The following is a 221,809-nucleotide window of genomic DNA, read 5'->3' as shown; positions in this document are numbered from 1 at the left end:
GTGCCTCCACTCTCACCCTAGGACGCAGAGCAGGGAGCGCAAGCAGAGACAGCATGCGCCCCTTACCACATCAATCCTCCGGATGAGCATGGGTCTGACCTCCAGCTCCAGCAGCCAGTCGGCCTCCAGGATGCTGTGGTGGTATTCCTCCAGCTCCAGGTTCTTCTGCAGCTCTTCAGCCAGGACAGCCTGGTGCCAACAACTCCCTGTCCCCATCCCTGGCCTCTGCCGAGGCTGGGACAGCTCTGTCCCCTTGCCCCGCTGCTGCAGGCGCAGGGTGCAGATGCGCTGGGCAACATGATGGACCTGGGCATGCAGGGCGGCTGCCCGCTGCCCACGGTGCAGCAGGGCCAGCAGCTCCTCCCGGCTTTCCTGCAGCTGAGCTTGGAGCAGCCTGGTGCTGCCTGTGCCTGAGGGCCGTGGTGGGACCAAGAGGCTGGGAAAACCCAGGGGAGAGCTGGGCTGCTGGGGGGCCCTGCCACACAGTGGGGGCTGCACAGTGCTGGGAGCCAGCCCTGCTCTGCCCTGTGCTGAAGGCTGCTGTGGCAGTGAGGGTGGTGATAGCAATGGCAATGGTGATGGCGATAGTGATGGGGATGGTGATGGCGGCAGGGAGAGGCTGTATCTGCTGCGGTGGAGATGCACCCACTGCTGGGCAAGGTCCGCCATGGCCAGGCTCTGGTGAAAGACATCAGGGACCAGCCGTAAGACCTTCTCAAAGGGCTCCACGCCAGCAAAGCCACACAAGTCAAGCAGGCTCTGGGGGCTGAAGACCCGCTCACTGAGGGCTCCCCCCTGCAGCAGCAGCCCCCAGTTACGCCGGCAGGTGAAGAGCTGTGTGGCCAGGTGTGGAATGGACAGCGGAGGAGACTGCTGGGTGGTGTGGTTGGCTGGCTTCTCATGCACATACAGGTTCTCGCAGAGTGGGACCACCACCCTGGTGTCAAACCTCTCCTTTAGAGTACTCAGGTGCTGCAGGTAAGAGGCCAGCCAGCTCACATAGCTGGCCACATCAGGGCTGGCCGAGCTGGGTTGGTGCTGGACGAGCCTCTGCAGGTGCTGCCAGCTCTCCACCTGCCCCGAGCGGCTCCACGGCAGCACCAGCAGCAGCACGTGGTACAGGTGGCGCAGGTCAAAACCCTGCTGGCACCGCTTCACGTGCCCCACAAAGGCACCGATCTCCCCTTCGAGGGCAGAGTAGAGGACTTCCATGGGCAGCCACGGGGATGAAGAGGAGGTAGCCGGGATCGCAGCTCATTCACACAATCCTGGGCCCCAGATCCGCTGGAAAACACAGCACACCAGGATGCAGTGCATGGGCTGGTGCAGGCAGGATTACTGCAGGGGCTCTAGTTTGGGTCACATGTGTGGGCTGAGCCTGCAGACCGTGCTACCACAGGCTGGATTGCCACTTTGAAGGATGGGACATCTGGCCAGCTCAGATGAATCAGTTCCAGCTGCTCTGCTGGAGAGGAGACAGCAAGTGGGTGGGGAGGAGGGCAACAGGTTTGGGCTGGAGCAGGAGGAGTGAAGGAGCTTCAAGGAGTGAGCTCAGATGGGTACCCACACTTCTGCAAAACCAGAGAAGGGAGAGGTTGCTGGGTGCTGCCACACCAGGGAGCATATTGGACCATAAAAGCTGCAGTGCAGGGAGAGGAGCCAAGAGGCTGCCTGCAGCCCTAGAGGATGCTGCTGTTGCGGAGGGAGAATACCCTGGGTGCCCACCATGCTGCAGCTGCCCGGGGGATGCTCTGGGATAGGCCAAATGTCCTGCTTCTCCAGAAGGAGACTTGGTCATGCTAGACCAGGACTGTGCTCTGAAGAGCAGCTTCTCCCACCTCTTTGCTGTTTGAGAAGAGGTTTATCTTTTACAAAAGTAAGCAGCCACTCTTGCCTGTCTGGTGAACTAAAAATAGGAGATATGTCCCCAAAACTATCAACCCTATTATTTTAAATCATCATATGTTTAGGCAAACTATTTGGATTTCTGTTTCTGCCACACGGGTTCAAGTACACTCAAGACACCTTCTCCAGCTATTTTTATTCTCTGCAGCCAAGAAGGGCTGGCACATCTCTGTTGGGAGATACCACTGGCATCCGCTCACATGGCTGGGCTGCTGGGAAGTTAAGGAAATTGCTGGCTAAGACCATCCCCACGACAAAACTGGGAACCTGTGTATCTGGAAATCCTTGCCTGGACTTTGCTCTCTGCTATCCAGAACTCAAACTTCATAAAACTAAATTAAAAAATCATTTTTCCTCTTTCCAGAGAGGAGGAGGTTGTGAGCCCGGCACCTGAGAGGGCACGTAAAAGTGGCAGGAGGAGACAGCACAGTGTGTTCCTTGCACTGCAGGCTGGAGGAGGGAGAGCAGCTTCAGTTGCACTTGTGTTCTGCAACCAGCATCTGCAGGCGGGTTTGTTTAAATGTGAGTTACAGAAGTCTGGGAAGAGCAGAGCTGATGCTGAGGGGAAAGATTCCTTTGTATGAAGCCCCAAATATCAGCTAAATAACAGCTCCATCTCATGGGTGCCAGGGTTCAGCTTGCTGTTGCTTATGCTCAGGACCACAAGCAAGTACTGCTGAGCACCAGTAACCCTGCACATCCCTGCCATGGCTCCAGCCCCACACTCTCTGCCCCATTCTGCCCTCTATCCACCTCCCCTCTGCATTGAAATGGACTCACCAGCCTTAGGAGAGGAGAAGGGGCTGAGCTGGCCCCTGCTGCCAGCCAGAAGAGGAACCTGCCCTACTCAGGCTTGGACACAAACTTTCCTCTCCATGGGAACAGCAGGTTCAGACGTGTCCCTCACACCGGAGCCAGCCTTTCCTGGGGCCAGCCTTTCCCAGAGCCAGCCCCACAGGCATTGCCATGGAGCTGCGAGGCAGAGATGCAGGTCCTCCCAGCCCCTTTCCCTCGCACAGGTCTTTGCAAAGGACACTTCTCTCGTGGGGACACCTGAATCCTGGGCACAGGCTTGGGTAGCACGTTTCCTCGATACAAGTGAGTATTTTTGTGCCATTCCTGAATCTGTCCCAAAGTCTTGCCTGGCCTTGGCTAGAGGGAGGCTCCTTAGCCTTGGACGGTTTGCTGCCTGCCTGCTGCCTTGTGTCCCTGTCCTGTCCCTCCCAGTGTGTCGTCCTTGCAAGGCTCTTGCAAGGCTCCCACTCTCTGAGGTGCCTGTGCTGGGACTACTCCCCAAAGGGGCTCTTAGGAGAAGCAAATGTTCTCTTGAGGGAGTGGGAAGGGGAAATGGGAGCAAATTCACTGTTAGAAACCTCTGACAGGGACAGCATCCCTGGAACAGGGGTCTGGCCTCAGCAGTTCTCCTTCCACTTTCACCTGGCTGCCCATGGGAGTGGGAGCCTTGACCACCATGTTTCAGCCTGCTCAGCAAGCAAGTCCTGCCTGCTCAGAGAGCTGGCCAGGCTGTGCCCAGCCCTCCTGCCTGGCACCAGGACCCCACGGGGAGGGAGCCAGGGGGCCCTAGTTGGGAGCTATGCAATGAGAACAGCGCTGGGACACTGTGTCTGTGCAAGGTTCCACTCTCCAGGTGCACGCTTTTGGCTGCGGTACACCTACCCACAAGCCACCAGGACTTGCCGTGCAGAGATGACTCACCTGCGTATCCCTGCAGAGATGGACAAAGCTTCTGTAAGGCTGGGACACGGAAGTCTCACCCTGAACTTTGAAATGTGGCTGCCAAAGCTTCTTCCCTGCAGGGAGCAGCAGGAAGGTGGGCTGGTACCCATGGATGTCCTGCCTCGCTCAGAGGGGACCACGCAGGAGCCAGAGCAAGGAGAAGTGCTGAGCACCAGCACCGCACTATATCCCCTCTTGCATCCCATATTGCTCCTGCCACATCACTCTGCAACCTCCTGAGCCACAGGCTGCCAGATGCAACCTTGTCACCAAGCAGGACAGAAGGATAATCCTCCTCTTGTGACTTCTGCAGAGAGGGGAGACCTTGTGGTCTCTGCTGCAGGACCCCAGGTGGATGATTGCCTTCATCTATCAGCCCAGTGTCCCTGCAGGATACTCCCGCTCCGGCAAGCAGGGTACAGCAACATCACGATGGGTGGGAGAGGCTGGGGAGCAGCCAGCTCCTGCTGTGACAGGCTCTTTTCCTCAGCAAGGACAGACAGCCAGATGCTGGGGCTAGTTCCCGGGGCTCGGAACTGGGGCTGCACTTGCTTTTCAGCCCTGAAATGGGCCTCAAAACCAGGTTCTCTGGTACACAGAAGGTGCTAGCACAGCCTCACCTGCTCCCTGGGTTTACTAACTGAGTAGCCCAGCATTGCAGATCACCTCCTGGGGACTTACAAGGGGCATGTACACCAAAATAGGGCAGAGATTGGCATCAGTTTGGCTGCAGGTGCATAGTAAGGAGAAGAGCTCTCTCCTTTAGCATAGAAATAGTTTTGCAGACTGAAGCTGCACAGACGAGATCAGGAAGAGGAAATGTACTGAGCTCTGGCTACCAGCACCCATCAGCAGACCTTGGCCACAGCCACGGCCAGTGATATGACACCATTTAACCTCCTCACTTGCTTGCCTGGGCTTATCATACAGCCATAGACAGAGAGCTACTTGTGTCTGGTAAAACAGCTCAGACTGGGAAATGCCTGCACCACAGCTGGCTGACACACTTTCTACAGCATGAATCCCACAGTGATGGTATCTGTGAGCAAAGCCCTGCTTATACACTCAGCTAAGCAGAATCCGCAAGGCTGTTTGTAACAGAGCCATCTGTGACCTCCACAGCATCACACCATTAATAGCGAGGCTTGGTCTGGGTCAAACAAAAGCAGGGCAGGCTTAATAGGAGAGGAAATTAGGTGGATGTGTTTGGCTGGCCTCATCCCTGCATGTTCCGACTGTAATTATAGCCTTGTGCAGCTCAGCTCTCTTATTCAGCGATCTTGCCACCAGGACTGCATTTCTCATGACCGAGGTGTAAAAGCCACACGGTGATATGTTTTGGCCTCAAGCAAATCTGCGGCAGCACAAAGGGAGCAGTGGCAGGGAACCTTGGTTTGTTGCTTGACATGTGGTCTGGGATGTGGCAGAGAAGGAAGGGAAAGGTTGGGCAGGCGAAACAAGATCAGGACCCCTATCTGCAGAGAAAGCTGGAGGTACCTGATTAGAGGTTTGGTCCATCCAGCGTGGCCAACAGCAGATGGGGCTGGCAGAAAGTCACAGCTAGTGCTCACCCCAGTGAGGCAGCTTGGGAGGATGCTTCAGAGGCCAAGGGGTGGCACAGGGTGACAGCGGGGTGGATATCTGCACATCCACCCTCTGGGCTCTTCTGCTCCAGCTCTTGTGGTCAGGCTGAAAATTAAGAAGACATCCTGTTTTCCTGACCCACGGAGAAAGGGCAGCCCTGGAGGGCATTCCTGTGCCTGGGCAGGATAAAAAGCTTTTTCTGCTGTGGTCAGACTAAGCAGGGATGGAGGCACCCTTGGCCCAGGCTCAGTAGTGCGCAAAGGCAGCACTCTGCGCTGACGGTGGCTGAAATGAGACAGGAACCAGGGTGTTGCTCGGGACACCGAGCACATTGTCCCCCCTTGCAAGGAGGACTCCCCCTCACACTCCTGCTCTCCAGGGGAGCAGGTGCTACAGTGCTTTTTGTGACCCTGTGGAAGCCTCTCTAGGCGACTTTAATCACATTCCTCTGGAGCAGGGACACATCTGGTACAAACATGATACTGTCCCCAAGGAGCCTGGGCTAATTCCTGCTGCAGAGCCCCAGAGCAGCCCTAGGCAGGGAGAGATTCAGCATGTCTTCACTCACTGCCATCTTCATCTTGCAGGGGCAGGGCTGGCTTGTGAGCAGCAGGGCAGGGGGGGAGGTCCACAGGTTTGTGCTGAGCTGAGGCCATCTGAGCGTGAGCTGGTCTGGCCACACCTTACCCTGGTCTGAGCTGTGGTTGGGCTCCTCTCGGGCTGGGAATGGGAGAAGGGAGAACCTGTCCTTTTTTTTAAAGCTGATTTCAAGCAGTTGTGAAATTGGAGTGGGGAGGGGGACGGGGCTATCAGGACAGCATGTGTCCCCTTCCCCTCACACATGTGAGATCTGTGGCAGGGGAGCACCTCAGTGTGTGGTGCTCTACCAGGGTCAGGCCACTCCTGCAAATGGACATGCTTGAATTTTGGCCACTGCTTCTCAGTAGTTCTCCTCCTTTTTGCGAACCCTCTCCTGGCTGCTCTGTGCTTTGGACCAGGGGGATTTAGTGGTACTGCCAAAGCAGCAGGGCCTGCCAGCAGGGACTGCAATGGTGGCAGCACATGGCAGAGCCCAGGCACCTTCCTACTGCATCTGTGCCTCTCTGTGCCCCTGGCTGGGTCCGAGGTATCCTGCTTCTGCTGCCGGCTCTCCGGAGTGAGATCATCCCAGGGATGACGGTGGAGGAGATCAGTTCCCCACCCTACGAGTACGGCTCTGACAAGCCGTTGGGGAGGCGGCACCCACAGCTGAGGTGTCACAGCTCGTTTCCTCGCAGGTGATGGGAGAGCAAGCCTGGCAGATGCTCACTGCCCGCAGCAGGGGCACGCTGGCCTGCCTGCCTCTCAGTTGTGTGCCAGACCTGTGGCAGAGGAGGAAATTAGGATATTGTCTGGTGTCCAGGAGGAATTCCTGCCTCGGCTTGTTCCTGCCAGTCCTCCATCGACCTTCCTTCGGTGTGGAAAGCCCAGCAGGAAGCTGACTCACTGTCTGCTGCCGCCAGGGCTGGGTGCGGGGCTCTGCTGCCTGCAGCACCAGAGGGCTGCTCCTTTCATGGATGAAGGAATAGCTCATCACCCAGAACCCCCAGCACCCACCTGCCCTGGCTTGGCTCTGCCGCAGCCCAGCTCTCTGCCGACAAGCAGAAAACAGTCATGTCACCCTGGTTTCTGTGCCATTTGCCTCTGGGCTGGCGGGAAGGCTGGGAGCTGACTGCATTGCCGCTGTCACTGCCAAACATGCAGGCAGCACTGCTGCTCCAGGGTTGGGGCAGGAGGCAGCCTTGAGGCAGGGAGGGGTCCTGGGTTTGTCCTGTGTGATGGGACCCATGCCAATCTTCATTGACTGTTTCAGGTTCAAAACGTCACTGATGTGGCAGCCAGCCCCAGAGCTGCTGCAGTGGCAGAAGTGAGGTGCCAGACATGGTGGTGGCAGCATCCAGGTGGCAAGCAATGGCAAGTCAGCACTCACCTGCTTATCAAAGCTCTGCAAAGAAGCAGAAGCTGGTAGCCACCCTTTCCCAGTGAGCAGCACCTAAAGAGATTTAGGAGACAGTTCAGACATCACCATTTTGAGCTGGGCTGTGTGAATATAGGACTAATAATTTAACCCATTAACAGGAGCAAATATCAGGCATAAGTTTCTTATCAAGATTCATGCCACCTTTCCTACCAGGCTGATAGAGCACAGGGCTGACAGCATCAGTCACTGTTCCTGTGATTGGGGAATCCAATGCTTACTGTCTGGACTGTTTGGAAAGTTACTTTGTTCTGAGCATGAGGTCGAGTCACTTTCTGCTCTCTTATAAGGTGCCACTTGACAGTAGTTTAACACTAAAAACCTTGTCTTTTGAAGGCTGGTTCCTTACCTCACCCTGGGCTTTCCAGAGTCTGCTAGCCCCCTGCCTCAGAGCTGCAGGGAGATCTGTCAGGCTGGAACAGCAACTGCTCCCTTACAGCCCAGCAGTACATGGGCTGCACTGCTGTCACCAGGCTGAAAACTGCAGCAGTTATGGGCCTAGACATTTTTTTCCACAGTGTGTGTGTATAAACACAGCCTTCCAGCACCCTCTGGGAACCAATGAACAGGAAAGGGAAAGGTTGCTCACAAGGACCCTGGCCTGGGAAACAAGAGTAAGTCCCCAGGTTTATGATGAGAGCATTTGGGTTGATTGGTGTGTTTGCTGGGAACAGGTTTGCTGCTAGCTTGCCACTTCCTTGTCAGATCTCCCTGGATGTGCAGCTGTGAGGGTCTTGCCTTGATGGGCAACCCACCTCTGGATGACAGAATCCATGGCCAAAGTTTCTCCACTGGAGAAGTCCGGGAGGGAACATCTGGAGATGGAAACGCCTGCTGGTGGACAGCCTTGGTGGGAAGGTGGGCAGAAGAGGTAAAGGAGAGGTGTACTCCTCAACTTTCTCATGGCTGTGAGGAGCTCCACAGCATTCCAATGATCACTCAGAAGTGAAAAGTTGGACAGCCAAAATGGTCTGCAGAAGCAGCAGTAGTGGAGGAGGAATGTTCCTCCTGCAGGGAGAAGGCTGACTGTGGCAGAAACAGCCCGATGACAAATGTGTGGCTGTGGAGGGGACCGTCAAGGACACATTGCTGTTGAGTTGATCTAATCCCCTTCACTTACAGGGTAATTGGCCTTGCGGATAAAAGTATTAGATGTGAGATGAGGGCTGTAGCCAGGCTTCTGGTGCCGTCTTGCATGATGTTTTCATAGGACAGGGAAAGTGGTGTAGATTTAGCTAATCCAGCACAAGTACAAAAGAGGTTAGATAGTCACGACCAGGTTAGCTCTCAGTGACTTGGTGTCAAAACAGAAGGATACATACATGACAGTGACAAATATCAGGAAACCTTTCCAAAAGGTCCAGATAGCGAAGGTGGAATAGGCTGGTGGGGGCAGTTGTCACAGGTTAGACAGGCATCTGTTGCAGTGGCCTAGGTGTGACTCTGTCTTTTGGCAGAGGCTGGACAAAATACTGCCTCGGAACCCCATGTCTTTTAAGTAGTTCAAAAAGCGCATTATTCACCAAAAAAACACTCACAGTCCAAAAAACTTCCCCTGTTCCTTTGTTTGTCCTCCTTCATTCTTTCAGAATAAATGAATGATTCTTACTACGGCAAAAATCACCTCCCCAGAGTTTAGGTACTCATGCACTATGAGCTGGCCATACTTTTTTGACAAACTTTACCTAGCCTCTTACTGTATGTCACCTGTTCCAGATCTGAGACATGCAATTTTAAAGTTCTGTCAGGATTCCTGTTAACGATCTCTCTCACTGTATGACACTACACTGACCTGCTGAAGGGACACCAAACCCGAAACCTTTCTTATACCAGATAACATCAATTGTCCTCCCAAACCCCACGCTTGGCTGCTGTGTACCGAGAGGGTCCCTCTTCCCCGCTGCGTGTGCGCTGGTGGCCACGACCACTCAAGCTCAACTGGAGCTCTCGAACCCCAGACCCTTTCCAGCACCCCCGTTTCGAGATGCTGGCTCCTCCCCAGCCGGCGTGGCTAGCTCCCCTGCTCCTCGATGCTCAAGCACACGCACGCCGGCCAGCCCCGCCGCAGCCGCAGCGGCCGCGCTCTCCGCGCCCCGGGGCGGAGCGGGGCGGAGCGGGGCGGCCCGGCCGCTCCTCGCTGTCCGCGGCCAGCGAGGCGGAGCCAGGGCGGCGTGGGGCCGGCGAGTCGTGCCTGCCCGGCCGCGGCGATGCGGCGCTGAGAGCCGGCCGGCAGCTCCCGGTGCGGGGCCAGACAGATGGACGCCTCTCTCTGCCAGGTGGGCAGCGGCGGGGACCGAGGCGCAGTGGCGGCGGCGGGGTGGCCCCTGCCCGGGGGCTGGGGGAGGCGGGGGCAGCCGGGCGGAGGCCAGTGGGCAGGGGTGGGACGCGCATCTCGGTGCCGTACCCAGGCTCGGGGCTGCCGGGCGCTGCCCTGGGCCGGGTGCGCCTCCCGAGCGGCGGGATGCTGCGCTCCCCGCGGGGTTCGCCGCCCCCCGCTGCCCCCTCGCCATGGCAGTCCCGGTTACACTTTTTCTTGAGCGCTGGGACACGGCGGGTTTTGTCCCCGGCTGCTCTCCAGAGCCAACGCGGCTCCGGGCAGCCCTTGTGAGGAGCTGAACGGGTTACGGGAGCCAGAACCCGAGAGATGTGCGGTTCCAGCAATGCAGGCTGAGGGCTGCTTGCAGGAGAGGATTTGTCGCATGATAGTCATGGCTGCCCAGAGACGGCTCGCATGATGCTTTAATCCCCTGGAGCGACTTAAGGGTCCGGAGCCTGCTGCTGCCTGTGTGTGCATGTCACAGCCCGGCTCGCCGCACGTGGCACCGGGCCAGAGCCCGGTGAGGATCTGAGGAGCATGAAACAGGAGGGAGCGTCCGCCTGGGTCCTCTGCCCAGTCACCTTCACGCTGGTGGGCAGAACGAATTTCTCTGGAGCCAGGCTCATACCTGTTAGATGTGGGCTCTGGTCCCATGTGTGCCTGCAGTGCCCTTTCCTTGGGGGTTTGCAACAACCGTGTGGGGCAATTGTGCTGTCCGGGACAGGGAAAGTGACGTGCAGCCTTGATGAAAGTGGTCCCGGTGCCATGCACACCCCAGACTCTCCAGAATTCTCTCTGCCACTTCCCTTGCCTGAGCATACCCAGGTCTCCAGCCCTGCCTGACACCACCTTTGGTTGTGAGGGGTAGATGAGTGCAAGGCTGGGGCAGCCCTTACTGGCCCCACGGGTGACAGCTCGTGCTCATGGCACTGGCAGTGGGCACGGCAGACACTGTGGGGTGATGATACCATCCTGAGGTCTGTGGCTGAACTTCAAAAGCCTCCTGTTTGGGGCCAGGCACATCAGATATCCCCTGCCTCCAATCTCCGTTTAATTTCCAGACCATTAAACCCAGTGTCTGGATCTTGCTGTGTCCTGGTTGTGGTGAAGGAACTGGCAGCCCCCCCAGAGCAGCCTGTTTTCAGTGGGCTTGAGCAGCTGATGGGCTCAGGCCTGCCCCTTCCCCCGGTGAGGCACTTTCTTTATCAGAACAGATGTTTTCTCAGATCTGGCTCCATCGAGGAAGGAGGGGCTGCCCTGGGGGCTGTGCGGCTGGGGCTGCCCCGCGGCAGGCACAGCACATCACCCAGGATCCTTTCAGCCATTAACTGATTAACTTGCTGCTCCTGGAAGCCTGGGCTGCCTGTATCTAATCAGATGGAGGCCAGGGTTTCCCAAAGGGCCATTTCACCAGAGCTTTTATGCCCATCGATGTGTCAGGAGGATCCTCTTGGTTTCTTGCAACAGGAGTAGCCACTGAGGAGCTTCAAGTGCCTGATAGGAATTGGAGGTTGGAGAGGGGATGCCCAGAGGTGCGTGTCTTGTCAAGCAGCACCCAGCAGAGAACTGCCTGCTTTGTCCAGCTCCACTTGTCCAGGCGTGATTCTGCTGTTATTTGGAGAAACAAGGATTTCCAGGAAAGGACTGAGGGGCAGCCCTGAAACCAGGGACTCTCCAGGAGCATTACATCTCTTGTTAATCATGGGCTTAAACCCTGGTGAGGCAAGGTGGCCAAGGCTGGAGAACCCAGGCGAGTGTACATGGGAAAGCATCAAGCTTTGCTTCGCAGGAAAGGCAGTGGGGGTGGGAGTGGGGATGTGGCTTCCCTGGAGTAGGAATGTTTGGCATTTTCTGCACCCCAGCCACTCTTCCTCATTCTCCATGGGGGGTTCTTGGTGGGAGGGCAATGCCTGAGCAGAAGAGACTTGCTCCACCTCTTTCTGCTGCAGCAGAAGCCAAGCTTGTCCCAGGGGATGCATGTCAAGCCTTACAATGAATAGCTTAAACCCCAGCATGTTGTTGCTCTTGCCTTAGCAGGCTCCCATGCTGTGCTTGCAACATTTAGATACCATGCTCAGCAATGTGGTTAGTGTCTGGGGTTAGGTGGGATGCCATGTGTCTTCCCAGCTTTCCTAGGTCCTCCCTCGGCATGCTGGAGACCAAAGGAGTTCCTATTCTTTGAAGTTTATCTATTCTAAGTGGCTCAGTGGTGGATTCCACCTACTTATTGTCGTGGCTCTACCAAGGAGGGAAAAGTTTTGGCCAGTTGTGTCTACTTGACACTGCTGAAGGGCTTCCCATGTGCCATGCCCTCCTCTGACTGGTGATCCTGGGGACAGCAAGCTGGTGGGTTGCATGCTGCTACTGCCCTTCCCCTGTGGCATCCCAGGTGGGCCAGATCAGAAAGTCTTCATCCTTAGCAAGCAGTACAGCACAAAGATGTGTGCCTCTGCCATCTGGGGTCTGGTGTGCAGCATGGCTCAGGGATGTGATGGATGATGCCTTTGCTCCAGCTGGGTATGAGCATAGGAGCCGAGATGGTATGTGCGCTCTGCTGTCTCCTTTCTTGGCTGCTGCAGCGAGTCCTGTGCCCAGACAGGGAGGAGGCGCCCCAGGGGCCATGGCTGTGGCACAGTGACAGATGATAGTTTTCCTACGTGTCTGGAGTGTGGGCAGGATGTGGGGTGACACAGAGGATATGACTCGCTCTCCAATTCCCCAGCAGGAGCAGGAATGTCGTGGCCAGGGTTAAAGGAGACACTTCTCCCATCCCATCCCATCCCATCCCATCCCATCCCATCCCATCCCATCCCATCCCTCTGCTCTCCAGCTGGAGTGAGCAGCTGGCATGGACCCACGGTCAGCCTGCACTGATGAGCAGCAGCATCCATTGGAGTCACAGATGCTGTTCTTTTCCTCATGTGCCACTGGCCTAGAAATGCTGGCATTTTAAGTGTTAAACAGTTTTTCGCATTGTTCTGTTGGTGAAATGCAATGCTTTTCAGCTGTGTTGTAAAATAAATGCCTCAAAGTCCTTAAGGGGAAAGAGAAAGGCAGGGGAAATCCTGTGCATATGGCCTGCATGGCTGTGGTGGTCTGAGCTGTCCTTCCTACAGCTTGACCTGGTCTTCGCTTACTGCCCCACATCGTCCCCCAGCTACAGCGTGACTCTTCTTTGTGGCCTGGGACATCTGCCATGGGAGTGGGTAGAGGAAGTACTTCCCTCAGGGACACATACAGCCCAGTTTGGAGCCTCAGGGTCAAGTTCATGGAGGAGTACAAGGGCTAACTGAGTTGTCACAATACATGCATCTGAGCTGCTTTCTTGGCCCCAGACTGAGCTGGGGAGCAAGCAGCTCTGCCAGGTCTCTTCTGCTCTGGCAGCTTTGCCCTGGCTGCTGCACGGGTGTGCTGACTGCTTCATGCAACTGGGAAGTGTCTGACTACTGCACAAAGCCATCAGTTAGTTTGCAGAGTGTGGCCCTTGGCCGACCGTGTGATACTCAGCTGTACATGCTGTCCTCCAGGTATCTGATAGTTCCTTAGACCTGTTGTAAACTTGTGTGTGAGTATTTGCAGGCAGAGTACATGAGTAAGGAGAAGAACTGAAGGGACTTTGCAAATGCATCCTTGCAGTGTGGAGCCTGCCTCCTGCTGCAGGTACAGGACTGGCCTGGTTTTGGTTGCACGTGCAATTCTCACAAGCTTTGAGCTCTCTGTTGAAGATGCTTTGGCCCATCATTCGGAAATCAGTGTCCCCAGGGAGCCCAACTTGTGCTGGGTGGGGAGGGCTCGTACATGGCATCCTGGATTGGATTTCTCAACAGCCTGGTTTGCCCTCCCCACGCTCCCTGCAGTTGGGAGAAGGTGGAGTTCCTGTGAGAGAGGAGCATGGCTGGATGTCCCGGGGAATCCTTCCAGAGGCTCCTGTCTTAGATGAGGGAAATGGTTCAGCTGACTTGGATGATGCTGACCATGAGTGACGTGCTGTCTTTCCAGATAACAGTGAGCTGAATGCTCGTGTGTTAACAAACCTTGGCTTAGGAAAATGCCATCTTGGAAGGAAACGGTAAATAGAGCGTCTTCAGCAGTGGAGCTGCTCTCTGAAGGAATATTCCCACCAAACCTCTCTCCTCCCCTGAGGATCATGTGCTTCGCTGATTTTCCCTGACAACCTCATCTTAGTTTACCGAGAATATTGTGACCTCTTAGAAAAGAGGATCTGGAAAGATTGGGAAGAGACAGAGAAATGCTGAGTGTTAAATCCATGCTGTGAATGTAATGCTCGCTGAGTCAATACCAAACAGAGCAACCCCTCTCTGTTTAAGTAGCCCACGTAGTTTGGCTAAAGAGGAGTACCACTGTCTTAGAAGGTATCCATGGGGCCGGTGTAGCATGGATGTTGCTACACGCATAATCCTCCGTCCCAGCTGCATCTCCACAAATGCAGATGTAGGGTGAAGGGCGCCAGTCGCTTTGTTCTGGGGCAGCAATTGCAGAGAAGAAAGCTCTTGTGTCAAAGGTGACATGAAGAAGTGTCTGGCGGAAGAAGGAGTTGTATTACCCCTCTTCTTAGGTCATTCGTCTGCGTGAGCTGCAACCTTGTCAGATCCCATCAGCGGTGCGAGGGTGGGCAGGGGCCAGTGCTGGGTGGCAGCCGCAAGTGCAAGGACACCGGGTGTCCCCGGTCAGTCTGCAGATGCCCCAGCGCTGCCTCCAAACCCTCCTTGTACCACTTTGGTTTCACTTCTTGCCTCACTTTTTTTTAAGATAATAATCACAAATGTTTCACAATTTCTTATTTCCCATTTTGCTGTAGGGAGAATGTGCGAGCTATTTAAATGTGATCATTAAGACTGAAACTTCTGCAAGTCTGGGTTTCCTGGTTATCCTCCAGTTACCCTGAGCTCTGCAGTTCTGTGTCCTCCTCTCCATCTGAGATTGCACACAGTTCTGCAGTGCTGAAGAGCAAGTCCCAGGAAAAGCACCTACAGAGGGCCTGTCTGCAATGCACCAGTTGGCACAGCGTCTGGGGCTCTTGGTTCCTGTCATTATAAATGCAGTAATTATCATTCACAACTGAAATAGTGGTGGGGGTTCTCGTAGATACAGTGATCACTGCATTTGATGAGAAGGTTGAAATTCAGGTTAGGGTCAGGGCTATGTATTAGTCCTGATTATTCCTGCTACCTGCGTTTTGAGCCAATGACGAAGAGTTGGTTGAATCACATTTTCTGGAAAGGCTTCTTATTTCTGGTGGATGCCCTGCTTTTTGCAGTTTCTTCAAGTGGTTACACAACCTCGTTTTAAAATAAACCCTGCTTCATTTCTAAAGCGTCTGGCAGCTCCATCCATTTTTTGGTCCTACTTTTCTTCTGCTTCGTGAGAGTTGTTTCGTCCCAAATAACTTCTTTGTCTGCAAGAAATTATTTTCCGTCACCGTGTCGCTGACAAAAGTGAGGCAGCAGGTAGAGGAGCAGTGGTCTCGGTGTGAGCAGCAGTGTCCTCTCAGCAGGGTTCAGTCAGCTGAGTGCACAGGGACCGAGGAGGGGTTTGCAGCCCATGCTGGGCCACATGCTGCTGTGATCCCCCTGCTATCAGTGTCTGGGCTAGATACAGCAGCCCTCGCTCTGGCAAATCTACATAATGACATTAACATTTTCACAAGTACGTTTGCATTACAAGAGGTCTTTCTGAATAGCAAAAATTACTGTGTCTTTTAGATTTTTCTCTGGGAGGTTTCTTTCTCACACCTCAAAGCATAAGTAAGCAGTAAACTTCCTTGCTCCTGTTTATACATCCCAGACACGCATCAGCTCGTGTTGCAACCAAATGTCCTGGGAGTTCCTCTTCAGCAGTTTGCAATCCTCTTTGGGTCTGTGACTTTCCAGAAGACATTCCTCCGTTTGAAGTGCTCCTTGCATTCCTCCTCCCCTGAAGCTGACCTTTCAGTTTAGCTATATTTTAATCCCGTTTTGTTCAAACAAGCGGACTGTGGAATCCACAGTGCTCTGATCGTCTCATCCTTGTGGGTACTTACTGATCTACCAGATGTTGGCATCTGCTAGTACCGTCAGCACTGCTTTTGATTTCAGGTCCTTGATGAGAAAAGGAAATAGTACTGACCCTGTCTCTGCAGAGGTTTGTTGGGAACTCCCTCAATTAGTTGTGATATTCGCCATTCATAACTGTTTTGAGATCCCTTTGATGCTGTTTGCTCCTCAAGGGCTGACTTTTTTCAGAATACTGCATTCTACAAGAGCAATGCCATGAGAGTCTATTACTGTCCTGTTTATCTCCTGTGCTTGGTTGCTAATCAAAGAACAAAGAAATCTTTCTGACTAGACTTCTTTCCACATGGCAGCTGGCACTGGACAATAGTTAAAGCTAGAGTGTCTTTAAGTTGGAAAAGCTGTATTTTCACTGGGGCTGTGGAATTATCATTTACGTTCTGACCTTTCCAGTCTCTTGGAATTTCCTCAGCATTAGCAGGCTTGTAAAAAATGAGTATCAGCTGGTGAGAAACTTTGTTGGACAGATCTCTGGGAACTCTTGGACCTGTTGATTTTTAATTTTTTTTGTGTCTTTTCTGTTTACTAGTATATGGGAAAACACTTCAGCATCTCAGTGTGATGCAAGGGGGTACTTTCCAGGGGTGTTTATTAAAAACATACGCATGTCTCCACTGTTATTCACAATGCTGTCATCCCCATCTAGTAGTTGGGTGCTGCTACCAGCACAGGGCTTTGTCCCCAAAGGTTTTAGAAGAGAAAATAGTGAAACATGGATGCTACTGTCTTTATTGTCTCCTGATTTCCTACTTACATGGGCTATTTCCCCCTTTTTTCCCCACTTTGACTCGTATTTCAGATTGGCTGACAGCGCATTCCAGCTCAGAGGCACTCCACTTGCTTTCCATGTGGTGTTTGAGGGAAACTCACCGAGGACAATCACGCACTAGGAAAACACCTGACATGTACAGTTTGAAAAACCTGAAAATAGTTTATTAGTGAAATGGCAAATAGAGGGAGACATGGCAAAAGAGCAGAAAATAATGGATGAGACAGAGAAGGTGGATTGGACTCCTCTCGTCCTTCACCTCTGACTGTAAGAAAAAGGGGTTTTCTGCTTCACAGGGATGAGACTGAGTGATTGAAAAGTGTACTTTTCCATGTAATGAGTGAGTAGATGGTGGAACTCTACATGGTAGGGAATTATTGGAGTCAAGGGTGTGGCAAGATGCAAAAATGTACTGGAACTAATCCCAAATTATGCATAACAAACATTGCAGAAGAAATACCGTTTCAGGGTTCTCATCTGAGATTTTTACAAAACGCATGGCACGGTGGCTGCTCAGAGGCAGGGAGCTGGAGCTGGCTTCTCTGTGACAGACTGCTGTATCCTGGTGGCTTCCTGAGGCCCTGAGCTCTCCTCTCTGGACCTTGGATGCCACTCAGCTGTCCACCAGCCCAGCTTCAGCCTTGAAGACATTGGCTGAATTTGAGAGGGAGGGAGCTACAAGGAAGCTGCCTCACTATATATTTGGTGGCAGGAGGGCAGGGAGACCCAAAGCAATGCCCATGTTATGGGAAGGGCATGGACAACTCTTCACTTGCTCTGTTTGCAGCTGATAGGAAAAGCTTTGCTGGGGCCAGAGCAGGCTGGGCTGTTGTGTGTGCAATGTTGTCTCCTCCTCAGGGCTTCTACGGAGAAGATGTGGGAAAGCTGAGTTGTGTTGGGGATGTTCAGAGGCAGGGAATAAACATCTGTAGCGATCCAGGTTCTGTGAGTAATGTATCCTATGGAATGACTTGTTTTAATTGAAATTTTAGGTGGGGAAGAGCTATCAGAGAAGGCATGGAAGTGGTGCTGGGCAGTTCCACTGACTTTGATGGACTGAACTTTAGCTTGCCTTTTTGAGGTTGATAAGAAGTTCCCTCGTGGCTGCAAGCTCTGTAACACTATTGCTCTGCTCAAGGAGGGTGCTGACTCCACTGCCCATGGTGGAGTTGCCAGGTCAGCTCATCTCAAACTGAGCCTGGAGAAAGTGGAGAGGCCCACCTGCCTCCTCCTCGCTGTGCACCTTGTGCTCATAACAAAGGGCAGCAGTGAAGCATGGGAGAACAGGATGTGCTGGCTGTAGCAGGTAGCTGCTCCTTTGAGAGGAGCAAGAGTTACCTTCAAGGACCAGGCATTTCCTAGGGGGTAATCTGAAGATGGGAGATGTGCAGGAGAGTGGAGAGAAGCTGTGCAGCAGCCAAACTGGGGGAGGAGAGAGGCACAGAACAGATGGGAGGGGGAGGCAAAAGAGGGGTGGGAAGCAGTGCACATACATAAGTGACCAGAAGTGACAAGCTGCTCTTAGATTATCTAAAGCACACAAACCTTTTCCTGATACTGCTATTCAGCAGAGCGGCTGGCAGACTGAGGGCTTTGCTCTTTAATTAGTAAAGAATGAGTCTGCTAATTGGCAGAACTAGTCTGAGTCATGGGCTCAGCCTAGGCTGTAGCTTTGTGCTCAGCTCCATGAGCTGTGCTGGCTTGCAGAGGCTGCCTAGGCTCAGTGGGCTACTGTGTATGGAGCACAGGACCTTCCTGGGTGAAATCCAATCCCTTTTTACTCTCCAGCATGTCATCCTTGTGCCTTACAAGAAGCAGACTTTTGTTTCTGTTATCCCTGCTGCTGTTGCAGGTATAGTCCCTCTTCCCAGCTGCTCTGTGCTGGCTGCTGCCAACTCAGCTGTTCCTGCTTCTTTCTCTCTCTTACCTGTGGCCTCCTGGGTTCCCCCTCCCGTCCAGCAGCTGGTCCAGGTTTTGCTGACGAGATATAATCCAGGGACTGGCTGTATGATTTCACTTCAGCCTCACATCAGAAAAATGGCAAGGTTGCATTCCTTCCCATATGGGTCTAGGGTGTCAGGGACTCCCCCTCCCCCAAGTCTCGTATCCATTAGCTAAGTCTCTTTATATCTGTCCTATCACTTATTCATGATCATGTAGATCAATCTGTTGAAAAGTGCATTTGTTGAAACCGGATCCTGGCTTTGTCTGGTTTGTAAGGGCCTTTCTAGACCAATCTCTGCTGCATGGTTTACAACCACAAAGCCTATTGAGGCTGGGAAGAGAGCTGGCTTAGCACAATGCAGCTTCCAAACCTAGGAGCATATGGATCCACTGCCAGGAGAAACATGAGGCTTGGATGCCTAATACCCATTGAACAGCCTCAGTGTGCCAGGAGGATAAAGGTATGTGTATATGTAGTACTTATAGCTGAAAAACATATAGCACTCGCAGAGATTTTTGTCTCAGACTTAGAGTGCAAAGGGTTCCGTTTTTGAGACATCCTTACCCCTTGCAGAATGGCTACAGCAGTGATTGGGGATAGTTACCCAAACCAAGGCACTGCAAGAGCCTCTTGTAGTATTGTGTTTGCAGGTTGGTCAGGAGCTTGAGAACTATGTTCACTCACAAAGAAAACATCACTAAATCCTCTCATAATGGGAAAAGAGTAGACAACTGAGTGCATGTTCTGTACACAGACAGGTGTCTTCCAACCAAAAGTACTTTCCCTCTCTGAATAACTCCTGGAAAATCAATGCACTCATTATGGCTGTAGCCCCTGCCAAGCATGTTACCTTTGGGAGTTGTTCAGGTTTGTGCAGGAGGAGGAATGGGGCATTTGAGTGCTGTCAGAGGGAGGCAGCACTGCTAGTTGTGTCCTCAAATCCTGCATAGCTGGATTCTCATTTTTCAGTTGTACCTGTGAGGAAGACATTTCCAGAACAGAGGAGGTCCTGGGGAGACATGAAGATTCAAGGGTAGTCCAGACTACACATATAAGAGGAGAGCAGAATGTGATGACTTGTTTCTGAAGCATGGCACAGTTGCAGAGCAATGGCTTGCTCATGTCAGCCCCTGAATGTGTCTCATGTTGGGCTGGGAGGCTGTGGAGATGCAAAAGCACCTGCAGCTACAGAGTTCTGTGTCTTCTCTGGAGCTTACGTTGTCTTCAGTAGCTGGATAGCTGATGAGGATGGTGCATCCGCTGATAGTTACACATTCTGCTTTAGTGTGTGAGTGCCTTGCGTCTGCAGTCAGGACTGTGCTCTGTCTGCCTTTGCACCCTTTCCCTGGGGTATGGCCCCTTATCCTTTTCCTGCCTCACAGCCTGCTGCATCTGCTGAGATGCAGATAGAGCTGCATGAATGCAAGAGATAACTGCTGGTATTAGTCACCCTGAAAAAAAAACCCAAAAAAAATGCACAGAAGGCCAAAGAAATCAGTGCATCAGTGGCTTCAACTGACTTCTTGATATCTTGGATAGCAGGAAATGTTATTTATTTCCAAGTCAAGGACTCCAAAGTGCCCTGTGTTATGTGAACAGAGAAAAATGACATCTTAGAGTTTACCGCACAGTGGAAGACATCACGGTATGAGAGTGAGGCAGCACTGATGAAACAATAATCTTGGTATGCATGCAACTTTATTTCCTAAATTATAACCCAATGTTATGGGATCAGTTTTCAGGATTGTGCTTTGCTATGTGTTTTGTGGCAAGGCCAGTTCATGGACAGATTGTCACTGAGGCCGTAGGAATGAGGATCCTGGTCTCTGGGAGTTTGTTTAACATCCAAGTGACCCACTCTTGGAACGGGAACTCTGTACATTTATTCTTTCCTTTGATACCTGCTATTGTTGCTAAACAACCCCCTAATAAGCTAGTTGAAAGAAGAATTGTGAAGGGATGAGCTATTCTCATCACAGAAGGGGTTCAAGTTAACTGTGTCATCAGCATTCATCCAGCTTTATCTGATAGAAAGTGACTACACAAAATCATCACTCTGCTGTTCCTTAACTGTATTTTAAGGTGTTCTCTTCAAATCAGTGATTGCATGTTGCTTCATTTTGTTAAAGTGTTTTGTCTCTGGATGTGGGTGAGACCTTCTGTATCTCAGTTTGAAAACTGAAGGGTTTTTGGTCTTGTGCTTGGAGAGTGGGAGTTTTCCCACTGCCTGTGGGAGCTGGGAGCCAGCGGAGCGGGCAGGTGGCTGCTCTGCAGCACCGTGCCACGCGCTGCTCTGCTGCCCTTGCTTCTCCCATGGAAGTTCGGCCTTGCTGCCTCGCAGTTCTTGAAAATTTTCTGCTCAATTTAATCCTTTCAAGTGATCAATGAAATGTGTGGTATTGCTGGAGAGGGGAGCGATGTGAGGGCAGTCTCTTTGGTGTCACCATCTGTTGCTGCACTTAGTCAGGGCTCCTTGGGGAATTTAATGTTTAGAGAAAAAGGGCTGATGGAAGGAGATGCACTAAAAAAACCCTCAGCCTTTCAGGAAATAGGGGCTACGCTGGGCAGAAATTACAATAATTATTTGCTCTGTGGTTCCTATTCTGCCTGTCTTAGCATGATGTTCCTTTTGAAAACAACATAAATGGGTGCAGTTATTCTACTCGGCAGAGGCAATTGCTGTTGTAAAAACAACTACAACATCAAAGTAAAGTGAGGTAAGTATTTCTGGGCAGCTGAAATACCACGGTGCCTGGGAATTTCACCGTGTTCCCTTTTACTCCTTAGCAGCACACAGAAGGATCTGCCTTAAGTCTATAGGAAATGGTGCAATGTTGTACAAAAGAACCAGGTCTCCTTTTGGGAGTATTTGTTGCGACTTTTGCACATGGAATTCTGCTGGGAAAGGGGTCTGGGTCAATCTGGACTTTCTGATAATTTCTAGCTGTTGAAGACACAAGAGCACCCTCATTGTCCATCTCCCCTCTTTTTCCCTTTAATAGTACATGATAAATAACAATGTTCATGCCCATGGAGTGTCTCTTGTGTGTCACGCTATCAATCACCTCCATCTTCAAACTGATTTCTGAGCTCAGGGAGTGGAAAGAGTGTGTAATCTGGACCCCCCAACTCTACAGGGACAGACCATGCATGTTCTGTGAGCACAGCACACTCCCAGTGCTGGGGGGTCTGTGTATGTGTGCCATGGCATCTGGGTCTGAAGGCACTGAAATGGGAATGAGTTTTAACAAGAAGTGTATTAGGAAAGGTTTTCTTTCATCCCACTGTTGGGAACTCCAGACACAACTCTGCTGTTTTGTGACGCTTTGCTCGTGTTACCACCATGGCAGTAGGAGGCTTTGGTGAAAATAGCATAAAAATCTTATGCTACCACTCATTGCTGTTTGTATGTTTGTGTAGGATTGTCAAAATGTGATTTGGGAAATGGATGATTTCTCAACAGCAATGTCTTGCCCAAATGCCTCGGGTCACTTTGTCTCAAGCATCAAGAGTTAAAATGTAAGAGGATGTCATGAAGAGCTCTAATACAGTTCCTTAAAATCTGTGTTCAGTGCATTGCTCACCACCTATCTGGGATCTTGAAACTTGAATCTGCAACATAAAACATTTTGTTCTATTGTGGTTGTTCGCTGGCCATGAGGGTCATTTTTGCATTCCATCCTTGGGTTTAGGTACTGACCAGATGCACTGGTACTTTACATTCTGTTGGTGAGGGGAAATGAATCTGCCTGCTGTGGAAACGCTAGAGCAGAACATAGCAGCAAAAGCAGAATCATATAGGCTTTAAAAAATGTTGTTAAAACCTTTTCCTTTAGTGGGAGGACCAGAGGTTGCCCAATAGATGTATCTTCCACAGTAAGGAAAATGTAGAGTACTGAAGTGTTTAAAGTGACTAAAGTAGTTTAAGAAAAACCCCACTTAAACTAAAATAAATCATTAAAAATAGAATTAGTGTTCCACATTCTGGATAACGTAATATAGAAATACTATTGCATCTCTTCAAACATAATAAGCCTATAAGCAAAGAGCTAATGGGGCTGATGGGTTTAAGAGGATAGGAAGGGCTTTTATAATCAATAACTTAGGGGCAGAAAACAATTTAGGAAGAAAGTAGGTCTATGAATCAATGAAAAGCAGGATGGCCTTAACGTTACTCAACAGTCCAGCAGTTTTGGTTTTTCTCAATACTTACTAAGCAGAGTTTATGTGATTTCTGTGGAAAGACATGGGGCAGATTAGTGTGCAATAACTGAAATATAGTGCAACATTATACCTAACTCTGCGCAATTGCAGGTCACGTTCTCCCTGACTTGCCTTCATGGTCCTGCTCTGTCCCTTGTCCCAGGTGCCATGGTCCAGCAAGGCAGAAGAGGCCAATCCAACAAACTGATTTTCCCTGCACTCTTTTGGTAGGCGAGCTGCAAGATCTGCTTGCCCTGCACATCCCTGTGTTTGTGTAACCAGAAGCCTGCCTTTGTGCTCAGGGTTGTCTTGAGAGACACTGAGCAATTTAAGATCTTGTAGTGTGTGTGAAACTGTATATACAACAGGGCCTTCATATATACATCAGTGTATATATACATCAGTGTATATATACATCAGAGAAACACTCAAGTAATGTCATTTACCCAAGGAAACTCTTACAAGAGAGGCAAACAAAGCTCTGTAAAGTCTACTTGGCTGATGCTGATGATTTCTAGAGGCATTTTGACTTACAATTATGTGTGGGTATATGAAACTGTAAACATTTTTATTTATGTTTTCTGTTATTATTATAGCATGACTTTCGATGACTGGCTATTCTAAGTTTGAAAATATTTAGACAGTCAAAGCCACTACTCTGCATGTTTGTATTTTTCCATGACTCTATAAAAAATGATGTTTGCTTATGTTGTTTTCTGCACGATCCCATTTAAAACTGCTTTTTCTTCTTCTCCTGTTGCAATAAAAAAATCAAAACCAGTTTCTTTGAAAATGTGAGTAAGACTTGCTTAAAAATTTTAATCAGCTATAGATTGGAAGTAGCCTCTGAATACTGCAGCTTCCCCCAGCTTTCCTTGGGTGTTTGCACCCCCTGTGCAGATCTTACAGGCTCCAGTTCTTTCTAATGGGAGGTCTTCTGGTTTTTGCAGGGTGCCAGGGTATGGCTGCGGGAGCAGGACCAGCTGCAGCCATGCACCGTTGGCTCATGTGCCGATGGAAACGTGCTCTTCACCTCAGATTATGGCACGGTAAGTGAAGCTTGCATGAGGCTGTAGCCAGTGCCAAATTGCAAGATGGACTTCTTGGTCTTGTGTGACCTTCATGCTTAAAGGAAATGTATCAGCTGAAATTCTGCTGAAAAGTGATCCAGCTCTGTTACAAACCATGCCCAAGGTCTAACAAAGGTTAAAAAGAGAAGATTGTTCCCTTTCTTCTATTAATTTGTCTGTCCACCTCACTTTGCTTGTTTTTTCTTGTGCCACCTTTGAAGGAGTTGCACTAACAGTCTAATGAAACTGTTATATTGGCAAAGTGCTCATAGGAAGGAAGCAGATCCACCAACCAAGCAGCCCTTTCTGCCAGGATGTGCTTCTCGCAAGCTGTGCTGCTGCAGGGGCTGTTGTGCTCGCCACAGTCTAATTCAGCAGCTTTTGCCATCAGCTCTTTGGGTCAGGGGCGTGTGGAAGTGAACTCCCCTTGTCAGCGGGCGGTGTGAGAGCAGCAGCTCTGCGCAGGACAGTGCAACAAGGCAGCCGAGCTCCCCTGGGAGCAGAGCTCTGCCAGCGATGGGGAACAAGCCTCTCTCCTGCCCGATTTCCAGCCCTGTTCTCCCTGTTCCCTGGCGTGCCTGCTGCAGGGACCTCTGGGGATCATCCAAGTCCTCAGTGAGTCAGTTCAGCTCCTTAACCCTGGGAGAAATATTCACCGCCTTCAGTGAGGTTCTTAGTGAGTCAAACTGGTGCCTGGGTTGGGAGGAGGATGGGGAGATGGGCAGGACTCTGCCCTCCAGCAGTGAGCAATTAGATCTGCTCAGCTGTTCAGGTGAACCATCCTGCAGGCAGGTGCTTTCTTACAGCAAATTGGATAGGTTTTTTCATTATTTTTTTTTCCAGCCTCTTACCTGGCAAACAAAGGAGGGGCAGGGGAAAAGGGGATTTAGGACTCCAGCTTGCAGACAGTCAGTGGTAGGACTGTCACATTTTTCAGTCTAGTTTTGAAAAGGCTAGATTTCCAATCATTATTGCTTTTTAAAGAGTCCGATTCATTTCTCAGAGACAGAAACTCACCTAGAAGACACAGAGGTTTTCTATCTGGTCACTCTAGTCTCTCAAATCCTTTATTGAGGAATTGCTTCATTTTGGTAGTGTGGGATAGTCACTAAGTCATTTTAAGAGATCACGGAGGCATTCATCACAGGTAACATAGCAACCTGCAGAGGGTCAACAAATGGTGAATACTTCTGTGACTCTCCCAGACTTGCTCCCATCTCTCCTGATACACTGCTGTGGCATTGGAAAATCCTCCAAACCCACCTGGAACCTCTGAAAGGACACCAGAAATCCCACCACAGAGCCAGCTGGGTGGCTGCACCCACTATCAGCCTGTGTCCATGCTAGAAAATATGCACAGGATAATGCGGGGTGGAGTCACAGGTCTAAAAAAGCTGGATTTAGGGTTTTTCCTCCATGAAAAAAGAAACTACTAGGCTGAAGAAGCATGTGCTTTATGGCATATGCAGCAAAAGGTCATGGTGATCATTAAAGGGCTTTCTTTATTCAGTGCTTTATACAATAGCTGCCCTATGTGCTTCCCTCACCGGCTGCCTTCATTGCTTGGTAACTGTAGCAGGGACTGGCTGTCTGACCCCAGGTGAAAACTCAAATGAAAACATTTTCATTTTACTTTGAGTTGAATGGGACTGGTTTTATGATCCCTAAATCCAGTATCGTCATGTTTTCTGCAGCCCAGCATCCTTGCAGCTCTGAGGTAAGAGGTTCAGTCATGCTTCAGGGCTTTTGCCATTTGTTTTCACTTCCTTAAAAACACCTCAAGCAACAAATCCATCAGAAATGTGAGTTCCTGGGAGGAAATAAGGAGCTGACACTTATGAAACCCAAGATTGGAAACCACAGTCCAGACAGACCATCTGAATGCTTTATGGATAAACAAACTTAGATGCTGAGTGGGAGCTTTGTTTGCGTGCTCAGTGTTGCACTAATGGATGTATTTGAGGTCAAGGAGGAATAATTTCTCCACTGCTCAGCGTGGCCGGGTTGGCAATGCTCATCTTGGCTTGTCTGCCAGCCAGGCTTTGCCTTAACCCTGACCATTACAGGAGCTTGGAGAGAGTCCTGGTCATTTTGTTATGACCATGGTCTAAACCCTGAAAATAAGAAAATGTTATCACTGGGTAGAAAGTAGAATAATAGAATGTCCTCAGTTGGAAGGGACCCACAAATATTGAGTCCAACTCCTGTCCCTGCATATGACAACCCCACAGTTCCAACCATGTGTCTGAAGGCGTTGTCCAGTCTGTTCTTGAACACTGTCAGGCTTGGGGCCATGACACCTCCCTGGGGAGCCTGTTCCAGTGCTCTGCTATCCTCTGGTGAAGAACCTTTTCCTAATGTCTGACCTGAACCTCCCCTGGCACAGGGGAGAAGAGTTTGGTGCTTATTCTTCCTCCTCCCCTTGTGAAGAAACTGTAGACCACGATGAGGTCTCACCTTAGTCTCTGCTTCTCCAGGCTGAACAAACCAAGTGACTTTAGCCACTCCTCATACAGCTTCCCCTCCAAACCCTTCACCAACTTCATAATCTTCTTTTGGATACTTTATAGCAGCTTAATATCTTTTCTATACTGTGGTGCCCAGAACTGCACACAGTGCTCCAGGTGAGGCCACACCACTGCAGAGCAGAGCGGGACAATTGCCTCCCTGCCCGGCTGGGAATGCTGTTCTTGATGCACCCCAGGACATAGTTGACCTTCTTGGCTGCCAGGGTGCACTGTTGGCTCATGTTCAACTTGCCGTCAACCGGAATCCCCAGATCCTTCTCCATGGAGGAGCCTTCCAGCATCTCGTCCCACAGTCCCCGTGTTACTGTGTCCCAGGTGCAAAATCTGGAACTTGCTCTTGTCAAACTTCATGCGGTTGGTGATTGCCCAGTTCTCCAATTTGTTCAGATCCCTCTGCAGGGCCTCTCTGCTCTTGAGAGTATCGACAGCTTCCCTCAGTTTTGCATCATCGGCAAACTTGCTAAGCAATCCCTCAAGTCCTGAGTCTAAGTCATTTATGAAGACATTGAAGAGCACTGGCCCTAAGATGGATCCCTGTGGAACCCCGCTAGTGACTGGTTGCCAGCCTGACATTACCCCATTTACTAGAACCCTTTGAGCCTATAGAAATCTTTGACTGTGTTGTGAGGTACTTGTGCGGTATTTGATGACTTGTTTGCAGTTAGACTGAAAGCTGATGTGTTGGTGTGTTTGGTAGTGTGTGTTGATGTTGTTGTTTGTTTGTTTGTTTTCCCAAATAATAAAGATCTGCTTATTAATGCCTATAACTTTCTGATTAAGTATCAGCTTGTGGGAAAAGGGATATTCCAGAGGCAGCTCTGCTGAGAGATCAGTTTGTCTGTGTTCTCACTTGCTTCAGGCAGAATCAGCCATCATATGCAGCTCAACAGCACAAGCTGCTGAATCCAACCTGGTTTACCTTACCTGGAAAAAGATGATGGGGTGGATGCTCCTCCAGACTGCTCTTCTGGCAGATTGCTGGGTCCAGAAGTGAGCAATGGAGTAACAAGAGCCTCTTTATTGGGGTGGCTGGAGGTGGGAAATAGCCTGGGTCAGTACAGCATCTTGCAGGCTCTAAGGGTGGAGGCTCATCATGTTTGGTTCATGATTGTGTCCTGTACCTCACAGCTCCCCAGGGAAAACTCTTTGACACAGTGTTGGGAACAAGAAAACACTGTGTGTTTATCTCCAGGACCCTGGATGATCACCTGCTTAACTCTCTGAGGATCTTGGACCAGTTTTTTTTTGTTTTTTAGGGAGGGATGACTGAATAACCCCAATCAGGAGGCTCAAGACAGGTTTAATGGGTGATAGTCTAATCCCTACGAATCATTTACTCTTATGTTTAGGGCCCCTATTGTTCTTCAGGGTTCCATTTTCTCCTGTGTTGTCTGCAACAGCAGGTAAACAAGCTTGGACCTATCACATAATCATCCTTCATGCACAGCAGCGCCTTGGCACAGGTGTTGCCAACTGCCTGCTATCTTTTGAGACGCTTGTCCACTCAGCTTTTTCCTTAAGCATTTTCTTGATGTTTCTCTTCTGGCCCAAATGGCCACAAGTGCTGACAATGCAGTGGTAAAGGAGTAAGTGCCAGGCAGCTGTAAGGAAAGATCACGTCATACCATTTTGGACTTGTCCCCTTCCAAAATTTGTGCAAGTCAGCAGGGAAAGAGCCAGGGTGGTTTGCTGCCTCATAGTTTGAAAGTGCTGAAGTGGTGTTGCTCCTGACAGAGCCCAGTTCATGTTGTGCATTTGCAGCCTGTACTCTGCCCTGAAATAAATTGTCCCATTCTCCCTTCCCACTCCCCTGGTTCTTTTGTGGAAGTGTCTGAGGCCTCTGCTCTGAAAAAAACAAATATTGATGAATTTTCTGGGCCATGCTTGCAGAGTGGGCTCCTGGCTCCTGGCAGAGTCAAACATCTCTGATACCCAGATGCAGAAGTGGTGTGGAAAAGACCTGGGAGGCCTGGAGAGAGCCTGTGTGCTGGAGTGGGCTTTGTTCTACTCTGTTCATCAGCATGAACTAAGTATTTTCAGAAGCCTGCTGGCTGGCAAGATCAGGCTGTGGGGCAGTAGAAGAGACCAAGTCCTCATCCCCATTCCATGTGACTGTGCAGACCTGGCATGAACACACCTGGGAAAATAAGACTGCTTCTCCCCAGCTCCTTGCAGAAACAGAGCTGTCGCTTCAATTATGCAGGCTTTTGGAGGCATTGTGGGGTCTCATAGAGGGATCCTGTGCCAGGTTATTCCTTCCCTGCACAGGCAAGAGTGCGGGCTCAGAGCTGAGAAGGGGTGCTTACTGGACACCTGCAACACACTGCAGCAGCAAGCTCCCTGCAGGGGACTGGCAAGGGTGGCTCGCTGGGGGGGAGGGTGACCCCATTCTGTCTTCAGCCTGCAGCTGCGTGGCTGGCCTCTCCATTGCAGTTACAGCAGCCTGAGGACTCTGAGAAAGCAGGCAGGAGAAAACAGTTAGATCAATGCTATAGGTGGTGGTTCATTTTCTATGGGGTACATCACTTTCTTGGTGGCACCTGGGAGGAAGGGATGGAAATGAGGTAGAGGCCAGAGCCCCAGGAGGGAGGCAAAAGCCCAAGTTTTCTTTGCAAGGGTTACTGTGGGCCAGTTTGCTTCTCCAGGCTGCCTGTATGAAGTTTCCCATCTGTCTGTCTTGGGTCTTACCATCTAGTGCAGCTTGGAATGCTGGTGGGAGATGGTACACGGTTGAATCCAAGAGTGGGAAGGAACTGAAATAACTCTTTGAAATGCCAGCATCGTGCTTGAGGAGGAGGAAAGGAGGACTGGGGTGTGGCTATGGTGGAGGGGAACAGCAACATAATCTCAGCTGTGTTGAAAAGGGGTGAAGAAGATGACCCAGTAGCTGAAGTGTGGGTTACTGAGGAGGAGGAAACTTTAGAAGGAATAAGGTTGCAGCAGTTGAGGCAAAAAGAGTGCAACTGCATATACAGAGGAGAGGGCACTTCCCAGAGTAGTGATGGAAGTTAATAGCTGTCACTGTACAAACACGTTCAAAGCTGCGTCACATACATAAATGCCGGCATGCACACAGGTTGTCCCTACTTTATTTGGCTTGTCATCTGCTTTGCCTTCATTTGCCTTTGACGTGACAATCTTTCCCAGACACTCTCTGGCTGCTCCTATGGAGAGTGCAGGGTAAACCTGGAATGGGAATAAGCTTTTCCTTGACCTCACCACAGTCAGAGATGTGATGCCACCTGTGTTTTTGTGAAGGGGACTGTTCCTGGGAGCAGCTGCCACTGTTATTCACAGCCATGAGCACAGTGTGCAATACCTGTCTGGCCTGGTGCACCTGGAGGCTGGTGCCCTGCTCCTACTAAGGTAAGTCATTAAGTCACTAAGGTGACTTCAGTAAAAATCAAGTGCCCCTGCACTGATCTGTCCCTGTCAGTAGTGAAACTGAGAGAGCAACTATGGCAAAAGAAGGGAGTGTGCTGTATGGTTTCTGGCCAGCAAGCTCAAATAGGGAGGAAAAGGACTGGAGGAACAACTACAAAAACAGGGAGCACATCTGTGCCTTATTCATTTCCTTTTCCAGTGCTGAAGTATAAAGCTGTGGAAACGGCCTTGTTTCTGATAGGAAATAAAACCATTTGCCCAGGTGTTATGAGCTTATTTGTCCTCCCTATTCTTCCAGGTATTCAAGTACCCCAAGGCCTCCCTTTCCAGAGAAAAGGTATTGCCAATGCACCAGACCAGTGTTGATGGGGTAGAAGACATGTCCATGCTGGGAGATCTGCATGAAGCTGCCATCCTGCTTAACCTGCACCAGCGCTACCAACAGGGTAACATCTATGTAAGTGCTCAAGCTGGGCCACATCCCTTCTGGCTATTGACATTCTGCATGTGAAATACTGATTTTAGCATTGTTTTATGTGGCTAAAAAGAGAAGCTTTTTTTCTGCCTTGCCAGCTGTATCAGCCCTGTGAGATCCCACCCCTACCAGAGGGGCCTCTTTGCATATATAAAAGAACTTCCAAAATGTGAATGTTCACCTCTAGGCTTTGTGGTAATTGTGCAGCTCTGTATCCTCCATGACCATCTGTATTTTACAAGTTGGCATCCACACTCCCCAGATTTCCCATATTGCTTGTATAGCCAAGTAGACTGGAAAGTGCAGTGTGCACAGGTTGTTGTGAAACATCCCTCCTGATACGGACAGATAAAGCTACTGCTCGACAAAACTAGAAGAGAAAATCTGTTGCCTAATTCTTCTGCTTTTATGTGCAGTTGTGCCTTTTTGAGTTGCTCTCCTCATCTTGCACAGATGAATACTCAGAGCATCTCCTCATTTTACCCTTGGGCCCTCAAAAGAAGGCAAGTGGCAGGAAAGGGACTTGTGTGGGGAAGCACACCTGGGATGGGAAATCCCTGGTGTGCCGGGGTGGCAGTGTGCTCTCCTGAGACTTGGAGAAGACAAGAAGGAGATATTACAAGGACTGTCTTACCTTGCTTTACTCTTACCTTGCTTGTCCGTGATATGTGCATTCAGAGTTTTTCAGATTATGGCAGAAAAAATGTAAATCTCTATCTGTGTTGCATAGCAACTGTTACCAAGGCAACCAAACCATATGTACCTGTATTCCAGGAAATTATCAATAAAGTGACCCTGTTTCTGAACCACCTCCTGTGCCAGGATGCAGAGACTGAAAATTCTCATTTTTGTTGATGTAGAGCCCCTTGCCTGTTGTCTGTCAACACAGCCATGTGACCCCGTGGCAGTACCCATGTGTACGCAGTCTTAATGGCCTTTGTCCTTTCTGCTCTTACTGACCTGGGTTTGACATAGGTTATGTGCTGGTGCAGCTCTTTGCCCATTTAGGTGTATTTCTCCCATTTCCTCTTCCTCACACTTGGAAATGTAAGGCCGGATTCTCTCCCTTTCCAGTCTGTGCCTTGCACCAGAAATGCCACAACACCAGCACTGTGACAGTGTCACAGCAGCTGTATGTCCTGAAGCCTTTCCTCTAGTTCTGATATGTCACTCCTTCTCCTATTCAGCATTAGTTCTGTGCCTTCCCCATCTGTGTGTAAAGGTGTTAAAATTTAAATATGTCATTTTTTTGCTTGTGCATAGTGCATGAATGTCAGCCATGCCCCTCAGGTGTGAAATTTTTTGAGATTTATGAAGGGACCTGACTCCTGTAGCATGCTCAGCGCAGGGAAGAACCCCTCAGTGAAGGCTTGTAAGCCCCTCCTTGAGTGGGACTGTCACTGGGTATATGTTTGTGCAATGTCTGACCTGGAGGACACCAAACCGCACAAGTTCTGTTTTTCATTTTTGCAGTGCAGACATTAATGTTGCGGTTACCTTATCATTAACTATTAGGTTTTGCCATAGCCCAGTGGCACATAGTTTTCAGTTACGCAAAAATCGAGAATGTCAGCTGTAGTGCCACCTAATGACTTGCGGTGATCTGTGAATATTATACCATTAGTGTTACAGGGCCCGAGTTAATTTAGTATCATCCTCAACGGTCTCCACAGATAGAACATAGTAAGCTAAGGCTGCAGATGAAGCTGTGCTGAGAGGAGTTAAGCTTATCAGCCAGGGCCAAAAATATTTGGAAGGAAATCAGAGAGATCAGAAACAGGTGAGAAACTTTTATCATTTTCTGGAAGACAAATTCACTTGAAAGAATGGGCAACCTGGAATAATGGTAATTAGTATTAAAAATAATAATAAATAAATAATAATAAAAATAAATAATGAGAGGATGGAAAACTGAGCCCTTCACATGAACAACTGCTGTGAAAAAGCATACTGTAGTTCTGAGCTGTATGCCTGGAGGCACCCTACCATAAGGTCTGAAAGGGAAACCCTTTCTGGTCAGGGAGTGTAGGTACCAGTATATCTAGACTAGTTTGGTATCCATAATTAATGTGCTACAGGAATACTGGCAATCTCAACAATAACTTTTGTTTTCCAAAGAAGTATTATTCAAGCTCTACCAAACTGTTTAAGGAAATTATGTGAGCACAGCAACAGCCTGCAGCATTTAAGAGTGTGTATTTCCCCTTCATTCCTGCAATTCTTGTATCCTTTCATTAAAGTAGACCCAACATAATGTGAGTGATGTATAAATGAACCACAGGCTGTACTGCCACATTCTATGCTGTCCCTAGCTCTGCCATGCCTGACCACTCCAGTGGGATCTATTGTCTTGAGAAGCAGACATGCCATGTGTGGCTTGTCCTGCTCTACAGAATTCTCTGGGGACAATCACTCCTTTCCAATAGAGTGGCTGGTATGTACCCAGTTGATGCACAAATGCTACTGTTGTTAAAAATTGTGGATAGAAATTGTCTATAAGGGACTGCAGGTGATGAGGAAACTGCAACTGGGAAATGGAAAAGCTTCCTAGAAACACCTTTGAAAGAGATGGCTGTACTGGAAGAAATTCTAGAAGGGACTGTGGCAGGAGCTCTGTTCCTTGGGATAGCTGAAACTGGAGTGGGAAACGCAAAATGAAACATCTGAGAGGAAAAAATGCTGTGAAGGGGGAAAGTGTTAGGATGGATATCTCTGTCTTGCAGTCTCTGGACAATGTCTGTAGTTCAACTGGTTGTACAGTGTTTTTTCCTGATTCATGTTTTCTCTCTCAGTGCTTTCCCATTTACTCCCACCCTTCTTGCCTAAGATCATCTGCTTGCTTATGCTTTCTTCACCGATATTTCTGCCCACAAAGGTCCATGTCAGAGGGTATTCAGGACTTGTTCCATGTTAGGCTGTTCATACTGATAATGCAATTAGACCTAGGTGATGGTTTATTTTTTCCCACAATGATCTGTGATTGTTGCTTTAATAAATGAGTCTTAAATATTTTGGTGACTATAGCATATTAGTCTGGCTTCTGGCTTCAGAGCTTGGCATTGCAGTATGGCCCCAGATTTCATTTGGCAAGGAGAAAGCATGTGTCTGTCTTGTCACCAAGTGTTCAATTTACAGCTTCTCCAATGTATGTATGTCGTGACTCGTAGTTCATGGTTTGGAAATAATACTAGATGTTGTCCCTGGCCACAAAGCTTGGCAGCAGTCTAAGTATTTCCTCTGTCACCCCTGCTGAGAGTGGGTATTCCTGGAGTAGAGCAGCCCAAGATGTCCATGTGAAGGAAAACACCACACCAGCATTAGGGTTTAAGCTGGATGTTGACCATATTACAAAGCCATCATTAGGAGAGAGGTGGCACCATTGTTCTGAAGTGCAGCTCTGAGAATAACTGGATTTGAGCTGCTTGGCTGAACTGAAAAAGTCATGCCCCAAAAAACAAAACTGATTTCCTTCTGACTTCATGAAACAATATGTTTGAAATTCAATATTAGGCTTTGGGTACTTTATTTTAAATCTTACTAACTCTTTTCTTGAACTGTGAGATTTAAAAAATAAATATTTTCAAAATAGAATGTTAAGAAATTTTTTGACTCGAAATTCTGAGCTTCATCTTTAGCTGTCAATTTTGATTTGGCTTACCAAATTATTTAAGCTGCTCCAAACAGCATTTTTCAGCAGAAGAGAAATGATACGCTTTAGTGGCTCTTCACACTTATGTGTGTCTGTGTCCCACGTCTTTGTTCAGGAGGTGCTTGAACCCTGCCAAGCCCCATCCAATTAAGACCGTGGATAGGGGCATTGAAGGTATCTCCTGACACTCCTTCAGTCCTGGCTCTGCTTTTTAGCTTCAAGCACAATGTGAGGTAGCTGGATACAAGGATGTCTTCATTTTTTCGTATTGTGTAAGCTTAATTTAGCAAAGACAACAGACTAAGACAACATTATCGTAAAGCAGAGAAATACAAACTGCCCCATCCGTACTCAATCATGCAGCCCCTGCCCTGGGGTTTGACATTCTTTGCCAAACTGGGGATCTCTCTGCTGAAGCCCAGTTTCCTTATTTAGGCTTCCTCCCTTCACCAGGAGTTATTTCAGGGTCTGGGTTTGTCACAATTTTTTTTTTTTTCAGGAGCTTCATTTCCTTGCTGTGTTTTGTTTTCTCCCCCTAGACAAACATTGGTTCCATCTTGGCATCAGTAAATCCCTACAAACCCATCCCTGGTCTGTACAGTGTGGATGCCATAGACCTGTACAGACAGCACCGCCTGGGTGAGCTGCCTCCCCATATCTTCGCCACCGCTAACGAGTGCTACTGCTGCTTGTGGAAGCGTCATGACAGCCAGTGTGTTCTGATAAGGTTAGAAATGGGAGAAGCGGCTACTCCCTGACTGCATTACATGCCTTGCTTCTGCTGTTCCGTTTGCAATGACATCTGCCTAAATATCCACACCATCCTGCCCTACCCTTTGCCTGACCCTTGCTTGCTGCAGTGGAAATGCCACGTGTTTATTCCTGGAGATCACTCCTCTGCCGTGGGTGGGATGGTCATTAGCTTGTCTGTCCTGGATTTGTGAATGGAATGTGTATATTTTCTTTAACAGTGGAGAAAGTGGGGCTGGAAAGACTGAGAGCACCAAGTTGCTGCTGAAATTTCTGTCAGCCATGAGCCAGACTTCCCTTGGGGCCCCCATGTCTGAGAAGAGCACTCACGTGGAAGAAGCCATCCTGGAAAGCAGGTACAATCACCCCCATGGGTGCCACATGTCTGTCCCACAAAGGTCTAGCAGGTCCCTTTGGCAGGGACGCTGCATTCTGCACGGTGTCTGCATCTGGGCTGCTTGAGCTGTGCCGCGGATGGAGCTGAACCGGGGCAGTGAGGATCATGCAGCTGAACGGTGTCATGTCAGGGAAACGCGGAGGTCACAGTCTCACCAGGACACCTCATGCTGGCTGCTCTCCCAGCTGCTCGTGGATCAATTCAGCTTCTTTCCAATTGCAACAAAGGGTGTGTGTGGCAGCCAGAGAATTAATGCTCTAGCCATGGCTGGGATTTCTTCTTTCTTCGGTAATTCAGCCTCCATGCACTCCTGGCTGCACCCTTGAGCTCCCCTGCACATCACTGCCCTGTCCATCTTTCTAGCTCTCAGGACCACGTCTCTCATGGCAGTGGCTGGAGGGGACGTGGGTAATGTCCTTCTCTGCTGCAGGGATGGCCGTCCCAGGTTGTCCCTATCTGCCACAGCTCCCAGCTGTGGCTGTGCTTACAATGAGTCCCTGTCATGCTCTGACTCCTGGTCTCCTCCTTCAGCCCCTACTCTCCTCTGACCTCCATTTGTTTTGGGCCACCAGTACATCTTGCCTTCAGAGGTCCTGTGGTCCACTTTGCAGCTCTCTTGCTGTCCAGGCAGGTGACTTTAAGGAGAAACGTCTGTGGGAGCTGTAAGGGACACAAGTGAGGAAGTTTGCTGGGAGAGCTAATATCTGATGGAGCTGACACCAGGGAGTAACCACCACCCACCAAAACCTTGCGAAGGTGTCAGCCAGGCAGGGAAGTGCCTGTCACCTGAGTCAGATGTGTTTGGGAAGGAAACCAGGAGCCATGAGGTGAGGGAGATGTGGTCCGTGGGGGATCCTTCATGCCAAAGGAGGTCCTGACACCCTCAAGGGACTATGACCCATGCCAGGACAGGGATGCTCAAAGGCACCATGGACCACCCCAGGACCATGGCCCACAGGTGACCCATGTTGGAACACGAACACCAAGGAAAAAATTGTCAGGAAAACCTGCAGAAGCAAAATGCAGCTGAGGAAAAACAGTAAGAGGCCAAGAGCAACACAGAAAATGAGGAAACAAAGAGTGACAGAAAGAAACCATCGTATGTGGGACCCCAGCCTCCTGCGCCGCCCGCTGCCTTGTGAAGGGAGTTGCGAGGAACTGGTTGTAATTGAGATATAAATGAAGCTGAGGCTAAGAAAGGGAGTCAATAGGTATTTAATGTCAGGTAAGCCTTGGAAAGAGAGAGGAAAGATGTTTACTTAAGTGTCTGTTTTCTTAACACCTGAATCCATGATCAGAAGTTTCTCTTAATTAGCAATAATTTAAATTAAACAAAAATTTCCCAACACAAGACTACCTGGAGGACCTTGCTGGGGGTCTTGCAGTTCAGAATTGTCAAGGGTGAGGTTGCAGGTTGGTCCCTGTTTGAGCCTGTGACAGTTGAAGAAACCTCCAGAGGAGTAAATCACATCTGCAACATGATCTAGTTGTGTAATAACCTGGAATCCTTTGAACCATCTGTGTAAATGTGACTCTCATGCAAGTGGCATATTTCGGGGCACAGAGGGTAAAGAGCAGGATTGTTTCCTGGAAGACAGTGACGCAAAAAAGTGCTAGTAACTGTGTTGAGAATAGCCTAAGCAGAACGCAGTGTCTCGTGGCAGCTGCAAGAGCGCTGCAGTTTTTAGGATCCTTGTAAGCAGAGCAGCACTGAGTGGTAGGGTTGCTGCCTTTGGACCTGGTGCTCAAGAGATGCTTGTGGCATGATTTATCCTTTGCAGGTGTGTGCAGATTTTACCAGGGATATTGGCAAATTGGAAAAAGCTCTTAAGTGCAATACAGTCATGACTCAAGATCTGTAAAATCTGCTTTAAGGCAAGCAGCTTAGAAGGCTCAAGCCCGCTTAGTGGTTAAGTGGTAGCTTGACTGTGATTCAGAAAGCTTACGATGGTAAGCAGGTGATTCCTGAGTCTGCAGGATGCCACGGCTGTGAGGTGGAGTGGAGTAAAAGCTCATCATCCGTTTTGTGTACATCTGTAGTGCTACGTGAGTAAATGTAGTGTTTGCGAGTGCAAACAAATTTGATTTGTCACTTTTTTGCTAAAGAAGAGAAGCTGAAGGTCTGGCCCAGAGCCAGAAGCTGCTGCCACTCCTAATGAGTCTACCTCATATGTTTGCAGTTCAGCTTCACTTGCTTTGCCGGTGGCCCTCCTTGGGTTAGCTTATGGCAGATTTTCATCCTTGCACCCCAGCACATACCCAGGAACAATGCTGGATTTTTTCTCCATTTCAGACAGCATTATGAACAAAGCATTACATCAGCTTTCTGTCATTTGCTTGTGCATTGTAACATTCATGCTTGGTGTATTTCTCAGAAAATCAGGCTCTGAAAACTCCCTTGGCACTGTTGATTTGGTCTGTTTTCCTTCTTGAAAATACCCATCAGTCCATTAAAAATTCTGCTAACTTTCAGCTTTTTTCCTTGCTTGCTTCACTCTGAAACTCCCTTTTCCATGTTGGGTGATGCTGCTGACAGTATAGCCACCTCTCCTGTTATTCATCCCTCTAATCTTCAAATCTTCTTTTTTTTATCTTCAGCTGTGTGTCTGAATCCTGGAGCTGCATATGTTGCAATATTTCTAAAATCCAGGATTCACCTGCTGCTGCCCTGCTGAAACTGGTTCCTGTCATTTTGAGTCCTGCAGCACACCCTGCCCACATCCAGCCCTGCATCACGTTCCTGGTGCTGTGCCTCGCACAGGTCACCACTGCGGCAGTGGCCACGCTGTGCAGCGCCTGCGGGCGCTGGCAGTTCGCTTGGCCCTGGCTCCTGACCTTGCTCCCGGCTCCATCCGCTCACCCAGCCCCTGCCCTGAGCTGCCGCCAGCCCCAGACACCCACGTGCATATTTCCTCCCCATCGCTGAAAGGCTTCAGCACTCACATGCGTGAGCCCATTGCCAAACTAAACTATAAAGATACTTCCTGGTGCTTTGCTTATCTAATTTAACATGATTTAGAGCTGTAAATACTGGCTGGCTGGTTATTGCACTCTCACTGCAACTGTGGTGGTCATATAACATAACCCTGTCCTCCCTTTTTGTGGTTGCACTCACTAGTTTTTGTTGATTGATGGTGTTGGTGTGCTCAGTGCACACACAGGGATATTCCTGTGCGATGTCCTTACTTACATACTAGTTTCAGAAGAGTGGGTCTTGGAGTTCACATTTTCCAGAGCGAGAAACCTTCTGATATGTGCACACAGATTTCTGTCACTGCCTTTTCTATGGTTGTAATATATTATAACAGTGCAATGTCATTTCTATGTTTTGTTTGTTTAAAGTGATATTTTCAAGAGATAAATTAGGAATATACTGCCTGAAGTTTCCTGAATGTTGTTGAGCCTTTTCCACAACCATAGCTCTCACTTATCTAGCGCTTGCAAGGCCTGAAGCTTTCAGCAAACTCCAGCACTATCTGTAGTTGTCATTATTTGTCATGTTATAGTTATTAACTTGTGAGTAATCCTGTATCTGCCCCTGTCTCAAGTGCACAGCAGATTGATGGAGATGCTTAAAAAGCCAGTATTTATCAAGGTAAAAACTGCAATAACTTCTGTTTAAAACTGTTTATATTTTAGAAATAAACATGATTGTCTACAGGCTGTTCTTGTAGCCTTTCCATGACTCCTTACTTGTCAGGCCTTCAGATTATTTTAGAATTGGCTAAATTGCAAAAATGAATATTTTAATCTTGGAGTCAGTGTGTCAGTTTGAATGGTTTAGGCTTTTCCTTTCTACTGCTCTGTGCAGCAAGAGCCAAGCTGCCTTTTATCTCACTATTTTCCATGTTGTATGAACCTTCTGAAGACTGAAAGGTGACCACGAGACAAAATTCTTCAATTCATCACCTGTCTGAAGTTTGGTCATAGATTTTTTTTTTCAACTGTTTTTTCTTTTTTTTTTTTTTTCATGAAGTGCATGATGTGGCTCCCTTAGAATGAAGTTTTCAAATCTATAATGTATGTATATTCCCTCTGCTTGGAAACCACGTGGCTTGTATTAGCCTAAGCAAGATTTAAGTAAAAAGGGTTTACCAGTATCAAATTTCAGTACCAAACAAAGCAGTTTCCTACCATGTTTGTCTGGTTGGAAATATTTACCCCCAATTTTAAGAGATGGCTCATACTGTCTTCTCTTTCAAAGGCGGAAACAGAAACAAAGAAGTATGTGGTTTAAAGCTACAGAGTGTTTGCCCTGTATGTCTGATGCTTCTGAAAAGCCTGAAAAAAATACAAGACCGTATCATGGGATGCTGCTGTGTTCAGCACACAACCTGGCTGGGTCTTGCCACCTTTCATTTCCCGAAGCCACAGTGGTGGGGGATGCCCTTAACAGCATGAATGCCAGCTGCCCATACTGACTGGGGAATGATTTAATTAACTCCAGTCCCAAAGGTTTAAAATTTATCTAGCAGTGTGTTAAATTGCTCTTGCCATCCCTCCTCACCTTTGAGCTCCTTGTGCTTGTCCAGTCTAGTGCTGTAACAAATTAATCTCACATGGCAGTGCATGCTGTGCAAACGGCAAAAGACTGGGCACATGCTTTATTTTAATAGTATCCCATCACCAATCATATCTTCATTGCCTTGTTTCTGCAGCCCCATTCTGGAGGCCTTTGGAAATGCCAAGACAGTTTATAACAACAACTCCAGCCGCTTTGGCAAGTTCATCCAGCTGCACTTCTCTCAACATGGACACATCCAGGGAGGCCGAGTGACTGATTGTATCCTTTGCTTCAGTGGACTGGAGAGCGGTGGAGTGAGGGGAAGATGGGGAGCACCTCAGAATGAGTCAGGAAATCCTTCATCACAGTTTCTCAAAGCCAGTTTATAACTCTGGGCAAATTGCAACCTCAAGAGGGAAAAGTGTTCGTTTTGTGGTTCTGCAGCACCTAACTCTGGAAACCTCTGTCTAGTACTACATTAGATGGGGACATAGTTTGACTTTTCACTTTGACAATCACAAGACTTGATACTTAAAATCTCTAGAATTTGCGTATTAGGAAGATCCTTCATGTTGATTGCATCCTGTTTTTTCTAGGAGATTGTTCCCTAATGTTAGCTCTGCTAATGAATTAATTATTTAGAAAAGTGAGACCAAGCTAGAATAGATATATTCTACACAATTTTTGGATGCAGAGAACAGGAATTTAGAGGGTCAGTTATGACTCTGTTTTGGGCTGCCCATCTCCAGTGGACCTTTTAACATTAATCATAGAATTATAGAATATCTCAAGTTGGAAGGGAGCCATAAGGATCATTGAGTCCAAGTCCCTGCTCCTTGCAGGACTACCTAAAACTAAACCGTATTACTAAGAGCATTGTCCAGATGCTCCTTGAACACTAACAGGCTTGGTGTCATGACCACTTCCCTGGGGAGGCTGTTCTGCTGACAACAAGGTTGAGGAAAACTGGATATAGTCGAATTATGTTGTGCCATGACCACTTTCTTCCCTGTATGCCCATGTACCCCTCTCCAAAAGGCTTTGACATATCTTTTGTCTATATGAGGCAGCTAAAGCTGCCCTGGCTACAGTTCTTGATGCTGATGTTCAAAGCTACTGATGACTGGAAACCACACAATTTCCACTGGAGTAGCAGCCAGATGAATTTACTACTGTTGTAAATAACAGGCTTGATTGTTTAGTCACTGCTCTTTGAGCTGTTGGTAGATTAAAGACAGCAGTCTCTGCAGAAGCAATGAGAACTGATGCAAGACTTGCTGCATGCAATACAGACTTTCAGATTAGAGTGGCCTCTCTAATCTTTCTAGGTGTCCTGAATGTGGCTCATCCTTTGTTAGGCTGCCTCACCATTGTGTAGGTCATCTGCTCTATCTAACTCTGCTCTTTTAAGTATCTCTTTAGCACGTTATACCTCCTTGGACAAAGAGTATAGAGGAGGATCTGAGATGATGTTTGAGACCACTCTTTGTCCACTTTCCAAAGTGTTGGTTATTTAAAGATTTGTTGCTTGTGACAGTGTTCATCCCAATGTGTCTAGAAGATTCTTTGCCAGTCGTCAGGAGATCTGTGCACATGCCATTTGAATGTTTTCTCCTTAACATGCTGTTCAGATTTACTGGAAAAGGTAGGTATCACCTCTAATGACAGCTGGGTGAGGCCTCTCCTCACAGTATAGTGGGACAGTGCCGGTTCTGCTGGATGATGCTGCCTTCGTCACAGCACACACACATTAGCTTTTTAGATGTTGCTACTGCAATTGTCCCAACTGAGGAAGAGGATGATGGAGGAACAATGTTCTATATCTATCAGAGCCCGGTCTCCTATCTTGGATAAATGCTGTACATCAGAGAGAGACTCCAAGAAAAAGCTGTTTACCAAAGGGAAAGGGAGAGAGAACAAGCACCTCAAAACTCAATTCCATAGAGAGGAATAAAGGGGTACGACTCCAAATGCAGTCATCTCTGCTTTCCTGTAGTTTACTTCAGATTCAGGAACTCACAGAGGAGCAGGGCCAAAACTGACAAGGTTCAGTTTGTCTGTGCACACACTCTCTTGAGTTCAGAGAAGTCTGTATGTGCTCAGTTGCACAGCCACACATCACAAGATCTTGATGTAGAGTTTAGACAACACTGTCGCTAAATGGAAGACGCCCCTCTTGTGCATTGGCCCTGGAGACTGATCTGTATCCTGGTCTTCTCTTTGTCTTTGCAACCAAAAGATTGATCTCTTTCTACTGGCTACTCCTGTATTCTTTGTTTCAGAACAGAGTGGTACACCAGAACCCGGGAGAGAGGAATTACCACATCTTTTATGCTCTGCTAGCTGGTGTGAGTGGGGAGCAGAAAGGTAATTTCATTTTCTGGGAAATGTCTCTGTCCTCTTTCCAGTCCAGCATGTGAAGCAAGTGTAAGTCAACTAGAGCATGGACATTTCTGGTACTTGACATATAACTTTTTCTTGAAGGCCATATGGTGATTTAATGGGAAACGGAAAGAGGAGTTGAGAGAAAGAGGCTGAGGATGACAGAAATGCTATATGAGAAAAGACACTTCAGGCATTCTGAGCTGGAAGGAAAAGTCTGTGCAAAGTGAAGAGGGGGTATAGAGAGAGGAGGTAATGAAATTGGATAAAGGCAAAGGAAGGGTAAAGAGTCTTGATGCAGATGCTGATGGGAGCTGTTCAAGGAGTTCAAAGGTTGGACTGACAGACATACTTTTACAAAAGGCTTTCAGTAGAGCTAATAGGAGAAAGAAAAATCAGAAAAGCCAGTGCTGTAGTGCCAGGCCTAGAGTCAAAACATGTCTAGTATCTGAACAAAGATTTTATAGCTCTGCACATGGGGAAAGGAGAGGTGGGTCTGGAAGATGCCATACAGAGAAAGCAGCAGCTACAGGCTGTGGAAGAATCCTCTATGTAGTGCAGCACCTCCTGAACAGCATCACTGTGCACCTGCCCCGGCACTGCTGAGCACTGGTGGTCTTGATGAAGAGGTCAGATGGGCAAGAAGGAACATGTTACAGCTGCGCTTTGGTTTTGAGGGACTGGGGAATTTCTTTATGCCTTTGTTCTGTGTGTGTGTGTGTTCAAATAATGAGATGGAAGAATTGAGCCTGACACAGAGTGGAAGGAAGGAGGGCTTCAGCTCTAGGGAATTCAGGCAGGGCTGGCCATGTGAGTCAATTCAAGATCCATCTAAACCAAAGGGAAATAGTGGGTACTGTGGTTATCAGCAAGCACTTAGGGAAAGTGTACAAAACAGACTATTTTCTTCAGCACATATCTGCTATTCTTGCCCATCTCACTTTTCAAGCTGGTGTCCCAGGCTGCTTCACTTCCCCCATGTGTAATATGTTTCTGTCTCTTGATCATCCATGTCTCTTTTTTCCATAGATGTTTTAGTTCTTCTCTATCCTTTTTGAAATGGGGGATCAAACCTGCAGATACTATTTAAGATGTGGTTGTGCTACAGACATATACAGAGACCTAATTCTGGTTTTATGTTTAGTTCTGTGTTCCTTCTAAAACTGAAGGAACTGAACCATGTTCAGTTTTTGACTGCTGCTCAGCCCTCAGATGATGTCTTCAGAAATCTTACTGTGACTCTCTGAACTCTGTGTCAAGTGATGGTACCTAATTTAGAGGTCATTACTCTATGTGTATAGTTAAGACTATTTTTCTGTACATGTTATAAGATTGAATTTAATATTTCTTCTCCTTTTCTCTTTTTTTTTTTTTTTTTTTTTTTCTGAGTCAATTCAGTATTGAAATATTCTTCTGTGACTCTGCAGTTTGGGGTTTGAGTGTTCTAAATCATTTTGCATACCATCTGCAAGCTTTGTTACCACATACCCTTCTCTTCCCCTTTGCCAGAGCATTCACTGTCCAGGTGTAGCTTTTGAGGGATATGGAATCTGTTCAGATGAACTCTCCCTATAGTAAACATACACACTGTTTTGGAGGACTGAGAATGAAAAGGCTGATTACTAAATAAATTGTTGTCTTTCTCCTCCCTGCCTCTTTTTTCTCTGTCGCAGAGAGCCTCTCCCTCTCTGAGCCAGAGACTTACCGCTACTTGAACCAGTCTGGTTGTGTGACTGATGAGAACCTGAATGACGTAGAGATGTTCAGCAAGGTCATGGTGAGTCCTGTCCTAACTCCTGAACTTCTAGGTACAATCTCATGGGCTAAACATGCTGCAGGATCTAGATCTCACAGGCAGAATTTATTTGCCCTAAACCAAAATTTGGTGTTCAATGAGTTTGAAACTCAGCTCTATCTGTTTGTGGTAAAAATAAGCCTTGAAGAGTGTTTTTAGTGTACGGAAATGGGGGAATCTGGGAAACAGTCAAGGATGAATAATAATTTAGAATGAAGGAGACTTTGGGGAGCAGGAGCCCCACCCCCTCCTCCATGGTGGTTCCTGGGAGCCCTCTAGATGGCCTGATGCAGGAAACCTCACGCTGACCATTAGAAAGGGAACAGTTCGCTCTGAAGGTTGTGTTCTCCAGCAATGTTCTGATAAAGTTGTATCACCTGTGCAAATGGCATATTCTGAAATACCACACAGATTTAAATAGACATTTGTAACTTTACCAGAGGTTATGGGTTTAGCAGGATGAATATGCAATTCATGTTTTGTTTGATAAATGCTTACCAGCCCGAGGACTTTAATATTATAGGTAAAAGCAGATAAGCAAGGTGAGAAGAATCAGCTTAGAATTTCAGTAGCCCCTGCTTAGGTATGATTTAAGGGAAGGAAATGTCTCCTGGACAGCAGAAGTTTGGGTGGTGACATGGCATTTATACTTCAGCTGAGGAGTGGCCTGGAGGAAGGAAGGGAACTATAACTCTGAAGTGTCCCACTGACAGGGCAAATGCATGAAAACGAAGCCTGCCTCTCAAAATCAATTTATGCCCTAAGAAGCCTGGCTCACATGCGTGCACTAAGGCAATGTCCCATACTTCCTCATTATCTGGTAACCTGTTTCCAACCTCCTGGCAGTTAATGCTGAAAGCCTGGATTTAAACATTGCTGCATAAATCCTTACTTCTCTAAGCTAGACTAAATTAAGGAGGTTATATGCATCAGAGTAAATAAAGTAAATTATATGGATCTGTCCTTCAGGGAAGACAATAAGGCAGAATGTGCAGGAAGTCCAGTGACATCTGTAAACTGTACTGCCAGTATTCAGGGAAGGGTTTCCTCACACAGGCACAGGCAAACACTTTCTTCCTGTGACAGACAGGCAACAGCAGCAGCAAAGTCCAACTCAAGGGCAAGGCAAATGCCTACCTGCCTAGGTTGGGATAGGGTAAATAAAGGGCAGAATGGGAGACAGTGAAGATCATTGACAGATACAAAGCTGAGAGAGGGGCTGGGCCACCCCCAGTTTCACTGTGATCCATGATGACTATAATTCTGAATTTTACGTCTTATATGGGCTGGGCATGAGTTTGGTGGTTGCATTGTACTGTGGCTGTATGTACAACCAACATTAGCTGTATGGTTTTGCACAGACTGCAATGAAGGTGGTGGACTTCAGCACTGAAGAAATCAGAGACATCTTCAAACTTCTTTCTGGTACACTTCATCTGGGAAATGTTGAATTCATGACAGCTGGCGGGGCCCAGGTTACAACAAAAGCGGGTAAGTGGGAGCCTAGCAACTTGGTAGACCATGCAAAGCCCCATAGGGTCCCCAACAAAGCTCACTCCATCATCCTTTCTCCCTCTGCTATGCTGGTTTGCAGTGCCTTTGCAGCCTAACTCTGCAAAAGTATTGCCACAGGCCTTGTGGCTCCACAGCACCAGTATGATTTAGCTGGGCTGTGGCCCTGTGATCCACTTTTCTCCTGGATACTCTCAGACTGAGTACACAGTCCCACAGTTTCTTGTTTGTGTTGAGGGAGCAGGAAGAGATAGGAACAGGGAAGAGTCTGAGATCTGTCATAGACTTTCCCACATCTTCCTTTGGAACATCTGCTAGTGTGGACTCTGTTACAGTTACCCAATCTCAGCTGGTCTGGTAAAGTGAATCCCTAAGTAGACAAGCAATAAATATATATTACAAGTGCTTCAAGTCTTAAGTTAATTGCCTTTCTTCTTGACATCCAAGTTTAGCAATCCCACATTCAGACTGCACTATTGTGCCTTTAGGAAAACACGTCTTCTCATTCAATAAATATTTCGCTGGTGTTGAGCTTTACACAGTGCTTTGCTCTTCCTGTTTTCAGCAGAAAGGCTGACTTATATGAGTGTCTGACTGTGGCCCATAACAGCTGCTGACCCTGCCTTAGACTGTATATGTGAGCTCACAGCTTTTGCGTATGCCAAAGAGGGTTTAGTCACTTGCCTTGTAGGAGTCTCTAGGATTTCCTCACAGAGCTGCAGAAGGTGGATTCCCCCATAAGTGATGGGGATCCATGCAGGAAAATAAAGCGTGTCCTCCTTTGTTATTAGTGCTGAACATTGCCAGTGACCTCCTGGGCTTAGATGCCTTCCAGCTTTCCGAAGTACTGACACAGAGGTCCATGATTCTGCGTGGGGAAGAGATCAGCTCCCCTCTCACTGTGGAGCAGGTAAGTGTCCTAGTGTATGCTACTGTACTGCTTCTGCCACCTTTGTATTTCCAGGTTCTCTGTATCTCTCTTGTATAATCCATTCAGCTTTGGGGCTTTCTCTTACACTCCCCAGGTGCTCAGCTGTATCCTCAAATATTTTGCACTTATTGGTAGTTCAGATCCTAATGTTGACTCCGCTTTTTAGGCTTGACAGAGGATTTCACTTGCAAATGGCAATACACAATACTGCACCATCACTCACCAGGAATTGGTCATGCTTGTGTCGTGCAGAAGGCATAACAAATGCTTCATGGTAATTGCATGTATGCATGCTTTTACCTTCCAAAATTCCCAGGTTACGCTACATTTACTGGAAGATAAAAGCTTGCACACAGTTACCATAAAACATCTGGCAGATGGTTGGTGGTTGCCCCACAGTAGCTTCTTTGTGTATCCATGTAACAGCAAAGGAGGACTGAATAAACTGATATATAGTTCTCATCTTCTGAACCTGCTTATCCATTACATTTCTCTGTGGTTCATTACAGTTTTGTGCCTACTAACTTCAACTTGTGGTGTTGCTGATCACTTGAGGGCACTCTTGATGTTTTAGGTCCACGCACAGATTACTGTAGAAAATCTTCTGTCATTAATAAAATGCAAGACACTGGGAAGCAAGGAATAAGATTACTAGGATGGATGGAATAAGAATCATGTTATAGCAAAGTGAACATCTGTAATGGAAATCTTGTGGCTGGCACAGACTGCAGAAGGTTATCAATCTAACTCCTATATTGGCAGAGAAACCAGAGTGACTAGGCTCTCTATGATGGATGTCTGTCTAACTTTCTTTCAGATTTCCCATAGAAGGAATTTTACAGCCTCCTTAAGTATCCTGCACTAGCTGCAGTGGAATCTGGAACTGAAAAGATTGTCCTCATATTTAGATTACCTTTGACATCCCAGTTGTCCATCTTATAAGCTTCCACTTCTGTAAAGTTTTTCACATGGTATTCTCTTTTCTAAGCTAAACAATTCAGTTCCTTCAATGCTTCCTTACAAGTAATTTTCTAAACTTATTTTTCTGTCTCTGTTTTCCCACATCTTTCAAGAAGTGGAGTGCCTATAACTGGACACTATTCAAGCTGAAGTCTCAGCAGTGCTCATTTCAACAGAGTAGCTGCTGCTTTTCTTGCTGCGAACACATCTGCTAATATGTCACAAACTAAGCTTTGCCTTTAAGAAACGGCATCTTTTTCACAGTCTGTGACCTTTTTTTGCAATAGAATTGTGTGACAATTATTTTTCAGCCTACAGTCTGTAGCAGATAACCTCGGTATACAGTACCACAGTTCCTCTTCTCAGTTGTCTGCCCTAAATAAGCCACATCTTTCTATATCAGTGCACAAGGATGGGTAATGCCAGAGATGCTACATGCAGTCCAGAGCAATGGTGCGCAGCTGTAGGATTTACAAGAGACTCCGTGAACAGAGTTTTCTCTGATATTATAGTATAGCTATTTCTAACATTTGTGGATGTTGGACCCTACACTTAACTGCTTGCAGCCCAGTGAAGTATTAAGACTGCAAAAACATTGTTATAGCAAGTAGATGCTACTACTTAGTTGTCTTCAGTAGGTGAACCTGTTGCCCACAACACTGGGCCTGTAAAGACTGTTCCTGCTTAAGCTCCCATGTACTGTGCCCACCTATTCCCACTTGTTGTAGGAACACATCGATAGAGCTGCCAGGGATTTCTCATTGTGTGATGGGATCATTGCCCGCCTGAGCTTTGACATTTCAGTGGGCTGAATGGATGAACTGGCCTGAAGGCGGGCAAAGCTGGGAGGATGAAAGGAGCCTTTGAGAATCTCATTTGAGCCATATTGTGGGGAAAGTGGCTTTGCTTACAGCTGGATGGGGAGATCCTGTTCCTGGAAAATGAGTCCACCTTACTGTGCAGCGAGAGACACAGGGGCGTGGATTTGAGGGCATTCTCTGTCCCAACTAATAAGACAGACCATCTAATGAAGAGAAGAAATACCCAGAAAAGTTGTGTGTGCCCATGCTTTGAAATATTCTTTTCCATGGAGAAGGGAGCCTGCTGTGTGTCTTAGGCGTTGAGCTCCTGGAGCTGAGATACTACCCAATAAAAGAAAAGGAGGAGAAAAACAGTGAGATTGTGTGAAAAGGAGTATCTTGCAGGCTGAGCGTCAGGAGTTTGCTGAGAGGGGCTGGAAGGATTCAGAGGCAGTTGGCCTGTGCCATTAGAAAAGCAGAACAAGAGAGGTCACATTATTCAGGCTTGCAAAACTGAAGAAGATGAGGGTGCATTAGAAGACCCCTGTTATTGTTGGTCAGGCCTACTGAAGGAATTGCCCTGTTGTCAAAGGTGAGACAGAGTAAACAGCCTGTAATTGATCTAGATACTGCAGTTTATGAAATGACAAGATTATAGTTTTTACCCTGCTTGATTATTTTGCATACTTGCTCACTCACCCCTCAGCATTATGTTCATTAGATGTCAATTTCTTCTCCTGGTAGGGAGATTGCTGCTTGTCCAGGAGGGTCGGGCAGAAAGTCTTGTTGGTTAATGTTGTGTAGCTCCTTGCAGTTACCAGTTTTGGGAACAACCAGCTGAGTTCCTTGTGCATACTATGACATTTGTCTCCACATGTCTCTAATCTCCAGCATCTTTCTTCCAGTTAAGATCTTTGCCGCCGCCTTTTCTGGCCCCTTTTTCTACTCTCTGGGATCATGTCTTCTTTAATGAGAACCCTTATTTTTGGCCTCCTCTTCTTTCCAGAAACCTAAGCTCTGGTTTCCCTGTCTAAATACCGTATGTGCAGAAGGACAGCATGCAATCAGCCTCTTAATATGCGGTTCTGTCTCATGTCTCTTTATTAATTGCAGGATTTGGGGCATGCCATTGTTGTTTAGTCCAAGTGTTATTAAAACTTAGGAATAGCCCATTCCTGTTACAGCTATCAAGTAGCAGACTTTTGTTTGAGATTTCAAAAGTTCCATTTCAGATGTTCCTTCACACTCTTATGTACACCCAATTATCTACTGCCTGTTAGTGATCACAGTTTAAGTTATTTTTTTCACCTCTGACACTTGGTTATGATCGCTGCGTGAGATGTTGTGGCAACTCCAGAAAGGTCTCTCAACCCATGCTCTTCTGAGGCATGTGTCCTCGCTGTTGGATGGCCTACCTGGCTTCCAGTAAGATAATGCTGTTTGCATTGTTGGAGGCTTTGGAGAGGAGATTTTTGAGGCTAACTTCATGACAGAATACTCTATTAAATCCTGCCCTACCAGTTTTTGAGAAACTGAGCAGACATCCATTTGACAGCTCTACCAGGAGTACTGAACCACGATACCTTGCCTGTCACTGCAAATGTTGGTTCAGGTGATGCAGATGACAGCTGCGGACTTAGTCATGAGGTATTTTGCCACCTTCTCTGCCTCAGCACTTGTTCCAAAAGATGTCAGTGACTTTGCTACTTCCTTCAGCCTCTCAATTTCAGTTCCCAAAGGTCAGACATTGTATATTTGTGTGTGGCTGGGCTATTTGCAAACTTGAATGTTGACTTTACAAATAAATATGGCACCATATGCAACCATTACAGAGGCTGAGCCACCTCAAGAGGAGCAGAGGAACCTGAAATCCCATAGAGATTCGTAGTGCCCCTCATGCCCTCACTTCTCCGTGTGACTCATATTTTCTCTCTGCATTTACAGGCAGCTGACTCCAGGGACTCCCTCTCTATGGCGCTGTATTCACAGTGTTTTTCATGGCTCATTAGCAAGATTAATACGAAGATCAAAGGCAAGGAAAACTTCAAGTCTGTGGGCATCCTGGATATCTTTGGCTTCGAGAACTTTCAGGTCAGGGTTTTGTGTTTTGCAGGGTGGGTTGGTTTTGGAGATGTCAGTGCATATAGGAATTTTGATAGGTTTGTATCCTGTTTAGGTTAGCATAGGGCATTCTGGAATCTGTCCACTGCCACTTCACTCTGGGAGCAGTAAGACATGTTTAGCTGCGCATTTCTGCCACCTGTATTCAGGTAGGCTGATGTTCAAGGTCTGGTTTGTGACACAGATCCTAAGCAGATGTGCTGTGATAAGTAGCATTGATTTTTTTTTACTCATATACAAATTAAATGTCCACCTCCTGTGTGCACATTGTTTGTTTACATTGGTTTTGCCTTGTGTTGAGAATCCTGTGTGTTATGCTTCTGATTGCAACTGATGAGGGATGTATGTTGCGCAGCTGTATAGTGACTGCAAAGATATTTCACAGAAGAGAAAGCCCAGTGACCTAACACTTAGGGAGTTAAATTTCTTTCTTCCTAAGAAGAAGAGAAATTTAATTGTCTTTAGCATCCCTTAGTACCATTTAGACATTCTGAATTAACCTTGCATAGCTACAAAAGCTGTTCTTGTGGTGGACCTCTCCACACTGTCCTCATGTCCCTCTGACACCCCTTGCTGCTATGCTCTTTGGCTTTATTCCAGGCCTGACACCTTCTCCATCACTGTTATAGATTCTTTTAGAGCCCAGGGATAAAAATGTTAAGTTTCATAATATTTGTTTCTTATTACAGGTGAATCGGTTTGAGCAGTTTAACATTAACTACGCAAATGAGAAGCTCCAGGAATATTTCAACAAACACATCTTCTCTTTGGAGCAGCTGGAGTACAACAGGTGACAAATGGCAGGAGAGGCCCCTTGTTGCTTTCCTGGGTGGTAGAATGGAGGACATCACTCCTCCTTTGGACTGTTTGGTTCCTGCCACTGAGGCAGGAGAGGCAGCTGGGCTTTAGCGCAACCCTGGCTGTGGCTGTGTCTCTGTAAGCACTGTCTATGCGCTTTGCCAGCATAGGTCACTCGTCTCTAAGCCAAAGCTTTCTCCCCGGTGGTTTTAGAAAGTCCGGATTCCCTTATATCTCCCAGTTGAATGGGAAGATCTTGGGTGTTAACCCATTAGAACACATAGTCACTGGCCTTAATTACTGACCTAACTAATGATTTACCTAAAGTAGTGGTGGTGTTATGTAGGGAGAATCTTGCTGTGCAAAAAGTAAAGTCTCTATGGATAGATATCTGACAGCTCTTTCTGTCCTAGAGATTCTTATGCTGTGAAAAGGGCTCTTTTCCTCAGCAAGGAGATTTTAATCAGGCTGTTTCCTGAGCTTCAATAGCATGGGGCCTTCTGCACAGCTGTTACTTTTCTATAGGCTTCATATTGGATTAGATTTTGTGAAGTACCTGGGATGTTCTAGAGTATTTTTGCTTCTAGAGAAGGCTGATAGACAAATACTTCAGTTCTTGCTCTGAAACAGAAGCCTTTATGTTAGTGAATGAAGCAATTGAATAGGGTCAGTGAGGGCAAATGAGAGCAGCTTTGTAAAGGGAGGCAGTTGAATAGGCAATTCATGACATTCTGAAGATTGCAAGACTGCAGAGCTATTTATGCGCTTACTTCTCAGGCCAATTCCACCATTGCAGGAAGCTTGTGTTAAGAGTGGTATCATCATGACAAAAGATTTTTTCCTGATGATTACATAGGAGTTTAAGTTCTGTGGCTGAACTCTGTAAAGAATAAGATAATTTTATTATTGACTACTTACTAGATTCTAAGGTGATGTGATTAAAGCTCATCTTTCACAGTATCAGCTCTGCTTCTTCAGATTTATTTAATAGCTCCATGTATTTCGTCATTCAATTAGACGAGGAGTCTGTGGCACTAGAGAGAACTTGATTTGTTTCAGAAAACTCTACTCCCTTCAATTCTGGAAGGACTTCTTGCTCTTAAAAGGAATTCAAGAGGTCTTTTTGTAAAATTATGTGGCCTCTCTGACACCCATCATTGCAAAAATCTGAAACACTGTGAATGGATATGTTTTGTCATTAAGTGAATAAGACATTCTGTTTCTTATGGGGGACAGATAGTTCTTTTCGTTCTTCAGAAATTATTCCAGTTTGTTGTTTCCAACCGTTGTACACAGGTTTCTGAATGCTTGAAACCAAAAAATATGAAACCTAGGCTGAAGGATTTGTAGACAACAGCTTCACTACTTTCAAAACTTTAGCCTTCACCCGAATGGCGTCTGTACCAGAGTGTCAATAAGAAGCTTCACAATGAGCCTGTAGTCTTCCTTGGATTCCTGAGCAAGAGTCAGTCCCAGGCTTTTCTGAACTTTGAAAACAGAAATGGCCTGTGTTATGAGAGTATAAGAAGGTGGTAACAGGGGAGGAAACACATTCAGCACAGATTTGCAGAATTGCATGGATGAGTTTCAAAGCACACTTATCACACTGCTCTATCTACATCAGCTTCTATTCTGAAAGATGCAGGGCCACCCTGCAGGTCCCCTGCATATCAGGCCAAAGCTTATCTCTGTCACCCTCTTCAAAACTCTGCCTGAAAAGTTGCTCCTATCTCTTCTTCTGGTAGACCTATGAATTGTGGTTCAGTCTTCTGGCAGATGTGCTTCAGGCCTGCTTTCCAGGTTGGTGGGTCAGCAGTTGAGTCTTGAAGCTGTGTAGCAAACTGTCAGTCATTGCCACCACTTGGACTGATGCTCATAACTCCTGAAAGAGCAACTCAGAGCAACTACAATTTCTAGTGCTTGGTGTGGAATTTGCTTGATGACTACAACATAAGCATCAGTCTAAAACTGGGATGGATAAGACAGGCTGTCTCCTACTTCCACCTCCTTCTGTTAGCCATGCATTGTGTGTCCTGTTCTTTTTCCTCAGCCATAGCAAAGCCTAATTCCCACAAGTCATCTTGAGTCCTGGGACAGCTGTCATGCTCAGCTGCTTCTGTTCTCCTGCACCTCAGGGCATTGGATCTTGCATTTTATATCTTTGATCTGTTTGTTCCTGATTGTCAGGGAAGGGATAAACTGGGAAGCCATTGACTGGATGGATAATGCAGAGTGCCTGGACCTTATTGAGAAGGTAAGCAGCTATCTGCAACAGTTTCCAGGGATCACAGTGGGGACTGCTGATTGAAACCTTCCCTGGGGTTTCCTGGTTTTAAAAACAGGTAGTTCTTAGATCCTCTTCCCATCATGACCTGGCAAAAATATGTGCTGTTCTAGCCATAGTGCAAGCTCAAGAAAGGTCGTTGTTGAGAGTTAGCTTAGGGAGGGTGTCATAGTTTTAGACAGGGAGCAGCATTTAAGTAAAACCTTAATGTGATTTTTAAAAATAAATCATCTCCACTTATGTTCTGCTCACTGAATGCATTGACTGGCCAGAATTCTGCTTTCAGCTCAAGCTTTCTTGGGTATAACACAGGGATTATTGGTCAATGTGCTGTCCAGATCTCCAGTTCTTGGCTTGGTGCTGTGTAGTTAGAGCCATTGCTGACTGTAAAAGGCTGTCTCTTCTTTGGCTGTAGAAGCTGGGTCTTCTGGCTTTGGTGAATGAAGAGAGTCGATTCCCCAAAGGCACAGACAACACCCTTTTGGAAAAACTTCACAGCCAGCATATGGTAAGTAAGAAAATAACCCAGCAGGCAAATGATCAGTATGTGAGCCCCATCAGCATTTCAAAACTGAAAGTGAAGGTTTTGTTGATGTAAAATATGTGCTTTGTGCAGGAAATTTAAAATGCCTTAGGCCCAAACCTGTGAGTGTTTAATAAGGTTGCACTGAACAAAAGTAATATGTGAAGAAACCTGCAAATGGTCTCTTGTGCACACAGAAAGAGGGAGTGTACATTCCACAGGCTGTGGGCAGCAGAGATTTGAATTTGTAGCAAGGGATGGAGGTTGGGTTTTGCTGGTCTGCAGGCGACACAGGGCAGTGCCCCAGGCACAGGATGGGTTTGTCCTGCCAGCTGACTCACAGGAGTCTGCTCCAGAGCATGTCAAATCTCTGTCTCCTGGGGCTGGGGATGGCTTTTGCCTCATGACTTTTAAAGAAAGCTCGCTTATTGTTCCTAATTAATTATTTTTTTTCCCCCTCTTGCATTCTGGACACAGGCTTTTTCATGCAGATCAGAAAGCTATCCTGCGGACACAGGAACCACAGTGAGATCACTGTAGCAATCTCTTACCCTGTCTGGAGTACAGCTAACTCTGTTCTCTTTAAGACCTGTTAAGAACAACTCTGTTCTTCTTAAAGGCAAATAGACTTAAAACAAAGCAAATTAAACCCTGTAGCATGGACTTGTGGAATAATTTAGTACTTTAGTAAGAACATTGTCAGCTTATATTTTCCTAGTCCTCTAATTCAGACTTCATCCAAGCCTGAAAACATACAAATTTGTATCTTTTATCTGACATTTTTTTTTAAGTTGACATAGATGCAGATATTTACGTTTTTCATATTTACATCTAATTCTGCTAGTAATACTCATGACTACAAATTGGATACTATAGCAATGAGTTCTGGTTGGCTATTTACACATAGTTTTGTGGAAATATTTCCCTTCTTTAGACTTAAATTGATGCCTTCAATTTAGTTTGCTGTGTCTTTCCCTTGTATTAGAGGTCAAAGTATAGTGAGAATGCCAGTTTTACCTTTTTTACTGCCATCGGTATTTTGTTAACTTTTAATATAGAACTTACAAATATTTTTAATGTACCACTTCTTTTGAATTTTCTTTCTTGACTGTCCCAACCTATTCAGTTTGTCTCCAAATGGAGAAATTTCAAAGCTCCTCTTTCTTTCGGCTGTTTGTCTCTGAATTCCTCTACATCTTCTCTCTATTCCTTTTTGAGATAATCAGACCAGAATGCATCTCCCTTGGTAAGAAGGTACCTGTGGTTTATTGGACAGTAACATGAGACTGTCAGTATTATTTTGCATTCCTTTATGCCCCACAACATTTTGGTTGCGATTTCTGCTGATTTCTGTGCATTGAGTAACCTTTTCACCAAGCTGTTCATAGTGTCACTTCTGTCTGCTTTGAGGGATAGCAGTTAATGTGGAAACCTAGGGAGCTTATGAGAGATGGAAGAGGCTGAGGAGCTGGAGTGCAGGGAGGAATGATGAAGTAGATAGTGCTCCAGGGTTTCAATTTTTTGCAGGCCAAAGTGGTTTTTGTACCAGTTAAAGTCTCTAGTGTTGGCTGGAAGAGTGCTGGAAGGCATCCAGCCAGCATTGCTGGCAAATCTGAAGGACCTTATAAGAGAACTAGCCCTCCTCTCTCTGTTTCTGTGGATTGCAAGAGGCTTAAGGAGGAGAAGCATCGAGCTGAGATTTAGCAAAATCTGACACAACTGGGGAGAGGAGCAACAGGGGAGATGGGAGAAGGAACCAGAAGTGCTGGTGTGGATGAAATATATGTGCTTGGTAAAGGGAGAGGAGAGAAGGGGAGGTTGCCAATCCATGTGATAGAGTTAGTAAGTCATGTTTGGAGTGGAAGAGATGAAAGGTTGTGGCTGGAAACAGATGACTGCATCGAGGAAATGGAAGAACAAAGAAAGAGGGGTCAACATGAAAAGGAAAAAAGGAAATGAAAAAGTTTTCAGTAGCACTAAGAAATTTTCTCCGTTGGAAGCGAACCACTCAATACTGCTAGGAGAACTTGAAAATGGAAGAGCTGGATTACTAAATGCATTGTGCAATATCTTACTTAAATTTTTCTTAGTACTGGTATCTTAGAAGGTGGGAAGTTATTTTAACTTTTAGAAAGTATTCTACGAAATTATAGGCCTGTAATGCTTATTTCACTGTTGGGCGAATTCACAGAATATAAATGGTCAGTTATCACACGAAGGGAGGACTGTCAGACTCTGTCCCATACAGGCACTGAGGTGGCAGTTTTCTGATGATTCATGGGGCAAGGCTAGACTGTGAGAGGCCTTATGAGGCTAACTCGGTTGTAAAATAAAGAGTGAAAAGCAGTGTAGATAAATGGAAAATGGTGTGCCTGAAGGAAAACAGTCCCAGTTTCACGTTGGAAATTATGGACGCTGAGCTGATTGCTGCTCTTCAGGAACAAGACCCAGACAGAGGCTGTGATAGATAGTGTCATGGAAATATCAGCACAGTGCTCAGTGGTAATAAAAACCCCAGATCAAGTGTTAGAAATTCCTAGGAAAGAAACAGAATAAAAGAATAAAATACTGTTATGGTCCTGTATAATCCATGGATCACCTGCACTTTGGACAGCGTGTGGCACCAGGCCCCTCAACTCAATAAAGGGTTATGTCAGATCTGGTAAACAACAGGTCTGGGACAGCTTGAGTGTTATGGAAAGCTATGCGGAAGGGACCCTGCACTGTGGAGAAAAGATGACTTAGGGGGAAATGTGATAGGTTCAAAAGTCACACGTGGCCCACAGAAGACAAATGACACTAATGGGAGCCAGGCTTAAAACTAACCAGCTGTAGTTCCCTGTATGGTTGTTTGAGAGCTCCCTGCAAAAGGATGCTCTGGATGTGGGAAATCTGCACAGATGCAGAATGGGCAAGGATTTCACAGAAAAATCCACTTGGGTTTACTAGTTAGGTAGACCTCATGAAAATAATTACAGTTTGAGAGAGTATTAGGATGAAAGTATCATTTATTTGCCTTGTTCTTACTCTACCCTACGTAGCAACTGCTGGAGGCAGAATACTCAGCTGGATGGACCATTGGTCTCAGGCAACAAAGCTGTTCTTACATAGTTAACAGTTTTCACAGAACAAAGAAAGGAGGGGAAAAATGAAAGAGTAGAACAGCTAGTAAGAGAAAGAAAAAAAGAATACTGAGAAAAGGCGAAAGGTGAAGTATAGAGGAAGACAGCACATTGGCATGATACTTCCTTTGACAAAGAAAGGATGTGTAGATGTTCTGGAAAGCTGCCATCATCCCTGAATCTTGATCCTCTGTCCTGTACTACACAGTGTGTGTGGAGCTCAGTCTCCTCAGGTGTTGAACATGCAAGAATTAACATTTCATCCATGGCATGCCTGCACAACCTTGATTCTGCAAGACCTTGCTTACATGAGGAATGCCTTGAAGAGTTAGATTTTTCCATCTTATTGGAGAAATATTTGTAACGTAGCTGCAGATAACAGCAGCGGATGTGATTTGGCTCTGCAACAGCTAAGGTCCTTGCCCATGCCAGCACTGTCATAGTCATGGCAAAGTTCCTGACTGAGCCTATTTATTCTAACACTGGTATTATAAGAAGACTTCTTTCTCTTTCATTTCAGAGCAACCACTACTATATCAAGCCTCGGGTAACAGACCATCAGTTTGGCATAAGACATTATGCTGGAGAGGTAGGTGTTCATGGTGTATCTGTAAGATGCTTGGTGTATCTTGGGCTCGAGGTCCTGAATTTTAGATTCCAAAAATCAATAATATCTCTGAGAACTGTGCGTTTCTTCATAGTGCCCCATACCAAAGCACAGGGAGTGTGATGGGCTTAAAATAGCATGTCAGTCCCCAGTACTATATTATCCAGCTTGGATATTTGTTTGAGTTTCTCAGGTAACTTTTGGTTTGGGGCTAAACTCCTCCTTACATCTGTTACTCATGTTGTCTTTTCCTGGGCATTCATAAACAAACAAAACCCAAAGTAAAAGTCACAAGGAAAATTTGACTTCTGGGGAGGAGGAGAAAAAGCGAAATACCTATTGTAAAAAGCAAAAGGTCTCCAAGCCTTCAAGGTGAAATGCTCCTCTTTGTTGTGGAAAGATATAGAGCAGATGGAGATGTGTAAAGGGAGGGCATCTTCGCACTGAAAAAGGGGTAACCTTGTCTTAGAATCATATCTACTGAGCACTAGTGGTTGGGAGGTCAGGGCACTGGGTGGCAGAGTCAGTATTTTATGAAGTGAATGGAGTTCCTCACACCTTGCAGAGGATTTCTGGTTTCTCCAACCCTTAGGCAAATCTCTGCAGCTGTTTCATTTCACTTCTGTTTTGAGGTTGGTGGTTGGGTTTTTTTGTTTGTTTTTAAATTGATGGCTAAAAGCCACTTTCTTGTTGGTAACTGAAGTACTCTTTGACCCCAAAAATTTGGATCTTGGCACATGCCTGCAGCGTTACTGTGTAGCTCTGCTAAAGCTCTTGTACATTGGCATGTTAATGTAGAAGTCCTTAATGATTTGCACAGTGCTGTTCTAGTGGCTCTGTCTGTGTTGCAGGTGCTATATGATGTGAGAGGCTTTCTGGAGAAGAACAGAGATACCTTTCGAGATGACATTTTAAACATGCTGAAAGACAGCAGGTATGCCCCCTTTATGCTTGTGAAGAGGCCACATCCTTTGGGCTGGACTAAGACATACTCATGCAATAACCAGACCAAGGAAAGCAGTTGCTTTTGTCTGGAGCATCAGGCATAATTCTTTATCATTCTCCTCTTTGTGCTTAAGTGTCCTGGCAAAAGAAAGGAGAGCTGGAGAACTTAGATGAGGCACAGATTTAATCAGTATTCTTGTTGTCCCAGTTTTGAAAAGAGCTATAAAAGCATGACAGAAATCCCTTCAGGCAATACTGGTTTTCTCCCTCGTCTCTTCTCTCTTTCCTCTTCTTCCTCTTACCTCCCTGTCCCAACAATGGCAAATTTACTCCTGAATGAGTCACGGCTCTTTGCCATGCTGTCAGGTGCCAGCCTTTGCACAGAGGCTGCTTGTTTTCCTGCCTGCTTGTTAATGGAAAGCTTCTGTCCTCATCCTGAGCCAGACTGAGCCCTTGCTGTGGGACCAGCATGGCTCCTAATATTATACCCCAGTGCTGCAACATGACCCTAAAGAAATGAGTTGACTTTGACCTTGAGCAAGGTCTGGAAGACAGAGGTGGGGCCTAGCAGGAGGGAGGCATTTAATAACATGACAGTCCCTGGAAGTTTTTGAGTAGCAACTCTAGTACCTGCCTCTTATCACAGCCCATGTGTTGCCTTTGGGCTCCGGCCTGATGAGACTGTTTCAGAATTGCATCTTCTCTTAAGCCTGCTGCAGAGTTTGCACTGTGAAACAACCTCAGGGAGTTGAGAGTATAAGCTGCTCATAGCTGTACTTGGACAGTGGCATCTGAGGAATATTTTACACAAGACTTGAAGCCAGAATTGTGGTCATCGTTGTCCAGCATAATAGAAGAACTCAGGGTTTCTCATCAAGCCACAAAAGGATATTCTGCTAGAAGCCATCATAACGACAGACTGGCACAAACGGTGCAGGAGAACTTTGTGCAGCTTTGTAAGAACCAGCACCACTGTCTAAGGAGTGGCAAAATGGTGGAAGATTCCCCAGAGCTGACCTACACTGGGGGTAGCTCTAGAAGTCCTCTGGCCACAGACAGCTGCGGTTGCAATTGCACAAGCATGTCATGAGTGCTGGCCATCAGAGCTGGGTTGGGAGGGGCGTGCCAGCACACAGTCTAGCTGGGGAACCTTCAAAATAGTTTTGCCTGGGGGCATATAGCTCAAGGGAGCGTCCTAGCTAGTGCAGGATGGAGATCTTCCTTTGTGTAACATCCTGCTTGACTGTGTGAGATGGGTTTTCTGGCTTTGCAGCTCAGTGTGGCACACAGGGCAGCCAAGTGGAAAGTAATTATTTCCTCACTGAAGTGCCCAGCTGAACGGCCTCCTGCAGCTACTCTGTGGCACAACAGGAATAAAAATGAGGTGTTTCACACTGGGACAGGGCAGTAGCTGAGAATGAGAGGCACCTTCTCACATGTGGTGGGTGTCTTGCATCTTCCTAAATGATTTTATTTTCCCTTAGGCTGGACTTCATCTATGACCTTTTTGAAAAAGTCTGCAGTCGTTGCAGTGAAGAGACACTGAAGATGGGCACCCAGAGGCGCAGGCCGACTGTCAGTTCCCAGTTCAGGGTAGGATGTTTTCCAAGAGAGCAGCAGGCTTCTAGGGAGGAGCAGATGGGTAAAGCAAGGCCTGCAGCCAAGAGGAGTCATTCAGCCCTTTTTTTGTGTCCAGCACTGAAAATGTGAAGGAATGTTGTAGTGCTAAAAAAAAGACAGTGCCACTGCCCCAAGCATTTCTGTCTGGTGTAAGATGTGATATGCTAAGACTGAGTAGGGTGGCAGAGAAAAAGAATACTTTGCAAGATATATGAAGTTCTTGAGGTTCTTTGATCTTCAAGTTGGCTTGGTGTTTCAACTAAGTGTATGTGACCTTTTGGACCACATCTTTTACAGGCATAGGGGCGATTCCAATAAAACCTTATTGGGGGAGCCCTGCAGGAATTAATCTCACCCCCCTAGATTGTCTGTAAACCTTCTGTTAGTTTCACAGTTTTAGCTTCCTAGATCTATGTTTGAGAGGCTTGTGAAAACAACCCATATTAGCTACACAGCTCTGAGAACAAGGATGGCCATGTAAATAGTATTAGAGTAAACTAACTGCGTGGGTGTGTTTTGAACAGGAAGGGATCTCCTGGGTTACAGAAGTTTTGATAGGCAAAGGACATCAGGAATGGGAGGGCTGCATGAAGACCCTATTGCATCAAATGTAGCCACTTTCCTTCCTGTAGTGAATGATCCTTTGGGTTTTGTCTTGCTGCTTTTTAGGATTCTCTCCATTCCCTGATGGCCACACTTAGTACTTCCAACCCATTCTTCATCCGCTGCATCAAACCAAATACAGAAAAGGCAAGTCTGTCTTCCAGCAAAACATATGCATGTGACACAGGCCTTCATGAGCACTCGCACAAACGTCTGACAGGTGCCTCTGTCAGAGTCCAAACTGATGATAAGAGCAGTTCCTCCTCACCTTCCCTTCTTCCTTCTAGTTGTTTAATAGTTTAGGAAAAATACACCCTCCTCCTGATAATCAGATGAAAAGACTGCATGCTGAATATGATATGATACACCCATTCCTACCTCTTTCTGTGCCTATGAAGCCTGGAAGATGAACCAGGCTTGTGCAGAGCCCAGAGCTGTGGCAGAAGGAGCAATCACGCCTGTTTCTGTTGCCTGTAGACAATTTGTTCTGGAATGCAGGGCTTCTGTGGTAGGAAGTGTCTCCTGCAGATCCCTGGCTCTGAGGCGGAGGCGGTGGATGCTTCATGAGCAAGTCACAGCGCTTAGAGATGGGATGGATCCCACTTGTATTGTGAACTGTGACTGTGGATATACTGCTAACTAGATTGGGTGGGGAGCTCTGAACCGATCATTTTCTTTATGTGTTTTGAAACTGTGTATGATATGGCAGAGGAAAGCCTGCTGGGGGGTAATGCCAGAAAAGAATTCTGCAGTTTGCCTTTTTGTTTGACTGGAGAGAGACTGCAAAGAGAACTGAGTCAGAGTTCTGCATTTTGTATGCATTAATGTATTATGTCATTGCTTTACTGCCATGATCTATGACAGCAGTCTGCAAACTGTTTTTTTTCCATGATCTGCCTAACTCGCTTTGATCCCTTTTTCTGCACCATGCAGTGTGGTGAGGTTGCTTTCCCCTTGACCCAAACTTCCCCTTTTTCACCTGGCATGCCCAAATATGCAGGGTTGACTTTCTACAGAGAAACAGATATATAACCTGTGACTGTCTGTGCTCAAAGAAACAATCACTGTTCAAGTCAGTGAAGAAACAATACCAAGAGTAACATTTATTCTGGCTCTCTTCATATTTGTTTTTGAATTTGGATCATTATGTAGGCACCAAACCTCTTCAATCCAGATGTGGTGCTAAATCAGCTCCGGTATTCAGGGATGCTGGAGACAGTGAAAGTTCGGAGAGCAGGTTTCCCTGTACGGCGCCTTTTCCAGGACTTTCTCAGAAGGTAATTGCTATAATTGTACCACATGCTGTAACAGCCTCAAGGTATACGATTCTATGTATTTGTTTCCTCTAGAGCTGCTGCTAATGATATGGATCATTTGTTGGATGTTTTTCTAACCATGCCCTTATTGTCCATATCGTAGACTGATTTGGAAGACATTTTGGAGACTTGCCTTTAGGGTAAAAGTCAGAATGGAAAAATAGCCAGACGGACCATTTTTCAAAAGTTTTTTGTTTTGTTTTGTTTTGTAGCTTTGCCACAGATTTGTTTGTGTTATGTTGTGAAACCCAGCTGGTCATAGTATATAAAAAGAAAATGTCGTACTTTTAAAACCTTTAATCAGGCAGGCTGAAGCAAATTTTAAGGGACAGTATAGTTGATGATTAATATTGGAAAGAGTGATTATTTTTTTTGAATTAGCTGCATCAAAAGGATTTCTTGAAGTTTAAGGCCAGAAGGAATCATTGAACATTGCTTCCTTTGTCTCTGGGAGCATTAAATGCCACCCCTATACTGAACAAAATAACTTATGTCTGATGAAAGCACATGTTTCAGAAAGACAGTTGTTCTTTACTGAAAAACGCTGTTGAGTTTGTATTTTATTACTGGGATTGCAACAATAATTGCCAGTGTGGTAGGAACAGATAAAGGCTGTGGGATGGAAATTTCCAAATTGGAAGGCAAACATGAAGAAGGGAGGTTCCAGAGGAAGAAGGACTAATGGGAGGAGGATAATTAGAGTTAAAAGATTGGGGCGGAGGAAGCGGGTTACTGTCATACATAATCTCATGAGATTTGGTTTGGTTCTTAGGTACAAGATGCTTGTGAAGGGGCCAAGTTTCTCAGGCAACAGCAAAGCTGTATGTGCTGGCTTTCTTCAGACCTATGACAGTAGCAAGAAAGAATGGCAGCTGGGTAAAACCAAGGTACTCCATCAGTGTGGGGCAGGGTATGGCTTTGTTCCAGCTGCAAGGGAATGCGATTGTGTCTGGTGAGATTCAAGGCAGTAGAAAGGGCAAAGTAATGATGACCCTTTGAATACACTGGACTGTGCCACTGACCTGTCACATCTCAAATAATTTCCATAATATGTACCTAGAGATATAGAAGGCTTTTTGATTTTGTCTAAACTCCTTCTCATGGACCAAGCCAGATTGATTTTGTTGTGTCCAAGGATCCAAGGAGAACAAGCATGGGTGTCATTGTATGCAATTGCAATGTGTGCCATTAACTCTCGCCTTTTGTGCCAGATATTTTATTCTGCTTGGCTAACCGAAATTCTTGCAAGAGGCAGTGGGCTGCTACTTGTTACATATCTAAACTGTGAATAGGTAGCTAGATCACCAGATGTGTGACAGCCTTCTGCTGTGGAAGCTCAGCTGATGGTTTGTGCATTTAGCCCAGACGCTCACTTACATTTTATAGGAAAAGGCATCCAAATGCTTCCCCCCACCTGCATAATTCAGATTTTGCTTCTGTTTTGGTGAATGCTTAATAATTCTCTCTTGTCTGGACTTTTTTTTCCTCTAGGCATCCAGCTGGAAATGTACCATTATATTTTATTTAATGGGGAGGGAGCTGGGTGTTGTAGTCTGAATTTTTTTAAGTTTTGAGACAGCTTCACACAGAAATAGATTTGAGCATTATGAAGTATACTGCTGTAGAAATCTGGGAGTGGGAAATTATCTCTATCACAAATTTCTACATACTCCAGTAAATTCTTCAAAGAATATTCCAAGATGGATGCTGTTCAATGCAGACAGCATTTCTAAGTAGTGGGCATGCAGTCCATATCCAGAGCAGATTGTGATCCATCAAAACAAATTTTTGTGCTTCTTTTTTGACCTTAAGTCTTAAAAAAAAAGTAGTTCAAAATTATTTTCAGGGTCACAATGGATCTGGAAGTAATTCTAGTGAATATTCAGGTTTAATTTGTCCAGGAGATCAGACAATGATATTTGTTGCTTTGAGCAACCACTTCTTAATGGGTGGATAGACTGTAATGTTTCTTAGCGAGTGAGATCTCTCCCGTTCTTAGCAGAGTGGTGGTAGTGCAGTCGATAGTCTGGGCTATGAACTCTGTGTGACAACCAAGGAAACCGCTGGCCATTGCTGTGGGAAGGAGGTGTGTTAACCTGAAGTTTCTAAGTCCTTTCTTCATGTGCCTCCCCTGACATTCAAGAAAGAAGGTTTTATCACTTAGCCCTATTTCTGCTCTATGATTAAAGTTTTCCCCATCTTTGAAATCTGGTGTCTCCTCGCTGGTCCCTGCAAACCAAGAGCCATTTCAGTTATTTCTGTCCCTAGATAACCCACACTGCTTGGGTGGCTGCCAGTCTCACAGCATTTTAGTGTTAAAGCCTCTGTGGAGTGTGCGTGTGTTGCAGAGCTGCTTGTGCCTGGGAAACTTTAGAAAGGGGTTGTTAGAGCTGGTAAACATGGAGTCTGAACTTTCTTCCTAGCATGACAAGAGGTGGAAGATTGCTGGGCTATAGCAAGGGCAGCAGGAAAATACATGTGAGGACCAAACTGCCATGCACATACTCACCTTTTAGAGTATAAAAGGTTATAAGCTATATATCTGGAGTCCAGGAACTGCTACAGACTGATGACAAGGAGGAAATTCAGGCTGCTTTGAGCCCTTGGCAGCAGTAGGACCCCTTTTGTCTTCAGTCCCCATTGTGCATCGTGAAGGACTGAGTCCATCTGTCTGTTTTCAATTACTCCTTGACCTGCACAAACAAATTATTTTGTAAAAATAATATAGGTGGTGAATTGTGGCATACAAAATGTGTTTGTATTTGCAAAACACTGGATGTACTCTAATGTAATTTTTTTAACAATTATGTCCTAGAAACTAAAACTTGGCTGAAGAGCTCTATGCAGCATGTTGGTAAACAGCAGTCTCTGCTAGGGTGCTGGTTGGTGTTGGGTCTGAATATTGTGGGAAAAAAGAAATTACTAAGAATAGCAGTCTTTTCATCTCTATTTCTTTATGACTGAGAAGGAAAATGGAAAGTAACTGGGAAGCAGTTGAGCCACCTTGTTTTGTTGTGGAAGTTACTTTATATTTGGCATGGCTAGGATTAGAGATGTCTGTCCTGGTAGAGGGGAGCATTTCTATTTATTCTAAAGAACATACTACTCCAAGGCTGTCCTGGCCTGTTTCACCCTTGCTGCCATGCTGAATGGCTGGCTAGCCCCAGGCTGCTCCAGGGTGCTCTCTCCATTGCCCTGCCATTTCATTTCTTCCTTGGAGACTCCTCTTGCAACTCTTCTTTGTGACAGTGCACCAGAAAGCCTGCCCCTAGGGAGGCAGAAGCCAAGGTGAGGCCATGCAGAGCAGTGGAGCTTCCTGGTGGTCCCTTCCCTGCTGCCTGTATTCAGCTATTGTGGCTTGGGTTTGGCTTCGTCTGGTTTGTGTTTTAGCTGGTGCAGGTAACACAGGCCTGCAATACTGGGGCTGATGAAGAAAAGAGTCCTAATTTTTCCAGAGGCTCTCAGGTAAGGGTGAAGTGAAGCTACCAGCTAAAGGGCATGGAATGTAGGTCATTGTCCTGGAGAGGAAGTCTCCAGTGTCCCCTTGCTGCCACTTTTCCTGCTACAGGTGCAGCTCGAGGTACCCAGGTAGCGATTCCCAGCACCAGGTGAGACCCAACCTTGGCTTAAGGAGCCAGGAGTAGCTACTGAAAAAGGTGTGGCAGGTCAACAGGGATGTAACCTAGGAAGAAGTATAAGGGGTGGGTGAAGAGCAAAGCTTATGGAAGGAGGAATACTTCCTGCAAAATGAATGGAAGGATAATTATATCCCTAGCAATTGTTTGGAGGAGGAAGGAAAAGACTTTGTGAATTAGTGCAGGGGATTGTGAAGCTTGGGAAAGGAAATAAGGGAGGAAGGGCAGGATGATCTTTGTGTTTTTCATTAAGAATAGAGCAGCTGCTGTGCTGGCAATTGTCAAATTAATATTTATAGGAGGTATTAATGTATATAAGGCAGGTTTTATCCGGTGGCATGGCAGAGATGAGGGCTTGGATGCAAACAAGCTGTGTGAGGGTGGAAGAACTTGTGCTAAGGTGCCCCTGTCTTCACTGGGGATGTGCTGGGATGGAGCAGCAGCTTCTGTGCCCCTTTCCTCAGTGCACCTGGACCCTCTGCCTTGGTTGCCCATAGCAGCAACACAGCTTTCCTAAAGCTGCCTAACAGTCATCCTTGCTTTTTGAAAAGATTTATTGCCACATTTCAACCTGCTGTTTTGCAGGGCCTGTTTGAAGGAGGAGGTTTCTGGAGACTATTTGGCATCCAAGTCACAGTAACCCACTTCCTTCTTTCCCAGGATTGTCCCCAGGAATCATATGATCCCACTTATGTACACATGGGTGCACACACAGTTACATTTGTGTCTGCTGATCTACACGTAACCTTAACATGTTCACTGTTGCACCGACGGTGCATGCAGGCGTTGAAGTTGTGTGTGGAGAACTGTGGTTTAAACCGTGGCCAGTGTCCAATAGGAGCAGATAGAAGTAACCTTGTATGTTTTGTTTAATTACTCCTTCCTCAGATGAAAGCGATCTCATGTTTTCAGAAAGTGACTATGAATTATGACAAAGAAACGGCCTCCTTCCAAATTATTTCCACAAGGCATCAAAAATATTTCTGGATTTGAGTACATTTTACTCTTCCTTGTCATCTATGGGAGTCTAAAGAAACCTTCAAAATACCAATAGCTTATAACTAGATATTGTTATGTTATTTGAGATTAACCCCTCACTCTCAAGCATATTGAGAAAACTCTACAGGATTAGGGTTGGGTCTTGCAGAACTCTGCATACCTCAAAATTAGGTCTTTCCTCCCTCCTTACTGGCACAGAAAGGTCTGTGCTTGTTAGTGAAATACTGATGAACTGAATATTTTTGCAATTTAATGAAGATAATGGACTGAGACTGTTTTTCTTGTTGCATTCTTGAAATGGGTGACTGCTGCTTGGTTCTGGAATGTAATGGAAAGAGCAATCCCTGCCTCAAAGAAGTCTTTAAAAGATTGTTCAGTTGACAGAGGGAGTGGATGTACAACTTGCAGGGAAGGATGCCAACTTCATGGTTGGCAGTACCTTGATAATGAACCTTATTTTAAGGCTACCCATGGTTACTTAGTCATTAGAAAACAGCTCATTTCTTAAGGCCATCTTAATAGAAATGGCTCCCCTGCAGAAATTCAAGTTCAGGGAAGCCACTGGCTATGGGTACTAACTCAGGGAGAGGTTTTAGTACGTGGTGATCATTCCAGAGAGATAAAAGAGCCTAAAGCAGTGATGGAAGGGAAGGTATACCGAGACATAAGGGGAGGTAAGGGGGCAGGGGAGAGTTTGTCCAGAGTGCAGGACTAAATGACCATTCAAATCTCTGAACATCCCTCTTGCCTCTCAGCACAGCCACATGGCTCCAATACATTTGTCAGGAGTTTTTACTGATTAACGTAGCTCTGCAGACCGATGAGTGTCAGCTCACAGCCTGTGCTCATGGCAGCACTTCAACAAGTGGGGCAGCACTTTCCCGCTGCAGTCCGTTCTGCCTCCTGCCCTGGCAGTGATTTAGCCACCATCAGGCAGCAGGGCACACGAGCATGGCCATATGGCAGGTGGTGCTGTGACTGCAGCTTCTATGGACCTACCTTAGCCAACTTTAATCTAGGTTGGGTACTGCTAGCAGTGTACCCACAGTGCTGTGGAGCTCCATGCAGGCTCCGTCCATCCCTAAAAGCAAAGCATTTATTTCAGCATTTTTTGCTGAACACTGTGCTAACATAATGCAAGCCAGGTGATTTAAAGTAGCTCAGATATGTCAGTGCAATTCCTGTAGACATGCCCTTATCTTGCTTGTATCTCAGTCAGTCCTTTTGTTTCTAAGATAGCACTGCCATCCCTTCACAGATTTAGCACAGAGGAGAGGTTTGAAATACAGGTTATGGAAGATGCCTGAAAATTAAAATACTAGACACTGCAGGGCAACCAGTAATATTTGGAGACCCATCCCATCAGGGCTCCGTTGAGTCTAATGCATGCTGCACTGCTGAACCTCTTTAGCAAGGAAACATCTCCACCTCAGAGTTTCTGAAGGCTGCTGGAGGTCTTTAGCCTCGACCCAGAGCCACTGGCCTGGGGTAAGCTTAGCTTTGCACCTCGACTGGGCTTTTAGCTTTCCACTGCCTTCCTTTGTTAAGATTGCTTCCTGGAGTCTAGAAACCTAAATGTTCCTCTCTTTCCTTGAAATGCGGCGGAGTTTCTTTGGAAAATACTTAATCACCCAAGTAGGTATCAGTGCCTGCTGCAGGGAGGTACGGGATTGTGCAGGGAACGCTGGCAGCGGGGAAAGAGTTAATCACAGGCTCTCCTCCTCTTCCCTCTGCTCCCTCCCTCTCTCTTTTAAGTCTTGACCACAGAGTGAGGGCGGCGGGGGTTGGGCTCGGAGTTTGGCTCGTGTGGCTGCAGAAGTTTTTCCGGCTGCTCGGAGCGCGGCAGCCCGGGGCGAGGCGCCGGCGCTGGGGCGGCGGCAGCGGCGGCTGGACACGGGGCGCACTCGGTGCCGCTCACCGGGGATGAAACCTCCCAGCTCTCCCGGGGACTGACTTCTTTCCTCTCTTTGTGTTTATTGAAACTCCTCCCCGTGGCGTCAGGTTTTCCTGAAGGAAGCTCTTGAGCAGAAGCTGGAGAAGGATCGGGAAGAGGAGTTGAGGAAAGCAGCTATAGTCATCCGGGCCCACGTCTTGGGCTACATGGCAAGGTCAGTGCTGGGGGCTGCCCCACCATCCCTGTGCTTTCGTGCCTGGGTTGCCCCGACCCCTTGCTTTCCCCTCTAGACCCGCATATCCCTGTCTTCTTCCCCTCCTGTATTCTGAGGAGAGCTACAGTATCTGCCCTCCCTGCTAGCATCAGTTCTGCTGAAACCTTTCTCACCTCTGCCACTTCTTCAGTTCTGTGCATGCTTGCACCCTCCCTCAATGCTGCTCAGCAGGCTTCTGCAGGGACCTGTATCCCTTGCTTGCCTCTGATGACACCTTTTGCTTGCCTTCAAGACTCTCTTGGCTGGGCTCCACCTATGCTTTGGGTCCCCTGCTATTCCTTATGCCTGTCAACTCTGTTTTCTGCTCCCCCTGCAAATCGCTGTTCCTCACTTGCAAGCTCTGCCTTTGCTCACCCTGTTTCCTCGCCCTGCCTGTTTGCCTCGTGATTTCCCTCTCCTTTTAATTAACTCTTCAGAATTGGTTTTTGGCCAGCTTTGCACCAGTAATCTCCTCTTGCCGCTCCCTTTTGCACCTGACCAGGGGAGGGCTGGGAGAACCAACTGCAGATAAACCACCCCTCCTCTGCCCCTCGCAGTCAGTGTGACAGCTGACTCCTTAATGGCTGTGGCATGCACGCTTAATCCCAGTAAGATGCTCTTTCCTGGCTAGTCTCTGCTCCAGACACCTGTCAGTCAGGAGTGTGAGGAGGTGAAATCCTTGGCCAGCAGAACTGTTCTAGCAGGCACTCTTCTTAGACCTCCAGTTGCATCAGGTAGCTCATTTTGCATTGAGAAATGTGTGCAAGGGTTGTACCCTGCTTTGCCAATGTGGAATATCAGCAAAATACACATTTGGTACCAGGGACTCTTACTCATTTATTTATTTCTCTCTAAGAAGACAAGTGAGCTAGCTCTACTGTTTGTGCATGAGATTGCAAGTTCTTTGTGTCAGGGCCTCTGCTTTATTTTACTTTGTGTCTAGCATTTGGAGAGAGGGTTAGGGATTAGCACAGCAAAATTGATTTTTCTGGGAAACATCACTGCAGGCAAACTGGATTACAGCTTTTCTGAGTTCCTTGGGAGGTAGCTGCTGCCCTGCAGCTCTGGGATGGGAGGCAGTGTTGCAGCAGTGTTCCTGTTGGCTAGAAATCTTGTGGTCCTCCAGTCTCTGCAGCTCACAATTCCTCAGCCCACATGTTGCTCTTCTGAGTCTCATCATGAAGAACAAGCAGTGCTTCTGCAGCCAGAGTGGAAATCGTCACAAGCAGCTGGAGATAACTGGACTTCACAGGGGAAGAGAGCAGGGAGTGAGGAAAGACCTAGGGAGAGCGAGTGGAAAACTTATCTGTGAAGAGTTTCCAGTTGCACTACATCTGTATTGGAGGTCTAGCAAGAGGAAGTTCATCTGGGCAAGTGCTGAATGGTCTGTGCAGAGCTGGGCAGAGGTCAGGACTACCAGTGTGTGCTGCCTTAAGCTTCTGTTAGTTTTATGAGGACAAGTGTGTTTAACCGCATTTGGTCTGATGCAAAGTAGGTTGGCAAAGAAGGGTGCATATGCCACAGGAAGGATTTTACTGGTTTCTCCCCCATTGTGAACTTGTTCTGTGAGCCTGGAGAACCAGTCCTGAGGGTGAGAACACTTTCTTTGGTCTCATTCCTGGCAGCTTGCTATCTCTGACTGATCACTAAAATGTGAGACAAGAAAATCAAGCCCATTCAAATGATCCCATTTTTCATAGCTAATCTGTGGAACTCTGAGCTGCAGGTAATAGCTTCACTAGCTAAAATACGTATAACTGTTCCAGGCTTGCAGGATCCATGTACAAATTTGGCTGTGTCCCTGGATTTTACTCAGAGGAAGAAGACAGTAGGGAATTACTCCATAGCCCTGTGTTCTCTAGTCCTTGCAGACACAACTGCTAACTGCAGCTCATCGACAGAATAATTAACTAAACTCTAAATGCAGCATTAGAGCCTTGCAGCCACCCTGCCTTCTCTTGTGGTACAGGGTCAGGATGTCTCCCAGCTCCTTGCCATGGAGGCAGGTTGAATTTCTTTAGCTGGTACAAGAGTGTGAGTGGAAGACTGAGCAAGGGGAATGAAATTCCCTGCCTGTGTGCAGCAATTCCAGCTGAAGGGTGTCTGCAAGCTTGGCTGCAGTCATGGGGAATGAGGGGGCACTTGAGCCTGGCAGATGAGCGGGCAGAGCTGGCCCGTAGCTGGGCAGGGCTTGGCACATGTTGTGCTTTAGAGACTTTCTGGCAGATGCGTTTTGTAAAAGTCAGAGTGCCCTTTTTGATGCGCTTATATCTGCCTTGGCAGAGGGTGTGTGTGCAGCTGTTCACACGCCATGTGCAGGGCACAGGGAGGACAGAGGGAGCAGGGTGAGGGGACTGCTGCCCAGGAGCAGTTCATCTAAAACCTCCTACTTCTTATCACCTCTTCCCTTTCCTTTTCTCTGTGCTTCCTCCCTTTGACTTAATACTTACAGAAAAGGGCATGACCCCTGCATACTACTACTATTAGCATCCCTCTCCTGATTTTCTTGACTGGGCTGACATATCCGCTGTGCAGGGAGGTGGCAAGCTGTCAACATGGGTCTCTCTTGCCATTTGAAGGGGGTTTGATTGCCAGGAAGGGGATTTCGAGGTGTGTCTTTTCCTCAGGGGGCTGCAGAAGGTCTGTGGGAAGGATATGTGAGAATGCTGTGCTGTTTCCAGTGTGCTTTCTAGGACTGTAAGACCTCACAGGATTACTGTAGCCTGCTGGCCCAAGATCCTGTGTGTCAGCCCCATAGAAATTCCCTCTGCAAATTCTGGTTTGGAGTAAAGAAGGTTTTTATTCGAATAGTACCAATGATCATTTCCCTACAGCAAGATATTAAGGTGTCTAAATATGTTCAATTACTTTAAAAACTGCTTATTTCCACCCTGAATAGATTTCAGGTCAATTAAATCTTGTTATGTCTGCTGTTGAATTAATAGAAATGCCACCAAAAATGTGGGTGCTTTAACTGGGATCAAGCCTTTCCTTATCTTTCTCTTTACTAAGGTCATGAAGTGAGTGCTTTCTTACTATAAGCCAGAATTTCTGGTTCCAAGCCTGACTCCTCATAAATGACTTGAGGGTCTAGCATTGTTCCTGAAATGAGGTGCTAACACTGAACACAGGATAAAAGTAGCAGTGCAGTCCCCTTCTATGCAATATTTCTGCTTGCAAATATAAGAATCCCAGTAGTATTTTTTCTTTAGCACTGTGATGGGAGTTTGCCTTCACCTCATGGTCCTTGTGGCTCTGAAATCCTACTCTGACTTGCTGCTTCCTAACATAATCTCACATCGGGTGTCTTTGGCCTTTGGTTCTTCAGTACAAGACCTTATGTTTGGCTTTTTTTGGATTGTTTAATATTTGCTTGAATCTAGCTTACAAATTTATCTAGATTACTGTGTAATAGTAACCCTTTTGTTATTTGCCCAATTATGTACAAACTTCTATCAGTGACTTTATTTTTCAGGTCATTAATAAAAATAGCATGAAATGCAGAGGCAAAATCTGACCTCTCTAGAATTTCATTAGACAACAGTGGTTCTCTCAAAGATGGTTCTTTTCTTTTGGGGACCTGCAATGTTTTTTTGTTTTAAAGTGCTGTGAAGTTGATTTCGATATTGTTATTGTTTAATAAAAATGTTGTGCAATACACATGTATGTTTATGGAAACCCGTTACAATGTTACATTCAGCAATCAATATTGTAGTATCACTGTGTTTTCCCCCAAACAATATGAGATTAATGTGACCAGGTCTGGTTTTGCCCTGTTTTTGCTCTTCCTGGAGTAATTTGCTTTTTGCCACTTCAAAGATGGGGCTATATGAGATGTTGTTCTCATATAGTAAGGCCATTTTTATCTTTTATTATAATAAAACTACACGGAGTGATTATGCTAATTTCACATTGAATGTGTGTATGTGGAATGCAAGGAGACTTTGGGTCAGTGGACCTTCTGTTTCCATGTGCCAAAGATCTGTCCCTCCTCCTCTGAGGGTCTTCATGGAAGTAGGTGCCCACAGAAACAAACCAGTGGTAGACATAGGAGTGAGAACAGTGGGGAGAATATGATTTATGGGTAGTGGCAGTAGAGGAACAGAAATTGTATAATTTCTGAGCAATTTTCAAATTCATTTTTCTGTGGATGCGGTAAGAAGGGTCAGTCCACCAGGGCATCAGAAATGCAAAACATGTGTTACTTTGTGGCACACTAAACCTCTGGTTGTGTTTTTAGGAAGAAGTACCAAAAGGTGCTAGCCAGTGTCGTTATCATCCAAAAGAACTACCGAGCGTACTTCTGGCAGAAGAGCCTGCTGCGGCTGAAGGCGGCTGCCGTCACCCTGCAGAAGCACTGGCGTGGCCACCAGGCCCGCAGGCTCCACCAGCACCTGCTGCAGCAGGAACTCCGTCGCAAGGAGGAAGCGGAGGAGAGAAGGAGGCGAGAGGAGGAAGAACAGATCAGAAGAGAGGAAGAGGAAAGACAATGGCAAGAAGAGGAGGAGAGTAGAAGGAAACGCGAAGAGGAAGAGGTGAAGGAAAGGTACAAAATGGTATCTCACACTCATAGTTCCCCAGCACGAAAGTTGCTGAAGTGTAAGAGCAGGTCTGGGGCAATGGCGTGATGGTGGCACTGGAACAGCAACTGCGTGAGACAGTGCCCCAATGCAAGGGGCAGAGTTGGGGTGGGCTGTGGGCAGTTTAGAATAGAAAAGCAGCGTGAAAAGGAGTGTCCTGCTTCCTTTAGGGAAGCTAACTCTGGTGTATTTTAACCTTTGTTTAGTTTTTTTCTGCTTTGGAATGTGCATGAAAGGAGGCAGTTTCACTGACTGAGCAGAGATACATAATTTTCTTGTTACCATTGTGGTGGTAAAGGAAGTTTTATGCAGTCTTCCAAAATGTGCAGGGATTAGCAGCATGAGAAGATACCAGTACCATGGGTTTTGGCATGTCCACTATCTGGGTCAGAGCGCAAGATGGGCAGCACACCTGTGCTGTGCTGCAGTTCTTACACTCATGAGAATACACGTGCTCTCCCTGTTCCTGCTGCTGTGTGTCTCTCATCAGGGATATGGATGTGCTGAGAGATCAGGAGTGGAAAGGAAAAGTTAATGTGACAAAAAGAGGCAGTGTGTGAGCAGTGACAGTACACCTACTGAGAATCTTGCACCTCAGGCATAATTTACTGTTCACTCTGTGGTTACCTACATCCTATCCAAACTGGGTATCTCTCTTGATAACCCTTTGTTTTAAGAAGCATGAAGCTTCAGCTATGAGATTATTGTATAAGTCTGAACAAAGTTTTTTATAAATAGTTGGTTATATTTCTTGTAGTCTTTTGTTACATACTTGTCCCAAAGTTGGATCTTGGCAGACTTAGATGTGTGACAAGCATCAGAAAATTCTCAGGTTAGGAGCGTGTCACAAGGAAAAGAGATTGCCTGTAGTTTCACTGGAGACAGTAGGGTGATGTATCTGCTTTGACAAGACATGTAGGCAGTGACACCAACGATAAATAGTCAGGTCAAGGAATTTGTTGAACAACACTGAAGGCTCCATTTTATCAGTCTGTCAATTTTCAACAACAGCCTCATGAGCCACATGAAGCTGTGCAAGTTCAGAATGTCAGTAACTAGTTGGTAGATATCAAATGTTACAGATGCTCTCTCAAGTCTAAGTCCTCATTGTACTAAGTAGAGCTTGTCTTTACCTAGTTTTAGATAAAAGGACCTATTTAGCTTATTCGTTCTAGTGTGTTTCTGCCCTGCCTTTAGCTCCCAGTTCATGACAGGTGTGTTCAACCCAGCATCATTGCAAGGAAGTGTCAGTGTTTCTAGAAATTAGGTGAACTGCTTGTTTTCCTTTCATTTTCTATTCGATGTCACATGGCTTCACTCAGAGTGAGTAGCCAGAAAGGTTGGAGACAAGCCTTGCTAAATCCTTAACTTCCATTTGACCTCAAAAATGAGTTGGAAGTCCACAGAAATTGCAATTTGGCTACTCTGCCAAGAACAAGCAAAAAAACACTACACTTGTAGAGACAAAATTAGAAAGACTAAGATGCAAAATGAGCTATAGCTAACTAAAAGTTGGCATGCAGTCATTCTTAAGAGACTGTAAGGCATGTGGTTTGGAAAAAAAGCACATGAAGCAAGACTAGGATTTGTTTTTATGATGCATTGTATTATTGCATTTTAATTAGTAAACATTAGTAGTATTTTGTTAAATAGGAGAGAACTCTTGAATGGGATACTTCCATGGTCTGTGCTGGATATGGTACTAATGTTTTCATAATAAGTTGTATGAGGAAGTATGAATATCTATATTAAATTTGCAGATAAAACCTTCTGGTGAGGGACTGTAAATACATAGATAGACAGGATTACAATTCATATAATTTTGGCAAATTAAACAAATGGCCTGGAAAACATAGGATAACTTTCAATACGGACATATGCAGATCTACAGTTCGGAATAATCAGATGCACAGAGAGATAAGGGGGAATGGCTACTTTAGCAGCAGGAAGCAAGTCTGGAGGCTGGGATGAGTATTTGTCACCAGTCCTGTCCATAAACAGGATTGTTTCTGTAAGATGTGGGGGTGATTTTTCTGTTCTTCCTGGTGCTGGTGGGGCTTCAGTTGGAGCACTGTCCCTGGTTTGGGATATTGCGTTTCAGGAAGAGTGTGGGTCAGCTGGAGATGGGTGGAAAGCAGCAAGAAATATCAGAGGCCTAAAAAATGTGAGGAACAATTGCAGGAATTAGTGTGTAGATTGTAGATGGTATTCCTGATTTGTTTTAAAGTAGCTCTGCTGCTTGAACCCTCTTATCATTTAAGGCAGTTGTTTAACTCATGATTACTGTTAGAGATCTTTCAGTAGAGCTGGAACCATCTTTATCTCACTTATATCAGCTTTCATTTATAATATTTACTGGATTTTTTATTTTTTTTTTTGAGAGAGAGAGACCAAGAGTGAGAGCTTTAAGGACTTTGTGACTTGCAGATGCAATTTAGAATTTGGCTGGGAAAAGCTCCGGGTCTTGGGAAATAAATATTGTTTCCCTCCTGTTCTGCTTGAGGTTGAATTATAGATTTGAAAGTTACCACTGCCAGTCTGAATTTAGTTGCACAGTGGTAGCTACAGGCTGACTCTTCCATCCATCCAGCCACATCCTCTCGCTGCTCCCTGTGCATGACCCTGGCACTCGTCTGTCTGCTGGTTCAGTTGCTTGTAGTGTGCTTGCTGTGGAGAAACTGGTGACAGCAACAGCTTTCCCTTGGGGAGTACAACCTTTTTGATCTGGGTGGAGATGTAGCACCACGGGATAGTTTTTTTCCTCTACAGCCTTTACCTAATAAACTAGGTTTTGCGTGCCATTGAGAAGTTATGCAAGCTGGAGGGCCTAGATCTTCAGAATAGAAACTCCTCAGCTTAGTAATTTCACAAAGTACAAAAATCTAATAACTTTTTGGAGGCTTTAATACAGTAAAAGCAAAACAAAACACAAATTCAATGTTGGTATTGTAATAATTCTGTTCTGTTTAAAGCAAAACAAAACCACAACAAACAACAACAAAAAAACCCTCACCAAACAACACCAAAATCCCCACAGTTTCTTGATATCTGTCAGTTATGCATGTGCAAGCTCATTTAATATCCATGGATGCGTAGTATTTCAGAAGATTCTGTTTACATTTATCATGAGTCTAACTGATCTGTCTTTCTGTCACTATTTCCAATGTCCTTCCTAGTGTGTTCCAAGTAATCCAATTTTCTGATTGATCTGAAAGCTAAGTGCGTGGGGAAAATCTGTTGTATCCACAAAGGTCATGCCAACCACAGAGAATTGGATTTTTACTAAATTACAAAAGCTTTTAAATCAGTCTTACAACGGGTACCTTATTTTAACGTTGCCAATGGAGGGATGACGTGTTCATGTAATTCTGAAACCTCATGTAGGAGAACTGGGTCTGTCTCTGACTATCATATCCTGTTTTTTAACAGAGAAAAGGACCAGCTGAATGCGCTACTCCAGGTGGCCCAGGTAAGTTTAAGAGTTATTATTTTCTTATGTCTGCTCTTGAGTATCTGTGAAGGGTCCTTCATTGCCTACACTTTGCCTGGAGCTAATATTGTTATTGTAGCAACACTATTTACAAAATGGGCTTTGTTCACTCAAAACTTGCAGGTGTTTGGCTTCAGCCGAGGTGCATAGAGTTATTGTAACAGGGTACTTTTTTTTTCTCAAGGCTCATGTACAGGCTTGCATAGTTCCTATTTGAAAATTTCTGTACTGAACGTGCAGCATCCTTTTTTATCTCTACTGCCTGAGCTTATTAGGTGACCTTGTGATGTGCTACACTGTGACACAGTCTGTTTTGCTGGATTGTTGCCTGTAACAGCCAAAATAAGAGTGCAGCCGGCTGCTACCGTGGCTAAAATAAACCCCTTGTAACTGATCTAATTGTTGGTACTTGATATATCAAAGAGCAGACCACCTACCCTGAGGTGTGTGAAAACAGCTGTGTGTAGTCTTATTTCCTTTCCCAAACCACTTGTTCCTCCAGTTTCAGGCCAGCTCTGTTTAGGAGATGACAGATTATGGTATATAAATGCATTTGTCCGCAAGTAAGAGCCAAGTAGAGAATGGGCAACAGGGTAATTGTCAAGAAAACAAGGATTGTGACTTAAAAGGGCCAGTTCATTAGCTTCATTTTCACACTCCTATCAGGAAGAACATTAATTATTTTGGAATTCATTTTTGCTTTTTCTTGTGTGTGTATGTTTTCAACATCTTCCATAGAGGGGAGGGCAGCTTTATCTCATAGCTGAATGTCAGTAAAAATTACCAAGTATTATCCCTCTTCTTATGATTGAGTACTTGCTAGAAATTCCTGTTACCTCCATGTGGAGAATAGAGGAAGATTGAGTCTTCAGCAGCCAGCCCTCTTCTATCCAGTGATGCTGAAGAATGCCAGGAAGTTCTGGGTCAAGTTTTGGTGGGGTGAGGTTGGAGTTGAAACCGTTCTGCTGCATGGCGAATATCCCTTCCAGACCTAGATTCTGATGGTCAGGCCCCAAACCAAGAAATCAACAACATTCTCAAATCTTTTAATTAATTTCTGGGAAATCTTCAGCTCTTAAGCAGGCTATGCTTATAGGTATTTGTATATATTAATAGTTGCTTTCTCCTGTATGTGTGTGAGATAGTTCTAAAAGAGAGGACTGACTTCCAGAATTCTTTTATCCAAATTGTAGTGTACAAGGGGCTGTAACATGAGCAGCAGACAGAGAGGCTCTTCTAAAAATTCACTGATCCCAGTCAGCTTCTTTGTATGATTCAGAAAGGAGGTAGGATGCTGGAAAAAAAGGAGGTACCTGAAGATATAGTAGTTCTACCCGTAGTTTTTTACACCATGGATGATTGCAGGATGCTTAAAGTAATCTTTTTTTTAGATGAGTGGTATAAGGCAAGCACAGGAGATAGGAAGAATGAAAGGTCCGGGCAAGGAACACATATAGGTTGAAGAAACTGCTTTAACACTCTTGTAAATTCTTTAAGGTGAAAGCAGTAAAGACTGAGGAGGTAGATATTCCCCTGCAAGAAGAAGAGAGACGTCAGATGGAGGAGATCTTGAGACTGGAGAAGGAGATTGAGAAGCTGCAGCAACAGAAAGAGGATCACATGTCTATCATCTGTGAAAACACCAGGAACGAAATCAATCGGCAGCGAGAAGAAGAGATCCAGAGGCTGGAAAAGGAGGCATCTAGGGTTGCCCAGGAGTTCTTGGAGCTGCTGGATTTTGGCAATCTGGATGAAAGTGTGCAGAACTTAGAACAGTCACTTTCTAGTGAGGGGACACTCAACATTGACTGCAGCCTGGTAGCACCACTGGCTGAAGAAGAAGTGGATGAGGGTTTTCATGCTGATGACGAAGGACGGCCAACTTCCAGTTTGGTGGTCTTGAATCAGCACAGCACAAGAAACAGTAATAACTACTCAGAGGAAGTTGTGGACACAAGCCTTCCGCTTCTCCCAAGGGAAGTGGAAGAGGTTGTCCCTGCTTCAGGACAACCTGTGGAAAGAACCACAAGCTCCAAGGAGCAGAGAGCCACATCTGACCCAGCAGAAAGTATTTATAGCACTGTCTCAGATACCCAGAGGAGTAACAGTGGAGAGGTGGGAGAGCAGATTTACACTTCCCCCCCAGATGTGGAATCTGACTATGACCATGAGGAGTTTGACGGCTGTGGAGATACAGGCAGTGCCTCAGCTGAGCCTCTGAATGGGGAGGAAGGTCTGAGACACTCTCATGGTACCAGCCTGGACTCCAACCGTGGCAGCCTGGACTCGGTAAGAATCCCTCCCTTCACCTTTCCAGACATTAGTGTGACCTTGTTGATATTCATAACATCCTTGCCTTCTTATTGCATGCCTGCTTGCTCTGGGTATTGTTACTAATATATAACTCTCTTATGTCAACAATCAGCTTGAAAAAAAGGGAAGAGTAATAGATAGGCTGAAGGCCAGAGGGCTTGTGACTGTCCAGTATATACTGGTACACAAGCTGGCACATATGTACCTGGGCTGTTTTAGATCGTTTCCATCACCATATATTAACTTATCACCCTTGAGGAAAGCAGGCAACTAGTATCTTAGAGGTGTATGTTGTGCCTTAAAGAGATTTCATAGAAGCAGCCCGAGCTTCCAGTGGACAATTACAAAAGGAAATGGGAAAGGTTGGGGTTTTATTTGTTTCCATCACTAAAACATCTCTTGTTGTAGTCCTGTAACTGTTCAGAGTCAAGGGTTTAATTTCAGCTGCTGTGTACTAGTGAAGCTATTCTAAGGCTAGAAGGAAATTACTTTGCTGATCCTGGCTGGATCCCGGTGCACACAGCCAGGACCACTGGACCTCTTCATTCCCCCTGCAGGGACAATGACAGGGCAGGACAGCTGGGCTATGAGCCTCCAGCCTGCAGCATCTCCGCTGAGATCCTGCACCGAGCTCTGGATGTCCTGAGTGCTCTCGGGCCAGTTACTTAATAATGAAACAATAAATCCCCTCCCAGAAGAGGATGTCAGATAAGCCCACAAAAGGTTGTTAGGATTTCAGGTGTGAAGCCAACAACCAACATAAAAATACTTCAGATAAATGGTGTCCCTGAGAACAGAGACTTGAACTACAAAATATCTTTTAGAAAACAATTGAATTTTTTTTAAGGAATTCAATTTACTTCCTTTACTATTTTTTACAATGGCAGATTTTAACTCTTCTTAAAAATTTGCATGATTTTTCCTGTTTGCGTTTCCTTAATGTCAACTGTCAGCCATCAGAATTTTTTTATGACGTGATGTGCTTGAGTAAGGGTACCTTCTCTGTGGGCAGGTACTCACATATCACTGTCAGGTGATCTTCAAGTGATATGTTCTGTCACAGCCTAGGCCAGTTTATACCATTCTTAAAATGTAAATAGAAGTGGAGGGTTTTATTGGGCTCCTCTGTGAGTAAGACTCATGAAAAATCTGGTTGGTATGGCTCAGAGTATGAGGCCCACGAAGAGGTAACCAAAGCTGGGTCAAGATCCCATCAGTAGCTGCTGATCCAAGAGTACCCTGCTTCTTGAAACTTAATGGCAAGAGAGGGAGAATGAATGAGTGCAATAGGAATGAGACAAGAGAGAAGTGCAAAGGGGTCACAGAGAGAGGACAGAAGGGAAAAATGAAAAGAAGCAACATGCATTTGAGTAAGGAAAAGGTCTGAGGAGCTGCCTCCATTAGTATTAAATTAATATATCAAATCAAAGGAAGTTGTCCTTAAGGTAATGATAGGGTTATTTGGAATTTTGTGCATGAAGTACTTTCTTATGGCTGAGGGCCATTATCTAGTTGGAGAACAGGGATGAGTAAATACAGTACTATTATTTCAGTAATTTAAGGATTTGGTTTTAGGGTTCAGTTATTCTGGAATGTATTTTTTTTTCCTAATCAACCCAAAGCAAGGCATTTCCTTGCTGCAGTTAGATCAGTGCTTCATCTTGTCCAGCATCCTGGCCTGTCTGCCAGAAAAATCAGAAAACTTCTCCAAAAAATTCTCTCTCAATTCCATTAAATTAAATTTTAGACCTTGGGTTCTGCCTTGGAACAGGAAGGTTTGTTACTGCAGATAACTGGAATTTTCTAGGTATGTCCACTACCGAATGTCACTCTCCTTTCTGGTATGAAAATTCTTTGCTGTGGAGACTCTTGCTTTAGGCATTAAAGGGTAAGATGTCAAGCCTCTAGTTTTACTATATTGCTTTTTTGTAAAGGGAGTTATATCTAGTTTTGCACCTTCTGAACATGTGACTTCTCTAGCCTTGGTAATTTGCTCTAGTCCTCCAGTGACCAGGAGAACCCACATAGCCTGTATTTCTTCTTCTCCTTTTAGTTTCTGGACAGTGAAGAAGAAGTGGATGTTTACATTGATACAGATGAAGAGTTTTGTAATGGACGAGTCACTATCTTCAATGGCTCAGGACCACCCTATTTTCACAGCTACCTCTACATGAAAGGTAAGTGGCTTTAGCCAAAACAATAGAATGATGGAATCCAGGAAACCCTCTTCTGTTTTTCTAGAATGATTGTCTTCATCTGCTCTTAGTTCTCTGTTTACTGTATTTTTTTTACTTCTTTTATTTAAAACAAGAAAATAAAACAAGCAAATAAAAGAAAGAGCTAGGAGGCAGATGTCACAGAATTAGACTGGATATCTTTGCCACTGAGACCTAATTGTGCCCACTTGTTATGGGCTTAAATGACTCATTCTGAGCTACAAAACTGAATAAAATACAAAAATACTTGAGTAGTGCATGTATTTCTGTATTTTTGGTTTTTTTTTTTTTCACTAGCTCTGTTTTTTTCTCTGTCCAAACTTAAGCATAGCCTTGTTTCTCTCCTTCAGCTCTTTTGTTTCATGTAGGAACTGAAGTGACAAATAAGCGCCTATGGAGCAGGATCGGAATGGAGACATGGCCCTTGTTGCATGTCTGATGAAATCTTGCTCCCTCACTTTGCAGGAGGTCTCATGAACCCATGGAGGCGGCGCTGGTGTGTTCTGAAGAACGAGGCCTTCATGTGGTTCCGCACCAAGCAAGAGGCATTGAAGTCAGGCTGGCTCTATAAGAAAGGAGGAGGAATGTCAACGCTTTCACGCCGCAACTGGAAACGCCGCTGGTTTGTGCTTCGAGAGTCCAAGCTGATGTACTTTGAGAATGATAGCGAGGAAAAGCTGAAGGGGACAATTGATATCAGAAGGGCAAAGTGAGTGAATAAATAAATCCTTTTGATCCTTAGTATTCACTCCCTAAATCAATAATGAGGTGTCTGGTGCTGCCAGTTCATCAGCCTGCGTATCTCACATAGGACTAGGAGAATCAGAAACGTAAGGAAAAGACAATTAGAGTTTCTAGTTTTACTCTGGAGGGAGTCTGGAATTACTGGATAGTTCTTTTTCAAGTCTTGCATTTCATAATCTGGCAGAAGCTCTTTCCAAGCCATGGATGGAGCCAGACCAGAGGGGGCTAATTAAGTACATACCCCGTGCATTCTCCCCTGCCCTGACTCCATCTGTTTCCTGGCTTCTCCAGACATTTCACAGAGGTGGCACAAAGCTCACAGTGGGATTTGAATTTGGCAGCATGTACTATGCCTTTTCCTGAGTCCTGAATGCTCTTCTTGCTGCCATAGCCAATTCCTCAGCTCCTGCTGTAAGAAAGGAGATACTAGTCACCTATTAACATTATGTGGACCTGTAAAGTGCCAAAAAGAGTGGCACACTCCACTTTCTAAAGAGCTCTGTATATCAACCTCCCTGCAATCCCTTCTTCCATCTAGTCTGCTGCTGTCTTGTAGAAAATCCATTTAACACCTTGCACTTTGTTTTTGCAGTAGATTAACTGTAGAAATATTTTTAATGGCACGTTTAAAGTCTTAATGTATATTGGAGGAATTTTGCATTTCTATCAGAGTTACAAGCCATCTGAACCACTGATTTCCCTTCTTCATGGTGAGTGGTGTGATGAGAAAAGAACTGGCCAGATGGAATTTATGCCTGTGAAAGGTTTTCAGTTTTGGCTCCTGTGATTTGCTGTGTTTCAGGGAGATTGTGGACATTCATGAAAAGGAGAATGCCTTTGACATTGTGACAGAAGACAGAGTTTATCACATTGTCGCAGAGTCACCAGAAGATGCCAGGTAAAAGAGGGAGTTTTGTTAGGTTCGTTCGTTCAGTGCCTGTCTGACACAACTACTCATGGAAGAGCCTGGGAAACATAATCACTTGCCTTTTCTGGAGAAAAGAGGGGATTCGTTCCAGAGTGTCATTTTGTGCTTACTGGAAGGCACCATACCTACTTAGGGGTCTCCCTGTTGAAGCCACTGAGATGGTGGTTCAACCTATCACTCAATCCCCGAACTGCCCCCTTATGTGGCTGTGAGCATGCTGAATTCAAGGGTTACTTCAGGAGACACACAAAACCTTAATATAAACTGGAACATCTAATAGCTGATTTATTCATTAAATGGAATCCTGAATCAAACAAAAAGTCTATTCATGATGTCTGTAAATGATTGCGAGAGCAGCTGGGTTCTATCCAGGAGACAGAGAAAAGGCTGCGGCTTATCAGAGTCTGTAAGTGTCATCTGATAAAATCTTCCCAGTGCAAAGCAAACAAATGACTCATGTCCTTCCTTCTTGGCGTCCTGGCCAGGCAGTGGGAATCAGTTGTTTAAGGGCAGGTTGGACAACCTGTTCTGGCTGTGCAAGGCCAAATTAAGAGGTTACTGTCCCTGGCTCCTCATGCCTTCCCGCTATTCCCACTCTTACCAAGGCTAAAGCCCTCTCAGCCCAGCCTGTGTAACTGTTTCTCTGCTCCACTTCAATCTGATTCTGTGCAGTTATTTAGGGTTTGTTATTATTTCATCTGGGTGTCAGAGGAAAAGGGAATGTGTTTGGACACAAATTAGCAGAAATAGGCTAAAGAACAGCCACATGAACAGGAAACAGGCAAATTCAGGGGCAGTAGCTGAAGAAACAGTAACTTCTTAAACCAGAACTTCACAACTGCAATAAGCGTTCCCCAAGATAACATTGCAGAATCGCTGGAACAAGGGTAAACCAAATGTGGCCTCTGTCAATGCCGTATCAGTCTCTGTTCTGAGGGAGAAGAAAGCACCAACACTTGCTATAGCAAAGGGCAAATTAGCAGATGTCATACAGTATGCAGTTTGAGAATCTTCCATGAACTCTAGATGTTTGCTCATCTCACTGGAAGCTGCAGATAAGAATCTACTTGTTCTGCAACAGAGACTAGCCTCCAGATATGTCTGTAACGAGAAGCCCTTTCACAGGTGAATTAACTCCAAAAGAACTTACTTCACAAAGAAAAGAAAGCGTGATTAATTGACAGCCACATGACTCTTAAATTTATGAGCAGATCAGAGAGAGACTAGCTACGAAGTCTCCAGGGCGTCTCTAGGACTCTAGTCCAGGAAGGTTCCCAGCTGACCCTGTCTTCACAACTGCTGAGTGCTCTTCTCGCTGTGCTGATGGGTGCCCCGGTAAGGCCACTGCCTGCTTACACTTCCGTCAGCAGCAAGTGGAGAGCTAGATTTTGCAGAAGCAGCTGTCACTGGTTTGGAGAACATGCACAGAATAAATAAGGATAAATAAGGAGGAAAGAAGACATTAGAATCTGGTATGATCAGCCCAAGAGATATTTTGTAGCGTAGTCCTCAGGAAATTGTGAATGAAGATGTTTTCCCACTGGCAGCTTTCCAGGTTCCTTGATCATATTCTAGGGCTACTTTCACTACCCAAATCTTAACTTTGAGTCTGTTTTGATTGCCAGTGGTTGGTTCAATGTCCTGAGCCGAGTACACAGCGCTACGGCGCAGCAGCTGAGGGAAATGCAAGATGAACAGGCCAACCCAAAGAACGCTGTGGTGAGTTACTGTGCAGCCTGTCTGCGGGTGTGCTTACAGCCCTCTGTGTTTAACTGGTTTGTGCATCTTTTTCCAGCACGTGCAGTGCTGTAGTTCATGAGCAGTATATAAGAAAGGGAGACAATTATTATAAGGAAACAGCAAAGCTGATAGAAAAGAGGATAAGCAGTGGGGAACATGGAGGTTGTGGTAGGTGGCTCAGCTTGATCACCAATAGTTCTCTTCAGATTGCAGGGAAGAGAGGGGCTGCCTCATGCAGATAAAATGTCTCTGGATGGGATTATGGGACTAATTTGGGTCGCAGTTATTCCAAACAGAAGATATGCGGTTGTGAAGAACAATGTATTTTGCTAGCACCAGCAAAGATTATTTCAGACCTTCATAATGCTTTCTTGAAATTTGTAGCTCTCTTTCCTCCGGTCTATGGAGCCTTTGCACATCTTCTCCTGATATTCATGGAGGAAAGAACTCATGCCTTTCTGATATGTTTTCAGTTCCAATGCTATTCATGAAAGAGAATATCTGTAATTTAAGATGCACACAATTCCTGTTACCTGTGTCTTTCTCACTGTACAGGGAACCCTGGATGTTGGGCTTATTGACTCTGTCTGTGCCTCAGACAATCCTGATAGGTGGGTACAACAACATGACCATTGCTTAGATCAGAAACTTTCTAATGTATTTTTTTCTTTAGGGTTTGCATTTGTTTAAACTCATAAGAATTTAGCTCCAAACAAATCAACATAACTGAAACCTTTAGCTTGTTTCAAGCTATGTCACTTCACAGGCATGAAGTTCACACGTATTTTCTTTGAGTGAAAGTGTCTCTCTTCCCTCTTAAAAATGGAAACAGCATAATCGCAATATCAAGAAATTATAGTCTTAGCTATAATTGACACTGAATAAAAATGTCTAGCAAAAGCGGCACTTCCAGTTTTTCAACAGAGTAATATTGAGTTAATATTGTAAATTTAGGAGAAAGAAACAGTATTGTGGAAGAATAATGGATGAATTTAGAAATCTGTACTCTTCTTGCAATCTTTGCAATGCAATGGAGCACAGACCTTTAGTTCACAGATTAGTCAGTTAGTTTCAGAGAAGACATTATGGGACATTTCATATCACTTTATGTTAACATTTAATTATTTCCCACAGTGTTAACAGGTTCAGCCAGGGCAAAGATTCGTACTACAGCACTGAAGTAAAATGTTAGCTATTAAGTTATTTACCTCTGTGGTCTTTTGTTTTTCTTATACAGGTTGCCAGGACTTTGGGGTTACTAGATTAGAAAATGCTTATCTGGGTAGCAAACTAAGATTTCATTGATCAACATTTTTCAGTCAGTTCTCAGCCTGGGCTCCTCATAGATAATCTGTGTAACAGTAAAAAACTAGGCACAAATAGTAAGACAGTAGTCTGAACAGTCAAAATTTCTTCATGCATCTGCTGAGGTACATGCTTCTGCAGTATTAATTTTAAACAAATTCTGAGAAGGATGCATATTTTTAAACCAGGGTTTTTATGCACCTTATTTCTATCTTTTATACATTTGTGCAATGACCAGACAGTTGCATTGTTTGCAGCTTTTACCTTTCGCTTCATTACTTGCATTCTACTTTTTATTTTTCTGTCTTGTAGAAATCTGTGTTTGCTTTCAAAGCTTTCTGAGTCTATCCTCTTGGAACTGCTCATATTTTTATTTTTTCATTTTCCTGTAAAGCGTCAATTCTGTGCAGAATTGTGAACATTTGTCTGTTGCAAGAATAAGGACAAAAAATCATCTAGCAGCAACATAACAGTTTTTCCTCTGTTTTGTCAGGATCAGCTCATAATTTTTAAAACCAATCTCAAACTAATTTTAGCTGATCCTACTGGGACCTACATTTGCTACTGCATCACTGTTTTTAATAAGTAGGAGGAGGATGGCTGGACTAGCTCAGCCCAGTGGTACTAGCACCAGCTCAGCCCAATCAGAGGGTAGAACAAAGTCCTTTGTGTATGAACCCAGGATGTTTTACAGCTGGTCATTAGCTAATCAGTGTTTTCTAGCCTTCTGAAATAGCTTTTGAAAGATGTTTAATTCCATTTATCTGGTCTCTGCATTAATTAGTCTGCGGACCAATTGCACAGGAGATACTCCTAAGTGTTTTTACATTTCTTGGTAGTTTGTATTCAGAGAATCTTTCTGCATTCTTTATGGGAAGGTAGAGAACTTGGCTTTGGGTGTGCTGTGAGTTGAGGTATTTGTATGGTTATGACCCATTCTAATGCTTTTATTTTCTGGCAGACCAAATTCTTTTGTGATCATCACAGCAAATCGAGTGATTCACTGCAACAGCGACACCCCTGAGGAGATGCATCACTGGATCTCCCTGCTGCAGAAACCAAAAGGCGAATCTAAGGTTGACGGCCAGGAATTCCTTGTGAGAGGTAAAAGGAAATGCATGCTGTTACAACATGTGAAACGCATCTTCCATTTATGATCTGAGGGGAGGTTTAATTGCAGTTAATCCAGTCTAAGGTTTAGCTACTCCCCAAAAACAATCATTCTCTGCCCCTCTCCGCCTTCCTGTCTGTGGCTTCCGACATCATGTGTTGTGCTGGCACCGGCTCTTATCTGAAAGCTAAAGCTGGAAAAAAATAGGTACTTCTTCATACATTTAGTTTTCTGATGTTAGTTCTGTAGCCTATTTCAATACATGCAACAAATGCCATCAGGGAATAGGAGGGATCATGGCTGCTGTTTGGGAGCAGCTGGCTTAGACTGACTATGACATGACACTGCAGCTTTTGTTCTCAGAAAGCTCTGTTCCTTCTAACAGCTGTCATGTGGAGAGGGAGGGAGAGAGATCTTTCTGGGATTGCTGCTGTCCTCCGCTAAACAAACTAACTTTGATTATGGTAGACATAGTGAGGTGGGAATAATTCCCCGAAGCTGAGCAAATTTAAATTATGTCTGTAGTTAAAACTTAGCTGGAGATGGAGCAGCTGATGCCTGAGTAGTGTTCACATACCTATTACAAAATATCCCCCCATTTGTCTCAGATATTTTTAAATTTCCTTAGTACTTTCAGCTCATTACATGGTCTTAAATGTATGAAGACACTACTGATCCAATCTGTGGGAAGCAAGTGCATGAGCAAATTGCCTTACATCTTCCAGAAAGTATCTGTGAGGGGAAAAACAGTCTGAGAGTGGTCATGGAAAGTCAGGAGGACAGGCAGAAAAAGAGTCATCAAAAAGTGGCATAAGCCTTCTATCATAGTGTTAAACATACAAAGGAGATTGAGTGATATAAAGCAGATATCAAACAACAGTTTGAGTACCTTAAATTGAAAATACTTAATTGCAATGCAATGGTTCCTTATATCTCATATTGTTGATTAGTTTTACAAAGGAGCATTCATTTTTTTCTTTAACTAATGTATGCTCTGCAATTCACAGTAAGATGTCTGTGTGACAATGGTGTAGTCACAAAGACACATATTCAGGAAGGTCTGTCTCTTTATCTTTTCTTTATATGCAGTCCATGGGCTCAGTGTCACATTTTTTGAACTTTTTGCCTTGTGGGTGGACATTGCTTTTTACAGTTCTGAATAGAAAACGGTCTTTTTGACAGCTTTAGCAACACACACTGTCATTTTTCCTTTTACAGTATTGAATTTTCTTCTTTTTTTTTTTTTTCTTTTGTGAGTAATCTAAAATGAGATAGAAATTATTTTTTTCACAACCATGAAAGGAAGAGATGCATGTAATGCTTACATATCTTTCTACCAGAAGACATGTATCACCAAACCTCTTTCATTGAGATTTGGATAGGCATTTAGCATCTCTTTGGAAGAATGAATTATAAACTTTTTATTCAGATTTTTGTGACTTGTGAGGGAAGCATCCTGGATAGAGGATGCCCTCACAGTGATAGCAAACTAAACCACACACCATTGATAAAAAAATATGTAGGGCTGAAGGATGGAACAGCTCTGTGGAATATTCTGGGCTAATTTCTTACAATGACTGGACAGGATACTGCTATACCCAGTGCAGCAGAGCCTTTTGCAGGGAGAAAGAGTTCTGGTCCCAGAGTTAAGAGAGCCACCAGGCAAGAGACAGGATTGTGTGGTGGTGAAACCATTGACATGTTTGTTGTTCCTGTCCTAGGCTGGCTTCATAAAGAGGTTCAGAGCAGCAATAAGATGTCCTCTCTGAAAATGAAGAAGCGCTGGTTTGTCCTGACAAACACTGCCCTCGATTACTACAAGTCATCTGAGCGCACAGCTGCCAAGCTTGGCACACTTGTGCTCAACAGCCTCTGCTCTGTAGTGCAGCCCGATGAGAGGGTCTTCAAAGACACAGGTAAGAGGAAGGAAGCGGTAATGAGCAGATGTCCCATGTGTGGAGTTGCCTGAAGAGGGGATGGTGCAGAAACGTAGTGGTGTGTCATGTTGAGAAGGTATTCTTGATGTTACCTGAGACTCTATGTCTGGCTGCAAACATCTTTCCCCACAGAAACTGTAAGAGACTTGCAAAGGGCTAGAGAGCAGTGTGCAAGTGACGGCAAGACCCTCACACCTGGCAGAGATACACAGCACTGATGCTTTTTCACTGAGTAGTGTCACTGTTTATCTAAGTGTTTGCCAAATAGGGCAAAAGGTATGAGTTCTTATAGTTGATGCTATAAATAACAATATATCTCCATAAATAACTGCCTCATTGTAGTGTGACCTACATTTGTCTCTGGGGTCAATATTATTCTCTTAAATAACATCAATTGCATACACTGTAAGTCTTTTTTAGAGCTTCACTCAACTTGTTAGAAACAAAAGACGACAAGGGCCTATGTGTTCTTTCTATATAGTGTGACAATTCTGGGAAGACAGGATTTGGCATGATCCTCCATTGCTTTCCTTATGAGTTTGAGAGGGAACTCAGGGTATGAGATGAAAAGTGAATCCCCCTGACAAAGAAGGTGAACTTTAGAACAAGACTTGAAATACCAGACGTTTGAATAGTGGAGTTACTTGGGATGTATTTTAAAAGGGCTGGAAGCATTTAGTAATGTGAGATGAAAAGAAATTTATTCTGTTCACTTGAAAGAAATCATCCACGTTTTTCATCTCAACAGATGTCTATGGCTCCCTTTAGCAGAGTGAGTTGTCATTGCCCTGATCTGTCTTCTCAGTTTATGTCAAACGTTATTTTTAAAAGTCATGAGAACTAATATGGCAATCTGACCAGGTGCTGTGAGTAAAGTGGCCATTTTCTGAGTATTGACTGGCACAGTATAGCCCAAATGCTGTCTGTGAAAGTGAGCTGCCAGGTTGGCAGGGGAGTGTTAATGTTACACTGCAAGGTACTTGTATCTCAGAAAGGTGTCTTTGTACCAAAGCCTGGATTGAGATCTTCCTCCTGGTAAATGTTTAGGGAATGGGGGATGTTAATGCCTACCTACCCAGTTTTAACTAGACACACCATATGTTGCTATCAAAGCAGCAAGGTTTTTCCTCAGCCAGGTGCTACAGACAAAAAAGAGAATATAACATGGAAGCAAGTTTCACCTTCCAGCTTCTTTGTTTCTCTGCAGGCTATTGGAACATCATTGTCCATGGGCGAAAGCACTCCTACAGGCTGTACACAAAGTTGCTGAATGAAGCTATGCGCTGGGCCTCTGCCATTCAAGGTGTCATTGACAGCAAAGTTCCCATAGAAACACCTACACAGCAACTCATTCGTGACATCAGGGTAGGTGCCATCATGCTAATTTAGAAGTGAGCTGGGAATAGCCAGATCACCATTGGCCTTACCCAGTCATTGCTGAGAATGTGGCAAGAAATGAGGTTACTGTCTTGGGGGTGTAGCAGGGAGAGAAAAAAAAAGACTGTGTAATTAAATAATCAAATCTCATGCAAATTTTATTTTAAATGAGCGTGTTAACTGATTTGCAAGCCACATTTGAAGTCAAGATCCTGTGCGTGTTGGCCTTTGGTATGACCTACCAGAACTATTCTTATGTTTAATTTTCAGAAACAATGTACGGAATAATTTTTATGTGTGAATTATGCTTTGGTCATCCAGTCCCTCTAAGGACCTATAGCAACTTAGTTAAAGGCAATTGAGCTTGAACCTAAGTGTATAAGGACATCCTGGGAAAGACTATCCCTGTTCCCTGTTTGAGGATTTTTTAAATATTTTTTTTTTCTTTTTTTCAGGAAAACAGCACGAACTTTGAAGTAGTGGAACAGACATACAGGAGGAACCCCATCTTGCGATATACCCAGCACCCTTTGCATTCCCCATTGCTCCCACTACCATATGGAGATGTTAGTGTCAACTGTAAGTATTTTACCCATGTAACATAATATATTCACATTTTGAGGATAAGTGGTGGAGCCTGAGCACCACAAAAGTGGTCTGTAAGCTCTCTCTTTGCAGCTGAAGTCCATTTAGGGCAGTGTGGCCTGCATGGTTCAGAGAGTGAGAGAGCAGTCCCTTTCTCTACATGCAATGTATTCTGTGTCCACTGCTTCATATCTTAGGAACACTGAATCTTAAAGTAAATGAGGGCAGATAGTTTATCATTCATTCAGGGGACGTGCAGCCTGTCATCTCTGAGCTGCAACTGGATTGCAGATGGCTCCAGTGCAAACCAAACAACAGGATCTCATCATGCAACTGGCAGTGGGTTGGTATTCATACAGTAGCTGCTGTAAAAACAGACTAAATTAATCCTTTCTTCAGATGCTTCAGGAACATGAAAGACCTACGTGGTTTGATAGGCCACCAGAAAACTGAAGTGATTTGCTGGTGATTCCAGACTGTTTGGCGTACTAAAACTGAAAGCTGCTGCTGAAGACCTATAGAAGAATCTCTAATGCAGAGTGACTGGGCCAAGAAGTCTTTTCAGAAATTAATTTCAATCTGGATATGCAGAGCAATGTATATGGGAAAAACAATCTGCCACATAGGCAGTGATGGGTCTGAGTGATCCAGTTCTGCTCAGGAAAGTGAGCACAAATTTGCATAGCTTTATGAAAATGTCAACTCTTCTGCTGAGCACAGGAACAAAACAACTAATGAAAGGTTTTGAAAGCTTAGAAAAGGAAAAGGAATATCTTTGTGTGGCTGTATTGATGTGTCATGCACCTGCATCTTGAATATGGGATGCATCTCGGCCTTCCACATCTTAACAAATACGGAAGAAGTGAAAACCTACCCAAAGGTTATCAAAGGCATAGAAAGACTTACCTACAATTAAGAGACTAAATAGAGCAGACCTCTTCAGCCTCAAAAATAAGTTTGCAGGTCTAGGTGACTGTCATAGAGAAAGTGAAGGGGCAGTAGCTGCTCGCTGTCTCTCATGATAAAAGGATCATATTAATGGCAGATTAAAAGCACAGAAAAATACTGAAATACCGAAAAATTACAGAGCGAGTACTTACACTGTGGAACTTATTGCTACAGGGCTGTGTATTTGTATTGTACAATTAATGCATGGCCACTGCGGCAGCAGTGGCTGTGTAGGAGATTTAGAAGGACTTACAGCCCAAGAGATGGGCAAAGGAAAACAAAAACTCTGCAGCAGTGTGATAGTATCATATATTTCTGAGCAACTCAAAGCAGAGATTTAGGTGCTTAAAAAACATAGCCAGTTTTGGTGTAGGCATTTAAAATCTAAATGATAAGTAAAAGCTGCATCTGTGGTACACCAAGTTGCCAAAATCCTGGGTTGGCTCAGGGGTCAAAGCTAATACGGGCACAGCACAGAATTTTGTAAGTATGCAGGCCAGGTTTCAGTGATGCCTTCCTTATCTGCAGACACTGAAGACTGAACTAGATTGCAGTGCTAGTTTACCGTAATAACATTGCTCTGCTTTTATGCACAGTATACCCAAAAATGGATTTGCAGTGGTGACAAGTTAGATGTTGGCAAATACTAATTACAGCTGCATTTGCACATGTAAAGGGAAGCATTAATGAATTTTTAGTATAAACAAGTTCAGGAGATGAGCTAATTCTCAGGTTGCTGATCTTCTCTGATAGACCAGTACAGTTGCTTGTAGTGTTGCTGGGCCAGTAGAAAATGATGGAGATGCTCACCTCTTGTCACTTTTGTGATTGTTCCCCAGTGCAACAAGAGAAGGGTTACAGCAGCTTACAGGATGAAGCAGTGAAGATCTTTAACTCCCTTCAGGAAATCGAGACGGTGTCTGACCCCATACCTATTATCCAAGGCATTTTGCAGACCTGCCATGATTTAAAGCCCCTTCGTGATGAAGTATACTGTCAGCTCATCAAACAAACTAATCACATGCCGCATCCCAACAGCACCGGGAACCTGCACCACTGGCAGCTGATGTCATGCATGAGCTGCACCTTTCTGCCCAGTCGAGCAATCCTGCGCTACCTCAAGTTTCACCTTAGAAGGTACAAGTCCTCTGCATTTGCAGCCTCTTTCCTTTCTCTCTGCTTAGCTTCCACTGCCTGTTGTAGTTACCTATCTCGCCCTCTTCCTCTGCAAACATCTTCCCATGGTGTTGCAGCCTCCTACCTTCATGCACTGTTCTTGCTACCAGTTGTTCTCTTGTATTCAAACTCCCCTTTTGCCACCCATCTGTTCTGTGGAAAGTCAGGCTACCCAAATGGAATACCATGAAACTGTGTTAAAAGTGGATTTATGGCTGATGACCTACTGCTTACTAATGTCCATATAAATATTCTCACTTGCAGGGAAGGTGAGAACTGTTCTTTCATATTCATTGAAATACGTACTACCTTGCAACTGCCACAGTCAAAATGTATACTGTGGAGTAGCAGATATACTGTATAATCCAATTCACAATTTTTTAACATTTGTTTGCTTGACTAAGCACATAGTGCTTACAATTTGTACTTCTAATCTGCTTTAACATCAATTTTCATGAACCAAGTAATTTATGTTTATTCCCAATTCATGTTCAGGATCTAATGCAGCTATCCAAAGGAGTCTGCACCGGGGCTGACCTGCAGCCATGTAGTCTCACTCTATTCATTAATTAGAAGAAAGATCAATTAAATCTATTTGACTCCTTCCAAGCTAGGAAAAAGTGAGGTGAAATTTGTGCCAGTGCACCAAATAGCTACATCCAGGGCCTGTTTCTAAGAGATGCTAAGGAATACTCCATGTTGCCATTCCATGTTTTTCTCACAAGATTTGAGGATTATGTTATACTTCGAACTGCTGGCCTTGGAGGGCAGAGAACCGTGTACAAGCATCCACTTTCTACCTTCGTGATACTGAAAAATACAGTAAAAGTGGCTCAAGCCCAGCCAGTAAATTGAAAAAAAAAAAAAAAATAGAATAAATGAAAAAAGTTAACATTTGATTTTGTAGTTCTTAATCTCAGTTTGTAAATTGAGATAGTCAATCCTGCTATCCCAGCTAGTATTAAACTTCTGAAAATTTGAACTGCTTATTTCATAGGTTGCTCAGAAATACTACTGAAGTGGCTTTGAAATGACTAGTGAAAGCAGGTTGTATGGTTTAGGAAATAAGGCAGCTCTCCTTCCTGTGCTTACACTTGACATCACTATCCCTACTGAACTCTTCACTAACAGTAGTCCCAGTTATATGGTAATATGGACATTTTCTGGTTCACCATGTAGTGTTTCTTTTTTCGCTTCTCTTCATGATTAGGGTAAAAGACCTCTTTCCAGGCTCAGAAATAGACAGGTACGCGCAATTCATAAGTGATTCCCTGAAGAGAACAAAGACGAGGGAGTTTGTGCCCTCCCAGGAGGAAATACAGGCTCTTCTCACCCGTGAAGAAATGACCACAACAGTGTACTGCCACGGCGGTGGCTCCTGTAAAATAACCATCAATTCCCACACAAGCGCTGGGGAGGTAATGCATTATTGGCAATAACCAGATGTAAGCACACCTATGTGTCTGGCTGCTGGTCTGTTGAAGGGATTCCTTTCTCCCATTCATATACAATTTCTCTTTTTTCTTTTTTTAAATTGCATTTTTTTACTGTATATGCAAAGTCTCTTATTCTGTGGGTTTAGAATTATACAAGGCCTGTGCCTGGGTTGTAGAGTATCACTTAACGATTGTGTTGGGAAATCTAAATACTTTAGGTGTTCTGCCCATTGGAAAGGTAATAATTCTGAAGACTTGCTTAACACAGTTTTCTGGACAAGTTGGAATTCCAGTTCATAATGTAATCCTTCTGGAAAGGATATTTTACCAGTAACTTAATTGTTAGCAGATGAGAAGCAAGATTCCAGGTTAGAGTAGGCATGTCTGTGAAAATATTAGTGATAAACAGTAAAGAGTAGAATTGTTTCTAGAGGAACTGAGAATATCATAATGACCTCTAAATCTGTTATGTGCCTGCATCTTGCACAGAGTTATAATTCCCCCATCTCCAAAAGGGTGTTGGATATTGAAAAGGCTCAGAGAAGAACAGAAAGGATTTTCAAATATGAGTAATGATTTCCTTGCAGGGAATGGTTTTTTAGGATTAGAATTCTTTAATCTGAAAATGGGGTAACCAAGGGAGAAATGGGATGAAGGTCTGTGAAGTGATGCGTGCCCTGAAGAGGTACTGATTCTGCATTGTGGAAGTGTGTGCAATATCTCCTCTGTGATCTCTCTCTGATTTTGCAGGTGGTGGAAAAGCTGATCCGAGGTCTAGCGATGGAGGACAGCCGGAACATGTTTGCGCTTTTCGAACATAATCAGCAGGTGGACCGTGCTGTTGAGAGTCGGGTGATTGTGGCTGATATCTTGGCCAAGTTTGAGAGGTAGAAAAATGTTTCATAAAATCTTAAACTCCCTAGTTGGGTGTAAGACTGGTTTAAGTGATAGTACAGTCAGGTAGTTTTATTCAAAGCAGCTGCAGTGACTCGACCATTCACTCTGGTGTGAACTTCCCTTTGGTGAGGTTCAGGGGCTCATTCTCACTGTGTGGAAAACCATGTTCACATCTGTTTTGGTAACAAGGTTCGTCAGAACAAAATTAGCTGTGCCTTTATCAAAGAGTAATGGGTTACTAGCAGAGCTCAGAGAAAGTTTGCTTATGTCTGATAATGATATTGTCAATTTACATAATCATAGCTATATCAGGAGAGAGTGCAAAGATTTGGGCATAGAAATGCAGCTCTAATTTCTTACTGTGGACTGTGATTTTGTGACCAGACATACAGAGAAAGCAATAAATTGTAAAAGGGGCTGGCAATACCCTTGTCTATTTTATATATCTGTTTTAAAGGCAAAAATAAAATTGTTCCAAATGTTGCCAAGGCTGATGTTTTTCACAGTCACAAGATTACACGGAAACAGTATCTTGAAAATGGGGAATTCTTTGTGTCCTGCTCCCAACTGTTGCATTTATCTAGAGCCACTTATCTAATTTTTTGATCAAATATAGCTGATTAAGAACTTTGGGTCCTTCTGAATCAAAATTTCATGTGATTCAGAGGAAAAAACGAAAGTTACCAGAAAAGTCTGCTGCACTGAGATTGTCCTGGTAAACTAGGTAGTTCTGTATGCTTTCTGTTTCAGAAATCCAGGGGTACCTTCATATTGTGAGTTGCACTGTGGATACATCCTAGTATTATGGTGCTTCTGGTTACTGTTTTTGTCCCCTCTCACTCTCTTTTCTACCTTATAGACTTGCTGGCTCAGAAGAAGAAGAGGAGGAAGGACAGTGGCAGCTGTATTTTAAGCTTTATTGCTTCTTGGATATTGAAAATGTTCCTAAAGATGGGGTGGAGTTTGCCTTCATGTTTGAGCAGGTAAGAGCAGCAAGAAAGATTTAGCTTCCAGGGTGGCAGACTGTGTTGAACATTATCTCCACATAGGAGCTGTGGCTGATACAGCACAAAACAAACTGCCTTACTTTCAGTGTTTCCTATGTGTTCCAGACCTAAAAACTCCTCACTATAGGACCTTCAGTACAGGATAGGGGCCCCTTAGAGATCTCTGTCCTGTCCAGGCTTACAGAAAGCAGTGTTCTCCCCACATCAACCAGCTGGACACCTTGACTTCTTTATTATTAGGTTGGTGCAAAAGTAATTGTGATTTTAGACCTTGAATTTTAAATCTTTATAACTACGCTCAAACACATCTTCATTAATCAAAATAGGAACTATTACAATCAACACATTTTTGCGAACAAGAAATAAGCTTGTTATTTCTGTAGCGTAAAAATCTGTGCTATGGAATTTGATGAACTCTTGGAAAGCATTTTCTGCATCCTGCTGGATATGGAAGTGTTTTTCCTGCAAAAAGTTGTTGAGATGCTTGAAGACGTGGTAGTCAGTTGGCAAGAGGTCAGGTGAATATGGAGGATGAGGCAAAACGTCATAGCCAAATTCGTCCAACTTTGAAAGCGTTGGTTGTGCAACGTGTGGTCAGGTGTTGTCATGGAGAAGAACTGGGCCCCTTCTGTTGATGAATGCCAGCTGCAGGCATTGCAGTTTTCAGTGCATCTCATGGATTTGCTGAGCATACTTAGATGCAGTAGTTTCGCTGGGATTCAGAAAGCTGTAGTGGATCAGACTGGCAGCAGACCACAAACAGTGACCGTGTCCTTTTGTGGGTCCAAGTTTGTCTTCAGAAGGGCTTTGGAGGTTCTCTGTCCAACCACTGAGCTGGTTGTTGCGTAAAATCCACTTTTCATCACATGTCACAATCTGATTGAGAAATGTTGAGAAAAGCACACTAAGATGATGTATAACATAATCACATTTATATAAGAATGTATTGCAGTATCAAACAGCAAATTTCAGACATGCAAAACTCGCAATTCTTTTTGCACCAACCTAATATAATGTCTGCTCTGATCTGAATTATGTCTTTCCTGCTGGGATTGGCTTTCCTGCTGGCAGGAACAGATGCCATAGGAGTCCGTCCATGAGCCCAGCTGTGAATAAAGTGTACTTCTGCGTTCTAATGAGTTTGGGGGACTTCTTGTGTGTTTGTAGGCTCATGAAAGCCTCATAGATGGTCATTTTCCTGCACCAGAGGACACGCTGCAGCGCCTAGCAGCTCTACGGCTCCAGTACCTTCATGGGGATTATTCTAAAATAAGTTGGACCCTTGATGGAATATACCCAGTTAACAGACTAAAATCCAAAATACTGCACTCAACAAAGAGCAGCGGCACTACCAGTCATACTCTGGAGAGGAGACGGACCAGCTTCCTTGAAGGGACGTTGAAACGTAGTTTCAAGACAGGCTCTGTAAAGAAGCAGAAGGTAGAAGAGGAGCAGATGATGGAGATGTGGGTAAAGGAAGAGCTTTCAGCTGCTCGGGCAAGCATAGCACAGAAATGGACCAAGCTGCAGGGACTTTCTCAGCATCAGGCCATGGTGAAATACATGTCCATCATAAAGGAGTGGCCGGGTTATGGGTCAACCCTCTTTGATGTTGAGGTGAGTGATGTATAAACTCATGTAACTACTGCCATGGAGAGGCATCAGTCTGGAGAACAGACACAGTTGTGTGTACTACATCGCTCAGCAGCAGAAGGGAATTTCAGGAACTGGCTGCATTTTGCCTTACTAAGCTTAGGGTAAGCCTGCAGTACCACCCACCCAGAGAGGTGTGACACAGAGAGCACAGAGCAAGCAAGCAAGCTGGTGTGTCCCAGTAAATAAAGGGAGACAACAAATACGATTTCATGAGAAGAGCTATAGAATTTGAGAGACTTTTGTGAATTTAAGAAGGTGGTGGCTAGTGAAAGCTGAAGTAGAATGAAGCTCTATTGTCCTTACTGACAAAAGGTGCAATACTGTTCTGCAGCAGTATGACAGAACCTGCTCAGACAGGGTCCTCTGTGCTTAACCTGCTAGAGCAGGAATCCAGAGTTCCAGTTTTGTCAGTTTTGTACCATATGAAGTTGCTTGCCCTCACTGTATTATCTGTAAAACAATGAGGGGGATATTGGCTTCCAAAATCAGTTGAAAATCTAATGAGAAGTGTTAGGTATTACAGTTATTTACTACTCAACTGGTACTTACAAGATCTCTTCTGCAAAGTTGTTTTTTTTTTTTCTTATTGGAGCAGAGAGTTGAATTATCTTACAGGAGCCAGAAATGGAGGGCTTTTCCTTGAATCAAAGAGGATTTGATCCTCCACTGCATTTATGCAGAATTTCATGTTTCTCTTTTTGCAGTGCAAGGAGGGTGGATTTCCAAATGATCTTTGGCTTGGAGTCAGCACAGAGAATGTGTCTGTCTACAAACGAGGGGATCCTAAGCCACTAGAAACTTTCCAGTATGAGCACATTGTTTTCTTCGGAGCACCACAGCCTAACACCTTCAAAATTACAGTGGATGAGAGAGAAATGTTCTTTGAAACATCCCAGGTATGTGAAAGTACAAGATTTCTATGTGCAGTTGTACTAGCACTTCAATAAAGCTCTGATTTCCATGGTCTAGACATTTTTATATGCAACAACTCCTGCTGACTGTACTGGATAACCAAGGAAAAAGGTGAAGGGAGCTTATGCCTAAAGTGGCATGGTACCTCTTCTTGAATACAGAGACAAACAGAAAAAAATAATGCCGATTAAACAGGGAAGGAGTTTGAATGGTCTTTGAATGCACTGGGAATTTCAAATTTTGGGTGCTCATGAATGTGCTCATTTTTTTAATTTCCTTCCAGCATAGGAATGGGGAGTTCACAAACACAAAAAGTTTAATAGTAGCATTAAAGTTTTTTCCTTCATCTACAAGCCTTTTAAATGTCACTAGCACCAAGCACAAATTTGACAAACATTTCTTGCCTTGCTGTCATGTTCACATTTAGTATTACGTGCAAAACCTATAATGCTATGACTTTGTACAAGAGGAATCTTTTTCTGCAGAATGTCTGGCATGTCTCAATGGAATTAGGTTTTTAATGTGCATATCCTCTGTTTCTGTGTTCTCTCTCTAGGTGGGCGAGATAATAAAGATCATGAAAGCATATATCAACATGATTGTGAAGAAACGCTGCAGCGTCAAGTCAGCCACCAGTGTGGACAGTCATGCCAGCATCTGGACTAGGTGATACGAATGAACTGCCATGAGAGAGGCAGTTGTTTAATGATGGGTGTTTGCAACTTGCCAGCACAAGTGTAGCAAAGATCTTTTTTAAGAACTCCACTTGACTGACTACTGTGTTTAAAAACTGAAGTGACATCTACAGTACCGTAGGATTTGCACCTCTGCCCAAAGACATTAAACTGCAACAATTGTTGTTAAATATTAATGACCCAAAACTTGTTTTCCTCTTGCTTGTTTGATGAACAATGTACCTTAAAGAAGCAAAGTCAGAAGCCTCCTCAACCTCCTCCTGCCTGTCGTCTCTGCTGCTTTCGCCATTAACTGTCATACTGGCAGAAAAATTCACAAGCATCATTTCTGTACTACAGGAGGCAGACTTAAGCTTCCTTATGAATTCCAACATGCAAACATCTGGGATCATGAGATCACAGGATAGAATATTTGTTTTTTATTTATTTTGCAAAAAACTCTGAAATATAAGTCACTGTGGGTTTTTCTTCAAGTTATACTAATGATCTGATCTGGTCTTAGAAGAAAATGCCTTTGTATAATTGGAGCGAAGTGGCCCAACTAAGAGGTCAAACCCCCTGCCTGAGGGAGCATTAAACAAACAGACAAACAAAAACACCCAAGATGAATCTTTACCCTCCAACAGAAGTTCACAGGTACATGACTGTAAAAAGAGGCACTTTAAGTTAGAGTATTTAGAAATTTAACACAGGAGAAAAATCTCTGAGCCTAACATCACTGAAACAGATCATCAAGTGTCATTCTGGGTACATTCCAAGCAGTACCTGTTGCCTAAAAATAAATGACTGCCTTTCCCCTCTACAGCCCAGGAGGGGAGATTGATTTAGTTATGTTTCCAGAAGAGTTTTTCTTCACAATCTCCAGGTTTCAGATGGAGGTCAGGATTTTTATGGCAAGTTGCTCGCCTGCTTTAAGGTCCTGCGTTCTCTGTGTGGGATTTCAGGATGACTGGGGTGCCTGAAATTTAGTTCTAAGTGAATTGTTTCCTACTGAGTGAATAGGTGCCTATATACATTGTTATAGGCAAGATTTTCACTTCCTCTGTACTACTGTAAGCAGATGCCAAACCCTTCATCCTTCTCCAAATTCAAATGGGAGCTGCTCCCATCACTAAATCCTTAGGTCCCCTTCCAGTCCCATCTAGCTCTCTAGCCATCAGCAAAACTTGAAAACAATTCTATTTTGCCAAAATGTCTGCTTCTTGGAGGTTTTTTATAGCTACTTGCAATTTGATGAAGCAGATTTTTTTTTCTTCTCAGCAAAAGATGGCAGTCATCTTCAGTCTCTTGACTTCAGAACTTAAGTTGTTTAAAACAGTATTCAGTACCAGTCACATAATAAATTGGTTGCGTTAGCAACCAAGAAGCCTGGGGACTAGTCATTTTCTATGACCCCTGTCTAGTCTTGGGATCCCAGAATGCAAAGGTCCATTCAGTTTGAACTGAATGAAGCATAAGAGTTGTATGTTATGTTGGCCTCCTTGCATGGTTGTTTAAAATCAGTTGTCTCCAGTTCTGAAGAGGTGGCAGCTAAAGCTTGTTAGCTATGAAACAGAAATTCCATAGAAAAGAAAACTAGGAGTCAGTATACAACAGGACAACAGGTTCCGTTCCAATTAATCATCAAATTGTGCCAAGTCACTAATACTACTGTGTTGCAGAACACTGTAGTTTTGAGGTTGACAGTACAAGGAAAAACACTGTACATAATCTGTGCTTTTCTCTCATTCCCACAGCACTGCAGCATGTGCAAACACTCTGGCCACTTGCCACACACCCAGCCTAAGAGGGTAACCACTACTGAATCACACGGTCAACTGAAGTTTTGCCTTAAATAGCTTTACTGAAAGATCCTACAAATACCCCTTTTTGTCACAAAGAATGAAAAGATGAGCAGGTCACAGGCAAGGGATTGCAGAGGCAACCTGAGAAGCAACACTCTGTATTGGTCCATACACTGACTTGATCTTTTTATGTATCAGAATAGCCTTGATTATCCTAACTCTGCACTGTCTCTGTGTTCTGGTTCTTGGGTTGCTGCAGGCAGCTTGAACCCACTTTGGAATGTAACTCCTGTTACTATTTGTTGTAATTTTGCTCATTTCTATTACAGACTTCCTTCTGCAGTCTTTTTTAATTTGTAACTGGCTTTACAAAATGAAAGTTTAATAAATTATTGGATTGCACAGCCTGTATTCACTCACAGACATTGTCTGCTCATGTTAAGATATTTACTCGGATATCTAGCACTCAGAACTTGTAAGTGAAACATATGCATCAACAGCATGAGGCGACACTAGCCCTTCCTCTCAGAAGCAAATTTTGCCTTTGTGGTGATTTATAGAAAATAGTTTACTGCTACAATGGGTAAGGTTTGTTTCCAGCTTCTGCTGCTCATGCTGCTCCCCACCTTGGTCAGTGAGAGATGTCCCATGTGATTTCAAGGGACTGGTTCTGAGCCTGGTAATGATTCATTCCTTGCTCTGCTTTCACCACAGTAACAAAGCCCCAGTCTGCAGGATCAGCTTCATCTCTTCAGCACCTCCAAAGTCATTAATAACAGACAATTGCTTCCAACTCAAATTAAGCTGCCAGCTGCACTGCTATTAGAGTAGCATGACCTAGGCATGGTGTTCACCTAAGAGCATATGTCACCAAAGTCGTATATCTGGACTGGGGGCAGCTGAGCTGTCAGCAGCACAGACAGACTGTCCTTCAGCAGACAAAAGTTCTTTCAATCCATGCACAAGTATGGAAACCAAGCAGTGATGTGCTCTTGTATATCCCTTGGGCAGATGCTCTGAGAGCCTTGGGACCCTGTTCCCCAACTGTTCCCAAATTTTCAGTTCCTTCATCCTTATCACTTTGCATAGAATTTCCATGTCTATATTTGCAGCCAGAACTGCCTCTGTTTACTTCAGCAGTTGTTGCTTTTCTTTCCTCACATGCCTTTCTCCGTACTTCCAAAACCATGCGATCTCTGCCTCCTTTCTGCTTAGGAAGCTTGAAGTCACCATAGCTAACAAGTCACCACAGAGGTGACTTCTTTGGGCAGAGGAGGGTGTTAAAACTAAACACAGGCTGCTTGGCCTACATGTCTCTCCTGAATAGCCCTCGTGGGATTAAGCACCTCTCAGTCACATTGCCGTCTGGCATGCCATGTCTCGCCCACTTGTTTCCTGCTGGGCTGCAACTCACTGAAGCTGATTTTTTTTTCTTGGTGGGAAACACAGAGTCCAATCCCAGTCACCATAGATTGAAGCAGGAACTATCTAGCCAGTCTCCACTGGCATAATCTAATACATTACCATTGTAACAACAAACATGCACCACTGTAGGTGGTGCACAAATTCATTTATGACTTTGGTTTAGGTGGTTATTCACTGCAACCGATGGCTGGCTAATGCCATTCTCACACTCCCATTCTAATACTATTGCCCTCTTAGTGTGATGTGCAGTCTCTTCTGGCCTTCACCCCAGGATTTCTCTATTATTTAATTCAAATTTGTACGTTCTAATGTTGATTTTATATGAAACAGTTTCATACCAATGGGTATTAGCATTAGGCTTTGGAAGAGGGTACAATTTATAATTGCCATCTATACAGTAAACATAAAATGGTTTATACACAGAATCAAAGCCCCTGGTAAGTTATATCACAAGCACATGTGTCTAATTATTAAAACAGTTTGACTGTAAACTTCAACTGTTTGTTTACTGATTGTTCTAAAACACACATCCTTTCCCTGCGTAAGCTGTACATTCAATCATTACTGTGTACCTTAACTTTAAAAATGACATGCTCCCCTTGGGCATTTAAACAAATAACTCATACGTGAATTCCAGCCCTCACTGTAAAATATGAGCTCCTAAATCCGTGGACAGCTAAGTGCTTGTCCACATTTTATACCAGCAACTCCTGATATACACGTTGGCCCCATGCCACTGTCAATGTACAAGTGATTGTCGAGAACTCCATTACAAGTAAAATTCACTTATTTTCACCCACTTCTTAAGAGCTGCTCTTCAAGCACAGCTGCATGCTGGCCGGATTTTAAACCCCAGCACAGAGGACTCCATCTCACAGTGCCCCCATGGCTTAGGCAGCCTGGCCAGCTGCAGAGAACAGCTGGCTGGTGGGCAACCCAGCTCCTTCTCCTAACATTGCACATCTGTGGCCACCCACAGCCCCCAGACGCTGCACCCCCCCAGCACAGTGCTTGCCTCAGGCCTTCCCTGAAATGCTGTGATGGCTCAGAATTACCAACGCAAACATGCGCCCTTCCTGTAAAACCAGGCACCACTGAATCCTGTGCAACTCCTTTTCAAAAAGTGACAGGGTTCTGTAACAAGTTAGGCACTGGGCACAGTTTTTGCAGCAATACTCTAATAATGGAGCAGATGTATTCATAGGAGCAACTTACCTGTCTTGCCTCTGTGTCCTGCTGCAGCACCAAGCTGAGGGAAACTCAGCTGTCCCTGGTTGTGCCTCATCAGGGTGCGCCCCTGGGCAGAGCAGCATTTAAACCAGGAACCTTCTCCTTTCCCCTTCTCCTGGGATGGCTGTGTCCTGGTAAGTCATCCTTGCTGAGCGAAGAGATGCAGAGGAAGGCCTGTGCTCCAGTATGCAGAAGCAGAGCTGTTCCTGTAAGGTGAGGCTGGTGTGGGGTATAAAGGTGCTGAGTCTGTGGCAGGAGAAGCCCTGGTTGCAGGAGGAGGGGTTGAATGCAGCGGGACCCTTGAGGCTGGAACAGGGGAGTGTTGGCTGCTGCCTGCAACAAACTCCTCCTTGTCACGTTGTGGGTGCTTGGGCTGGGGTGCAGAGCTGCTCTCTCCCTGCCTGCTGGAGGTTTGCTGCTTGTAGAGGTGGGGGACAGACCTGGCTGTGCTGTTGCTCTGCCTGTCCATGCTGCTGCTCCGGTGCCATGCAGGGGTTGCTGGCAGCACTCAGCCCCTGCCTTTCGTGGCTCTTCTCAGCTGCTGCTCTTCAGCAAGTGGTGCTTTGTGGTCTCTTTTCCCAGCAGCTTGCACTGGTGTAAGGCTACCTTGTTTGGTTCTCATGTCCATGATGGCATGTTCAGCATCTGGGGGCTTATTTATCAGTGCTGCTAAGGTAGTGTGAGACAGAACAGGTAAAAAGCACAACAGTGGCCACAGGAGGCAATACAAGATGAAAATTTCAGGAATGCCCCAGCTCTTTCCCTCCAAGTAGCTCATGACCCAAGCTCTGGGTAAATGTGCCTTCCTATTAACCATATACAGGTATTATTCACTCTCACTTGACACAAGATGCTCCTTAAACACCCAAATCATGCTTAAGAAAATGAAGACATTTTAATGAAACAGAAAATGGTTTGGTTGCCACTGGGGATGACATTCAATCATGCACATTCATGAAATCATCTCAACCAACTACTTTGTAAGTTTAATTTGAATATGCATACGAGGCTTGCTAGGTTTTACACAGTATCAACACCAAATTTTTGTATAATTATCTGTTCTGTATCATCTGTTAAAAGGGAACTGTGACATATGACATTTGAAAAGAGAAGTTTAATAGAAAGCAGTAGTACTCTTAATATCAATATGAGTGCCCTGAGATATGCATACCGAAAAACACCTTTGTTCTCACAAAAAACGTGCTCATAAAGGGCCAGCATAATGAAGAAAGCACAGTTTGCCATAATTATTTTGTATAACTGAAATTCCACTTTCTCAAAAGCCACCATGGAGTGAATTATTCTATTTATGCTGAAAAGGAGCAAAGCTAACAAACAGCTGTGTTCTGCTTATAATTACAGTCTCTTCTGCATTAGTAAATAGAAATCCAAAAGGACTTAACAGTCTGTGCTGCATTACTGTGTAATCACAATAAAAACCTTATTTAGTATCCTCCCCTACCTGCCCAAATATGTTAAAAATCAGTTACTGGCAGATACTACGATAGAGTGCAGAGGAGTTTTCAATGTGAACATATCATAAAGAAATAAAAACAAGATAGCAGCATTTTAAAATGGCATTTATGCTATGCGCTCTTTGCAAGTTAATTTGCTCTCAACAGAAAATTACCTTTTTTAGTGCTTCGTCAACTCACATCTTAACATTCTTCAGAAGTAAATGGGAAAGGTCCATTAGAGCAACAATTGAATTTTTCTCTCCAGTAGCTAATCTCCTGTTTTTCCTAAAATTAGTTTTTAATATTGCTCATAGTTCTTGCTTTAAAACCGTGCAAAGTCTGTTTAATTTGGTCAATAAGAACTTTATGTACTTCTTGACAACAAAATGAATTTGACTCACTCTTATGAACCTGGGTGTTACATATCCCACTGTGCTCCATACACACAACAGTGGATGCATAAATGGCCCAAATGGTAATTTTATCTTTCAGCAACAAAAATTGTAGTGTTTGGTCTTTGTTTATTTGCATCCACACAAAAAAATGCCACTGATGGGCTATGCAATTTATTCCTTCCTTTCAAAAACATTTAGATGTGTAACATATGTCCAGAGCAACAAGCAGATGGTGCGTTTGATTTAAAGAAAGAGGAAAAAATGATAAATACAACAAATGCATCAGGCCCAAACAGTGCTCATGCATAAGCACTTGTGGTTGATTTCTATGTAAATTAAGTTACTGATGCAGAAACAGTTTTAAAATAAAAATGCTGGCTGACCTAGTGGCAGATGAGGATTAACCTTTTTGTGACAGTCTGCAAAGACCAGGCAAAATTCAGGAAGAACCAAAACCCAAATCAAAACTCACCCTGAGAAGTGCTCATTCCCACAGGAATTCCCATAACAAGAGAGAGGCCAATGAGACAGTTTCACAAGTCAAGCTGTAAGTGTGCAAAAACCCTTGTGCATTTACCTGAAGTTGGACGGGTTTTGTGTGGAGCTACTGGAGTCCAGCGGACTGTGCCGTGAGATGAAGGCATTTTAGGATGTCTTCCCACCTCTGTTGCTCTGGGACATGGGAAAAGCACTTCATTTCTGTGCTTCTGTTTCCCTGATCATCTTCAGTTTTCAAATTAATGTTTTTGAAGCAGATGACCTTGTTTGTAGTCTTGCACAACAAGAGGTTTCTCCCAGCAAGCCATTAGTGTAGCTAATAATAATGCTGCCCTTTGAGCAGCCGCCACAGATTTTGGAGATCTGGAATTCAGAGTTCAGATGATACTTGAATACATTTCATGCTTTAATTGCAAAAGTTACATGGCTGAAAAGTAAGGAGTTGTTATGTTGGGAGCCCTTAAAAACTGCTTTGGAGTGAAGATCAGCCACAAGGTGCTAATGAATTACACCTTGATTAAAAAGAAAAAAAATAGCACAAAGTTCCCTTTCTGTGCAAACCCCAAATCAGCTTGATAACAGGTATAACCATGTTCCATGATAAAGTGTGTGTTCAACTGCAGAAAGAAAGTTACTGACATTCTTTTTAAATACATCAAAGATTTTTATTACCTCTAAAGATTTCTTATTGTGGTAGCACTTAGTTATCTGCTTTAATTGTGACCACAGGCCCTGTGTTATGTGCTTTTTTTACCTAGTGATTAAATGGCTTGTACCTCAGCTGTGATAACTGCTTCCACAGAAATAAAACCACAGTGGAAGCAGTTTAGTGTTTTATTTAAGTTTATTCTTTCAATGAAATACTGCTAAATAATCTATGTATTTCAAATAAAGTGGGTTATTCACCTGCACTGAGGCAGTTGTGCTTACTCCAATAAGAATTACCATCAATAAGACAACCTGGGTATGATGAAACAAACATGACAAATAGGGTCTTAAAATTATTTACATCATTCATAAGAATAAAATATACATTTTTTTAAAAATATAAAAAGCATATACTTGTGTCTTGGAGAGTTAGGATTTTACTACTAATTTTCATTTTTCATTCCAGATTCACACCTAAAAATGCTCAAAGTATAAACATCTATAAAACTAGTAAATCTCAAAGCATAAGAATTTGTAAATAATTTCCCCCGCTTGTTGTTAGAAAAGGACAATAAGGAACACTTTTTTTAAAGTCTGTTAAATTAGGAGGCATTTGGCAAAGCACTTAGGCATATAAACTAAACCAGAAGATGACAGAAACCAGGCTTGGTGACACGTCAAACACTTCTCATGCCAAGGTAAGTCTAAGAAGCAGGATGAGGGTTATTTTCATTACATAGTAACTAGCATCATAACTATGTTTTCTACAAGTTGCCTCAAGAAAGGAAATGTGCACAACTGTGCCCACAGAACCAAATAAACACCAGAAGTGCTCACTGCTTTGCTCAGCAAACTAACTCAATGGTTAATTTACTGTGTCCCTTCAGGCTACTGTTTTAATGGGCTCTAAAGTGCTATCTACAAGAAATTCTCTATTTCTCAACACAAATGATAAACACTTGCTTATCAAAATAGTGCAAACAGGAACAAAGAAAAGTGCTGTCAATGTAAGTAAACTGCAGGGGGGAAAAAGGTGGTTGAACATCACAACCTCACACTGTTGCTTCAGAGAAATCAGTAGTACTTTTCTCAGCATCTCAGACTAAATATATTTTGTTTTACTACGTACCACCATTACATGAGGAATGGATGTGGTCTTTTAAATATCCTCCTTCATAAAGGCAAATGTGCCTGTTCTTTGTACTGTGCATTAAAGCAGTCTAAAGACTTTTTTCAAAATGTTAATTGATCACATCACTGGAGTAATTAATATATACAATTCTGTCTTCCCTTTTTCCCTTTATAACTTGCTTTCTTTGGAGTGCATAGAAAAGACCACAGTTACACATCACGTACAAAAATCAAGTTTAAATTTTATGCAAAATACTCAAGTATTTTTAACATTTATGTACACAAGTTTATTTACCATACATTCTTTCTCATTCTTTTCTTAGGTATAACTTTGTCTTGTTTCTTGGACAGATGACATATTTCAGCTATAAAGTTGGGCATTTAACCCTTGTATAAATAAGAGTAGTAGGGGAAGTAAAGGTCAGGAGGATCTCGTTACAGAAGAAGAATACTGTCACTGCAACACTCCTGTCCCTGGGTATCACAGTGCGACAGACCATGTGTTTTGATCTAGGAGAAAATCACTTGGGTCTAATTTCAGGGCAGTTTGAAAGCATAAGACAGAAAGTGGTACATATTTCTCTAAATACTATTCTAACTGCAGGTTTCTAATATTTAATTAATGGTTATGTCCAGATACTGATTTTCATTGTAAACATTCCTGCTACTTGTGCTTTCAAAACTTTGTGAAAGCAGCTGTGAAAAGAAACTGAACCATTTACCATTTTTATAGGGCTCAGGCTTTTAATGTATGTGGAGTTCTGCTTGTGTTTGCAGTTAGCCCTTAATGGGTATTTTTGTTAGCCTCACTACTACCTCCAGGGGATAAGAGTGGCGATCTATCAGCTTGCCACCGTCTCAGGCTTCAAATATTCTATGTTTATTTAATTTACTCCTAGCTGGTATGGTTATAGTGCAGAGTATTCCCCATAACTCTCTGAACAAAATTTACATTCTGCATTCTAAGGAATGAGGAATTCTTCTCTCACCACCATAACATCATTTTTTGGTGTGACTTTTGGCCGGGAGGTGTAGGGGAGAAATCACAATGTGATCTTCTTCCACTATAACAAGAAAATTTAAAATCTAGTTGGATGGGAATTCTTACTTGTCTGCTAATTCCCTTCTCCCCTGCTATATCAAAAGTTATAACTACATATTGTAAAAGTTGCTACACAAAGACAGTTTGTCTTCCATTTCCCATCTTTGTGTTAGCTTCTACAGGATAACCCAATGCTACCAGCAGAGCCCTTGAAGACTGTAGAATGGTACGTCATTTGGCATGAAATTATTGATGGATAATTGTATGAAGTTACAGAATTCATGTAGCAATTTTAAGTGCATTCATCAAAGGTAATGTTGCATGAAGTACTGTTGGCATTAATTAATCCATTAAAAACTCTTTCTGGTAAAATACTGTAAATTAAAAAAAACTCATAGAATTCTAGAAACCATGCACCTTAAATGGTTTAGGCCAAATGTAAATAATTACCATGGACTTGAATAAAAATTGCACTTGTATAAAAGAACAAAATTTAGCCCCCATTAATATCCTTCTTATTACTTTTCCAAAAAGAAGTAATAAAGCGTCAAGTAGTTCATTCCTTTTGGCTTCACACAGTGAAGTTCATGCTAAATCGCCCAGAAGGAACAGTTTCTCAAAAGCTATCTTTTGTGAACACATCATCAGTTTCATCATCATTCAGCCCTCTTTGGTAGCGTACTGAAGAGAAGGCACTCCAGTGAAGACGCTTCTTCTTGAAGAGATACCACACTAATCCAGCAATTAAGACCAAGATAATTAGCAGGGCAAATGCTACAGCCACTCCAGTATGATTAGAACCTGTAACAGAACAAAACACCCAGTTATTCTTTAAGAGTTTTGGTAAGAGTATTTTGTCATGGGGTTGATGCTACATGCTACTACTGCACACGTGTAGTTGAAGTTCAGACAAACTGCTGCCTTATATTAATAGTCTTCACATCATCAAGCGTGAGGTTATGTTCCCATATGAATCAGCATCTACTGGCTTGTTTTGATAAGTCTGTTAGCTTCCTAATTATATTTAGGTTGGAAACAAATCTACGGAGGTCAAAAAACCTACTAGTAAATGCTGCACTCATTTTGAGGTTTGTATACTCCAGAAATGTAGTGGGTTCTTGGACTCTTTTGGAATGGAATTACACTTCCCTTAGACAGAAAAGATGTTGTTGAGTTTGTCCTTAGAAGCATGAAGTTAAATCTATCCCTGCATTTCCACTTTAGTGAAAATGTATACAGTATCAGGAAGATTCCATTGCTTCTGGGGAACTTGCTTGCTCAATGCTCCAGTAACCACTTTCTTTCCTATACAGAGCAGAATATGAGGAAGTAACGTGAGGCCTGAGTTTTTCTGGAGCTGCAGGGCAACGTTTTCAGAATCGTCCTCAAGACTGAAAAAGAGTCTGCAGTACCCGCTTCGTGGCATCTTCTACAAGCAGAAGTATTTCTCTTCCTACCTACAGACTCACCCATGGCAGATACCCTGTGGTAAGAAGCAATAGCAACTACTCTGTGCTCTCTTTTAAGTGGAAATTTCAGTTCTCTCCCTTACCCTTTAAATGGTTAGTGGAAGCCAGGAGAAGCACATTCCCAGAGAATTTGTCCCTGAATGCAATTTCATGGCAAAACAGCAACACAAGCCTCTTGCTTAGGCAGAGATATCAACAGGCTCTTTTCTGAATTACACTTTCATTATTTTAACACAGACTTTCCCCACCAAAAAAAAAAAGAAAATCCTGAATATAGTCACTACAAAGTTGTCTGCTAAAATCAGTGTTTCCATACCTAAAGGAGCTTTACAAACCACTCTGCTTTGACTACGACTGCAGTCAACTTGGGACCATGTGCCAGTTGTGGACAGGATAACACTGCATTTTTCATTGACTTCTGCAGTTTTATTTTCCCAGTTGACATAACCAACTGATGAGCCATCAAGCCAGTTTAGGGACTGATCTGTTGGGGAAAACAATATTGTTTAGTTTAGATGACCAAAACATGCTATAATGCTACACAATGTCATTGACAATTTATTGATTTCTTTAAGTTGCTAAAAGAAACAGGGCATTTAATATCTGTCCCATATATTAAATGGGATAAATATGAACATCACTTTTTGCCACACCTCCAGATCTCTAGCATTTGATGCATTTGCTGCTTAACCATTAGGCACCAATGACAGTGTTGGGGAAAATGAGTTTCAGTGACTCCTGATTATTTGAAGTGTGCAACAGGAAGAGACTTAAGGTACGGTGAAGTCCAAAGGGCTTTATCATGCTAAATGAGGGGTTCCAACCTCAGGCAAGAGTTACTGTAGGCTTTCAGCACTACAAAACTCTATTCTCATTTGAGGATTTATGCATTTTTATTTACCCCATGAAATACTCATGCTTATGCATAGTTGCCACGTCTTACCCTTAGAGCCCTGAGCAAGACCAAGCCATACGTTCTTGGTGATGAGATCATTTTCTTTTATGTGTGTGCTCACAAATGCATTTTCTTCAGCATCCATTATTGTCAGAAGGGTTGCTGAAGGATCTAAAGGGAAGAGGAAACTGGTCAGAATTGCAGCTTCAGAGATTTTTCATTGTGCTTGTACATCGAGTTTTCTGTGGGAATAATTACTACAGGAAAAGATTGGCTGATCTGGGCTTGTAAAATCAGCTTGAAGTAATGTACAGAATAAAGGTATATTCTCCCATTCCCTAAAATACAGCACATTATACAAGACTGGTTCAGATGAATGCTTATCCAAGCGGGCCATAAAATGGGAGTAAACTTACTGCAGCTGTGGACTACATACATGGAAGATATTAAAAGGTATGCCACATTCAGAATTGCTAGTCTTGTCCAAGTAATAAGCCATTTTCAAAAATATAGTTGAACAAAAGCTCATCATTTGAGAAGTCAAGTTAATTTTTAACTCAATCCTTCATTATGCCTCAGGTTTTTATATACAGTGTTACAGCAAATAAGGAATAAGAGGGAGGAAAGGGTATACTGGAGAGAGGCTCAGAATGTACCCTTTCTTTACAACTATATGCAAATATAAGCCAAAAACTTTATTTAGAGGAAGATCACTTTCTCTTTCAACTACCAGGCCAGGGAGGACTCAACATAAAACTGCATCCAGGACTGGGACTCCTTGCACCTCTTCTTTTTCATCCTGCATAGCAAGTTCAACTTCACATTATAAGATAATTCAATAAAAGAATGGTATGACATTCACTCACTTCTAAACTAAGAAGGTGATAACCATTCTGTACTTGAGACTGCTTAACATCATCTTCTGCAATACAATTCCCCACATAGCTAATCAAAGAAGAGAGAAAATCCTTTGACATAAAATTAATTTTTAGTGATATTTTGTGCCTTAATAATACCTATAAAATACATGCTTCAAACCATTTGATAGGTTAGCAAGCTCCCTATTAGGAAGCTAATGCAAGGATATAATAAGAAACCACTGCTAACAGCACTAACTTTATCATAAACAAATTGTATGCAAATAAAATGGTTTCCTCCAAACTGTAAGCCTTACATTTTGGAATCCTCTATCAATGGCTATTTGTATTTTACTTGCAGATATCTGTGTGCCAAGCCATCTGTCAGCACATTGCAGTGTTTTATCAAGACCCATTGTGAGATGTTCAAAGACAAAGCTTGCTATTATTTTTCCTAAACTAAAGAAGGATAAAAGAAAAGCTGAAGTATAACCTGTGTACATTTTTTGGTTGTTGGGTTTTATTTCTTCTTGAATAGTGGACTAATTACAAGTTGTAATGTGATAAAGAGTCTAAACATACTCAGTTTCTGGCACACTTTCTTAGCTTCTTCCACATTATATACTGAAAAGTTGTAGAATGCCATGTCGAATGCATAACAGTGATCCTTATACTGTAGCCATTGTAGGGAACCACTAATCTGTGGGCATCCAGGGGCTCTGCTCACTTGCTTTGACTGTAATTTTCTCTCTGCAAAGACAAAGAAATGGAGGTTATTTCTGCTGCAGGAGTTTGTGGACAGTCTCTTTGTAGTAACAGGACAGTAAGTATTAACAACCTACCAAGAACCATGATTCAATTAGCTTATGTTCCTTCTTCATGTGTCATAGATTAATTTATTTGAAAACGAACATAAGCCAAGACCCAGAGACTTGGGAATCATTTTTTCTTGCTTTTAGGGGGTTTTGAAGTTTGTATGTGTTCGATAATGATTTTTATTCAGAAAAGATACATACCATTTGATATTTGTACCACAGGTGATCAAAAAGTGACCAGGGTTGTTTAAAATTTTCACCTCTGAAATGGAGAGAACTAATCTCCTTTAAGTATTAAAAAGTGTTTTATTATTCCTGTTAGACAGCTCTTCTTAAAGAGGGAATCATGTGTAGTATTTCATCCTTCGTAACTAATTCTGAATACAACATGTAAAGACAGAATACATAAGACAACTACACAAAACATTAAAAATGACACTTACTGTTTGGAGGGCTATAGCAAATGGCACCTTCAGCAACATTTGTACATTTTGTACGGTTCCAAGATCCTTTAGTATCCAACAGAACACAGTTCTCAGTAGTATTTGAGTTTTCTAATTCCCAAGGGTAGTAGTCAAAGTCACTTCCATCTGACCATTCAAAATTAGCTTTACTTCCCTAGTTAAAGAAAAAACCCACAACTTCTAAAGCACAGCACATGGTCATGGTTTAAATCTTGTCAGTCATAAGTCATGTAGCAATATTTATGCCTTGTAAAGTGATAAATTAAAGTGCAGGTCGCTCATTTTCTAAATCCATATTAAATAACTGTACAACACAGTTTGCATTTTCCAATCAATTCTTAACACAGAAATCCTGATAATTTGTGGTAACTGAGAAAGTGCAGCATGTTTGTAAATTTAAACCTGCAACACACCTTGGAACATTTTACTTAATGTCATCCTGCTGTTTCATTTAAACAGTCTGTCTTCCTTGCTATGAACATTATTAGATACATTGCAAACTGCTAAACTGTTGAGATAGCCTCAGTAAGTAAAGCTGGGCAGCTTGGGAATGGTTTGGAGTACTACCTCCTACTTCAGATACACTGCAGGAAACCCAGGACAATGAAGGGTCAGTTGTGAGAAGTGGAGGAACCCATCTGGACCAAAGGACGGGCAGAGGTAGCAAAGGTACGTGTAGAAATGACACACTTCTGCAGAGGGGTATTCCTGCCAATTAACCACGGTGACCAGTATGGTGTGGAGAGGAGGGTCGTGGCCACAGGCTTTTGGCTCCAAGGTTAAGCAGACAGAGGGAGAGCTGCAGCTGCCCCTTGCTATGCCTCCTGGGAGGAGGGACGTAGGACTTGCTGGAAAGCCAGTCCTGACCTGGACTAACCAGGCTTCATACAGCATTGTCTGACTGTATGTGCTAACAGAAACATCCTACAGCAGGTCATAAAATCTGGAGCCTCTAAAGGCAGTGTTGCCAATTGTACTTCCTTGTGCTGCAAGGAATCATGTGGGACCATTGTATTATATTAAAGTGTCAAGGACTTGGAAAAATCTCAGTATGGCTACATAAAATAAAGTTTCATATACTTTACCTACTTTTTCAAGCCTGTGTAACATATTAATTTACTGCACAGAATACAGATTCCAAGAAACTGGATAGAAGCATCAGAAAATAATTCATATCCTGTGCAGAAAATTATTGACAAGCTCTGTTACTGACACCACCAACAGTATATACTTACATCATGAATTGACAACCCCAGCCAGAGAGGATAGCCATCCTGCTTGACAATATCTTCTAGAAATAGCTGTTGGGATTCACTGTGTACACTTGCTAAATCACTCTCATTTTGTTTGCATTCTCTCAATGCCTCATACCATGTTAACTTTTTCTGAAGGATCCTGTATGTTCTGTTTCCATGTGGAATAAACTCAGGCAATGGAGGCTTGTGCTGTTGGGGTCCTAGTTAAAAGAATAAGACAACAATTTCTGTGCACTTCATTCATGTTACTAGGAACAGAGAGAAAGCACTAAAATCCATCTATTGCAATGTAACTCAAGCATTAGAGCGTCCAGCCATTTACGTCAAGTTATCTTTTGTTACTGTGAGCAGCTGATGGAGTACAGCAAACACATTCCTCCTGATCAGAATATCACAGCTGTGATGCACACACTGACCATGTAACCCCAGAAGCCCATGACAGTTGTGCCATATGTTTCAACTTTATATAACAGGTACTGCAGAACTAGGACTTAAATTATCACCTTCATGCAACACTACACATAAATCTTCTCTTAATAGATAAATCATAAATCACCTCTTTCGATTTTACAGGCGAGAATACTGTACACGTTATAGTGATGAGCATGCCAGCTTTGAGAATAATTATAAATATCCCAAAAACCATCAAGATTTACACCAGCAAAAAAACTGTTCTTCTTTACGTCAGGTCTTCCCAGCCTCCAGTTATTGTAAGTCAGGTGAGTTTCATCATACCACTTGAGAACTTTATCTGTGGAAAACATTGTGTATTTATTAAAATATTGGTATTACATCTACAAATACCATTTAATGTTGAATATACTAATGACATTAACAGATATTCACTTTGAAAAAATGCAGTGATACTCTAAGTTACTGTAAATCACTTCCATATAAAATGCTAAATATGTTAGCATTATTCATCCAGACTCTTTGAAGTCCTGTTTTCCAAGGAAATCGAATCTAGGCTAAACAGAACATACTGGATCTAATTATCACTCAGACAGAAACCATGTGCCATTATTTTCTTCTAGAAGATAAACACAAATATAAAGCACTATAGGTTTGCAATCAGTTTGACTTTAGTTGTATACTGAAACATGCACTCAGTCCTGCAATCTTTGCCTCTAATCCAGTTATTAAAGAAAAAAAACGTAAATCTTACCACTATCATCATAAATCACACCCAGCCAGACCCACATAGCCAGACCACTGAATGAACGAAGCTGTTCAGTAACAAAGTTATTCTCTTCTTCATCTCGAACACTCAGTACAAATGCTTCTGGATCTGTTGAAATTTTTTTTAAAATTACTTTCTTACAAATTCACCTTTTAGTTACAAAATAAATTAAATATTTTTTGCTATCATTGTTAATAATTATCACAGATAGGCCCAGTATGTGTAAAAGCCAGACCTTTATAGAATAATAACTAAATGAACAGTGGAAAAACAATTTTCAAACATTTTGTAGATAAGGGAAAGACGCCAGCTCCAGAGATATTTGTGGGTCCTACTTGTCACTACAAGTTGTATATTGTGAAATTTTTCTGCTTAGAACATAAAAATATTGGCAATCTTTCATTATTTTCTCGAACTGCCTAGTATAGTAACAATTAAGAAAAAGACTGAATTGAAATCAGTTCATGAGAAATAAAAACATTTTCTGGAAAGATGCAAGTCTGAAGTGTTACACACAATGGTTTCATATAAAAGAGAAGCTGTTCCTAAGCTTACACTTTGTTCAGGATGGGCAGGAAAAACCCACCTGCTTTTCTTAATTGGACTATTCTCAGACTGTTACTTTGTTCCATACAGCAAGGAGGTAAAAAAACCATGAAGTAAACGTGACTGTAAAGCCAGAATGCTGCCAAGGGAATGACAATTACCCGAGCTATTTAAAATTTGCATATTATAAAGAGAAGCAAAACCAAACAAAACCAACCAACAAACAGACCTAATAAACACAAAACCAAAACCTTCCAGTTTTTCAGAGATCTCAGAATTCAGAGCCTTTTCTCCCAAACTCTCCTGCCCTTGCTCTGGCACATTTCATCAGAGTCATGCACGGGCAAACAGCCTTAGGCATTTCAAATGCTACCACCTTTCTCAACACTCACTGTACTGTCATTGTAAGATAGTGACTCAGATCTAAAACCCACCTCCCTCAAGCTGATTTAAGTCCATAAATATCTGTAATATGACAAAGTACTTACTCATTTTCTTGCATAAATGATGAGCTTCCTGAGACTTCAGTTCTCTCCATCTATTTTTTGTTATCATAAAAGTGTAACAATTGTTTCTAAACGATATCCAGGGTGTATTTTTAATCTTATGTGGGCACTTCACTTGTGGTACTTGTTCTTTTTCAATCTTCTCTAAGAAAAGGAAAGACGACATTCAGAACAGCACTTATTAATGACAACACTTAACCTGACACACCACAAATGACTTTCAGGTACCACTTAAAAACATGCAAGGCAAATTAAGTGCATCCTCTAAATGAATAATACATTGTTGCTTTCGGTTTCCTCACAATGGTGATTTTTTTTTTAAGTAACAAAACCAGCAATAAGTATTATTGAAGAATACAGATGCCTACAACTTTTCACAACTGTTATATGGGTTTAAGAATAAAATCCCTACATAAAGGTTCTAAGTGTGGGCCAGTAACAAGAAGCTCCGATTGCCTCTTGTATGAAGGCTGATCACTATAACAAATAAGCTACTTCATAGCTGGCAACACGTCTTTGTTCTGTAGCTTTATCTAATACTTGAAGAGTGAGAAGGACCCTTCCTGCAGTTGCTTATACTGCAAGTGCAAAATCGTGAAGGATGTCATAATGCCAAGCATATACTTTACTATGATTCAGTATGTAGAAAAATGGCTTAACTGTGTTGCCCCATGAAGAAAAAACTACAGCAACAAAACCCCAACAAAATAAATTATAATAGTCTTACAGGGAAGAAATCTGCTATGATCTTTCGGTAAGGTCTTTTTTATTTTTTAGAAAGGTGCCATGCTACTTATTTATGCCTCCCAAAAGATGTCCTGCTATACCCCTACTTGTCTTGCAATAATTGGTATATATTTAGAAAGGTTTTGTGAACAGCAGATGGCTTTAATTTACACCTTTCAATTCAGTGTCTACCTGCTGTCTACCTTCTCTGTGTAATCGTGTACCTCCTCCCTATACAGATTTTCATGTCTGATGGGATTTCAGGAGGTCCCAATATGAAGATGTACATAGTACAGAGGCAGCTGAATCTTCTTCCACATGCATGTGGGAGAGATTAGTATTCAACAACCTTACAGAAATAGCACTACTACAGAAATAGTGCAAAAGCACAATCTGTTGGCAATATGGAGGGTACAGTCTGGCCCAATGAACCTGCACCCAGTTCATTTGTAAGTAACACATGGATTAAGACCAACAGGTCCATGCTCCCCTATTTGAAGCTTGTTTCTTTTTTTCCTGGCATGCCTGTCTGAGGAAATTTAAGTTAAAAAAAGCTGTAAATTTATGCTTCATAATAAAACAAAATTCCGCTTTCCTAAGTATTATGCTAGGATACATACTTTCTGATGCGTAGCAAATAGCACCTCGATTTTCGGAGGCACAGTCAGAAGTTTTCCAGAAGCCATCGGTATCCAAAACCACACATTCTTCACTTGTTTCTTCATCGTCTTCAGACCAGCGACTAAAACTAACGTGTTTCCCATCCAGCCAGCCATAGTGTTTTCCACCCTAGCATTGCATAAGTGAAAGGGGTGAACTTATGTAGTAAAAACTGTTATGTACAGAAAATGACATGATAATATATTTACATTGGCTAGACATGTACAGTCTCTGTGGTGAGAACTGTAAGTGCTCCACTCCCCCCGTGATGTGGTCTGCTGCTGACAATGTAACAACCTTTGTTATTTTAAGTTTTGCAGTTGCAAAAATATGAATTAACTGAAGTGGATGGCAAATTATCAAATGTTGATGTTTAACTACTATGCTTATGGAGAAAGAGCAGGCACTGAGATGTCCAAATTACACCATTTGTGTCTGCCAATCAGTGGTGGATATAATTATCCGATCTTGGAAAACTCGTAATATCTGAGAGTAAGGCCCAGTCTCAGTTACTCCACACTGAGTTGAAAGTAATCTATTAAATACTTAACTGACTTAATAAATCAGATGTGTTCCTGCCCTGGAGGATGTAGGAAGAATAACCAAAAACCCACATACATTAAGCACGCCATCCTTTAAGAATCTTACATTTAAAAGTTTTCTTCAGGAAATCCCCCAGCTGCTTTGTAATTCAATTTATCCTGTATCTTTTTTCTGTGTCTATGATCCCAGCACTGGAGTAACAAGTTCAGTTGACCAGTTTCATTATAATTTCTTTTCATGTAGCTTTTAAATTGTGCCCAAACAATCAAGTGTTGCAACAGTGAAAAGCTAGTGCATGCCTGAGTTGTATGCAGCAAAATGAATCATTTGATCTTCGCTTACAGATAAAGATTCAAAAGAAGAGGGAAAATAGGTTGTTCTGGTTTCCCTGTCTTCACTAAGATTAAATGCTTGTTTCCTTTTAAAAATATTCTCCACAAAGTATATACCAAAACTTCTACTTCCCCCACACCTACTTTGCCTAGAATACTCAGTAGCCCGCTACTGACAGGAAGACCATAACACCATAGATGCTGAGTGAGCACCATCAGCCTTTGTAGGTAAGGAACTTCTCCAATAAATTTTAACCTTCTTCTTGCAATTATTTCAAGACCCATGTGCTTGACATTAAAAAAAAAAAATAAACTCTACAAACATGTCCAAGCTATTTCATTAACAACTGAGAAAGCTCCCAGTCCACAAGAAGATCTTCAAAAAGTCTTCTGGCTCATAAAGGCAAAGCAGTACCTCCTGTATGACTCTTCCAATGACAAAACAAGCAGAAGAAAAAAGAAAAACCCACTAACCTGGCATGCACCCAGATTTTATACATGACCAAAAATAAATGGGTCTATCCAAAAGGGAAAAAGCCCTGACATTTAAAATATCTTAAACAGAAAAAGGCTCACTGAGAGAGGGGGAAAAAAAGGTAACAATAGAGTCTAAGTTAGGTTTTAGAAATGTGTCTCCAGAACTGTTCAATAATTAATTTTGGATTTGATTAACCATTTCTAGTTTTTCCCTTTTAAAACAGATGCTGGGTTGTCTTTCTAGAGTGGTACTGTGAACAGTAGCAATGACATTAAATAGCAACACTAATTACTCATTCATTAACAAAAAAGACAAAAATGATTCAGTGATCGACATTGCTGCTACCTTACAATATACCCCTTCACCTTATAATCTTTTAAAAGAATTGTCTCAACATCATCAATCTGTCCAGCAGAGTTCAACAGCTACGTAACTTGGAGAGCTGAAGATTCAGAAAATTAATCTTGAGACCCTCCAGATGGTTCCAAATGAAAAAGTTACCCCATAAATTCATTTTTCATTGAATCTCTTTATCCCAGTTTCTATTTCACACAACTCTAAAAACTGCCTTAAGCCCAAATCTGAGGGGAAAGTAACACTTACATCTCTGCTGAAGAGTCCAATCCACAGTGGGTGATTATGAAGGGCAGCCTGAACAGCGAGGAAAGCCTGCTGGAACTGATCGGTGATGCTAACCAGCTGCATCTTGTTACTGATGCATTCGGCCATTGCATCATTCCAGGACAAATTCTTCAGAATTACCATGTATTGAACATCTTGATAGATCAATGTTTCATTAAGGACTTTCTCTGTCCGGTCATCAGCAGTTCCTATATGTAAGAGAGAAATCCAGTTATTAGGTGTTTGAACACCAGAAGATGTTTTAAACTCCAAATTTCTCTGTAACAAACAGAAAAACCTGTTTGAATTTCTCCTGGAAAAATAAAAAAGGCAAAAATATTTTCTTAGACAATACATTATGATGATTACAGTTGAAAGCAAATATCTTTAACACTTTAGATAGAAAATATACAAAAGAAAAAAAAATATATAGATTGGTTGAAAATATCTCTCTCAGATGCACATGTTTTTATATTTTCTGTTTTCAACTAACTGCTAAATAATGTTAAGAATTCTATTTATTGAATTAAAAACACATTCTATAAGTTTAGTTAAATACAAGAATGGGAGAGAGCAACTGCTCTCTGCTGCCATACAGCAACAGCTAAACTTGACTCATTTGTCTCTGTGGAGCCTGTAGATTTATGCTTATGCTAATCTAATGGGCCACAAAACTTGCCTCTGCAGATTTCACAGTGCACAGCAGAGTTCCAGAACTCCTTACTGCCATCCATGGGTACCAGTGGGGATTGATTTTGCCTCCATGTGTGCTTAACTAACGGCAGAAAATCCACCTTGCACAGGGAGAGGATAATTCACTATTGGTGCTCTAAGCACTGAGCATTATTACAGTTAACAGCACCACACCAAAGGCATACAGCTCAGTGATGCACAGCAACTGCAGCTAGGTAAAGATGCAAACCTTCCTATGGCGGGTAAATGAAAGCATGCAAACCTGGTAAGCACCCAAATTTTAAACACAACCAAAAATAAATGTGTCTATCCAAAAGGGAGAAAAACCCTGACATTTAAAACATCTTTAACAGAAAAAAGCTGAGAGAGGGGAAAAAAACCATTAAAAAAATCACTCTAGAAATAACACAATGTAAATGGCTGCTCCATGGGCTGACAGGGTTTTCCAAAATAGAAGAAGACAGAAACATAATATTAATTTGATATTTACATGCAACTTACAGCTTTCAATAGATCAGAAAAGCAACAAGACTGAAACAGATTGTTTGAAGTAGTTTGTGTCTGCTGCCAAGTGGTTTCACTTAGTAAACACAAAAGAACCTGGGAACCAAGGGTGCCATTACACCTCAAGGGCACCAAATTGGAAACAAGGTAGTACAGAAAGTGTCCATTTCTGAAAGAAGTAATTGCTTGATGATTAACGTCTCAGTATGTTCTGCAAATCACAATCATGCCAAGATTTCCAAGGAACCTGAATCATCTTTTTCCCTAGGACAAAGCACTCTGTAACCTGGACTCTCTCACAGCTGTCCCTGCAACCTGCTGAATTCCCTTCCAACCTGAATTACCCTTAGACGCCCAACACAATAATGATATAGGACCAGAATGTACCAGGACACATCCTCTGGCAGTCCAAAAACCTTTCTCATTACACCTTCTACAGATGTGGCTGGGAAGAAGTGCCAGTATTTTAGTCATCCCAGACTAATAATATATTGATCTACACAGATACACTGTCAACCTCCTACTCATAAAAATCCCCTTTTTGAATTTCATGACTACATGTCTTCCATCCAGACTTCTAATTTGGGAACTTGGAATTTCTGAAGTATTTGGCACTGAAATAAAGATTTTTGTGTGTGTGTGTATTAAATAGGGGCAGGGAGGGAAGACAAAGACGGAGTCAATTATTCCACTCCTTGATGTACATGACATCTTTACCCAAAGAATACTAAAGCCCCATCTGCTAAAGCATGGTTCCATTGAAACCACACAGTGTCCCTCAGGAAAAGATTCCCTCTGAAAAACAAAAGGGAGAATTCTGAATGACTGACAAAAATTGTCCCAGATCGTCTTCCACACTCTGCTTTTCCAAAATTTACCTGCGCAGTCTGTGCAAGAATCTTGCCCTTCGCATGCAACAATTTACAAGCTTTAAAAGGTCTCCTGGCACACGCATCTTAACTACAAACTCTGGCTGTAATTTATTTTAAGTCTTCATACTTGCCTGTAGGCCGCTGGCATATACCCAAGAAGTGCCTGTCAGCACAAGCAGTGAAATTCCATGTTCCAACATACTGTGATTTGGGATCATTGAGGATTACACCGCACTGATTGTTAAATTCTTCATCAAAGAGCTGAAAACCAGAAATATGCTTATCAGACTCAAATAAGGCATAAACATACTTGTGTAGAGAAGGAGAAGTAAAATGAGGCCAGGAGAACCTGAGCTGTCTGAACTTGTTTAAGAAGTTTCAAAGGAGTGGTGCAATACAGCTTACCCATTATACAAACACTACCAGGTGTCCAGACTAAAAAAGAATTCACAAGATAAATACAGGGGAGAATATTAAATGAAATTATTTAATGCTTAAAATAAATCTTGTGGGTGTGATTTGATTACATTTATTATGCTTCACCTTGGGTAGAGCAGTGAGCAAAATACCAATATACAGTGGTTTACAGATACATTCTAAGTGTAACTGAATCAAGTATTATTGATGACATCTTTTTGATGACTGCTTTCATGTAGTCTTTAAATTGCAAATAAAAGTTCCAGAAGAGTTGTTAAATAGATGTTTCAGCTTTTTTATTTCATCCTTTGGTGTTTCATAGCTCAGTTCAGATGTTATCATCCAAACAAAGGTAACCAGAACTCCATTACTGTCAGTCACCTTGTTTGACACTTAAAAACTGGGGGACTTGATCTGCTACATATTTTTTGCCTTTTTTTTTTTTAAAAAAAAATACAGGCAATATTCCAAAGTTAATTACTCAATGGTCAAGAGAAGTCAAAAGTCAGAACTTACGTCCAGTGGAATTTTCCTTAATCTTCCTGTCAGTAGTGGGTGAAAGTTACTATACAACAGTCTACTCTCATCTATCCATTTGTTTTCCCTTGTGCTGAACAGAAACTGCAAACCAATCCAAATGTCTTTTGGCATCCCAGGAAGCAAGGATGTTATATAATCTGTTGAGCAGAACAGTAAATGTACATATTGTGGTTCAGACAACAACAGTAAACATCTGAAAAAACACTTCACATAACTGAGATAATGCACCCCTCATTTGTATTAACTGTATTTTCCCAGCCCTTTGTGACTGCCAAATGCTCATCATCCTTTCCTTCCATAAGATAACACCTTTAATGTTGATTTTATCTGAAAGGAGCAGACTATCGGTATTTGTCCTCCAAATTCGCAGCTGAGCAGCAGGTAGTGGATTTAACCTGTTTATTTGCCCCCTACTTTGTGTTCTTGCACCTACATCCAAATTTCAAAAGCTGCTTTTCTACAGGTCTGCCAGATCTTTTGTCTCCCTGCAGAGATAATTGAAGAACTCCCTCATGCCCTCTTGGAACTGATGGACAAGTCTTATCTCCCATCTTCCTCTCCTACTGCTGTATACCATACATCAGAACTGTTCCTAAGATCCTAGCAGAGTTTGCCAGAGAAAGCAGGACAGGACAAAGAAAGTCAGGTTTAGTTGGAAAAAAATTCAGACAGGAAAACCTGAAATCAGACCCCTCTTGGAGAGCATTCCGGCACAAAACAATGGGCTTCAGTCATCCCCACAGGCACCAAAGGCATTCACTGAGCTTGTGTAGATGAGGAAGACAAATTAAAGCTATGTCATTAGCTACTGCTGACTCGTCTTAACTATTGGCAACATACCAGACTAGCCTCAGCTTATTTTCTGAGTTAGACAAAGCCATTGAAGATTTACATGTCAGAGCTAGCCAGCCTTCTAATGCCACTGGGAAGCACAGAAGCAGCCTACAGAAATAGGCATGATTCTTTAAGAGGACTGCCTCCTCTCCATATAGGTGGCCTCCACTACAGGGCAGAAAGAAAAACAAACAAGAAACAATAACAAAGACTTCCAAATGCAGCAAACTAGACAAAAGATCACGCTAAATAACAGTTCAGAATGGCTACGCTTTTGAAATCTTAAAAGCATCCAAAACCATGCAAGTCTCAGACATGTATATTCCTGTAACCCTATTCTTCCCAAATAACAGCAGTAAAAACAAACTACCATTCAGCTGCTGCCTGCAGGTACACTAGTGGCATCCCTAGTCCACTTTCCATATTCTATTTGGCAAGAGGTTATTTGCTTATAAAGAAAATACGCACTGTGCACATTGCAGAATTCCACTGAGCTACTTCAGAGATAGCTGCAGAGAACTGTGCCATCTCATCCTCACACAGACAGCTGAGCTTGTCTTGGAAGCAGCTCCTCAAGTAGTTTTCACAGTGCAAAGTCTACAGTCTCAGTTATGTTTTAATTTGCAAAGCAAATAATGGGAATTCTTCATTCAGTGGTGACCCTTATACTCTCAACCCTTAACGCAAGGTTTTACAACTTTTTCTTCTTATAATAGGTTGAGATCATACAGAGAAGCTGCTCTTCGAACTGCCTCAAATGTTTGCTGGCTGCATTTCCATGTTATGGTTCCAGTGATGTAAATGATAGACAACACATTTATAACTGGTCTTGGATTTTAGAATGCTCCCAGTATGCCTATAGAATCATAGAATCATTTTGGTTGGAAGAGACCCTCAGGATCATTGAGTCCAACCATAACCCAACCTAACTGTAACACTAAACCATATCCATAAGAACCTTGTATAAATGCCTTTTAAATACCTCCAGGCATGGTGACTCCACCACTTCATTGTGCAGCCTGTTCCAATGCCTGACAACCCTTTCCGTGAAGAATTTTTTCCTAATCTCCAATCTAAACCTCCCCTGCTGCAACTTGAGGCCATTTCCTCTTGTCCTACTTGCTACTTAGGAGAAGAGACCACCACCCTCCATGCTACAACCTCCTTTCAGGTAGTTGTAGACACCAATAAGGTCTACCCTCAGCCTCCTTTTCTCCAGGCTAAACAGCCCCAGTTCCCTCAGCTGCTCCTCATCAGATTTGTGCTCCAGGCCCCTCACCAGCTTCATCACCCTGCTCTGAACACTCTTCAGCACCTCAATGTCTTTCCTGTAGTGAGAGGCCCAAAACTGAACATAGTATTCAAGGTGGGGCCTCACCAGTGTCAAGTACAGTGGCACAATCACTCCTCCAGTCCTGCTGGCACACTATTCCTGATACAAGCCAGGATGCTGTTGGCCTTTTTGGCCACCTGGACACAAAGCTGGCTCATATTCAGCCAGCTGTCAATCCACACCCCCAGATCCCTCTCTGCCAGGCAGCTTTCCAGCCACTCTTCCCCGAGCCTGTAGTGCTACCTGGGATTGTTGTGACCCAAGTACAGGACCCGGCACTTGGTCTTGTTAAACCTCATACAACTGGATTCAGTCCAACAATCCAGCTGGTCCAGATCCCTCTGTATGGTCATCCTACCCTCCAGCAGATCAACACTCCCATCCAATTTTGTGTCATCTGCAAATTTACTAAGGGTGCATTCAATCCCCGCATCCAGATAATTGACAGAGATTAAACAGAACTGGCCCCAATACTGAGCCCTGCGGAACACCACTCGTGACCGGGCACCAATTGGATTTGACTCCATTCACCCCATCTCTTTGGGCCTGGCCATTCAGCCAGTTCTTTATCCATCACAGAGTACACCCATCCAGGCCATGAGCTGCCAGCTTCTCCAGGAGAATGCTGTGGGATATGGTGTCAAAGGCCTTACTGAAGTCTAAGTACACAACATCCACAGCCTTCCTCTCACCTACTAGGTGGGTCATCTTGTTATAGGAGATCAGGTTTGTCAAACAAGACCTGCCTTTCATAAACCCATGTTGACTGGGTCTGATCACATGGCTTCCTTGTATGTGCTGTGTGATGTCACTCAGGATGATCCGTTCCATAACCTTCCCCAGCACTGAGGTCAGACTGACAGGCCTGTAGTTCCCCAGATTCTCCTTCTGGCCCTTTGTGTAGATGGGCATCACATTTGCCAACTTCCAGTCAACTGGGACCTCCCCAGTTAGCCAAGACTGCTGATAGATAATGGAAAGTGGCTTAGTGATCACCTCGGCCAGCTCCCTCAGCACCCTTGGATGTAGGCCACCTGGCCATAGACTCGCAGGTGTCCAAGTGGTGTAGCAGGTCACTAACCATTTCCCCTTAGATAACTGGGGCTTCATTCGTCTCCCCGTCCCTGTCTTCTGGCTCAGGAGGCTGGGTGCCCCCTAACCCCCTGGACTAGATAATCAAGTGATTTTATGCTCAAGTTCTTAAGCAGAACTATACTGAATTTGGAAGAGAAGCTGCGTACTAAAAGTGTCCCCAGTTCACCATCGTACCTTGCTCAGCTTGATTTGAGATAGATGGAAGAGAGCCTCCAAAAGTTACACACTTTTCATTAGCTGCATTAAATGTTAAATATTCAGGTTTCATCTTTAGAAAACACTGCAAAATAAACATAATGAAACTGATTTTCATCATACCATTGCTTCCTAAGAAATAGCTCATAAAAAAAGGTTTCTTAAACCAGCCTTAGAAACTCTCTTCTTATTTCCTGCAATAAAATATAATTCTTTTTCTCAGCAAGCAAGGGAACTGATACTAGCTGTATGCATTTCTTATTAGATTCAACAGAACAGCTAAACATAAAATGATGAATAATTCCACTGAATAACTGCTCACTCACCACGGATTAGAATTCAGTAATTTTGAATTGGCTACATCAGGATCACATACTGTCTTAAGAATGAGAATTCATACACGAACTCTGAAGTCAGACAGGGTTGGGCCAGGAACCTGTATTGTAACACATTACCTTCTGGGAGAAACTACATAGGAACTCAAAACATATATTCTGCAATGATGTGAAGTAAATTTGCAAACCTTGGCACCATGTAACATGCAGATTTGATGCACACTCCTTATGTATAGAATAATGGCAGGCCAAACAACAGGAATCTGTCTCACTAAGACTAGATGATTGCCTTAAAACATAGTACTGAAATACACTATACTATGGCTTCTGACCTCTGTTGGTTCATTCTTAAAAGCTGCTTCTAATTCTTAAGTCCTTAAGGCACCTTTGGAAGCAGAGTGTCTGCCAGCTTGCTGCCTGCCTCTGATCACTCAGTGATCAAGATGCTTCTGCCACAGAAACCTCATCCTCTCTCTTTCTAATCCTTCTTCTCCTTCAAAGCAGAGCCCAAGATTAGGCAATACAACCAACGTTCTTGGACCTAAACATGTGGTGATGGGAAAGCAAAGAACTGAAAATTACTGCTTTGAAATGGAGAAACCATCAAACCTCAATAAGGGACAGAGAAGTGGGAGAGATTATTTTAACCAGTGCATATAGTTTTCAAAAGCCATTTCCCAGTTCATTCCTGAACACAAGCACTACTTCCTCACCTCTTTCAGGAGGGCACTCCAGCTTACTGGACTATGGAAAATAGATAAGAATGATTTATTTTTATTATTAATATCTCTGTACCTTGTTTCGGAACTGCTGCCAACCTTTAGGGCAACCTCCTCTGACTGGGCGGTAACTGGGATCGTGTTTCTCTAGCAAGGAGGCATTATTTTTTTCACAGATGAAGGGCAGTTTCACGTTACAGTTAACTGGGTAATCTGCAGAAATAGAAGTTTTAAAAAACAGTTATGGTAATGCCTATCATGCTCCAATTGCCATCCATACTTAATGACATGACAAATATCGATCTGAAGTCCTTTTCAAGGCAATTTCAGTGAAGTACTATGCAATCTAAAGCATTGAAAGTAACAGCGGAGCAAAAGACAAACAAATTATTCATATCAGACAGTAATATAATGTTCCTAAAGATCCAGAGTCTGATCCCTTACATCCAGTAGTAACATTCACATAGGCAGAGATAACTTCAAACAGAAAAATCATTAAATTAGAATTTGTGTGTGAGGACTAATTTCATATTCTGGCATAGAGGGTGTGTGACCTAAAGGTCATTAAAGCCAAATGGAATCCTTTAACATCTATATGGACAGCATCTGGCCTGTACTGCTTTACATGACTCCTACAGTAACTGGACTGGCTTTCTAGTAAAGAGCAAATTTTAGCTAATAGGGAGGAAAACAGGTGAGCAGCATACAATAAAATAATGGGGAAAACGTGTTTTAAAGTGGAAATGGTGGTAGACAGGAGGAACTATTTGTTCTCTGGGGGGTATATATTTTTCTCAATATAAAACAATGTTGAATAAAGGAAATAAGAAGCTTCAAGTACCACCAGGTGGCATTTCCATTACTTTGTGCCCCTCTTCCAGTATGACTCCACTAGTCAATGAAATCTGTATCTCCAGATGCATACGCAGTTGCAAGTGTTCAGTCAAGCTCCGCTAAAGAAGACAACTCTAAGACTTAATTTCCAGAGCTCAGAGTACACAGTGTAAACACAAAAAGGTAACCATCAAAACTAGATTTCACCTCATTAACTTATGTTGCAAAAAGGAGTGACAATCAATCATAAAAAATAGTCACTTGAATTCAGGTTTGTCTCTGGTCATCAAGAAATACTATCATGGCTTCTACAATAAGGAAGAAATAAATGATTCAAAATTCAATTGGATTATCATGAAGAAGTCATTCACTCCTAATTCAATAGAAATATGCATTCAATATAAGAACTTGGGCAGAACAGTAATTACTTTTTTTTTTTTTTAATTATAATAATGTCAGAAAGGGGTGAAAAAAACCTTACCTCTGTACCAGTTCTTTCTAGAAACATACCAGCAATCCCTCAGGAATCGATCATTAAAGCGTGGAAATAACTGTAAACTGGATACAAACATTTCAGAGTCAATCTCCAAGCCAAAGTGATCTTCAAGGGAAAATTCTCATAGCAACAGAGCCAGTGCAAGCAAAAATTTTGGCTGGTAACTGTCTGCAGGAGATGCCCTACAACACTGGAAACAACAGAGGGGGGAAAAACTGGACTAGGAACAAATACATGGTAGGTTCCGTAGTTATGTACCATGCCCAAATTATCTTTGTTGAGGAAATGTGCAGAACAAGAGTAGCAGGTGATTATATTTACCACCACACTGCGATTTCCGGCACATTGTCAGGACAAGTGAGGAGAATGGGCAATAGCCCTGTTTTATTTTCAAAGTAGTATATTGCTGTAGTATTTTGGCAAGTGAAGCTTTTTACTCATAAGAAGCCCATGATCCTTTGCCGCAGCCATGAATGGCATGATGCAAGGTTTGCTGTGAGTCATCTCAGCTCTGCAAGACTCTATTATAAGCCCTCCAAGACTCCAGCATTAAGAGTGATGCCTTAAACCAATTCCACATTCCCTGCTCTCAAGTGTTTCTCAGATGTCCTCAGAGCAAATAGACAAGGTCTTTTTCAGGTTGTTGTTTTGTTTTACAGTTCCTCCATTATTAACAGAACATAGAAGTGGTCTTAAATAATAATTTAAAAAAAAAAAAAAGTATTTTAAAGATCAATGGGATAAATTACCTATTAGGACCACAAATTTCAAGGATTCACATGACAAGACTAAGATGTCAAAGCCCAACAACCTGAAATCTAGAGGCTCAAATAGACCGATAAATTATGAATTCAGTTATTTCTAAGTTATTAAATTTTTGACAACAACATTTCTAATGGGAACGGAACTCAGAATTTGGCAGCTAATCAGATTTTTCAACAATATTTTAAAATATACCCACTTTCTAATTGTAAACATATACTGCCCAATATACTGCCACTATTTGCATGGTTCTACTCTCTCTGGTTTATGTACTCCATGGTCAAAGTTTTGCATGGCAAGAATATGTCCAGGTACGTGTAAACAAAACGAGAGAACAGAGATCACTGACTAATTCTGAATTATTTTCTAGCTTAGTTCAAATTATTTATCTTACTTCTTTGGGATGATACAGAAGAAGTAGCCTTTTACAAATCTGGGGATAAAATATTTTCCTTTGGAAACTATTCTAGTTAACTATATTCCTAAAAAGCATATCAAAAAAAGCTTACAATAAAGCATCTCATAATTACTCTACATACGGTGAATGATAGCTGTAGCCATAATCAATAAACTTCAGCCACCACTTCTGTTCGCTGTTTGATAACTGTGAAAATAAAGAAAAAAAACCCAGTGTATTTTACAACCCATAGAGAACGAGCTCCAGAATCTACCAAGGGTAAATCAACGACAAAATCAACTTTGATTTAAAACATTTCTAAAACATGCAGGAATTATTATTCCTCAGCAATAGGAAAGGATATAGTTCAAGACTCATGCTAAGTAGATGAAACCCTGTACCTACTAGAAGAAAAAGCTCACATTTTCCAGTGTGCTGCATAAAGCTACAGGAAATCTTGCAACACTGTCTTAAGTGTGTGGTAGATACAACACTCCCACAAAATTCATAGCAGGAACTCTACCAGAAACCCAGGACACAGCTGCAAGCTGCCTAAAGCTGATGTGGCTCCACAGGACCTCCATTCCTCAGTATAATCCTGTTCTTCCAGCAGAGAGCCTAACAATAAATAGTTGATGAAAAGGCCAGAGATTTAGCAGGTCAAATCCTCCCCTTCTCCTGCCTTGGAATTTCTCCTTCCAGGTAGCTTGTCAGGAGAAATTTCATAAAGAGAGCTTGCAAGCTGCTAATTTCAGAAAGTTTTGCTGTCTCATAAGCAGTAAGAGAGGTGCTGAAACTTGAAATGCTTTGGTAAGATTTCTTAAACAAATGTACTTTCATGATATGAACACCACAAACCCATCAGTGAAGGCGAGCAGACCATCATGCATTTCTGTTTAAATTCTCTCATCAGGGGAAAAATGAGGTGCTGTCCCACACACAAACCAAGAACCGGCACAACCGTTAGTGAAGTATTTGCAGACAACAGGATGCTTACACGACAGTCCTATTATGACACTCTCTACGTTTGGAAGCGCTGGTGCTTTTTTTGGTTGTTGTTGGGTTTTTTGCTTGTTTGTTTTTGTTTTGTGACTGTGGTGTTGTTTTTCATGTTGTTAAGACTACTTCTAAATTTAAAAGTTCTTTTACAAGACTGACATTAAAATAATTCTCTTTCAACTCATCATTTCCTTTTAAATACAATTTAAAACTATTAAGGCCAACAGGAATACGAAAGAAATTAAGGATTAACATTTTCTTATATTGTGAAAACTGGCACAAAAATTTCTCTACAGCAGAATGTACCTGTTAAACAGATTACACCTCCTTACCTTTTCTATTTGAGATAGTATTGTCCTGAGTTTGAGGTAAGACTCCACAGAGGCTAAATCACTATCATTTTTTTGACAGTAGAAAATAGCTTCCTGGAAGCTTAGGTTTTTATCTGGTACAAACCACAGCTCCGCTCCGTCAACAACAAGTGGGGGTCCATGAACTCCAATTTCATCTATGCAGAAGAAACATCACACGCATAAGAAATCAGTTCTGAAAAATACATCTTTTCTTTTTCTGAATGTAGTAAGACATTTCAGTTTGACACAGGGAGGATCCAACACTCCTTCTTGCCTTCTGAGCTCTCTCAGAATCAAATTCTATCAGTCATGTCCTTTGCTGGTATCAAACAGCTATTACAGTAAGTAATGTAACAAAACTAATAAAAGACATAGAGTATTAACAACTGTATACACATAGCAGAAGAATATGCAAAAAGTCCATTTACCTGGTATATACCACTCAGGTGTCTTTGGAGTGCTACCTGTCCAGAGGAGAAAAAAAAAGGAACAGTCACTTCAAGTTCACCTTCTAACAAGACTGTAGTCACCAATAATGGAAGTGATGTACTGCACTCATGCTCCTCAGTAGGCATGATGGAAAAAAAAAAAAAAGAAGGAAATCACACACAGGTTTAATAGTATGAAATAAGCTAACATAAAATTAATGGAAGTTTTGCATACCTCAGCCTTAAAAATCTGTTTGTTTTTTCTCCCAGGAAGAACACAAGCATCAAAGTAGTATATCTACCACTATCTCTCCACAAGAAAGTTTCATCCTCAAAAACCCTTTTAATGAACAACCAAAACATAAAAGTCTACTGGATTGCAACACTTTTCATACTACATGGAAACTCCTGGATCTGTGCAGATATGCCATGCCATTCTTTTGTATTCCCACTCCTGTATCACTGCCATGTCAAGCTAGTACACCAGTTTTACCAGAAGGCAGCTAATTCACCTAAGGCTGAAGCAAGCTGTACACCCAAGATGTCTGTGGTCATTTAGTTAATAATATCACTAAGAAAGACTAAGTCAAGAAATGCTGCAATTTGGTGGCTAATAAGAACTCACTTGTTCTTTCATAAGACAAGAAAGAATATGGGAGCACTGAGACTGCATCCTCCTCATGGTCATTTTCTGATCTATCTTTGAGTATCCTAAGAGCACATCTGTATGTGAAATAGGTGAGGCATCTCATGTACTGACATCTTAACAGTTCAGAGAAGAAAATATAAAATATTTTTGCAAAGTTTCTGTATTGCAATGGCAATAATCACAACTCAGTGGTAGTACATAATAAGCTCTTTTATATGAATAAATGGATATCAGTGCAGTTTACCTTTTGTTATCTGGCAGACCCATTCAAGTTTAGCTTCACAATCAAAAGGCTTGAAGTAAAATTCCAGGTCTCTGCCTTCATGGAAATAAAATCTCCAAAATGATCTCCGTGAAAACTGAGAGGTCTGTATAAAAGTGGGCACAGAGAACCGAGTTACTACAGCACAGGCCTGTGAAAAGAAACTATTAAAAAGGTACTTTGGCAAAAGTGTTACTGTGGTGTTAGTCCTATACAACTTACTTTGCAAAAATGAGCAGATACAACTGTAACTCTTCAAATATAACCCTCCATGCTAGCCAAGCTTGTGAAGCAATTAAATGAAGGGCTTAAGGTAAGTCTACAAACAGAAGTCTCTTCTTGCAATGTTGTTTCTTTACTTTTTTGTAGCACATAGGTTCTCATCGATGCTTATTATTGAATTATCTGTTGAAACTTTTTTTGCCCTGAAATTATTCTCATTTCTGCTCAAAAGAAGCAACCACCTGCACTGGCACAGAAATAATCCTCATTATATAAGATTATATCTTACAAACTTAATATCTGACTTTACTCTTGCGAATCTCTCCAATAAGGAGAACTGCAGTGAAAGAACTTGCCTACACCTAGCAGACAGGGGAGGGAGGTCGCTATATTCACAGTGTCCCTTTGAAACTGCTCCCCTCGTCTAAAATGTTTAGTAGCTTAATGCTGACAGCTTCTCAGCCTGGGGTCATGAACACAGGACAAGAGAATGAGCGGAAATGCCTGTGACCAGAAGCAGAGGGATGCAACCGTCCTTTCCTTCAATAAATCATAAAAGCAGAGGTGGTTCTAATTGGGTTAAAAGAAGGATGGTATTGGAATGATCTCATAAAAGGTCAGGTGATGCTTCAGAAAAGCTAAATGCCATTTTAAAACTCCTGACATCAAGACTAAATTAAGCAATGAAGAATATAATTGGGAATTAAGCAAAGGCCTGACATTTTGAATTAGAAACCAACACACCACTTACAGGCTATTTCACAAGTAAACAAGGAAATACACACAAACACACAGTCCATCCTGGCTACTGCGTTCCCCTACTCTAGGTTTCAAACATTTTCCTAATTTGCAGTTCACTAAAATTAATCTAGATTTTAAATGTTACTGGTAGAACTCTGTTTGCTTTTCTGTTTTAGACTCCACATTGACATCCTTAAGTGTTACATCCAATATATAAGACATATAAAGTATGGTATTATGCAACAGAGAATAGCATTGTTACTAAAATATTTTGTCGTTCAAAAGAAGTCTTATGAAAGGTTATCATTAGCATAGTGTTTGGCTCATAAAAAAACTGCTTAACTGTTATTAGAAACCTTGAAACTAACCTTTAATGCAGCGCAGTCTCTTGTGTCATATTCATCTTCCAGATAATCAAGTGGCATAACACTAGTTACCTACAAGATGAAAGAACAATTATTATTTATTATTATTTTTGCTGTGGTAATCCCCAGAGATAACCATTCAAGCCTGGGATTCCATTATGTTTATCACTATTAAAATAGATGAGTTAAATGGCAGTTACTGGATCAGTTTTGAGTCTGTGTACCTGTTATTATGGGGGGAGAGGGAAGGAACTCACAATTTCAGGCAAATGAATAAATTACAAAGAGAAAGATATTTTTGGAGGAGTCTGACATATCAAGGAGATGAACTGATAAACCCTCTCCTCTGTTGTGGCACAAAGACATCTTGTTCTCTCCACTACCTCTTAGATGTCTACTACTACATTTATGTTAAAATATTTTAATGGAATAGAGACAGAAATCAGCTTAACCTTATTAAAAATATGTTTTTAATTGGAAGTCTGCCTGGATGGCGGCTCTTAAATGCACAAACTTCTTCTGAATTATTCATCTGCTGAAGGATCTGCCATATTTTAATTAAAATATTTATAAATTTACTTTCAATCCAATCCAAGCTGAAACAAATCAGGACATGACGTTTCCTGGTTAAAAGTTAACTTACAGGTTTATCATCACTCCACTGCCAGGTTCCCAAAGAATCTGGACTCCTCTTATTCATTCCAATCCATACCCATCTGTCATTGCTGTAAATAAACAAAATAAACTCTTAAGCCAAGAATATGGTTCAGCTCATTTAATAGAAAGACTGACCTATGGCTTTATTTATGATCAAGCAGAAAAACCAAAGGCCTACTACTGCAAGTTGTAGCAGTTCAAAGTGAAAACGGGTGTAAGGGCTAGCACCTCTTCTGCACTTTGCTTTAATATCTGTAACTTGTCTTTTCCTGGCCACAGAGAAAACAAAATAAATCAGAGAATTTCTTTTCTCACTTCCTCACCATTCCATCAGTTGTCACTTGATATCAAGGTCTCTTTTCTACACTTTTCTTCCAGAATCACACACAGTGTTTCGCTTGCTGCTCTTTCTTTTGTCCATCTCAGGTCATCTCTCTCTACACCATCAGCTGAAATATACTGTTCCTCAAACCACAGGAAAAATTCTACTCATACAGAACAACTCGCTTCATATTTCCTTCACATTTGTCAGTGATATAACCACATCAAGTGTGGGCAACATATTTCAGTTATACACCCTCATAAAAGAGACATAGACATAAATGAGCACACAATACCACCACTGACTCCAATGCTTGCACAAAAGAATGGCAATAGAAACATTACTTCAATTTACAGCATTACAGTCAGAACTGTAAGTGGAATATGTCAAACCACAGGGTTAATTTTGTACTGCAACCTCTACTTCTCATAGTATCAATTTTGTGCTAGGCACTGAAATTTACAATAATTGACTCCAGTCTGCTACTCTGCCTAAGAAAGGCAATAGACACTTTTCTGAATGATGGTATCAGTTGGAAGCATCAGAGGGGGAAAGACCATGAGTCTTCTACGAAATCACAGACTGCGTGAAAACCTAATGCAACAGAGCTGTGGAAAAGGCGCTCCCATTGAGGTGGTCTGACAGCAATAGCCAAGTACTGATGCCACAGTACAGGCCCCGTGTAAAACTGTATCAGGAGTACTTATTCCATAAATTCATGTTGCACCCAGTACAGAGACAGAACACAAGATGCTTGAGGAAATGAGAGTTTAGGTTATTAACAAGAATTGAGGATTGTCTTGTCTCGTCTTGACTAACAAAGACAGAGAAAGGATGTAATTCCTTAAAATATCATAGGAGACTAATACCTCAAGAAGAGGAGCTATTGGAGCAAAAAGGCCATTGTGTCTGAAGGAACCATGACTCCAAAATAACTTTAGTCTGAAAACTGGAAAGAGATGTCTGACCAGCAGAGGTCAGAGTTTAGAAGAGGCTCCCAAAATAGTGGTGCTGACAAACTTATCGAAGTGATTTTAAGACAGAACTTGAAACGTTTATGAAAATGACTTTATTATGTTGAGGAATGGACTCAGACCCATGCTTACCTGCATAAGCCATGTTACAAAAATCACAGGGCAGTCTTAAGAAATGACTTGGTAAGACTGTGCCACTACCTTTTTGCATACATCACCATAAAGGTAATAAAATGAAGCCTGAAAAGGCTGACAGTGCAGCACCAACAACCAGCAGTTTAGCCCAAAAGCGTGTGGGCTAAGTACACGAAATCCAAGGTCAACAGTGTTTTATTTGGTAGGGTTCCCATTAGGAAGCAAAGCATCAGCCACCAACAATGTTTTTTTTTTCCCTCAACTCCAGTATTAATTTTCTGACATTGGTGTGACAGTGTGATCACATCACACTGAATCGTCTTTAGTCTTTTAATGATACCACTAAGGGGCCTCTAAAAAGCCTAAATGTCCCATGTCACTCCAGGAGGAAAAACTGTGAGCCAAATATTCACAGCTGTTGAGCCGCTAAGTGGCTTTTGGCAATTTATCTTTAGGATTTTCTTTTTGTGTGGTTCTTTCCAATTATGAATCAGACATTGCTTAACCCTCCCCATTAGCTATAGGCTTAGTGCAGTTTAAGCAACTGATCATCACAGAGGAATATCTACTAGAAAGAAAATTTGAGACACTCATTTCAGAAGGATCTGCAATAATTACCTGAGGAACTAGAGCCATTTTTCAAAGTCTGTCAACTTATATTTGGCTTTCATGTAACAAATAGATAATTTTTTTTTAAATGTGCCAGATTCACACAAAACTAAAACTTCATAGAAGTCAAAGTTGTGCAGGAGTGGGTAAATACAGTTTAGATCAATGTGAAGGGAAGATAAATGAGTAATTTTTCTACTGTCATATTCTAACTGCTATAACAGAAAAGGGTTTTTTTCTGTCCCTTATGTCAGCTCCAACCCAAGATTAAGATCCTAAATTGTTACTGTGGCATGTAGTTCAACGTAGTTCTTGACAAGAGACAACACATGTACACCTGGGCCAATGCCCTAATGGTGCAATTTAAGGCACCATTTGATTCTAGGCAGTGCTGGACTAAAAGTATCTATGATGCCCATTTGGTCCTCTCCTCTTCCCTCTGTCACAGGTTACTACCACTAACTGAATCCTTGCCCTGTGCTAATCACCTGCTCTTCAGCGGAAGAAAAGAGAAGCTATATTCATGCAATTACTACAACTTGCATCTCAGCTTTGTTGCTGTTTTGGCCAGTGTATTGAGAATAAGATAATTTTTTTCTTGCAAACTTAAGTGTTAGTGAGGCTTTCTAGATTCAGAACAATTACAGAAGCAGAGCTGTACATACACAAGGCAACTGATTTCTTTCCAGTAAGGTGTCCTCATTGAAATGTTATTTCTAACCAACGCAAGCTGTTAATCCCCTTGCATCCAGCACCGCTGCCAGCTAAAAGCTGCAGAATGCCCACAAAAACAATCCTAAGACAATGGAAGTAACTGAACCAGATCTGTTCTGCCTCTATTCATGTCCCTCAAAGTGAAAAGAGGTTATCTCCTATTTATTTCAGACAGGGGAAGGTTGGCAGGCAAATTCTATTTTCCTTTCCAATGGCAGTCGCCCGACTTGGCTGGAGCAATTCTAGCTCTTATTTGCCTCTAAGGTGGAATGCGAGCAAAGAACAGAATGGACTAGGTAAGCTGCCCTTTTCCTGGTGAGGCAAACTGACTTTTGCTAACATTTAAAAACAAATACTTCTCAATGAGTCACCAGAGAACTGTGCAAGGGGAAAAAACCTGAAACCAAAGAAGCCAAGGTGTGGCTCCTTCCCCAGGCTGAAATGCATGCACTGAATGAACAGTTTAGCTCAGGGTTTGCACTGAGTAAACGCAAGAAACACAGACAAACTGCATGCTGGTGCACTCCGGCAGCTAACTGTCCCTAACGTTATCTTAACATGATTTCTCCTAGTTACCTGAATTCTTTGTTCTTGGTGAAATAATTCACTTGGTTTCTTCTCTGTTTTCTCAGATGAGCTTATTTTCAGACAAACTACCCTTCACTCTTGATCTCCAAAATATATTATCACCACCCCTGAGTAATTTAAAAGCATAACTAACTTAAACACTTAATCACATTACCTAAACAAACAAACATTATTTAAAATACTTCAGGCAAGATCAAATATGTAGTATTTCTGTTCAGGAAGTTCTGCAATGCTTGAAGAGGGGTTAACCCAGACAGAAATACTGTGTATTGGGTTATATTTGACACATGCAGTTACTGCAACACTGACTACAAAATGAATTGATACTGGGCTAGATATAGTGTCCCATATTTACATACTGGGCTTAGTATATTGCCCCTTATTCAAGTTCTGGTAGAATAATACTGAAGAACTGGGACTTTCCTTCTTCTAGGTTAAGTTCAAGTTTTCTGAAGTATGGGAACCATAGTACATTGCGTATCAGCCGACTTTCTGGAAAGACAGAAGTCTCTACCTCTAAACTCCTAACAAAAAGTGGCCCTTAACTCCAATTAATACCTCAGACAGCCTGCAAGCTGAAAAGTAGTTCCAAGTACTTGTACGAAAATGAAATAAGTTGCTTCTCTGTTCATTTTTCATAGTAAATTAGGTACACTAAAACAAAATTTGTAATGGCAAGTAGTATAATAAGATCTATAGCTAAAAATAATCTGTGCACCGATTTGTATTTCAGGGACTTTAGCAAAGGAGTCACAAGTGGCTTTTATACAAGCTACATCATCTATATATAGAGCATACAACTATGTTTTTGTCTCTTATTAACATAAACTGAGCCATTTTCATTACTTCTGCACTTCTAAAAAAAGTTCACCAGGTTTTCAAGAAGGCATCTCTTCAGTCATCAAGTTTTAAAATTTAATCGCAGTGTTGTACGTTGGCGGCTTCTGAAATAATCCTGATTTAGTTTGTTGATGAAAAAATTTAGATTGTATAACTGGCAGCATTTGAGTTTAAGCTGGCAAAAGTTCTTAAAAAACAGGCTGCCAATGAAAAAAAACATATTACACAAGGATCTGACATCACACCAATGCTTAATAAAGCTCTGCAGTGACAGTGACAGTTCCTCCGATTAAAAATAGAGCCTTAGACTCATAAATTATGTAGCATTTAATTTGTTGATACCAGAAAATTCAACACACCCATCTCATGCTCATATAGTCTTATTGTAGCTATGCCAAATGGGATCCATGCCAACCAGATTGCTGGACACTACATTACTCGCATTTTCAAAAGACAGCACCCAGTCTCGTCAGGAAACATTTCATGAATAAACATGAGACCTACCCGAAAAACTGAAATAACAACTCATCTCTGAAGAATGTATCAGTAAAGAATAAGAACAACTATCACCCAGTTGTGTCAAAATTCAACATAAAGAAGGAAACACTTTTTATAACAACATAGACTTTAAATTCATGTAATGGAAGATGCCCAAAGCAAACCTCTCCCTGCGCTCCATCCAGTACTGTGAAACGTGCCCAGGCTGTACTCCCTTGACATTTTCCAGGAAGGCAGTGGCATGACCAGCAGTTCAAATGCCACATCTCACTGTTTTTACTGTGGGAAACACAGTCACCGCACACTATCTCATACGTGCCGTTCAGGATCAGCAGCAGCATTTGCAATCTACGGCAGAATGAGACTGAAATCAAAATTTTAGCCCACGGCCGGTTTGTTACCTGATTATTTTTCTCAGTATGGAATGAAGTGCCTTGATTTCTTCTGAGTGACTAAAACTAGGCAGATGGCCTCCAAGTGCCTCGCAGAATCTTTCTGCCTCTTCCCAGGTCCTGGTTCGCAGCACTCTTTCACTGTGGAAGAACTTCAGAACAGCCAAAAGTCAGAGTAAAAAATTACACTAGTGATAACACTTTTAAAACACTCCTGTACTACTCATTCCTGCCACTCTAGGCAGGAATGAATAAGTGGTATTTCCATAGGGAGAGAGCTTGACTTCTTAACAATTATTTTATTTTTTTCAGTTTGTTTGACAACAGCCAGACTCTGAAGTTCAGCTGACAAAACTTGTTTCAAATGCAACATATTCCATATGGCAGACTTGCTGTTTTTCTTTACCAGAAAGATTTTAGAAAACAACACCCAACTTATTCCAAAACTGCAAGCCAAATTATAGGTTTTAAAGGATGTTGTTCTTTAAAATTTAGGGTGAACTGCGAAGCCAAATTTTCACTGAAACCAGGCTCATTTGGGTGCTGTAAGTGGAGAAAGTTCCTTGGCACGGCCTTTGCTACCTGTACGCATCAGAGCCGCGTACTTGGCTCATACACCTCAGCTCACATGTCCACTTGGTCCCCTCGACTTCAGTCCAAGCCGATTCCTATCAGCTTGGTGTGTCTGCACAGCCATGCCGCTCTTGATCAACAAGAGTTTTGGAGAAGCTGCCAGGACCAGCTGTCACATCCCATCAGCTACAGGACAGCCATGCTGCACATCAGCTATACGTGTCCCCTCAGGATCCTTGCCCACAGCCTTGTTACCCGAGCTGGGTTTCCCCACTTTGCCACATGAGCTGTTTACAAGACACAGTTCACTGCAGACATCAAGTCCAGAAATAATGAATAAACAATCCAATAAACAGCCTCACTTTTAACTTCATTTGATTGTTAGTAGGAAGGAAAGAACATGAAATACAAACCTGTTTAAGACATTCCAGCTAACAGCATGGCTGCTTACTTCTACTATTTACTTCAAAACCAGTAAAACACAATTGAGGCTGCAGTTTTTTTATCAAGTTTGATAATCATATTCACATTAGAGAAAATTCCACCTCTCCTATCCTATCCACACTCTTCAGTACGGAGAGGGACAGGACAAGGGAAGGTCATGCAAAGCGTTTCCTCCCCCACTTAGGTGTCTCTGCGTGTCAGACGTCGGCAGGCAGGCCAGGACACAGACACAGCACGCTCTGTCAGCACCAGCTCCCGAGGTGGCAGCACGGCGCAAATGCTGTCACCCACTCAGCTCTGACGGCAGATCCAGCCACAGAGCAGCGCGAGGCACACGGCGTCTTCCGGGAACCGGCAGAGGATGACGCACAAGCACACATGGAGACAGTCAACCTGAACCAACATTAATTCCTCCTCCCAGCGTAAAACATCTTTGAAATACCTTTCAGAGCAGCTATAAGCCACAAAACAGCTAATAACATGCTTGCTGCGGGACAGTAACAAACAATTAAAATCTAACAGGAATAACGTTTTACCTTGTAGCAGGCGAGGCCAGATCCATTGTGCCACCCAGGGGGACAGGGATCTGTTGGTTTTGGCAGCACTTCTGGCTCCTTGGGCAGCCCAATATAATTTTTGCAGACAGAAAACGCTTTAGTGGTTTTACAGTCCTTAGTTTCCCACTTTCCAAGAGACTTTCCACTGGGCATAGCCACACATCCTCCTGAAAACTCTAAGATTTAAGACACCGAAGACATATTTAAAACTATTGCTGGCTTTCAAAAAAATCCATACATTTCTGAATGGCTATTTTATTTCATCCTTGGAATTCCGTAACGTGGTATTCCAATGCTTGCTCAATATAAAATGACAATATGTTCATGTATTTTTAAAATTATTAAATTTACCTGGTTGCAAGGAATTCCAGTTAGTGTATGTCACAGCTTCAGTTTTTTCCCCATCCACTGTGCCCCAGGAATATATTCCTGACTGGCTAATATCCTGCAAACCGGTCCAGAAGTATTTTTCTTCAACTTTGGTGTGTTTTCTAATTAGAGTGTTTATAAACTCTTGCTCAAATCTGAAAATTCACAAATTAATTTGCATCAATATTTGAAAGAGATGCAAAACTATTGAGACAATATGAACACCAGACATATTATTACATAAGTTAGTTCAAGTGTTTGTCCAGGCAGTCCTGTATTCAACATGGGGTCAGCAGGCTGGGAATTCACATGCTTCCAAGAACATTTTACACTGTAGGTTTACCATTGTCACATCATGGAAAACATGGGCTGCTATTTCTCTGCAAAAACAATTCTATTTTTTCTTTATAAACCACTAATTAGCATAGTTTTAATCTCTGACTACATCTCCAGCATCACGCTGCAAAATGTGCCCATAAATTACAGAGCGGTGCCTTACCTGTTCATCACTGTAAGATTGCACTTTGCTCCAAATGAAACTTCCGTTTTATCAACCTTGTAACAGTAGTTGCCATGTCTCTCCCATCCCTGGTTAGAGAATGAAAAATATGTTTATACATAATAACCTAATTTAGGCATTATCTTCAGGAGAAAATAAATTATTGCTAACACTGGTTGGTGCCCACAACCTGGCACAGCGAATACTAGAAAGACATGCAGTGTATGACATACAAAGTCCAGTATCATCAACCATCAGATTCACAGTTCTAAGAAATAATGCAACCACAGGAATAAAATACTCCACTGTTTTAGCTCAACTGTGCAGAGTCTTCTGATTACTATGTGAGAGAGAAACACAAGGGCAACAGCCTAGTCCTATTCAAAACAATAGGTGTTTTCATGCTGTTCCACCAATGCCAGCATCCAAACCGAAGAATAATAAGAGGGCACTGCTAGTGTCCCTTCTGAAAAAAAGAGTGTTATACTGAAAATGTGTGAACTCGCAAAATTTCTCTATTATTCAAATATTTTCCCTATACTTACACTGAAATTTCAAGGAACATTGCTGTGTTACCTGTTTGCTAGCCTATCAATACCACCGGGGTCTGAACAGCCCAGAAAGCTGCAACTTCTACATGCTGGCAGTCTCTGAAGAGACAGAGTAAAAATACCCTAAGGTTGTGCAGAAAGAAAGATAAGGGCTAAACGTATTTCCTGTTGCAGACAATATGCCACACAAAACTGAATGAAATAACTCTGGAATAGCTAGTAATACCATCCTAAGATTGTTCAAAACAGAAAAGACTCCTTTTCAAGGCTTATTCATGCTGTGATATGTCATACTTAAGCAAACAATAAACAAAATCCCACAAACAACAACAAAACCAGTAAAAAGCCCCACAAAAAAAAAAAAAACCCACACAAGCTTTATTCAAGCCAAAGAACAAAAATGAGAGCCAAGTGAAGTGTAACAGAAACATAACCTCATTTATCAATCTCTGCATATCTTTATGATGCAAAGTGCTTACCCTACATTTTAAAATACGCCTAAAGCAAAAACCACAGAACAAACGGCATTTGCAATAACATATCTAGTAAAAGCAAGGGGTTTTTTTCAAACAAACAAAAAATAAATAAAACACAACATCTCCTGGGTCCAAGCTCATACTACTTTCAGCAAGAAACACAGTGGCAATACATCCAGAGTCTGCCTAGGATATTCTGAAATTTGGCTCATACTATATAAATGTCCTTTTTCAGCCAAAACATTCCATAGACTTTACTGTATGGGAAGAAGGAAATGGGAAGTAGAGTCAATAAGTAATTTTATGCAGGTTTCTGAACCAAGTAAAAGAAACACAGACTTCCTATTACCTCTGACAATGAACAATTTTTATCTGATTTTGTTTCATTCAAAATATCTCCTTTTTTCTTGCACACATATTTCAACTTTTCTTCACAGGATCTGACTCTCCACTGTCCCAACTGTGAGAAGGAAAAGAAAAAAGTATTAGAAATTCTTAAATCTTTCAACTTCCATAGTGCAGGGGCTGAGTTTTCATAAGGGGGAAAGCCAAAACGCCTCTAGTGCTTCTGGGGATGGGATGCCCTGGCTTATATGCATAGTTGCATGTTTGGAAGGGAGAGACAAAGGTGACAAATGTGGAGATGGGAAGATTCTGGATCACATCTGAAAAGGGCAGAACAGGCCAGGGTGGTTCCAGCTCTCTTGGATATGGAAAAGAGTAGGGGCAAGGGCAGTGCTCAGCTCCCTGCAGAGGTGAGGAAGAGGCAGCTCAGAGGAGCTGGGCACAGGAGCTCCACTGCCAGCCTGGCAGCCCAGCAGACAGATGCTTGCCCCAGTTTTCTACTGAATCTGGGAGATGGAATATACAGCCTGCTCCCCTGCTCACTCATCTCTCTGACCTCCATCTCCCACCCACCAACCACCCCTTGCTGCTTCTGTGCTGTACCTCCCCAGCATCTCAACTCTCCTCTCACTGAGGTATCTCACTACCCATCCCAATAGGATGGCCCACTTTGGTCTTGGAGGCAGTTGAACGCAGCTTTTCCTTTCAACAGTCCTTCCCAGCTCTCTGCCACAGACACACAAGAATGCGGTGACCCAATATACAGAGTGACAAGGACAACCGGCTGGCCAACAGCAGCAGCAGTTTCAGAGCTGTGAGCAGCTTCTTCCATTCTTTGCAGTACACAGCTATGAAATGTCAGCTAAACAATTTCAAGAAATTTGATTGTAACAAAATTATTATCTGTATTTTAAAGATTATTCCAGAAATAAAGCCAGTTATCTGCTTTTACCCTCTCCTTGACTTTCAAACACATCAGTGTTGCCTCTCCTATGACGGGAAAAAACTTTAAAAACCCAACACTGTATTCCTACCTCGCCTGAATATGACACACAGTTCGGAGTGCTGTTAAAAGGAACTTTTGGTTCATTCTGATCCCAATATGTAAAAACCACGGCTGAGTGATCTGACCACTTGAACAAGGTTGGTACATCATCATTTCTGAGACCCATCCACGTTTCTTCTTTAGCATCTGTAATTTAAAATTAGGACAACACTGGCATTTCAAAAGTATTCAAGCTAATTGGAAAGAAATGTCAAATCAGTAAAATTAGGTTTCTATCACTATATGGCACAAAAAAAAGCCACATTATTTTTCTTATCATCAGAAGGGGAATTTGAGACAAGTACGGTATATTTTTATTACTTCGTTTGTTAACTTATATTCATAAATGTGAATAAATTTCACAGAGAAGGTAATGAAAAAAACCCACAGAAATAAAAAAATAATGAACACTCAAGCAAAAAAAGCTCAACCCAATTTAATTTTTAGACTGTACGCAAAAACATAAGGCCACAGAGTACAGATAACATTTATCAGTTCAGTGACCCAGCAGTCAAATATTGACCCAACTATCTATGACTCTCTTTGAATGGAAAAATTAAATACAAGATACTAGGCAACTAGAAACAGGTCAGCCCAACAAACAAATAAATAAACGAAATGGCTCAAAACAAAAGCTAATACAGAGGGATTGGACCTGAACAGCAACACTCAGCACTTGCCTGTGGACAAGCTCAGCATTAGCACCTTCATTTAAAAGCTAGAGGTTATGACAATCACATGCTAGAACATAAGAAGGGGCTTGCAATCTATGGTGTGCAGCACTTGGTGTTGACCTTTACAAGTATCCCAACTCACCACTGTGAAGCTTTGTAAGAACAAGTTCGACATCTGCTAATGAGTGTAGGCTGATGAGGTTACTCTTATTTGCTTTGCACAACTCATCTGCTGTACTCCAAGGTGCCTGGTTGTTCACCAACATGTAGCAAAAACCATTATGGGGAAGCCAGCCCGAATCACAGTGAGTGTCCAAGTGTGTCCAAAACTCTAATAGTGAAGAGAAATGGAATTAGAGTTTTACATTGGCTACTGCAATGGATTGGCATTTTCTTAATATTTTAAATCTGGCAGCACCTTGAAAACAGCCAGAAAGCAGCGATCAGAACGTGTTCACATCTCTTCAGGGCAATTCAGTCAAGCAAACAGACTTCACTGAACAGCATTATGGAGACTCTTAATAGTTTGGGGCCATGAGGTAGGCAGCAGGAGAAAAAAAAAGTGGAAGTAAAAAGATGGAATGCATAACACAAAGCTGGTCGTAATGTAAGTGAAAGGTTCAGAAGTAATTGGAAGCAAGATTTCAAAAGTAGTTAAAGGCAAATCAAGTTATTTCATTGCAGGACAGCAGCCCCCACAAAAAGTTGCTTGTGTTGTTCTGGCAGGGGTTTGCCCTTTTATAGGTCATTATTATCCATATGCAGCACCATGCAGAAGACCGATTTTGAATAGCTCACAATGAAACAAATGCTTAGTTTTAAATATTTTTATTCTGAACTAAGATATTCAAGAATTTAATCTGGTTTTAATGTATGCTGAAAAAGGTATATAGTAATAGCCTTTCTGGTTCAAAATACACTATAAAATAACAAGAATTTTGCGTTTTATTTAATAAACCACTGTATAACCACTGGTAACAACTCTACATAACCCACTGAGGAGCCAGTAAACAGATAAGGATGGTTAGTTTTAAAGGAATAGTTTAAAAATTTGAACCAGTTTAATTAAACTGCTTACTAACTTTTTTTTTTCTCAAAGGAACACACCTCCCTGGAGTAGCTGGAGAGAATGTGCCTTAGCCAGTAATACTTCATGACACTTTACACCTCCAGGACACTGCTTCATCCTTCTTATCCTATAGTCCTCCCCTAATACAAGAACAATCATCTTCCAGTACAAGTTTTCTCATGAGAGCCCCACAAGCGTGAGTACTGGAAACTGAGTAAGGCCAAATCACACATGGAAGAACAGGCCATGGAGATGGGAAGCACTGGACATCCATCAGGTGGTAAACAGCCCAAAACACCAAAGCAGTTCTATGTCACAGCTGGACACTGTGAAAACTGAAGGACTGTGTGTGTGTGTGTAGGGAGAACAGAATAAAAGGTTTAAACTGTTCTGGTTTTCCTATTGTAATATTTACTTTTATCTTGTAAGAGCTGTTATTGGTCCAGTAAAAATTACACACTGGGCAGAATAACAACTCTTGAATTTTGTTTTCTAGTGCTGGGCCTGGTTTCAAAGAATAGTAAGGTCATTTCACTACTTCTACTTGAATTCGACGAGGTTTGATCCAAGCCTCAGGTAGGTCCCATTTTATGCCAATACACACAGAGAGTGAGAGAAATGGGCTTAAAGCAGAGATGGAAAGGTTTGAGGTACAAATGACAGTTCCAGACTTTCAGCAGCACATGAAAGAAGGCACAAGCCAAGGAGGAAAACAAGATAAAAGGGTAGGACTGTGCTGGGAAATGTTTTACATGTGAATGAGAAAGCTGAAAAAAACAAAAGCTGTTTGTGATGCATCATCTTGACACTGAAGATACAGAGTTTGCTTCTGGTCTGCTAAAAAACCCAAAGTTGTTGTGCAAGTGTTTTGCCAAAGACACATAAGAAGGCTTGAGGAAGGAAGACTCCATCTGTGACCATTAGATTCATTAACATACAAAAACAGAAATGCAAGCTGTCCTACCTGGGAGACTTGATACTTCTTTGAGTGACTTCTTACAAATATATGGAAGTGGAGCCCCACAATGGTAACTCTGCCACTGCCCTGAAGCGGCATTCATCACCACACAGCTAGTTCCATCCAGCGGGGACAGATTCTGCATATCTATAGCCAGAAACAAACAAAAACAGAAGAGCACAAGTTATCAAACAGTAAGGTAGTAACTGCTTCTTTTTTCTAGTGCTTTTCTACAGAAGAACAACATACTTTGCATAGTACAGCATCTTGTATTTGAAGAGCATAACTTGATTGGTGGCACCTGTCCTACCATAGGTCTAGCTTTTGCAAGAGAGGAAGTTTCAGAATCAAGGAATCTGGACTTCTTTTCCAATGTTTAATCACAGAACCAGGAGGAATGTTCTATTTACAATACAACAAGCCATTGGCTGAGCACTTTCCCAGACCAGAAAGATCTCAGGGGAGAACCCTTTTTGCAGCCCTCAGTTTCCTCTGGCAGACCCCCTCCAGCCCCATCCAAACACAGCTTTGCACTCCTTCTCCCCACTCTAACCATAACCCTCACCTTAACAGAAACCTGAGACAAGGCCTCAAATTAAAAATATCACAGTGGAGAACTCTTTTTTGCAGTCCCCAGTTTTCCTCGGAGCCCCTTTGCAATGGTACTCTTTAGCTTGCTCTTTCTCTGAGCCCCAGAGCAAACCCGAGTGGTGTCCTACACAGAGCAGCTCTCCCTGCTATGTGTTCATTCAGTCTCACACAGAAAAGGCTCAGGGTGGAGCTTAGCTCTTCATGGGGCAGTAGGACACAGACAGGGCCAGCGTCTTTTCAGCAGTGTACAGTGAAAGGACAAGAAGTAATGGACACAACTTTCAGCTAGCAAAATTCCTGTGAGATACCAGCAAGCGTTCTTCACAAGAGAGGTAGACATCAGTATGTCTGCCGTGACTGCAGACTAAATTATGTCACTGTGACTCAGGACAGGCTGGTCTCTAGCCCTGCATTACAGCCCTACAGTGTCATCACAGTTCCAGAAGAAGGTGCAGTCAGTAGTACGTGCAGCAAAAGTCTTTGACCTTTCCAAAAGAAAGATATTTGGAAAAATCTCACAAATTTCTTTCAAAGAAGTAACAGGAACCAGTTTTTATTTTTTCACAGACTTCATATTACAGCACTGTTCTAGAACTGAAGGAAAAAGGGAATTCCACTTTCAAGAGTTCAAAATCACCTGATGGAACAATATTAGCTTCAGTATTACTGATTATTATTCCTCCAGGATTTTCATGTATACACATGCATGGCATATTTGTGAGAATGTTACAGATACATGCTGAAAATTCTAAACAAATAAGACTCTCACCAGTTCTACTAGGAACATGGGAGTAATTAAAAAAGGGTTTTCAAAAGTTTTATTCTTCCTTCATCTCCACCTTGAAACAAATTTAAGCAACCCTGAAGTTTAAAAACACTAGTTAGGCTTCTAAACAATGTCAGTTCTTGCACATGCATCAATAATTGTAATATTTGAGGGAAGTCAATGTCATTCTGTCAGTGGGGGGAGAAATTTAGCAGCTAGGGAAGCTGTAGATTCTTTACTAAAATGGGCCTCAAAGATACTACTTAAGTTTTATGTTTTTACAAATTTATTAATCTAATCATTCATAAATACAGAACGAGTGCAGAAAGATTCACTGGCTAGGAGGAAAAGATGTTTCTGAACTCTTAAAGGAAGTGGAACAACAATGATTGTTTTGATGAAACCCAAGGGAGAAAGGTTAGAAACAAACAAACAAAAAAAGGCAAAGCAAAATATTATACTAGTTTGTGTTGTAAATACTGTTAATACCACTGGAAACATTACCTGGATGCCAGTTGAGAAAATTCAAAGGTTTGTGATCTGACCACTGCCAACCTCCAGAAACGTCCAGTTGATTTAAGCCAATCCAAAAGATCTCAGCAATGTCTTCCTTAGCTAGAGATAAATTTATTATATTTTTTAAAGAAAACAATTCACATAAAATGCTCATCTTTTATTGGTCTCCTTCACATTAAAAATGTGATCCGAAAAGGCATGCCTTTGAGGAAAGAAAGATTGCTACTGTAATTGCACATGCAGCCTTTCTTGAACTGAGGAGGATTTCACCCACATAAGTCTTCCCTCCCAATTCCTTCAGACATCTTTCCTTTGGTTTTATATTCCCAACAGTGAATAACTGTCGATAACTCCTCCAGGTCAAGCATGAACATCAGTGAGGACGATTTCATGACATGTGGGTAACATGCTGCTAAAACACCTACCACCACTCTGGCCTGTATTTGAGATACTGGGGACATTCCTCATTATAAATATGCACAACAGGTAACCACTACAATGACATCACACAGCTAAATTAAAAAAGAAAAACAAACAACCACCTCCCAAGTGAGATTAGCAGCCTATTCTTGCTACACAGATGAAAGCATCGATGCATTTTAAGTACAGCCAAGTTTTAACCCATAATTTTAAGACAGAAACTAAAATGCTGTCTTCACTTTATGTTAATTTGTCAGGACTTCCCGATATTTGTATGTGTATAATTGCACCTACCTTGTATGTAACTTAATTCAGATGCATTCTGGATGCTAAGTAAATCTCCCCCTTGCCTTTGACATGATATATAAGCTTCCTTCCAAGAAAGAGCAGATTGTGTATTAAATTGGTAGCAACTTTCAGACCCTGGATCATGTTCCCAGATATCATGACAACCATCCTCTGTTCAAAGGAAGCAGAAGGTACTTGTAACAACAACTATACTGAAACATCACAAACGTTTCAAAAGAAAAATTACAAAACTGAAAGTCTAGCAACTTTTTATATTTTATATACATGTAGTGCAGACTGTGCGCTAATCGTCAATGCTGTGACAGAAAAGAGACCTGCTTTTACCCAGCTTAACAGCAATGTGCTACACCAAGGTGGAGTCATACATAAAGTAACAGAACACTTTCAGGATGTCTATTGAGAAAGCCAACATGCCTGGTTGTAAGCAGATTCCCCATTTGCCATCACGAGTATAATCTTCAGATGTGGCGCACCATTTCCCACCCGTATGCATTTCATCCTGAATGCAGTCATGATGCCACGTCGCGTTATACAGAAAGGGGAACTCACAGGGTTTCCCATAGGAGTTCCCATCTTTGGTATACACCTCTGCAGGAAAAAAAAATAATTAAAGAAATATATACAAGTTTTCCAGGGGAGGAAAGAACAGCAAATCAATGTTATGGCTTGTAGAGACATAGTTAATTTAAAAGCATGCAAATTGCACTTGCAGTCTTAATACACCCTATCTTGTTGTTACAGATAATATACAGCAATGCTAGCACTGAAAGAAATGAGACAAAAATATTTTTCTGTACTTTTACTTCTGAGTGGGGAATAACACAGCAGAAGCTCATTTCCCCTTTCCTGATAAGTTAGGGACAAATACATTGTCCAGTTGAAATCCAGGAGGTTTGCACAGAGTACTGCAGAACAAAGCTCTAGGAATCAACACAAACAGGAGAGGGACTGGCACCGACTGGGCTCTTCAGCCCAGCCACTCTGAACAATTCAAACACAAAGAAAATTGTGCTGTTAAATATGGTAAAGCAAGTTCTCACCACTTCTACCAGCAGGCATGAGATTTCAGATGAGACTGGCTTCCATGGCAAGTGGACAGACCACCAGACCTGACAGTCCAACAGGCTGCAAGTGAGCAGCATGCACTGAATTTGCTTGCATTTGATTGCATATTTTCCCACCAGGAAAGAATATATCCTCAAATCCTACTGCTATTCGAGCTAACAGCAAAATTCCCATCAGTGTGAAGAGGACAGTGTCAGTTCTGATAGATGGTGGTTGACACTTCGTAACTAAATAGGGTCTTATTAAAATAGTGGAGAAGGGATCTAAACATGCTAAGAAAGCTACTCCATAACACAAATTCTGCAGTTGTGCATATTTATTTTTTATTAAAAAAAAGTTGAAGTTTCATACTTGAATATCAATACATCTCTACAGCAAAACATTCTATTGCTTTACTGACCAGTTTTACATATCATACATTTTAAGGATTTACTGGCACAGACATACATCAAAAAGCCCTTAACAATAAAAAAGAAAAAAAAAGAAAAAAAAGGAAAAAAAAGAAAAAAAAAGAAAAAAACAGAAAAAAAAAAGAAAAAAAAAAAGAAAAAAAATCTCCAAACCTCTGTACAAACTTACCATGATAAGGATACCGACATATATCATCGGAGGAACTGTTGCTTCTCCACTGGTCTGTTGCATTTATGCTGGCGGTTACATAGGTACTCTTGATAGTCACTTTGTACTGAGATGCACCAAGGATGGACGCATCAGCACATCGCCACCACAGCATTAGTTTCGAGTTACAATCAACCATTTTCAGGCGAGACAGTGATGTGGTGAATATATCGAGTCCCAGGCACTGCTTGGACCCCAAATGAAAGAGGCGATTCTGGGATACCCATTTCCATAAAGCTTCACTTGTCTCCTCGCAGTCAGCTATCACTATCCGTGAGTTTTTAACTTGTATGCACTTGTTCAGTGTGTCATGGCGAATGGTAAAAACATCATTGCCTGGATAAGAACAAAATAAAAATCCACATACAGGTGTGATTCAGTATCATAGGATGTCATAGTTTCATAGGAAGTTAATTTTTAAAAGGGTAATCACATTCTCAGACATGCTACCAGAAAAGTACATCAACTGCTGTTTGCACACTATACTATCCCTTTTCTATAAGCCACATTAAGTACATTTTCCTGCTCTTTAGTGGGTAGTCTTTGCTTCTGAGGGGAAAAAAAAAGATCTGTTTCAAAGTCATTATAAAATGAGTGGAGATAAAATGAGGCTGTTTTCTAAGTCAAATCCTATCTATGAGAACTCTTTCTTTAACACATACTGATCAGGATCAACTCCTGATAAATTTGCAAGCTTACTGGGTAAAGAATCTTGTGTCCAGGCCTATCCCCAACTGCAGTCACACACAGCAGGTACCATAAAATATAATTAAAAATTACCTTCACTTAGTAAGCATTTTTTTAAACTGTGTATCATATATGATATACAACATGACAGGCTTATACATGAACCAGTTTCTGGGTGCAACTGCAGAATTACTAAAATAACTGGCACTGCTTTTGGGAGAGAGTTTTAGAATGAATAGCCCACCAAAGATGCCACACAAAGATTAGGAGTATCTTTTTCAAAACAGTACAGGAACCCTAGTTTCATTTTCAGTTGTGACGCAACTTGTCATTGAAAAGAAAGAAAAAATGTTGGCAAAGCATAATGTGCAATTTTAAAGAGATATGGATCTCCCTACAGATACAAGATGACACCTCTGACAGTAAAAAAGCAACACTATGACAAGTGGCAGTAAGCTTAAGCTAAGCAAGAAAAAAATGTCCTAAAGCTGTTTCTATGCCACAATAAAGACGGCCCCATGGCATAAAACTTTCACTAACCAGGCTGAAATGGACCTTGGCTGTCCCAGACCCATAAGGCTGCAACTCTGCTGTTTAAATAAAGAATCTGCTGAGTAGTGTTTTGTATTTAATAGTAATGCACTGTCAATCACATTCCTACTGTGTTTTTTTTAATATGACTTAATAATAGGTTTGGCTGAACAGCAAGGAAAATATTCAGTGATGTTATGCAGTGAATTTTACCACTACTTTCCAATATACTCGTGAATTTTCCACTGTATAAGTGCCAAATAGTATCTAAATAGTACTGAGCTGGTAAAACTGTAAAGAATCTCTAAGTCAGCCACCTACTGGAGTGCCTTTTCCTAAAGAGCACATTTTAACCAACTGTTTCTTTCATCCTCTATATTAACTAAATAAGACATTTTAACAACCAAACCTGGTTTTTTGGTATCTTTTTACCCTGTCATTTTTCAGCACTATATCTGGTTTTTGCTTTTCTTCTCCCCTCCAGACTTTCTTCTTCTTTTCAATTTCTTTTAACATGCTCTTGACCTCTTCTCAGATCTTCCCTTTCCTCATTCTTCTTTCACTTCTTCCCACACAACCCTTATTCTGACAGTAAGAATAAACCCACTTTTTAAAATTTCCCGAGAAAACCCACTGATACTGTCACACCAAATCCCTCTGTACAGCAATTTATTAATACCAGTGCTCAATTACTCCAGTTCAACGCTCTTGCCATGAAATTTTACCTGACGTCTTCAGCTACAAAACCGAGCCTGTTTCTGTCAAAGTGCAACTATTTAGCAAAGAGCTGAACTTGTTTCCCAGTCGCTCCCACCAAGCTATCGGAGCTGGCTTGCAAGAATTTGCTCAACATGAAACTTTTCCACCTGCGGTCTGGGTAAGCCGCCTGACTCTCTCCCCGAGCGTAAACTGCGAATAGAAACGACGGCTTGAGGCGCCGCAGGGGACCTGCCCAAGTTCGGCTTATTTGTCCTTTGGAGGGAACAGGCCAAAGACCCGCTTCCCTCCCATCGCTCTGCTCCGCGCCGCCGGCCCGGCGCTGGCCCGGCTCGGGGGCGGCCCCGGCACCGCGGGCGCCGGGAACGTGGCACCCGGAGGCTGCGGGGCAGAAGCTGGTTTCGCTGCTGCCCAAGCGAAGCGCACGGTCCGGGATGGAAGTATGGGGGGTTTTCCTCCCCTTCTCGCTCCTCCTTGTAAGTTTCCCACGTTGTTTCCACGCAGTTGGACTTTGCCACCTAGTGCAACACCCGGAGATGCCGGGAACCGCCGGGGCAGAAGGCCGGTCACTGCACCCCCTTCCCCCTTCGGGCACCTTCCGGAGCGGAAAAGGGCCCTCCGTGACTCTTGCTCCACTGCGCACTCGCGCAGCACCGCCGCCCTCGCAAGGTGGGCACCCGGCTTACCTGAGAGGTCCCGGCGGGCCACGCAGCAGACGAGGAACCAGGCGAGACCGCAGGCGGTCAGACAGAGCCCCCCTGCCCGCGCCATCCTCCCGCGGCCGGGCGCGCAGGCTGCGCGGAGCGGGCGCGGTGCCGGGCTCGCTTTGCCGGAGCGTCGCGCCCGCCGCCAGCTGCCTGGACCGCGAGCAGCCGGCCCGATTGGCCCGTCCCGGGAAGCGTCACTTGTTGCCAGGAGAAGAGCGGTCCCGGGTTTGCGGCCAGGGGCGGGGCTGTGGCTGGGCGGCTGCCGGGTGTGAGAGGTCGGGGCGGCTGGGACGGGCGGGCCGCGGCTGCCCCGCCGGGAGCAAAGTTACAGCGGACGGGAAATCGCAAGTGGAAAAGACGAGGAAAACACGGGGGAGATGAAGGGGACATGAGAGGAAAGGAGAAAAAAAAAAAAGAGGAACAGTGAAAGAGAAAAAGGAAGCAGAAAAAAAATAGGAAAACATGGGGAAAAATTGAGAAAAAATAGAAAAGCAGACCTAATTGTTGCATGGTAATTGAAGTCCCGTGCCTGTGACACCCCAGGGCCGTGCTTCAGCGCCAGTCACTCCCACCGCGTTACGGACCTGCACAGGGACCAGCTGGACCTTGGGGAAGCTGAAGGAGGAACAGAGGCAGCCGGGCAGCCTTGCTGTGCTCGCTGACAGTTTTCTGGTGGCTAGCACCTAAAATCGTAATTGTCTGATCCGTTTCTGCCGGGGAAGGTGGAGGAGGGGATGAGATTTGGAGCAGTTGAAATAACTGTTGCTCAGAAAATTACCATGCTGGTTACAGGAAGTTACAGAACCAAAAATAAAAACACAAAGACTGGGAGAATGACTTGGCCTGAAGGAGGAGAAGAGAAAGAAGGAAAATTGACAGAAGTACATAAAACAAAAAAGTCTGCTTATATCTGCGCATTAGGTGATGTGGTGCTGACCTGGAAGAGCTGTATTGATCAAACCCCAGCTGTGCAAGAAAGTGCTTGCAAAGTCACAACGACAACAACAAATTGGCTAGGAAAATCAATTGTGATTAGACTTGAAGGAGCAGCCATTCAGGGAAATAAATACTAGATTTTCATAGATGGGAAGCCCAGCATGCAGTCTGTTTTATGTGTTTCAAATGTGCCCATGATGTAGGATTCTGGACGCCAGGAAGACAGGAGTTGAGGGTGTGCTAGGCTGGGAATTGAGCAGAAAGACAGTGAACACAACCAGGCATCTGTAAGTGTGCAAATGTTCTCTCCTGCTGGAAACTGCAGAACAAGACCTGGATGCCAAGGCAGGAGCTACTTGAAAAGTCAGAAATCAGATTCAGACAGAGAGTGGTCCATAGCTACAGCAAAAGCGGAACTGTGCTACAAGAGTTTGTTTTCTGGAAGAGCAAAGATTTAAAGTCTCCATGCAGAGTGGGAGGCAGAAATTCCCCACTGGTGAGTCTGATACAAAAGCAAGCTATTGAAACCAAAATTAAATATGTGGTGGGATGGTGTGTCGTATGTCTGTTTTTAAATAAAACAAAAAGACAAGAAGCAGTAGGTGTGAACCCTGCATCCCTGTGAACCTTTCCGAATGTGTGCTATTTCTTATGTAATAACTGACTGTCCTAGTTTTGGTATAAAGACTAGTAAAGCATTTAACTTTGCAACTATTAGCTTGCAGTGCATATTTACTGAACATACACCAGCAACTCCGAAATTAACACCATCCTATTTACCAAACATGTACCAGCAAATATGTATATTAATAGGGGGGAGGTTCTCTTAAGCTATCTTAATGTACATCGTAACATATGCTCTCCAATATGCACTTCCACTTTGAGGTCCTTTTTCATTTATCTGTTTATAAAATACCGTACCAGATAACACAGGATAAGACCCTGATCCTGACAAAGAAATTAAAGGATGCCAAAGAATAGGAAAGATTGCTGCCATTTGCACAGGTGCTTCTTGGCTTCAGTTTTGCATGCACACGCATGCCCTACACTTAAACTCTGTCATACATTAATGTAAGAGGAGATACACAATGTATAGCCCTTGTGAGCCCACCAAAATACATCTCTTTCCTCCAGCCAAGCAACAGACAGATAAGAGTATATAGACTCACACCTGTACAACTGTTTGGTTAAAGTGCTTTACACACAAAACAAGAAGCCAGTGTTCTGATGACAGAAGTTTAAAAAATAGGAAGTTATTGAAAATCGCATATAAACAGTAGTCTTACTGTTTTTCTTATCAAAAGCCTTTTTTAAAAAAGCCCGAACACAAATACTTTTATTTTGGTTTGTGGTTTCTTTTTTCTTTTTGGCTTCTACTAAGGCAAAATAAGTTGCAGTACAATGTTTTGTGGTCTGTGGAAATGATCAATTAAAAGCTAATATGCAAAATGTGGTTTTTAACCCTTTAGTGGGTTTGCACAGTGTCTGTGTGGCTAACCAAATTTTGTGCATTCTGGTGCTATGCACTCCCCCACTAAGGCAGAAGTCTGTCAGTCAACTCGGCAGCCTGTGCACGACAAAACCCCCTGTGACAACACTGATCTCTGCAGGACCACATACAGGCCAGTGTGTCAGGAATCAGAAGGATCTGGGCACTGGAAAACATCCTTTGATATCTCATATCCCAAGCACTCAACCAGAAATCGACAAAACCCACCCAGAAAAGCCAGCCCCCATGTCCATTACAAGACCACCAGTTGCCACCAGTAACTTCCAGGCAGCCATCTCCTCACCTAAGTGAAGTCAACACGCTTCTATTCCCCAAAAAGGCTGGTGCACATCAACATTTATACAACTGGTGTCTGTTTCTGGTATTAGTTCTGCTACATGCAGTTGGAAAGAAGAACTTGGAAAGTCACCTCTTTCCTCTCCCCCCATAGTACAGCATATTTCTCATCTCCAAAAAGGTTCCCACATGTCTTTGTAATGGAGCTAGATTTCAAAAGCAATATCGCAAACAACCTTTTCTTAGCTGAATTTTCTGATCCTATGACCTAAGCAATCTCTCACGTGGAAGATTCTTGGCGTCCTCTTGTCATTCATGTTTTAATCATGCCAGATATAAAAGAGAAGGATTAAAAATATTTCCTTGAGGTAGATGGCTGTAAAGGGAGCAATAACAAACCAACCAGTATTTTGGAAAGAACAGTGCAGGAAAAATCAAAATAAGTGTATGTCTTATGATAACCTAAGGAAATCTAATATAATTTTCTGTTTTCTGAAAAAGTGGGTTTGTACCAAAACTTATAAAAATTATAACAGTGCCAAAGTGTACTTCTTAAATTATTTATCAATGAGGCTTCTGCATTTAATGTGAGCTGTGCAGCAGCATTACTCACAGCATAATCAATGAATAATTTCTGTACTGCAAATCACAAACATTATCACATCCCCATGAATACCTACAGCTCATTGCAAAGCAGCACTAATAGCCAAACAAACTTCAAATATGCCTACAGAGATAACCAAATACAGAATTTCAGATACAGGAGGGACCCAACCACAGAGCTGAAAGTAATGCAGCCTTTTCTCTTGTTTTCAAGCAAATGACTTTGCCTTTCCAGTCATAAAAGCCTTTCAAGGTGCCAACATCATGACTAAGAGCCTTGTATTTCTAGCAGGAGTCTTTCTTGCTCATCAGCAGATAATTTCTCCACTTTTATGCCCATATGTTTATAACAATAGCACTACCTGCAGAAAGTGTCAACACCTGTCTATCTATAAATCTCCACCCTCTCTCTCTTCTGTTCACCACATGAAACGGATACTTGCATGAGCAACCTTCCTGCCTCTTTTACAATCAATACATTGTAATCCAGTTTTTCTGGCTAGATTGAGTGCATCCACATGACACTGATCACAAAGGGAATGCTGGACAAGGATTTTCTACCTCCAGCATCTCTCAGGAGTGGGAAGAGGCTCTGGAGATGGTAATTTCCACTCTTCTCTGTTCCCGCCAGCAGTGACTTTGAAACTGTGACATCTGAACAGGGAACACTAGTTGCTTATTACTTTTTCCACCTTGCAACACTCGTTCTTGCAATACCCAGGCCCTTACAGAAATAAAAAACCCAAACCAAACCAAACAAACAAACCCCACCAAATAAATGCAAGCTTACAAGAGTTGCAGGAGCAGAGTTATTTCCTGAGGCAGAGGACTTTCTCTAAGTCATTGTGCCTGCAAAGCAGCCATCAGACAAAGATTTCAATCCTGCCTAGAGTCTGCTGCTAAGTTTAATATTAGAACATGGCTCTGGTTTGAATACAGTGTCTGCTAACTATTTAAAATATCATGGACACGTTTGAAGATTAGTTTAGCATAAGAGAAAACTGGATAATTTTGTGGCTAAAAGTGATATGATTCTGTTTTTTGACATATACACGTTTGGTTTGATTGAGTTAATCCCATACATGGCCATGAAAACAAAAATCACTAGAATTCGAAGGGGATGTGACAAGCATTCAACAACTTATTTGGATACAGAGAGGTGGTGCCTAGAGGGGTATTTAAGCAATAACTCTGATTTGTTTTTGCATTAACTCCACCTGGATGGTCTTTTCTTCATGGACTCTCACTCTATTTGGTGGCTTGCTTTTTTAACTGGATGTTGAGGACTTAATTATTTTTAAACATTAAAGAGTATTTGGCTTTTAGCAAAAAGGGAAGACAAAGGAAAATAGCTTTCCTCTGTTGTGGCTTTAGATTTCCTGTTTCAGTGGCAGCAGCCTAACCTTTTGAAACCATTGAAACCACATTATGAAACCATTGTATTGCACAGTAAACTGAAGATGAAATCACACACTCTGCTGAATTTTTATGTAGTTCTGACATCTCTTTAACAATCTCTATATGAATCTTTGGCATGAGTTACAAGGTTTTGAGTTTTTTGTTACATTTGAAGGTTTTATTATTGTTAGGGATTCTTATATTTGACACTCTGGAAGTGTCATCATTTATAAGAAATAGGCTGTATGTTATAACATTTTAGAGCCTGTTCTGTTTCTCCCACTACACAGAAACATGGTAGGTAACTTCCAGAAATAATAAAAGGAATTACAAACCTTTAGTCTAATAGCAACCTCTTTATTACTCAAATGTGATGGCGCCAACTGGTGCAGCGCTGCCGCCAGGTCTGTCCTGCTGTGTATTCAAGTTCAGATTTGACAAGGCCTACTGAAATACCAGAAATGGGTCTGAGAAATAAGACAAAGAAAGGAGTGTGGACACATGTACTTGGCATCTTTGTTTGTTGATAGCAGGGAATGTCTTTCTCTGTGTGTTTGTTTGGCTTTGTCCTCCTGCTGGGATCTCTGTGTGCTCCTGGAACAACAACAAAATAATACAAATTGTGCTTTAACATTCAGAGACCTGCTTAAAAATCTTAAGGTAAGTGGTAAATTATACTCTTTTGTGGCACTTTAAGAAAAGGTTTCTGACACCTGTACTGAGCAATTTTAATGGAAATGGTGCCTTGGTGTAGTAGTTCTGCTGAGAGTGTTAGTATGCTCAGTCTCCTCAAAAGCTCTTTTCCATTGTTACTGTGCTGGTGTAGGATTAATACTCAAATTATGCTTGTGGGAGCTTGCAACTCAGATGATATTTCATGCCACATTACATTTGTTGCAAAAAATGTAGTTTGAAAAGAACATCATTTATAATTTGGGAAATGTTTTCAAGCAAATAAAAATTAATTCAGGTGGAAGAGCTTTTAAATCTAAACAAAAAAAACCCCTTTTTTTCTTCTTTAAACATGCAAAGCAGAACAGTTCCCTAAAAGTGCTGGGGAAAAGCCTGTGGTTTTGAGTCTCACATGATGTTCTGGAGGCAAAATTCAATTTGTTGGAAGGAAGATGAAGGAAAGAACCTCTACAATGGCACTCTCCAAAATGTTCCCACTGCCTAATGTGTGATCAGAAAGAGACAAAATTTCGGTGTGGAGCTGAGAGGATGGTGTAAAGAGCAAAATTTCAGATTGATCTGCACTTGGGAGCACTTATGAGATAAAAAGAGCCTGTTTGGAAAGGGTGGACTCATTGCGGGCATTTAAGGTTGTGATTGATTAAGCTATAAATTGAAGAGCAGCAGGCGTGGGGAACACAGTTCAGTATGCCACCAGCAAAGACTTAGAAATTGAGCCTTTTTGAGTGCACGAAAGGCCAGAGAACAGAAATAAGGAATGGAAAACAGAGTGCCTCTCAAAACGGGAGATGAAGAAAGAAACAAACACTGCAACAACACGTACTTTTACACAAATGCTAAAAACCCAGTGAATAGATAGAGGGAAATCAAATGCTTAGTCTTATGTGAAGACAACGACATGATAGACACGTGTAGGACATCCTAGTACCAGAACATAAATATACAGAGAAGAGTCACCTCTGCTGGTGATGGAGTATTCAAATTTATTAGTAAGATCTTTTTGTCCAATCAAATGAACAAAGTAAGGACCTAGCAGGTGACACAGAATCCACATGGACTGAAATCTCAGCTTTAAGCATATGGGGTACTCAGTCTGCAGACTATGTACCTGACCAGAAGACAGAGAGGGTGGGCTGACAGAGATCAGATGGGCAAAGATGGAGGGAAATATCACTGAAACTGTGCTTCAGGTAACCCCTGTGTTGTCCGGACATTGCAGCACTGGAATATAACACAGACTACATAAGACTCCATTGATGCTACTTCACAGAGCGGCTAGACAGGGAAGCCACACAAGAGGTGCAGCCGTTCATTTGGTCCTCATTAATGTGCCAGATCTTGTCCTACATCTTGAGTTCACAGTTGCTGTTCCTGTATTTATATTCAAAATTCCCATGGGCTTGACAAAGGCCAAGCATGCACAGCTGTTATACCCAGCTTCAAAGGGACAGAGACATAGCAGTGATAAAGCTTGTGAAGAGGAAACAAAAAGGAGCAGCTAGGAACAGTAAATTCTTACAGGTGGAGCTGAATTTCCTGAAGGATGCACAGCACAACATCATTGTACACCATCTACTAAAGTCCTGAGAACTACCCCATCTCCCTGAAAATAAGCCTTAGCCTGAAAATAAGCCCTAGCATGATTTTTCAGGATTTTTGAGGATGCTCGAAATATAAGCTGTACTCCAAAAATAAGCCCTTTTTACAATTAATAAGAATTGTAAAGTTAAGTAGCACTTAAATTTAAGTAGTGTCCAGGCAGCTGTACATGTAAAAAAGTAATAAGTTTTGCAGCAAAAATTAATATAAGACCCTGTCTTATTTTCAGGGAAACAAGGTAGTAAAAGGAAGTGGGCACAGATAATCTCACCACAGGGAGGTTATTAGAAACAAGAAGTTGAACTCATCTCCAAATGAAAAAAAACAGAAAGAATTGTAAAGTGACATACTAAAGGAAAAACAGTGAAAGAACAATTTAAAAGTGTGAGCAGCAGCTAGCAAAAGGAATCCAAGCTAATATTAAATCTGTCTTTAGACATATCAAGACCAAGAATCCCATCGGACTCTGACAGATCAAATTAAAACTGCAAAGTAAAAAGAGGACAGGCCAAAACATTCGCAGAGAAGCTAAATGATGTATTTGTATGTGTTCACTGGAATAAGCAGATGATTTCCATATTTAGAAAGTCTGTAATCCAAAATATGCAGAGTATCAAATCCCCAGGACTGCCTAAGGGAGTGCAGATAAGAAATAGCAGGTCTGTTAATGGACCTACCTTTCTCTTCAAGCTTCCTCTGCCTGGAGACTGGAGAGTGGCAATGTGACACCAATCTCTAAAAAAGATTCCAGGAGGAAAATGAGGGGACAGGATGGACAACACTAAATGCTGACAAGCTTAACATCAGTGCCAGGCAAAGCAGCAGGAACTGTGATAAAGGATAGAATTAGTGTGCACCTGGATAAATAAGATCTTTTTGGGCAGTGCCAACACATCATCTCTAAGCATAGTAACTACCATCTAGGCCTCTAGAGTGTTTTGGTGAGGTCAGCAAGCATGTGGACAACAGTGATCTGGCTGATATGATCCACCAGTAATTTCTTGAACTGAATGAAAGCTCCTACTTGGTGAAAAAATCAGCAGGCACTCCGAAATGGAACTTGCTGTTCACATTTTCTATTGATTTGAGGACATTTTATTATAAATAAATTATTTGTACCTTACTCTTTTTGTTTCTGAGAGTGAGACTGAAATAGCTTTTGTTATTACCCACAGCTTACATGACGCTGGGACTTGAACAAGAACTACCTGTCTGTGACTCAACACTCACATAACTTGAGATAATGTTTGTGGGTGGACAGCGCATACAAATGAGCTGATAGAACTTTTCTCTGTGCTTGACACCATGGGTAAATCAGGGAGAGACTATGAGAGCATTGCTATCAGCTTTTCATCACTGCACAAGTACAGATGGTGAGCTGGTTTCAAGCGCTTGACGCATAATATATGAGGGGAAATGTGGTAGATGAAGACAGGACAGAACAGCACAGATCCCTTATGACTCAGATCTGCAGTGCTCTGCACATGCACTAAACATTTACAAGCTTATAGGCAAAACTTCAGAGTATAATAGATTTTAAGGTAAAAAGCCTAATTATTCACTATTTGATCACTACAGACATCACCTCTATGTATGATGAACTCCCATTGTGGAGACTGTAAGTTGTGTCCAAGCTGAACCTGTTCCTGGCTTTGATTTCAAAGCCCAATTTTTACAGTTCCCCCCCTCGCCCACCCAAACTTTCCATACATTTCAGAACCTACTCTACTTCCTGTGCTGAAGGTGACAAGGAATAACTCTGCTTTTATGGTATCTTACAGAAGACTGACTAACAACACTGTGTGAGTACCTCTAGTTAGATTTTTAATGGAAAAAAAGAAAAATGATCATAATACTATATATTCACTAAAATAAATATACAGTCCTATTACCGCTTTTTGATTTGTATACATATCTTCATTCTCAATATATTTAAATAAATTGTAAAACGCTAAAAAAATTGAGAATGAACAAAGGTTTGTGGTAGTGAAGAGAATGCAACTGCATGTAGAGTTCTAATTATCAATCTACTTAATTTGTGCTTATTTAAATAGTCCTGTTTCTTTAAGGAGTGCATCTACTTTATTTATTTATTTGGTTTTGGCCATAATGTACCTATAGTAGTAAAACATGAATTGGTACATGTGTTCTGTTAAACAGCAGCACTTAACTCTATGAAGTTCATAAATTTCTTAAGGTTTGTGTTTATTTCTCAGTGCTGAAACAGTTTGGCCATGCAAAATGACTAGCACATCTCCCTGCTTAGAGGAGGGTCAGCTAGAGCAGGTTGTCCAGGGCTATGTCCAGTTTAATTTTGAATATTTCCACAGATGGAGACTCCACAACCTCTCTGGGCAATCTGCTCCAGTGTTTGACCACTACTACATTAAAAAAATAAAAAACACCAGTTTCTTCTTTTTAAAAAGGATTCCCTATATGTCAGTTTGTGCCTATTGCCTCTTGTGCCTTCACTGAATGCCACTGAGAGAGTCTGGCTCCATCCTCTTTACTCTCCCCAATATGAGGTATTTAAATACATTGATAAGATCTCCCTGAGCCACTCTCAGCCACTCCTCAGTCAGTCCCTTAATCATCTTGTGGCTCTTTGGTGGATTCAGTCCAGTAAATCCACATCTTCCCTGTACTGGGGTGTCCAGAATTGGATCCAGCACTACAGAAGTGTCTTGCCAGTGTTGAGTAGAGGGAAATGATCACCCACCTTTAGCTGCCAGCAACACTCCTCCTAATGCAGTCCAAGATACTCTTGGCCACCTTTGACAGAAGGGCACATTGCTGGCTCATGCTGAAGGTGGTGTTCACCGACATTCCCAGGTCCTTTTCTGTAAAGCTACTTCCCAGCCAGCTGGTCCCCAGGTTCTATTAATGCATAGGGGCATTACTCTCCAGGTGCAGGATTTGGCATTTTGCTTTGTGGAACTTCATGTGATTCCCCTTGGCTGATTCTCCAGCTTGTTGAGATCCCTCTGAATGGCAGTATACCATCTGGTGTATCAGCCACTCCTCTCTGTCTTCAGCTCTCTGCATACTTGCTGCAGGTGCACTCTGTCCTGTCATCCAAGATCATCAATGAAGATGTTAAACAGTATCGGACCCATTATTGACCCCAGGAGTACACCATTTGTGATTGGCCTTCAGCTGGACTCTGTGCCACTGATTATAATCTTTTGAGTCTGGCATTTCAGCCAATTTTCAATCCACTTCACTGTGTACTTGTTTACTCAGCAATTTGTTAATGAAGATACTATGACAGCCAGTGATGAAAGCCTTGCTAAAGTTAAGATGATTAACATCTTCATCTCTCTCCTCAGCCACTAAGCTGGTAATTTAGTCACAGAAGGCTATCAGGTTGGTCAAGTACAGTTTTCCCTTCGTAAGTTCATACTGATGACATAAATTATCTTCATGTCCTTAATATATTTGGAGTTGGTTTCCAGAATTATGTGCTCCATCACCTTCCCAGGTATTGAGATAAGGCTGGATGGCCTGCAGTTCCCCAGTTCCTCCTTTTTCATCTTGAAGCTAGGCATGATACTTGCTTTCTTCCAGTCCTCCACTGATCACTGTGACCTTTCAAAGACACTTTAGTCTGCCCTCACAATGGCATCTCCCTCAGCACTTGTGAATGCAGTTCACTGGGTCCTGTGTATTTGTTTATGTCCACTTTGTCAAAATGTTCTGATCTTCTCTACTGCAGGTAAGTCTTCATTGCTCCAGATGCTCCCACTTGTCTTGAGGTCTTGGCATTCCTGAAAGCAAATCTTACCAGTATAGAAAGAGGTGAAGAAGGCATTGAGTACCTCTGCTTTTTCCATGTACTTTGTTACCACCACCCCACTCAGCGGCAGGCCCACATTTTCCCTAGTCTTCCTTTTGCTGCTGATACACCTGCAGAAGTCCTGACAGCGCAGAGCTATTCAGCTTTATCACTTTTCTCTAAACTGGACTGGTCCACTAGGAAAGTTCCCAGACAAAGAGAAGATGCTGCTGTCCCCTTTTTAACAAAACATGGACAGTTTGGTCATCTTTGCTATGCCAGACTCAAAGGCAATCCCGTTTTCTAAGAGGAATCTGCACTCGCATTGATCCAGGTGAATTCAGCAACCACCAGGCTAAAGCAAGTTCTCAGCATCTCCTGTTGGAGCTGATGTCCTTTATTCAAAGTACTGAAATATTTATTACAGCACAAAGTGGAATTTAGGTCTCCCTATTCTCTTTCCCCACAAATGAGTACTGTTACTACTGGAGCACAATCTCACTCGTATTCTCATTGTGACCAGCTGAATGTTTACTTATTGGTATAAAGTCCAATGGTTAGACTATGCTCCCCTCCTATGCTCCTAGCCCTGGACTGGACAACCTGAAGTCTTCAGAAAGACAAAGTGCTAAACTATATGGATTTTAACTAATGCAGTCACAGACATTGAATGCAATTGTAATCCTACCTTAAAAATAGAATGATCCAACCACTAATTTCAGAAGCGAATCTTTACAGCAACAATAACCATATTTGTAAAACCTAGCATTTATCTTTAACCTTTACTCCCACACACTCTCATAGCCACGAGCCCTGCCAGACAGGACATGACAGACACGGCAAAGTGGGAACAAGCAGAAGGGAAGCCAAGAGTCTTGACTTTAAAAGCACAAGTTAGTGGAGACTCCAAGTCAGAGTATATTTTATTCATCTAACAAAACATGTTAAAATACAAGCATTGGACATAAAAAGAAAGCATGAGCAAACACAAACCTAGTGCTAGCGATCACTTTAAACAGAAGGTGCCTTGAATTACTTTATTGTTAAAAACTGTACCATGGATTTTGAAAGGATTGTTAATGCTGTAATATAATGGCATAACAACACTGTAATAAAACAGGTTTTGGATGGTAATCTCATATTTTTAACCCAGTACATAACTGAAAATAAGAGTTGGTTTATCCATTTCATTACATTGATATTTAGCTCCTTCCTGTTAGTGCTATTAGCTTGAACTGAGACCAAAACTTAGTTCAAGTTTAGTCAGAAAAAAATAACTTTGGAAATTAAATTTTACCACCAATTTTCTGACAAAACATGTGTCTGTCTGGCATCAGAAGCAGTCTGGAAATGGTAATGGAATGAGGTACTTCACACTGTTCCTGGAAAGGGGTTTCCCCTTAGTAACAAGGTATTGTTTTTGCAACTTGCATGGTACTTGGCGATCATTCTCCCTAGAAGACCGCCAAATATAATTTTTTTCCCCTCATTTTATATGTGGTATACTGAAAGCAAAGAGCACATGAGTTGGCCAAGATGACTTAGTGATAGTAGTGAAGCCAGCAAACAGAGCCTGGACCTGCCTAGCTCCCAGCATCAGGTAAATCCTTTTGCCTGTACCTGCCACCAAACAGCAGAACAGCAAAATGCATGGCTTTTCTTCTCTCTTTATTTCTCCATTTCAGAAGAAATCTAGGCAAAGACTGGTTGACCCATGACACAGTCACTGACCATTGCTTTGATGTCATTTGGCTACTTGTTTGCTAATAGTATTGGAACTGCCTAAGCAAAGACACAGCGATGTATGCCCATGCATGTTCAATATTCCACCTGCTAGATTTGTTTGCTTGGTGGGGGAAGGAGGGTGTTTATTTGTGGGGCTATTTTGGTTTGGTTTTGGTGGTGTGGTTTGTTTTTTTGTTGTTGTTTGTTTGCTTGGGGTTTTTGTTTGTTAGTTTGTGGTTTTGTTTGGTTTTGGTTGGTTGGTTGGTTGGTTTGGTTTGTTGATTGGTTGTTTGGGTTTGTTTTTTCCCGCAGTGGCAGGATCAGAGCATTAGGACGCACAATGTAAGGCATCTCATACAACTGGCATTTTACCAGCAGGAGTCAGAGTTGAGTCCCTTTTGCATTAATTACTATAAAAATGTGTGGATTTTTCTGATCTGATCTTTAAGTGTATAGTAACACAGTAAGATTCTCATTTGTGGTCATTCTTGGATGCATGAGCTTAATGCTGTCTGTCAAAAATACTGTACGTGTTCGCTATATATAACTTCTTGCAATTTAAATCAGTCCTGGGAGGGACAGAGGACTGTTGCAATATTCTAGAAATGACACACTTATAATTAATCCAGTTTGTCATTTGCAATGGCTGTCAGTACACACAGACACAAGTTACAGCAATGCAGCTAAAGAGAGTTGCAAATAATCAGAGATTGAACAAGTTCAGAAGGTACTTTGCTAGCTACTCTACTGCCTACAGGATAGTACTTTAGCTAAGCTGGTAATACAACCTACAGCATTAAAAACAAGTAAAAAAAATGCACATCTCTGGTACTAAATTAATTGTCAAGCAATTCAGCTTTAAAAAGCTTGCCTAACAAAAATAAGATTTTTCTCTAACAATCTGACACCTAAAATGACTACATACTGAATTACGAGGAACAAAACAAAATTCAGTTTAGCATCCCACATGATCTATTTGTTTTAAACAATAACACATTCTGCTACATCTGTTTTGGCACTTACTTGCTAACAGCAGATGTCTCTGTGCTGCAACCAACATATCAAGCAGGAAAAGAGCTCCAATATTAAGCAAATGCTGAAAGCTGTTCCTAAATTTATTTTCCTCCCTCATCTTTTTTGTTGTTGTTGTTTTGTTTTTCTGTTTCCATTTCATACTATAATTATAGCTAAGACTTACCGCAAATTAAACACTGAACTTCACTGCACTGGAATTTGGTATAGTGCCCATATCTAACTCTTGCTTTCTTCTACCCCTAAAATACCTGAAATAGTGGAAAAGTACCTGCACGTAGTGTATAGCCACCTTTCTGGCCAAGTTGTAGAGGAACAAGTAGAGCATCCAGGCAGAGTGAGATGTAAATATGTCGCAGCAGAGCCTACTGTCCAAAGACTATTATGCCTTTTTTGTTGTTGTTATTTATATTTTTAAATTAGGTATATGAATATTTATCACAGTAGCTTTAGAATAATATTGTCCAAGGCACAGTATGCAGTTTGATGCTCCTCTCCTCTTTACAGCTTTGAAGATCCCCTTTTCCTTATTACAAAGTGGTCAAGGGGCTGACAATAATCTTTCCTCCCGTCTTGTGATTTCTGTTGCAATAAATAAATAACTTCTCTTCATTCCCTAAAGTCATTCCTTACTGTTAGACTTATTTCAGCCTCAGGACTCAGCATACTACAGGGAGAAAATTAGTCTAAGACTGAATTCTTACCTATCTTGAGGAATTCAGTCATATAACACAAACTGTCTCCTCTCTTTCTGCTAAAAATACAAGCCACAGTGTACTTCTTTTCAAAAGAGATCTACATTATTTTGATATTTTCCCAGAATGCTTTGTATGCACTTTTCCAATTAAATCTCTTCCCTAGAGGGTTAATAATTAGCAAACTGACTTCTCCAGCTGGTTTTGTTCAAAGTGCCGTCATCCTCCTGAATTCAGTCAACATCTATCAGAAACAAAGACGTCAAACAAAACATATTAGGCTTCAGTATTCTCTTGTGAAGTTTTGGCCTCCAGCCAGAAAATTTTGTTATTTTCTATGTAAGCTTTATTTTTCTTTCCCTGACCAGCAGTTAGTATGGATCAAAAGAACCACTGCTTTAAAATGCAGTCATAAAAATAATAAACACTAGCACTGACCTAGCACGTGCACCTTAGGTTAAGCCTTGCATCTATTTTGGGTGCCTTTGTATTTGGTAAAATGGTTCAGTGTGGGCTTTCTGGGGATGCAGCTTTTTTCGGCATGCCATGAATGTTCCTCTGTCTCCAGAGAGGGACGGAAAACCTCGTAGCTGTGTCAGGGCTCTGGAGAGCTGCCCTTGCCTCTCAGGTTCTGTAAGAAGACACAAGGGTCTCTTTGGGGCTAAGATGGCTACAGCTTAAGGATAAGGTCTACAGAAAAGAGCATCCCTGCGGGAAGGAGACTGCTAGAACAACAAATTCCTGAGGAAACTGAGGAATCTCCTTGTGCAGATCCTGCAGAAAAAGTCCAGGTACTGTGTGATTTGCTCTATTTCTGGAAATGCCATTTCCAGAAACTTTGAAGAATGGCCATGTCAGAATTTTCTTCTTTTCAGTGGTGTTATCCAAATGCATTAATTACATTCAATTTTAAAAAGGAAACGTTTAGTGATTTTTATAATCCTGGTAGAACTGAGCTCAACCATTCCTGCCATTTCTCACAGCTTATGGCTTTGCTTTGGGCATCTTGGGCTTTACAGTCTATCCAGTGACTCTTAATCCAGATTTGGCCACAGACACACTCCAGCAGACCACATGGAGCTGGGAACAGATATGAGTAATTCTGCCAAAAGCTGCCCTGTAAGCCAGTTGTATCTCAGTGCTTTGAACTTGGCAGTTGCTCTGCAGGAAGTTGCTCTTTCCACTAATGTGTTGCAAGAGAGGAAGATGAAAGAGCCTGAGAAATTGCTGTCTCCTGTGCTGGAGTGATGGCTGCTGCCTCCTCCAGCAGGACTGGGGTCCCCACCTGGGATCCAGCTCCAGACTCTCTTAGGCAACCGGACCACTCAAAGGTACATCACAGAGATATCTCCAAAGTACAAACCAAATAAAGGGATCATGAGGAATCCCATCCCCTGGGTCTGTGACTTCTCTGGAGGAGAACATGAACAAAAAAAAAGATAGTAAAAGAAATGAGAGCAAAAAACTCCAGATGATTCTTTTGCTCTCGTATCCTTTTATTTTTGTGCTCTTCAGGTAGCGATTCTGGGCCTTCACTTGATTAGGCCATTCATTTCCTTTACCCTGGATGTGGGCTTAGGTGCCCAGGGTACGTTGGGTGCCTGTGTCCCACTGGCTGCTGTAGTAGATTAATTGCATGATTCAGCTTTACTCATTCCAGAACTGGCTCTTTCTATCCTGAGGCAGACCATAAATTTAACCAAAGGTGTTTCCCATATCCCAGTTGTATGGAGTTTTTGTCCACAGAGATACTAAATTCCAGCTGTTGAACACTTGCATGAGGCAGAAAGCTGGGGCTAGAAGGATAATGCATCAGCAGTCACACAAACACATATACACGAATATTTTCAGGTCAGGCTTTCTCATCTTTACCCAGGCTGTGCTGAAAGGGCCATTGAGCAGTGTTGTGAATCTATTCCCCAGCAGTGGCAGTAGATTGATTTGTTTATTTCTAAATCACGGTTATCAAATTTAATAGCACACACCGCTACCAAAAAGAGACTCTACTACTTATGCCGGCTGCTCTTCAGCCCAGCTAGTCCCATGGTTATCTATCCCTTATTTCCTGCTGTAGTTTCAGTCAGTTACTTCTTATTCTAGTCTTCCCAACTAGTTGGAACAAACAATCCCTGTTCTCTTCGTACTTCTGCCTTCACCAGTGATCAGCTCCTTCTGTCATCTTTCCTTCCATGAGAGCTTGCTTTGTGCTACATCAGAGCAAGCAGACAAGCAACCTGTAAGAGCAGCTGAGACTCACCCAACTTCTACTTTACATTCTTTCAATCAGGCAAGAATGAAGCAAATTTATATGTAAATAGCAATCTTTAAAATCCAAATCATCAACACACACTAGATTCAGGGGAGGGTGGGTGGTCAAGGACAAGACGGAGAAAGGAGCCCACATTGGCTTTCCTTCCTTCTTCCATAACTCAATTGCCCCGGAACACCCAGACACGTGGTGTGTATGCTCCAGAGGTGCCGTGTTCAGGGGACAATGCACTCCAGGAGCCTGCAGTGATAAAACCAACACGTCAGCTGCATTCCTGGGTACGGTGTGCAGGGAAGAGCCACTCTGCTACTTATACTACAACTATTGTAAAGGGTGAAGTAGCTGTTGCTTCTGTAGGTATTTTAATAATCTGTTCTTTCCAGATGGAAAGCCTCCCGGAGCTGTTCTGATGCATTTCCACATATTTAAATGAACAGTATGTTACGTTTTTTATAGCCACAATGTGTCCCATATGTACAACTCCATCTTCAATATTTGCTTTTGAAACAATATTTAAAGTAACTCAGTTTGCCTCTCAACATAATTTTCATCCCACAGGACTAGCAGGACATGATATGCAGCAGCAGAAACATTACCTTCTTACCTTTTCAGATAGAATCCTGATATTCTTGAACATTAAATACCAAAAAATGTAATGTCTAAGTCATGTAAGTATTTAGTAGGTGTCAGATTTCAGATACATAACAGGTAAGCGTGCTAGCATCACGAGAACCTTCCCAAAATAAACTAGTGCAGATAAAGTAGAATTACATGTAGCTAGTGCTAGGACAAATGAAACCTCATATTACTTAGGGTATTCTTTTACTTTACATTGAAAGTTTATGTACTCCAGCTCTTTGGCAATGTTTAATGTTAAGGATTCTGCTCACATACCTGAATTAACTTGGAAGCGTCAAGCTCTGGGATGGAGTCCCAAATGCAGCATCAGTGAAGCCACGCAGCTCAAAGCTGCTGATGAGGTAGAGTTTCTCTTTTATCAGCTCTGTGCAAACTTGCTCTTGGCTTCCAGCAAGGGCTTTCCAGGGGCTTTTCACCTACAATGAACACAAGGTTTATGACAGGAAGAAATGGCAGAGCAGATTTAATCGGGTTATGACTGGGTTCAATATCCCAAGATCATGCTTTAGAATAAATATGCTGAATAAATGGCTTCACAAGAGGAACATACTTGATGGGATAATTTTCAGTTATAACTAAAGAGCTAAAAGGAAAAAAAATACAGACTAAATATACAGCATAAATGCAAAGCTTTTGTTTCTTAAGATGAACGTTCCTCTATAAAAATCTGAAAAGATACAGGCATAGGTTTGTTTTTCCAATGCATGGTCTCAGACATTGACCAAGCTATTGCATTCTACCAGTCAACCCAGTTGCAGTGGTTGCCCTTCAAGCACCCAGTGACTGACACCATCAGCTGCAGGCTGGCTGGCTGGCTCCCTGGAAAGCAGGTTGTTACTTGGGCCTTTATGTGTGTGATTCAGAGACACAGTCTTCCCTGTTTTCCCATGCTAGCATGCAGAGTAACTTTTAGCCCACTACACAAGATTTACCTTGTATCTACATGTTTAGCTGTTGTTCTCACTAAATCTATGTTTTGAAGCATTTATTTCTGAGAATTGCAGTGAAGATTTAGTCTGTAGGCAGAGGTTAACAGCAGAGTAGGATTTGTTACAATAGCAACAAGCTGACAAACAAAAATAAGCATCAGAAATAAGGGAAATGGTAGTAGAAGCATTTTTGCTATGATCTGGCTGCACGCTTTTGGAAACGATTGCAGCTGATAAGCGCTTCAGTGGTTATAGATGACCACAGCGTGCCTCACAAGCACTGCAGCAGGCTGGGTCTAGTACACTGCCTTGGGCAACTGCAGTTCCTTCATCACAGGAGGATCGAGGAAGTCTAGAGGAACTGCAGTATAAAGAAAAAAGATTATAAAAACTAAGAATTTGAAGTGAGTTTTTATTATAAAATGATTATCAATGCCCTTTTTTATATCAAGTTTCTAAGATCAGAGTGAAAATCACTGTCACCCTGCATAAAGACAATGGATATAGAAAGGGATCAGCAACTCTTACACTCTAAGTAACTTGCAGAATAAATTGAGAGAAAGAGAAAATAAATCTGCTTTCAACAGCTCTGTGGAACGATTACTTCTGCAATGGATGTCTAAAATGTCAAGAAATAAAATATTAAAATAAATCCATTTACACTAAAGAGACCTGGCTGAAGCATTTTCAGTGAATTATCTTTCTCTCAAAGGGATCAGAACCAAAACATACCACAAAGATATAGTCACTTATTTATTTAATACTCAAGGAAACCAAGGGGATTTTCTCATCACTCACCAAACAAAAGAAGAATCCACAGATCAACACAAGGATTTGAGTTATCCCATTCTGAGCATTTCAATGCATCCCATTAAAGTTGTTGAGAATGAATACTGTGACTTGTAAAGCCATCTTAACACAGCTTTGTAATTTTGCAGCCATGGCTAAGAACTGACATTGATATTTGCAGTCCTGTGACTTGTGAGTTTTGCTGTTCATTTAATTAAACTTTTAAAGGATGTGGAGCAGATCCCTCTGATTTTTTCTCTTGCATAGCTCATTTTATCAGCTCCGTGTGTACCACTACCATCTACTGGCCAAACCAAGGCTGTGTTTCCAAGCACCAAGATCAACCCTAATTCATACCATCTCGGAACAGTGTAATGCCTGTGAATTTGCTCCCGATGGTTACTTAGACATGAAGGGCTGCATCAGATTGTAAAAGACTGGTACTGGCATGCAGGGTTTTAAAATCAACATTCCACTGTAATACTATTATAGCTCAAGAAGAGGTCTCTTGTGACTCAGCCACAAAAGTGTGTGTGCATATGCAAAGATGGGGAAAGATGGAAAGGAGGAGGTAGAAAGATCCGTGTGCAAGGAATGGCAGCAGTGCCCCCAGGAGCTGGAAAGGGCTTTGCTTAGGAGTTGTCTCCCACTTACAGCCTCGTGCCTCAGCCCTTTGCTGTGCCCCGTCATGCTGCATGTCTCCAGCACACATATGTTCCCACAGCAGACTCCTGTCCAGCTGGGATGTGACAGCTGCATCAGGCATCTCTGTCCCTCAGAGACATGCTGCAAGGACTGCTAAAGGGACCAGGAGGTAGATTTTCTCCTGGAACACAATCTGCAAAAACAAGCACACATACTTTTTTTTTTTTTTTCTAAACCCTAATACCTGCTAGACAAGATTTGTCATATGTTGGTCTGAATATATCTATCCCTGGTGGGGATACCCTTCCATCCCCCAAGCAAAGGAATGGCATGAAAACATCTAACACTTTCAGTGAACACATTTGAAGAAGTTGGCGCAGCAGAGGAAAACCCTACATCCATTTGCCTGCTCAGGCTCTCGTCAGCCCAGTTCTTGAACACAGGAATTACCTCTGTACTACCCTGGAAGTTACTGCTCTGCAGTCCATGTATCTCCACCTCATTTGTGGCAGAAATGAATAGACTCTCATACAACACAGCCTCCACAGTCTAGCAGGAAAATTCCTCCAGCCCATCACTCATCTCTACTGGCCCCAGGGCTACAGCGAACGGGCAGCAGGCTGAGAGAATATCCATGCATCAGTGCCATGCTCCAATCCATCATCCTTACTGATTGTGCTGTGGCTCCTTCCTGCTCCCAGCACCTCCTGTGCACGTCATAGGGCATCCTCATCTGTCCGCCTGGGAAACACTGGGGCCACCATGTGTATGGTGATGTTCTGCAGTGCCCATGTCTAGGTCCAGTCATGTAGCCATAAAGGAGGCTGGTGCAAGCTGTCCCTCTCCTACCAGGACAACTTGCAAAAACTGGGGACTGCTCTTATGAGACACTGAAGTCTAGCAGCTAATTAAAGATGGGGAAAGATTCAAGAAAAATTACAGCACAGGGAATTATTATTCACATTATTATTTAATTTTCCAGTTGAAATAATACAGTGAATCTCACTGCCAATATCATCAAGGTCAGCAGTAAAAACATAGTCACCACATACTTGGATCAGGAACAGTGAAGGAGACCTCTGATTAAGGGAAAACAATTGAAAGCTATGGGTAACAAATTCCAGAGTGAAGACTAGAAAAAAAAAATCAACTGTTACATTCTTGAGTGAATACTACCTGCAATTGTAAAAGTTAAATGGTGAAAGAATTTAAAATAAATATTTAAGGGTCTGTTCCCTATAAACCATTTCAAAATGGGAAGAAAATACTGCTTGAACTATTTTTCCCTTAATGCAAGGTCATCTAAATCAGAGTCAATGTTAAGCAACAATCACTATTTTGAGGTTAGAGTTATTTATTATACCATTACCCTTCAAATACATTTAAATGATTACAACACACATAAAGAAAATGTGATAAAATACCTGTGTCAAGTTTCATGGAAAAAAATAAAATTTCATTAACCACATCAAAATCTGACAAGAGTCTGCATAACCAGTAACAGCATTGTAGCCTCATAAATACATGTCCTCAGAGACAACACAGCTTACTCCCACCTACAAAAAACATCCTGCAAGCTCCTCTGCTTGCTGTACTGTAAGAAGGCAGCATTTACACCCTTGTCAGTGAATGTGATAAGAGGATTTGTTGGTTTAAGTTCCTCCTACTCCATCTTAAATAGATGACATTCTCATGGGAAAGGGTGAGAGAGTCACAGTCTTTTTTCTTGGTGGTAAAGAAGCTATCACAGTTCATACATATAAAAAGCAGATTATCTGCCAATTGTACTCAAAAGTCACAGCCCACAAAATCTAGTAGTGGACTTCATACAAAACAGTCCCATAGAAAAATCTAGAGGACTAAACCAAAACTTCTAAGCCATCGCCGAAGACTAATGCATGGGGTGAAACCATTAGAAAGTCTATTCAGAAAATATATTTATATTTTATATGACAGAAAATGCTCAGATTATGAAGTTGTGATAGCTACACCCATAGAAGTTATGAAAAACATTAAGTTGAAAGTTACATTGGGATCAAAATCATCTGCGGCCTCTCTGAAAACATTTTTGAATGGTTCTGTAAACCAGCAGAGAAATATTCTATGTACAAAATAATTTTCAAAAATAGCCCTATACATAATTACAACAGGAACAGGCAATTTTTGTTTCTAGAATTGGCCATGTGAAATCTAACTAAAGGGCAGTCGTACATTCCTTTGCATGTGCACAAATACTGTGTAAAAACATTTCACTTGGCCTTAGCTGCTTGCTTAATTCTGAGGAATATACCTCCATCTTAGGGCTCTTGCAAAATTGTTAGAATGAGTCATCTTAAAACAAGCAAACCAACAAACCCAACAATAAATGTAGCCTTTTGCAGCAGCTTTTAGAGACTGAACACACAGTAAGTCCACTCTGAAGTAACTTGTCAGACTAACCATTTGTTTTTCCACACTGCAAGAAAAATAATAAAAAAAAAAATCCCTGAAAATCTTCCAGGTATTTTTAGAGACGTGGGTGGAGGACTGGTTAGGGTAGTAGGAGTCCCATGGAGAGTAAGCGTTGCTGTCCTGGGCCACCGTAACTGAGGTAGCACAGAGACCTGAGCTGGGTCCTTCACAACCATCAGCCTGCAGGTCAGCGAAATTTACCTCCTTTGTTAGCACCATAATACAAACACTGGAAGTGAAAAACGACCTTCTGAGGGTCTGCTACGTGGGGTGATAGGACTATAGCACCCTTTGGGAAGAGCTCTTGTCCTTGGCTTTTGAGTGCAGGGTGTCAGAAAAGCATACGTGAATACTGCTTGCAGAAATGCTCTAAGTGAACAGTAAAGCAATTTATCACCGTAACTTCAGCAAGATTTATAACAAGTTTTTTTTCTTCAAATGAATATTGCCCAAAAGTCTTTAAAAGAGGTTGATAGGATTCCATTTCTGAAATAACTTAGGTGAGACTTCACATGGTTAAATCTTTAACAGGACGCTGGATGCATCTCAGATGAATATATTAACTTCAGGATGACAAAGCCCACGTGACATTCTATCTCTAGACTAATTTATTTTACAACATAAACTAGGCATCATGGGCCAAACTACCAAAGCTCTGGCACTCCTAAGTCAAAAGTGACTTTATCTCTTTTCAAGGTTGGAAATCCAGCTGGCAAGAATCCACTGTCTGAAAAATAACTGTTCATTTTGCAAAAGGAATCAAAAAAAAAAAATCTACCTCATAATCCTTGGAATACATTTCAGAGTTCCTAAATTCAAGGCTACATTTTAATGCTGGCTCATGAGCAGATTTTGCAATGTATAAAAACAAAACACAAAAGCACAAATGTTCCTGGAGAAAAAATCTGCATGAAAATTTCTGCTGCTCTGGGGCCTTGGACATGACTGCTCCCTGTGAGCAGTTGAAGGTTTATGGTGTGGGAGTATGTTCAGTTCCTGGCTTGTCCCAAAGGAGCCAATTTCTCCATGGTTCTGCTTTGCATTCCCATCTCATCCTGCACAGAGAAAAAGTCCTCCAAGGCAGGGAGCCCCTATGGCATTCATACCCATGGCTGCGAGGGTTCCTCTGGATATGGGTACCCCAGATGACTGCCAAGAAGGAGAAACTACTGTAGGTTGTGGAGTTTCACATGGAAGATGTGGCCACTTGCTATTTCAGATCAATTAATTGTTGTCACTTCTCTCAAAATCAGAAATGAGGATGCTTTCTTCCAAAGCAGGACCATCAGAGTTAATCTGTGGTAAATAGGCATTTCTGACCCATAGTATCCTGTGGAAGAGTTGGTTATTCTGTTTGTACAGACACCACAGAAAAAGGGAAATGGCAGCCAGCATCACCAATGTCACGAGAACTGCCAGAGCTACAAGCCCTCGGTATGATGCTGAAAGGGAAGGACAGAAATTGTTATTAAGCAAATATAGCTATAATTATATATAACTCTAAATATAAATATATACATGTTTTATGGAAAACATATTATTACTACTTATATGTCAAACATTTTAAATTACAGGTTTAACAGTGAGAAGTGTTACCTCACAAAATATCAGGTCAAAATGTGTTATTATTCCTTATTAAAAAGTACAGAAGGAACTTACCATTTTCAGAGGGTTCTGTAGCATTGATATCTGAAATAGAATCCAGAACTGTCACAAAATTACCCACAAAGCTAACAAAAGTTACTATATATACTCAGTGTAAAACTGATACTGAGAAAACAATCTACCTAAAACCATACAAGTGCAGGCTGTTCTTTTTCTAATTTGGCTCATTTTCCAACTGGTCAAGTTAGACATGACCTAATATGTTATCTAAAACCCATTAAATGTGGCAGAATATATTAATTGACATTTGTGCAAGGACAAACAGCAGTATTTATCCATTTTTTGAAGTACAAAGGCATGAGCAGAACTGGGCAGCGGTAGATTAATCTAGCTACTGGGCCCAACAGCTACTTGAGCATTCTGGGTGGGCTCTGGGAGCACTTCAGCTCTCACAGACCCATGTTCCTTTAGACCAGGGGTGTCAAAATCATTTTCACCACAGGCCACATCAGCCTTGAGTAGTTACATTTACACTAGAGTAGTTACATTTATTCAGTCCTAAAATTACATTTGGCCCTTTGAAGGCAACCACAAGGCTGGTGTGGCCCCCAGTGAAAATGATTTTGACACGCCTGCTATAGACATGGTGTCTGTGCAGCGATGCTGGGCTGCACCTGCCCATCCCATGGGGTCTGTGAGGCTCAGCCTGATGCTCTGCCCACGGCTCAGCCTGATGCTCTGCCCATGGCTCACTCACACAACAGAAAGTCCACCACCATTGGCAATAACGCAATGGCTGCCCAGGTTCCTCAAAAGGAGGTTACCATGGCTGGTTCTTTTTTTCACAGGTATTTTTTCCTAATACCAAGGGACAGAATTATTTAAATGAAAACTAAGAGCAAGTAAGCAAGCAACAAGGAACATGTGAAACAATGGTTATAAGGACGCAACTGCCTTATTTTAAGGAAGCACATACCTGCATCCATTTTACATACAAATCCCTTTTTTTCTCTGCATGGAGATATTTGCCAGACTCCATCTGCAGTCCTCAGGCTGACACAGAAATTCCCTTTGAGATGATCAAATTCAGGCTCCCTGATGCCCCAGTTAGAATAAATAAAAGGGGAACCATCAAACCAGGAGATTGTGTGATCTAAGGGCAGAAGTTATAAATCATTATAAAATATCACAGTATTTTGATAAATCTCTCTGTTTCAGTTGAACTTATCCCCACAAAAAAAAATACTGTATAATGGAATGCCAGGATTTTGTCAGTTTGGCCACTATATTACTTTTTTTTTCTTGAAGGCTTTAAAAAACATTCTATGCAGCTGATACAGAATACAGCCTGCCTGTAGCGCTTCTTTAAGAAGAAGGTAAAGGCATTCACATGCATGTGTACATATTGAGTATTCAGAATATTAATAAGTAACAATTACAGCAATCTTGACTGGTTTTACTACATTATAAACAGATAATAAGCAGAAAAAAAATCTCAAAAGATAACAGTGTTTTGGATGATGCTTATGATACTATTAAAATAAACAAAAACCAAACCAGATTCTTACATGTAGTTTTCTTCCACCCCAAACTTACTGTCTGTAACAAGCAGGATGTTCAACCAAACCGTTTGTACAGAATAACCAAAACCGTGCAATTCTTCCAAAATGAAGGCATTTTCTTCTTCATCTTGAATAGTTAGAAGATTTGATCCTAAAAATTAAATGCAGAACAAATTTTCAAACAAACCATGCAATTAAAATGTAACATTGCCTTTCAAAAAGTTATTTTTATGAGACTTAATTGAAAAGTTTGAAAAGTCTCGTTATATATTGTAAGTTCTTTAATTTGAACTTAATGTCAAATGCTCAGGCTGATATAAAACTGTTCTCTCGTGATTTTAAAACAAGTTTGAAGGGGAAAAAAATAATTTTATGTGTTATTCCAGAAATCAATACTTTCACACTGAAAGGAACATTTTTGGATGTATGTTGCCTCCAACTTCATAGCTGGCTTATAAGCTCCACTATTATTATCTTGAACTACAGAAAACACATGCTATGATTTCAGTCATTTACAAAATACATTGTTTTTTTCCAACATATCATGATAACATTTCATAGCTACAAAATAATCACTTACTTTGATTTTTGCAGACTTCATATGCAGTATCAAAACTTGTGCCCTGCAGAACTGTGGAAAAGCTGTAGCAACTGTTTTTGAATTTGATCCAGGGAACAGTTTTCTCTGAACACAAGTCTTTATAGGCAGTGAGTTTCTTTTCTGTGATAGAAATAACAGCACTACTTTATTGGCACAAGAGCATACGCATTAATATAACATTTCACACACTGCTTTGGATTAACACTAGTAACCATGTCATTGTGTTATGCCTCTGTTTTTCAATGTGAAAACCTAGTGGATGTATATATTTGTATTAGAAGAGTAAAGCCGGTTTTATTTCTGATCAAAACCATTGCTGGTTTGCAACAGCAATATCAGGGCAGTGTGATGGGTACTGACGTGCAGAGGGAGTTATGAGCAAACCATGGGCACAGCAGAGCACTCTAGGCTGCGCAGCGTCCCTCAGAGGGCTAAGGATTGCCCAGCACTGCAGAGCTTCTCTCCACGAAGCTGCACAGAGAACTTGTGCCAAATACCACGGCACAGAGGGGGATCGCCCGCCAGAAAGCAGCAGCCGGCCTCTTGGGCATGCCCCATGTCCCTCTGCTTGAGGACAACTCTACAAGCTCACTTCACAATGCCCAGCCTCACTTTTTGTCAGTGCTGTACATTCAGCTACGTCACCTACAGCCTCACGTGCCTCCTAATTTGCTGCAAAACATGTTTAAAAATTTAAGTAAGCTTTAGGCTATATACGATTACAAAACTTGACAAACAAGTCTGAAAATCAGTCAGTTTCATTACAAAAACCATGCTAAAGAATAATTCCTGTCTTGAAGGATTCCAACACAGCTTTCTTCTCAACAGATCCAAAAGCTATAATAAGCTGTAGGCAAACCCCTATTGATCAATACCACCAAACAGGAACTATTTTAAGAACTGAGTGCTGCCACAGACTCTGCAGTCCTGTCCTGAATGGAGCTCCAGATCTGAATTCTGGATTCAGATGAAGCCCAGGTAATTGACAGAGTGTCACAGGAAACAGAAGATATTTTAGGACACAGGAAAATATTATTATCATTACCAAAAAAGTTGCAAAATCTTTTATGTGCAATCAGAGAAGATATGACTCTAATTTTTCATTTTGCTCTAAATGCTTCCCTTCTCACATCCCACAGTTAATTGCAGCAAACTGAATTTATTTCCCTTCAAGCTAGGTTATTAGCAATCATCATTTCTCACAGATAATATAGTGCTCACCAAAGAGACAGAGTAAGTAATTTTCCTGGTTTTTTTTTCTATTATGAAAGTTCTCTCTCCATTCTCCTAGGGATCAGACCTGATGGCCAATATTTTATGGGGGAAAAAATAGTTCCACAAATAGGAGATAGAGCAAGGAAATGCCAGGAATATACTTCAGTTTTGAATAATACTATTATAACTTCTTAGCCTCGACCCAATTAATTTCCTTTCATATACTTCCGCTATCAATACATACATTTTCAGCTGCAAAGATTTCATATATAACTTTTCTCTGACTCACTTGGTGGCACATGGCAAACTGCTCCTTGCAGAAGTCGCTCGCAGCTGGCACTTCTCCAGTGCCCTGAAGTATCCATGTAAACACAGCTGCCAATGGCCTGGGACTCGTCGTCTTCCCAGGAGGTAAACAAAGACCTAGTTCCATCCGACCATTCAAAGTTAAGACCGTTCTGCCAAAACAAATTTCAGATTATCTTTTGGATGTGCTTCAGCACCACAGAAGTTCATCTTCTCCTGGTGGCATCCTCACCAGATATTACAGAATGTCTTTTATGTTTCCGAAGGCTGGGTAGATCCAGAAGGATCTACAAAAGACAGATCCATGGATCCTCTTCCAGTTTACTTCTGGGAGACCACAAACTACATCTACCCTGCTGTTTTGAGCAAGTAGTTATTTGGGTCATTGAGCAACTACAAAAGAAACTACATAGTTTCAGTGTTGACACTACAAGAGATTTTTTTGGTCTGTTTTTAAACATTTTATATGGCTTTAAGTTTTCTATACTCATTGCACCAAACTAGCTCTCATTAGAATTATACAGTATGTTGCAATAAAATGGTTAAGGCTCAAGCTTTCCAGGGTTTCATTTCCAGACACAAACTTCCTGTGACTTCAAACAAATAACACAGCTCATTAGCTTGTTACCAGAAAATCTCCTTTGCAACATCATATTTATAGCCAGGGAGTCCACTACGTACGTCCGCAGTGAAGAGCCCGATCCAGTGGTCGTACCCCAGCCGGTTCACAATGACCGTGAGGAAAGCCTGGTGATACTGGTCTGCAATGCTGACCAACTCCGCACCATTTGCCATGCAGGTTTTTAAAGCTGAAGGCCATGTAAAATTCCCACGTATTAGTTTATACGTTCTGTTTCCATATTCTAAAGTATCTGGCACAGGGTACATTTCTGATGCATTGATGACATATCTGGATGTGTCTGTTATAAACAGAAAGACATTATTTATTTATTTATTTTTTTAAACAGACAGCTTGAACAGAGCAGAACAGCTCCTAAAAATCAGAATATCCTTAAAAACAAATCTAAAAATTACAAACTCTTTTGTTTCAGGAAGGCACTGTGAATTTTAAAAAGACAGTGACTACTAGAAGAGTATCTGAAATTCCATCACAGCACAGAACTCATCACAAGAGTGAATGACTTTAGTGTATAACAAGAAAAAAAGAAAACCTGGATGGAGTTAGTTCCACTGACTGTTTCTTTGAAGGTCAGTAAGAAATCACCTGTGATGTGAGCACATCCAAATGCCCAACAGCAGTGGGCTGCAGAGTGCTCTTATCCCAGATACCTCGCATGTAATTTAGATTATCTCTTTTTTTGACTCATTATTTTTAATGATTTCCAAAATCAGTTTACAGCACAAAGCCTGGCCTCACAAATAACTGTACTGGCACAACTGAGAGGATGACAAACTGGCACAAGTAAGTGCTTAGGAGCGTCTTCAGCTCGTGTTTATGCCAGTGTAGGGAAGATTACAGTACTGGCACTTAAAGATAAATCCACTGTGCCTGGAGACTTAACGTTCTTTTTGGTGGTAAACTAACACAGCACTGTTGCAAAAAATGAAAGGAAGAAGCAGACTTTTTAGATTTAAGAAATAAACAGAGAGAGTCTCCCATGAGGAAAAAATCAAGAGAGAGAGACCATCTCCACACCAGCCCAGTCTGTGATGCTGCTGCACTCACTTTTCTACACGAGGCAAATGCCTTTGCTAACATGTATGAATGCCTGCTGTATACTTTAAATAAGACTATTAAAATAAAGCAATGCCTCAGTTTTAATCCCATCTGTCAGTTTGGATTAATAACTTCTGTTTGTAAAAATTCTCTGTGATTACAAACTGGAGTGTTTTTTAGACTTGGTTCATTTTATGAATAAGAGAGGAGGAGTGTTAACAAGTATCTTCAAATAGTAAACGAATTTATTATTTGTCCTTCATAAATAATTTAAAATTATAGATTTTTAAGCAAGAATAAGTTCTGCTCTTGAGCTAACTGAAGTACTCTATTTTGTTCCAGCTTTCGGTGTGTGTCACTGCTTTAAAAAAAGGCAGGAAATGCAATAAAATGCTGACACAATCCTAACTCAAGCGTCACTAAGAGCCCAGAGCCCAGTTCAGATCTCCTGCTGGTTTATTTCATTTTAGTCTCCTAACAAAAATAATTTGAAAAAAGGGAGAGAGGACGTGGACAGGATGGCAGAAGCAAAGCATCGGCTCCTCTTTCCAGGAACTGACACATTTGTTTGGACATTTGAGCAAATGTAACAGTTCACTACTGCCAGCAAGAGGCTGTTTCACTCCTCCTTTCCTTGCTTCTCTGCTCTTCCAGCCGCATATTCCTATACACAAAGAAAAAAAAGGGGAGGGGTGGGGGGGAGGAGGAGGGAAGTTTTCTGCTGACTTAGCAAACTGAACTGCTGATGGTTAGGGAGAGTGCCTTGGGTATCACTGGGGAGGCAGGACAGTCCCTTCACCCCCAGGAGCACTCTGCTGTGCGTAGGGTGGGCAGCACTGAGCCCACGGGCCACTCTCATGTTCACCCAGCCAGGAGACCAGGAGAGGGTCCTGAGCATCCCACTGCACCCCTGGTCCCCCTCCCCAGCATCCAGCAGCCCGGCCATCCCAAGGCAGCAGTTTTCTTTCCTGCCTTTTAACACCTTTTCCATCTGCCTGAAGCAGCAGCAAGGGGTTAAAATACAAACATTTGGGAGGTAAACGAATCAAACCAGCAGGAAAACGCTTGTTTGGGTTTTTTTCTACACCTAGTGCAGGATTACTCCAGCACTCCCTTCAACTGTAGTTCATAATAAATGATGTCAAATACAGCTACGGTTTGCCAGAGCCACACATGAACACTGCCCAAAGCTTCTGTTTATTCTGCTCCCTCTCCCTCGCCTCCCAGGCACCCCGCAGGACAAGACTGCCTTCTCAGAGCCAGGGCTCGACTAAGAGGCGATGTATAAAGTTGAGCCATGGAAAGCCACCCCCACAGTAAGCACAGCATCCAAGGACACTCCTTACGGGCTCACATTACAGCCCTCCCTCTGCTTTAGGGTTAATCTTTTGCTGCTGCTCTATTTTAGTACCGGGCTCTGGCAGCCGCCCCCGGGGATCGAGGCTTGAGGAAACCAAACAACCCGCGTTCCCCCAACGGCTTCGTGCTTCTAGAAAGGGAACTCGATGGTGACAGAATTAGAGAAGTGTGAAAAGAAAAGCCAAACTGTTTGATCGGTCAGTCAGTCTGCACTGCTCACAGAAATACATTTTCTAGAGTCTATTCTGGTCTACAAACAAAACAAAAAAAAACAAAAAAGCAAACAAATAAACAAAACCCCCAAACCAAACCAACAAACAAAATAAAATAAAATAATAAAATAAAATAAAAAAACCCCACAAAAGCAAAACCAAAAACCACCTTATTTTCTTCAAAATTACCTTCCATTTTGCCTTTTGTAATTTCATGCTGTTATTCTGCCTGCCATGAAAACATGAAATTTCATTTCTATTTCCAAATCTAAGATATGCAACAGAAAGCTCAAAGTCAGGAAGAAAATTTAATAACAAAATAATTTTTTTCAGAAATTACTTCTGCATCACAGCTATTGATTTACTAAATAGTGTGGAGATAGTCTGTCTACATATCAGAGTAGAACCGTCTTAGAAATCTTTGATATTCCTGGTTTTATAGGCACCTATAACAAGCTGCTTCTAGCTGAAATTAAAATAAGATTAATTCAGTATAATAAGAAAAGAATAGCAGCAAAGCAAAACAGAACAAAATCTTACCCTGAGGCTTTTGGCAGACAAACCCATAATTTTTCTCACAGATTTCTAAGTACCATTTTCCCGTAAAATAAAAATTACGGTTATTTGATACCAATGTGCATAGTGGAAGTTGTTCATCAATGTTTGCACTGTTATAACGCTGTCTCTGCAATCAACATAGAACTTTATTAATAAAGACACTGTGTAAAAACAAAGCATAATTATTACATTAAATTTAGAAGAATAATTATCTGAAAGACACTGTCATAAATATTTAGGTAGAACAATGAACGCTACTGTAAATACAACCTGAAACAATAACCTCGTAATAAAAAAGTCACAAGCTTTCACTGGACAAACTAAAATGCTAAGCCCAACCTGGACTAACACGGTGTAAAACAATATATTAAAATATGAAATTAATAATCTTATTCCTTAACTTTGCTCAGACCCAGTTTATGATACTAATAATATAATTCAAACTTTGGTGCTTAAAAGTGAATGCAAGAGCATGTGACTGTAACCACAAATTACATAAACAGCTGTCTCAATAGTGCTTTTTTGCTACCTCTAGGTATGGCCATAAATCTGTGCCCACAGTTGTTCGAACTTGCAAAAATTAGGAGAAGACTAAGTTGCTGTAACAATTAGGCCTTGTCTTTGAGGTAGTCATGATTTTTATGGGTAAAACAATTTCCCACTGTCCTTAAACCCCCTGGAAATACTCACATCCACAACTTCAACTGGAGACCAGTTAGAATACACCGAAGTTTTTTCATTCAGCCATTTTTCATAATCATCACTCTGTAAACCTATCCAAACACTGGTTTTCTGTCCAAATAGATTCATTGTTATGAAAGCTGGAAAATAACACACAAATAAAACAGAATTAACTGGTAACCATTTAGGGATGGATGAAGTCTCTTCCAACAAACCAAAGCACTGAAAAATGTAATTACTAATCGATGACTTCACATAGTTACTAGGAAGTAAGAATACGAGCAGCATTTCAGTGTCATCTAACTGTAAATTCAGTTAAATTAACTTCAGGTGGGTTAGAATCTCGTCCATTAACTAATAAGTCTTCCAGAAATGTTCACAGCAGCTTGAGCAACTTTAGTATTAGCTGAGGGTACTGTCCCAATGAAAAAGCTTTTCTCAGTTTTAGTTGAAAATAAGATCTCTCAATTAAAAATAGCCAGTGAAATTCTTCCCACCTCCAAATAAGCAGTTTTACAAATCTATGAAATTCAACCACAGTTTTTTTATGAATGGGGATTAAAAAAATTTTTTTAATGCGCTGGCATTTATTTCTCTGACAGTTCAAGCCTAGTGCTATGCTTATGTGCTCCTCTGTAGATCATATTTTAAGTACTATCAAAGGGCAAAAATAAGATTACTTTTACAACAGTGTGACATTGCATTCATAAGACAAAAATTTTACACAACAAATTTTTAAATGGGTATTCCATTTTTTTTTAAGCTCTAGTGCATGGTAATAAGCACAAAAGAAATTATAGTGACTCCTCAAAACATAACTGCCATATAGCTCAGTGGATATTTGAATTTTTATGTTTTGGGAAACGGGGAAAGAGAAACACTAATTTGTTTAAAGAAGTGAGACCATAAGTAAGATCTGAGTAATTTTTCCTAAACCTGTATCCAAGATGAAACTTTACTAAGATGAAATTTGATGTATTTAACAATATTTTCAGTACTCCACCTTGTTCCAGTTCATCTCCAGGGGAAGCAAGTGACCCATCATAGCTGCTGCACAACTCTTGTGCAGAGTACCAGCTTCTCAGATGCTCTGGAGCCTTTGGAATTTGTATCAAAAAGCACTGTTTCAAAAACAGAAGAAAAAAAAAAAGTGTTGTTTTTTTTTTCTCCAGTTTAAAAGCTATTTGTCCATCACTAGGAGTGATCATTAAAACATGTCACATGTTGTGATCGAAAACTACATGTTTCATTAGTTTCTGTCCTGAAATGGACCTTTCCAACATACTTGGTCTCAGTTTTCAGCTGTGATCAGGCTTGGATTCAAATCAGTTGTTTAAAGGCAAACACAATCTGGGTTAAATTTATCCTTGTAGTCACTGCAGTTTAGCACTGGGATAAAACCGACTACCTCAGTGCATATTGCTACTATGGAACATATGTATTTAAGAGAAGCCTGATGAAATACTTGCCTTGCAACATTCAATTGCAAATAGACTTTGATTTATAATTACCTTTGACAAACCCTATTTGAAACAGCATCTTTCAGAGAATGCAGCAGTTTGGGACCATTTAGTACAACAAGGGATCAGAGATCTGTTTTGAGACCATGAAAGACTCTTGGAATTGTCATAATTGGAAAAGAGAGGATGGAACAGGCTTTTTACAGCAAAAGTACAAATACACTTGGATAACTTTTGCATATATGAATATTTGTTTCCTTCAAGTAAAGTAAAAATGTTGACACCTTGTTAAGACAACTCCTATGTGCAAAGCTACTTAATAGGTATAAACCTTTGCATCACTGTCAGTAGTTACAAACCTAAGGGCCCTGCTTTCAAAAAAGAAGAAAATCTGAAGATTTTGAAAATATTTGAATATAATAATATAATATAATAATATTTGAAAATATTGAATACTCCTTAAGAAATCAAATTTCTGTCACAAGTATGGAATGCATTTTGAATTATCAAACAGTAAAAAAGAATGTGTTACTTTGAATCCAAATTGCAACCAGCCTTTGGGACATGTTCCGTGTTGGTTTTGGTCTTTTGGAATCTCTTTCTCTATTTTCACTGCCAAATTACGCTTACAAATACAGGGAAGAGAGACGGTACAGTTTTCGTCACCCCAGCGGCCTGTGTAAAAAGAAAAATCAAAGTTCAATACTTCCTTGAGAACTGGAAAGGGTTTTTTTTTCTTAGCTAGCTTAGATATTGTTAAACAGGGTATCCTTTAGTGGTTGAGTAAAATGAGATTCTGCATCAAATACATGTGGATATATTGCATTACAATGGATTTTATCATGCATGAGACTCATACTTTTATTCCAGTTTGATTTTATTAAGTTAAACGAATTCCTCTACACTGAGTCATATAACATATGCCTATATCATCATGTATTTAAAAAAATACTAGTTATGTAGAAAAAAGGAAAGGTATAGAAATGATGCCTTGCAGATAAAATAGTTTGACTTCCTTACATTGAAAATTGTTGGCAAGATCCAGGTGCTGACAGAAAACACTGACCTGCTGAATACACTCTGACCTGAAAATACATTTTTCAGTGGAACACAGTGCACTGGAGTTGTTGACCAACTTTCATCTGCCAGCCAGCTGATGGGGAAGGGTGGGCGGCCCTTCCTTTTATGTGATACTAACTATAGTAACGCATTCAAAAGCATTCAAAAGTCATGAATCAAAAGCCCAAGATGATGTGTGGGAAAAAAAGAAGGTTTTACATTTTTTCAGTTTGGGCACTTGCGGCTGGGATTACGAGAGTACAACTGGATTTTGTTTTTTGGCAGTCCTCACAAATACAAAGCTGAATATTTTCCTTTCCATAGAGCCTGACATGTATAATTTATCATATGACTTGCAGATCTTCAGAAAACAGAGACTGGGATGATAGAAATCACTGAAACCAGCAGCACCGTACATTTTTTTAAATTACTCTAGCAAACTATCGAGCTATAGGATGATGTAAAGGTTAGCAACAAAACCATGGTTCCGAAAAATCTGTCAGCAGATTGGCTATAGAATCAAAAATTAGGTAGAAACCTGAGTATTTAAAGTTGTGTGCTGATAGTTCATTAATGCAGGAATTAAAATAGTTCATTAATGTAGGAAAAAATATTGCTCATCCATTTGACTCATTTGGTTATAAGAAAACTGACTCTGAAAACCAGCAATGCATTAACGTTTTTGCTGTGCCACATAACAAGTAAAACTAAAGATTCAGTATCACTGGAATCTTTATATTTTGACATTAGAGTACTGAAACTATGAATATATTTTTAAATTCTATAACCTAGTCTCTGAGCATATTAATGATATTTTAATATTATTTTCTTAACCATAAAAGCAGTTATGCAAATTATACCCATGTAGCAGGACTACGTAATACAAGACCATGTAATACGGATTGCAATTCTTGAAAGAAACTAAAAAAAAAAAGTAACCCATTTGGCCAACAATGGAATCCAGTCATAACTCCTGCAACAAAAGGAAACATAAAATAAACCTGTTTGTGATGAAATGAAGCCACATCTTCTCCCTGGTTTCTGCAGACGCCTCTCTCTCCCTTCATTCCAGTTCTGGTATGTTACTGGTGATTCATCTCTCCAGCTGCACAGAAATTTTAAGAGTGTACTTATACTTTTTCCCATTGTTACTTAGAAATACCACCTTCATTCAAACTGTTTGTAGAAAGCGCCCTTTTATTGACCAAGTTTTAGAAAAAGAGAAACAACAACAAGGTTGATATTCATATATTTGGAAATACTGTAACATGGAGGTAAAATAAGGGTAATATTTTCAGAATGATAATTACATGAGAACTTAATTTCTTTCTTGAATATCCCACTCAGTCATCCAACCATTTTAGCTCATCAGACTGAACAGCAGCTTGTAACCGTGCCAAGTACAACTCAGAGCAGCTGAAGTGTAGGTATTCTTACCGAAATTCATCACTGAGGTTTTCTGCATGCAGTCCAATCCACCAGTGAACATCGCTATCCGATAGCTATAAAAAAAAAAAATATGTTTTGCCATATGTTTAACTGTTGTTGCCCTCTTATTAAGCATTAACAAACCTCTAAAATCAGGCTCTGTTTGTGTGCGGATGAATAGCATCTCCATTGGGTTCCAATGGGAAGAACAGGTGCTAAATTCTGCCTGTGTTAATTTATGTCACTTCAGCAAGGTTATTCACATAAGTAGAGCATGACTTAGCTCTCAGTTTCCGATGGATGCTGATGTATCTTCTGTAAACTAGGAATTTACCATTTTAGGAATTTACAGCCTATCTGGCTTGAAAAGGACTGTAGTCTTAGTCCAGAATTTGTTTTTCCCCAACTACTAAAAATAGTCAACAGCAAATATTTCCTATTGGCATTAATATACTGCTGGTTCTTAATGTTTCCAAAATGTTTTCTATGAACATTTACTGACTTCACATAGCTCATACAAGAGATTCCTAGAGATGCTTTCTAGATTGGTTGTTGTTCTCATGAAAGGTTCTAGACTTCCAGTCCTAAAGGATGAAGTATTATGGATAAGTCATAGAAAAATGTTATTCAAACAGCCACTGATTATTGCTGTGCTGACTTGATTCTACCTTAGACTATGAATGGGCCTCACTTTCAAGGCTAGTCACTCAATAATTAGTTTTGGGGTCTTTGGGAAAGAGCCAACAAAGCAAAAAAAAATGTTCTGAATATACAGGACACTGGAAAAGCCACCATGTCTCTGAGAAGCATTTACTTTTTTCCAGAAAGAACTGAAGTGCAGGCTGAGTTGTGGCAGCTGTGCTGTTCTTGGAGCTATAGTTAGCACTGCACCAGCTTACAGCTATATAGCAATTTCATATAAAGAAAATAGACATTTCTGTTGAAGACACTTAGCAATGCTATGTGATGTTTTCTAATCACAGCACTCAGCCTACACATTACGGTTTTTAAAGAAATAGTGAAAAATGTGTCATTTTTGTTACCTTCTTAATTTTGTTTTGAATAAAGGCTTGTTCACCAGAAGAGTTTATTGACGCCATTCCACTGTGAAGCCAGGTACAGACAAACTCATAGGTTTCCCAGTCTGTAGGACTGACATGGAAGAGATATTCTGCTCCTTGATAATACGACCATGGCAGTTCTAGAAAACGAACAAAAGAGTCAGTGCTTGTGTGGAGGTAAAAACTCGTTTCAAGTGTCCTGCTTTCAGCCACACATCAGAGAGCAAATATACCACAGCTAACAGCAGGACCATATGATGAAAAAACACACTAAGATTAATTTTTTAAATATATATTCTATCCTATGATATTCCAGTAACGTTAAGACAGTTGTTTAGCCTTTGCAAAAAGGCAGTTTTAATGTGATGGAAAGGTTATCAAACTCCCTGTGTGTATTACTGGCAACATTCCTTTACCCACCCAAAGTTGTACCTGATGTTTCAGTGTTCCTGAACAGAAGAGTGACAGATTTTGATCTGTAGCAACACGTTGCTACAGAGTTCCTTAATGTAAATTTTTAACTCCAAACATTTTAGTTCTTTCTTTCTAACCAATGGCTTAAATTATATTTCCAGACTATAGCATTTCAAGATGTGAAAGAAGAAAATGTTTTCATACCAGATATGTACCAACTTGGATTCTTTGGTTTAACACCTGCAAAATACAGAAATAAATTAAAACATTGCTGATTAAGTATGGAAAGGGATTTCATTGAAATTGCTTTCTCTGTATGGTGAAAATTCAATCAAAATCATGAATACTGCTACTCTCGTTCAGGGACAAAAAAAAAAAAAGGAGTTAAACATGGACTAAAAACAATTACCACAACTACTGAGCATTTTGTAGCAACCTTTATAAATAAGAGCTTTGATTAACTACTGCTAGCTAAGTGCTAATCATTGCTATCCATTTTTAAGCTGACTGCACATATTAGACCTGTTAACTGGCCAACAAACCCTTATGGCTACGTACAGCTTTGCCATGATTTCATACATAAGACCAATGAAGAGAACTCCACATGGGGCTAAAAAGCAGGCTCTTAGATATCTTAGTTCCTTTTCTCTCCTGAATTACAAGTAATGGGTATAACATACAAGGTATGTTAATTAGAATTTCACCTTTTGGTATTTTGCATATCCATTCACGTTTTTCATTGCAGTGTGCTGGAAAGACTGTTCTGTTTACTTTGAACACACCACAGTGTCTTGAGTCATCTTCAACATATTTGCTCTCCAGAAATGAAGATACAACCTAAAAATAGCGCATTCATTATCTTTCACCAATAATACAAGATGAAGCAGTCAAAATCTCATTATGGAGAAAAAGGAAGGATTTGGAGATGTGTGTATGGTAAGAACATCGTAAGTAACAACTGTAGGACCACCTAAATTATGGTGGTAAAATAAATAAGGTTCATAATCATGTTCTCACAGTGTCCTGTTCAACTTCCCCATCTTATATCAGACTCCTTTTTTTTTTTTTAAATAATTGAATAGCTATGAAACCAAACATTTTTTTTACACGATTAGCAGTGGTTATCCACAACTTAAAGCCTTTGCTTCGGTTCAACATGTTGCATGACTGAACATTGCACTGACATTCTGAAATTACTTAAATAACGATGGCAGAGCTGGCACTGCTCTTTAAGGCTGAAAACCAATTGCAGTTTAAAAACAGACCTTTCTTCAGTTGTTCAATGTTTAAATCCCAGGTAGTAACCATTAGTGTGGCACGTAGCACCAGCATCTTCAAAGGATGAAATATCAAAAGTGGTATTAAAAAAGGAAGGACTTAGCTCTGAATACAGGCACCAACCTAACAGTCGTAGAACAAATAAAGCATGTAAGCACAGCTTTGAGGCTTTCCAATGTGTGTACGTATATATATATATATATACATGCATATATTTGTGTGTACATATATGTACGTGTTCACTTTACATATGTGCGGTCCTAAGCTAAACACAGCATGCTTAGCCGGAAGGCACATATCTGCACACCTTTATAATCTTACCTAATTTTGCAGTTGCAACTTTTTGTACAAGCTGCTATTTTAACAGTAGTGTACTATTCATCCTATTATAACAATTACTTCAAGTGCAGTATGTGGGCATGAAAACCAAACACCTTCCTGGGCTATGTTTGCTCACAAGGCTTATTTTTGTGAACTTATGCTCAGATATGACTTGAAAGGTTACTGAAATATATAGTATATAGATATTTACAGGTGTTCTGTCAGACCACTGCCATGTCCCTCCAGAAAGCGGGTTTTTTTTATTAAATCCAATCCAGAATTGTCTTTCTTCTGTCCTATGATAGAAACAAAGAAAATAACGTTTTTCATACATTTTTTTCTTAGCTATTTCAGAAGTTATTTTTTAAATCATGCAAATACCCATTTACTTTTTAATTGAATACAATATATCACTCTGTAATACATTTATTAACCTTTTAGTATCCTTGAAGTAAACTCTATTTTTCCTACTAAAATGTTAAATTATATTTTTAAATATGAAAACATTTAAAATAAGATTAAAATTGTCGAACCTTCATTTGAATGGGAACTGTTAACTCACAAGAATATCATCTTGACATTAACAGTTGCTCAACATCTACTACAAAGATCATCTTCTAAAAGAATCACATTGTAGTGTTGCTAATACGCTTTTCACCCAGTTCTAAGCTCGTGCTAGTCAAGAATAGAGAATTCTTCAGCCACTAGTAACAAGGATGGAAGAACCTAAATTGTAGATTATTGTTACATATGAGTATGATTAAGATAAATCTTGTTGGTGTTAAAAAAAGATAGTTACCTATCGAAAATTGTATATAATAAATTGTTCAAAAAAGTCTCTTCATAGATATGGCTAAAACTCGCAAGATGTGCTCCAAAATCCTGGCATAACGCTTCTGCTTCATCCCATGTTCTTCTCATCAGAACTTTCTCATTGTGAAATATCTGTAATAAAATAAACACTGCCATAAATGTAGTTGATTTTGGAGAGCAGTTTTTTTCAAAAACCCACAAAAATAAAATATTAGTTGCAGTTTTTCCTACAATAAAGCCATACATATTCCAAGTATCGTTCTGATTTAAGTCTTCAGACTTCCACTCACTTTCAAATGCAGTGAAGGATGGTAAGAATTTTTGTTTGTTGTGTGAAAGAAATAATGGTTTAAAAAATATTTTACAAACCATGTATCCCTAAGCTGATGAAACCCAAAAAAGTGAAAGCAAGTTTGTCATGTACCTTGTAGCAGCTGAGCAAATTAGCTTCTGACTCCCATCCAAAATAGCAGGAACTCAAATGCTTTTGAAAAGTAAGTTCAGGTTCTTCATAAGAACTGATTTTTTGCTTGCACAGTGACATTGCTTTAAAGTTCTTACAGCTTTTCACCTCCCAGTAACCAACAGGGTGCTGCCCCCGCATAGCCACACATCCTCCAGAATGACCTAGACACAGGAATAAGTGTTGAGTATGAGAATAAAACAGTTGAATTTTGTGAATATCTGGTGAAGTGACTGTCTTATTGGCATCAGGTTGTGGATGAAACCTCCATGAACTTAAGCAGCAAATTCTCTGGTCCGCAAGCAGCATACAGGCTTCTCTTGGCTGACTTGAGCTTGTAAAATGAACCATGATGAAGGATTCCTCTCACAAAATGCAGGAGATGAAATGCATTTTAAAACACTACTTTTGCAAACTGCAGTAGTAAAGCAATAAATGTAAAGAGTCCGAAACATAGAAGTAATTAGTGAAATGGAGCATCTTTCTTTTTCTGTGTCTATTCTCAGGTATTGCTAAGAGGTTTCTGTTTCAAAGGAAGAATATCTACTTCATTTTCTTGTTTTCTTGGAATGTTTTTATTTGGATAACTATAAAACAAACAAAATCAAACAAGCAAACCAAGTATCAACGAACTAAAGGGGAAGAAGAAAAAATTTCCACACGGTGTTTTTATTGCCAGAAACGTATCTAAGACATACTCGCCCCTCTTGTTTCATATGAAATGCAAAATTACAAGCTGTGACTGTTACTGAATAAAATTCCTGACTTAGATGCAATCTTTGCTGCGAGTCTCAAGAAGCCCTGATGGCCTCCTTGAAAAGATCATAAAGAAATGTATGAAAAACATCTCCAGAAAAAGAAAGTACTTTTTTTTCCTGATCCAGTCTTTTCCTAGTGACTGCTGCTGAGAGGGAGATCACCTTTAACTCTCAGGTTTTTGTATTACTTCGTTTCCCTGATAGATGATGGAGAAAATGTTAATTTTCCTCCACTGTACCGAGAGGTGTGAAGAGCCACATCCAGCATCCTGCCACAAGCAGGGAACCTGCAGTAAAGGCACCTGGGTAGGAAGTGGGGCAGGAACCTCTGGCTTTTCCAAAACATCGAACTGATCTAACTCCATGGTAGGAAGTTATATCGTCAACAGAAAATGTACATTTATCCCTCTGGTCTCTTGACCAGGCAGGGAGGGAAGGACAGGGACTCTGCAATCACTGGTGGTGGGGGACGAGAGCGTATTGCCGCTCTCTGAGCCATTTATTTTTTTATCAGCATGTTACTCACGTGGCTGGTACTTGTTCCAGTTTGTGTAGCTCACAGAGCGATTCTTCCCTGCTGCACTTAGCCAAAAGTATTCTCCTGTGTTGTTAAGATCTTGTAATCCTATCCAAAAATAAGTTCTCTCAGATTTTACCATGCTATGGATCATGCTGTTGATAAAAGCTTGTTCAAACCTTAATAAAATAATCCAGACAAAAAAATTATTAGAATAAAATAGGTCAACTGGTACTTCAGTGAATAGCTCTCATGAAATGACTTAAATTACATGAGCAGAGAAAAATACATAAGAGGTACTTAATTTTCTTCACAGAATACTGCGGGGAACTTCAGGCACAAGTCTGTAGTATAAACCGTAATTTTTCCCTTCCCCCCTCACCCCCCACCTCAGCATCTGGGCACACAGGAAAAACAGTATATTAAGATTTTACAAGCTCAATGCTTATACTAGAAGAATATACTAATAATGCAGAGCTAAGAATAAGACCCTCCTCGTATGAAAGAGAAAAAATAGCAGAGTCTGAAAAAGCTACAGAAGCAAGAAAAGAAAAAGCTCTGCACAGAAGTATCCTATTAGAACCACACACATCAAACAGCACTGAGAAACCAGAGCAGAGGGGCTCAAAGCACCAGCTGTTCTGACTACAAAAGGAATAACTTTTTACTTCTTTAATTTTCTCATTAAAGTTATGTGAGAGATTTACACCTTTTTGCAAGTAATTGTTGCATATAGTAACCCATTTGTCACTTCAATGTAATTTATTCAAATAAAATTGGTACAGCAAAAAGTATTATATTTTATGAGCACATTTACTCAGCTTCCTATGAAAATATATGCAGCAAAGTAGATTCACAGTTTGTCAGAGACTTCCACAATTTCTTGGTTTCACATATTGTGAAAAGAATGGCTAAATACCATAAAAATTACATTAATGTAAAAAACTGAATGTATCTGTAATACTGAGAGCAAATGAGAACTTTGATTTTTACTTCCGCTGCATGTTGTCTTTGTATATCAACCCTCTGTTCTCTACAATCTACTTTTAAATTAATATTTTAGGATCAAAACAATGAAGAGTTTTTGCATTTTTCATACCAGAACAACAAACCTCTGCAATAATTAAAAAATAAAATAAAAAACCCACTAAACGAACAATGAGCTTTTCTGGCCACTCCAACATTGGAACGGGGAACAAACGTAATAAACAGTGCTGGCTACACCCAGTAAAAAAATCAAATGAAAAGACATAAGCAGACAAAGAGAGATGACTTGCTTCCAGTGACATGCAGCGTGCCATCAGCTCCCTGTGACTTTTGAGCTGCACATGCTCAGCTGTGAGAATTTGTCCTTTGTCCTCCCCACAGGGATTCTTGCCGCACTGCAGCACAGCGCTGTGTGCGCTGTGCACTGTCCTGAACCCCCTGGCAGGGCAAATTCCCACATATGTAAATCCTTATGTGGGGCAGCCTGTGTTTTCCTAAAAGTTCTAGCTATCATTCATCTGATTGCTGGTGGTTACAGTACTTCCCCCATCCTAAAAGGAGGGCAGATTTCCTCCTCTTTTTTTTTTTTTTTTTTTTTTAAATATGATAAATATGTGGAGGTTAAAGTATGTATGTAATATATCTATTAGAATGTCATAAATTTTAATGGAAATCTAATACATAGGGTAAATGACAAAGAGAACACAGAAAACCCAAGCATCTGGACATCTGCAGAGGAGAAAGCCTTTGCTGAAGCTGGAATACTGGTAAATAGGAACTAAGCAAGGGAAGACAGACCTCAAATGCTTTCAGACATTTACTCTCTCACCTTATTTGCTGACAACTCATGTAAAATACATAAATAGAAATGTTAGAAAACATTAATTGATTTGGTTTAAAATTTGATATATTCTGATCATAAATATTAAATGTATTTTCATTTTCAGTATAGTTTCCAAGTATGCTAATAAAGTTTCTTAAATACGTTGCATACCTTGGTAGAAAGCATTTTGTTTAGATTCCTGCATGCTCACATGTGCACACATTACTGTGTTTATTAGCCTAACAATTACTTTTTACTAAATTTATTTTCAATTAAAAAAATAAAACAAAGTTTACCTTTTATTTTAGCCAATGTTAGTAATTATGCTCACTTGTCACGCAAATATTATTTCATAAGGGTAATATCTTTTGCCATGCAATGCTTTATAATGTTAGAATAGCTCTTGTTAGAGGTATCTTCACGCTGTCTAATAGGATTAACTACCTGTTTGTTACTGATACAAGTGCAGATGGGCAGAAATAACCACTGGAAGCTTGTTCAAAACTTCGAGGGGTACTGTCGATTTTGTAACAATATCCACCATGTCTTTCCCATCCCTTAAAAGAAATGAACATTATTTTATAGATTATTAATTATTATATAGTTGTTAAAAACTCAGTCCCCTTTGGTACTTTCTGTTTGATCACCACTGATGTCCCTATAGTGCATTTCTTTTCTACCATGGTTCAAGAGTAGTTACCCTTCAAGGTCACCGAAAATATGGGTAAATTTAACAAAAGTTTAAATTCTGCATCCTTAAATTATGCAAAACCTGGCTTAACATATACACACATGATAACACCTTTAATGAGTATGACAAAAATGTGGACAGCACTTAAGGCACTTTCCTCACATACTATTTCTCTTTCAATTTTATACTTCGAATATTGTTTTACTGACTGTGTTCTAGGGAGGTATGCCAAGCCCATCTCTTTGCATGAAGTGTGTAGTAGCACTTGTTGGTTTCCATCTGTGGTAACTCATTGCTAATATCTAATACCTGAAGTGCAGAGTCAATACTGTCATGTCAGATTCAGTTAAATGGTTATAAAAAAGGATTAGAGCTGCCCTTTGTCTTCAACTGTAAACAAATATATTTATTCCAGCAATTATTAGCCTTTCATATAGCAATTCACTCTGGTTATTTACCTTTTCTCAGGTCCCTTCCATATTTTCAAATAGAACTTAAAAAAAAATTGAATTAACAATCATCCTACTCTAATAATGCAGAACTAAAATGTCACATTTTAATAGTTTATCAAGTGAGCCAGATAAATGAGTCAGTGGTCAGCCTGCCTCAATTCTTACTATCGATCTTTTACTTTATTATTCTTCATCTCTTAGTGCCCAGAAGATGTTACAAGGACTGGTATGAGTTCTGCCTGTGTGAGTTCACGCAGCATACCTGCCTGGGCTTTCTCCTTGAGTGTCTTAAATGATCAAGAGAACAAAGAGATCATAAACCACCTCTGTCTAAACTTGCAGCCACACACAGGCAGGAGAACTGCCCGATCTCGCTTTGCCTCTCCCATGCAGGAGGAGCTGCTTGTAGGGGAGCTCACAAAGCAGCACAGGCAGGAGCAGGTACAGCAGCCCACTGGGCACCACCAAACCCTGCTTGATGGTGATGTTAGCAGCGGAAGGAGAAAAGGAGAACCAGATAAGCTCTTTTTCTGCTATCTGTCCTCAGGTACAATAAAATGCACAAGAAGATGCTGCTGCCCTATTCAGGACAGCAATCAAATATTTTGCACATCTTTAAGCCCTGATGAATCTGGGGAGGCAGATGTCAGCTTCTAGTTGGGAGTGTGTTTGCTGGCAGCGTACTGACAGCTCTGCCTCCTTTTGCTATCAGCCCCCTTCAGCGCTTGGGAGATGGCTGGGGACAGCCCTTCGTATGGCACGAAAGCAAGACGAGCTGTAGCACCAATTTCTGTGGTTTCACCTGAGAACAACACAAACGCCCTACTTAGACGTTCGCTGTGCAAGATGTTGGCGGGGGTTGAGGCTCTTCCCTGTCTCCATACCAATGAGCTGGGGCTTCCCCACGGGAAAGGTGCGTTGCCAGGTGCCAAGGGCTCTGCAGCACCCAGGACCCTGCAGGTTCTCGGCAGCCCCATGGGGACACAATAATTCTGCTTTTGCTCCAATGTGCACCTAAACTCAGGGAGTAGAGACTGGAAGAGGGCTCAGTACTAACTGAAAAACCCTTTATGGGGACACAGGTAAGAAACAGCAAATGTCTGGTTTCCTTCAACTGAAATTCTTGAATGATAAATGCCCTGGTTTGAATGAGGCAAACACAATCATCCTAGTCTCTCAGAAATTTTTATCTGGACCAAATGGCACTGTATAATCTTCCTCTTAAAGATTTCTGGATGTCTAAAGACTGGAGGAAATCATCAAGAACTTGGAGGGGAAACCCAATGCAGTCTGTTAGATACACAAATCTTAAAAGGCTCAGGAAATCCACTGAATAGTTGGGGGTCAAGGGAAAACTGGGGGAAGCTTTATCTGTGTTTGCCCTGTCCTGCTCTTCCCCAAACATCATTTGCAGCTACCTGTAGGAAGCAGAACACAAAGCCAAATGGACCCTTATTTTGAGCAGCTGTCCTTCTGCTCTTTATGAGGTTTTGTGGCCTTAATAGCAATTCTCTTCTTAAAAGTGAAATTCTCTCCTGTTAAAACAGCCATAAAAACAAATGCTTGATTTAGTACTATACTGTTATCTTTTGATGCACTATAAAAGTGTAGAGGATCGAAGAAAGTCACCAGTACAAACACAGTCAGTTCTGCACACAGAAACCTCCAACTCAATTATCAAGTGGCTGACAGCTCTACAACCCATTTCAAAAGCTGGTTGAAAGAAAATCTTTAGAACTGTTATTTCAGTGTTAGGGAAAACTGTCCAGAGAATCTGACCTTTGCAATAAAATATTTATTCTCAGTAATAGCCTGCTGACTAGGAAAAAAGAATAGTTTACCTGCTAAGGGAAGAAAGTGTTTATCACTTTTTATATCTTAGGATGACAGAAGCGTAGGAAAAAAAAAGCTCAGGTTTATGCAGTAACTTGATATGGACATATTGCAAAAAACTCCAATCAGCTGAACCACAGAAAACATTAAAGGCTCGTTCATCTGATGTGCAAGTCATAAAAAATCAACATGAGATGAAAGCTCGGTAATAACACATAAATCTATAAAGCTTTAGAAAAGAAAACAACTGTGCTGGAGGCCAAAGCTCCCTGAGAATCCACTAGCAATCCAATATGAATGGCAGTATGAGGTTAACAAAGCAAAAGATCAAATGTGAGAAACGCCAATACATATTCTGTACATGTAAGGTAGGTCAGCAATAGAAAAATGGGGAAAAAACGGTAAATCTGGGTGAAACAAAGACTTAGCCCTGGAAAATTAGGCCAATAACTAGCAACAAGATATATATTGAAAGTTAAAAGAAAGTGAGTTGTGAAGACAAAATGTCTGAAATCAAGCATAGCTTTGAGTAAGCATAAAACTGACTTAAATGAATATAACTTGTGCCACATTTGAAAGAAAAGGATCTATTAAAACCAAGAGACTATAACAGGTTTAGTATATGTTTTCATAGGGTTTAAAACATCAATGAGCAGAAAATGATCCCGAGTGGGAAGTTTGCTAGAGCAGACCAAGCTACCTATGACCAGTGACTCGATCTCTTGAGTCTTAATACTGTGAGGTACCCAGAGCTGAAGTGCTGTCAAGCTCCTGACTACAACTGAAGTCTTGATGCTCTGCACATTTTTCACTTGGTCAGGACTGTGACAAACCTTTCTTACACTAATAACACACAGAATTCTTGAGTGATGAAATACATTGGTTCACATAAAATGAAGTTACCCTAAACTTTTGGAAATGTTAAACTGGAACCAAGCAGAAACTGCCTCCATAATGGTATGACCAGAATGCTGGACTTGACCATTGTACATCTAGGGAAAGACTATTTGAGCCCAAACAGTTCAGCTCCAGCCTTCTTATAATTCAACTGAATTGGTCATGTTTCTTGACTTTTCAAGTAAAAGGACAAGAAATTGTAACACTAAAAGATAATTGTAAGCTAAAATATAAAGCAAACTAGAGAAGTGAGATGTTTGATGATAAAACGTTCACAGAACTCCTCCAGAGTTATGACTAAAATTTTAACACAAAGCCTACAAGTTTGTCCTTTTCACACTATGAAAAGGAACAAATGGCAAATAAAATCATACTTTAACATATTACCTTTACTACCAGAATGCAGAGCCTAAAATCTGCTGAAATGTCCTATTTAGATAGCTGGGATCCTTCCCATTTGTGTTTGAAAGCAAAAGGAATGCTAACGTAGTTGAAGAGTTCACTCTGTGTCAATGAAACTGATTGTTTTCCACCCTAACATTCCATTTCAGTGTATGAAAACCATGTGTGGGATGAGGCATCATATAACAGCCATTATTTGCACAGATGGCAGACAAAAGGGTTTTCACTTCTGATCTAGAAAGAAATAGGAACTTGGGTCACAACTGCTGACAAAACAATGAGCCATGAAAGGTACCTTGGGAAAGCTTTTAATCTTACATTAAAATGTACTTTACATACTTTTAAGGCAAACAATGAGATTTTTCCTAACAAAAAATGCAGATCATTAACATAAAACTAAAATTATTTCTCTATTTACATACATGTGCTCTGTAGCTGTATTTTGAGGTTTCCTGTGTAATTCTATCTTCTTAGTAAGGCTCTAAACCAAACAAAAACCACAAAACCCCTTACCTCTGGACAACCTGATTCCAGCTCAGGAGACACATGATTAAATTCCCCTGCCTTTTTGCAAATGTAGAAAGATCTGTCTTCACATTTTTTAACTTTCCAATGTCCCGCCTAAGGGAAAAAAGAAGTATCCTCTGTACCGATTCATACTCTCATGCATATCTATACACACACGTATTTTAACTTTCCAGTAAAATCAAGTAATTTTTCTCACTCCGTTTATTTATCCATAGATGGATCATTTATTTCTACCAACACTGTCAGCAGGACTCTTCAAGTCAATCATACAAAAGACTTTGTCTCTTTGAATCACTTTTAAGGATGCAATGCATTTTAATGAACTAACACTATGGCCACGCCAGAACACTTTTCAGAATAGATAGGAACTTTCTACCTATCTATTATAGTTCTCTGTAAGATCGATCTTTATATTTGAACAGTCCTTAGTGAAAATATTACAAATTTTGTATTATATGATTTTCAGACATCTTGACATACCGGACATGTACCAAAAATAATGCTTGAAGAATTATATCTTGAACCTCCTTTTCCTCTGTATTTTACATTTTCATTTGTTTGTTTACACCTGCAAACTGAGTAAAATATGGTTTTGTGTAACTTAATCCTAAAAATGTTACTGAAGTCCTACTTTCCACTTCCACTTTTCCAGGTCACTGTAATTGTCTTGGATTTCACATTAGTTGAAGATTGCAACCTGGACCCACTACTGTAGAGACAACAGATACTCTTTTTGATACAGTTTTCATGCTTCAACAAAATATACTTTAAAAAAAATATTGTGCCACTTATGTAAGTAATGTATTAATGAATTTAAGTATTGTTAATTGTAAAAGTAAAGCAAATTTATGTCCAAATTATTAAAAAATTGACAATGCCATGAGTTGTGATTTGACAGGACATAGTGTTACTTGAACAGTACTTGCAGTTTTACAACACCTGACTGATTTGGAGTCAGTCTTACTGCAGTCAACTTCTACAATTTTAGGTAGATACAGACTGCTATCTGTTTTTGAGAGATACTACATCAAATTTATAAATATTGACAGCAAGATAAAATAGGTGCCACTTACAGTTTTTCAAAACATTAATTTGAAGCTTACAAGACAGGGACTGATGCACCATAAATTATAATACACACTACCTGGATTTTAAATTACTTTGTCTTTATCAAAATACCTACTCGTATTTGTTCTCTATTTAGCAAGCTTTACGTATGTAACATTTTTATTGACCATAAGCTCAAAATCTATGATTAATTTTCTGTACAGCAGCACTGCAAAATATATTGGTTTCTAAAGGCTACATTGCACTTATCATAACATTAATATAATGGGAATCAAAAGACAAAGTCTACAGGTCATGGTTTTAAAAAGTACGCACACTGAGAAAATAAATTATTATTAGCCAAAATAAGTGTCAAATTCTTTCCAAAATAAAAGGAAACTTACAGGTCCTTGAGCTGAAACACAGAGTTGTCCTGTTCTTTGATAGGTGTTAGGTTCTTGTCTGTGCCAGTTAGAGAATTTTACTGGGGTGCCGTCTGACCACTCAAAAACAACTGGGGTGTTATTACTGTATAACCCAATCCATGTTTCAGTTACATTTTCTGTAAAAGAATAAGGGAGGTCAGATTTTAATGGTGAAGAAATAATGCCTGTTGTTCCCATAACATTGACACCACTATTAAAAATCACTCATCTGACTTTCATAAGAATTACCTTCTTTTGGGAAAAAAATAGCTGCATAAAACCTCACTGATGAGATAATGTTCTATTGCCCCTGAAGACTTGATTGTTTCAAAAATAGATGAACATACATGATAACCTGCTTTGAAATGCTGAAAAATACAAATCAGGAGCATACGCACTCTTTTGAAGTGCACAGGGCAGACAACCTGCCATGGAAGGAAAGATTTATTTTTACAATCTTCCATGGCAGGATGGGTGGCAGGAGAGATGATAACAGGAGATGTCCAGTAAATCAAGTGTAACGCAGTGTTCTACAACCACAGCTGATGCGACAGAGTTGATTAAATATGTCACTGTGCCCCAGCTCTTGGAAGCTTAAACCCATGGCCAAACTGTGCAGCTCTGCCAGCATACTGATGCCAGCTGGAGGCACAAAACATTCACTTTTCATTGCTGCTGTTATGATAACAAAAACCTTGGCATTGCTGCACCTAATAGCTTTTGTTCATTAAGTTCCTTGTGTAATTATGCTCCCACTTAGGACACAGACTAACAGAACTCCTTTGACACAGTCTGCTGCCATCAAGGGGACCCTGCCAACAGACCAGCAGCAGCTTTGCAGGGTGAACATGGCCAGCTTGAAAGCAAAAGATACTCTGAATTGTTGCTGCTTCTAAGCACAATTCTTGCATAAGGATAATCACTGAATATTTTGCAACAGTTTGCAAGGAACCAGCCAAGAACAGGACAGGACAAAAGCTAGTGTGTTTACTGTGGCCTCACTAAGTTTACTTTGTTGATTCATTTATTTAAGTATGATGATTGGAGAAGGTGATGCTATACATTTATAAGACTCCTAGAAGGAGCATGCATCATGCTTGCTTTTTTGGTAAACATCATGTGGGTGTACCATGTAACATAGTGCATAAGTGGCTAGCAATGTTAAATGGCTGCACAAAAGAGCATCATGAAAAACTTCAACAAACACTGCACACTTTAACTCCCAAAACTCACCACTTTCAAGTAAGTTAAGGAGCAGCTCTGCATCTGCCATGGATGATATACTAATGAGCCCGCTCTTGTCACTTTGGCATGAGATAAAAGCCTCGTTCCAGCTCTTCTCCTCTGTATGAAGCCTGTAGCAGTTGCGATTGTGTGAGTACCAGCCATCATCACAACGAGTGGCATAATACCTCCATGTATCTTTTAATTAAGCATACAAAGTTTGTGTATATTAGATAAAATTGCCAAGGTTATGCTATATTTATAATGCATTCAGAGCTATCTTTTTAATCTTCAAACGCTGAAAACAGTCATCCAAGAGTACTTAAGGAGGCCAAAACACAAGCCCTATGGAACATCACCTACCAAGCAAACTGAAATTTCTTCCACTTTATCTTATGATTCAACCATTTGGGTTGCTGGACTAGTGAAAACACATAATTGATCTGTTATTTAGTTTAAAACATGTTATATCTCTGTTATTACCTCTGAACCTGATTCAAAACCAGCTAAAACCTTTTCAGGTGCATTACCTCATTATCTGAAACAAGTAGGGAAAATTACGTTGTCAGTAAGATGTTGAACCTACATAATGTGTTCTTATCAAAACAAAATTTCATAGATTCATATAATCGTTTTGGTTGGAAAAGACCTTTAAGATCATCGAGTCCTAATGGTCTAATAAACTCAGCTCTGTGTTTAAGTTTCCCACAGAATGGGAGTTTGATGCATTCTATGTATTATATATCCTATACTCATTATATAAACACTTAAAAAACAAAAAAAATTATACATATATTTTTTAATGAAAAGTACAGTATGCCATAAAAATAACTGCAAATTTTGAGCTGTGTTTATACAACTTGCTTCTCTGTGGGTAACTGGTTAATTGTGTTTGCAGCTGAAAACCTATTTTTAAACTCAAAAGCATGGCTCTATTGTAATATGATGAGCATTGTGTAAGCCTCTGATCATGTGAGGAACCCATTAAATGGTATGTATACTAAAATTATTTTTTAGTTTTAAGACTTTCAACATGTTTTCCAGGATTGCATTTAAACAGAAGTGTTACTACTTGAGTGAAGATAAACTGTATTCAACTTAAACTAGCGAACATTTAGTCCAGCTAAGAGACTGCTCTGCCGACTTCATATTCATGTGGCTTCCTCTTGTCCTCCCACCACACCCACAAATAGGACACAGTAACAATGAGATACTTACCTAATGTTTCATACTCTGTCTTATTTAAATATTTTTTGCATACAAAAGGCAATCCAGATTCACATGAATAACTTTGCCAGCCGTACTTCATTTTTGAATTAATCACTGCACAATGATTTTCTCTAAAACTCTTATTAGAGACATCTGCAAACACATTTTTGAGAAGCACAAAATTACAAAAATTCAGTTCTTACTTGCAAAGTGGTGTTGTAAGGCTCTTTACATCTTATTGAATTAATGTATAAACATCCCTGCACTCAAACTTCACAGAATCACAGAATGGTTGGGGTTGGACGGGACCTCTGGAGATCATCTCGTCCAACCCACCTGCTAAAGCAGGTTCACCAGAGCAGATTGAGCAGCAATGTGTCCAGGTGGGTTTTGAATGTCTCCAGAGATGGAGACTGGGCAGCCTGTTCCAGTGCTCTGGCATCCTCAAAGTAAAGAAGTTTCTCATATTCAGGAGTAATATTGCACCAATACTACAAACAACTGAGCATGATTTATACAGGTGTGGCAATCTCTCCTTGGCTGCCGCTATCAGGTGAGAGGCTGAAATAAGCTCTAGTGTCTATGCTGTATCTGCTGGTAGACAGAACTTGAAAATGTAGCAAATCAGGTTTTAAATATGCAATTGGAATCTTAAAAACACTTTTCAAAGTAAATTATGAAAGAGCTAGATAACTAATGGTTTGAACAAACCCATCTCCATTGATGCTACATTCCCTAGAACGGGCTTTTAGTTCATCAGTATAAATAAATATTTCTTAAAAAAAACCCAAAAAACAAGAACAAAAACACCAAGAGGTACGCTGGTTCACTTGATTCACTTTTCAATCATAGCTGTTGGAACAGCACTCTTGTATCAAGCTGCAGTTACAGAGAGCATATAATTACACTGATATAACATATCCAAGAGAAACATCAAGTACTTGCTCTCCAGTTCACAAACGCTAACGGTGCTCCATCTGACCACTGCCAGCCAGCATCGTCCTCCAGACGATTCAGGCCTGTCCACAGCATCAAGTCCATGGTGTTTAACTGCCCTGAAAGAGAAAAAAAATAAACAAAGTAATACTTCACACTTTCCCCATGTTTTAAAATATCTACAGGTATAGATCTGCTGTCCTGTCTTGTTACAACAGGAATATAACAAAACTTCAAATCAGTCTCCAAAAAGCTCAGGCTGTTTTTCTCTATCCTTAGAAAAAGTCTATTACTTTGTTAATCAACACAGAGATGAAAAGGAATGAACTCAAAAGTCTGCACCCTTCAAAAGCTACTCGTCCTGCAAACCCTTCCTGCAGAAGCTGTTGCTGACCTTAGAAGTTAAATCTAGGACAAGCAGCTACATAAATGCCAGCCTGCTTCAGCTTTCTATAAACCAAACAACTTCCACTCCCTTTAGAGCCTGCAGGCATATCAAAAAGCTAATGAAATAATTTTAAAAACTTCCTGCTAGCTTATATCCTGCAATTGAAAAATCAGCAATAATGGGAAGCAACGGGAAAGAACCCTGAGGCAGCCCATCTACCACCCATTCCTCCGCTTGGTCCTCCCCGTAAACATTAAAATACCCACGAAAGCCATGCTGTGTGAAGGCTCTGCAAAATTTGTCTGAGACTCTTGCTGCACGAGGGAAAGCAAAAAGCTTATCAAAGGAGGAATACCATCTGCTTATGAAAACAGAGTTGGCATTTTTTCCCATGCAGGACATTTACTTTGAGCCTCCCGAATTGTGCTAATCATTCCCATTCAGTGAAGTCCAGCTTGCAAAAAAACTTAACAGGGGAAAGGGGCACCGGGCTATATTGCAGAGAAAGTAAATATTTGTATAATTCTCCAGAGCAAACAATCATGGCCCATAAGCAAAGTTGCAAGAATGAACAGGATTCGCTGTGGGAAACGAGAATTAAGACAATTACACCCTCACATAACACATACTCTCATTTTTGCACTCGGTTTATTAAGGTTGTAACTTACCTTCACCCTTGCTTTTTCAAACAGCTCTACCGAGGTTTGTTCTGCAATGAAACCTCACAAGCAGCAACAGGAGAGACATCACACGGAACATTAAGCTCCAAAGCTCACTCCTTTTTCACAGGTGAAGTGGAAATCTAACTAGGGGTTTCTTACAAAGTCCCCAGAAAAATGTCTACTCACTGCTTAAGTTACTTATGTAGTTCTGCTCTTCGGGGTCAGCGATGCTCAGCAGGTCTCCTCCTTGCAGCTGACAGGCGGCCCGTGCCTCACGCCAGGTCAGCACAGACCCCAGGTTGAACTGGTAGCAAAGGTGTGTGTCAGGATTCTTCTTCCAAAAACCGTCACAGCCACTCTCTGCTCAAAACAGGTTTATCACCAACAGCCCAAGGCTACAAACTAATCCAAAATGTAACACCTTTAACAATTAAGCTAATTAATGACAGCAGCATCCCAACGGAAGCACAATTATGTACTCCTTTAACATTCCTTTGTTAAATAACACATGGAAACAGGGCACTAATGGAATAAAATGTTGCTCCATATTTCATCTGGTTGATAAAATACTGGGGAGCTTATCTGCAGCTGGTGGTGATTTTCACAGCTCTGATTAAGCCAACAAAGCTACATTTTAATTTATACCAGCTGATCATTATTTCCTAAAGCTGAATGTTAAAATATTTAGGCTATGAACACCACACCCAGCTTGTGGAGGAACAGTCACCTGGATCTCCTTCTATCTTGTACTCAAGAGAATAAACTTAGTGTAATTGCAAAGTAGAAGCAAGGCTGAAAATACCATCTATTATACTGGTTACCCAGAAATCCCCATTACAAAGACACATTTACAGCTGTTTTTAAGAGGCTTTGGAACACAGATTCAAAATGTAGCTTGAGCAGGGAGGGCTCTTCCAAACCACTTCTGCTGATACAATATACTACTTTTCTTATTTATCCACGAAGCTACAATATTCATGAAGCTTATACATCAAAAATCTTTCAGATAGCAAGTGTTTTTAAAGCTGTTGCTTCTAAGTGTTTTAGGCCCAAGTCATGAGTGTCCAAGTAGCGCACAGAAGGGAATATGCAAGACGTAATGCAGTGAAAAGCAGAATGTGACTTTGCAGGAGCAACCCTTTACATGCTTCAGAGAAGCTCCTGGACAGAGGAGTGAGAGGTTTAGCTGCCGGGAGGGTCAATGGGCTGCACAGAATAACATCCTTTTGCTCACACCCTGTAGTTTTGCTTTTGGGATGAGGACATGGGTTTCCAAAGGCCAAACACGGTAAATTATGATAAAATTTGCTCAACTCTTCTTTTGAGTTTTTGAAAGAGACATTCTCTTCTAACAGAAGGGAAGACATCCAAACCAGAGTGCATCCCAGAATTACTAATAAAGAGCAAAGACACTCTTGGGAGTGGAAGGAGAGAAAAGACAAGCAACATCTTACCAGCCTTTGGGCAAAACCCCCATTTTTCATCTTGTTCATAGTGACTCGTTGTGGCACACCAATCAAATTCCTTTCCGTCTCTGGTACACTCATAATACCACTTTTTGTTATATTTAAATGGAAAAATGCATGGGAAACCAAAAGAATTTCCCAGCAAGGTGTATGTTTCTGGAATAAACAAAACAGAGAGATGAAAAGAATGCAGACCACAGACATTTCTTTGCCTTCGTACTTCATTATTCCTGTTTCTAACAACAATAATAAAATCAAAATGTCTAAAGTTATTTTCTAATTTTAATTTGTAATTAATAACAGCACTATTATAAGTATGTGCAGCATAGTTTCAGTGAACAGCATTTGGAAATAATAATTTCTGAAATTTGTCACCATGAAACAAGGCACGTTCTCATAACTTACCACAATTAAAAAAAAAAACCCTGAACAATTATAATGTAAAATCTGCACTTATATTTCAGAACAACTACCTAAAACAATTGTTAGAAGAATCAGCACATACTCAGATGCAAACAAAACTTATTTTTTATATGTTAGTCTCTGACAGACGAGCAACTTAGCATGATATCCCCTGCTCCTCCAACTCTTTATAAAATGGTTTTCTAATGCTTTTTCCATTCTCTTTGCCACTCTATGGGAAAGGAAATGTGAAAGACAAAGGAGCACTAAATAAACTTTTAAAAATAAGTGTTTATACCATGGGGAATAATAACTTAGCTAAAGAATTGATGCTACATACATCTGTTATCATAATCAATAATGCCTTATGATTTAAAATATTTTCCTCTTGTACTTCTGAGTACCAAAATATTGAGAAAATTCAGTGTACTGAAAGCTGTAAAAGCTTTACCTCAGTGAATGTCTCCTTAACCTCAGAGTTTCTACAAAAGGTCAAAGAATCACAATCAGACTCTGAATTAAATTGTTTGTCAAAGATCCCATGTTGATAGCCTAAAGATCAAAGTCCTTCAACTTCAGAAATCAGTACGTATTGCCAGGTTCCTGGAGGTTTACAGAGTTAATGGCTGGCTGCGCACATATAAAAAAGCAGTTTACACACTGTAAATCTTCTTTAAAGCTGTCTGATATGAACAGATGATACAAAGAACATAGGTTAAAAAAAAAAAATTAAAAAATCGGGTTTACTTCTCTGCCTGCCTGCTGCCGTGCTGTTAGCTACGGAGGCGCAAGGGAGTACCTCAGTCCCGGCAAGAAACCAACTTCAACAGGTATAGTCCTCTCATCATAGTTAAATACACTTTTTCTTTAAAGGTACAGATGACCTCCAACCTGGGGGGCTTGTATCTGCCTGTGCATATGCTAAAGTAGAAGGAGGAAAATAAAAATTGGAGGTGAAAGAGCTTTTGCCAACACAATTAATGACTTTGCCCTGAAACTAGGCTAGAAGTGCCTGTCTAAGGCTGATCTTCTCCTTCTAGATGTTCCAGTACTAGGACTACCAGGTCTGCTTTCATCTTGCTATGTTTACCCAGTAAATGGGCAAGACTTTTTGTGGGTTTAAGTATTTTCTCTCTGGTCTTAAGTATAAACTCTACTAGGTTTTAAAGAAGCAATTGGATGCCGTAGCGCTTGCGCAGTTACCACAGTTACAGTATCACAGTATCACAGTATGTTCTGGATTGGAAGGGACCTCAAAAGATCATCTAGTCCAATCCCCCTGCTGGAGCAGGAACGCCTAAGTGAGGTTGCACAGGAACATGTCCAGGTGGGTCTTGAATGTCTTCAGAGAAGGAGACTCCACAACCCCCCTGGGCAGCCTGTTCCAGTGCTCTGTCACCCTTACTGAGAAGAAGTTTCTTCTCAAATTTAAGTGGAACCTCTTGTGTTCCAGCTTGATCCCATTGCCCCTTGTCCTATCACTGTTTGCCAACGAGAAGAGCCTGGCTCCATCCTCATGGCACTCACCTTTTATATATTTATAAACATTAATAAGGTCACCCCTCAGTCTCCTCTTCTCCAGACTAAAGAGACCCAGCTCCCTCAGCCTTTCTTCATAAGGGAGGTGCTCCACTCCCTTAATCATCTTGGTTGCCCTACGCTGGACCCTCTCCAGCAGTTCCTTGTCCTTCTTGAACTGAGGGGCCCAGAACTGGACACAATATTCCAGATGGGGTCTCACCAGGGCAGAGTAGAGGGGAAGGAGGACCTCTCTTGATCTACTAACCACCCCCCTTCTAATACATCCCAGGATGCCATTGGCCTTCCTGGCCACAAGGGCACAGTGCTGGCTCATGGTCATCCTGTTGTCCACCAGGATCCCCAGGTCCCTTTCCCCTACACTGCTCTCTAATATGTAATTTCCCAACCGATACTGGAACCTGGGGTTGTTCCTGCCCAGAAGCAGGACTCTACACTTTTCCTTGTTAAATTTCATTAGGTTATTCCCCGCCCAACTCTCCAGCCTGTCTAGGTCTCGCTGGATGGCAGCACAGCCTTCTGGCGTGTCAGCCACTCCTCCCAGCTTAGTGTCATCAGCAAACTTGCTGATAGTACACTCTATTCCCTCGTCTAAGTCGTTAATGAATATATTGAATAATACTGGCCCCAGTACTGACCCCTGAGGTACTCCACTAGATACTGGTCTCCAACTAGACTCCGCACCATTGACTACCACTCTCTGGCTTCTCTCCTTAAGCCAGTTTGTAACCCACCTCACTACTCTATTGTCTAGACCACACCTCCTCAACTTAGCAACTAGGATGCTGTGGGAGACTGTGTCAAAGGCTTTACTGAAGTCAAGGTAGACCACATCCACGGCTCTGCCATCATCCATCCACCTTGTAACATTCTCATAAAAGGCTATGAGGTTGGTCAAGCATGACCTACCCTTGGTAAAGCCATGCTGACTGCCCCTAATAACCTTCTTATCCTTGATATGCCTTGAGATAGCACCAAGGATAAGTTGTTCCATTACTTTCCCAGGGACAGAGGTGAGGCTGACCGGTCTATAGTTACCCGGGTCCTCCTTCTTGCCCTTTTTGAAGACTGGAGTGACATTTGCTTTCCTCCAATCCTCGGGCACCTCTCCCGTTTCCCAAGACTTGGCAAAGATGATGGAGAGCGGTCCAGCAATGACCTCAGCCAGCTCCCTCAGCACTCGCGGATGCATCCCATCTGGACCCATGGATTTATGGATGTCCAGTCTATTTAATTGCTCCTTAACCCAGTCCTCATCAACTAAAGCAAGCTCCTCCATTGACCTGGCTTCATCTGGGGTCTCAGGGGTACAGGGCTCCCCAGGACAGCCTCCGGCAGAGTAGACAGAGACAAAGAAGGCATTCAGTAATTCTGCCTTCTCTGTATCTTCCGCCACCAGGGCACCCACCCCATTCCTCAGTGGGCCTACATTGCCTCTGGTATTAGTTTTATCCGCTATGTATTTGAAAAAGTTCTTTTTGCTGTCCTTGACCCCTCTCGCCAGCTGTAATTCTAAGGAGGCCTTGGCTATCCTAGCTGCCTTCCTACATCCTCTAACAGCAGCCTTATATTCTTCCCAAGTGGCCAGCCCCTGCTTCCATGACCTGTAAACTCTCCTCTTCTGCTTCAGCATACCCAATAGATTCCTATTCAACCACGCAGGCCTCCTGGCTCCCTTCCTTGACTTCCTACGTGTGGGGATGCTCTGATCCTGAGCGTGGAAGAAGCAATCTCTGAATGCAATCCAGCTCTCTTGGGCCCCTTTTCCTTCAAGCAGTCTTGCCCATGGGATTTCCCCCAGCAATTGCTTGAAAAGGCCAAAGTTAGCCCTGCTAAAGTCCAGGGCTGCAATTCTACTTGCTATTCTGTTCCTGCCACACAAGATGCTGAACTCCACCATCTCGTGGTCACTGTAACCCAGGCAGCCCTCAACCTTTACTGCTTCGACCAGACCCTCCTTGTTAGTGAGGATGAGATCCAGTTCCCAAAGGAAGGACTCTGGTGAGAGCAGAAGCCAAGCCCAGCTGCATCGACAGAGGAAACCACTGAGACCAGAGATCTGCAGCCCAAACACTCAGTTCAAATGAGGAGAATCAACAGCTTCAGTCTGAGACACGCTGTGCAAACATTAGGTCTTTCAAAGCCAAGAGGCTGAGGATGGGGTCAAGGTACAGTTTGTCCATAGCTGTTCATGGTAAATGGGTTCATCTTATTCCTTATATCTGGAAAACTGTTCAGGTCTGCAGACCTGGGTCTTGACATATATTTCTACACCTTTGCTAGCTGTACAGCAGAATTAATCAAGAGTCTGATCTCTGCTCCAAAGTTTGGCACGTTCAGAGTCCAGATGCTGAACATTGCAAACATTCAGTTCATGCACACTGTGATCCCAGACCAAGTTTCAGTGACAGGAACTCCAAATCCTTCGTTGTAACTCTTTGGGCTTATCTGATAATGAAAGCTGCAGAACAGGCAACAGCAAATCCTTAGTTCCCTTTTTATTTTATAGAGGATTTGAAATTAGTGTTTCCTGGTTTGCAAGGATACCAGTGGTTTTTTTGAGTTCATATAACAGATGAGGAGAAAAATAAATTGTGCTATATGCTCACCTCAATCATTGCATAAAAAACAGACAAAACAAAAAACCACAAAACCACAAAACAACAACAAAACCACAAAAAAACCTACCAAAAAACAAAACAAAAAACCCCAAACAAACAAACAAAAGACCCAAACAAATCAATCAATCAAATAAACAAAACAAAAACAAAACCAAAACCCCAGCTTTGAGTCCCAGATCATAACACAGGCTAGAAGAGATCATAAACATGTGACCTTGCTTCAAAGGAACTTCTGAAAACCTTCCCCACATACACCTTTAAGACAAAAATTTATTTTTACCTTGAAATGGGTGTTCACAAAGGTCCTCATCATAGGACATGTACTGTTTCCATTGATATGTAGAATTTTTATTGGCCACGACATGTTTGTCATTTTCAACAGCTAATCTGTACTCTGATACACCAACTAATGCTTTTTCATCACAGTTCCACCACAAGGAGTATTGGGTTGAGTCACATTCAAGCATACTTAATGGCTGCTCTGGTCCACTGATGTTCAGTCCTAGGCAGGTACTTCTGCCTATGTTGAAAAGACGGCGATTGGATACCCATTTCCATAACATGTCTTTTGAGAGTTGACTACAGTCTTCCAGAACAAGGCCAACTCTGTCCACTTTAATGCACAAGTTGGAGTCTTCACTTTGGATAATAAATATTCCTTTATCTGTACGGAAAAAGAAAAAAGGAAAACAAAATAAGTAGTTTCAGTCTATAGAATACTGCAACTGATCAAATAGTATCAAAATAAGAATGTTTTAGCTGGAGCTGTTCATGAAGAAAATTGTAAATATCCGTCAGAATAACTGGCACGTTAAAAAAATAAGGTACTATTCTAAATTTACCGCCAACTCAGTTTTTAACATGTGGACCATTTTAAAGCTCACAAAAATAAGGCTGGGTAATATTTCTCAAGTTGGATAGCCAAAAAAAAAAAAGGGATGCCCAAAAACCTCAGTCATGCTCAAAGAAAAAAAACACACTAGTCACCAAGAAATACACAGGAATGGAGTATAACTTCAAGTGTTACAAGAAGTCATACTCTACATTGTAAAATAATTGTCTGTGAGGACTGGAGAGCGCAATTAAAGTAAAAGCTAAAAAGTTTAAGGCTGACATTGCCATATTCATTTTTCACTCTCTGCAACTACAGAAGCAGAAAGAAAAGATTTTGCATTGTAAATAGGATGCAGAAAGGGCAGGATTTATCTGTACCATGAGAGCTGGTGGCCAAGGGATAGAGCTTGCCTTCCCTATTGGATGCATATTGTTCAACCATACATAACTACCCTGGACCACAACAGATGTTGTGGGGTTAGCCTGACATCCCAGTTTTCTTGGAATCATGTAGAAATTCACTGAACTATGTGACATCATATTATAAGTATGTGAAAAAAAGTCAGCTGTTTAACATCTTGGGAACAAATGTTTAACTGAGCATATAGACTAAAAAAATGAGGCCAGCTGAGGAACTGGAAATCAGGAAAATATGAACCTATAACAGCTCAGCCATTTCATTCATTCTGAAATCCAATGGTAATTAACCCATGGAGTTCCTCTCATGTTATAGGCGAGACATTTATTTTATGCCTCAGGAGATAATACATTGAAAACTTGAGCAGCACTTCCATTTTGCCTTGAAATTTTACAGTGATGATTTCTGCCAAGTGTGCTTTCTAGCTGGTATAATTCACTACCCTTAACTATCTGAACCAGTCACAAAACACCTCTCAAACTGACATAGCCCACTTCTAAAGTATGAGATGCAGAGATGCAGCCAGCTGCTGTGCCTGGGTTTAGCACATACAGTTTAGGCATAGCTCTAGAAAATAAAGGTTTTTCAAGCAGCAGTGGGACAGTACTGTGTAACAGACAGAGGACCAGCTCTACCAACGTAACACACACGCAAAAGGCAGGACAGAGAGGATATATATTATGGAGAGGTTATTGGTTACAGATTCTACAGAGTGCATCAAGCAGTCTGGCTTACAGAGAGGATGGAGTCACGCTGCAGATTGCATCACTGGTAACAGGCTGTTTTCCACATGGCTATAGGCACTGGTAGCTTTTGATGGTGCAGGAGCAGGGAACAGCCCTTCTGACTGGCAGCAGGTGAGAATCAGCCTGTTACATGTAATTGCATCTCTCAAGTACCCAGCAGCTGTCCTTAACAGTTTGGGGCCAAACAAGTAAGGTTCCTTTTATTAACTGTATTTCTCTAGCACTCAAGTGTCTGAACTCACTGAAAAAACACCAGATAACACCCTGTGACAGATACCCAGTTTGTCCCTTTGCTTTTGAGTTTTCTGTGCAGTTTGTGCTGGTTTCATTCTTCTTATCCAACCCAATCCTCCATGGGCGACACAGGTGTCTCTATCTGCGTGGCCAGAAAGGGGTTTTGCCACTCATGCTAAGGCTTATCTTTCCCACAGCGGTCTTATCTTTGTTGACCAAGAAAATACACAGTTAATTTGCTAGATAGGTGGAAGCTGGGATGTTGTTAGCACCAGTAAACAGTGATTATTAAGGTTAATTCACAATGATACTGGGATTCACACTTAAAGTTCTTATGCAAATTCCCAGTCTATTTTGACCTCAACACCCCACAGGAGCTCCCATACAGCAAGTTCCTGAGGGTGGGCAACACCACAACCCAAAGATGAAGGATTCTCAACCTTTGAATGCCTTTATCTGTAAGGCTCTTAAGAGTTGCAATGACTGCTAAGAAAAGATAAGGGTCTTATACAGTCTGTACAAACAACCCAGCTGGAGGATCTCCGTGAATAACAGTGTTTCCCCTTTTATTCTGCAACAACTTATGTCAAGAACAGCCAGACTCTAATTCTTGAGCCACACCGCCCGCTTCACAGTGTGGTTTCCGCTCCCCAACTACAAAATGCAATTGGCAAGACAGCTGTGCTGGCCTAAGGGCTGCCAGGTAACTGCCAGCTTGAGGCAGAGGTAAGACACAGAGCTGGCAGGCTGAGTGACAGCTCCACAGACCCCAGCTCAGCCCTCTCAAATGGGCAAGGAGACAACTGGAGCAACACCAAGCCCTGGGAATGCTTTTAGGACTCCTCTCAGCTTGTGAAGCTATACCATCCGTTTTAGAGGTGTTCTCATGGAAGGGTTTTATTCCAAAGTTCCTGAGGTCAGGGAATATTCCTGTGCTCAAAATCCTGCAGCTGAAGACCTGCAAGCTGCAGAAGACCCAAAGAGAAAGGGAGTTATCATACGCTTTAGGAACTATCCCTTTGGAAACATCTCACTTCTCACGTCCAGGCCCCTCCATACAAGGACAAGGTGACAAGAAACAAAGACCCAGAAGCAAAGCCTCCAGCTGATGTCAGTACCTCCAAGTTCCTGTTTACTTAGGTTCAACACTTCCAATAATGAATAAATGACTGTAACAAAACTAGGGAAACAAGATATCTTCATTTCCTTCCTCCTCACCTCCCACTTCCTTCCCCCTCAAAACCAGTGCGAATTGCTTATGTGGTAATAGAGAAAATAACTGGAATTTATTTGGAATAAGAAAAATAAATAAATAAATAAATAATTCTCCATCCCCTCTGGGTGCAATGAAAGCAATAGGCAGGGAAGTAACAAGTGGGGAGGACAAAAAGGGAGCAAAGAACAGCCAGGGGGGCAGGTTCACATGGGTTCAGTGCCTGTCCCGGCCACTCACGCCTCCCAAACTCCTGTGCAGAACGAGACCTTCACCCTATCCAAATCCCCTGGCTGGGGTCGGGCTAACCCCGGTAAGAGACTCGGCCGCGCCTTGACACGGCCCGGCCGCCCGCAGTGCCCAGAGCCGCCGGGGTTCAGCCGAGGGCACGGAGAGCACTCCGAAGCGGGAGGCCAACGGGCTTCCTCCCCGCTGCAAGCCCCGCACGGAGGGACAGAGCTGGGGAGCGGCCCGGGGGCGAACGACTCAGCCCGGTGCGGAGCGGGGACGCCGCCGCTGCCCGACCAAAGGCGCCCCCGACCCGCCGCGGAGTCCCCGGCTGCGAGCCCCGCGCTGCCCCCCTCTCCCTCCCACCTTCTCCCTCCCCGGGCCGCCCCCGAGGCGTCACTCACCCCGAAGGGAGGGCACCTCGTCCCGGCTGAGGGCGGCGGCGCCCCGCACCGGGCCGCGGCCGGCAAGCAGCAGGCAGCACGCCAGGAGCCCCAGCCGCATGGCCAGCATCGCAGTGGCACTGCGCCCACCCGCTCCGCTCCACGCCAGGGGACCAGCCCCGCCGAGCCCTGCCCAGCCCTGCCCCGGGGAGGGCAGAGTAGCGATCCCACCCCGGAGACGCCCCGCGGCGGGAGGAGGAGCGGCTCGGACGGGCGGCCCGCGGGCTCCTTCCGTGCGGCCGCGGGAGGGGCGCGGGGCAGTCCCGCTGGAGCCGCCCGCCGAGCCTGTCCCTCCCTCCCGCTCGCGTCCCCGGGAGCGGCCGCCGGCAACCGCGGCAGGAGCGACGCCGCCGAAGACCGTTCATGGAAACGCCACTCATGCAGCTCGGGCCCTCTGCCCAGGTCACAGTTGTGAGTTCAAGCGTACAAAAAACTCTATTAGTAATCTTATTTTCCCTTTGAAAACACTTACATTCTCGTGCCTATATGCCAGGTACTTCTATCACGAAAAGAACTAGAAAATTACAGTCACTGGAGGTAGGAGACCACTGATAATACTGTCCATGTTCCCAGGTTTGCTGCTGTGTCCCTGAGCATTCCCACTTTTACAGACCCCACTCAGAAATCGGTTTTTAGCCAGGTCAGTTTGTCAAATCGAATTTTACATTTTGGCATGGAGAAAAATAATTGCCTTCTTCCATTCTGTTAATCTCTATCTTTTAGCTGAATATTTATGGGAGCTGCCACACATGGCTCGAGTTTCAATCCTATGAAAGCTACAAATAGCAGAGGGAAAGTCAAAAGCAGAACCTCTGAGTTAAAGATAAGAGTAGTTTCACCAGAATCAGCAGGACAGTTCCTTTTAAATCTGACTAAGCATATTTCTGCATTATTCTTCACGTGTAGTGGACAAATAAGTTTAATTATACATAAATGTATAAAAATGAATGTACAGTGTTGGAGCATAACTGAAACATCCGTAACAACATTAGCCTCTGTTCCTCCCTGTCCACCTCAATTGTAATGTAAGGATGGACACCTAAACCTCTGGGCTTGTGGGAAGCTTCTCACTGGTGGTTTAGTATAAGAAGGGACTGAGAAGCAAGGGAAGCCAAACAGAAAGAAGCTGATAACTGGAGGGATTTCTCCCAGTTTAACAGATGATAAATACGTCTGGCAGAGAAGAACAAACAGCAGGAAACATTGCTGAACAAGCTGTTCTAGAAGTGACCTGACTTTGCAAGACAGAAGGGTTGTAACTCTCAAGGAGCTGTAATGTATTTCTCAGGAAAGCTGCAACTTTCAGAGAATTTCAGATTTTGAGAGAAGTATGTTACTGAGCCATTTATGGAAGTCTGGCAACTTGGAAAAATCTAAATCTCTTCAGGATTATTTGGCCTCTGCTTTGAATATTGAGCTTTGGAAAAAGGGCTCTCTTGCTCCAAAACCTGCTCCTGGGTCACACTGAGCAATCACACTGTGTTTGTGGTACCACATTTAAAAAGAAAGGTGCCAGTGAGCAAAACTGGGGCTGGTCTGGGATGAGGGAAGGAGTCCCACCTCAGGTGGATTTTTCTGCTCATTTCAGTAAGATCAAAATAAGCACATTCTGATTACGGATTCCTAATAATGAATGTGTCAACAATGTTATTGTTAATATTTGGCTAAATGCTAATTAACAACATAGTAATTCTGAATAGTTTTCCTTCTGTTTTTTCTTTGATACTCAGATTTTCCTATTTGACTGAACAGTTTTTACTAAAGTAGTAAATTGCTTCTAGTGCAGCTGCAGTTATACTGGCCTGGGTATTTCCAGCCAAGCTGTACCTAGTGAAATTTTTCAAAATGAGAACTTCCCCAGGGAAGTGGTGGATTCTTCAACATTGGGCACTTTAAAGATTCAGCTGGACAGGGTGTTGGGCCATACTATCTAGACCGTGCTTTTGCCAATAAAGGTTGGACGAGATGATCTTTTTGGTCCCTTCCAACCCAGTATTCTATGATTCTGCGATTCTACTTAATTGCAATAGTAAGACACCCTTGCTAGCATAGTGGCTTGTAAAAACAACATGGTTGGCAACATTTTCTGAAGTAAACTTGATAACACAGTTTATATTATCTTGCAAATTAAATTGCATAACTTAACAATTTGATTGATTTATTTGAAGCTTTACCTAACTTCCTTCAAGGAATTTGCTGTAGTGATTTGGCTCCTTTATCTTTTGTTTGGAGCCCACTTTCTGCAAATATTTTTCTCTTCCTGTCTTGGTTGATGATCTATGCAGTTGTCTGAGCTCATCTGCCTTTGCTGTTTAGGTACTCTGCACAGATTTTCAAAGCTGCCTCCTGTCTTTGCTTAGAGGTTCTCAGCCTTCTTTAGGAGGCCCATACATAGATACTAATCCAGTGCACATTCATGGCCTTCGGTCACAACTACAAGCCCTCATCAAATTCACACTAATTCCATTAATTCCCTTTTCTTACAAACCCATTGCTTTTCCAAGACACACACACAGAGATCCAGTGTGTCATGTGCTCAGCATCCTCTCATACAGTAATTTCTGTTCCTAATCTGAAATCTGAGGGCAGGTCCTCTATTTTTTTTCCTACCAACCAGAATGGGTATACCAAACCAGAGAATAGCTAGGAAGAGGAGTCAGGACCAAAATTGCTTCCATTGGCCACGCCCAGCAAGCAACAATTCTGTCTTTTTCAGAGTTTGGCTCCAAAAAATGAAAGTTACCAGGCATCTCAGGTCAACTCTCAAGTTTGTATTCATCTTCCATTCGCTTACAAGTTTCCGCATTACCGCAGACTCAAAACTACACTCATTATCAGTTCTGCCACTCCAGTTAGACCTGGCTACAGGCACTACAGGCACTGCTTACACCACCCCTACCTCGTCTGACACACCTCAGCCATGCCCAGCAACACCTCTTTTCCTTTTAGCAGCTCCACCTGCACGTTCCTGTCACACCACTCTGTCCTCCCGTGCTGCCAGGTGACTGCTGCCGGCTCTGCAGTTTCGGTCCTGTCAGCCCACAGCAGGTCAGACGACCCTACAGGACAGCTTACACTGGCCAGTTTCAGGTTAACTGAAAACCCTAGCTGCAAACTGCCAGTTTAATGTTCATCAGTCAGAATGTGTTTTCCCAAATGTGACTCTTAAGT

The 221,809-nt window shown here is 42.2% G+C and overlaps 3 protein-coding genes and 1 long non-coding RNA gene across 5 annotated transcripts; 1 reads left to right on the top strand and 3 right to left on the bottom strand.

The window, feature by feature from the left end:
- Window positions 1–9,227: 9,227 nt before the first annotated feature.
- Window positions 9,228–99,433, top strand: LOC308041964 (unconventional myosin-X-like; the record flags this gene model as incomplete). Its single annotated transcript, XM_080346959.1, has 41 exons — window positions 9,228–9,683; window positions 23,499–23,597; window positions 29,829–29,987; window positions 34,194–34,381; window positions 34,626–34,760; window positions 39,460–39,584; window positions 40,937–40,950; window positions 41,588–41,672; window positions 43,361–43,464; window positions 44,844–44,973; window positions 45,786–45,904; window positions 49,630–49,776; window positions 50,496–50,596; window positions 52,792–52,858; window positions 53,304–53,396; window positions 57,054–57,122; window positions 57,992–58,074; window positions 59,570–59,678; window positions 60,375–60,455; window positions 61,461–61,585; window positions 62,397–62,511; window positions 68,260–68,366; window positions 72,646–72,951; window positions 76,415–76,454; window positions 77,973–78,764; window positions 80,842–80,965; window positions 81,470–81,713; window positions 82,551–82,646; window positions 84,302–84,395; window positions 84,972–85,027; window positions 86,683–86,825; window positions 88,554–88,748; window positions 89,977–90,134; window positions 90,602–90,725; window positions 92,519–92,816; window positions 94,066–94,273; window positions 95,042–95,178; window positions 96,048–96,171; window positions 97,363–97,812; window positions 98,556–98,747; window positions 99,320–99,433. The coding sequence occupies 41 exons, from the start codon at window positions 9,228–9,230 to the stop codon at window positions 99,431–99,433; spliced, it is 6,606 nt and encodes a 2,201-aa protein (XP_080203085.1).
- Window positions 99,434–106,877: 7,444 nt separating this feature from the next.
- Window positions 106,878–155,282, bottom strand: LY75 (lymphocyte antigen 75). The gene is made up of 35 exons (XM_080346419.1): window positions 154,657–155,282; window positions 151,997–152,371; window positions 150,767–150,940; window positions 150,338–150,502; window positions 149,612–149,722; window positions 147,757–147,897; window positions 145,866–146,054; window positions 145,039–145,196; window positions 144,009–144,119; window positions 142,633–142,721; window positions 142,116–142,288; window positions 141,744–141,940; window positions 140,200–140,342; window positions 135,105–135,186; window positions 134,465–134,533; window positions 133,116–133,239; window positions 132,223–132,258; window positions 131,774–131,949; window positions 130,585–130,649; window positions 129,269–129,345; window positions 128,030–128,166; window positions 126,879–126,984; window positions 123,419–123,579; window positions 122,617–122,746; window positions 120,399–120,625; window positions 118,403–118,571; window positions 117,039–117,200; window positions 115,990–116,112; window positions 115,381–115,575; window positions 114,804–115,024; window positions 113,548–113,722; window positions 112,872–113,039; window positions 111,481–111,603; window positions 110,854–111,021; window positions 106,878–109,869 (listed from the first exon to the last, which is right to left on the bottom strand). The coding sequence occupies exons 1-35, from the start codon at window positions 154,739–154,741 to the stop codon at window positions 109,685–109,687; spliced, it is 5,190 nt and encodes a 1,729-aa protein (XP_080202545.1). The 5' UTR covers window positions 154,742–155,282; the 3' UTR covers window positions 106,878–109,684.
- A 9,781-nt stretch (window positions 155,283–165,063) lies between these two features.
- On the bottom strand, window positions 165,064–174,373 carry LOC308041840. 2 transcript variants are annotated; one of them, XR_013922278.1, is made up of 3 exons: window positions 174,200–174,373; window positions 172,083–172,243; window positions 165,064–165,471 (listed from the first exon to the last, which is right to left on the bottom strand). It is a non-coding gene; the product is annotated as an uncharacterized lncRNA (long non-coding RNA). The 2 variants fall into 2 exon arrangements; XR_013922279.1 differs by having other exon boundaries at window positions 165,064–165,459.
- An 822-nt stretch (window positions 174,374–175,195) lies between these two features.
- PLA2R1 (phospholipase A2 receptor 1) lies at window positions 175,196–218,724 on the bottom strand. The gene is made up of 30 exons (XM_080346580.1): window positions 218,600–218,724; window positions 214,803–215,186; window positions 209,949–210,116; window positions 208,681–208,854; window positions 207,450–207,563; window positions 206,518–206,661; window positions 205,309–205,497; window positions 204,055–204,212; window positions 202,589–202,696; window positions 198,245–198,357; window positions 196,000–196,169; window positions 194,677–194,879; window positions 194,239–194,384; window positions 193,651–193,735; window positions 192,545–192,677; window positions 192,045–192,080; window positions 191,409–191,566; window positions 190,375–190,439; window positions 189,939–190,042; window positions 188,411–188,553; window positions 187,422–187,539; window positions 186,428–186,558; window positions 185,720–185,864; window positions 182,612–182,850; window positions 181,914–182,082; window positions 180,389–180,529; window positions 179,843–179,959; window positions 179,223–179,399; window positions 178,301–178,330; window positions 175,196–178,083 (listed from the first exon to the last, which is right to left on the bottom strand). Exons 1-30 carry the CDS (start codon window positions 218,706–218,708, stop codon window positions 177,866–177,868), a joined length of 4,389 nt encoding a protein of 1,462 aa, XP_080202706.1. The 5' UTR covers window positions 218,709–218,724; the 3' UTR covers window positions 175,196–177,865.
- Between the last annotated feature and the right edge of the window lie 3,085 nt (window positions 218,725–221,809).

This window comes from Nesoenas mayeri (assembly GCF_963082525.1).
Source record: "Nesoenas mayeri genome assembly, chromosome: 6".
NCBI classification, from domain to species: Eukaryota; Metazoa; Chordata; class Aves; order Columbiformes; family Columbidae; genus Nesoenas; species Nesoenas mayeri.
This window is presented reverse-complemented; position numbering and strand designations above follow the sequence as displayed.

Bases quoted from the DNA above. Each gene is read 5' to 3' on its own strand.
- LY75 (XM_080346419.1), bottom strand. From the start codon at position 154,741: ATGGCGCGGGCAGGGGGGCTCTGTCTGACCGCCTGCGGTCTCGCCTGG. The intron at 134,534-135,104 runs GTAAGTTAACTT...TTCATCTTGTAG, and splicing joins AGTGGAGTGATGATAAACCT to GTAACTAGTGTTATGCCACT. The intron at 131,950-132,222 runs GTAAATGGACTT...TCTTCTGCATAG, and splicing joins ACCTGAGTGGTATATACCAG to ATGAAATTGGAGTTCATGGA.
- PLA2R1 (XM_080346580.1), bottom strand. From the start codon at position 218,708: ATGCTGGCCATGCGGCTGGGGCTCCTGGCGTGCTGCCTGCTGCTTGCC. The intron at 187,540-188,410 runs GTAACACATTCT...TTTTTGAAACAG, and splicing joins GGTTGCAATTTGGATTCAAA to TGCTTTTTGATACAAATTCC. The intron at 179,400-179,842 runs GTAAGTTTGGGG...TTCTGCCCTTAG, and splicing joins CATCCTGCTTGTTACAGACA to ATCACACAATCTCCTGGTTT.